The sequence below is a fragment of the Trachurus trachurus genome (assembly GCF_905171665.1).
Source record: "Trachurus trachurus genome assembly, chromosome: 12".
Lineage (NCBI taxonomy): Eukaryota > Metazoa > Chordata > Actinopteri > Carangiformes > Carangidae > Trachurus > Trachurus trachurus.
The window spans coordinates 133,260-401,904 of record NC_139908.1 but is presented as its reverse complement, the minus strand read 5'-3'; the positions used below and the strand labels follow the sequence as shown (position 1 = coordinate 401,904).

The following is a 268,645-nucleotide window of genomic DNA, read 5'->3' as shown; positions in this document are numbered from 1 at the left end:
CTGGAGACTCTGAGGTCAGTTCACTGACTGTTACTGTTGTAGATCTTAGATCGTTGATCCACAACTGAACCTGATTGATCTTCACTCAGAACTTTAATCATTGACTTTGATGTGATGAATGAAGGATGTTTGAAATAGTTGTTGTCTCATGTTTCCACTTGTTCTTCTCTCACACTGACAATGACTCTTCACTTTCAGATTATTTCACTCAGTCTGATCAATAATGTCTGTTCACTTGACTTCATTTTGTTCACAGAGATGATTTGAATCTGATCTTAAAGTCAGAGCGTTTGACTGAATAAAGACTGACTGGTCTGAAGCCATCACATAAGATGTGATGGCTTCAACATGTGTGTGTTCAGTTGAATGTGTGTAGTTTTAGTTTCCTTAGACCAGGACCAAGAAAGACCTTAGTCCTGGATCAGGACTGGACCTTTAGACTTAAGTCCTGAATCAAAGTATTGGAGTCAGTGTTTAGTCAGTGATCAGTCTGATCAGATATTGATTCTATATTGACAGACTGTCCTGAGGTCAGCAGCAATGATCAATCAGTTTTGACATGAAGAGTTGTATGAATGTTGTTCTTCTTTTATTCTTTATTCAGATTGGACAACTGCAGGTTGTCAGATATCAGCTGTTCTTCTCTGGCCTCAGCTCTGACGTCCAACCCCTCCCACCTGAGACACCTGGACCTGGGGTTCAATGGCCTGAAGGATTCAGACCTGAAGGATCTGCGTGATCTCCAGAAGAGTCCAAACTATAGACTGGAGACTCTGTGGTCAGTCAAGTCTGTAGCTGTTTCCCTCCAGATCAATCAACTCATGAAGGAAAAGTGTTTCTGGCCAGTTTAACTGGTTTCTAGAGTTTGTTTTTTTCATCATGTAACTTAGATCCACAACCAGACATTTAGACATATAGACATAGACATCTAGACAGGATGCCATAGTTGAAGGTCTAAATGCTCCAGCATCAGGTGAAGGTGTTAGGATGAAACCAGGAAGTCCTGTTGCATCTATCACTCATATCAGATTGACTAAATCCATGTTGTTGATGAAGACACAGCAATACAGTGTGAAAAGGTGTGAAGGTGGTTCCACCCCCCCTCTCTACACAATGTTACAGGAAACGGCTTCACTCTCACTACAGGCCAATGTCCACTCACTCAACTACTGACTAACAACAACTGACACATCTGGGGCCTCATTTATCATTGTGCATACACCTTTTTTTACACAATTTTCCCCTCGTTTTGTGCGTACGCACTTTTCTCCGCCAAATTTGGGATCTATCAAGCCAAAACCTGACGGGGAAAAGTGCAGACATTTACACCCATTTTGACCCTGGCGTACGCCTTTTTTGAGGAACAGGAGGAATTGGCGACACCGTTGCTGAGTCAGAGAACTGCAGTGTGAGAGGGAGAGAGGAGCGGAGTACATTTAGAAGAGCACAGTAGGATTTTTTTGAAGTAATTGTGGTAGTGGTGGACCGTTGATGCTGGCAATCCAACCCGCTCTATAATAACACTAGGCTCTATGTTAATTGATAAACAGAGCGCATTGTGGATTTTGCTTTTTTGATTAGGCTATGTGTGACGTCCGACAAGGATCAAACCATCCAAGTTTAAAAACACACCGGCAGCAGCGCACACTGATCTGCAGCTACTGAGACTGTTATTATTCTGTCACCTGAGTTAACGAGGTGCACGTGTGTTTGGAGCTGACGAGAGGAGAGAATAAAGAGTGAGACAACGCGGCCCTGAGGAGGAACTGTGAAGGACTCAGCTGTAATGGAAAATGACCTAAACCGAGTCCAGTAGAGCTGTAACTGTGAAGTGGAAAGGCGTGCAAAGTAATGGTAACTATCGTCCTGCTTCCTACATTGTTTTAACATCTAGGTAAAAAGAAAAAAAAAAGATTTTCTGGGATAAAGGGGCAGATTACATAAGATTCTTCTTCTTTCTGCTCCCTTTTGTTGAGATTTGGGACGTTTTTGTTTTTATTGTAGCTTATTAAAGTGCAAGATCATTTTTCTGACTGAGTTATTGCCCGTGTATCTGCTTTCGGAGAAGCGGAGAAGTTCCGCTTCTTTCCCCCGCCCTCCGCCCGTTGTCTCCGTTGTCACTTTGTTGTCACTTGTTGCTGCGCCACAGAGAGCACATGGCTAATTAAATATGCACGTGCTGACCATATATAGTTGTATATAGGCGTTCCGGGGGCGGAGTAAGAGGTGTGTTCACGTGTGCACCATTCTTGAGTCCGGTGTGATTTATTGCAGAGAGTTGTGCGTACGCACAGTTTGATTGATCTGAAAAAGGTGTAAATATTTAGGGTGTACACCATTTTCGGCTTTTCGCCGTACGCAAATATTTAGTAGCAGTTTTACACCCTCTTTGATAAATGAGGCCCCTGGTCTGAACCATAGACTGTAAAAAGAATGGACGTAGCGTCCGTGACGTCACCCATTGGTTTTGGGGAGTCGTTTTTGTGACTCAAATATGGCGGCCTGGACAGCGCCATGTTGGATTGGCCGGCCGAGAACCCGCCCACTGGCCTCGAAGCAGCTGTCCACGGAGCCACTCGGACCTGTCACTCAACGTTTCCGCGCCCTAATTGGCCAGAATCTTAACCTAATAACAGTAAAACGGTAGAGTTAAAAAAAAATTCACCCCCCTCAGAGTGTGTGCGGGGGTAGAAACTATCGATTGAGAAAAAAAAACGTTCTGACACCAGGCTTTTAACATGTTTATTGAGGATGTAAAATCGGCGATTTTAACATGGGGGTCTATGGGGAATGCTCCCTTCTGACACCAGCCCCCAGAGGAAGCCGGGGGGATTGCAGTTTTTTGAACGCGGAAGTGAGCTTCACTTCTCAGACCCACAACTGCTCCCTTGGTCTGAACAGGACTGAAGTGGCTGCTGCATCACTGACTCAACAGTCTGTCGTTCATCACCTCCTCTCTGTCTGTGTAGGTGGTGAGACCACAGCTTCTTCACCAGTTCCTGTCAGATGAACCAGAGGAAGTGGAGGAGACTCCAGCGCTGCAGTCTGAACTGATCTGAGAACAGCTCCACTGTCACACACAGAGTCCAGTCCACCATCGTCCCTGTGTGTCCTCTGGACCTGACAGGCCATCATCAGTGTCTCTGGACTTAAAGGGCATTTCCACTCGTAATCAATGTTTACCTCAGATATCAGGTCACCTATGATCAGGTCATTTCCTACCATCCATACTCCAACTGCAGCGTCTGGACGTTTAGATTTGTTTTTGTTCAAGAATCTATTGTTTTTTCGATGTTCATTAATGGGCTCCGGACTAATTTTAAAATTGTTATGCGGCCGCAAGTAACGTCCTTTTGACCATTTTGAAATTCGCTTTACAATTAAATTTAATCAAAATTCAGACTTACCGTGGCTTCAGCATTGTTCTCTAACCTCTACCTGTTTAAAACATCACGTTTCATGCCAAGAAAACAGCAGTTTGTTGTAAAACTGTTTGAAATCATTTACAGTCATAAGTGTCATAATGTGTTTCTAAGTTTCATTATTCAAGTTTTTTATTTTTTATTTCTCAAGCGTTTTGCAAGAGTATTGAACGATGATATAAAACAACTGCAGATTAATTTTCTGTCAATAAAGCTATGGATTATTTGTTGACTATAATAAATATCAATTCTTTCTTGTATAAAATAAAAAGGTTGAGACACTGCACAACAGAAGAAATGTCACATTTACCTTTTTTATTTAAAAAATCTTTGACATTCCAGTGTTTCTGTTTTCCATTTTCTAACAAAAGAGGGTGGTGAGATGACACTCCAGATTGTCAACCATTTTTCTGAACCTCAACAACACATGTGGTCAGATCACAAACATCTTCTCCATTCAAACAGATGGGTTCAACACTTCAAAAAAAGAAATAAAAGACCAGAAAAAGGCATTTGTTAGCAGATGTGATAGTGATTGTATGCATATACAAGACTGATGGGAGGGGAGGATTCACCGTGTGCTCACAGTTTCACATCGCTCTGCCAAATTCTTCAAATTGTAAAAGAAAAAGAAGAAAACAACGAGCTGCAGTGTGGCAGTCGTCCGTCAGTGCTCCTGGCTGAGATCTGTAAACGGCCTCACTGTTTGCAGATTATAATTCATTGGTTATTTCCTAACAGTAGACCATAATTTTTCACAAAACTGAGAAGATGCCGAAGCCGATGAAGTTGTTTGGAGTCGGTGGTGGGAATGACAAAACATAAAACACAGGACATATCTGATAGTTTCTACTGCAGCTGCTCTTAAAAACACACCGACGTCCTCGCTCGCTGCTCTTTGAAAAGGCTGCCGAGACTTTTATTTACAATTAGGTCCAATGTCTGTCTGGGAAACGCACCTCTGTGGGTTTGAGCCGTAAACGACCGAAGGAAAGAGCCACACCAGAACAAACATCATCATATTCTACAAAACTGCACGTTGGCCCAAAATGTACAATCAGACCTGGGTCAGAATCCTCTCAGCGATCTGGTCTAAGACCGAACCAGAACTCATGTGTCGCAATATAAAGTCTAGAATCTGGAAGACCGGGTCCATTTCTGCCCACCAAGAGGAAGAGGAAGAAGTTCTTATCAGGGTCTCGTTCCTTTTACCCCGTTTAAATAAAGTAGTTGCATATTGATGCTTTTATCTCACTGCTCGACTGCAGAGTCGGAGGAAATAGAAAACATCCCGGAGTTGGTGACATTCATAATTAGATGAATCACATACAGAACGATCATCAGTCCAGTCTCAAAGGATTCTGAGTGTTTGATTCATGCCCAATTGTCCTCTCTTTCTTTGTGCTGGAAAAAAAACCCAATTAGGAAAGGAAAGTTACAGGGAAGAGGGAAAACGACGGGAAAGAAAAAGAAAATGGGGACTCGTGTTGAAGCAAAGTTGAGGGAAAAGGGAAAGTAAGGGCAAGAAAAAAGACGGGGAAGAGGGAAAACAACGGAAAATAAAAAGAAAAGGGGAAATAAAAGGGGACTTGTGTTGAAGCAAAGTTTAGGGAAAAGGGGAAAAGGAAAGTAAGGGCAGGCAAAAAGACGGGGCAAAGGGGAAACCACACAAAATGAAAGAGGAAAGGAAAAAATAAAAGGGATGAGAAGTTTCTTCTTTGTGTTGAAGCAATCCACACTTGTGGTAAAGGAAAGTTATGGGAAAAGGGAAAAAGGAAAGTATGGGCAAAGAAAAGGAAAAGGGAATGAAAAGGGGAAAGGGAAGAGGATATAAAAGAAAAAAGGGAAAGGGGAAAAGCAAACAAAAGGGAAGTGGAAAAAAGGGAACAGGACAGGAAGGGAAAATGAGAAGGGATGAAAAGTTTCTTCTTTGTGTTGAAGCAATCCCCACTTGTAGTGAAGGAAAGTTATGGGAAAAGGGAACAAAAAGACAGGGAAAAAGGAATGACAGAAGGGAAAAGGGAGAGGAAATAAAAAGGGGAAGAGGGATGTAAAAGGAAAAAGGGAAAAGCAAACGAAAGGGAGCGGGACAGGAAGGGAAAAGGGGAAAAACAAACAGACAATTCATATTTTCCAAAGTCCTGGTGATCGACCTCATACCAACATTGCTCATCATAATAATAATAATAATAATAATAATAATAATAATACTGCGACTACAGAGGTGGCTCCACTTCCAATAACAAAGCGACACACAAGATACACAAAGAAAACAAAAACACACACACACACACACACGAGACAAAACAATGTCTGAATGAGAAAGTTGAATGCGAAGGCTTTGCTTCCTGCTGGTAGCCGAGTGTCCACGTCTCCACGGTGACGAGCACTGAAGGAGTTTCGTCCTCAGAGCGACGAGTGAGTGTGTGAGGAACAAAGACGAAACGTAACTGACCAACAAACAGTATAGTGGTTTATTGTGTCGTATATTCTCATTCAGTCAATGAACGGTGGTAGTTGCTCTTCACTATGTACAATAATTTATTAGATTAGTTCATCTAAAACTGCTGCTGCTGCTTGTTTCTCCTAATTTGCTCTATTGACTTTTAAAGGAGCGAGTCGTTGTCATCCTTGTTGTTGTTGTAGTTTTGTGTAACTGCGGTATAAATTCATGAGTTTTACTTACAAGCTTATGTGCTATAAGAGTTGCAAATGTTCCAGAGGTGTGTGTCGGAGTGAGAGGAGGAGAGGAGGAGGAGGAGGAGGAGGAGGAGGTCCAGACGGAGAAGCTTCACAAACGCTGAGGGACGAGGACGAGGAGGAGGAGGAGGAGCTAGTGGGCTGAGAGGAGGAAGAGGAGGAGGAGGAGGAGGGGGCTGATGTTGGGGGGGGTAGAGTCATCTTAATGTGGGGGGGGTGGGGTTATGGGGGGGGCAGCGTGATGCATCATGGTTCAGATCTTGAGGTTCTTTATAGTTTCCACTCTCTTCTTGAGCAGATCTCCCAGCTCCTGTAGCGAGCGCAGGTAACTGCTCTGCACCTTGTCCATAGCAGCCTTCGTAAACGACGCCTCCTCCTGCAGCGCACACACACACACACACACACACACACACACACACACACACACACACATAAGTATATGCTGTATAATAATAATAATAATAGTCTGCAGTCGTTTCAGCACTTAGTCATCATTTTTGTTCACAAATGTCAAATATTTGATGGTTTGTCAGAATTCTAACTTTATGTTGACACCCTGAATGTTCAGTTTATTGTTCTGTTGAATTGTTCTGTTTTAATTATTGAAATCAGGGCGTCAGGGCGTCAGGGAGTGGCCCTCCCTGAATAAATAAAGGTAAAGACATAAAGAAAGTAAGAAAGAAATAAAGAGAGGAAGGAAGAAAGAAAGAAAGAAAGACAGAAAGAAAGAAAAAAGAAAGAAAGAAAAAAGAAAGGAAGAAAGAAAAAAGAAAGAAAGACAGAAAGAAAGAAAGTCAGAAAGGAAGAAAGAAAAAAGAAAGAAAGACAGAAAGAAAGAACAAAAGAAAAACAGAAAGGAAGAAAAAAGTAAGAAATGAAAAAAGACTGAAAGAAAGTCAGAAAGACAGAAAGAACAAAAGAAAAACAGAAAGAAAGAAAGAAAGAAAGAAAGAAAGAAAGAAAGAAAGAAAGAAAGAAAGAAAGAAAGAAAGAAAGAAAGAAAAAGAGCAGCAAAATCATAAAGAATAAAAACAAAACAAATAAAAAATCCTGAGCGAGCGACGTGGGCCGGCCTTTCCGTAGGCTCACCACCGCGGGAGCGTTCAGAAGGGGCCGGTGCCGACCCGATCCCCGGACAACGACTCTGGCTTTAGGGACATGGATGTCACCTCGCTGGGGGGAAAAGAGCCTGAGCTCGTGCGGGAGGCTGAGAGGTATCGACTAGAGATAGTCGGGCTCACCTCCACACACAGCCTGGGCTCTGGAACCCAACTCCTTGAGAGAGGTTGGACTCTCTTCCACTCTGGAGTTGCCCACGGTGAGAGGCGGCGAGCTGGTGTGGGCTTGCTCATAGCCCCCCAGCTCAGCTCCATGTGTTGGAGTTCACTTAACGAGAGGGTCGTTTCCCTGCGCCTTCGGGTCGGGGACAGGTCTCTCACTGTTGTCTCGGCCTACGGGCCGAACAGCAGTGCAGAGTACCCGGCCTTCCTGGAGGCCCTGGGAGGAACTAGAAGCTGCTCCAACCAGGACTCCATCGTTCTGCTGGGGGACTTCAACGCTCACTAGGCAGCGACAGTGTTACCTGGAGATGTGTGATTGGGAGGAACGGCCTCCCCGATCTGAACCCGAGTGGTGTTCTGTTATTGGACTTCTGTGCTAGCCACAGTTTGTCCATAACGAACACCATGTTGGAGCACAAGTGTCCATCAGTGCACGTGGCACCAGGACACCCTAGGACGGAGGTCAATGATCGACTTTGTAGTCGTGTCATCTGACCTCCGGCCGTATGTCTTGGACACTCGGGTGAAGAGAGGGGCTGAGCTGTCAACTGATCACCACCTGGTGCAAAAACGACTACATCATCTGCAAAAAGCAGAGATGAAATCAAGTGGCTCCCGAACCGTACCCCCTCCGGCCCTTGGCTGCACCTAGAAATTCTGTCCATAAAAATAATGAACAGAACCGGTGACAAAGGGCAGCCCTGCCCGAGTCCAACACGCACCGGGAACAGGTCTGACTTATTGCCGGCCATGCGAACCAAGCTCCTGCTCCGGTCGTACAGGGACCGTACAGCCCTCAGCAGAGGGCCTCCGACCCCATACTCTCGGAGCACCTCCCACAGGACGCCACATGGTCAGACCTGGAAGACCCAAGCGTATCGTGAGGGTCTGCTGGGAACGTCTGGCAGAATCCCCTGTCAGGGAGGTCTTCAACTTCCCCCTCCGGGAGAGCTTTGACCGGATTCCAAGGGAAGCTGGAGACATTGAGTCTGAATGGACCATGTTCTCCACTTCCATTGTTGACGCGGCCGTCTGGAGCTGTGGCCGTAAGGTCTCCGGCGCCTGTCGCGGTGGCAATCCCCGAACCCGGTGGTGGACACTGGAAGTAAGGGATGCCGTCAAGCTGAAGAAGGAGTCCTACCGAGCCTGGCTAGCTCGGGGGACTCCTGAGGCAGCAGACGGCAGCCCGGGCGGTCACGGAAGCAAAAACTCGGGTCTGGGAAAAGTACTACCGGGACTACCGGTCGGCCTCAAGGAAATTCTGGCAAACCATCCAACGCCTCAGGAGGGGGAAGCAGTGCTCCACCAAGTGGTGGTCCCTCTCTTCAGACCGGGGTGGTGGTCCCTCTCTTCAAAAAGGGGGACCGGAGGGTGTGTTCCAACTATCAGGACAGAATTTCTAGGCGCAGCCAAGGGCCGGAGGGGGTACGGTTCGGGAGCCACTGGATTTCATCTCTGCTTTTTGCAGATGATGTGGTCTTGTTGGCTCCCTCGAGCCAGGACCTTCAGCATGCACTGAGGCGGTTTGCAGCCGAGTGTGAAGCAGCTGGGATGAGAATCAGCACCTCTAAGTCCGAGGCCATGGTTCTCGACCGGAAAAAGGTGGCTTGCACCCTCCAGGTCGGGGGAGAGTTCCTGCCTCAGGTGGAGGAGTTTAAGTATCTTGGGGTCTTGTTCACGAGTGAGGGAAGGATGGAGTGCGAGCGGCCGCACCGATCCGTCGTGGTGAAGAAGGAGCTGAGCCAAAAGAACCGAAAGAACGGAATCCCAGATACAAGCGGCCGAAATGAGTTTCCTCCGCAGGGTGGCGGGGCGCTCCCTTAGAGATAGGGTGAGGAGCTCTGTCACCCGGGAGGAGCTCGGAGTAGAGCCGCTGCTCCTCCACATCGAGAGGAGCCAGCTGAGGTGGGACATGAACACCTCCCTCGTGAGGTGTTCCGGGCATGTCCCACCGGGAGGAGGCCCCGCGGAAGACCCAGGACACGCTGGAGTGACTATGTCACTCGGCTGGCCTGGGAACGCCTTGGGGTCCCCCCGGAAGAGCTGGAGGAAGTGTCCGGGGAGAGGGAAGTCTGGGGATCCCTGCTCCGACTGCTGCCCCCGCCACCCGGACCAGGATGAAGCGGAAGAGAATGAACGGATGGATGGAAAAAAGTATTTGTCTGACAGAAGCTTAAAGCTTCGTATATTTTCTCGTCTCCTGTGTTTTATTTGAAGCGTTGAATCTGGATCTGTGGTCTGGATGGAATCTGTGTTAAAGTTAAACCTGATGCCTTCTGTCTTTTATAAAAACAACAATAAAAGGTTTTCTAGAGAGAAAGAGAGGGATGTATAACCTGTGAGGATCCTTCCAGAGTTAATGCAGCCAGCTTCAGGGCCGTCACGTTGCTCTCCTGCCCCTTGATGTGCTCCAACACCTGGGTCAGAAGGTCCTGCAGACTCCCCGTCAGCTCCTGGAAGCCACACACCACCACCGGCTGCACACACACACACACAGACACACAGAGACACACACAGAGAGACACACACACACACACCGTGAGCTCAGTGGTCACCAGACAGCACACACACCTGCAGCAGCTGATGTCATCGTACCAGAGCCGTGTTGGAGTCCTTTTTCTTCTTCTTCTTCTTCTGTAGACTGCTCTTCAGAGGCCGGAGGACCTTGGCACAGAACGCAGCCGTCCACAGCACTATGGAAACGGTCTGGACAGAGCGCCATGGTTACGGTTACTACCTTATACAGACAGAGTGTGTGTGTGTCTGTGTGTGTGTGTGTGTGTAGCAGCGAGCTCTCACCTCCACAAAGAAGACCAGGTTTTCTAATAACGACGGCCGCGTTTTTAATTTGCTCTCGTTCATTTCCAATACATCTCCTTTGCATTTATTCAGAATTTCTGTGGACAGAGAGAAAGAGAGAAATACAGGTGAGACACAGAGCAGGGTTCCTACAGCTTAAGCCAACTTAAATTTAACACTTTTTAAGACTTTTTTAAAGCCACTTGAAATGAAATTTAAGACCGACTTCATAATAAACACAAATTCAGAAAAAAACAAAGCAAAAAAAACCACCACATCAATTACATAGGGTTATAGGGACAATTCTACCCACTTTCCTATGTGATCCAAGGTAAAGTGACTGCTACATGAACATTGGATTGTGTCTCTTTCCAGCTGTTCTTTCAAAATAAATGCATAAAAAGTCCAGAAAAACAAACAAAACACTGACTCGGGAGCTGGTGACGGCCGTCACTAACTTCTCTCTGTTGGAATGTTACCAATTATTTTGAGATTTGAGACTAATTACAATCATAAAATCCCACTTACCAAGTGGACGTTTGAAAAATTGATTTAAGACATTTTAATGCCAATTAAGGCCTTGTTTTTAGATTAATGAATTCAATGCCTTTTAAGACTTTTTAAAGATCCGTAAGAACCCTGACAAAGAGACAAAACAATCTTTGTTTTAGATTAAAATAGTAGGCACTTTACTCCGTGCACTTTAAAAAATAGAACTTTATAATAGATGCACTTTAATGAATCTTAACAGTGCTATATGACACCTTTTACGTGCACTTAATTTGACTACGACTCCTTGCTCTTTCTGACAGAAGCTACTGTTTCGGTATGATATATTGTATACTATATTGTGACATGGTATTCATACCACTTTGTTCTTATTCTCGTCCTTGTATAACTGTTGTTGTTGTTGTTGTTGTTGTGTGAACTGCCGGACTACGGATCTGGTGTGTTTACATTTTGTATGTTCATGAATACGCAGAGTCTCGTTACAAATAATGAAAACAAATAAATGAAATGAGACGTAGAGAGAGAGAGAGAGAGAGAGAGAGAGACAGGTGGACAGACAGGACAACGTTCCTCCTCATCCTCACTCACCTTGAAGCTGAACTACTAAAGATTTGAAACCGTTACAGATCTGAGTCTGAAGCTCCGACGACTCGTCTGAGGAGAAACAACCAGAAACATTACAACATGATCCACATGATTCTGTGGTTTAATATCTGATGTATGGGGTGTATGAGATGTATAAGATGTTATGTGATGTTATGTGATGTATGAGATATTATGGGATGTATTTGTACCTAGCCCCACGGCGTCCAGCTCCTGCAGATGGACAGACAGCTGCAGCGCTGCAGCTTGACACTGGCAGCTTCCACTGGACAGAGCAGCAGCCAGGCGGGTGGAGGGGGGGCCGAGGAACGGGTACTACAACACAACAAACACCTTCATCACCATCATCATCATCACCATCATCATCACCATCATCATCATCATCATCATCATCAGCAGCATCTACTACTACTACAGTGACACATTTTATAGGACAAATCTCCTGTTTACATCAACTTCTGGTAGAAAACCAGCATGAGAACAATAGTGACAGACAAGAGTTTCGCTATATACAGTATACCTCATTTTTCATGTCACTATATCACTATATCATTGTCTAAACGGTGACAGGGCGTGAAAAACACAATATACTGTATATATATATATATATAAACTCTCGTTCGCTCCTACTGTTCTCATTCAAATTACATGCTGGTTTTCTACCTGGAAGTAGTTGTAAACAACAAGGCGATTCGGTCTATATCATTCACATGTTCTGCAAAGAGTTTAACATCTTCAAAACGTTAAATGTGCAAATGTAACTCTGTTCAGTTTCAGTTTTATTTGATGAGACAGTTTTTAATAAAACACTTAAAAACACAAGTTTGCTTCTTTCTGCCTCTGTTCATTCAGGAGTTGCATTATCAATATTTTTTTGTATTTGACTGTTTTTCTTTTCTTTTTTTCAATGAATGAAACAAATAAACTAAACTAAATTATATACTTTATTACTGTAAAAGTTAAAATCCACAAGTTGTAACTTTGGGACCACAAGCGAATGGGTTAATAAATCTATGGAACAATAATAACAAAGAAAGAAAGATAATTAATCTGCTCTGATTCTGTTTTCTGACGGTTTTTGTTTTGCAGATGTCGATCAAACAGAGTGAAATGTTTTAATAAAGTTAGAACAATAATAAAATAATAAACCGTGTTACAGTTTGACTCCGCTGCAGCAACAGAACATCTAAACACCGTGATGCTCCTGAACGCACCACCACCGCTACAGCAGGTGACCTCACCTGTGTGTGTTTCTCTGCCGTCTGATTGGCCGTCTGCAGCGTCTGGTGGAGCTGCGACAACAAACCGCCGAGCGCCGACGACGACGACGTCTTCTCTCCGACTCCGTTCTCATTGGTCGTCTCAGAGTTCTGCTGCTGCGAGGGGGCGTGGCCCATCCCGGCCAATAGGGCGAGGAGGCGCAGCGTCAGGGAGCGAATCCTCAACCACACGGTCTCCTCCTCCAAGGAGCGCCGCCGCTGCTCCTCCGTCAGCTTTCTGTAGGGGGGGGGGGGGGGGGGGGGGGGGGGGGGGGGGGGAGGAGAAAGGAGTAGGATGAGGAGGTTAGGATGGATATCAGGTATTCCCAGTGGACACCTGTCCTCTATGCCCCTCCCCCTTCTACCTGTCCTCTAAGCCCCTCCCCCTCCTCCTAGAGCACTGTAAAAGAGAGTAATGACACCACCATTGACTCCCGTGGTAAGGGTTTAAGGGTTTAAGGGTTTAAGGGTCTAAGGGTTTAAGGGTCTAAGGGTCTAAGGGTTTAAGGGTTTAAGGGTTTAAGGGTCTAAGGGTTTAAGGGTTTAAGGGTCTAAGGGTTTAAGTGTCTAAGGGTTTAAGGGTTTAAGGGTTTAAGGGTTTTGTGCCCCTAGTGGCAGGATATGGGTGTTGCAACAGCGCCCAGAAAACCCATTCACTCCAATGATGAAAACGGCTGTGTTTTTGTTTTTAGGTGTCTTGGTCATATCAGATTACATTTATAATTTATTTATTACAAAATGTAGAATCAAACATTCATGTAGACAACTGTTTTTGTTTTTTACTGGCCTATGTGTTAATGTTTATCTGTAAAGGATCCTCAATGATGCTATTAACGTGGGTGATCTATAAATGTCCTTAAATTATTGAAAACACCACACTGCTCATTCACCAACAATGCAGAGATGTCAGTTCTTTTGCAAAACCCATATTCCTCCACCAGGAGGCGCTGCCATTTAGTCCAGGCAAAATAGCGTTTTACGACAGACTAATTGTCACAGAAGGTTTTTCACCATAAATCATTTCTATGAGGTGTCTAGAACAACATACTAAAAGTCCTAAGAAATCCTAGTTGGGGAAATATGTTTAATTCGCATCATTATTTACTCTATAAAGTCTATGGTGCCGACAACAATACACCCCAATGGGGCTATTTTTTCCCTTTACTCCTATCACAATGAAACTTTACATGATGAAAGTATCCATGAAATGTAACATTTTTTGTATTACAAGTTTCTTTGAAAATGAATTTGAATATGCAAATGAGCCTCACACTAATCAAATATGCCCAAAATACACCCGAATAGGCTTCTTTTTTTCCTTTACTCCTACCACAATGAAACTTTACACAATGAAAATAGACATTAGAAGTAACATTTTTTGTATTACAAGTTTCTTGGAAAATGAATTTGAATATGCAAATGAGCAATACACTAATGGAATATGCCCAAAATACACCCGAATAGGCTCATTTTCTTCCTTTACTCCTACCACAATCACACTTCACACAATAAAAGTATACATGAAAAGTAACATTTCTGTATTTCAAGTTTCTTGGAAAATTAATTTTAAATATGTACCGTATTTTCCGGACTATATGTCGCACCGGAGTATTAGTCGCATCTGCCTAAAAATACGTCATGAAGAGGAAAAAAACATATATAAGTCGCACCTGTTTATAAGTCGCATTTATTTTTCAAACATTTAATTAATAGCCGGGTCTCATATAATGGCCGGGGCTTTGTTTACACGAAAGGCCGGCACCTATAGCGCGCGCTGCTGTTATGCATGCGCGCTTCTCTGTGGTGTGTATGTGTGTGTGAGGATGCGGAGAGGATGCGGAGATGAATGAAGGCGATCGTCCGACGGGGGGGCGGCGGCGGCGGAGAATATCGCTACTTTTTTTTTTTTTAACACGTTAGTTTAGGCGGCAGCTCTTTGTTGTTAAGGCGGCCGCCTTAACAGGAAAGCGCTGCGGGAAACCCTGTGATCAGAAACCCTTTGTGGACTGTCTGTGAAGACTGACGGGAGTGAAGCCGACCTCTCCTCTGCTTCAGAGAAGGACAGCCTTGCACTGTCGGACCTGGCTCTCTGCTCCATGTCCGGAGCCCGGTCGGGACCGGAGCAGAGACCGAAGACGGGCCGCAGAACACGCTGTGAAAATACTCTGAACTGACTGGGAGTGAAGCGCTACGGCGCAACAGAGACAGGTCCGACAGCGCAGCGAGGAGAACAGCACGTGAGGAAGATGAAGATGAGCTACTGAATGAGGAGGGATTTAGAAATAAAAGCCTTGCTTCCGTCTTGTGGTCATAGCGTAGGTTTTTTTTAAATTTTTTTTATATAAGTCGCTTCTGAATATAGGTCGCATGGCCAGGCAAACTAGAAAAAAACCGCGACTTATAGTCCGGAAAATACGGTAAATGAGCTCAACACTAATTGACTTATGGTCAAGAAGCCATAAAGCCGCAAGCAGCAACAGGGGCCAAATAACTAACACATTCATGTCCATTCAATAAGTTAACCTATGCACTGAGTGCTGTCACTTGCCACACTTGACTTATGCATACACACATGTCACTTGCCACTTAAAAGACCTATATTGACCTTAAGAATTAATTGCACAGTCTTGTCTCCAGTTGCTTTCTAAATTCATTTTTTTTTACTAGCGAACAAGCCTTACCTAACGACTTTCCTCCCAGTTTGCAGAGAACATCAGATGAAAGTCAGAATTCATCAAAGTCGTTTCAATGACTGTGTGTGATGTTATATTAAATATGCTGTTATGTTCAACAACATATGAGCGGGACTAAGAACTAAGTTATTTGGCCCCTGTTTTTGCTGCTTGCGGCTTTATGGCTTCTTGACCATAAGTCAATTAGTGTTGAGCTCATTTACATATTTAAAAAATAATAATTTTCCAAGAAACTTGAAATACAGAAATGTTACTTTTCATGTATACTTTTATTGTGTGAGTAAGTTTTATAAGTGTGATTGTGGTAGGAGTAAAGGAAGAAAATGAGCCTATTCGGGTGTATTTTGGGCATATTCCATTAGTGCATTGCTCATTTGCATATTCAAATTCATTTTCAAAGAAACTTGTAATACAAAAAATGTTACTTTTAATGTCTACTTTCATTGTGTAAAGTTTCATTGTGGTAGGAGTAAAGGAAAAAAAGAAGCCTATTTGGGTGTATTTTGGGCATATTTGATTAGTGTAAGGCTCATTTGCATATTCAAATTCATTTTCAAAGAAACTTGTAATACAAAAAATGTTACATTTCATGGATACTTTCATCATGTAAAGTTTCATTGTGATAGGAGTAAAGGAAAAAATAACCCCATTGGGGTGTATTGTTGTCGGCACCATAGACTTTATACAGTAAATAATGATGCAAATTAAACATATTTCCCCAACTAGGATTTCTTAGGACTTTTAGTATGTTGTTCTAGACACCTCATAGAAATTATGTATGGTGAAAAACATTCTGTGACAATTAGTTCTATTTTGGGGTCCAAAATGAGCTAAATTGCCTGGACTAATTGGACCAATGCTGTCCTTACTCTCTGTTACAGTGCTCCCCCTCCCCCTGCTCTAAGCCCCTCCCCCTCCTACCTGTCCTCTAAGCCCCTCCCCCTCCTACCTGTCCTCTAAGCCCCTCCCCCTCCTACCTGTCCAGAGGGTCCCAGCAGGTGAAGACCGTCAGGTCTCTGTTGTCCCTCATGGTTTCCCAGGGGATGTCGTCCTCCTCCGCCGACAGAGACATGGCCTTCACACTCTCCTCCAGACTCACAACTCTGACAGAGAAATACACACAGAGAGACACACACACACACACACACACACACACACACAGACACACACACTGTTAGAACACTGCTGAGAGAGTGTGTGTGTGTGTGTGTGTGTGTGTGTGTGTGTGTGTGTGTGTGTGTGTGTGTCTATGGCATAACCGCAACATTTATCTCCTAAACATACTGTAACCAGCCGGTGGTAAACCTCTAAAAACCTGCGGGTAAGTTAAAGGGACAACAAGGAGTTTCTATTTGGTTATAAAAAGTCTGATATTAATGTGGATGAATCTCCGTTACCACTTGTTAATGGTCCATTGTAGATAAATCTATGGTTTTGTCTCTATGGTTATTTTGTTATTATTAGTGGTGGTGGAAATGCTGGGCGAGCCGACCAGCGTTTCTTTACTTTCGGTTTCGTGGCGAGTCATGAGAATAACGCCGCCGAATCTCCGTTTATGGTGGGAACTACGACGGTATGTGATCGTCTTCCAACCTCTGACTTTAATTCTTGATGAATGAAAACATGAGTCTGTCTTGCACCGGTCAAAGAATTTCACGGTGCGGAGGCTCATAAATGTAGTGAGAAAACACTTCGCTTTTACAAAACTCCTCGTTGTCCCTTTAATTAGTGATCATTTTCTCCCCCGGGATGACGACGGAGGTTGGCCGGCCGAGCAGCTCTGCAAACAGCCTATGTCTCTCTGTGAGTCTGTGTGTGTGTCTGTGTGTCTCTGTGTGTGTGTGTTGTGTGTCTGTGTGTGTCCTACATGTCAGCCTCTAGGAACAGGTCCAGCAGCAGTGTGTGTCTGTGTGTGTGTGTGTGTGTGTGTGTGTGTGTTGTGTGTCTGTGTGTGTCCTACATGTCAGCCTCTAGGAACAGGTCCAGCAGCATCCTCTCTGTTCGGACTTGAGCGAAGTGCAGCGACTGGTTGAGTCTGTTCCTGAGGGCGATGAACTCTGGGATCTTCTCAAACGCTCCGTACTTGTAGGCCTGGATGATGTACTCTGAGGTCTGACACACACACACACACACACACACACACACACACACACACACACACACACAGACACACATTAATATATATATATATAAATACAGAGTCCTAATGTCTATGGATATTCTCATTCATCCAGGTCATCGTTCTTTTCTGGGTGAATTGAATCATAGGCAACTGGATAGTGCGGACTAGTGAGACTTGTTGCATATGAACTGATGAAGCCCCTTGGATCATTTCTTTTTAGAATTAGAATTAGAAAAACTTTATTGTCCCGCCAAGGCAGGAAATTCATCTTTGGTCTCACTTATAGACAGAACAGACAGAGGAGAAACGTCTTCCCAGACAAATACAAGTCCAGTTGCCTACGACTCAATTTGAAGCAAAAAATGAACAACAGCACGCACATCCAAAAAACCCAAGCAGTCAAAGCATGGAAACAAAAAGAAAATTGAATTATTATTATTATTATTATTATTATTATTATTATAAAAGGTCTGCTACACCATATAGCTCCAGTGCAGAAAATGTATTAAATCATAACGTTTTGAGCTGCAAGCTCTTCTTCCGATGGTGTTGCAGACCTTTTTCTTTTTGTTTCCATACAATTCAATTTTCCCAGAAAAGTGTCATCATGCAAAAGCCGGTGCATATTCTCATTTGTCCAGGTCATAGTATCTCAAAGGAGTTTTCAATCGAAAGCAACTGGACTTGGTTATTTGTCTAGAAAGACGTTTCACCTCTCATCCATGATGGTCATGATGAAGTCCTTTTGGATGAGAGGAGAAAACGTCTTCCCAGACAAATTACAAGTCCAGTTGCCTACGATTCAACTTGCCCAGTAAAGTGTCATCATGTTTTGTTTTGCACGAGGATCAACTCACATCTTTCTGGTTTGAGTGGAAGAACCTGAGGGAGAAGTTGCAGGACTGTGAGGCTGCAGCGAACTGACCCAGAGACTCAGCGTAGCGCGTCAACAGAAACCTGCACAAGGGAACAACAAGAGGAACAAGGTCCAACATTCAGTCGGTCTGAGATTGTGTTGTGGTGAAAACAGAGGAAAAAACAGGCTTCATTTGTAGAAATTGTCGGTGCAAGCTGTTTTTAGAACAGCGGAGCAGAGCCGTGAGCTGCACATTCACCACGCTATGAGATAATAACACAACGTTACCACACAGAGTTGTTGTAGAGGGAAATACAGAGACTGGTGATGAAAAACTGTCCCTGAAGGCAACGTGCATCAGCGGTTTTACATGAATTTACCTCTAAAACAACTCTGTGTGGTAACGTTGTGTTATTATCTCATAGCGTGGTGAATGTGCAGCTCACAACTTGTCCACCAGAGCGTTGTGGAGTTGTTGGATTGTGTATTTGATGAGTTCGATGAGTTTGAAACCAAGAAATCCCATAATGAGCCTCCGTAGCGTAGCTCTGAGCAGCTCACGGCTCTGCTCCACCGTTCTAAAAACAGCTTGCACCGACAATTAAAGGTAACGAACCTACTGCTATGACTATAGGGATTATGGCAATGGGCCAATTTGACAAAAATGTTGAACTTTATCTCTTTAACTCTAAGATATATGAACACTTCAGTTGTTTGGTCGTGTTTTTTACTGGATGTACAACTCTCTTCCATGTGATTAAAGGTGTGTGTGTGTGTGTGTGTGTGTGTGTGTGTGTGTGTGTGTGTGTGTGTGTGTGTGTGTGTGTGTGTGTGTGTGTGTGTGTGTGTGTCTGACCCGATGGTGTCGTGCTGCACGTGCTTGGCGTCCAGGCTGGAGTAGAGGTCGACGACGGGCTCGAAGGCCCCGAGGCGACAGTAGAGCAGCAGCAGCAGCAGCTTGAACTGAGCGTTGGAGCCGCTGTGGGACAGGCCCTCCTGGAGCATCGCTAGGGCCAGCCAGACCATGTCCTCGTCGCCTAGGAGACACACACACACAGGTTAGAGACAGAGACTAGAGGGCTGCGTTGGGTTGGGTCCCGCCGGGTCCCGCGGGACCCAACCCAAATCTCGCGGGAGCGGGCGGTTTGAACTTTGCTGCGGGCGGGAACAGGCGGGAACGGGCGGGTAAAAAAAAACACTGCGGGAGCGACAGGATGACGGAGTCAACAAATGAAATAGAAAAAAAGCTAAAACAAGGTCTCTACAACACAAAAAATAAGCAAGGCAAGTCTGATATTTGGAAAAGATTCTCAATTCTTTGTGACAAAGATATAAAGGTAGAAAAATAAATAAAATACAGAGGAGGAGAATAGAATATGAAACAGCCCTTATTGAATTGAAAAATGAAAACAACGAAATAGGAGCGCTAGACCAGTGCGTCAAAAGACACGCAGCCCATGAGTCTCTTTTTAATAGCCTATAGAATTACGTGTTTTCTCCTGCGGGACAGGAGAAGACACAAAATCAATGCATCTCTATTATTGTGCGGCATAAATTCTCAGAGTTTTGCAGGTGTGGGCGGGAGTGGACACATTGCGGGCGCGGGCGGTAATGGTCAGAAATTCAGCGGGAGCGGGCAGGAGCGGGATGAAGAAAACAGTCCCGCGCAGGACTCTAACAGAGACAGACCATGTCCTTGTCGCCTAGGAAACACAGACACACAGTAGGTAGGACGTTTCCATTACCCCAAGAAATGCAATAACAGCAGCTGAGATCGCTGTGCCGTCACCATGGAAACGCAAGACGCCAGAATTATGGGATATCGCGAGACTAGATTACGGCTAATTCGCAAAACACCTGTCAATAGAAGACAGTCACCCTAAGGCATGTAAGAGGCCACGCCCCCTCGCCGGTGAAAACAAAGGAGAAGTCCTCAGTGTGTTCCATAGGCGCTGATACAAAACACCACAATGTCAAAGAGTTGTTGTGTGGTTTATTGTTGGTTGAACAACTTAACAGAACCTAACATCAGATTTCCCTCCTCCCCTTCAGAGAATGGGACAGGAAAAGAAGAGATTTATGGCCTGAAGCCGTGGGACCGGCTAGTCCACATGTGCTTGTGTGGTTAAACCCTTCAGGGGGGGCGACCGCCATTCTGAAGGTCCACTAACGTTATTCTGAAAATTTCCGAGGGTCCGTTCTAAAACTGTACATAATAATAATAATAATGTGTGGGCTAATATACAAGAAAAAAAAAAATTTAAACGTTACGAGTTTCGATCCCTGGCCGCCTGCACCCGAGGTAACTGCTCTAACCGCTGCACTACGGTGACAGTTGATCAACATGTTTCACTCAGCGTTATATAGCACGCCGCTCCCCGCTGAGTGGACTCATTCTCCTGTAGGCTTTATAGACAGACATTCCCTAAATCTTTGTTTTTTTCGGTAAAACGAGGTGATACAGCTGTCTGCCTGACAGACGTTAGCTATTACAGGAGGTTTCCAGGCCAAATCAAGACGGACTACGGAGGGATTTGTATTTACCACCAGTCAAAACCAGCAGTTTGTTTTCACCGGAGTGGGGGCGTGGCCTCACCTGCTGCTCTCAGACAGTTGGTGCGTTTCCATTTCCCCTAGAAATGCGTAAAACCTAAATATCGCAATAATAAAAAAACTGGTAATGGAAACACTTTTGAAAAACCTCTCAAATATCGCTACAAAGTTTTTAATTTCAGAATTATTATAATTGTAAAAATCTGAAGGAAACAGGAAGCAGCTGTTGCTAGGAGACAGAGACAGAGACAGACCATGTCCTGGTTGCCTAGGAGACAGAGACAGACCATGTCCTGGTTGCCTAGGAGACAGAGACTCACCCGTGTCGGTCCACAGGTCCACGTACACATGCGCTGCCATGAGACAGTACATGTCTGAGAACTGCAGCTCCGTCTTCAGGGAGTTTTTCCCTGTGAGCAGGGAAACAACAGTCAACAACAACAACAACAACAACAACAACAACAACAACAACAACAACACAGACCGAAGGAGAGGAGGAGGAAGAGGAGGATCAACATCATAGTTCAAGCAGATATCAGCTTCACGGCCGTTTCGGCTAATGCTGCGTTCAAGGCAGGCTTTTGAAACCGTAAGTTACAGCTTCAAGTCACAACTACGACTTGGTAGCGTTCCAGGTAACCCGTAGCTCGTGTTTTTACCATCCTGTTGTCTGTGAAAGTTCCCTATAACGGCCACTCGTAACTTCCGACCCGTGAACTCGTACCAGATCGAACTGGTATGACTTCACAGGAAGGAAAAACACAAAGTACGAGTTTCTTTGAACGCACCATGAGTTAGCAGCCCCCGCCCTTGTCAGGCATCAATTGGTCCTCGTGCTACGTCACCACATTCACGCGCATCCCTTGGCTGCACACACAGCCCTTCATGCCGTTCTCTCTCCTCATTGGATAACACTTGTATCCCACAAGGAAAATTTTCTCCTCGGGTTACAGCAGAGCAGAGTGACGGAGAGACTCGTGTTTAGGCTGAAATACTTCATGTAAGTGATTGCTGACGGAAAATAGGACTATTTAGGACTTATATTAACAAAAACATTCCACTGATATCTGCTTTCAGTGTTTTATAAACGTCTTTGTTCAGGTTCAAACTAAAGGAGCTTTTATTGTGAAAAACCAGGCTAGGAACACCACCCACGTTACTTTTAAAAAGTAATTAGTTACAGTTACTCCTTACTTTCCCTAGTAAACAAGTTACTACATTGTAAAAGTAACTAATTGCCAGAAAAAGTAACTATTGCGTTACTATTTTATAAAATGCTCAAATAATGGCGTTATAACGGGGGAAAAAATAACTTTTGTGATTACTATTACTGAAAACAGTAGCTCCATTAGTAACGGCATTTATATATAATGCTGTTATTCCATCACAGACAAACAGGAGGTTTTACTGAACGGTGATGAACGCCTGCAGCAGATGTGACAGACTGAGTGTTTCTCTCTCTGAAACATGCTGCGTTCACACCCAGGTGTTCATGGTCCGAGGTAAAGTGACTGCTACATGAATGATTGGGGGGGAAAAAAACTGATTTGGGAGCTGGAGGCGGTGAGAAATTTAGCGTTGACGGCCGCCACTAACTTCTCTATGTCAGAATGTTACCAATTATTTTGAGATTTGAGACTAATTACAACCATAAAATACCACTCACCAAGTTTTACCAGTACATTTTTAAGACGTTTGAAAAATTGATTTAAGACATTTTAAGGCCAATTAAGGCCTTGTTTTTAGATTAATGAATTCAATGCCTTTTAAGAACCCTGGGTTGATACCTTCTGTTACGTAAATAAATTATCATTCTATTGTTTTACCCGTACGTTTCGGTGTATTTGTCCGGCCTAGAGCCGGGTCGTGACACCACCAAGCACTGGTCGACCAAAAAAACATTAGCCGACCAAAATCTCATTGGTTGATTGGTCGCAGGAAAACAACGCCAGCCCTAATTATAACAATAATAAATTAAAATCAAAGAAACTATTCTCTTTTCTCAAACAAAATACTGTTAAAAAATGAACTTAACTCCATTGTGGAGACTATTTAAGTTTAGGAAACAAACTTGCCGTCTGTGCCATATAGCTAGCTACCCAGGGGGCAAAGCAAAAAACACAGCCACGGAGCGTTGGAGCGGGTGTGTCGCGGTTCTGTCATTTCATTGGCGACACAGGTTCGTGTCTTAGAGGGTCACGGTTTCGATTTTGACACATGTATCGTTACAGGCCGACTAATCTGGTGTGGGTCAATCTTTCCCGTCTCTTTGCTCCTGGTTCAGGATCAGATACCAGATACCAGATATCAGGACCATCAGCCGTTGAACAGAAACCAACTCTCACCGAACTCGTTGAACAGAAACCAACTCTCACCGGGGGTCGGTGCGCCGTATTAAGTTTCGCTTTCACCACGCGCGCTTCTCTGTGGTGTGTAGAGCAGGGGTCTTCAACGTTTTCCAGGCCAAGGACCCCCAAACTGATGGAGAGATGGAGCGGGGACCCCCTACTTATATACAGTATATTGTATAAAATTGTGTTTTATATTTAACTGGTCCTGTAGTGCCATACAGGGCCGTTGTATAGGGGAGAAAGGTGATGATCATTATAGGGGCCCAGCGCCCAGTAGGGCCCACAAAAACCCCAGTAGTCTAATCTTTGTATGACTGAATTATTCTGCATAAGACCCTGACTGATATTCATAGTAATGCTGCATTAGCATCAAAACAAAGTAGGCTAAATAAGAAATGATAATAGATACGTAAAAGTGGAAAAGTCAGGGGGCAGGGTCCCACTTTAGTATACTTTCAGGGGGCCCAGGATTCCTAGCAACGGCCCTGGTGCCATATGCCAAAAGTACCATGTTATGAACTATAAATCACGCTTTTTTTAGGAGTTTGGCTGGTCATGGGACTTTTCGAAGGGACTTACATAAAAAACATATGCCATGCCATCTATGATCACAACAGGTCACAACTACGCTCGTGGTAACTGAACGCTGCTACTACACCAATGAAAGAATTACTAAACCATAAAAAGACAGAGAAAACAAAGCAGTGTTTCCCCTACTTTGTTTTTTTCTCTGGCTTTTTATGCATTTATTTTGAAAGGGCAGCTGGAGAGAGACGGGGACGCGGAGAGAAAGTGAGAGGGGGGATTGACACGCAGCGATGGGACTGTCGGAGGGTCGCTGCAGCGGCCGTGCTCTACCAAGACATATGACGCTCGCGACTCACCCCAGTCGTCAGCGCCGCGGTCACCGGGGCTGAGAACTTTTACACCGGGCGCGCCGTGTCATGTCTCGGTTCCACGGAGCGTTTCAGTGACGACCTGACGCTGCTGCATTGTTGCTGCGCTATGAGCAGACGTGGCGGCGCGCGTTAATGTCACCGTCGTGTGTGTGTGTGCTGTGAATATCGCTACATTTTTATTTTTTTAAGACGTTAGTTTAGGCGGCAGCTCTTTGTTGTTAAGGCGGCCGCCTTAACAGGAAAGCGCTGCGGGAAACCCTGGAAACCAACTCTCACCGAACTAGTTGAATAGAAACCAACTCTCACCGAACTCGTTGAACAGAAACCAACTGAACTCGTTGAATAGAAACCAACTCTCACCGAACTCGTTGAACAGAAACCAACTGAACTCGTTGAACAGAAACCAACTCTCACCGAACTCGTTGAACAGAAACCAACTCTCACCGAACTCGTTGAACAGAAACCAACTCTCACCGAACTCGTTGAACAGAAACCAACTCTCACCGAACTCGTTGAACAGAACTCGTTGAACAGAAACCAACTCTCACCGAACTCGTTGAACAGAAACCAACTGAACTCGTTGAACAGAAACCAACTCTCACCGAACTCGTTGAACAGAAACCAACTCTCACCGAACTCGTTGAACAGAAACCAACTCTCACCGAACTCGTTGAACAGAAACCAACTCTCACCGAACTCGTTGAACAGAAACCAACTCTCACCGAACTCGTTGAACAGAACTCGTTGAACAGAAACCAACTCTCACCGAACTCGTTGAACAGAAACCAACTGAACTCGTTGAACAGAAACCAACTCTCACCGAACTCGTTGAACAGAAACCAACTCTCACCGAACTCGTTGAACAGAAACCAACTCTCACCGAACTCGTTGAACAGAAACCAACTCTCACCGAACTCGTTGAACAGAAACCAACTCTCACTGAACTCGTTGAACAGAAACCAACTCTCACCGAACTCGTTGAACAGAAACCAACTCTAACCGAACTCGTTGAACAGAAACCAACTCTCACCGAACTCGTTGAACAGAAACCAACTCTCACCGAACTCGTTGAACAGAAACCAACTGAACTCGTTGAACAGAAACCAACTCTCACCGAACTCGTTGAACAGAAACCAACTCTCACCGAACTCGTTGAACAGAAACCAACTCTCACCGAACTCGTTGAACAGAAACCAACTCTCACCGAACTCGTTGAACAGAAACCAACTCTCACCGAACTCGTTGAACAGAAACCAACTCTCACCGAACTTGAGTCCGTGCCGGTAGTGCGCCTTGAGCTCGGCGATGAGCCGCAGCTTCCCGTGGCGGTCCAGAGCGTGGTGCAGCCCCAGCGCTCGGCTCAGCTGACACACACACAGGTGTCTCTGCAGCGCCCGCGTGTCCTCGGGGAAGGACAGACCGTCGTCCTGCTGCTGCCCCAGAGGGACGGCCTCGCTCAGACGGTTGATGAACTAGAGACAGAGACATAAAGACAGCTCCCATCAGCTCAGCCCCAAAACACCAGAGAATAAAAACCATCATTAATCAATCAAAAGATTTATATTTAGAATACTGGGAAAAGAAAACAAAAACTCCAAGCAGACTAAATTGTTATTTAACTCTAAACAGAGAATATAAATTGGCCAAATACCTCCACTCTGTTAGAGACATAAACATTTTTTTTTAATTTTAGATTTGGTCTTAGTCTTTTTGACGAAAATACTTTAATAATAATTTTAGTCAATTTTAGTCATTTCTATATGTGATAGTTTTAGTCTAGTTTTAGTCGACAAAAACTCAAAAAGTTGTTAGTCAGTTTTAGTAAAAAAAAAAGTCTTTTAACAAATTAATTCAATAAAGGAATGGTTTTACACATAATGTTTCCACCCAAAGGAGAATACTTTCTGGTCTAAGGATTATGCATCAGCCTCCACACAGATAAAGTGGTAACAGTAGCCTGGTGCATTCAGTTTTTTTTTCTGCTGGATTATATTTAAAATACGTCCATATATGTGTGGCGGCCTGGGAAAACCCGTCGGAAGTCGCTGACGTTCGATTGTGGCAAACAGCCAAAATAGGTGGAAAAGTACTATTTATTTCCACGATTTAGATATTTTTTGTGATTCTGGTACTTTTAACTCTCTACTACATCGTGGTGAATAAATGTTTTAAGAAAACAAAACGGAAAGTACTTATTTTTATGCTTTTGTGGCGAGTAAAGCGTTTCATTTACAGCTGAGCTGCAGCAGCAGCGCTAGAGGAGAGGAGGTCCGTTGTTATTGTAGAGGTAACATTTAAAGACCCTCAGAAAGCAGAAAATCACACAATTCAGATACAGTTTACAGCTCATCTCTATCATAAACGGTTCAGAAGCTGTTTAATGTTTTGTAAAACACTCTTTAGTCTTTAGAGGGTTAAAACAGCAACGTTCTAGTTAAAGCCGGTTTTCTCACTTTTCAGTTTTTTGGTCATAATAGATTAAAATGCCCATAACTTTTGATCTGAAAGGGCTATCTCAGTTATTCAAACAGTTATGAATGGCTGAAAACTTCTAGTTTATGAATATATTAAAGCATGAAAATGTCAAAATCCCACCATGTGAAGGGTTTTCCCAGGCCGCCACACATATTAGAATTTAACATCCCCTCTTGTCTCGTGTTGTTATGGATGTTTGTTCTTCACCCATCTTACACACTTTTACACTTGTATTGTTTCCTGTTTCCTGTTGTTTTATCACCTGAATTGCACTATGTAAATAAAAAATAAAAAAGGAGCAAGCAGCAGCAGCAGCAGCAGCTGTGGTGGGCGGGGCCTCACCTGGACGTGCTGCTCCGACGGCAGCAGGTGCAGGTAGAGCTGCAGGTCCGTGATGCAGCACGGCTTGTCTCCGAACTTCCCAAAGAACTGGACCATCAGCTCCAGAGGGTCGCCTGTTGGACCACACACACACACACACACACACACACACATTGTACATTTACATTTACACTGCAACTTTACACAAAACTCTAAACCTTATCAAGAATATTTGTCTTATTTCTAGTCAAAACAAATCTAATTCAACTTAAAATAAGACTTATCACATAAAAATTAACTTGTTTTTAGACACTTTTTACTTCTTTCAAGCAGATTTTCACTTGAAATAAGTAGAAAAATCTGATAGTGGAGCAAGTTTTTCTTTCTTATTACAAACACAAAAAACTTGCTTTCACTGGCAGATTTTTCTACTTATTTCAAGTGAAAATTAGTTTGAAAGAAGTGAAAATGATCTAAAAACAAGTTAATTTTTAGGTGATGAGTCTTATTTTAAGTGTAAAGAGATTAGTTTTGACTAGAAATGAGACATTTTGACAAGAAATAAGACAAATATTCTTGGAAAGTTGGAAACAGTTTTTGCAGTTTGTTTCTATGTTTATTCCTTCTCTTCTCTCATTCTCTCTCCCAGAAGTCTGGTTTAAAGATGTGCAGTCTGTGGCTCCATCTTATCTATGACAGAATAATCTCTTCCATGCAGTGTGTGTGTGTGTGTGTGTGTGTGTGTGTGTGTGTGTGTGTTACCCAGCATGCTCTCCTCCGCGGCGCCGCGCTGCCTGAGCCGCTGCATCAGCTCCAGTCGAGCCAGGAACGGTCCTCGGAGCGAGCGCGAGTCTTTACCGTCTTCTCCTTTAATCCTCTCCTCCACGAACCTCACCACCTCGGCCACGGTGTAGTGGACGGGGCCCTCCGCACAACTACACACACACACACACACACCACATGTCTCATTAAATATGCGCTAATTTGCATAAGAGACCACTCCCAAAATGATCAGTGTCTCTAGTTTTACTATTTATAGGTGTTTGAGTAAAATTAAATAATTTTTTGTTTTGTTTTATTCTATCAACTACCGACAACATTTCTCCCAAAATTGAAAACAAAAATATTGTCATTTAGAGCTTTTATTGGCTGAAAATGACTAAACTAGTCTAAATAACAAAAAATATAACGTCTTTTCAGACCTTGACTAATTATAATAATAATAATAATAATAATGCAAAGAAAACATGTTCATATTTATTCTTAAACAACACAGCAAGAATATTTTAACTCAGGAAGAGTTTATAAACCAGTTTTAGAGGGATAATGTCGATGTTTAATCCAGCAGTGGTTTTTATAATCTGGTTCAGGTGATGACCTCGTCAGTGTCTCATTAAGGAGAATGAGTTGTGTTTAAAAAAGAAAAGAGAAGAATGACTTTCATACATGTAGAGATGCTTTGAAGAAACACTTGTGAAAGTGGTCTCTTAATTTTTTCCAGAGTGGTATTTCCAGAACAGAAATCTGAACAATGGATAAAGCTGCTTTGTTTTATCTTGTTGAGATATTAGAGTCTTTAGTTTTTCCAGAGGAGGATTGTGGATTTCTCTTTTTATCACTCTGTAAATGAGAAAATACTGTCACCAGCCCTTTAAAACATCTAATGTCTCCATGTTTTTAGTAATAAAATGTTGTATAAATGAGGCTGTGAATGATATATCAACAATCCCCTCTGTAAAAACCTTCAGAATATAGAAAGGGATCAAAGTGGAAGGTTTGGTGTCTGTAAGTGCTGCTGAAGTGGAGATTTCTAGCTCAGAGTCTGAGTCTGAGAAACTCTTTCTGAGGAAACGGCCTTTAAGGACTTGGACTGTAAAACTACAGAGATTGTTGTTGTCAATCCTACTTTTAGGATGTGTTGCTATGATACAAAGGAAATGACATCATTGTTGAGGAGAGAGAGCTTTACAATGACACCTGACATGACATGGCTCAGACTAACTCCTGGTCAGTTTAGGAGAAATCTACTGATGAAATAAAAACCTTAATGTGGATTTTCTACCGTTTCTTTCCTCTAGTCTGAAAGAAGATGTGATAAAGAAGCAAAACAACCAATCTCAAATTTATGATGATAAGGACATGATAAGGAAGAGAAATAGTCCTAAAGACCGGTGTTTTATCCTGTGGTGTGAATGTGAATGTGTAATGCAGTTTTCAGAGAAGAAGCTGGAGCGACTCACTGCTCTCCGTCCTCTGGAGGACTCCACGACTGATCCATCAGGTGGAAGAGAGAGTCGAAGTAGGAGGGGTAGAACTGCCAGTCGTCAGGGCTGCACACACACACACAGACAGATACACAACAACACACACACATTAACTGCTGTGTGTTACTCTACAGGACAACAGGACTTTAAACAGTGTGTTAAACCGTGACTGACTTCTTGAGCAGCAGCTTGTGAGCCAGAGCGTTGCACTCGGGCCATCGCTGCAGCCGCTGGTACAGCATCATACACTTGTTCTCTCTGCTCTGCAGCTCACTGGTCAGCTTCTCTGTGGAGCACACACACACACACACACACACACACACACACACACACACACACACACACACACACACACACACACACACACACACACACACACACACACACACACAGTAAGATCACTCTACGGGCCAGCCCTGAAGATCTTGGACAGGAAACCATGGTATTACCATCACTGCAACATACTCTCTAAATATAAGTTTTTGAGTTCTGACAACCTAATCAAGTTTTGTAATATTCGACTGGTTCACAAAAAAAAAGATTTTGTACAGCTCCGCTCGGAGTCGACAACTAGAGTCTCAAGATCAGTATCCAGGGGCGACTGCATATCCCCATGCGACACTCCTCCTTTGCACAATCTGTGTTTTCATGGACAGCCATCAGAGAACAAGCTGCCTGAAACCCTGAAAAACACGACAAACTATTTAAATTTCTCTCATTATTTAAAACAACGGCTACTGGAGAACCAAAGTTGCCAGCACGTTTAAAAGCAGGGCACTTGTTACTCAGTTAGTCTCTTAAAAAAATGTATTTTAGTAGCTCGTAACGCACTCAATTCATGGAATTATCTTAAAATCTTATGGAATATGAATTGTGGAATTTTAAAATGTTTTATGTATATTTTGTATCTTGTAAGACTTAGCTTTTCTCTCCATTGATCATATAGGATAGGGTAGCTACACCTTTCTCAGGTGTGTTGCACTTGATCTGGTCTTTTTAGATGTAGAAACTGTTGTTTTTGTGTTGTCTATGTGTTGTCTACTGTCTGTTTGTGTATCAGTCTTGTATAGTAGTGTGTGGTCTGCGTTTCTTGTGTGTTTGTTGTATGTTACATGTTGGGACTGCAGATGGAAATGAGCTGTGAGCTAAATCTGGTGCAACCATCTCTTCATTTTCTGTAAATGATTAATGTCATTGCACAATGTTAGAATATGGCTGAAAGTTACAGTGTGTGTGTGTTTTTTTAAATTATTATTATTAGTTTATAAAGGGAACATGTGTGAGTCTGTATTAACATCTGGATGGTCCCTCACCTCCTAGAGGACCTCTGACCACCTCCAGAGCCTCCACACACTTCCCCAGACGCTCCAGGATCATGAAGTACAGCTGCACCTGCAACAGAGAGACAGGTGAGTGGTTACTATAACAACAACAACATCTGTATGTGACAGGTGGAGGAGAGTTAGAGCAGAGGAAGTTTCTGGAAGTTACATTTAAATAAAGGACTAAACATCTGTTTCAGAAGTCAAAGCTTCAGTTTGTAAATCTAAATTAACACCATGTTAAACTGTGAGAACTGGTTCCTCCTGGGGGTTTAACCCTCCCAGGTCAGCGACATCGTATACAATGGTGGAGAACTGGTTTTAGAGCTGCAACAATAATCGATTATTACATGAATCGTCAACTATTCTGATAATCTAATAATCAGTTTGAGTCGGGGGTTTTATAAAGAGAAAAAGTCCAGATTCTCTGATTTCAGCTTCTTCAATGTGAATATTTCTGGTTTCTTTGTTCCTTTATGACAATAAACTGAGTCTCTCTTTTGTTTGTGGACAAAACAAGACATTTGAGGACGATGTCGTCTGGTGGTTTGAGAAACACTGGTTGATGTTTTTAACATTTTATAACATTAACAACTAATTGATGAATTGTTTAAATAATCGTTAGTTGCCGCTCTAGTTGTTTTACTCTTTTGCGTCTATCTCCAGAACGCTGAATGACAGCATGGTCATTCTTTTTTTATTGAAAGCGGGACACTTCTGCCTTTACAAAGAGTCCAGTGGTGAGTCAGTAGCTACCTTCACATGACACCACAACAGGATGAATTTTCTGTGCATTTCGAACAAATATATGTGAAATGTATCTTCTGTGTTTTATTTCCCTTCCTTTTCCTATCATATATCTTTTTCTACGTTCACATGACAACACAACAGGATGAATATTAAAGCCCTGGTCGTCCTGAACAAAGGGACTGAGGTTTAACAAGGTGTTAATACACAGAGAGTCCAGCAGAGAGAAATACAGACTGTGAAGGGTTAATAATCTCTTTAGCCTTAATGAGACCCAGGAAGCTGCAGAACCAGCAGGACCTTGTGTTTCCTCCTCTCACCTCGGCCTCGGCCTCGATCTTGTCTTCCTTCACCATCTTCTCCACCATGCGCTCGGCCAGAGGCAGGAACATGGTCTGGGACAGCTTCTCGTCCTGCGCTGAGATCGCCTGGACCACAGGAGAGACAACAACAGGTCAACAACAGGTCAACAACAGGTCAACAACAGGAAACAACAGGAAACAACAGGTCAACAACAGGAAACAACAGCTCAACAACAGCTCAACAACAGCCTAGTGTTTTTCTGTTTTGTTCCGGTGAGATGGTGCAGACTTGTTGTGTGATCAGCTGCCACAATCGTTCACATGATCACAGCGGCAAAACGCTCGATGGGCTGAGATTTTTTTCCGTTTCCTGCTTGGAAACAAATCAAAGCCAAGGACGTCGGGTCTCAGAGCTGAATGGAGCTGACCGAGAGGCGCTTTGACCCATTAATACTATCGGTTTTTTTTAATTATTATTAGTTTAATATGTCGTCAACTCATGGGGGCGTCGACACGTGCAGAGTTCACTGCCTTCAGTCATATTTCACAGCAAAAAGTTCCACAGGAGGACTGACAGTATGTGCAGCAGCCCCCATGAAGGAAGATCAGACAATACATGTAGCTACATGGACATAGATGTCAATCACCTGTAACTACGGCGCTGAAGGAAAAAAATAAAATAAAAGAGGACGTCGCTGCTCTCCAGCCTGTTCACCTGCAGCTCTCCTGCAGCTCCACAGAGGAGCTGTCAGAGGAGCTCTGCTGCTCCTTCAGCCTGGTGTTTGGCTGCACTTTATAAAAACAGTTCTATATTGGACGATCTGAGCACGATCAGCTGAGACAGAGCACAGTGGATGTGTGTGGATGTGGTTTTTTTTGGGCCGTGCGCCGCGAGTGTCTTCATCTTATCAGTTAACGGTTAATAATCGGTTAACGAGTGTCGGTTATCAGTCAGAAAAAAATTCAAAATGTGCTTCATCCCTAAAATAAAAACCAGACCCAGAACTGGACTCAATGTAAAGAGGAACCAGAGGAACCAGAGGAACCAGAGGAAGCAGAGAATCAGTCCTCACCTGCATGACCAGACTCATGACAGACCAGAAGTAGTACGGGTTCTTAGGGACGATCTTGTAGAGCGCCATGCCGGCCTGGAGGGGAGAGGAGAGAGGAGATGTTAGAGGTGGAGAGGGGAGAGGGTAGTGTGTATAGTGTATATAGTGTGTATATAGTGTGTATACAGTGTGTATAGTTACCTGCTGCATCTTCTTGTACTCTCCGACTCGAGCGTAGGCCATGAAGAGGTGAGAGTGATACTCCTCACTGAGAGGAACCTTCTTCACTGCTGCTTCATACAGCTTCGTCACCAGCTCAGCTGCAGAAAACACACACACACACACACACATAGTTAACACACACAGTTAACACACTAGGACGGGACAATATTGTTACTGTATTTGTACCAGGGAACATCTATGTATTGGGACAACGGATGGAAATCAGCCTGTGGCTACAATCCGGCTTGTTTACGATTTTATGCTTCGTTCATGAACTTGCACTGTCCCACCTCAAATACATTGAATTCACTTTATGCACAGCTCCACTACTTCCTGAAATAAGCCAGCTCGTTTATTTCCTGTCTTACATTATTGGACCAACTGATTAATCCAGGTGTGTCTGACCACTGTGACTACTCAGACACACCTGGATTAATCAGTTGGTCCAATAATGTAAGACAGGAAATAAACGAGCTGGCTTATTTCAGGAAGTAGTGTAGCTGTGCATAAAGTGAATTGAATTGAATTGAATTGAATTGAATGTGCTTTTCTCCTGATTCAATTCTTTTATGATATTTTGAGAGCAGGTTCAGTTTAAATAGTGATTCTTTGACACTGCAGATGTTTCCTAGCCTGACCATCCAGACTACATCATGAACATGTCTAGTGTGGCAACGAGCGGTCGACCTCGGCTCAATCCTTTCAAACTGCCTCTGCACCAATAGGGTAGCGCTACGACCAATCAGAGCAAAGAGCAGGATGACGTCGCTAGATTAAACTTTTCTAATTTCTGTCGGCAAAACACCAAATCCATCCTTCTTCTAAATGAACGACTTCAGTTTCTGGCTCAACTTAAAGAAAATGACAAGTTTAATTCTTTCAAAGTTGATGCCAACGCCGATTCAAACGGTTCCTTTGCCAAAGCCATCTATCTTCTTGTCATGTTTTTCACCGTCGCAGGTATGTCGTCAAGCCGCCCAACGACTCTCTAAACAGATAGAGCGCTGTGATTGGTCAACACAAACGGTGTTCCAGACTCTAAAAGTTCCTATGGCTCGTTTCTAGACCTACGGAGCAAAGAGATCTGCTGCTGCTAGGGGGCAGAGAGATTTATGTGATTTTTAGTTTGATTTTTTTAACCCCAGACCATGTGAAAAAGTTGAATGATGGTGTGTGTGTGTCAGCGTTTCCGCTAGAAAAAAATGGCACCGGACAACGTGACCGGCAGGTTTTCAATTTACCGGACAAATGTTTGAAATTCCGGTCAAATATTATCTGAATTTATTGAGCTTAAAATGATAAATGATATGCAGCCAGGTCAGTGTTTCCCACAGGTTTATTGCAAGGACTCTGTGGCGGGGGTCGGACTGTCCAGCGGTGGGAGGGGGTACTGTCATGCATGCACGCTGCTCTGTGTGTGGCGACGGTGGAGAAAGAGAGAAACGCGGCATGCTGGCAACTTGATAAAAAAAAAAAAGTCTGCTGCTTTGCAATAAAAACTCTACAAACAAACTGAAAAAAAATCCCTTGACAAGTTTTTTTTTTCTATGACTTTTTACGCATTTTCGTGTGTGTGAAATGTGCTGCAGCTGTTTTAAAATCTAATGTGTGCAGTGTCTCCGCGCAGCTTGAAATGCGCATCAGTGGTGTGACTTTGCTCTCCGCCAGGCGACTTCACTGCTGTTCTGATGTGATTCTACAGAGAGAGAGAAGCTTCTCTCCACTCAGGGTAGATGTCGCTGAAATCTCTGATTTCGTTTTAATAAAATTCAAATTGTGCTCGGACTCAGAGGGAATATTTTCACTGGACATTTTGACCGACGGGGTTAGAAAATTCCGGACTTCGGCAAATTTTACAGAAACCCTGGTGTGTGTGTGTGAGTGTGTGTGTGTGTGTGTGCGTGTGAGTGTGTGTGAGTGTGTGAGTGTGAGTGTGTGTGTCCTCACGGCGGTGCATCTCTCTGTAGAGGATGGTGAGAGCCTGCAGAGAGTTGTCGTCAGTAGGTTCCAGCGTGGCCACTTCCTGAGCCAGAGAGAAAGCTTCGTCCTGCTTCCCCGTCCTCTGCAGGCCGATGGCCTTCAGCACCTAACAACACAACAACACCACAACAACACAACTGTTGTTACACAGCCTCTTCTTTATGATCACTAGGGTTGTCACATGAACCGATACTACCGGTACCAATTCAATACCAACACAAAAAAAATATTCGATACCTGCTTTTTTCTGGTACCGTAATATACAACTTTTCCCTCGGCGAGGCGTGTCGGTTTTTGCCCGCAGTTGGGTTTGTTGCTCGTGAGACCAGCCATGTTGGGTCGGAGATTCAACAAGCCGGTCGGGTTTTACAGTTATTACAGGCAGTATGCTCGTTTATCACCAATCTGGCCCTTCAAATTAAAAGTCCTACAGCCTTTCACATAGGCCTACAGTTCAGTCATGACTTTGACTTCATTTTGACCAGACCGGGCTCCAAATGTTTTTTGCTTGGTCGACTATTTGGGGGCAGCCCTTATTTTAAATTCTGTGCAAAAAGATGTTGAAGCACAGTGATGTTAAACACTTGACATAACAAGTACATGGGTTCTGTTTTTGTTTTGTTTTTTAGTCTTGGTATCGAATTAGTATCGAGAATTGTGGAAATTCACAGGTGTTGGTATCGACTACTGAAATTCTGGTATCGTGACAACCCCAATGATCACAATAACATAATGGAACTGTTATGTTGGTCTGAAATGTCAGTAGTGTGACGGTCCTCCAAGGAGATTGGAGGACGGAGGAGGGAGAGGAGAGAGAAGAGGAGGAAGAAGAAGAATAGGGGAGGAGAAGGAGGAGTAATAGGAAAAAGAGGAGGAATAAGAAGGAGGAGGAAGAGGAGGAAGAAGAAGGAGGAGAAGAAGAGGAGAAGGAGGAGCAGTAGCAGTCAGTAGTAGCAGTAGGAGTCAGTGAGTGTGTGTGTGTGTCACCTTGGCACAGTGCAGGTCCTTGTGCTTCTTCAGCAGCTTGTCGGCCTGCTGGATCGCCATCTTGTTGTTCCCATTGTCCAGATAGTCTACACACACACACACACACACACACACACACACACACAGCTCAGGGTCACCAGTCAATAATCAATAGTCCATCAGCATCAACAGTCAGAGATGAGACCAATCACAGCAGGAGGTCGTCTGAAACATGAACCAGCAGCTTCACCGGTTCTACTTTAAATAACTAGAAATCATGAATACACTATAAAACTAACTATCAACCAATCACCTAACACCACATATTAATAATCTACTGATATGATAATAATAAAACTAATAATAATGAAACAGAAAGCAACATTTACAAGCTTCACTTCCACTTTGTCCTGTTTCTTGTAACAGATTTATTTTTACAGTGTAACGGCTTCGTCAGCGTTTCAGTCTCAGGGACGTTTCACCTTCAACCACTTTAAACTACTCTTTATATTATATTATATATTATATATTATATTATATTATATTATATTATATTATTATAATATAATATAATATAATATAATATAATATAATATAATATAATATAATATAATTATATTATATTATATTATGTGTATATATACATATAGCTCTGGAAAAAGAGAGAGACCACTCCCAAAATGATCAGTTTCTCTGGTTTTACTATTTCTAGGTGTGTGTTTGAGTAAAATTAAATTAGAAAATGACTAAACTAGTCTAAATAACAAAAAATATCAAGTCTTTTCAGACCTTGAATAATAATAATAATAATAATGCAAAGAAAACATGTTCATATTTATTCCTAAACAACACAGCAAGAATATTTTAACTCAGGAAGAGTTTATAAACCAGTTTTTGTGGGATAATGTCGATGTTTAATCCCAGCAGTTCATCATTCATACATGTAGAGATGCTTTTAACAAACACGTGAAAGTGGTCTCTTAGTTCTTTCCAGAGCTGCATACTGTATATATATATTAAATATATTAAACATTAAGGCTCCATCTGAGTCTGGATGTGAAGCGCAGCAGCAGTTTCCTCATGAACCCAGAGAATAGACATGACATCATCACACTGTCCTGTCTCACACAGTTAAATTTGGCCCCCAGCTGTCCTGACGAGAGTGTGTGTGTGTGTGTGTGTGTGTGTGTGTGTGTGTGTGTGTGTGTGTGTGTGTGTGTGTGTGTGTGTGTGTGTGTGTGTGTGTGTGTGTGTGTCTTTACCGTCCATTCAGAAGCGTTAATAGTTTACGGCGTCAGCTTTACGTAGCCTATCGGTTCACTCATTGACAACGACTAACGATTATTCTCTGTTCTCTGACTTCAGACTTTTATTTTGAAAGGTCACAGAACAAGTTGGGAAACAGCTGGAAGAAAATAACTTCTATTATTAACTTATATTAAAACATCTGGAGGACAGGACACATCTGTATTCCTGGTTTTTAGATTGGTGTATTTTTGAGTTTTATTCTTCTGATCAACATCAACAACAGATTTATTCTGAGATTCAGATAATTAATCTGACATGAGAGAGAGATTATAGATTATAAACTGTCAGACTGAAGCAGACACCTGTCATCTATAATCTGTTACAGCTGTTACAACTGTTCAGTGGATTCATTAATACATTCATCTGATAGGCAGATATTGTGATTTTATTTTTGCTTCATTTACATTTAAAATAATAATATAAATCTATTGATGTGATGTCTGTTTGTGTTAAAAAAAATAGATTTTCTGATTCCTATCGATCGTCATTTGAAAGATCTGATATCGAATCATAAAATCCTCATATCGATCTTTTAATCTATGCAAATTTTCTTATAATGACCGACAACTGAACTGAGGAGTTGCACTGTTAAACTTCTGTAGTGGGTCGTGTTAAATACATGTGCATTGATGCAACAGCTTTAGGGTCAATCTTTAATATTTTTTATAATGCACCAGGTTAGACAGTTCCATCTTTGTTCAATCTGCAGCTTTAGTTCTGTGGAACTCTCTTTCATAACTGGTGTTAAAACTGAAATATCTCTGAATAAATCAATATCCAACTGATTCAGTAAATCAGTTTTGATACAAAGCCCTAATACTAATAACTGTCACATCTTTCCCATGTCTTTTATCAGTAGAAGAGTTGTTTTAATGTGTTTTGTTGTGTTTTTGTCTCTTTGTCACAGTCAAAGCTCCAGGAAACTGTTTCTACACCAACTCATCGATCAGTGGAGGAAATCACTGACATGTCAGTTTATAAACAATCAATACTCTGAATTCAGCTGAGTTCAGCTGAGTAGTATCTATAAACTGCTAACACGCTGATTAGGGTTGGGTTTAAAAAATAGATTTTTACGATTCCTATCGATCTTCATTTGAAGGATTAGATCTATCTTTTAATCTATGAACTGTCCTGTTTCCTCTGTTAGAGCTGCTGAACTGAAGAGTTGCACTGTTTAACTGGTCTTATTTAATACATGTGCATTGATGCAACTGCTTTTGGGTCAATGTTTGATGTAAATATTAATATTTTTTATAATGCACCATGTTAGAGAGTTCCATCTTTGAACAATCTGCAGCTTTAGTTCTGTGGTAACTGGTATTACAACTGAAATTTCTCTCTGAATAAATCAATATCTAATTGAATGGGGATCGGTTTGATTCAGTAAATCAGTATTGATAGTTGATACCCAGCTCTAATATAACAACTGTCATATCTTTTCCATGTCTTTTCTCAGCAGAAGAGTTGTTTTAATGTGTTTTGTTGTGTTTTTGTCTCTTTGTCACAGGAAACTGTTTCTAAACCAACTCATCGATCAGTAGAGAAAATCACTGACATGTCAGTTTATAAACAATCAATACTCTGAATTCAGCTGATTTCCCTGAGTGGTATCGATAAACTGCTAACACACGCTGATTAGGGTTGCGTTTAAAAAATAGACTTTTACGATTCATATCGATCTTCATTTGAAGGATTAGATCGATCTTTTAATCTATGAAATGTTCTGTTTCCTCTGTTAGAGCTGCTGAACTGAAGAGTTGCACTGTTTAACTGGTCATATTAAATACATGTGCAGAGATGCAACTGCTTTTGGGTCAATATTTGATGTAAACATTCATATTTTTTATAATGCACCATGTTAGAGAGTTAAATCTTTGTCCAATCTGCAGCTTTAGTGTGCTAACACACGATGATTAGAGTTTTTACAATTCATATCGATCTTCATTTGAAGGATTAGATCGATCTTTTAATCTTTGTCCTGTTTCCTCTGTTAGAGCAGCTGAACTGAAGAGTTGTACTGTTTAACTGGTCAAATTGAATAAATGTGCATTGATGCAACTGCTTTTGGGTCAATATTTAATGTAAACATTAATATTTTGTATTAATGCACCAGGTTAGACAGTTCCATCTGTGTACAATCTGCAGCTTTAGTTCTGTGGAAATTGGTATTTCTCTGAATGAATCAATATCTAATTGAATGGGGATCGACTTGATTCAGATACCCAGCTCTAATATAACAACTGTCACATCTTTTTCATGTCTTTCCTCAGTAGAAGAGTTGTTTTAATGTGTTTCGTTGTGTTTTTGTCTCTTTGTCACAGTTAAATCTCCAGGAAACTGTTTCTAAACCAACTTATCGATCAGTGGAGGATTTCACTGACATATCAGTTTATAAACAATCAATACTCCTCTCCTACAGGAAGCTAAGAGGAGCTGGTGAAGCTGTGAACATCTGTCCAGCATCTGGAGCTGCTCTCATCAACACTAACACAGTTAAACACAGTCTCACTCTGTAACGTTAACGGTTATTAACATGCTAGCAGCTAGCGGCTAGCGGCTAGCCTGCAGCAGCAGCATTGTCCTTTAACGGTGAATGAGCCTGATGCTAACGCTGGAGCTAACGCTGGAGCTAACTCAGCTAGCTGCCCTTAGCACCTCACTGGAGCTGGTACTAGACCGAACCGGACCTAGACACCGGACCAGGACCTCCACCCCCGGTCCACCGGAACCACATTACATAAATAAATTAAATTAAAACACTTTTATCTAAAAAATAACAAAACAAAACCAAAAAAAAGCAGCTACAGACTGTCTGTCCCGGCTAGCCGACACGCTAGCATGCTAGGCTAGCTGTCAAACAGAGAGCGTTAGCAGCAGAAACTCTCCGAACAGAGCCCCTCTACCCCCCTAACCCCCCTCTAACACCACCACCAGACCCCCCCTCCCCCCACCGGACCGGCCGGGACCAGGTTCGAACCCCCACCCCAGCACTGAGAGTCTGTAACTGACCGTAAATGGGTCTGAGTCTGCGGTCGTTGGGGTCCTGCACATGGCCTCGAGCCGCCATGGTGGAGATACTGCTGCTGCTGAAGGACTGCGCATGCGCAGAGAGGAGAGGAGGAGAGGAGAGGAGGAGGAGGAGGAGGAGGAGGAGGAGGAGGAGGGGGGGGGGGGAGGGGGGGGGGGGGCGATTAAAGGAGTTGATGCTGAGCGCTGCAGGAAGTAGTAATCAGAGTACTGAAGTAGTGAAGTAGGCTACTCTGTCAGGGAGCAGAGTTGGTGCTGAGCGCTGCAGAAAGTAGCTACTGAAGTAATGGAGTACTGAAGTAGCCTAGGCTACTGGAGTCAGTAGTTTTAAATTCTTGCCGGTACTATTACCAAAAGTTATTTGTCTGATTTGAATTGGGACATTTTGCAACGTTAAACGTGTGGTAGACGTTTTGAAGGCTGGGTCAGGGGTAGACAAAACATGTGCTTCTAAATTCACTAGGCCACTTTATTTAATAAATAAATAGCCTAACTGTTTCACATCAAACTTGTATAAGCTCCACTGTGGTTTAAGTTAAAATGGTAAATATGCCTCAACACAAACAGAAAGTCATGTTGTCATTACTTTTATCCTCCAGTGGTTCAATGATACAACTGTTGTTCTCAGCTGAGACCCGAGAATCTCTGTAGAACCATCAACACCTCGCTGCTCTTTGTGTCAGTCGCTGTAGCCACTAGAACCGGGTCAGAACCGGGTCAGACGTTGTGGAGACTCGTGGATGGAGTGAGGATGACGGCTACAGTTTTCTCTTCTTCTTCTTCTTCATTTATTTTCTTTTTTCTATTTTGATCTACCAGTGCAAACATGTGATTGGATCTCAGACAGGTGAGCTTTATTTTGAAAGGTCGTCCTTCCTGTGTTTGATCCAGAATCAAAACCACTTGATAAACTCATTTTAATCAAAACATTTTAATAAAAAGTTTCACCAGCAGCAACAGTGTGAATGTTACAGACAAATACATGTATCAGCTCAAAATTAAACATGGATTAAATCAAACATCATCGTCTCAAGCCATGTGATTATTATTAGCTGGTTGTTGGGGAAACCGTGCAGACTTATCAATCTGTGTTTATCTAAGTGAATAATGAGATTAATGCAGTTTATAGAAGAAGCACCTGGTTTTGGTTGTTAATAATATAAAATAAAACAGTTCAGTCTGACTCTCTTCACACCTGAAACTTTAACTCAAAACGTTCATGTTATTATTTATTCAGGGTGTTTTCACTGAGTCAGACTTCATGGATCTGATGACGATGATGATGATGATGACGATGCAGCTCTTCAATTCCACGCTGAAAAACCATGCATTTTAAGACAGTATTGATATATTTTATTGTATTTATTTGTATTTTATTGCATGCTTTGTTAAATGTTTTTTTCTGGTGGTGCTGATCTGGTGTAAACGCTGGAAATTAGCTCTATTGAAATGACTTCTTGGGGCGTATTTTATGTGTGTTTTATGTGATGTGCATACTGTAGGTTTTCATAATGAAATGTTTTCTAGATTTTTATGCCATTTACACACAGCTCTGTCATATACTTCATACATCAGCATCCAATGTGGCGTAAATAAACTTGTACATACACATTAAAGGGACAACGAGGAGTTTTGTTAAAGCGAAGTGTTTTCTCACTACATTTATGAGCCTCCGCGCACTGTGAAATTCTTTGACCGGTGCAAGACAGACTCATGTTTTCATTCATCAAGAATTAAAGTCAGAGGTTGGAAGACGATCACATACCGTCGTAGTTCCCACCATAAACGGAGATTCGGCGGCGTTATTCTCATGACTCGCCACGAAACCGAAAGTAAAGAAACGCTGGTCGGCTCGCCCAGCATTTCCACCACCACTAATAATAACAAAATAACCATAGAGACAAAACCATAGATTTATCTAAAATGGACCATTAACAAGTGGTAACGTAGATTCATCCACATTAATATCAGACTTTTTTATAACCAAATAGAAACTCCTCGTTGTCCCTTTAACAAAGAAAAGAAAAAAGTGGCTAATTATTATATAACTATAATAGTCATTATTATGTTTTTCTAATATTGTTAATTCCAAAGATACTCTGTAATAGCCTACTGCTAATATCCTTAATGCATAATATATTGATTATTATTTTTCTCTGACATTAGATGTCCATCCATCCATCCATCCATCCATTGTCCACCGGGGAAAATGAATTTCCTCTATGGGACAATAAAGGAATTCTGTCTAGATGAGAAACTTTGTCGATGTTCTCTGTACATTTGTTTGTACAAATCATTTTCAATAAAGACTATTGAAAAAAAAAAAAAAACAGAAACAAAACTCTGATTTGATCATAAATGAACCGTTAGTGATTCCCGGCGGCCTGTGTTACCGTGTGTACTGACTAGATGGCGCCATCTTGGGTCGGGGTTTCTGGCCATAGACATATATAAGTGTATGTTTATTTAATACAATAAAAAAAAATGTTGTTGTTGTATCATAAATATATGTCTGACATTTATAATAAACCAAACGGCTTGAAAATCGGTTGAATATTCAGTGCGTTATGGCGATTTTAATGGTTGATAGACCTCTGCCTCTGCAGGAAGTAGACGCGGCTTCCCCCTCACCAAGATGGCGGCCGCGTCGACCACTCAGGCCGACAGGGGGCAACACCGGACCGGAAGTGAACCAAAACAAACCGGCAGAGACTCTTGACTGCGCGGGTAGTTTGACCAAAGGTTTGACTGTCTGCTGCTGCTAACCGCTACTGGACATCTAGCCGCTGGACTGTGGAGACGCTAAAGGTGAGTTATTATGGGTTATATTAACGTTTATACCCCCCGTTACCGTAGAACAACGTTACAACTCGACGTTACCGACGGTTTAACGTTACTTGTTACTGTTACAAACTAGTTTATTGAAGGCGGGAGATGTTTTCCGTCGTGTTGTTGTGAAGCTGTGACAGCTGCGTCTGTCGGTGAATCCACGGAGAATAAAACACCACTCAGGTCTTTGTTATTAGACTTTAACGCTGATTATACAACAGTTAGTTCCGACTAGAGCACTGGAAACAGACATTTTATCACTCCGCTGTTCAGCTGGACAGGAGCTAAGTCAGAGCTACGCTCCCCATACAGGAGCTGCCCCATCTCTCTGCTGCTACTACAGTTAGAAACACAACATTAAACCATCTCTCTGCTGCTACTACAGTTAGAAACCCGAACATTAAACCATCTCTCTGCTGCTACTACAGTTAGAAACCTGAACATTAAACCATCTCTCTGCTGCTACTACAGTTATAAACCTGAACATTAAACCATCTCTCTGCTGCTACTACAGTTATAAACCTGAACATTAAACCATCTCTCTGCTGCTGCTACAGTTAGAAACCTGAACATTAAACCATCTCTCTGCTGCTGCTACAGTTAGAAACCTGAACATTAAACCATCTCTCTGCTGCTGCTACAGTTAGAAACCTGAACATTAAACCATCTCTCTGCTGCTACTACAGTTAGAAACCTGAACATTAAACCATCTCTCTGCTGCTACTACAGTTAGAAACCTGAACATTAAACCATCTCTCTGCTGCTACTACAGTTAGAAACCTGAACATTAAACCATCTCTCTGCTGCTACTACAGTTAGAAACCTGAACATTAAACCATCTCTCTGCTGCTACTACAGTTAGAAACACAACATTAAACCATCTCTCTGCTGCTACTACAGTTAGAAACCTGAACATTAAACCATCTCTCTGCTGCTACTACAGTTAGAAACCTGAATTAAACCATCTCTCTGCTGCTGCTACTACAGTTATAAACCTGAACATTAAACCATCTCTCTGCTGCTACTACAGTTAGAAACCTGAACATTAAACCATCTCTCTGCTGCTACTACAGTTAGAAACCTGAATTAAACCATCTCTCTGCTGCTGCTACAGTTAGAAACCTGAACATTAAACCATCTCTCTGCTGCTACTACAGTTAGAAACCTGAATTAAACCATCTCTCTGCTGCTGCTACTACAGTTATAAACCTGAACATTAAACCATCTCTCTGCTGCTACTACAGTTAGAAACCTGAACATTAAACCATCTCTCTGCTGCTACTACAGTTAGAAACCTGAATTAAACCATCTCTCTGCTGCTGCTACTACAGTTATAAACCTGAACATTAAACCATCTCTCTGCTGCTACTACAGTTAGAAACCTGAACATTAAACCATCTCTCTGCTGCTACTACAGTTAGAAACCTGAACATTAAACCATCTCTCTGCTGCTACTACAGTTATAAACCTGAACATTAAACCATCTCTCTGCTGCTACTACAGTTAGAAACCTGAACATTAAACCATCTCTCTGCTGCTACTACAGTTAGAAACCTGAACATTAAACCATCTCTCTGCTGCTACTACAGTTAGAAACCTGAACATTAAACCATCTCTCTGCTGCTACTACAGTTAGAAACCTGAACATTAAACCATCTCTCTGCTGCTGCTACAGTTAGAAACCTGAACATTAAACCATCTCTCTGCTGCTACAGTTAGAAACCTGAACATTAAACCATCTCTCTGCTGCTACTACAGTTATAAACCTGAACATTAAACCATCTCTCTGCTGCTGCTACAGTTAGAAACCTGAACATTAAACCATCTCTCTGCTGCTACTACAGTTAGAAACCTGAACATTAAACCATCTCTCTGCTGCTACTACAGTTAGAAACCTGAACATTAAACCATCTCTCTGCTGCTACAGTTAGAAACCTGAACATTAAACCATCTCTCTGCTGCTACTACAGTTATAAACCTGAACATTAAACCATCTCTCTGCTGCTACTACAGTTAGAAACCTGAACATTAAACCATCTCTCTGCTGCTGCTACAGTTAGAAACCTGAACATTAAACCATCTCTCTGCTGCTGCTACAGTTAGAAACCTGAACATTAAACCATCTCTCTGCTGCTACTACAGTTAGAAACCTGAACATTAAACCATCTCTCTGCTGCTGCTACAGTTAGAAACCTGAACATTAAACCATCTCTCTGCTGCTACTACAGTTAGAAACCTGAACATTAAACCATCTCTCTGCTGCTGCTACAGTTAGAAACCTGAACATTAAACCATCTCTCTGCTGCTGCTACAGTTATAAACCTGAACATTAAACCATCTCTCTGCTGCTACAGTTATAAACCTGAACATTAAACCATCTCTCTGCTGCTACTACAGTTAGAAACCTGAACATTAAACCATCTCTCTGCTGCTGCTACAGTTATAAACCTGAACATTAAACCATCTCTCTGCTGCTGCTACAGTTATAAACCTGAACATTAAACCATCTCTCTGCTGCTACTACAGTTATAAACCTGAACATTAAACCATCTCTCTGCTGCTACTACAGTTATAAACCTGCTGAACATTAAACCATCTCTCTGCTGCTACTACAGTTAGAAACCTGAACATTAAACCATCTCTCTGCTGCTGCAGTTATAAACCTGAACATTAAACCATCTCTCTGCTGCTGCTGCTGCTGCTGCTGCTGCTGCTGCTGCTGCTGCTGCAGTTAGAAACGGACCTGAACATTAAAACCTGGACCTGACCTGGTCCGTCTAATTGGTGATAAATCTCTACTAAACCCGGCTGGAAAAAAATCGCCGCGGGGGCAACTACGTTTTAACGGTGATGTGTTTTGATATTAGCGTTAGCTGTTGTTAGCCACGTAGCTCAGCTACTTAGCTTCAACTGTGTTTATATTGATTACATAGCAGATAAACAGATGTAATACGGTATCGATAACGTCTCTGTATGTCTTCACGCTGGTCCTGTTGCTCCGGTGCTGATCAGACACGGGCTCAGAACCAGAACCAGCACTGGAAGCAGCTCGGTGGAGAAGCTTGTAGCTAGTAGCAAGCTAGTTTAATGTTTATGTGTTGCCTGGCAACAGCCTTGTCTCCCTTCCAGTTGCAGAACTATTTCTGTTGGCGGAGCCAAATAAATGATTAAATAAACAAACAAATCATAATCTCTTGTAGTTTATTACTGTTCTAAAATGCGCTCGTAGCACTGTTGTATAAAAGCAATATCACACTGGAGGTCGTGCTGTTGTACTGTATATCAGCACGGTGGGCTGCTAGGCTACCCCGTATGTTGTTGTTGTTTGTTGTTGTAGTATTGTTGTATTTTTAACTGGACCCAGAGTCTGTACTAATAAATTATCTATCTATCTATCTATCTATCTATCTATCTATCTATCTATCTATCTATCTATCTATCTATCTATCTATCTATCTATCTATCTATCTATCTATCTATCTATCTATCTATCTATCTATCTATCTATCTATCTATCTGACCGAATCACAGCCGTGCTGATACAGTTCAACAGCACTCCCTCTACTGCTTAATCACTGACTAGTACAGACTAGTAGAAACTACTACACTACTACACATTCTCTCTTCTCTCCCTCCCTCCTTCTCTCTTCTCCCCCTCCACCTTTCTCTCTTCTCTCCCTCTCTCCATCTTTCTCTCTTCCTCTCTTCCTCTCTCCCTCCATCTGTCTCTCTCTCTCCTTCTCTCTCAATTTAAAAAAATATTCAAAGTCAATTCAACAAGCTTTATTGACAGGACTGTGTTGTACATTATTACCAAAGCATTAGGGCAACAGAACCAGAATACATAGATTATTAATTAATAATAATAGTAACAACAGAACGATAACCCTAACCTCTGTCTTTCTCTCTCTCCGTCTTCTCTCCGTCCATCAGCGCGTACATCGCCAACAGAGTCACAGACAAACTGACTCCCATCCACGACAAGATCTTCTGCTGCAGGTCAGTGCTTCATCATCCTCATCCTCAGTAGCTGGTTCCCATGGAGACAGATTGATTGATTGATTGATTGATTGATTGATTCAGATCCTCATTATCTATGGCAATGCCAAAGCTCTTCTTCCTGGGGTCCATACAACATATTTACAGTGTATCAATGCAATTTACGTCCCATACTTTACAATCCATGTTCAAATACAACATAAAACACCAGGAAATACCAACAGATACACAACAATACAAGACAATACAAGACAGCTCCCATAGGTCAGCAGTGGTACGTAGTATTGACATATCATGACATGTCTACATTATATATGTTTGATTTTTTTGATTGATTTATTCGTCCATTCCACAAAACATTAACATACACAAACAAGTCAAAATTTCATAATCAATATGGGCGAAAGCGCAAGGCAGAAGCAAAGCTTATTAATGCCTACCCTATTTACAGGAAGAAAAATTGTAATAACAAAACAAAACAAAATTTGTAGGAAAATTACACTCGAAGAGAGTAAGTAAGGTGAACAGTATCAAAACGAAACAAACAGAACCTCCATTTGGTTATAATAATTTTCTTACTTTATGTTAGTGTTAAATATTTATTCAATACATTGATTTTAAACATCCTTTTAAATTGGGTAATAGTTGTACATGATTTTAGTCCATTGTCAAGGCTATTCCATAATTTTACTCCAATGACAGAAATGCATTTGGCTTTAGAGTTTGTCCTTGCTTTTGGTTTGTTTAAAATGCAGGTCCCCCTGAGGTCATACTGAGACTCTCTAGTTGAGAACAGCTTTTGTATGCAGGGTGGAAGTAGGTTGTTTATTGCTTTATAAGTTATTATGGCATATTGGTCACACAATAAGTTTCAATAGCCCATTGATCAGGGTATCCGCGGGGTCTTGAAAAGTATTAAAAAGTCTTTTCACGACGTTATAAAGTCTTAAATTTTGAAGGAATCCGAGTAGGGAAACGGCGCTCGGTACTGGAGCACTCGGATATCGGCTGCAGCTCTACTAGAAACAAAATCAAATGAGCTGAGGCACATGTCATGACTGTCGTGACTGTAGTTTTTGTTTTTGGGGAGTTGAGCAATATTTCTTTTTTGATAAACTTTTCCTTTGATTTATTATCCCAGCCTGTTTTGAATTCTGTTGTAAGTGGTCTACAGTCTTAGGGGCCGTGTCCACCAGGCGCGTTTTCAGCGCTCTGGGCGTCTACTTTCCATTCAAACCCTATTGAGTTGGGTGCTCACAGCCACGAGCCCGGAAACTGCTTTTCCACTAGCCCTAGTACCTGGTACCAGGCACTGAAATAGTACCAGGTACCATTTTTAGTACTGAGCCGTGCCACGCCATGCGGAGCCTAGCAGTGCCGGGCCGTGCCACGCCATGCGGAGCCTCGCAGTGCCGGGCCGTGCCACGCCATGCAGAGCCGAGCAGTGCCGGGCCGTGCCACGCCATGCGGAGCCTCGCAGTGCCGGGCCGTGCCGTGCCATGCGGAGCCTAGCAGTGCCGAGCCGTGCCGTGCCATGCGGAGCCTAGCAGTGCCGGGCCGTGCCGTGCCATGCGGAGCCTCGCAGTGCCGGGCCGTGCCGTGCCATGCGGAGCCTCGCAGTGCCGAGCCGTGCCGTGCCATGCAGAGCCTAGCAGTGACGCGCCGTGCCACGCCATGCGGAGCAGTGACGAGCCACGCCGCGCCAATTAGTGCCGAGCAGTGCCGATCAGTGCCGAGCCGTGCCGCGTCATGCAGAGCCGAGCTGTGCCGAGCCGTGCCGCGCCATGCAGAGCCGAGCTGTGCCGAGCCGTACCGCGCCATGCAGAGCCGAGCTGTGCCGAGCCACGCCATGTGGAGCCGTGCCGCGCCATGCAGAGCCGAGCAGTGCCGAGCCACGCCGCGCCATGCAGAGCCTTTGTGCCATGTAGTGCCGAGCAGTGCCGAGCCATGCAGAGCCGAGCCATGCAGTGCCGAGCAGTGCCGAGCCACGCCGCGCCATGCAGAGCCTTTGTGCCATGTAGTGCCGAGCAGTGCCGAGCCATGCAGAGCCGCGCCATGCAGTGCCATGTAGTGCCGAGCTGAGTTGTGCCATGTAGAGCCAAGCAGTGCCGTTAAAGTGTAGTGGAAAAGCGCCACTAGTGTCGTCACTCTGAGAGTTTCTCCTCAGAGTGACGACACTAGTGGCGCTGTGAAGATAAAAGTTAGTGACAGATGATCTGAGGAGACACACCGCCCAGCTGGTCAGAGTTCCAGAGGAGGAAACCACAGAGCGACAGCTCCTCATCAGACTCCACCTCCCTCACACAGACTCAGAACGAGGACACACTGCCTTCTCCTTCTACGCCCCACACCGATGGAATAACTTACAAAACTCACTGAAAATCGATAGACTGATCTCACTTGAGGCTTCAAAAACCGACTTCTCACCACAGCATTGGGGGCTCAGACTCAGACGTGCACTCGCTTCAGTTAGTGATTTTACTGCTCTTGTTTTCATAACTGTATTTCATTGTGTTGTTTTGATGTTTGATCTTCTGTGATCTCTGTGTGCTACAGACTCGCTCTCAATGGATCGACCCTGTTAAAATAAAGGTTAAATAAGAGAAACATCCTCCAGACTCTGGATGACAGAGGTTTAACTAGACCAGTGGTTCTCAACCTTTTGTACATCAAGGACCCTAAATTGACACAAATTAGACCACGGACCCCCATTGGACCAAATTTAGAAGTAAAGACCAGAAATACACAAATATTTGTTCTGAGATTGAAGAACATTACTTTTTTATACATTTAAATTAGGGCCAATGGCATGAATTTTTGGAAATATTATAGAGAAATCTCTGGAAAAAAGTGGTCCAATTTCTCCAAAAACATTTAAACATTTCTAGGAAGAAGTGGTAAAAATCCTCAAAAAAAGAGTAAAAAAAAAAAAAAAAAAGTAAAAATTTCTCATAAAAAATGTTCAAAATAAAAAAGTAAAAATTTCTAGAAAAGAGCGGTAACATTTCTAAAACAAAAAAGTAAAAAAAAAAACTTCTACAAAAAGTAGTAAAATAAAAAAAATAAAATAAAAACTTCTAGAAAAAAGTGGTAAAGTTTCAAGAAAAAATCGGGGACCCCCTTCAAATCTCTCAAGGACCCCTGGGGGTCCCCGGACCCCACGTTGAGAACCACTGAACTAGACTGTAGGGCTGACCCCCACAAAAATCGAAGCTTCGTTCGTTGCCATGGTAATCGATCATGAAGTCCGTGATCGGTTGTTTTTGTTGACACCGGTTCTCATCGGCAACTGTTACATTAAAATGAGTCGGCTACTTGGCATCCTGGAAACCTGCCTGATTTTGGAGACATGCAGTGTTTGTTTGCCGTTACTTTCATTATTTACGCTATGATTATCAAAATATGGTGATCGGGTCAGCCCTACTAGACTGTGGAGGAGGATGTTCATGGTCGACCTCCACCTGTTAAAGCTGTACAGAAAAGAAAACTGAATTTGAGCCCACTCTGGGTCATAAAATCAATCAATCAATCAATTTGTTTATTTCGGGCATGTCAATTTAAATCATCATCATCACACTTCATCTTAGTTCAAGTAATACAACAATACACATGGCCGAAAGGGAAAGCGGGAGAAGCAAAAGCTGATTTAGTCCCGCCCCCATTACCCACAGAATAAAAAATATTTATCATAATCTTTTCTTTCAGATTTTTTTTTTTTTTTTTGCATTTTGACGTAACATTCTTTTACTTCTGACATCCTGACATAACATGTTCCAGCAGTAGGTAGTAGGTTTATACAGAGCTGCAGTCTAGCTCTAGATACAGATCCTAGATACAGATTACGTGTGTGTTTGCACATGTGTCCATATTAGTCCGTCGTGAGTGAACAACAGTCTCATCTTGTAGCCTGGAATGTCACAAAGTCACAGAATGGTCCAATCGACAGAGAGCAAATGAGTGTAATAACTCATCTTTCAGACGATGTAGGTCAAACTTTGTGCACAATTCTATTTTTGAGTAAATCCGGGATGAAAGTGTGGTATTTTTTTTCCCACATCGGATAATGCAGGAGCACGGATTATACGTCAGCCTGTACACGATTCACCAGCCACTGATATTGGATCTGTCATCCGTCATTCAAACGTCTGAGACACACACACACACACGGAGCTCGGTCTCGCCCCAAGCTTTGAATATCCCGCCCGCTCGATAACGACCAATCAAATTAATTTCCTCACTCAGGTAAACTGGTGTTGCAGCTCGCGACAACTTCCTTCCTTCCTCATGTGGATGTGTATGAATGATGGTGGTGGTTTGGTGCACGTTGGCAGCTGTGGCTACACCTAGTTTACCATCACTGGTGTGAATGTGGTATGAATGAATAATGGTTGCTGCAAAGCACTTTGGGTGTTGGGTGAAAAGCACTATGTATATAAATGTAATCTATTACTACCAGGAGAATGAAGGAGATGCTGTTTGATGGTTAAACATGCAGCAGCTTCTTACATCCTGGTTCTGTAGAGCTGCTTGTTCATTGACAACACACATCGTTATGTATGATGGGATGGGACATAATTAATAACTATCTAATAACCATCAGCAGGTCTGATATTGCAAAAAAAAGAAGCAACATTCGGTATTTGGTGGAATGAGTGAAAAGCAAGGCCGAATATTACATTTTTTTTTTTTTAAATACGGCTGAAATGTCTAGTAGGAATTGATAAATTAAAAAAAAACAAAAAAACTGACCAACAAAGGTTAGGAACCACTATTTTAAAAGACACTTGGGTTTTTTTGGAATGTACTTGTAGATCTTTCAGCACTCACTATGGGCCGATATAAATGAAAAACTTTATTTAAGTTGTTGTGCTTTTTTGATGAGCAACAGCAACTGGAATATTTTTAAAAAGGTCAGAATAGTCAATAAACATTTTACTTTCTTTGAAAATTATGTCCCAGCGGAACGAACTCCATCGTTCTGCCTCGAGGAAATTCTGGCAAAGCATCCGGCGCCTCAGGAGGGGGAAGCAGTGCTCAACAAGTTTTGTCCAATTTTACGTTTAGATATGTAAATGAGGCAATATCTAATTAAACATCCACTAATTTTCATACATTTCCAGAACAGAAATCTGAACAATGGATAAAACTACTTTGTTTTATTTTGTTGAGACATTAAACTTAAACCAAAGATCTATTCAGTGTTCAACAATGAATTTACTAAAGAAGCGTAACAGTTATTTAATCCTCATTTATTTGATATTTTATGTTTTTTTAATTTTATTCATTGTTTCATCTCTGAAATATGACGTCTGTTCTTGTTGTATTATTTGCCCGACTAGTCGTAGCTACTCGGTGAATAACTGTGCAGTGTCATGTACAAAGTGCAGATGTGCAACACTTTAATAATAATTATGTTATCTCTGTATTAATTATTATTATTATATAGTGTATTAAGTGTAATAATGAACCTGGTTGTGGCCTTGTGATTGGTCCACAGTGACGAGCGATGGAGTCGACAGAGAGCAGGTACGCTCACCTGCTGCAGCCAATCAGAGAGCTCACCAAGAACTGGGAGATCGACGTGGCCTCGGAGCTCAACGACTACTTAGAGGAGGTGACACACACACACACACACACACACACACACACACACACACACACACACACACACACACACACACACACACACTGGTTGTATCTGGTTTATCTTGATTTATAGACATTAAAGGACAATTCCGGGCAAATTCAACTCAGCCTGTATTTTCCTTACTTCAACAAGCCGACATGTTTGTAAAACTAGATCTAATTCAAAGTCTGGCGGAGTCGAGACCCAAGTTGACGCTCGGTGTGTTCAGGTGCAGTGGGAAGCTCCCGTTGGTGTCATAAACACAGGAATATCAACTCTGGACTTGCTTCAAGTAAATAAACTTCTGGCTGCATGTTTGAGTCTCCATCTGACGCTGTCTGTGGCTTTGAGGGATGGAAACAGCCTAAGCAGCAGAACTTCAATCCGCTCCCATTCATCGCTGCCGTGGCGACGCGGGGACAGACCATAACTACCAACTGAAAACCTTTAGATTCCTTCTGTTAGACCTAAAATGTTAGGAACAATACAGCCTGAGGTGAATATGCCCGGAATTGTCCTTTAAGTCAGAAGAGTGGAGTGTTTTGGAGATGTAACATCTGCTTTCTCTTTTAAAGCTGTCGACTCAGGGAACGAAACTCTGTACAGACTTCAACGTTTTTGAACGTCTGTGAAGTCAAAAATCAGTCCTGTCAGCTTTAATCTTACACCTAAATTAGTTTTAAAGGGATAGTTCAACATTTTGGCCCAAGTTGTCCCATTGTCATAATCCCTATAGTCATAGCAGTAGGTTCGTTACCTTTAATTGTCGGTGCAAGCTGTTTTTAGAACGGCGGAGCAGAGCCGTGAGCTGCTCAGAGCTACGCTACGGAGGCTCATTATGGGATTTCTTGGTTTCCCTCATCAAACTCATCAAATACACAATCCAACAACTCCACAACGCTCTGGTGGACAAGTTGTGAGCTGCACATTCACCACGCTATGAGATAATAACACAACGTTACCACACAGAGTTGTTTTAGATGGAAATACAGAGACTGTTGATGAAAAACTGTCCCTGAAGGCAACGTGCATCAGTGGTTTTGCATGAATTTCCCTCTACAACAACTGGTTGAGTTGTGTGTCTAGATGTTTCCTCTGTGCAGTGAGCTCCTTGTGTGTCTGTGTCTGTGTGTTTGTGCAGCTGGATGAGATGTGCATCACGTTTGATGGAGACACCAGACTGAACTTTGCAGAAGCAGCGCTGCTGATCCAGGGCTCGGCCTGCATCTACAGCAAGAAGGTACAAACACTGAGCCACAACACATTCATTCATTCATTTTTATATAGTATATCAAGTATAGTACAAATACATTACATCACACAATGGTTGCATCAGTAGGAAGAAAGAAAAAGGTGGTGAAATAATAAAGTTTTTAAAGTGCAAACTGCTAAAAACTACTGTGTGTGTTCGTTCCAGGTGGAGCTGCTGCACAGTCTGGTTTTCCAAACTCTGGAGAACATCAACGAGAAGAACAAGAAGTAGGAGCAGTCTGGTTCTGGTTAATAGGGATGGGCTTTACGATAAATAATCACCGGGAACAAATCTAATCTGTATTTATTGAATATTGGAGCTTGAGCTGCTCCTCGGTTTTATTAGTTTTTTATTTCCAGAGTTTCACACAGAGTCTCTCCGCGTTTCTCCTTCTGCTGCAGTAAAAAGGAAACATTTACAGACCATAGTCTCATAAACTCTTAGATTTATTTTTAATTGAACGACTATTTGAATATTCAAAAACCATTGCCCATAGACCAGAGCGGCATTTTTATGCAAATGAGAATGAGTGATGCATCCTGGGTAATTTAGGGGCAGCGCCCGGCATGAAAAGTTCAGCCTAACTGGCTTGACAAACTAACTAACAAAAAGTTGTCTATTAACAGGCTATTTACAGACAACACTGAGCCAAAACCTCCCGGTGATTCCACCAAATACGTGTAGATGTCTGGGTCAGACATTTCTGGCCACTGTGTGGAGTCATTGATCACTGTGGGAGGCTAAAGGAGCATACCGCTAGATTCATTCATTGTCATTTTTCAAGATAGCGTGAACGGTGGGTTTCAAAGAGGGTGTCAAAATAATTATGAGACATAGTGCTACAAAAGAAACACAAAATAAAACATTCAAATTGATTGTTAGTTAGTCTACGCTCCATCAAAACACAAAAAGCCACTGAGTGCAATGTAAAAATGCCGGGCGCTGCCCCTAAATTACCCAGGATGCATCAGTCATTCTCATTTGCATAAAAAAGCCGCTCTGGTCAATCGCACCGGGCACTGATCCCAACAGCTATGAAACAGCTGCAAAGCCCGGGCACTACTGTTATTGTGTGGGTTTTTTCCTAGTTTTCTTTCTTCATCTTCCGGCCAGATTTCCATTCGCTACTAGCCACAAATTATATATCAAAACGTGCGTCCTGATCGGGATCGGTGTGCTATTACTTTTCAGTAGTAAGTAAGTCGCAAGTAAGTCGCGAAAAACTGCGCAAAATTTTGCATTGAAGTCAATGGGACTGGCGGGAAAAAAAGAGCGAAAAAGACCAATCATTGGAGTTTAACAAACGTCTACTGCTCAGGCATACTTTCACCTAGAGACTCCATTTAAACTTTAAACAGTAGACACAAGTCTTGTGTATTGGCGTATTACTCCACGTTTTGATAGGTCATATAGTTTTTGGTCAATCCATGATCAATGACCATGATCATTTTTGGAGAAATTATGAGATTATAATGGGTGTGTATTGCACGGAATGTTCGTGTCAGAGTGCGTGACATCATCGGTTAGAGTGAGAGAGATGCCAGAAAAACTCCAGATTTTTTCTCTTTCCACACTCGGCCCGGCCACAATTTACACTCTACACGCATGATTTTTTCAGAATTTGTAAGACAAACTTGTTAGCTCTCATATCATGTGCTCAAAATATCAGAGAGACTTACAGAATTTAAACTCTGAGCCTCTAAGTGCGGCCACGTCTGTCTCTGCTCCTCATTGAGTCCAATACAAATATTTTCTGAGAGAAGCAGAACGGCCTGATGTTTTAAAACTGCCAGCGTCGCCAAAATATTTACTGTAGAAACACCAAATCGTACCACATTTTTCAGGAAGTCCTTAGAGCAACGTTGATCTGTGTTTTGTTCTGATAGGAGTTACCGTTTTGTCAGGCTAAGCCTAAATGTGAGACAGGTGCAGAGGCAGAAAATCGCTCTTTTTCTCTACATTTCTGTCTGTCTCAGCCTGGGGGGCCCCTATCGCCGTGGTAACCACCTGGAGTTGCCGTGGTAACCTCTGTGATCCTCAGGCCAGAGCTCGTTAACTTCATAAACAATCCACCTGCCGCTCGTTTAAATGTTTATAAACACAGACACAGCTAAATCAGACTGACACAGTGTGTAGTATAGGACAACTTCATAGAACATCTTTCACCTGCTGCTCGTGTAGTGACCTTTATTATGAGACAAGTGAGCTTTATTTTGAAAGGTCGTCCTTCCTGTGACAGTGTTTGATCCAGAATCAAAACCACTTGATAAAATCATTTTAATCAAAACATTTTAATAAAAAGTTTCACCAGCAGCAACAGTACAAATAAGCCGGTGCATATTCTCATTTGCCCAGGTCATAGTATTTCAAAGGAGGTTAAAGGGATAGTTCAACATTTTGGCAAATTGGCCCATTGCCATAATTGCTATAGTCATAGCAGTAGGTTCGTTACCTTTAATTGTAGGTGTAAGCTATTTTTAGTACAGCGGAGCGCAGCAGCTGGCTGCTCAGAGCTACGCTACGGAGGCTAAGGGAATTTCTTGGTTTCCCTCATCAAACTCATCAAATACAAAATCCCAAAACTCCACAGCGCTTTTGTAGACAAGTTGTGAGCTGCACATTCACCACGCTATGAGATAATGACGGAACGATACGAAACGGAGCCGTTTTCGAGGTAAATTCATACAAAACCGCTGATGCGCGTTGCGTTCAGGGACAGTTTTTCAGCAAGCAGTCTCCGTATTTACCCTGTATTTACCTCAAACGGCTCCGTTTCGTATCATTCCGTCATTATCTCATAGCGTGGTGATTGTGCAGGTCACAACTTGTCTACAAAAGCGCTGTGGAGTTTTGGGATGTTGAATTTGATGAGTTTAATGAGGGAAACCAAGAAATTCCATTAGCCTCCATAGCGTAGCTCTGAGCAGCCAGCTGCTGCGCTCCGCCGTACTGAAAATAGCTTACACCTACAATTAAAGGTAATGAACCTACTGCTATGACTATAGCGATTATGGCAATGGGCCAATTTGCCAAAATGTTGAACTATCCCTTTAAATCGAAAGCAACTGGACTTAGTTATTTGTCTAGGAACAAATAACTAAGTCCAGTTGCTTTCGATTTAACCCCCTTTGAAACAGTACAAATGTTACAGACAAATACATGTATCAGCTCAAAATCAAACATGGATTAAATCAAACATCATCGTCTCAAACCTTTACTGTGATTATTATTATTAGCTGGTTGTCGGGGAAACCGTGCAGACTTTTCAATCTGTGTTTATCTAAGTGAATAATGAGATTAATGCAGTTTATAGAAGAAGCACCTGGTTTTGGTTGTTAATAATATAAAATAAAACAGTTCAGTCTGACTCTCTTCACACCTGAAACTTTAACTCCAAACGTTCATGTTATTATTTATTCAGGGTGTTTTCACTGAGTCAGACTTCATGGATCTCTGACGACGATGATGACGATGATGATGACGATGCAGCTCTTCAATTCCACGCTGAAAAACCATGCATTTTAAGACAGTATTGATATATTTTATTGTATTTATTTGTATTTTATTGCATGCTTTGTTAAATGTTTTTTTCTGGTGGTGCTGATCTGGTGTAAACGCTCGAAATTAGCTCTATTGAAATGACTTCTTGGGGCGTATTTTATGTGTGTTTTATGTGATGTGCATACTGTAGGTTTTCATAATGAAATGTTTTCTAGATTTTTATGCCATTTACACACAGCTCTGTCATATACTTCATACATCAGCATCCAATGTGGCGTAAATAAACTTGTACATACACATTAAAGGGACAACGAGGAGTTTTGTTAAAGTGAAGTGTTTTCTCACTACATTTATGAGCCTCCGCACCGTGAAATTCTTTGACCGGTGCAAGACAGACTCATGTTTTCATTCATCAAGAATTAAAGTCAGAGGTTGGAAGACGATCACATACCGTCGTAGTTCCCACCATAAACGGAGATTCGGCGGCGTTATTCTCATGACTCGCCACGAAACCGAAAGTAAAGAAACGCTGGTCGGCTCGCCCAGCATTTCCACCACCACTAATAATAACAAAATAACCATAGAGACAAAACCATAGATTTATCTAAAATGGACCATTAACAAGTGGTAACGGAGATTCATCCACATTAATATCAGACTTTTTTATAACCAGATAGAAACTCCTTGTTGTCCCTTTAAGTGAATAATGAGAATAATGCAGTTTATAGAAGAAGCTACGGAAGTGTATTGCATTCACTTGAATAAAAAAATGAAAAAATCCGTTTTTTCTGAGTAATTTATTTTTTCGTCTATTTTTCTGGCTATTTTTTCCCCAGTTTTTTGGAGTAATATTTCCTGTTTTTCGTGCAAATTTTTTCCCTCCTGTTTCTGACTTAGCTTTGAGATTTCAAAATCCCGTGAGAAGCTCCTCCACCTGCAAGTAACGTAAGGACTGATTTCAAAATAAAGGTGCTACTGTACATGAGTGACTCTCTCTGAGGAGGAGTTCTGTAGTAACAGGTTGTTTCGTTTCAATATGAATCTGAATTTACTGGGAACACGGTGACAATAAGACTGTAATTTTTGTGGAGCATATCCATGGATGTATGTTAAGCAATGTAAAGGAAGCGCCTTTAATCATTGTGTTATGAGTAGTACTTTTATTTTGAAGGCGCTGCTTGATGTGACGTGTGTAGCTTGTCCCGGGAAAGTTTGTTGATGCTTCTATGTGTTCGAGCCGTCAGTCTGGAAAATGAGGGGAGTTTGAATAAAAATCCTTAAAGCAGATATCAGCTTCACGGCCGTTTCGGCTAATGCTGCGTTCAAGGCAGGCTTTTGAAACCGTAAGTTACAGCTTCAAGTCACAACTACGACTTGGTAGCGTTCCAGGTAACCCGTAGCTCGTGTTTTTACCATCCTGTTGTCTGTGAAAGTTCCCTATAACGGCCACTCGTAACTTCCGACCCGTGAACTCGTACCAGATCGAACTGGTATGACTTCACAGGAAGGAAAAACACAAAGTACGAGTTTCTTTGAACGCACCATGAGTTAGCAGCCCCCGCCCTTGTCAGGCATCAATTGGTCCTCGTGCTACGTCACCACATTCACGCGCATCCCTTGGCTGCACACACAGCCCTTCATGCCGTTCTCTCTCCTCATTGGATAACACTTGTATCCCACAAGGAAAATTTTCTCCTCGGGTTACAGCAGAGCAGAGTGACGGAGAGACTCGTGTTTAGGCTGAAATACTTCATGTAAGTGATTGCTGACGGAAAATAGGACTATTTAGGACTTATATTAACAAAAACATTCCACTGATATCTGCTTTAAGCAATGTAAAGGAAGCGCCTTTAATCATTGTGTTATGAGTAGTACTTTTATTTTGAAGGCGCTGCTTGATGTGACGTGTGTAGCTTGTCCCGGGAAAGTTTGTTGATGCTTCTATGTGTTCGAGCCGTCAGTCTGGAAAATGAGGGGAGTTTGAATAAAAATCCTTAACAATGAATCTCATGGATCTAAGATGTAATAGATCTGTGATGAAGTGGAGGCTTTCACTGCAGTGGTTAAACGTTACCTGCAGATGGGAGATTCTCGTGGGATTTTTGAAATCTCGTTAAAGGTGTACAGAAAAGAAAATTGAATTTGAGCCCACTTTGGGTCATAAAATTAATGTGATAACTCATCTATCAGACGTTGTAGGCCAAACTTTGTGCAAAATTCTATTTTTGAGTAAATCCGGGATGAAAGTGTGAATTTTTTTTTTCGCATTGGATAATGCAGGCGCACGGATTATACGTCAGCCTGTACACGATTCACCAGCCACTGATATTGGATCCGTCATCCGTCATTCAAACGTCTGAGACAACACACACACACGGAGCTCGGTCTCGCCCCAAGCTTTGAATATCCCGCCCGCTCGATAACGACCAATCAAATTCGTTTTCCTCACTCGGGTAAACTCGTGTTGCAGCTCGTGACAACTCGGCGCGACAAACAGGACAAACAGCCATTTCTGTACACCTTTAAGTCAGAAAAAATATTAGGCCTACCCCGAAAAACAGGAGGAAAAATATTACCACGAAAAACAGAAAAAATTATTCAAAAAAAAAAAAACCAAAAAATAGATTACCTCAAAAAACCAGACTTTTATTTTTTATCATTCAAGTGAATGCAATACGCTTCTGTAAGAAGCACCTGGTTTTAGTTGTTAATAATATAAACTATCAAACAGTTCAGTCTGACCCTCTTCACACCTGAATCTTTAACTCATCCTCCAAACGTTCATGTTATTATTTATTCAGGGTGTTTTCACTGAGTCAAACTCCATGGATCTCTGACGATGGTGATGATGACGATGACGTCATCCAGGGGCGTAGCACCAAATTCTGGGCCCTGTACACTCGTAATGTCAGTGGGCCCCTATCTCTATCCAAGCCAGTGCACGAAGCGCAGAGTTGTTTTTGAGGTAAATTTATACAAAGCCGCCAAAGCGTGTTTCCGTTGGGGACAGTTTTTCGGCAAGCAATCTCTTTTCAGCACGATACTGGCTTTGCATTTACCTTGAAAACAACTCGTAACGTTCTGTTATTATCTCATATCATATCTCCGCCGTTCTAAAAATAGCTTGCACCGACAATTAAAGGGACAACGAGGAGTTTTGGAAAAGCGAAGCGTTTTCACACTACATTTATGAGCCACCGTAAAATTCTTTTGACCGGCGCAAGACGGACTCATGTTTTCATTCATCAAGAATTAAAGTCAGAGGTTCAAAGAGGTTCACATACCACCGTAGTTCCGACCATAAACGGCGATTCAGCTGCGTTATTCTCATGACTCGTTGCGAAACCGAAAGTAAAAAACGCTGGTCGGCTCGACCAGCATCTCCGCCACCACTAATAATAACAAAATAACGATAGAGACAGAACGATATATTTATCGAAAATGGGCCCATTAACAAGTGTGGGTAGCGGAGATTCATCCACATTAACGTGAGACTTTCTTATAACCGAATAGAAACTCCTCGTTGTCCCTTTAAAGGTAACAGATCTACTCCTGAAACTATAGGGATTATGGCATTGGGCCAATTTGCCAAAATGTTGAAATATCCCTTTAACAGTTGCTTCCCCTAATTCTGCCTTCTTTCTTTTGCTTTCCGCTTTTTCTTTTTCTGATAGGCTACCCCGATTTATGTTTTTTGGGTGTCATGATGAAAGCTATAGCCTCATTCAATCTGGGCTTACTGACGTTACACTTGTCGCCGGCCGCTGTTCAAAACATTTGAAATAAATTATGACATAATTAATTAATTGGGGGGACAAATTCATTCAAAATAAATCACAAAAAAATAATAATTTCAGGATTTTCAGGGGCCCTCTAGTCCCTACTCGGGCCCTGGGTAGTAAGTCCCCTTTTCCCCCTACTACCACGCCCATGACGTCATCAGTGTGGTTTGTTGTGGTTTGCTTGAATCATATCATGAAAGTCCCGAAGACGTTCTCGCTGGCCCCGTGCCGCTCCACCTTGGAGGAGTTGCTGACGCGGACGTAGACTTTGTCGCCGGCGTACAGGTGGAAGACTCCTCCCAGGAAGCTGTTGGAGCGCGTCCTGGCGGCGCCGGTAGAGGAGTACTTCCTGGCCTGCAGCAGCGTGACGCCGCCGCCCGTGTACTTGGCGGTGAGCAGGCTGACGCTGTGGTGGAAGATGCTGCAGTCGGAGAAGAAGACCTTAGAGTAGACGAAGTAGAAGCCCTCGGTCTGCACCTGCAGCTGCCCCGCCCCGTAGGACATCTGGTGCAGCAGCGGCTCAGAGCTCAGAGACCAACACAACACCTGGGGCCCGTGGACCACGTCCTGGCCGTCTGTAAGAGGACAACAACGACAGGGTTAGGGAATGGTTAAAAGGATAGTTCAACATTTAGTCAAATTGGTCCATTACCATAATCCCTATTGACCCCTTGCAGCTACGTCACAATTAGAACGTGACGCGAGAGGCGACACCATGACGGACGGCAGAAAGTGCTCAGTGATAATGTACTGTCTATGGTGCCATCCAACAATGTGGCTCGATCACTTCACACTACAACCTCACAGCATTATCACTTATTTAAAATAGAATATCTACTCATCCGTTGCAATATATGTTTGTTTTTTTGTTATTCACCGTAGAATATCTCAGTTTTCTGTGCTTTTTCCACTGCTAAGGAGTTAACGTCAGTCAGTGCCACACTCCCCATACAGCAGCTGCTGCTGTCTTTGCTGCTGCTAACTACAGTAAACGGACCTGGAAAGTAAAACCTGGTCCGACCCGTGGGTGTTGAAGACCTGACCCGACGTCTGTCTAATTAGTGATCATTCTCTGATTAAACTCGGCTGACAAATAAAAGAAAACAGGAAGCCGTCTTCGTTGTAATCGCCGCGATCCGACGGCGGCAACTACGTTGTGACGGTGCTATGTTTAATACGAGCGTTAGCTGTTGTTAGCCACAGCATGTAGCTCAGCTAGTTAGCTTCAACTGTGTTTACATCGACTATACACTGTAGATAAACTAACTTATAATGGCATCGATAACGTGTCTGTATATCTTCACACTGGTCCTGTTGCTCATGTAACCCCGCTGCCAGTGGCCAGCCCCCGGTTCTTAGCTCTAGCCCAGCAAGGAGTTGGTGCTTCAGACCAGTTTTAAGGACCAATAACCGGTTCTTAAGCGGTGGAAAAGCAAAGAACCGGTGCTAGTCAGGCTCTGGCTCCGAACCAGCACTGGAACCAGCTCAGTGGAAAAGGAGGGGAAACCCTACAACCCCGGTATGTCACAAAACTATAACGCGCCCATTCAATTACATTGACGTTCACTGTTCTTTTGCCGTCCATCATGGCGTCCGCAGCTACCATGAGTGGAACGTGACGTCACGTGCAAGGGGTCAATAGTCATAGCAGTAGATCGTTACCTTTAAAGGTGAATTCCGGTCATTTTTGACCCTAAATCGTTGTCCTGATGGTCACCCAGTGTTGGTTGGAGCAAAAAACACGACTAAAATTGATGCAGGTGTGGCAAGGTGAAGAGGGCCCAGGCGGGGATTGACCCACACCTCCCAGGTAAGAGTCATGCACGCTTGACATCCCTTTGGCCACATGATCAATTGGAGGCATAGTGACAGGAACCTCAACTGTCACACAGGCAGACCGGAGTTACCATGGCTACCCGGCGCTAGGGAAAGTGACAACGCTAAAGTATGAGGACAATTCTTTCAACTAACACTTTGTCCTTGTTGTGAGGATTTCTTTACTAAAATAAACGGTCAGAGATATTCTGGACATTACCACTGCACTGCTCCACCGGTTATTTTAGTGCAGAAATCATCACAACAAGGACAAAGTGTTAGTTTCTCTCTGTGATGGGATAGTAATGTCTTTCTGGGATGTTTCAGAGTTAATCTGTGATGGGATAGTAATGTCTTTATGGGATGTTTCAGAGTTAATCTGTGATGGGATAGTAATGTCTTTATGGGATGTTTCAGAGTTAATCTGTGATGGGATAGTAATGTCTTTCTGGGATGTTTCAGAGTTAATCTGTGATGGGATAGTAATGTCTTTCTGGGATGTTTCAGAGTTAATCTGTGATGGGATAGTAATGTCTTTCAGGATGTTTCAGAGTTAATCTGTGATGGGATAGTAATGTCTTTCTGGGATGTTTCAGAGTTAATCTGTGATGGGATAGTAATGTCTTTCAGGATGTTTCAGAGTTAATCTGTGATGGGATAGTAATGTCTTTCTGGGATGTTTCAGAGTTAATCTGTGATGGGATAGTAATGTCTTTCTGGGATGTTTCAGAGTTAATCTGTGATGGGATAGTAATGTCTTTCAGGATGTTTCAGAGTTAATCTGTGATGGGATAGTAATGTCTTTGTGGGATGTTTCAGAGTTAATCTGTGATGGGATAGTAATGTCTTTCAGGATGTTTCAGAGTTAATCTGTGATGGGATAGTAATGTCTTTCAGGATGTTTCAGAGTTAATCTGTGATGGGATAGTAATGTCTTTCAGGATGTTTCAGAGTTAATCTGTGATGGGATAGTAATGTCTTTCTGGGATGTTCCAGAGTTAATCTGTGATGGGATAGTAATGTCTTTATGGGATGTTTCAGAGTTAATCTGTGATGGGATAGTAATGTCTTTCTGGGATGTTTCAGAGTTAATCTGTGATGGGATAGTAATGTCTTTCAGGATGTTTCAGAGTTAATCTGTGATGGGATAGTAATGTCTTTCTGGGATGTTCCAGAGTTAATCTGTGATGGGATAGTAATGTCTTTCTGGGATGTTTCAGAGTTAATCTGTGATGGGATAGTAATGTCTTTCTGGATGTTTCAGAGTTAATCTGTGATGGGATAGTAATGTATTTCTGGGATGTTTCAGAGTTAATCTGTGATGGGAGAGTAATGTCTTTCTGGATGTTTCAGAGTTAATCTGTGATGGGATAGTAATGTCTTTCTGGGATGTTTCAGAGTTAATCTGTGATGGGATAGTAATGTCTTTCTGGGATGTTTCAGAGTTAATCTGTGATGGGATAGTAATGTCTTTCTGGGATGTTTCAGAGTTAATCTGTGATGGGATAGTAATGTCTTTCAGGATGTTTCACGGTTAATCTGTGATGGGATAGTAATGTCTTTCTGGGATGTTTCAGAGTTAATCTGTGATGGGATAGTAATGTCTTTCTGGGATGTTTCAGAGTTAATCTGTGATGGGATAGTAATGTCTTTCTGGGATGTTTCAGAGTTAATCTGTGATGGGATAGTAATGTCTTTCTGGGATGTTTCAGAGTTAAAAACACAAAGTTTCTACTGTTTCTACTCTACACTATATGAGTTCAGTGGTGTCTCTAAGGATTCCAGTCATGTACCAGAGATATCTGATTGTTTTCTGACTGTTTGTTGTGGTTGAAAGAATTGCCCCCATGGGTTAGCGTTGTGGCTATCGCTAGCGCCGGGTAGCCATGGTAACTCCGGTTTGCCTGAATCAATTTTTGTCGTGATTTTTGCTCCAACCAACACTGGGTGACCATCAGGACAACGATTTAGGGTCAAAAATGACCAGAATTCTCCTTTAATTGTCGGTGCAAGCTGTTTTTAGAACGGCGGAGCAGAGCCGTGAGCTGCTCAGAGCTACGCTACGGAGGCTCATTATGGGATTTCTTGGTTTCCCTCATCAAACTCATTAAATACACAATCCAACAACTCCACAACGCTCTGGTGGACAAGTTGTGAGCTGCACATTCACCACGCTATGAGATAATAACACAACGTTACCACACAGAGTTGTTTTAGAGGGAAATTCATGTAAAACCACTGATGCACGTTGCCTTCAGGGACAGTTTTTCATCAACAGTCTCTGTATTTCCCTCTAAAACAACTCGGTGTGGTAACGTTGTGTTATTATCTCATAGCGTGGTGAATAGGGATACTGAGTGAGTCGGTTAGTTCCAGATCAACGGGAGGGAATCTGACTCACCTGTCAGGTGGGCGACGGGTTTGGATGGGAGGACGTCGTGATGTTGGTCGTCAGGGGGAGACGTGACCTCTGGACCTGTGGGAGGAGGAGGAGAATATTTGTCTTATTTCTTGTCAAAACTAATCTCTTTGCACTTAAAATAAGACTCATCGCCTAAAAATTAACTTGTTTTTAGATCATTTTCACTTGTTTCAAACTAATTTTCACTTGAAATAAGTAGAAAAATCTGCCAGTGAAAGTAAGTTTTTTGTGCTTGTAATAAGAAAGAAAAACTTGCTCCACTATCAGATTTTTCTACTTATTTCAAGTGAAAATCTGCTTGAAAGAAGTAAAAAGTGTCTAAAAACAAGCTGCTTTTAATGTGATGAGTCTTATTTTATGTAGAATGAGATTTGTTTTGACTAGAAATAAGACAAATATTCTTGGTAAGATTTTGAGTTTTTGCAGTGCAGGTGTTGACGTTGTTGTGGAAATTTCCTTTAACTTGTGAGAGAGAAAATCATAAGTCCAGCAAAGAAGGGTTTCACTGAAGTACTTTATTTGATCTTGCAAGTGGTGGACTGTCATACACACTAAAGTCTGTACGAGAGTGCACACTGAGATTTGGCTACACCAGGGACATAAGGGACTTCGGATGCAAATTAGCAAGTTGCTAACTCTGACGCATTTACATTTGTGCACACGTACGAATGTTCATTAATGTGTATTGTCCCTTTTAAATAAATAAAACAGGTACAAGAGCGAGAAGGAGCCATGTGCTCCTCCTTGGAGGCGGCATCAAACATTGTCCAATTACATTATTGCATTCTTGCAGAATAAGTTTGCATAGTTTGCACTAAGCGCTTTTGGCATATCTTGGGTTATTATAAAATCAACGTATATGTAAAGGCAGGAAGCTTGTGGTTGTCTGTAACCGAGGGTTTGTTGTGGTTTTTTCACACCTCAGCGAGTTGACATCTCTTTGACATCTCACTGTGGTTTTGAACATGGAGACAACTGCTTGTTTAAGCGTAATCATCACAAAATAACAGGAACGCAGTCGGACACCTGTAGCAGACCAGTGCAACTTGCACTTTCTTCAAGGTTCACCTAAGGTTCATGAACATACATCTTCAAGGTTCAATCAAGGGTCATAAACATAGAAATTTCCATTCCAACGTACCTGTCAGCAGCTCAGAGGACGAGGCCGAGGACACCTGCAGACGACACAACAGGTGTTCACTATCAACTAGAGTCAATGAGGAGCAGAGAGGGACGTGGCCGCACTCAGAGGCTCACGGTTGAACCCTCAGATCCTGTTGGCACATTTTTTGTACCATCTGATTTTTCATTTGGCTGTCATTTTGGCTGTGATCATGCTATAATGTTCGTAGGTTGCAGAGAGGTGGCTTTTGCAAGGTCCACCATGCTCCTAAAAGATCTCCTGTCTGCACCTTATAGTTCTCTGTTTATCGCGTTGGCACCTCTTCTCCTGATATGGACAAAAAATGTCCCCATAGAGATCCATTGAAAATCGCAAAAACCCACACGTTTTCATCTGGGGGTTATGTTGTCCTAGAAAAATATTTTTTATATTTTCATGGTTTAATTCACATCAGGGGAAGTCAAAGTATAGGTTTCTGGGCGACTTTTGAAATATCACTTCATATTACCGCGAGGACGCGGCTCCGAAGTCCGGGGCATTCTCTCCGGCCGGCCCCGCCATGTGAGTCTGCTGCCGGGGTGAAGCTACTCGCGCTGCCCCGGGGGACTCACCGCCCCCCCAGCTGCAGCTGGTCCGTGCTGGGGGGGATCGATCTGAGGGATTACATCCGCCTGATGATGCAGGAAGTGATTTGGTCTCTGATTTTCACCAGATTTAACTTTTTATCAAAATTTGCCCAGCTGATCCATTTTTTTCTCATTTTCTTAGTCCAAAGTTTGCGCTGCAATAATCGAATACGTGGACGCGCGTGCCCGATGATGCGCGTGCATTCGTGTGTGGGGGGGTCCGTGTGGGTGTCCTGGTGCAGTGGGACTTGACTGGAGTTGAAATATTATCATCATCTGCAAGCAGCAGCTGTAAAACCAGAACCAGTCCCAGAAGCTCCAGGCCCGGAGAACCAGAGAGGGGGCCCTGCCAGAGCGCTCCCCAGGAATGGTGCATCGCCGCCCGGGTAAAATACGTGAGGGAGAGGGCTGGATGATTTGACGCTTTTTTCAAAACTCCGATCTAAAATATCAGATTATACCACTTTCCCTTGGTCGATTGAGGTCCAGTAAAAAGTATGATGGTCTTTTAACTCTCCTCTAGCCATGTGTGTATTATGATGTCATGTTTTTTACACAGAAAGTCACGTGATCATGCCTTTTAGCCGACATGTCACAAAACGGTAAAACGGTAAAATGAAAAAAAAGCTCCAGCAAACTTTAAGCAAACAAATCAATGTTGGCCCTATTCAAAGGCAGACATATGACTGTTCTCATAATAGTTGGACTAAATAAAATTATTTTTAAAATGTTTATTTTATTGCAGTTTTTCAACATTTTTATGACGAATATTAGCGGTCCCTCACTAAAACAGGCCATGAAAGGGTTAAATTATAAAAAATATTGATGAAATTACACATCATTCATTAGAAGACTAAGCAACAAAAAAATATATTGTAATACCTATTTTTACTTTGACGTGGTGTGTGTTTGAAAAATGGTACATTTTTTTTCCCATATCAGGAGAACGTTAGTGATTTTTAACAGGATCTGAGGGTTCTGTAAGTCTCTCTGCTTTGTTGAACACATTGTTCGAGAGACGACAAGTTTGTCTACAACTGTGGAAAAACTCAAGTGTGTAGAGTGTAAACTGTGTCTGGGAGCAGCATGGAAAGAGAAACATTTCAGAAGATTTCAGACAACCACTCTAACCAGAACATTCCGTGCAATACACACCCATTATAACCTCAACACTTCTCCAAATATGGTCATGGTCATTGAACAGTGATTAATCAAAAACTATAATACCTATTGAAACATGGATTAATACACCAATAGACAAGACTTGTGTCTACATTTTACAGTTTAAATGGAGTCTTTAGGTTGAAGTATGTCGGAGTAGTAGACGTTTGAAAATGTCTAATAATTTGTTTATTCCCATTCATTCTCTATGGAATTTTTTTTTCCCGTCAGTTTGCGAATCGAAAATTGAATAACAATAGTGGCACTAATGGCCCTACTGATCAACAGCATTGATCCAAAATGAAAACATCAATCGGATACTTTCATTCATAATCATCATTTGTAAGTGGTGCTTTTATTTTGAAATTCCTCCATCACATCCGAGTGAATCAGATCATAAATTGAACCAGTTTACATTATAATGTGGTGAAATGTGGTTGAAATGAAGCTGTAGAAAACTGTGTCTAATTATGTCAGTGATGATGAATAAGAATATTATTGTGATGAGGAGAAGATGTTATTAATATAAATGAATAGATGTAACTGTGTCAGTGAATCTTTGTTTATTATTCTCCATTAAATCTTCTGTTTCTCTGTGGCTTCATGGTTTCAGATGGAAGAGGCACTTCCTGTTTCTTTATGACGATCCTCAGGTCTGGTCAGAACTTCTCCATCTTTTCTCTCTCTTCCTCATCCACTTCCACTTCTTCCACCATCAGCTCTTTTCCATCTCTCTGTCTCTCTTGTTTCTGTCATGAGACTCCGTTGGTTTAGGGTTAGAGGAAGGTGACATTCTTTCTCCACAAAACCCAAACAAAGTGTCGTAAACAGAAATTTTGAGCTGCAACTCCACATTCTGCTGATGACGGACACTTTAAAACCCACAGCGGCTCCGTCGTCCTGACAACGACCTCACCGCTGCTGCTGCACGTTTCCCGACATTACACAGTCACGTGAACTGAGACCGTTCTGCCTCAAACTGGACATTTCATTCACAAAATTAATAATATTCAGATGTTAAAGTAACTTTTTCATGACCAACGGTCACTAATGCAGCTCCAGACAGGAAACTTAGGTGGTGCACACTGAGAAAAATATCTCCTCTGAAACTTTGAGTCGCCCCTTTACAAAAAACACCAAATTTACTGGATCTACATGTACAACTAGATGAAACATCTATTTGCACCGTCTCAAACTGCAGGGGCAAAATGCTGCTATTTAGGGGCAGTTGTCTGGAGCTATGCACTAACGTTACATTTCCTGTAATAAATGTTTATTATAGTACATTTATTATCTATTAAATGATATATCCACGATGAAGCTGGTTATTATAGTACATTTATTATCTATTGACTCCAGCTGGTTATTATAGTACATTTATAATCTATTGACTCCAGGATAAAGCTGGTTATTATCTCCAGGATGAAGCTGTACTTACGGGTGGAGGATGCATCAGTCTGTAGATGAAGCAGCCTTGGATCACGAGGCCACACAGCGACACAGTCACCAGCAGCAGCAGCAGAGTCTGAGTGGCGCCGACGCGACGCCGCCACCGGCTCAGACCGGGAGCTACCAGAGGACCGGGGCCAACGGGGCCGACGAGGCCGACGAGGCCGATGCCTTCTGGTCTAGAGACGTAGTCGTCCTTCAGCGCCATGTCTCAGAGTGAGAGCAGTGAGAGCAGACGGAGAGAGAAGTGTGAAGGAAAAGTGAAGTGGGTTGGCTCAGACAGAGAGAGAGAGAGAGAGAGAGAGTCTTATTATCTTTAGAAATAGAAACTAGTTTGTACTGCAGCTCAGAACTGGAAAACTACTGTTAATAATAATAATAACTAGAAAAAGACGTGAATGCTGAAAGCAGCTGAAGAAGGAAGCACAAAGACAGGGAAAGGGGGTAGAAAGAAAGAAAGAAAAAGATAGAGAGAGGGGTAGAAAGAAAGAAAGAAGTAAAAAGACAGGGAAAGGGGGTAGAAAGAAAGAAAGAAAAAGATAGAGAGAGGGGTAGAAAGAAAGAAAGAAAGAAGTAAAAAGACAGGGAAAGGGGGTAGAAAGAAAGAAAGAAAAAGACAGAGAAAGGGGGTAGAAAGAAAGAAAGAAGTAAAAAGACAGAGAAAGGGGGTAGAAAGAAAGAAAGAAGTAAAAAGACAGAGAAAGGGGATAGAAAGACAGAAAGAAAGAAAGACAGAAAGAAAGACAGAAAGAAAGAAAGAAAGAAAGAAAGAAAGAAAGAAAGAAAGAAAGAAAGAAAGAAGTAAAAAGACAGAGAAAGGGGGTAGGTAGAAAGAAATAAATAAAGTAGACGAACATGTCGGTTTGCTTGACCTACTGACCTCTGACCTGGATGATGTCATCTCTGAGCGCCGCGCGGTTCATTCTGATAATAATCATTCTGCTTCGGCATTCGGGTCCATTTTTATCTCAACTAGCCGGAGCTTTAGTGAGTCCAGGTTGAGGAGAAGAAGCCTGTGGAAGCTGAACTTCATCCAGCTGCTCATTTTGTTCTGACAAGTCAGAAACACGCAGAAACCAACCGTAGCATTAGCAGTAGCAACAAGCCACGCCATGTTGATAACAGCTAACCCCGGACTCAGAGGGGTATAGCACTAGCCTATCAGAACTAAATATTGGTGAAATGAAGGAGTTTCTCTGCAGATAATGTGTTATTTAGAGGCTGCATTCTGCTGCCCTGTAGACTCCATTATACGGATATACGCGCCTCTGGGCTGGAGCTCATTTCATCACAACCACTTGTAATGACACCAAAGTTATCTGGGGGAGGAAATGATCGTATTTTATGCTAGAAATAAGGTCTAGATTGTAAAAAACTGTAATTATCCTTTAAGGTGGAAATCCTAAAGAGTTCCTCCTTAAAGCAGAAGTGAGTGGTCCGGTGGTTTTGGCTAATGCTGCGTTCCAGGCAGGCTTTTGAAATCGTAAATTACAGCTTCAAGTCACAACTTACGACTTTGTAGCGTTCCAGGCAACCCACTCGTGTTTCTCCGACCTGTTTTACCGGTGAAAGTCACTATAACGGCCACTCGTAACTTCTGACCGGTGAACTCGTACCAGATCGAACTGGTACCACTTCACGGTCGGAAAAATACGAGTTTCCTTGAACGCACCATAACAGTCCTCGTCGCTACGTCGCCACATTCACGGCGTTCCTTGGCTGCACACACAGCCCTGCATGCCGTTCTCTCTCCTCATTGGATAAAAACTGTAGGATACGATAAATGTTTTCTCTTCGGCTCAGAGCAGAGCAGAGGGACTGAGAGACCCGTGTTTCAGTCCAAACACTCTATAGAAGTGATTGCTGTCGGAAGATACAACTATTTAAGACTTATATTAACACAAATTTATACAACAGTTAGTTCCGACCGGTCCCAACCGAGCAATTTGATTGGACAACGAGACATTCCATAGTGCTGATATACAGTATAACAGCACTGGGACTTTTCACAGACATAATCACTCCGCTGTTCAGCTGGTCAGGAGCTAAGTCAGAGCCAGGCTCCCCATACAGGAGCTGCCCCATCTCTCTGCTGCTGCTGCTGCTGCTGCTGCTGCTGCTGCTGCTGCTGCTGCTGCTGCTGCTACAGTTATAAACGGACCTGAACATTAAAACCTGGACCTGACCTGGTCCGTCTAATTGGAGATAAATCTCTACTAAACCCGGCTGGAAAAAAAATCGCCGCGGGGGCAACTACGTTTTGACGGTGATGTGTTTTGATATTAGCATTAGCTGTTGTTAGCCACGTAGCTCAGCTACTTAGCTTCAACTGTGTTTATATTGATTACATAGCAGATAAACAAATGTAATACGGTATCGATAACGTCTCTGTGTCTTCATGCTGGTCCTGTTGCTGCGGTGCTGATCAGACACGGGCTCAGAACCAGAACCAGCACTGGAAGCAGCTCGGTGGAGAAGCTTGTAGCTAGTAGCTAGCTAGTTTAATGTTTATGTGTTGCCTGGCAACAGCCTTGTCTCCCTTCCAGTTGCGGAACTATTTCTGTTGGCGGAGCCAAATAAATGATTAAATAAACAAACAAATCATAATCTCTTGTAGTTTATTACTGTTCTAAAATGCGCTCGTAGCACTGTTGTATAAAAGCAATATCACACTCGAGGTCGTGCTGTTGTACTGTATCAGCACGGTGGGATTATCTGACCCAATCACAGCCGTGCTGATATACAGTACAACAGCACTCCCTCTCGTGTGATATTGCTTAAATATCACTCACTTCTGCTTTAACTATTAAACCTTTAAACACTGAATTCTCATGAGGAGAAACGAAGCTGTTGATGAATTAATGAAACGTGTGATGATAAGAATGTGATGTTTGTGTTTGTCATTGTGGATTGTTACAGTAATTCACTGAAGAGAAGTGTGTGTGTGTGTGTGTGTGTGTGTGTGTGTGTGTGTGTGTGTGTGTGTGTGTGTGTGTGTGTGTGTGTGTGTGTGTGTGTTGCAGGCTGCAGGAGGAAGTGAGTTGGTTCATCTTTAAATTCAGTTTCTTTCTGATGTTTTATTTGTTGAAACTGAAACGTGTTTTATTGGAGCTGACGATCGATTTTCACTTTCACAGATTTTAAACTTTACAAAGAGTCGAGTTCATTTCAGTTTTACAAACAAGTTCAAATCAAACAAGTTCAGACCTGTGGTTTCACTAAAGAGGATCGTTATTATAATATAGAATATAACAAAGAGCTGAGGTGAAGCTGGAAGAAAAGCAGATTAATCCTCCTCCCACAATTTTTGCTCAATTGTCACCAAACTTGCTACAGAGCATCTTCAGACTGTCCTCAACAAAACTTGTTTCTCGGATTTTTGATTAAGCAAAAATTGAGCCTACAGTGCATGAAAACGTTTGACTGTAAACATATACCATCAAATTCCTGATAAATACATTTTCAATCTTCCTGAAAAAAAATTGAGAATATTTTGGAGTCATGGTTGATGAAGTTTGGCAAATATCAGAATTTTAACTCAAAAACTGAATTTTCTAGAACATTTTGAATTCTGCTCTCATGGGAACAACTGCAGTCAATGTGAGAGTGACATTTTTAAACATCACATTTTCTCTTGAGAAGCAAAACACTTATCGCTAAAAACAAATCACCAACAAGATGCAATTCATGTTTTATCAGATTTTTGTTTAGATATTAGAATTTGTGACATTTTGACCATTTTTTAAATCTGCCTTGACAACAGCTGCTGCCCGGGCATTGACTCCCTGAGTCTATTAGAGAAGCTACACAGCAGGTCTCACTTCCAGATAATTAGCTCAGCGAGTTAGCAGCTGGTTCTTGGTGTTGGAGGTTGTAGGTTCAAGACCCAACAATGGAGTTGATGATACTACATCAAGATACTAGATGGTCTTTGTGAAACAAATGTACAAAATAGATAGGGTAGAATTTTATCTCAAAAACTCATTTTTCTTTTTACAGTGGTTTCAAATCTGCCTGCACGACAGTAAATAACTTACTCAATTTGTGAAGCCACTGTTGAACTGCTATTTGTCAATTAGCTTAGTGTGATAGACAACGGTCTTTGGTTCCAGAGGTTGTGGGTTCAATCCTCAACTTGTGCAAATTGAACATTACAAGGTCAAATGTCCTGTCTTCCTATTCTCCTGTTTGTTGCTCAGAATTTGCCTAAATTTTCCCAAAAATAGCCCGGACCCGACCCATTGCTGCGCAGCAGCTTTAATTAGTGTGAATGCTGAAAGGCCATTTTCTTCTGCCTTTTTACGGTCTACTTGTAGACCTTCATACTTTGTGCTATTTCAACAATTCATATATCAAAACGTGCAGCTTTTTCTGGACTTTATTGGATGTATTCAAATTTTTCATACTTTTTCAAATATTTAACTTTTTCTGATTTTTTTCCCCCCATAGAGAATGCATTGGAACAGTCTTCAAACTCTTCAAATCTTCTTACTTCTTTCAGCCACTAAAGCTTCACCATACTTTCTGCTAGAGACTTCATTCAAATTCTAAGCTGTAGACAAACTTTTTAAGTGTTCCTCTATGACTCAGCTTATTGATATCTTCAACAGTTTCTGATATTTGGCAGTTTTAAAATCATTACGTTTTTTTGACAAAATCCAGCTTTATAATGGGTATGTGTTGCGTCTAACGAGCAGAGCTAGAGTGGTGACATCGTCAGCCAGAGTGGAGAGAGGCAAAAAAACATTCTAGAGTTTTTCTGGCTTAACTGTCAGCACGGCCACAAATTAAACTCTAGACACATTATTTTCTCCAGTTTTGTAGCAACACTTGTCTTCTGGCTAAAATTCTGGTCAAAAATGCAAAGAGACTTAGATAATAATTTAAAATATTTTTTAAATGCAGCCAGGGAGCTCTCTGCTCTCATTCAGCCCAATGCATTTTTTTCACAGCAGCAGGAGAAAGAGCTCAACTTTGTAACTTGCTGTTAAGTGCTTTTTAATTCGTTTTAATTCACCAAAAAATAGTCACAGGTCACAAAAAAGTCCTCTTCTTACTTGGTGTGGCTCATTTCTGCACTTTCCTTACTTTTTGTTTGAAGCAGAAGCCAGTGATCCTCTTATTAAAGGTTTTCTTTGCCCCTCACATACTGTCTCTGTCTGTAGCCTAGTGGTTTGCTTGCTGGGCTGAAGACCTGAAGGTTACTGGTTCAAATCTTGCCTCAACAACAATTATAGTGAATTATTTTCCCAGTCGTCCTCTGTTGACTTCTGATAACTTGCTTCATGTTGAAACTGCTGCTCTCAGCCTGAAATTCACAGAAATGTTCATTGTAAGTCATTCAAGCTTGACTCTCAAGCTTTCTTGGTGTTGACACAGTGTGTTTCCAACAGGTGCAGCTTTGGGCTCGTTAACTTCAGAGTGAGACAGAGTGCAGCTCATCAACAGACAACAGTCTTTGCAACTGTGTGTACACTGTGGCCTAGAGGCAGAGTTAAAGTCTACTGACCATGAGGTTGTGGGTTTGATTCCTACCTGGGTCAAACATTTGTATGGTGATCACTGCTTGCACTATTTGCTAATTCTGCAGCTGCTTTCAGCATTCACACTTATCTGGTTTTCTTTTGCACTTTCAGAGACAACACATTAGATGTTTTCTGCTATTTTAAATATTGGTTAGTTGCTCATTTTGCATCTTTATTTGTCGTTTGCATCCATTTATGTTGTTAAATGTCAAACTGATATTGTGTTGTTCTGTATAAACTTTCAGTTTCCGTTTCACTTCATTTCTTACACTCAGATCAATGATGCAGATTAAAATAAACCTGTCTCTGTGTGGTTCCTCTCTCTGATTGGTCGACTGTGCTGAAGAGACATGAACAGACAGAATAAAAGAGGAAACAACGTCTCATTCTCTTATTTGTTCAAATTTATTAGATATTCTGTTATGTTCCATTGTCTAGACCTTCGGTCGCGGCGCCACGGCCGCGAAAAAGAAAAAAAAAAAAAAAAAAGGAACTAATCGTATTACATTCACTACTAATTCCCCTGAATGTTGCCTTATCAGAAAAGAGAGAATCGAATACATCGTGAATCTTTGTCTTTCAAAAACAGAACAAAAAGAAAAGAAAGAGAGAAAATAAAAGACAAAAGAAACGACAGTAGATCTGCTCGAAGTGCTTCTTCTTCTGGTGACAAGAGAGAAAACAGTATTTTGGACTCGGTGTCTGACCCCCCCTCCTGTTGCCGGGGGCGACGCCTCCTCCCGCCGCCGCGCTCTGGACCGGCCGGTCACGAGCCGCGGCCAATCAGAGCGCGGCGGAGAGCGAGGGGGAGGAGCCGCCGCCGCCGGTCGAACGGCGAGATGAAGAAAAGAAGAAGAAGAAGCGTTGATGCAGCGTCCAATCAGATCGCTCGCTCCCGTGTGTCGGTGATGATGTCACGGCGCCGCTGTACATTCGTTAGTTAACACACACACACACACACACACACGGTCGCCCTGACGACGCCACAACTTCCTGATCGGAGCTGATACAGTTTCTATGGTAACGGTCCTGATTGAACAAACAAACGTCAACGTCATGATCTAACAAACAAACAAACAAACAAACAAACATCTGTCTCCTTTGAGTTTTTAAAAAAACAACAGAAGAAGAAGAAGAAGCGGTGGAGGAGGAGGAGGCGTGGCCTCAAAGCCCTCGGCCAATCAGGACGCAGCTGGACGCACACACACACACACATACGCCGACCGACACACCGGTGTGTAGTACAGAGGAGGAAGAGAGAAGAGGAGGAGGAAGAGAGAAGAGGAGGAGGAGAGAAAAGAGGAGGAAGAGGAAAGAGGAGGAGGAAGAGGAAGAGGAGAGAAGAAGAGGAAGAGGAGGAGGAGAGAAAAGGAGGAAGAGGAGAGAAGAGGAGGAGGAGGAGAGGAGGAAGAGGAGGAGAGAAGAGGAGGAAGAGGAAGGTTGGGACACGTTGCAGCGTGTTGAGTCGTGGTGGGAGGAGCTAGTGTTGGTGCTGATGGGGGGGGTCAGATTATTTCTACAGTTCATCTTCATCATCATCATCATCATCATCATCATCATCATCATCATCATCATCATCTTCATCTTTTACATTTTTTCTGAACCAGGAACAAAAAGTGAAACTTTCAAATAAAAACAAAAAGAGAAAAAAAACAAAAACACATCAGTTTCTCAACCGACTGTCAGACAGAGAGGAAGAGGAGGAGGAGAGAGGAAGAGGAGGAGGAGGAAGAGGAGGAGGAGAGAGGAAGAGGAGGAGGAGAGAGGAAGAGGAGGAGGAGGAGGAGGAGGAGGAGGAGGAGGAGGAGGAGGAGGAGGAGGAGGAGGAGGAAGAGGAAGAGGAGGAGGAGAGAGGAGAGAGGAAGAGGAGGAGGAGGAAGAGGAGGAGGAGGAGGAGGAAGAGGAGGAGGAGAGAAGAGGAGGAAGAGGAGGAGGAGGAGGAGAGAAGAGGAGCGGAGGAAGTTTTAATCCAAACGGTGAATTTTTAAAAACGAAGCCCAGTGGAGAATCAACCAGCAACGATCGATGACGTCATCATGACATCACCATGACATCATCATCATCATCATCATCATCAGGCGTTAACGATTAATGATTATTGATCTGTGAAAAGACTTTTTATCTTTTTATACGTTTTGTAAAACCACGTTGTTGTTGTTGGAGGCGTGTGATTGGACGAGGAGGAAGAGGAGGAGGAGGCGTGTGATTGGACGAGGAGGAGGAGGAGGCGTGTGATTGGACGAGGAGGAGGAGGAGGAGGAGGAGGCGTGTGATTGGACGAGGAGGAGGAAGAGGAGGAGGCGTGTGATTGGACGAGGAGGAGGAGTAGAGGGGGGGTAGAGGGGGGTAAAGGGGGAGGGGTCTGTACAGTACTGTTAACCAATCGGATCAAACCCCCCGATGAAGAGCCATGTGAGACAGGAAGAGAAGAGGAGAGGAAACCACTTCCTGGTGGGCGTGTCTCTGATGACATCATCGTGACGGGGTTTGGTTGAGTCGCCTCAATCATCATGAGCAGCACTGGTGCCTCGGACCGGACCGGATTTACGCAGCTACGCACGGACACACACACACACAGAGAGAGACACACACACACAGGGAGAGACAAAGAGAGAGTTTGTGTTAAGTTTGTGATGAACATGTATAAACTACACACAGAAACACAGTTTACAGGTGTTTACAGGTGTGTGTGCATGCGTGTGTGTGTGTCATGCTCATGCAGGTGAGTCAGTTGCCATGGTAACGCTTCATTAGACGCCGATCTCTATAACCAGACTGATAATGTAGTTACAGCACCGTATAACTATAGATATAGATGATCATAATGCTTTATATCTATAATCATAACACATTATAAAGCATTATATCTTGACTTATCAGGTCAGGTATTATAATACGTTATAATTGTTAGTAACTCACTGACGATGCCCACATCGATAATACAATATAAATATAGTTATGTGTTATAATTGGGTTATAAACATGTATAACTATAATTATAAACACTCATAAATGATCATAATGCTTTATATCTATAATCATAACACACTATAAAGCATTTTATCATGACTTATCAGCTCAGGTATTATAATAGGTTACGCCCAGATCGATAATACATTATAAATATAGTTATAATGTGTTAAAATTGGCTTATAAACGTGTATAACTATAGTTTTAAACACTCATTAATGATAATAAGGCTTTATAACATATTATAGCATAACAGATTATAGCATATTATAACTCTATTATAATGGACCACTTGCACAATGTAGTGTGACGTACTTCCCCTTTAAGAAGTTATGGTCCACTCACTTCCGGCGGCCATCGTTACCATAGCGCTGCTGTATTTATATTAGCTACATATAACACTTTACACCTAACTCTCTCATTCTACATCCATAGTTATGTTTCTACATGTTGTTACTAGTATAGTCCAAGGGGGCAGTTGTGGGTCTGAGAAGTGAAGCTCACTTCCACATTCAAAAAGCTGCAATCCCCTCGGCTGTCGCTGGGGGCTGGCTCCAGAAGGGAGCAACTCCAATCGAGCCCCATGTTAAAATAGCCGATTTTACAGCTTAAAAAAACATATTTACAGCCTGGTACATTTTATTTTTTTGGTCTCAATCGATAGTTTCTACCCCCGCACACACTCTGAGGGGGGTGAATTTTTTTTAAACTCTACCGTTTTACTATTATTAGGTTTAAAGTTCTGGCCAATTAGGGAGCAGAACCGTTGAGTGACAGGTCCGGAGACCACTGCTACGAGGCCAGTGGGCGGGCCCTCGGCCGGCCAACGGCCGCACCGCTCCAAATATGGCAGTAGAATCCAACATGGCGCGGTTCTAACCCCCGTAGTAGCGGCACAAAACAGACTCCCCCAAACCAATGGGTGACGTCACGGTGCTACGGCCATTCTGACTACAGGCTATGGTATAGTCACTGCAGTTTGTATTTTTATATAGTAGTCAAAGCGTTTATCATTTAATCATTGATCGCATTTTGCTGTTAGCTGTTCGGCTAACTTAGCATACTGGCTATATGAAAATTAGAGGCTAAATAAAATTACATACAACACTTTTATTATTTTTGTACATATTATTATAGTCGGTTCAGTGTGTAGGCCGATATAGTGTTCCAAATTTTTTAAATCATTTTTAATCATGGATCTACTTGTAGTTCGTAGCGTTAGCTTAACCTGCCGCTAGCTCTCAGCTGAGCATCAGCTGATAATGACTGAAAAGTCACGGAGAACTAAGACATGAGGAGCAAAGAGAGGGTGAAAACAGTCCTTCTAAACTCCGTAGAGCTGGTCGCCCTCTTCATAAACATTACAGTGTTTTTTATTTTTACTTTTTAAATAAAAGCCGAGCAGCTAACTAGACGCTAACGGCTCATTACGCTAACGGCTAGTTAGCTGCTAGCCGAGCGGCTAACGGCAAAATGTGATCAATGATTAAATTATAAAAAACACTTATACTACTATATATAAAAATACAAACTGCAGTAACTATACTAGTAACAACATGTAGAAACATAACTATGAATGTAGAATGAGAGAGTTAGCTGTAAAGGGTTAGATGTAGCTAATCTAAATACAGCAGCGCTATGGTAACGATGGCCGCTAGAAGTGAGCGGACCGTAACTTCTTAAAGTGGAAGTACGTCACACTACATTGTGCAAGTGGTCCATAGCTGAGCTTATAAGTCATGATAAAATGAATAGTGTGTTATGATTATAGATATAAAGCCTTATGATCATCTATAACTATAGTTATACAGTTCTATAACTGCATAATAACTCATTATAAGTCTGGTTATTAGGCGTCTAACTCAGCGTCACCGTTCACAGCTGGAAACAAAACAAGAAGAGGGCGAGTGATTGGTTATGTTTGTAACCACGGCAACAACACAGAGTGAAGCTCAAAGCTGCAAGAAAACTAGAAACAGTGAGGATGATGAAGGTGATGATGAAGGTGACCACGGCGACGCCCTGTTCTCTGCTCATCTGGGACTGAACCTTTACATGTTATTGATCCACTGGTCAGAGTTCATCCTTCTGGTCATTGATCATTGATCATTGATCAGGACAAACTGAAACCGATCACCTGAGTCTCTGTTCAGGTTCATTTACTTCTGACTCTGATGCTTCTTGATCAATCATATTGATCGATTATTGCTCCTCCAGTTTCTTCAGGCAGCTCCACTGTGACTTTAAGGGTTTTTTGTGTAAATATAATATATATACACATATAAATACAGGTGCATCTCAATAAATTAGAATATCATGTAAAACTTTATTTCTGTCAGTGAAACTAACACGTTTTATTGATCCATTACACACAGAATGAAACATTTCATGTCTCTATTGTCTCTATTATATTATGGCTTTACATTTAATGAAGAAAACATGTGAATATTACAATAGACCAAATTAAAAAAGCATCTTTAATAAGTAAATGTTCTGAAAAGAAGCTCAACATGTCTGGAAACTGACTTCTACATGATGTTAGGGTTTACTGAGATGCAGCTGTATATTATATAATATATTCTATTATATATATATATATATATATATATAGACACTTTTATTTCTTCACTGATGTGAACTCTACCAACAGAGAACATGGGGTTATTATGGGATGTGTGTTTAAGGTTTTAAGGCACTTGATCTCTGTCAGGATGAAACTCCACCTGCTGAGGCTCATGGGAAAATGAGTTCTACAGGAACTACAGTGTTCACTGATGCTGGAGATGTGAGAGAGGAGAAGTTAACGGATCAATAAAGGATCAAATGATCAATGAAGGATCAGTGGAGTTTTAATGATCTACAACTAAACTACTGAACTAAAACTAAACGTGTTGGTGGTGAAATAAAGATCTGATGAAGGTTCTTCAGCTTCAGGTAGAGAGAACAGAGCAGCAGGTTAAAGATGAAGAGGAGCAGCAGGTTAAAGGACAGAGCTCATGCTGATGAAGAGGAGCAGAAACACAAACAGACCTGAAAACAAACAGAAACACAAACAAACAGGCGATCCCAGAGATGAAGGAGTGAGTCAGAGCAGCAGCCAGAGAGTTAGAGACGACGACGACGATGGAGCAGGAAGAGGAGGAGGGAGAAGAGGAAGAGGAGGAGTATAGGACGAATCTCCTTGTTGTTTACAACTACTTCCTGGTAGAAAACCAGCATGAGAACAATAGTGACGGACGAGAGTTTCACTATATTTATCTCATTTTCCATGTCACTATATCACCGTTTAGACTAATCTGATGTTTGTAAAGTTTATAAAACCAATGATTGGACAAACATTACTATTTCTGTGTGCACGTGTTTGTAATTAGTCATGGTTATCAGAGATTAGCCGGGCTAACGGTTAGCTACCTGTTTAACTTTAATAACTCAGTGACTCAATAAACGCTCCATGAACAAATATTTTCTCCAGCGGATATCTGAGTTCCAACATGACTGAGCTAAATGGAGTAGTTTCATGTCGTGTCCCACAACGGGAGGGTTTTAACAGCTGACGTCCTGCTGTTAGTTTAGCTGCTGCTGTTAGCTTAGCTACCGTTAGCTGTCCCTGTCAGCTGAGCCACTGATGCTTTCTAGACACAGTGATTCCCCCAAACTGAATAAATACAACACATAGCAACACAAAACACACACACAGAAATAGTAATGTTTCTTCAATCATTTCAGATTTGTCTAAACGGTGATAGGGCGTGAAAAATATGATATATAGCTAAACTCTCGTTCGTTACTATTGATCTCATTCACATTACAGCTGGTTTTCTACCAGGAAGTAGAATGTAAACAACAAGGAGATTCGGTCTATGAAGAGGAGGTGTGAGGAGCATCTCCTCCTGCTCCTCCTGCTAAGAGGAGGTGTATCTTCCTCCTCCCCCCCCCCCCCCCCCCCCCCAGCAGCAGACAGAACTTACTCAGCCTGCTTAGTGTTTGACCTACAGACGTCTCTACTCGTCGGTGGCAGACGTTCCTCTCACGTCTCCTTTCTGACGCATCTGATGTCAAACCAGGAGTCAAAGGGTTAAACAGGTCGTTACCATAGAGACACGGAGAGACACCGCTGATCAGCAACCAATCAATTATCTATCAATCAATCAATCAATCAATCAATTATCTATCAATCAATCAATCAATCAATCAATTATCTATCAATCAATCAATCAATCAATCAATCAATTATCTATCAATCAATCAATCAATCAGCTGCTCAACAACTCAACAATAAATAATAAAACAGAATACAACAACAGTCTTGCTCCACTGTCACTATTTAACCTGTGGTGCTGTGTGTGTGTGTGTGTGTGTGTGTGTGTGTGTGTGTGTGTGTGTGTGTGTGTGTGTGTGTGTGTGTGTGTGTGTGTGTGTGTGTGTGTGTGTGTGTGTGTGTGTGTGTGTGTGTGTGTGTGTGTGTTTCAGTGTGTGTACATGTGTATATATACAGTATATATATATTTATAAAACATAAAGGTGAAATCCGGTGATCTGATTGGTTGTTAACCGTGGTATAATGAGCATATACCACGGCTACTATTCTAAAGCCTTATCACAGCGTAGCTATCACTCCGCCTCAGGCACGTATGACTGGTATGAATGGAAGTTGTTGTCATGTATCCATGACAACGGACTGTTGCAGTCCGTAGCAACAGACAGTTGATGTTTTTAGGATGTTAAAAATGTAGTAAAGTAGTGTAATTGACATGTTGAAGGTGAACTTTGACCTCCAGAGGGTTAACAATGGTAGAGGGGACTGAGCAGTGACAGAGCTACTTGGAGCTAACGTCTGGACAGCTGGGAACAGCTTTTTATTCTGCTGGAAGAAAACTACATGTCCTCTTTCATATTGTTGTTATTGGTAACTGTTTTATAAAAGCTATATATCACTCCAGTCCTCCAGGTGGTCTATGCTCATTCTACCACTCTAAGAGGGAACAACGCCCCTTAGTGGTAGAATGAGCAGAGACCACGGACTGGAGGGATATGTTGCTTAAGTATATGTGTATATATGCAGTATGTGTATATGTATATATATGTATATAGTATATATGCTGTAATCACCTCCTCCAGCTCCTTCTGCGTCTCCTCCTCCATCCTCCTGATGTCCTCCATGGTCAGTCCAACCCACTTGTCGATCCAGCAGAACAGCTGACGGTGGAAGTTGGTGAAGATTCGCTTTTCTTGCTGAGGAACGGAAACAACAACAACTAACTGATCAACAATCAATCAATCAATCAATCAATCAATCAATCAATCAATCAATCAATCAATCAATCAATCAATCAATCAATCAGTGTGTGTGTGAGATCCCAGCTGACACAGTTTAGCTCTGAGCTGTGTCGCCATCCGCTGGTCACAACAGGAACTGCACTGAGCTGCTGCTAGAGACTCAGTTATAACAGTGTGTGTGTGTGTTCAGTGTGTGTTTGGTGTGTGTGTGTGTGTGTGTGTAGTGTGTGTGTAGTGTGTGTTTGGTGCTTGGTGTGTGTGTGTTCAGTGTGTGTGTGTGTAGTGTGTTTGGTGTGTGTGTGTGTGTGTTTGGTGCTTGGTGTGTGTGTGTGTTCAGTGTGTGTGTGTAGTGTTTTACCCGGTGAATGAAGTTCTCCACCTTGGTCTGCAGCCCCCACCACCTGAACTTGACCGTGACCAGTTTGTACGCACACATGTAGGGACAGTCTGTCTTCAGCTCGCTCTGAGAGGGGGGGGGGGAGAGACAGAGAGAGATAGGGTCAGTACAGGGACAGCAGGACAACACCAGGCCATGTTGTAGTGGTGTCTGAATGTTTAGTGATTATTAATGTTCACTATATAGTGACTGAATCTATCCCACAATTCACCACCAAATGTAGTGAACATCCGATGGTCACTAACATAGACTGTAAAGAGAGTGGACGTAGCACCGTGACGTCAACCATTGGTTTGGGGGAGTCTGTTTTGTGCCGCTACTACGGGGGTTTGAACTGCGCCATGTTGGATTTTACTTGCCATATTTTAATTTTAATAATCATTTAATTTGAAATCTAATAATAGTAAAACGGTAGAGTTAAAAAAAAATTCACCCCCCTCAGAGTGTGTGCGGGGGTAGAAACTATCGGTTGAGACCAGAAAAATAAAATGTACCAGGCTGTAAATATGTTTTTTTAAGCTGTAAAGTCGCTATTTTAACATGGGGCTCAATTGGAGTTGCTCGCTTCTGACACCAGCCCCCAGAGGAAGAAGAGGGGATTGCAGTTTGTTGAACGAGGAAGTGACTTCACTTCTCAGACCGACAAGATATCCCATCATGCATTGCAGTCACGGTTGGCCGTTGACCAAATAAATGCAGTAGTGACCGGTGTAGCTACCAAATAAATGCAGTAGTGATCGGTGTAGCTACCAAATAAATGCAGTAGCGACCGGTGTAGCTACCAAATAAATGAAGTAGTGACCGGTGTAGCTACCAAATAAATGCAGTAGTGACCGGTGTAGCTACCAAATAAATGAAGTAGTGACCGGTGTAGTTACCAAATAAATGCAGTAGTGACCGGTGTAGCTACCAAAGAAATGCAAGTAGTGACCGGTGTAGCTACCAAATAAATGAAGTAGTGACCGGTGTAGCTACCAAATAAATGCAGTAGCGACCGGTGTAGCTACCAAATAAATGAAGTAGTGACCGGTGTAGTTACCAAATAAATGAAGTAGTGACCGGTGTAGCTACCAAATAAATGCAAGTAGTGACCGGTGTAGCTACCAAATAAATGCAAGTAGTGACCGGTGTAGCTACCAAATAAATGAAGTAGTGACCGGTGTAGCTACCAAATAAATGCAGTAGCGACCGGTGTAGCTACCAAATAAATGAAGTAGTGACCGGTGTAGTTACCAAATAAATGCAGTAGTGACCGGTGTAGCTACCAAAGAAATGCAAGTAGTGACCGGTGTAGCTACCAAATAAATGCAAGTAGTGACCGGTGTAGCTACCAAATAAATGCAAGTAGTGACCGGTGTAGCTACCAAATAAATGCAGTAGTGACCGGTGTAGCTACCAAATAAATGCAGTAGCGACCGGTGTAGCTAGCTACCAAATAAATGCAGTAGTGACCGGTGTAGCTACCAAATAAATGAAGTAGTGACCGGTGTAGCTACCAAATAAATGCAGTAGTGACCGGTGTAGCTACCAAATAAATGAAGTAGTGACCGGTGTAGCTACCAAATAAATGCAAGTAGTGACCGGTGTAGCTACCAAATAAATGCAGTAGTGACCGGTGTAGCTACCAAATAAATGCAGTAGTGACCGGTGTAGCTACCAAATAAATGCAGTAGTGACCGGTGTAGCTACCAAATAAATGCAGTAGTGACCGGTGTAGCTACCAAATAAATGCAGTAGTGACCGGTGTAGCTACCAAATAAATGAAGTAGTGACCGGTGTAGCTACCAAATAAATGCAGTAGTGACCGGTGTAGCTACCAAATAAATGCAGTAGTGACCGGTGTAGCTACCAAATAAATGAAGTAGTGACCGGTGTAGCTACCAAATAAATGCAGTAGTGACCGGTGTAGCTACCAAATAAATGCAGTAGTGCAGCAGCCTCAATAAATGTGTCCAGCTGCCAGAGTTGTCCGGTTGCAGCTTCCACAGACTCCCACAACAAACGTCGGAGCAAATTTCCTAACAAGCGTTATAAACTGACCACAGACTCTGGATAGCGATGCTAATTTCTGTTAGCCCGTCTATGGTGTTTTACATTATACGTTAGCATTAAGCTAGCGGGCTTTATGCTTAGTTGTGACACTGGCTGTGTGTGTTTTGAACGTTGTTTCAAATTATGTGTCCGAAAGTGTTTTTTTATTTGACCAGTGAGTCACTATATAGTCACTATATTGAGTTCACTATATAGTGAGTAGGGAGGAGGGAGGAGGGAGGGGTTTAGGACACAACACCAGGACTACATCAGGTCCTGGTCCTGGTCCAGGTCTCAGGTCAGTGTTACCTTCCATTCGGGGCCCAGCGGTCCTCTGTCTGTCTTAGTGGAGTGGAACATAGACGGGTCTTCTTCTGGTTTATAGTCCTGACAGAGAAACAGACACAGACATGTTAACACCCAGCAGGACACACACCCCGTCACCATGGAGACCACTGCAGGGCGTTTGATTGGCTCAGGTGCTGCTCGTCTCTATGGACGTTAAGCGATGGAGACAAATCCACAGACGGGTCCAGACCGGCTCAGAGGGGGGTCCGGTCCGGTCTGGTCCGGTCTGATCCGGTCTGGTCCGGTCTGGTCCGGTCTGGTCCGGTCTGATCCGGTCTGGTCCGGTCTGGTCCGGTCTGATCCGGTCGTTGCATCAAAAGTGACCCCCTTGATATTTGAGATGCTACATCTCAAGGGGCTATCCTTTAATAAATTCAAATTCAAATTTCAAAAGTGACATAACTTGGTTAGGGTTAGTTGTTCAGCTCAGTTGGTAGAGCAGCCGCCTCATCAACACATTCAGTCAAACAAAGTGTTTCCCTGTTGGTTCTGGTTCTGTCCAACGACCTTATAAGGAGTGAAACTGTGATGATGTCACTACCTGAGTTCAGACCAGGTTGATGTTACCTGAGTTTGACACTACAACCCCCCGTGCTGCTTTAATCCAGCAGCAGCAGTGGAGGTCTATAGACCCTCACCCCCCCTCTGCCCCCCCCCCCCCCCAGCAGCAGATGGAGCAGCAGATTAAACCTCAGTCCTCAGCTCTGATCCACTTAACTCCTTACAGAGCAGGAGCTGCTGCAGCCCCCCCACTGTTCAAACTGAAACTTTATCAACACAGAATGAGGCAGAGTCACATGACCACGGTATCCACCACTTTATTTTCCCATGATCCATTGCATCACACCACAACGGAAGTGGGTTTTAGTAGCATTCTAGCGAGCGGCTAACTGGTAGCGTTAGCCACCGGTTCTAGCGAGCGGCTAACTGGTAGCATTAGCGGATAACTGGTAGCGTTAGCGGCTAACTGGTAGCGTTAGCCACCGGTGTAGGTACCAAATGTGGGGGCTCTGGGCTGCCAAAACCGTTTTGACTAAATCTGATGTTTGTTAAGTCTATAAAACTAATTATTGAACAAACATTACTATTTCTGTGTGCACGTTTTTGTAATTAGTCATGGTTATCGTAGTTGTTAGCTTTGCTGCTGCTGACAGCTAACAGCAGCAGCAAACTAACATCAGGACGTCAGCTGTTAAAACCCTCTCGTTGTGGGACACGACATGAAACTACTCCAGTTAGCTCAGTCATGTTGGAACTAGGATATCCGCTGGAGAAAATATGTTTTTCATGGAGCGTTTATTGAGTTATCATTTATTGACACTGCTAACGGCTAACAGCTAACGGTTAGCCCAGCTAATCTAAAATGTCTTGATCTACTTCCTGTTCTCTGATGATGACATCATGTGTGAAACATGGAGACACAGCCGCCATGGCAACGGTGGAGAAATTAATTAAACGAGCTTCATCTCCCTCCTCTTCTCCTCCTTTTCTTCCTCTGCTCTCTGATGTGAATCTAAATCTCCACTCATGTCTCATCTTCACGTCTCAGTTCAGCAGTTTGTTAAACAAACAAACAAACAAACAAACAGACAAAGAAACAAACAAACAAACAAACAAACAGAGAAACAGAGAAACAGCCAGTGAGAATGAGACTGACCGCGCTGGCGACCTCGTCCTTGTTGGCGATGTCGATGGGGGAAACCTCCACCGTCCTCCACGTCTGCTCGTCCAGGTCATGGACCTGAGGACACAGTGATGTCATCGTTACCGTCTCAGCCGACCAATCACATCACAGGTAAAGCAGCTGTGTGTGTGTGTGTTTTATCTCATGAAGTCGTGTTTAGGTTGGACACTCAGCCTCCTCTGACATATTGATGAAGTCATTGGCTCATTGATCGATCAGACTGAATAATCTGAAACTATTTAAATAACTCATTCATTAACTTTTCTACCTTAACATCTTTAAGTGTTGGACGATGTCACCTGAGATCGATTAAACGGTGCTATGACATCATCCTCTAATGTTTTATTTAAATAAAAAAAAAATAAAACCACTGATTGATCAGTTATTGAGAACATAAATCAGAAGTTAAAGAGCCAATAAAAGTAATTGATGAGTCTGCAGAGAGAAGCTGCAGGTTTATAGGAGCCTCTCCTGTTGCATCATGGGAAACGTAGGCTCCAGGGATGTCGGTGAGAGCCTCAGTGATTATTGATCAGGAGGAAACTTAAACTCTGTGTTGTTTCAGGTGTTGTTGTTGTGTGTGAAGATGTTTAACTCTTTAAACTCTGATCTCTGCTCTCGACCAATCAGACGAGCCGGTCCGTCCACCGCAGCGCTGCTACTACACTGCAAAAACTCCACATCTTACCAAGAATATTTGTCTTATTTTTTGTCAAAATGTCTCATTTCTAGTCAAAACTAATCTCTTTCCACTTAAAATAAGACTCATCACCCAAAAATGAACTTGTTTTTAGATCATTTTCACTTGTTTCAAACAATTTTTCACTTGAAATAAGTAGAAAAATCTGCCAGTGAAAGCAAGTTTTTTGTGTTTGTAATAAGAAAGAAAAACTTGCTCCACTATCAGATTTTTCTATTTATTTCAAGTGAAAATCTGCTTGAAAGAAGTAAAAAGTGTCTAAAAACAAGCTGCTTTTAATGTGATGAGTCTGATTTTAAGTAGAATGAGATTTGTTTTGAATAGAAATAAGACAAATATTCTTGGTAAGATGTTGAGTTTTTGCAGTGTAAACTCACCGGTGGCTGTTGTGGTGGTTGTTGTGGTGAACTTACATTTTCTACTGTTCCCATGTCAGGTTTGTGCCACGTCTCGATCTTTATCATGAAGTCGTCCTTCATGTACTCGTTCTGTAGAAACACACACACACACACACACACACACACACACACACACACACACACACACACACACACACACACACACACACACACACACACACACACACACACACACACACACACACACACACACACACACACACACACACACACACACACAGGGTTCAGGTTGAGCGTGTTTACCCAGAAAGCAGCTGGTTGAGTTCTGCAGCAGCAGCTGGTCTGAGCCGGAACAAACCGGACTTGAATGGAGTTTCTAGGAGAAGTTCTTAAACCTGCAGCTCAATCCAATTAACCAATCAGACGCTGAGGCTGAAACAACGGCGCTCGGCCCGGGTCTATATTTAACCAGCAGCAGAAGCAGCGTTACAGGACGAGGGAAAACAACCCAATCAGGACCGAGACCATTATATTATGAGCACTAACGACCTTGTGCCACCGCAAACGTGTGTTATGATCTTACAAATGTATATTTATTAATGTGTCTTTGGTATTTTACCTCATTGTTGCTTTCTTTTTAAAGGTTGCCTTTTATCATCAGGCAGAGGGACTGGCGATGAAAACTAGCTTTTTTTAGCTTTAACTCGGGTGCATTTACATCTGTTTTTTACAATGTTTTATTAATGTACATTGTCCCTTGTCAATAAATTAAACTGAAACTGAAACTGAAACGGCTGCTGCACCTGATCACACCTGGTTAATACATCAATATATCAAACTCTGAGTATCTGATCATCCTGCAGCCATATACACTAGTACACATGTTTATGACTGGTTTATAAAGTATCAAAGGGATTTATTGATCAATGATCAATGAATCAAAGCTGATCAGTTTCACTGTAGAAAATAAAACTAACTCACCGTCACAACTGCAGGACGACGACAGGAACAAACAGGAACCAGGGAATAAAGACAAACATCAGTTAAACAACCATTTACTGTTAAACTACACAGTAGAAATGTAGAATATATATTATATAAACAGTATAATATGAGAATATATTATTTGTAATATGCCAGATTGATAAAAGGAGGAGGAAGAGGAGTTGTTCAACTCACTAGTACGACAGTATGGGTAGGCGTTCCAGGCCTTTTCATGAAAAACTAACGCTCCCTCTGGTGCAATCATCTTCACGTAGCCCGGGACTTTACTGCAGGAGGACAGACACAGAGACAGTTAGGATGGAGAGAGACAGAGAGGACGGTTAGGATCGTTAGGACAGAGAGGACAGACAAGATAGAGACAGAGAGAGAAAGACAGTTAGGACGGTTAGGATCGTTAGAACGGTTAGGATAGAAGGACATGACTCCTCCTGTCCACAGACTGAGAGGAGACACCTGAGGAGCTGAGACGTTGGCCCAATCCCAAACTAGTCCCTACTCACTACCACTTCACTACGAGTGTCACTCCAAATGGAGTTCCACTCCCAGCTGCGGAGGGCACTCCTGACTAAGGGGGAGGGTATAAACGTAAAGCCAAACAAGTGGGACGCCCTCGCTACCTTAAAGGAAACAGGAAGGAACCGTTTTCATGGAGACGCGTTGCCTGTGCTGCAGCTGTCATGCCGTTTACCAGTTTAAACTCAAGACAATTCAAAGTGCTTTATATAAATTAAGAACAGACATGAGGACAGACGGTAGAAGCAAACCAGTGCAATATGAAGGACAAAATATTTACATAGGAATTGGAATGAGTTAACTCAAGAATAACTTAATAACATAAAACCTAAAATCAGCCTCCCTATACCCACAGCATTACGCTTAAAAAAAATAAAAAAAAAATCTGAATTTTAACTCAATTTGTCTGACTAACATTATTTTATCTAATGCATAGATCTATGCTTTTGATGTGATATGCAGCCTGCTGGTGCCTGGCTCTATACAGCAGCCTGGCAGGCTGCGACCGACAGCCTACAATTTCTAAATCCCTCAGTTTATTTTTACACATTAGTGACCAAGCTCATCGTTCATTAGTTCATCTTCATCCTCACGTAGCCTACTGTTCTCCTCGCTGCGCTGTCGGACCTGCAGCTCTGTCACTGTTGCGCTTCACCCCCCGACTGAGTTTTAATTTTTTTTTTTTTTTTTTTTTTTTTACCAAGCTTGCCAAACAGCCTATTTAGGGCCGGCCTTTATTTGTCTGTGTAAACAATTGAATACCGGCTATTATTTGAGGAAATATGCTATTATAAAATAACTTAAAATCAAATCTTTAATCATTGATAAGTGTGCGTCTCTCCCCCAACTCTCCCAACAAAAATCCCCCCTCCCTCTCAGAAAATATCCGAGTTCCGACGTCCACGGATAAAGGTGTGTGTTTGATCTAAAATACTTGGAAGAAGTAGACGGAACTACACTTGAATGACGTTTCCTCCATTGTCCGGACGTAATTTCTGCTGCAACCACCAGCGAGCCTGCACCGGTGCAGACTCGCTATTTAAGGGCTTGACAAGCCACTTCCACTCAGTGGTAATTGGTTTGGGACGGCCCTTAATATGGCGGATCTCCGCGTGAACGCGCAAACGGAGGGGTAGTGGATAGGGTTAGGGGATAGGGGCTGGTTTGGGATTGGGCCGTTGTGTTGTCCTCCTGGAAGCAGTCTGAATATCTGACCTTTGACCTTTGACCTTTGACCTTTGATCAGACTGAACCGGTTCCTCTGCTGCAGAAACTGAACTCAGATCTGTTGCTGAGGTTTGATCTGTCACACTGAACTTTCCTCTGAGGGAGTGGGACCATAACAACAATAACTGATCAAGATGATAAAGAGATCAATATCTGTGATGTGCAGCAGCAGCAGCAGCAGCAGCAGCAGCAGCAGCAGCAGAAGAGAGTTTCTGAGTTTCTGAGTTCTACTCCACATGATCAATACTATAAATATGACCTGTATTGATTGTGACATGAAGTTGTTGCTTTTCTTCCTCATTGTAAAGTGAAAAACTTAAAACCATGTGAAGATGTTGAGCTGTGCAGAATGAAAACAAAGGATTTTCTATATATTTCTGTTGTTTTAGAGACAAAAAGTTGAACTTAGAATTATATAATAATAGAAATAATAGAAAACCACCATAAATGTTACAGTTACAAGTTACTAACAGCATTATCATTAGCTCTGGCTGCTGATTGGCTGATCCTAGCTGCTGATTGGCTGATACTGGCTGCTGATTGGCTGATACTGGCTGCTGATTGGCTGATACTGGCTGCTGATTGGCTGATACTAGCTGCTGATTGGCTGATACTAGCTGCTGATTGGCTGATACTAGCTGCTGATTGGCTGCTGTTAGCAGTATCTAGCTGCTGATTGGCCGCTGCTCTACTTGCCTCTTTAGATGGTAGATCTTGTGTGTGTACTGTCATGCTACCACTATCTGGCTGCTGATTGGCCGGTGTTAGCGGTATCTAGCTGCTGATTGGCCGCTGCTCCACTTGCCTCTTTAGATGGTAGATCTTGTGTGTGTACTGTCATGCTACCACTATCTGGCTGCTGATTGGCCGGTGTTAGCGGTATCTAGCTGCTGATTGGCCGCTGCTCCACTTGCCTCTTTAGATGGTAGATCTTGTGTGTGTACTGTCATGTTACTACAGTCTTGCTGCTGATTGGCTGCTGTTAGCGGTATCTAGCTCCTGATTGGCCGCAGCGCTCCACTTGCCTCTTTAGATGGTAGATCTTGTGTGTGTACTGTCCCTTCTCTCCATCCTTCTCGTAGGGTTCGTTCTTCAGCACCTCGATGCCTTCTCCTCCGCCCGTCTCGTTCTTGCTGGCCTCGGCCACCGAGTACAGCTGGCCCACCTGGTACTGTCACCACGGCAACAACACAACAGACACACACACATTAGACCCAGTACAGCTGGCCCACCTGGTACTGTCACCACGGCAACAACAGGAACAGAAACACTCAATATTAGACCTGCATGATGTCAGAACAATGTGTGATGATGATATGACATCAGATGTTCATGCTGTTGTATTTTAACCAGAGTTCAGCAGGCTGCAGTACGTCCACCAGGCCTGTAGTGGCGCTGTGATAAAACTCACTCACTCTATTTCAGACGACCTTATGCTGTGTGTTTATGCTGTTTAAATCTTTACTTTATAGTAGGCCTAATCAAGGAATCCACTTCATCATTTTGGTCATTTTATGAATGAAAACATGCAAAAACTATTTTAAAACCTCCCGTCAACAACCTGCAGCAGCGTCTTCCTGTCCTCTACAGGAAACACTTCTATTCACCGCTGGTTTTTCAAAATAAAACTCCTCCAAAATAAACCTCCATGTGGAGCTGGAGGCAGGAAACCAGCTGTTCCATGTGTTTCCTGTTTCCAGATGCAGGAACAACACCTGACCTCAGACCAGGGGCCTCATTTATCATTGTGGATACACCTTTTTTTTTACACCCTTTTTCCCTCGTTTTGTGCGTACGCACTTTTCTCCGCCTAATTTGGGATCTATCAAGCCAAAACCTGGCGGGGAAAAAGTGCGGACATTTACACCCATTTTGACCCTGGCGTACCGTGATTTACACCTTTTTTGAGGAACAGGAGGAATTGGCGACACCGTTGCTGAGTCAGAGAACTGCAGTGTGAGAGGGAGAGAGGAGAGGAGTAGTGTTTCTGCTAGGATTTTTTGAAGTAACGTCAGTGGTCTCCGTATGTCGTCTTCACCGTCTTCCACTGACGTCACTCCACACGTTTCCAGAGTGCACATGGCTACTTAATATGCACCTGCTGATTTGCATTGACCATATATGGTTGTGTGGGGCCGTTTAGGGGGCTGGATGTGAGGCGTGTTCACATCCGCACTTTTCTTGGGTCCAGTGTGATTTATCAATGGAAATTGCGGAGAGTTGTGCTGCGTACGCACAGTTTGATTGATCTGAAAAGGGTGTAAATATTTTGGGTGTACGCCATTTTTGGCTTTTCACCGTACATCAAAATTTAGTAGCACTTTTACACCCAGTTTGATAAATGAGGCCCCGGCCGTGACTCCTGAAGCTCTACTGTTTATTTACGTCTTTAAATAAAACCCGCAGAGTGAAGATGTGACGTCGTGTAGGAGGAGAAGCGAGTCCAGTTGGGTTGGACGAGACAGACGAGACATACACACACACACACACAGACACACACACACCACTGTCTCTAACAAAGGCTGTGTTGTGTTGTGAGCTGCAGACTGAGGCGCCGTGACGTGACGTTTCTTCAAAACATTTACTGAAAACGCTTCGTCATGTAGCACGGTGCTAACGAGGTGATGTGTGATTGTGAAGATGATGATGATGATAATGATGAAGATGATGATGATGATGATACTCACCTCTTCGACAGACACCGGCAACACCACACGGCTGAGAGGAGGAGAGAGAGAGAAACAGAGATGAAGAGTTAAAGACGTCAGTGACAGAAACTAGACCAGAGCAGCAGCAGGAAACTCAAACCTGAGACTCAGTTTATCATCATAAAGGAACTAAGAAACCAGAAATAAAACCAGAAAGATTCACATTAAGAAGCTGCAATCAGAGAATCTGGACTTTAATTCTTTAAAAACGACTCAAACTGATGATTAGATTATCAACATAGTTGCAGCTACATGAGACATTTAGAAACCATCTTAACATCTGTATGATCATTATGAACCTCTGTATTTCTTTTCATTTTAATTGTGTAAATAGGTGTATATGGATATATTTAGGTGTTTGGTTGTGGTTTAGTTTGTGTGTGTGTAAAGAGCAGGATGCTAACAGGATGCTAAGCTAACGGTGGTTAACATGAGGTGCAGCTCAGGAAACAGCAGCTTCCTTTAGTTTCCCTCTGATTGTTTATGTGTTGAAATGAAAAACATCAAGTTGATAAAATAAACCTGAGGAACTCAGAACATAATGAAGGAAAAACACATTAAAACTCTATAAATAAAGACAAAAACACATTATTATATGATGAGTTTCTCCTCCTCAGGTTAGAAACTAAACTCCATCCACAGCTCAGACAACAGGAAGTTCAACTCTTCCTCTGCTCTCAGGTAACTCCTCTTCCTCCTCCTCCTATTCCTCCTTCTCTTACAATCCTCACAAATCCTCTGCTGTGATTGGCTGGTTCAGGCCCCGCCCCTTTAACCTACACACACACACACCTACACACTGATTCATGAAGCGACACACGCCGAGGAAACACCTGTGTGTGTGTGTGTGTGTGTGTGTGTGACAGGAAGCGTCAGAGATAAAAATAAAAAAAAAACTCCTGGGAACTGATTTTTATAGTTTTATATTTTTATATCCATGACAACTGACCAACAGACCATAAAGTGGAAATGTTTTCTACATAATTAAACAGCTTGTTTTTTATTATTTAGTCCTTTAGAGGAAGCAGTGACAGGTTGTACTCTGAACATCCTGAACATCTGCAGCAGCTGCAGCTCCGATCAACAGGAGTTCATTGTTGTTTCACTTCATTGTGTTTTATACAGAAACACTTCATGATCAATCAATGAACCGATCAATAACCTGTTGTGATGCATGAAAAGACTTGAAACAACAGGTTTTAGCAGCGACTGTGGTGAAACTGGAGGAACAGAGAGTGTGTGGTGCAGACAGAGCAGCTTTGACTCGTCATGTTGTTGTTCCAGCAGGTTAAACTGAGACTCTACAGGTGAATAGGGTAAAAAAAACAGATTTCACCATGAAACTTCCCAAGTTTGTCACTCACATTAAGACTAATATATTTTGTATTACAAGTTTTGTCAAATTTTATGTTTAAATATGTAAATGAGGCAATATCTAATTAAATATGCGCTAATTTGCATATATTTCCAGAGCAGAAATCTGAACAATGGATAAAGCTACTTTTAAAATTCTTGTTTTATTTTGTTGACACATTAGAGTCTTTAGTTTTTCCAGAGGAGGATTGTGGATATCTCTTTTTATCACTCTGTAAATGAGAAAATACTGTCACCAACAGTAGCTGTTAACTCTTGGTGGATTTAGGAGAAATCAACCAACAAAATGAAGTAAAATAAAAAGATTTTCTACCATTTCTTTTGACTTTTCTGAGAGAGAATACATGTTAAGGAAGAAAAATAGCCCAAAACTGATGTGTTTTTGCCTGTTAGTGTCTCTCCTGCTAAAGAAGCAGAGAGGAGCAGAGAGGAGCAGAGAGGTCTCACTCCTCCACCTGTTCATGTGTCTGATCGGCTCAGAAATTAATCTGTTAAACTCTGAACTAGTGACACGACGACTGCAGCCCTGCAGGAAGCAGCAGCAGCAGCTCCATGCCTGCAGCAGCAGCAGCAGGTGTTAATGATTAGACTGGTATCTATGGATGTTAATGATCACACAGGTATCGATTATTGTTCACTGATAAGAAGTTGGTTATAGAGCTGCATCTGTGTTCTTCACACTCTCAGCGTTTGAAACCAGAAACTGGTTTGATTTGATCGTTAAAAAAAAGGAAATTTATGTTGTTGTTTTAAAGACTGAACATGTTAACTACACACACACACACAGACACACACAAACAGCCTTTACAACAGTGGGATAATGTCTCTTTGCGCAGGTTTAACTGATCGACAAAGTTCAACTGATCAGTCACACTTCTTTTTCTGAAACCAAACATGATCAATAATGATCAGATTCACTTGAATTGTTGCTCACACACAAAGAAAAACACAATTTAAAGAGTTTTAAAGAAATGAGAACAAACATTTGTCACTAATTTCTGACATTTATCAGGATTAATCGATCATAGATATAACTGAGTTTCAACCAACAGCAGTCTGATCGTTTCATTGATCTGTGCAGGTCTGAGCGTGTGTGTGTGTGTGTTGTGTCTGTGTGTGTTGTGTGTGTGTATTTCCCCACAGTGATAAGAGCCCTCTCTCTCCTTTACATTATTATGTAAGTGGTGACCTCACAGTTTAGTGGCTTTAAGCTGATTATTACCTCATGTATGTTAAACCACCTCATGTCACAGAATGAACCTTTAAAACTGAGCTGTGTAGTAAATGTAGATGTAGATAAAGAGGTTTTGTAGCTTTGATTAGAAGAGTGAATGAAGTAATTAATTAATGAACCAGGTGTTGACTTGACAGAGAGCAGGATGAAACTCAACAGAAACAGAAACAAACCACTTGTTGTTTCAGTTGATGAGTGAGTGAATCTCAGCGTCATAACAACAGAGGAGCGTCGCTCCGACACGTCGCCGTCAGTCTCTCAGAAAATTAAACCGTCAACGTAAAACAGACTTTTCTCTGTGACACACGTCTCATTTCAGGTCGTTTCCTCCTCTGTGTCTGATTAAAACTTATTTTATTTTACTGAACAACCTTCCTGCAGCTCATCGGCCTCAGAGAGAAACGCTGCTGCTGTTCTGTTATTATGAATCATCTGTAACGTGTGAAGACAAGATTTAACCTGTTTCCTTATTGATCCGACTGACAGAAGCTGCAGGAATGAAGACTGAAACCAGGAAACTGGACTCGTGTCTAACTACTAAACTGGGTTTCTTCTTATTATTCTACAACCTGCATGTGGTTTTACAGGAGTTTAGCTGCATGTTTACAGGAGTTATAACATACTTATATAGAAGAGAGTTTGGACTTTGCTGCTGTGTGTTTCCAGGACAGATTTCACTGTATGCAAATGAAACCTGAGACTGAACTCTGAGTTACACTTTGCTCCATTTACCTGCTCTGACCAGCTGATGGTTTCACCTGCTGTGACTTCAGCTTCAGTCAAACCTCGTTCTGTCATTTACATTTATTTTCTACCATTGATAACTTATCAGGACCTGAGATTCACTGCGAAAAATCAAATATAGCACTCCACATTTCAAACCAGCCAAAGCTACTGATGCTACACACACACACACACACACACGTCTTTATAGTTTACTGAATAAAGTTAGATGATTAATGTTCTTGCCAATGTTATAAAACACACTCCAGCTGACTAGTATCATCAGAACAGACACGTCCTGTAATGTTCATATATAATCATGTCTGTTCTGAAGCTGAAGCCTGTGGAGCCTCTGTTTATATATCCAATAGGAAATCCTGAGTATCAAACCTCAGCATGTGACCAATAAAACCTTGACCTGCTGTGTAGCTTCAGCATCATTTACATCTGAAGCATAAAATATAAGATATATAGATAGATATCTGGACTTCTGAAGGATCAGAGAGAGAGAAGAGGAAACCAAACCACCACAACAAAGACTGAGACAACCACGCAGAAAGGAGGAGACAAGAACAGCAACAGATAAAACAGTTTCAAGTTGGAGGAGAACGACAACATGTATTTTAAGGTAATAGGACATAAATATAATACGACCTATGATCCTCACACACATCGACCTGACACCTGTAACGACAGACTCCAGATTCTCTCAGTGTTGAAGGAAAAACAAAACAGCAGCAAATGTACTGGTTGCACATGTGCAAGTAGATGAAACATTTACTTGCACTGTCTCATATTTCAGGGGCAAAACGCCTCTATAGGTTTAGACGGGAGCCCTGGTGCTGTTGCATGTTATTAAAGGGAGAGTTCAGACCTTCCTCTCACCATAATCACAATTCAACTTTAACTGTGGTTATGGTGAGAGAGACGAAATGACTAAATGTTGAACTATCCCTTTATAACAGCAATCAAAATGCTTGTTTAGATTAAAGATCAATAACAACCAGTAGTTGACAGTTGCTGAAGCTTTTATCTGATAACTCTGACACATCTCTCTGCTGGTGTCACAGCTGAGCAGCTTCAGTTTCGCTATCGATCAGCTGATCAGCGGAATGAGATGGTATCTATCGACACCTGGTTCAGCAGGTGACGCCGAGCAGCAGGTGACAACAACAGGTACCGTTATGTGTCTGTGTGTCTGTGTGTGTGAGGCTAGGCTAAGCTAGGCTAGGCTATGCTATGTTAGCTCCGCTCTGCTCTGCTCAGGAAGGAGAAAAGTGGATAAAACCCTCACAACAACCCCGGTGGAAGTGATTAAATTAGCCGGTGTGGAGCAGCAGCAGGCGGCCGCTGTCCGGTCTTAGTGGCTGAATTAGAGGGTTAGCCACTTAGCCGTGCTAGCCGCTAGCTGCTAATGCTGCTACTTCCAGAGCCTGACGCTAGCTGCTAGCTGCTGTGGCCCGGTAGCGGAGCGCTAACAGCGGGGTAAACAGCTCAGCTCCACCCGGTGGTTCTGGTTCTGACCCGTTTAGGTTGTGTGTTAGCAGTTTAAGAGCTGAATGTGTGTGTGTTTGTCTCTCTGTGTGTGTCTGTGTAACAGCTGGACTCTCTGACTCTGGGAACTGTCACGCTAATAACCCAGCTAGCCGGTTAGCCGCTAGCATGCTAACTTAGCTTAGCTCGTTGGTTAGCATCAGTGTTAAATCAGCTTTAATCTGTCCGAAGCTTTTCTTTTTTTTTCTTGACATTTAGCTACGGTTCTTTCCACACACACATCTACCGACACCGACCGACCGACACCCCGCGGTACCGGCCTGTGGGTCCGGTTGGTCGGTCCCAGCAGCCGGCTGGTCGCTCTCTCTGCTTTTTATTTTATATAACTGGTTTTCATTAAGAAGCTAATGAGGCTAACGCTAGCTAGCTCGCCCTTAGCAACGCCTAAAAAAAGAGCCGGTGTGTCCCGTTAAACAACACGTTACCGACCCGGACCCAGAGGCCGGTACCGGGCCACACCGAGCCGAGGCCCCGGTACCGAGCTCCGCCGAGGACCGGACCGCGGGGCTAAACGCCGCTGTAACAGGTTTATTACTGATGGAATAAATAAAAAGCTGTTCAGGACTCACTATTCCTTGATGAGCACCATCTTCGTCACCCGGGCTGCGCATGCGCACTGAGCGGCCACAGCACAGAGAACTATAAACAAGAAGGCCCCGCCCCCAAGGTCCCCAAGGTCCGCTCTGATTGGCCCAGACATCCACACCATTGTTCACACAGTGCACTGTCAATGTTACTGTAATAGGATAGATAGATAGATAGATAGATAGATAGATAGATAGATAGATAGATAGATAGATAGATAGATAGATAGATAGATAGATAGATAGATAGATAGAACGATAGATAGAACGATAGATAGATAGATAGATAGATAGATAGATAGATAGATAGATAGATAGATAGATAGATAGATAGATGGATGGATAGAACGATAGAACGATAGAACGATAGAACGATAGATAGATAGATAGATAGATAGATAGATAGATAGATAGATAGATAGATGTACATAATTAGTTTATTAAAGGAACATTGTGTAGGAATTCCTCCATCTAGTGTTGTGGTTGTATATCTCAAGCAACTCAGTGGTATTTTTCATGCTGCATTCACCTGAAATTGGGCAGACGGACGACGGCATAAACAAGCCTCTATGTAAACAAGTGGTCCGTCAGCACGAGGCAAAACAATACACGTGACAATATGTTGTCATGGCGATGTGGTATTGTTTTACCGTCTTTCTCTGGACTTCTGCGACTAAAATGACATCTGGTTTGTTAGCGACGGCCGTCTGCCCGACTGCAGGTGAATGCAGCATCAGTGTAACTGTTGAGCTGAGCTGCAGGCCACGCCCTCTCTGCCTGGGTGCTTCAGGTCTGGGTGTGACCAAGGGGGTGGATCTGACTACACGCAGGCGTAGCTCACAGTCGGCCATATTTGAACGGGCAACTGTCTCTGACTCTGGCTGCAGTTACAGTGCAGTAGATGGTGATCCAGTCATCTTCACTAAAAAAACGATTCATAACTCTGTGAAAAATAAATCAGTAGGCTATGTAGCTATTACTTTAACTATTTGCATAATGTCACTATAATGTTACTTTTACAAAAAAAAATACATTATTAAAATTATCCGTGATTTTAAGTTTGCTGCATCATAACTGCATAAACGTTCATAAAAATCAAACCGTTTTGAAATCGGACAAAAACTGAGCAAGTTATGGTCATTATAGCAGAACATGCAGCAGAGGCTCAATGCTCTGAGGGAGAGAGTTGCCCGTCCCAAGATGGCCGCCGTACTGGCTACGCTTTGTCATTGGGAAACAGCTGCGGGTGAGTCATCTAGTTCTTAGTATATATCTATGGGTGTGACCCCCAGCCCAGGGGAGCTGGTTGATTGCACCAGGTGAAGTTGATTTAGTGATCAGAGGAGTCAGAGAAGGCACTCTGAGGATGGTGAGCAGCGTGTGAGGATGTGTGGAGACATGGAAATGGACATGAAGAAGTGACGCAGGACTAAAAGCCTGTTTCAAACGAGGAAGAAGGAGCCGGTGAGCTTTTGTTTGTGTGGATTTTAGTATTTAGTGGATCATGCAGTTAAATTCATGTTAAAATGTGTGTATTTAAAAGTAGTAAATCATGGTATCAAACTCAGGGAAAATGTCAATTAATAAATCATGTTAAAATGTCATATATTTGAAATCATGTAGGTTTAAAAAGAGTTAAAAATGTGATGTATTTTAAAAGACTTTAAAAGGTTAAAAAGTTAAAAGTATGGATTGTGTGTGTTTATAGGAGGTTAAAGCTGCTAAGGTTAAATGATCATTGAGAGTGATAAACATGTCTTTATTTCATTTTGGTTGCTTTAAATATGTTTTTTTTTATACATATTCTTCAGATTAATTTCTAGTAGGTTAAAATCAATTATTTGATCTTGTGTTATGTTGATTTATTATTTTTTCTTGATCTATTTGTTTTTGTGTTTAAGGTTTTTCACCTGCTTTTGGCCATGACAACTTTTCAAATAAAAGAAAGAATTGATTCCTGGTCATTGAGTGAAGTCCAGTTGAAATCTTCCGAAGCAAGCTGCCCCTTGAGGAGAACTTGACAGTAACGCTCCATTCCTCCTCACTGCGTTACCACGGTGACTGAGCCGACAGCTCCGGTGTCTCCGCTGAGTTTCCGTGGTTACCGTTACGTCACGCTGCCACTGAAGGTAAAAACATGGCGACGCCACATGGCAGCAGCACCGAGCTTACCCGCTCCATGGAGATATGAATGATATGAACGGCTCATTCAGAGCTGAAAGGAACACTTCACTTTGTTGATGGGGGGGGGTTACTGATTAAAGGGATAGTTCAACATTTAGTCAAATTGTCCCATTGCCATAACCCCTATAGTCATAGCAGTAGGTTTGTCACCTTTAATTGTCGGTGCAAGCTATTTTTAGAACGGCGGAGCAGAGCCGTGAGCTGCTCAGAGCTACGCTACGGAGGCTCATTATGGGATTTCTTGGTTTCCCTCATCAAACTCATCAAATACACAATCCAACAACTCCACAACGCTCTGGTGGACAAGTTGTGAGCTGCACATTCACCACGCTATGAGATAATAACACAACGTTACCACACAGAGTTGTTTTAGAGGGAAATTCATGCAAAACCACTGATGCACGTTGCCTTCAGGGACAGTTTTTCATCAACAGTCTCTGTATTTCCCTCTAAAACAACTCTGTGTGGTAACGTTGTGTTATTATCTCATAGCGTGGTGAATGTGCAGCTCACAACTTGTCCACCAGAGCGTTGTGGAGTTGTTGGATTGTGTATTTGATGAGTTTGATGAGGGAAACCAAGAAATCCCATAATGAGCCTCCGTAGCGTAGCTCTGAGCAGCTCACGGCTCTGCTCCGCCGTTCTAAAAATAGCTTGCACCGACAATTAAAATTTCATTTTAGATTTAGACTGTTTCCATTATGGATTTATATAATAATCTACTCTATATGATCAAACCAAGAGGAGACAAGAACCTGTTTCATTTGTTGCGTTAACGTTATAAAGTGACTGAGACAGTGAACAGTGGAGGTAATGAACCTGCTGCTATGACTATAGGGATTATGGCAATGGGCCAATTTGCCAAAATGTTGAACTATCCCTTTAATGAAAAACACACTAAAGAACCAAATAATCCATTTTCATGAATAGACAACAGGAGAAGTTACACAATGTCCCTTTAAATATCTCATTAATATTTAATAAATCATAACAAACTCAGACTCATCATCACATTAACGCTCAGTTCTTATTAAATATTGATTACTCATCAGTTCTGAATCTTTCCTCCTACTGATACTGATTCATCTGTAATTTATAAACATGTCAGAATACATGTTTAAAGGGATAGTTAAACAATTTGGTAAATTAGTCCATGAGCCAGACCACCAATCGCAATCGAAAGGGTGGGCAAATTCTTGTTGCTATTTTATTATTCCTATATATGTCCAGATTATTAATTGGTATGATAACCTTCGCACAAGAGTAGCTTAACAATATTTATCATGCATTCACTATTTTGACCATAAAAATGCCATATACACCAATTATGGCCATTCTCCGATGTTGCACATTTCATAATTTGTGTGCCACTACTGATGATTTAGATCACCTTTACAGTTGCAGAAAGGCCCTGCAGATAATATTTGTTTGCACAACTAGTTGGCGCTAATTCCACTGGGTGCATGAGGGAGTGAGGGGAAAAATCGGCTTTACTGTAATACTGCTGTTAGCAGGAAGTAGCAGAGGACTTTTGTGAAATCACATTATACAGGGAACATTTTTAATGGTTTATATATACATCCAAGGTTAAGAAGGCTAAGATGTAGTGAGTAAAGATGACATTAACATTATAGCATATTACATCCATAGGTTTAGGGTTATTTAGGGGGAACTGGGGCATTGTTCATTAGGCTGACTGCAGAGAGGAAGAAACTGTTATGGCGTGAGGTCCTGGTCCGGATGGACCGGAGCCTTTTGCCAGAGGGGAGGGGCTGGAAGAGTTTGTGTCCAGGGTAAGAGGGGTCAGCAGCTATTCTGGCTCTGGTCTCCGGGTCCTGGAGATGTACAGCTCTTGAAGAGATGGGAGGCTGCAGCCGATCAGACTCTGGGCAGAGTGAATGACACGCTGCAGTTTGGCCTTGTCTCTGGCTGTAGCTGCAGCACACCAGACTGACATGGAGGATGTGAGGATGGATTCAGTGGTGGCAGTGTAGAAGTTCACCAGCATCTTCACAGGGAGGTGAAACTTCTTCAGCTGCAGCAGGAAGTATAGCCTCTGCTGAGGCTTCTTGGTGAGGGAGCTGATGTTCTGCTCCCATTGGAGCTCCTGGGAGATGGTGGTGCCCAGGAAGAAGAAGGACTCAACCAGGGTCGCTGTAGAGTCACAGAGGATGACAGGGGGGAGGGCAGCTTGGTCCTTTCTGAAGTTCACTATCATCTCCACTGTCTTCAGAGCGTTCAGCTCCAGGTTGTTCATGCTGCACCATGACACCAGAGGGTCCGTCTCGCTGCTGTAGGCCGACTCGTCCCCATCAGAGATGAGGCCGATGAGGGTGGTGTCAGCAAATTTCAGGAGCTTGACAGACTGGTGTCCAGATGTGCAGCTGTTGGTGTACAGGGAGAACAGCAGAGGAGAAAGGACGCAACCTTGGGGGGATCCAGTGCTGATGGTCCAGGTGTCAGAGACATGCTTCCCCAGCCTCACGAACTACCGTCTGTCAGTCAGGAAGTCCGTAATCCACCTGCACATGGAGTCAGGCACATTAAGCTGGGAGAGCTTGTCACGGAGCAGAGCTGGGATGATCGTATTGAAGGCAGAGCTGAAGTCCACAAACTGTATCCTGGCGTAGGATCCTGGGAAGTCCAGGTGCTAGTGGAGGGCCATGTTTACAGCATCATCTACAGATCTGTTGGCTCTGTAGGTGAACTGTAATGTCCTTAAGGTGGGTCAAGACGAGGCACTCAAAAGTCTTCATGACCACAGAAGTCAGAGCAACGGGTCTGTAGTCATTAAGGCCTGTGAGCCTTGTCTTTTTGGGAACTGGAACAATGGCTGAGGCCTTGAAGCAAGCTGGCACATGACAGTTCTCCAGTGAGGTGTTGAAAATGTGTGTGAACACCGGAGACAGCTGACTGGCTCAGTGCTTCAGGGTGGAGGGGGAGACTTATACCCCTTTCCCACTGGCCAAAAAACCTGTTTAAACCCACAAACGCACCGACCCGCGTCAACCCGGGACGTCTGTCTGACTACCCATTTCTCCGACCATACATTTCTTTATTTTTGAGTCCATTAGTCTGACCTCCCATTTCTCCGACTTAAGTGGCCCTAACCCTCAACCTTACCCTAAACCTAACCTTAACACTGTAGAATGGGTAGTCGGAGAAATGAGCCGTCGGACTTTTCAGTCGGACTGATGTATGCCCCCCCGTCGACCTGCGTCAAATGACTCGGCAAGCGACGCGGGTTAAAATCGCCTTCAATCGGCTCGGTTCTGATCGGCTTGCAGTGGGAACACCAGACCCGGCTCAACCCGCTAATTTATGTGATGACATTGGGCGTTACGTGACGCCACATCATCGCACCAGTCGCGTCTCACGTAGGCTACCAAAACAAAGCTCTGCTTGCATTCAAGACTGGGATTTGAAGATCAAAGAACACTGACCAAAAAAGATTGAAAAAAAAGAAGCGACAGTCTGTTTAACTGACATGTTGTGCCGCGGACGTCCATCATAAGGCGGCCGCGGCAGACTCGCTGTCCTCCGTGGCGGGCGGCTGGGGCATGACACAGTGTTTCTCGCACTGCGAATGAAAGCGGGGCGACTGGTTTATGCGGGGGTTAGACAGACAGACCCGGCTCATTTTGGTCAATGGGAAAGGAGCCAAATGCCGATTGTTAGCGGGTCGACCCGCATTTAAAAAACCTGCGTCGACCCGCTGATGTTAGTAGGAAAACGGCTAGAGTTTGGGCCTGCAGCTTTGCACGGGTTCAGCCGTTTAAACAGTCTCTTCACCTCTCCTTCTTTGATTTGATTTAATTTCTATAATGGAGAGAGGTGTGAGGGGTGTGGGGGAGGGTGGCACTTGGGTGTGGGGCTGTGTAGGTGATCCAGGTGTGGAGGAGCTGTTGCTGATCGATAGCTGGTGGTCGGAGGTGTGGGGGATATCAGGTCTGTCCCATTGTCTTTCTAAGCGGCAGTAGAACTCGTTCAGGCTGTTGGCCAGGCGTAGGTCATTGACAGAGGGACACTTGAAATACTGTACTGGCAGTATGCTCCACATTATTTGTGACAGAAGGAGCAAGCTCTTTAGTTGATTTTAATTGTGTAAAAAAATATTTGTTTGTTCTTGTTATTGCATAAAAAGTAAAACACTCTCAAAACGTTGGCTATTTCATGTGTATGTTCTAATTTTTATCACATTTTCATTCACATATTCCTGAGGTGAGTCTGTTATTATTACAGTAGGGTCTTGATAAAAGGGAAAAACATCCTTGAAGTGATTTAGGCACTGAGTGGTCAACAAACAGCATAATACCGAACAAGCGCTATACACAGTTTTCAAGTTTCCACTCTACCGGTCCACCTATTCAACACATGATAACCACCACTAAGCTACCTGTTTGCAATGGTTATCATGCCAAACTGTTCACTAGAGATGTCTACCAAGTCAAAAAAACAAACTAGAAATTGCCCACCCGTTCGATTGCGGGAGGCCAATTTTGGGGTCTTGGCTCATGGACTAAATGATTATATTGTTGTTTAACACTTTAATGAACAGGATCTATTCATTTCATTATATTTGTATATCATATTCCATATGATGTGGAGAATAAAGACAGAGAAAGTGAGTCAGACTTGTATCAGGTTTGTTTGGACTGAGATAAATTCCACTACTGATACTATTTCATTTTAGATTTAGACTGTTTCCATTATGGATTCATATAATAATCTATTCTATATGATCAAACCAAGAGAAGACAAGAACCTGTTTCATTTGTTGCGTTAACGTTATAAAGTGACTGAGACAGTGAACAGTGGAGGAACCTCATGAATAAAAAACAACCATTTCTTTACTTGAACCTTGTTTTAATCGTCGTCTTTATAAAATGTGTAATAATGACTGGAAAACACAGTTTACAAAATAAATGACAACAATAAGCATTAACTGTTACAGCATAAACCCAGAGTCGGATCTTCTCCCTCTCTCAGGTGTTCGCTCAGTGACACCGAGTCAGGAAGTCTTTGTTCAGTGTAGGTGGAGACGTCACACACACGCACACACACACACACACACACACACACACACACGCACACACACACGTTCCCTCGTCAGTCGTGAAAAACACAATTGAAGCCAGAGACTCGACACTTTGGCCTTGTTCACAATGCAGCACAAATCCTTTTTTTTTTTTAGCTGAATCTGTATTTATGAAGCTTCTCTAAATCCCTGCTAACAACACGAAGAGTCGACTTAAGAGTAAAACAGTTGTTGGCTGAAAGCTGCAGTTAAAAACCAGTTATCAGGCGTCTGACTCGGACTGGTAGTGAAGTGTAGGACTGAATCTGAAGCCAAGTTACCTCAGTGCTTTGAGCTGTAAACTGAAGTATAGATGACGTCACTTCCAAGTCCATGGGAACGACCAATCACTGAAGAGAATCCTTCTCTAAGAATATAGAAATATCTTAAGCTGCGTTCACACCGGACCTTTAATTTTTGTCGTTGTCGCTCCAAAAAAATCTCTCTGTCACTCAGCTTCAGTCGCTCGTCAGTTCAACAGATCGCTCTGATGACGTCATTCAAGCGATTCCAGTGAATTCCACCACGCTCCGAGTCCGAGTCGCTCTTTTCTTCCTGTTTGTATCGGTCCAGCACGGCTGCCGCTGTTTACCAGTTGTGGAACTCCCACAAGCGCAGTACGACAACGTCAAGCCGGCTTTGCTCTGCCGGACCGGTGGAGTTGTATCACGTTTCCATGGTTTCAGTAGTTGTCATAGTTACGCATAGATTACGGCAGCCAATCAGCACTGAGCAACAAGCAACTGACGACCAGAGACTTGGGATTTCTCATCTCGAGCGACAGAGCGATCTCAGAGCCCCAGTGATTTTCCGCCTAAGGTCTCTGAAACATCTGGATGTCTCAGAAACATCTGGAGGCTCTGAAACCTCTTGAGGTCTATGAAACACCTGGATGTCCCTGAAACACCTGGATGTCTATGAAACATCTGGATGTCCCTGAAACATCTGGATGTCTCTGAAACATTTGGATGTCTATGAAACATCTGGATGTCCCTGAAACACCTGGATGTCCCTGAAACCTCTGGATGTCCCTGAAACATCTGGATGTCCCTGAAGCACCTGGATGTCCCTGAAACATTTGGATGTCCCTGAAACATCTGGATGTCCCTGAAACACCTGGATGTCTATGAAACATCTGGATGTCTATGAAACACCTGGATGTCCCTGAAACATTTGGATGTCCCTGAAACATCTGGATGTCTATGAAACACCTGGATGTCCCTGAAACATTTGGATGTCCCTGAAACATCTGGATGTCTCTGAACCATCTGGATGTCCCTGAAACATTTGGATGTCCCTGAAACATTTGGATGTCCCTGAAACATCTGGATGTCTCTGAACCATCTGGATGTCTATGAAACCTCTGGATGTGTATGAAACATCTGGATGTCTATGAAACATCTGGATGTCCCTGAAACATCTGGATGTCCCTGAAACATTTGGATGTCTATGAAACATCTGGATGTCTATGAAACATCTGGATGTCTCTGAACAATCTGGATGTCTCTGAACCATCTGGATGTCTATGAAACATCTGGATGTCCCTGAAACATCTGGATGTCTATGAAACATCTGGATGTCCCTGAAGCACCTGGATGTCCCTGAAACCTCTGGATGTCCCTGAAACATCCTGGTAATTGCAGGAAAGCGACAGAAAGGGAGGCGAACGGCCGTTTGGTACAGGCAGACCAGCGGCGCCTTCGTCTCTACGTTGTCCTAATCCTGTCTGAGCAACGACAGCGTTCTCTACACGTCTGAAACCACCTCCGACTGTCAGAAAACCAAACTACATAGGATCTGGATCTGACAAACATGGGACTTGGAGCTGCAGCGTGAACAAGGTCATTCTGTCTCTCTAGCTCTGTGTAGAAGAGGAAGAAGAGGAAGAAGGCACAGTCATCATCATCACATTCAGCATCAACGTCTCTTCACAAAAACTAATGCCATGAAAAATCCTCCGTCAGTATCAAACACCAGTTTATTTTATTTTATTTAATCTTCGTCTTGAAAAACGTGGTCGAGTTTCAGCGACAGACTCACACAGACCGGTCGCACAAACACACAACACAGAACCAGAACCTGTGGGGCCAGATTCACAAAACCTTCTTGAGAAAAAAAATCTTCTTAAGTGTCATTTTTGTCATATTCTCCAAAAAAGTTCTTAAGTAGTTTCTTAACTTTGTTCTTAAGTTTCTTCTTAAGAAAAAACAAATGGTATTCTTGAAATCAAAGTTCTCAAATTTGTTCTTTACTTTTTTCTTAACTTTAAGACAACCTTGACCTGTCTCTGCCTCGAAAAATCACCTTTTTCAACAAGTTTTAGACAAGTTTAGACTAATGATGGATGGATGGATGGATGGATGGATGGATGGTGCATGCAATGCAATGCAGTGACGTATTTTCTTAAGTAGGAAAAATAAGAAATTCGTAAGAAATGACTGTTCTTAAGACAGTTCTTAAGAAAATATTGAGGAATTGCCCTTAAAAACTTTCTTAAGAACATATTGGTGAATCCGGCCCCAGCAGAACTGGACCGGGACAAACTCTCAACACTTGGAGGAGGGGAAGAAGTGTCCGGGCGACAGCAGCTTGTATCCGTTTCCCGAGGGGAGGGGCCGGAAGCCTCCTTTAGAGTCTGTGGAGGGGGGGGTCGGGGGGGGCTGCTGCTGCTGCTGCTGCTGCTCGTGTCTGGGCGACAGGTTCAACAGCCCCAGAACGTCCTTCTGCACCGTGCTCATCTTCATCTTCCTGCCCCCCCCCCTCAGCAGAGCCCCCTCCCCCCCCTGCTTCTGCTGCTGCTGCTGCTGCTGCTGCTTCTGGCCGCTGGCGGCGGCGTTGGACCAGAACGTCTTGAGGTTGTGAACGGCCTGGACTCTGTGGGCCGGGCTGGGGGAGGCAGAGCCGGCGGGGGAGGGGGAGTAGGACAGGGCGGGGGAGGGGGGGGCAGCGGGGGAGGAGAACGGCGAGGGGGGGAGGGGGTGTCTGAGTCTGAGCTGGGCGCCGTCGTCAGGAGGAGAAGAAGTGGCGGCGGCGCAGCTGAGCTTCTGCAGCGAGGAGGAGCGAGACGGGGGTTTGGGCCGGGGAGGAGGAGGAGGGGGGGAGAGGGGGGAGAGGGGGGAGGAGCGGCGGCGAGGGGGGGGCAGTGGCGAGGAGGAGCGGCGAGGGGGGGGCAGCGACAGCGGCGAGGAGGGGGAGCACGGCGAGGCCTTCAGGCTGCTGGCTCTGCTGGGCGGCCGGCTGAAGGCGCTGGTCTCCGACGACTGGAAGCCTCGACGCCGCGGCGATGCTGCTGCTGCTGTTGCCACGGCGCCGGCTTCCTCCTCTCTGCTGCTGCCGTGGCGACGGGCCGGTGGAGGCGGCGGCGTGGCCGTCTGCAGCTGCTGCAGCGCCGCCATGTGGCTCTGCGTCTCCTCCAGGATCTTGTGGGCCAGCAGCTCCGGGTCCATCTGACCGGCCGGACCGGGTCGATCCTCCTGGGACTTCACCGTGCTGTCGGTCTCCGTGCTCGACTGGTCCGACTCAGAGCTGCTCGCCTTGCCCACCACGGCCGCACGCTGAGACGACGAGCTGCACAGACACAGAGAGAGAGAGACACAGAGCTGCATGAGACACGGGACTGATGCTGCATTCAAAACAACTCGGAAGTCGGGAAAAAAACAACATCCTCTGCCCTTAGACCCTCATATCCACTGAGGAAAAACTCCATGGAAAACCCTTTTAACAGGGAAAACCAGAGATGTTGTTACAGACAAGAAAACAGTTTATAACAGAGAATGTGAGAAACATGGAAATGTTAACAACAGCTGAAGGAGGAAGCTTCTGGTAGGCAAGGGAGGCAGGGAGAGCAGACCAGCTTAATGGGAGGACTGGATGGCAGACTGGTTCATAGGAAGAGAGAGCAGACCAGCTTAATGGGAGGACTGGATGGCAGACTGGTTCATAGGAAGGGAGAGCAGACCAGCTTAATGGGAGGACTGGATGGCAGACTGGTTCATAGGAAGAGAGGACAGACCAGCTTAATGGGAGGACTGGATGGCAGACACAGATAACAGACTCAGATCACAGAGGGACACATTGTGTGAGAGGGAATCGAACCCGTCTTTAACTGACAGTTGAGAAACACAGGAAACTCACCTGTCCTGCCTGAGTTTGTGGGCGTGGCCGGCGGGGGGGGGAGGGGGCGGGGCTTTAACGGGGGAGGTGGGTGTGCTGACGCTGCCCTTGGAGGAGACGCTGTTGCTGCTGCTGCTGGGGGGAAACCCGTTGCCGTGGGCGTTGCCATGGCGGTGGCGTCCGGCGGGCAGCGGCAGCGTGTCACAGTCCCCCCGTCCGCCCCCCCGGCCCAGCGGCTCGCTGCTGATGATGGAGTAGCCGTCGTACTCCTCCTCTCCTCCTCCTCCTCCTCCTCCTCCTCCCAGACGGCCCCTCATCAGGCCGCCGGAGGGGCAGTGCGTAGAGCCGTAGAGCCCCGTTGCCCCCCCACCCCCACCCCCACCCCCTCCACCGCCACCGCCGCCGCCGCCGCCGTGCGAGCGCTGGCTGGTGATGTCACTTCCTGCGGGCTCGGGCCGGGACAGGAAGCTGAGCGAGGAGGCGAGGGAGCTGAGGCTGTAGACGGAGATGGCGTCGCAGGAGAGGCTGTCGGGGCAGACGGGGGGGAGGAAGGAGGAGGAGCAGGAGGAGGGGAGGGGGAGGGGGAGGGGCTGAGACATCGACTGGGACGAAGACAGAGACTCCAGAGACGAGGAGCTGTCCAGGCTCAGACGCTTAGGGAGCTCCGTCGAGTCTGAGAGAGACAAGAGAGAGGAGGTTAGAACAGAACCAATACTTCCATGAGTTCACTGTAATGTAGGATACTATCCACCACTTTCCGGAGAATGACGCTGGGTGTCGCCATGACACTCGATTCCACCGGAAAGATTAACTGGGCTAACCGTTAGCTGTTAGCCGTTAGCAGTGTCAATAAACGCTCCATGAAAAAATATTTTCTCCAGTGGATATCCTAGTTCCAACATGACTGAGCTAACTGGAGTAGTTTCATGTCGTGTCCCACAACGGGAGGGTTTTAACAGCTGACGTCCTGGTGTTAGCTAAGCTAACAACTACGATAACCATGACTAGTTGCAAAAACGTGCACACAGAAATAGTAATGTTTGTTCAATAATTTGTTTTCTAGACTTAACAAACATCAGATTTAGTCTAAACGGTTTTGGCAGCCCGGAGCCCCCACATCTGGTACCTACACCGGTGGCTAACGCTACCAGTTAGCCGCTAAAGCTACCAGTTAGCCGCTCGCTAGAATGCTACTACTATACATCCAATCAAATTAGTCTCAGACAACTTTGGTTGGACGGTGCGTCTGTCAATCAAACTGCCAAATCAACGTGCATTCTATTCATGCGTTCCAATGCTAAGTTGTGTTGCCCTGGCAGTGATACTTTTTTTCCGACTATGGCCACGCCAAGACCCGCCTTACTCCGCCTCTGATTGGCTGCCTCTGCAAGGCTAAGCCTATACCTGCATCTTACCCTAACCTTAACCACTCCCTTCACGCCTAAACCCAACCGGCAGAGTAGAGGGCATCGTGATAAGCCAATCAGAGGCCCACTAAGGAGGGTCTTGGCGTGGCCATAGTCGGAAAAAAAAATTCTGCGTCCTGGCAACGGTCACGCCGGTCAACAGCTTGTGGTGGAATGAAGCACATGCACGAGCAGAGCAGTGGGGGTGTTCTGACCTGGATGAAACCATAGATTTATTTATTATTGCAGCCACTAGGTGGTGCTAGTTCTTGTGTGGGCCACATGCTATGCCTTTAGTTTATGTAGGCGGCCATCTTGAATTTTCTGTTTTCATGAGCACATTGTGGAGCTGAGCACGGGGACAGTCGACATTCACCCTTCTTGGGGCATTAATTGAGGAATTGTCTGTGAGTAACTTGAAATAAGGCGCTCATAATTATGAAAATGTTTGTTTCATGCAGATGTTAATTAATGTTTAGTAAAATAGTCAGTTCATATGTAAATTGCTTCTTAGCTGTTCTTAGCTAGCTGTGTTAGCTAGCTCTGTTAGCCAAATGCGCTAATATTATGTATGTTGGTGAGGTCTGTACAATAATTGTGTATTTTTGTTATTTTCAATTTCAGTTTTACCTATTCCTGTGCTGTCACTGTGAATCAGTGGTGAAGAATAAAACCGACTGACATCAACGACAGTGTGTGAATGAGTTATCTGTCTGCCTAGGATAAGAAGGGGACTCTTTGACGAGGGCAGAACAGGGGGCGTGGCAGAATCAGAACAAAAATCGGAAGTCCAGCCCCCTGGGATTGCACCTTTAACCCTTTCAGTGCAGTACAGTGCATGTGTCGCAGTGATAATGAACTCACCGAACAGAGCCAGCAGAGCCTGCAGGGCGAAGTGCATGGTCCGTCTGCTGGCCTGCTTCCCCGTCTTCAGAACCACTTCCTCCTGACCCACCTCACACAGGTCGAAGCCTGACGCACACACACACACAGAGAGACACACACACACACACACACACACACACACAGAGACACACACACACACACACACACACAGAGAGACACACACACACACACACACACACACACACACACACACACACACACACACACAGAGACACACACACACACACACACACACACACACACACACACACACACACACACACACAGAGACACACAGGGACGACCAGTTGTTAATAAATCACAATAATGTGTTTTTGTCTTTGTTTAAACTTTGACTTCCTGGTTCTGCTGCTGCAGTGAACAACAGAATAACTGAACATCTGTAGCTGTAACCATGACTACACAGCTGTAACCATGACGACATGTTTAGAGTTTAGAGGTTGTTGTTGTTGTTGTTGTGACTGACCGAGAGCAGCCAGGAACTCGTGGCAGCCCGGCAGCCGCCACAGCTGCACGCTGATGGACATCTGGATGGGAGCCAATGAGAAGTCCTCATCCTTGTCACATGACTGAAGCTGCACCAACACCTGGTGGAGCTGGGGGGGGGGGGGGGGGAGGAGAGGAGGAGGAGGAGGAAGAAGAGAAGAAAGAGAGGAAGAAGAGGAGGAGGAAGAAGAGGAAAAAGAGGAAGAGGAGGAGGAAGAAGAGGAAAAAGAGAAGGAGGAAGAAGAAGAGGAGAAAGAGAGAGAGGAGGGAGGAGGAAGAGGAGAAAGAGAAGGAGGAGGAAGGAGGAGGAGGAGGAGGAGGGGGGGGAGGAGGAAGAAGAGGAGAAAGAGAGGAAGAAGAGGAGGAGGAAGAAGAGGAGAAAGAGGAAGAGGAGGAGGAAGAAGAGGAAAAAGAGAAGGAGGAGGAAGAAGAGGAGAAAGAGAGAGAGGAGGAGGAAGAAGAGGAAAAAGAGAAGGAGGAGGAGGAAGAGGAGAAAGAGAAGGAGGAGGAGGGGGGGGAGGAGGAAGAAGAGGAGAAAGAGAGGAAGAAGAGGAGGAGGAAGAAGAGGAGAAAGAGGAAGAGGAGGAGGAAGAAGAGGAAAAAGAGAAGGAGGAGGAAGAAGAGGAGAAAGAGAGGAAGAAGAGGAGGAGGAAGGAGGAAAAAGAGGAAGAGGAGGAGGAAGAAGAGGAAAAAGAGAAGGAGGAAGAAGAAGAGGAGAAAGAGAGAGAGGAGGGAGGAGGAAGAGGAGAAAGAGAAGGAGGAGGAAGGAGGAGGAGGAGGAGGAGGGGGGGGAGGAGGAAGAAGAGGAGAAAGAGAGGAAGAAGAGGAGGAGGAAGAAGAGGAGAAAGAGGAAGAGGAGGAGGAAGAAGAGGAAAAAGAGAAGGAGGAGGAAGAAGAGGAGAAAGAGAGAGAGGAGGAGGAAGAAGAGGAAAAAGAGAAGGAGGAGGAGGAAGAGGAGAAAGAGAAGGAGGAGGAGGGGGGGGAGGAGGAAGAAGAGGAGAAAGAGAGGAAGAAGAGGAGGAGGAAGAAGAGGAGAAAGAGGAAGAGGAGGAGGAAGAAGAGGAAAAAGAGAAGGAGGAGGAAGAAGAGGAGAAAGAGAGGAAGAAGAGGAGGAGGAAGGAGGAAAAAGAGGAAGAGGAGGAGGAAGAGAGGAGAAAGAGAGGAGGAGGAGGAAGAGAGGAGAAAGAGAGGAGGAGGAAGGAGGAAAAAGAGGAGGAGGAAGAGAGGAGAAAGAGAGAGAGGAGGAGGAGGAAGAAGAGGAGGAGGAAGAGAAGATGATAATGATGAAGATGAAAGGAGAGAGGAAGTTATTGATCCAGTATCAGAGTTGAACTCGTGCTGATCAGTGACATCATCACACAGCTGGTATCTATGACATCATCATGTATTACTGGTTATTATTGGTTATGTGAGCTGTGTTCTGATTGGTCGCCTCACCATGGTCACCACACTGTCTACCGCCTTCGTGAGGTGTGTGAGAGAAGAGAGGAAACACAACTTCAGCGTGTTAGTGACACACACAGACACACACACACACACACACACACACACACACACACACACACACACAGACACACACACACACACACACACACACACACACACACACACACACACACAGACACACACACACACACACACACACACTCAGACACACACACACACACTCAGACACACACACACACACACACACACACACACACGCACACACACACATGCAGCAGTGAAGTGGTGGAGCTGCAGTTCCTGTCCTGTCCACTAGAGGGAGTCAGTCCCCATTGACTCTCATGTTAAACCAGCGGATCAATAAACACGTTCTATTGAAACTAAACTAAACCTTTATTTATAATATATAAAATATCTGCTGCTTCATTATAAACATACAACATACAACAAGTTTAAAAGATTCAACTTGTCAGACTGAATCAATAATCTGATCTAATCTATAATCAATGAACTCACTGACTTTATAATTATTATTATTGCCATAATCCCTATAGTCATCCGTTGGAGGCCAGTTTGCCAAAATGTTGAACTATCCCTTTAAACATTTATTCTGACATGTTTATAAATCACAGATTAATTAGTATCAGTATAGGAGGAGAGATTCAGAACTGATGAATAATCAATATTTAATGAGAACTGAGCGTTAATGTGATGATGAGTCTGAGTTCGTTAGGCAAGACAAGGCAGTTTTATTTGTATAGCCTGTTTTTACCACCAGTTTGTCTCAAAGGGCTTTCCATCCCATCATAACAACATCCTCTGTCCTTAGACCCTCACATCCACTGAGGAAAAACTCCATGGAAAACCCTTTAACAGGGAAAACCAGGAGAAAGCTCAGGGTGAGCAACAGAGGAGGGATCATCACCCAGGACAGAGATGTTGTTACACACAAGAAAACTGTTTACAGTTTATGACACAGAATGTGCGTTATGATTGATTAAATATTAATGAGGTAATTAATAAACTAATTAATGTAGAGAGGCAGCTCCTCTTTACCTTGTGTATGAGCTGCTCTCCGGCCTCGGACGCTGTGACCAGTTTACACAGAGCCAGTAGAGCTGGGGGGGGCAGACCTGGAGGGGGGGGGGGGGGGGGGAGTAGAGATACAGAGATGAAGATAAAACTAAAAGTCACAGATCAGGAATCATCACGACACCAACAACACAACGTTATTCACAGACTGATGGACATGTGGTTGTCATTATGCACTCGAAGGTTTTTCACATGTTGCATCACAAGTTGGTCTCAAACTGGAAACACAACAAACTCTCTATAAACAAACTCTCAAGGTATGAGACAAAAAGCCATCCAGTAGTCATCACTGCAATATCATTCAAAAGCTCAAACTCTGGTGTGTCTCACTGATGTTAGTTTAGTGTATCGGGTCATTCATAATCTGGCTGCTCCTCCATTAAAGGAGTTCATATCACTGTGACCAGACAACAGGAGAACTACTAGCACGACCAGCAGAGGTCAAAGGTCACAGCACAGATGGCTCTCTCAGTGACGGCTGAGAGCCGTGCACTGTCCCTGTTAAATAAACTAATAGATAAATAAATGTGATTGTCATGTAACAGACAGTGTGTTGTTGTAGTAGCAGCTGCAGTACCGAGCAGGGCCTGTAGGGAGGCGCTGCAGTGCTGCAGTCTCTCTCCAGGGTCTGAAGTGGGGAAGAAGACGGCAGCAGGGAGACCAGCTCCTCCAGACGAGTCCAGTCTGAAGCCGACGGCCGAGAGGAGGGACTGCCATCCGGGGACACCGCCCACCTGGAGGGGGGGGGGGGTAGAGGGGTAATAAATATCTCTCTGGACTGAACCGGTTCTAACAGGTCGTCTGTCCGGGGGTCAGAGGTCAGAGGTCAGAGGTCAGAGTCTCACCTTGTTCTCCACGCTCTGCTGAGACGTGTACATGGAGTTCACCTGTCCACTCTGGATACGCTGCAGAGACTTCTCCACCTGCACACACACACACACACACACACACACACACACACACACACACACACAGTGACATTTAGCTCCTGTGTGGAGGTTTTCCATCAGACTCAGAGTCTAAGTCAAGTCAAAAATACTTTATTCTTCCGTTCCGTTCCGAGTACAAGTACTCGTAGCAAAGTAAAAAAAAAAAACACATACAAAGATAAAATGAGTTAAAAACAGGTTAATTAAAGAAGGAAAAGTTGTCTGTTGAGAAGTGGGATTGAGGTGGGAATGAAACTGGATGATGCCGTCTTTGTCCAGAGTGGGAGTGGCCTGTATCTGCTGATGGTAGGAGGCTCCGCCCCCAAGAGACTCCTGGGGGCGGAGCCTCCTGTGTGTGTGTTGTTATGACGTATTGTGACACTGTGACAGTTCAGAGACTCTGAGTCTGTTTATTGATCCTCACAGAAGCAGCAGGGGACAGAGACGAATCCACACAACTACTTCAACAACTTTTTATACCTCTTCTATAGAGAGCCTCAGAGGAAGCAAGTAACGTCGCCATGGGAACTCAACTCTGAAAAAGTCTCCATGTGAGTGAACGGGAGTGAAAGTTTTATTTCTAATGTGAGTGAATAGACCGAATCTCCTTGTTGTTTACATTCTACTTCCTGGTAGAAAACCAGCTGTAGTTTGAATGAGATCAATAGTAACGAACGAGAGTTTAGCTATATATCACATTTTTCACGCCCTATCACCGTTTAGACAAATCTGAAATGATTGAAGAAACATTACTATTTCTGTGTGTGTGTTTTGTGTTGCTATGTGTTGTATTTATTCAGTTTGGGGGAATCACAGTGTCTAGAAAGCATCAGTGGCTCAGCTGACAGGGACAGCTGACGGTAGCTAAGCTAACGGTAGCTAAGCTAACGGCGGTAGCTAAGCTAACAGCAGGACGTCAGCTGTTAAAACCCTCCCGTTGTGGGACACGACATGAAACTACTCCAGTTAGCTCAGTCATGTTGGAACTCAGATATCCGCTGGAGAAAATATTTTTTCATGGAGCGTTTATTGAGTCACTGAGTTATTAAAGTTAAACAGGTAGCTAACCGTTAGCCCGGCTAATCTATGATAACCATGACTAATTACAAAAATGTGCACACAGAAATAGTAATGTTTGTCCAATCATTGGTTTTATAAACTTTACAAACATCAGATTAGTCTAAACGGTGATATAGTGACATGAAAAAGTAGATATATAGCGAAACTCTCGTCCGTCACTATTGTTCGAATGCTGGTTTTCTACCCGGAAGTAGTTGTAAACAACAAGGAGATTCGTCCTATAGTGTGATGATAAAACTCTCTGTCCTCTACCTGTTTAAAACATCACGGTTCATGAAGAGAAACCAGCAGTTTGTTGTCACGGCAACAGAAGAATGTATTTAGTGTGACGACAGATCTGGTGTCACCAACTGACATGAGAAAGGAAGGGCGCCATGTGGTCGCCATGGTGACGTCACTACGCCACCTGTAGTCTCTATGGTTACGGACTCTAAGGAGTTTTATTCTACAATAGTTTTACAACAAACTGCTGATTTCTCTTCATGAACCGTAACAGAGTTTTATCATCACACTATTCAATCACATTAGAAATAAAACTTTGACTCCCGTTCACTCACATGGAGACTTTTTCAGAGTTGAGTTCCCATGGCAATGTTACTTCCTGCTTCCACTGAGGCTCTCTATATGTGTGAATAAACGATTGAATTGAATTGAATTTCTTTCTGTCTGTGCTGAACTGTTGGTGTCATTTCTGAGACAGGGACTGATTTCTGAATGAATGTGTGTGTACAGGTGTGTGTCAGTCAGTGTGTGTACAGTGTGTGTCCAGTGTGTGTGTGTGTGTTACTGACCAGGTGCAGCAGCACCCTCAGAGCGTCTCTAACTCTGTCCGGCTGCAGCAGAATCTCAGTCAGAGCCTGAGCCACTAGAGACATGGGGCTGTTCAGCTTCACGTCGCTGCCAATCAGCATGTAGCCTGAAGATACACACAGAGATACACAATCAGCATGTAGCCTGAAGATACACACAGAGATACACAATCAGCATGTAGCCTGAAGATACACACAGAGATACACAATCAGCATGTAGCCTGAAGATACACACACATACGCACACAGAGAGACACGCACACAGGTTATTATAGTCTTAAAATGTTCATTAGTTTTTATTTTTATTTAGTTTTTCAGTTTGATTTTTTTCTTTCATTTTAGTTTTAGTGAGTTCAACAAGTGATGAATCAGTTTGAGTTTAGTTTGTACTGTTGAGGAATTGACTAGTTTTTATTTAGTCTTAGTTCCGGTGTAGCTACATTTTAGGACGTATCCTCAGGCTACAACGTTAGACCTTCGATTAAACGGCAGAAGGTCTCAGGAAAACCTCTGTCAGACGTCACAAAACAGCCTCAGTAAAATAGTAGTCGGACCAAAAGGCATCAGAAAAAAGACGTCAGACTAAACAGCCTCAGTAAAAGAATTTTCAATCTTCATCAAATCCATATTTGGAGCTTGTTACATTGATGAACTGTTGGACCTGCATTGACAAAATACTTTTAAAGGTTGACTATGTAGAATTACAAGAACAACAACAGAAAAAGAATTCCAGCAGTCGATTGCCAGACCGTTGCTAGGTAAAACGGGCCGTTGCTAGGGACTCCGCTCTGATCAGAGGACAGCAGAGGAGGAGAGCTAAGCAGGATATTTACCTTATGTTTCATTTTTACCGTCATTAACAGCAGAATAAATGACTTGCAGCTTGTTACAGGGACAGTGGAGGCTCTCTGCCTTCCACACCGCTGCTGCTCAGAGCCTCAGAGCCTCCGCTGTCACTGCTCTCCTCAAGTTGGAGAAAAAAAAAAAAAGGAGCTCCGTGGCACCGAAAGTCCGCGACGATAAACGTGTTTATGACAGATAAGACTACACAAATACACCCATCCTAACAAGTATATGATAATCCATTAATCCACCGATTGATTATTAAGAAGGCTTGGTTGGAAACAAACGCATAGGACCGGGAGGAGGCAGGAAAACAGCGGAGAACTGAGCCACATGTCGGCTACAGGCAGGTACGAATGTAAACAGAACGTTGACAGATAGTCAGTTGTCGAGCCCGTCAAAAAAATTAAAAATAATAATTCAGACTAAAAAAAATTTTTTTGTGGAAAAGCAATACTTTCATTCTGTACCCCTCTAAAGGCCCCATGGATGTATTATTTTTGAAAAAATATAGCTTTTAATAAATATTCTACATATTCAACCTTTAAGCCCTGCAGGTGTCAAGAAAGTTTTTTTTGGACCAAAAATCAAATTTCTTCAAATTTGAATATGTCATCTGGGGGTCCGAGGGGAGTCCAACACAGAAGTTTGGTTGAAATCTGGCCAGTGGTTTTGGAGAAAATGACCAAGGCCATTTTCAAACATTTTTAATCCCCGCGGGTGTCGAGAACGTTTTTTTTTTACCAAAAATCAAACTTCTTCAAATTTCTTCAAATTTCTCCAAATTTGAATATGTCGTCTGGGGGGCCGAGAGGAGTCCAACGCAAAAGTTTGGTAGAAATCGGGCCAGAGGTGGGGCGTCGCGTGGCGTAGTGGTTAGAGCGGGCGCCCTATCTATAGAGGCACAGTCCTCACTGCAGTCGGCCCTGGTTCGAGTCCTGCGTCGGGCGCCATTTACTGCATGTCATTTCCCCTCTCTCTGCCTCCCCGTTTCCTGTCTGTCTCTACTGTACTATTCATAAAGGCCTAAATTCTAAAATCTTTACCCATTGATCTCCGCTCATCTCCAACAACATCTTCTTTTAAGTGTAATCTTAAAACATACCTGTTCTCGCAAGCTTTTAATTAGTTTTTTGTTTGTTTGTTTGTTTGTTTGTCTTAACACATTGGCTTCTGTTTTAATATGCACTAGCTTTTGTTTTAACTCATTGAGTGCCGCGCTCCTTTCCAAAGTTTTAGTCAAGTGTACCGGCAATTTAGACCATTTTTGACTTTTTATGTAGAGCCACAGTGTATTCTATATTATTGCCACCAACACATACTGTGGCTCAATTGAAAGGTTTACCTTAATGCTTCAAGTGGCCACAAACCGTTTGTTTCTACGTGCCTCTGTTCCTGAGAAAAGTCAAGCTAAACATGGCTGGGTTTCACCAAAATCCCTCCTTTTTTTCTAGAAAAGGAGATAGAGCGTCTTTTATGAAAGGTGCTCTGTTTGTGTCTGTCGCTCTTCTCACACTCGCATTTCTGGATCAAAGGGCTCGTATAAGATAAATATATACAACAGTTGTTGTTCTATTCACAAAACCGCCATCGGGGGCGGGGGGGGGCGCCACTAAACAACAATAACACAGACGCACCGTGCCGTGTCACAGCTTCTCCCCGCGGAGCGTGAGGGTCTGTCGGCCACCGCGGCTCGCGAACACCGGTCCCGCCGGTGGTCGCGGTCCTTCTGTGGTTCGGGTCGGTGATGCCGGTCTGCTTTGGCCCAGAGACCATCAGATTTTACCGCGGGAGGACTTTGGGGAGGACACGGTGTTGCTCCAGATGAAGACCGGGCGGACTGTCGGCTGAGAGCTTCCTGGTTCAGCTCCGAGCAGCTGGAGCAGCTGGAGCAGCAGCGCGGGTGAGAGCAGAGCAGCTGCGCTGCAGCAGCTGCTGCATCTGCATGCAGAACTCCGTTTGCAGAAGCCGAGTTATGATAAAAACTTCCAGATCATGAGCTGTCATGTGACTTTGATCGTCATCTATTTCAGTTCTCCTCGTCGTAGAGTCCCCAAATTTACATATAATGTGTATTAAAGTGTCTATTTTCATAATTTAAAAAAAAAGCAAAAAACGTAAAATTACGTTTTCGGCACTCAACGCATGGGAACGAAAAACGAGAAATTACGTGGTTGGCACTCAATGAGTTAATATGTACTCACATGTAGCTACGTATTGCATCTTGCTTTTATTCTGAAGCACATTGAGTTAATGCTTTCCATATGAAATGTGCTATATACTGTAAATAAATTGACATTGACATTGACAGTTTGTTTTATATTGTTCATTGTAGTTTTTTTCATTTCAGTTTACTCAATCATTTTTCCACTGCTAGTTTTAGTTTTATTGAACTCTAATCTCTAAGTATTAGTGAACTGTAATCTCTAACTCTGACTGTATCTCCTCACCGGCCCAGTTGGAGGGGTGTGAGAAGTGCTTGCTGGTCTGCAGACTCCTCATGGCGTCGGTCATAGCGGCGCTGGCCTTGGTGCCGTTGAGCAGCGCCGTGTAGAACGTGGTGGTGAACAGTTTGGCGGCGGCGACGGACACGGGCCACAGCGACACACACACACACCGAGCGCCGGCCGCCAGGAAGGCCCGGGTCAGACCCACCACGCCGTCCGCCGTCACGCGGCTGCTGCTCTCTGGGAACAGTCTGGGGCCCAGGGAATCGAACAGGAGAAAGAACAATGTAACTGTACGGACTTGATCCTGATGGTTTATTCTAAGACACTAAGCAGGTCATATACTAAAGAACGGCTGGCGTGTTGAAAGAAGAAAACACTCAACTAAACTGTTGTACAATAACCTTGTTGAACATCATTTCATCCTTCCATTGTTTCTTATGGAGATTAACTAACTTTTCTTTAACTTTATTTACATTACATTACAAATTATTATTATTATATAATACAACTTAGAAAGAGAAAGAGAGAATACTTCAGATGCAGGTAACCCTTTAAGTTACAGGCCGTTAATTACGTTATAATGTCAAGAAAATAGACAAGAAATAACAATAACGTCTAGAAATAACGGTTCAATTTCACCGTAATGTTTAGAAATGTAGCCAAGAAATAACGATTCATTGTGTGGAAACAGTCAAAGAGACTTAGATAATAATTTAAAATATTTTTTAAATGCAGCCAGGGAGCTCTCTGCTCTCATTCAGCCCAATGCATTTTTTCACAGCAGCAGGAGAAGGAGCTCAACTTTGTAACTTGCTGTTAAGTGCTTTTTAATTCGTTTTAATTCACCAAAAAATAGTCACAGGTCACAAAAATGTCCTCTTCTTACTTGGTGTGGCTAATTTCTGCACTTTCCTTACTTTTTTTTTAAAGCAGAAGCTTAGTGATTAGCTCACTGGGCTGAAGACCTGAAGGTTGCTGGTTCAAATCTTGCCTCAACAACAATTATAGTGAATTATTTTCCCAGTCGCCATCTGTTGACTTCTGATAACTTGCTTCATGTTGAAACTGCTGCTCTCAGTGCAGTTCATCAACAGACAACAGTCTTTGCAGCTGTGTGTACACTGTGGCCTAGAGGCAGGGTGAAAGTCTACTGACCATGAGGTTGTGGGTTTGATTCCTACCTGGGTCAAACATTTGTATGGTGATCGCTGCTTGCACTATTTGCTAATTCTGCAATAGCGTTCAGCTGCTTTCAGCATTCACACGCATTTCCATCAGGAAATGCTACTTTATCTAGTTAATTGTTATTTCTAGGATATTACTTGGCATTATCACGTAATAACTTGTTATTTCTTGACATTATCACGTAATTACGTGTTATTCCTTGACATTATCATGTAATAACTTGTTATTTCTTGACATTATCCCGTAATTACTTGTTATTTCTTGACATTATCCCATAATTATGTGTTATTTCTTGACATTATCACGTAATTACTTGTTATTTCTTGACGTTATCATGTAATAACTTATTTCTTGACATATGTAATTACTTGTTATTTCTAGACATTATCACGTAATTACTTGTTATTTCTTGACATTATCACGTAATTATGTGTTATTTCTTGACATCACGTAATTACGTGTTATTTCTAGACATTATCATGTAATGCGCGTGACGCTCAGACTCACCTGAGGACGACCAGCTTGGCGGTGAGGCTGAGCCCCAGGACGTCGGCGGCCGTCAGCAGGAAGTCGTGCAGCGCCGGACCGTCACACACGCTGTCACACACACTGTCTCCGTCCTCGCTCCTTGTTTCTCCTCCTGAGGTCGAGGTCGAGGCCGTCCCTCCGCACGGCGCCTTGTCCCGGGGTCGACCCCCCCCTCCCCCTCCCCCGCCGTGCTCGGCCCCGGGCGGCGGCGCCAGCACGAGCGCGTTGAGCTTCCAGGACACGTGCGTGGCGAAGTGGACGCACTCGGCCTGAGCGAGCGCGGCGAGCACGCGGTCCTTGGTGGCGTCGGCGCCGGCGAGGGGGGGGCAGGCCAGCTGCTCGCCCAGCCACACGGCCTCGTCCAGCGCCGAGGGCAGCGGCCCCCACAGCCACCGCTGCATCACGCTGCCGGGGAGCCGCGGGGCGCCCACCACCGCCGCCACCGCCACCGAGCCGCCGCCATCTGAGCCGCTGCCACCGCGCCGAGGGGGGGGCTGAGGGACGGACAGGACAACACACATTATACACACACAGATAAACATCTCGTTATTTATTATTATTACTAATCCTTATTATTATGCAAACGCTGAAAAAAACGTTTGAGTTTTAGCTTTTCAATGAATTTTTTTTGTCTCTTTGTTCAGATCAGAAGTCACCACGACGTGACACGAAAAGAGTGATGTTATTGCTTTACTAATCAATCAATCAATCAATCAATCAATCAATCAATCAATCAATCAATCAATCAACCAACCAACCAACCAACCAATCAATCAATCACTTATACAGTATTTCAAAATGTTTTTTTTACAGTGTAAATAGCAAAATTCAAGAAACTCATTTGTAAACCTGAATAAAAATGGTTTTGATTAAAAAAAGAAAAGATGAAGGAGGTTGTCCCACATTATTAAACAAGATTTCACAGGTTTTAATATCATATTGGGGAAACAGATGAAGTTACATCATCTGTAAAGATGTTTTTGACTGAAACAATATTTGATTTTAGTGAAATGATCCAAACGCAACTTAATACAACAGATTTCCATTAAAAATGATTTACAAATTTTGATTATATTAAAACTCTGCTGTGTTTAATATTTTTGCAGCACTGTATTTTGAGTGGTAGTTTTGTTTCACAATATGATGGACGTGGTTCTGGTCCCGGTTCTGCAGGTTTATGGTTCTGTAGTGATGGACTCACCTTGGCGTTGGCGTTGGCGGCGGCCAGGCTGCCTAGCGACGGGACGGAGATGAGGCTGAAGCGTTCGTACAGGAACTCGTTAGAGGAACTGCCCTTGAGCAAAGCGAAGGGGACGAGGTACAACTCCCCCTCCAGAACCAGGACCAGCTGCCGGTGGCGGCCCACGGGCCCCGAGCTGTGCATCAGGCCCTGAGGGGGGAGGGGGGGGATTGTAAACATTGTGAATACAGCAATGAAAGTAATTGGTGAAAGTGACCCTCTAACACTCCAGACTATGTTTGAGTAGAAAGTACTACGACCAGCTCAGGGAGTGAAGTCAGATCCAGAGTACGAGTTGTTACCGTCGATCAGACGTTTAAGAGCTCGTCGCCCCAAAAGCAACCGTTATAAACTCTCCTTCCTCCCCAACTCTATAGACCCAATCTCCTTGTTGTTTACATTCTACTTCCTGGTAGAAAACCAGCACGAAATCTGAATGAGATCAATAGTAACATACGAGAGTTTATACTATATCATATTTTTCACGCCCTATCACCGTTTAGACAAATCTGAAATGATTGAAGAAACATTACTATTTCTGTGTGTGTGTTTTGTGTTGCTATGTGTTGTATTTATTCAGTTTGGGGGAATCACAGTGTCTAGAAAGCATCAGTGGCTCAGCTGACAGGGACAGCTAACGGTAGCTAAGCTAACGGTAGCTAAGCTAACAGCAGCAGCTAAGCTAACAGCAGCTAAACTAACAGCAGCAGCTAAGCTAACAGCAGGACATCAGCTGTTAAAACCCTCCCGTTGTGGGACACGACATGAAACTACTCCAGTTAGCTCAGTCATGTTGGAACTCAGATATCCGCTGGAGAAAATATTTTTTCATGGAGCGTTTATTGAGTCACTGAGTTATTAAAGTTAAACAGGTAGCTAACCGTTAGCCCGGCTAATCTATGATAACCATGACTAATTACAAAAATGTGCACACAGAAATAGTAATGTTTGTCCAATCATTGGTTTTATAAACTTTACAAACATCAGATTAGTCTAAACGGTGATATACAACAACCCTAGGGTTACAACAAGGCGATTCGTCCTACAGCTCTGTTGAACAAACAGCCGGTCCCTCTTCACGCCAGCATCAACCTCAGGCTGGTGGCCTCCTAATTGGAGGAAGCAGTAGCTACTTTTGTAATTCTCCATGGATCTTATGATCTTTTAAATTCTATTATTTATTTTTTACCAAGTCAAGCTTCTGTCCTTTTTTACCTTCCACCTCTCTTTTAGAGCCGATAATGCCGACTGCTGGTTCTGATGCTGTGCAACGCTGCTTTGTCTGTCTGTCTGTCACTGTACTGGTTGTATTGTTGCTACATGGCTCTATGCACTCTGCCCAAGACAAGTTTCCCCTTTGTGAGACAATAAAGTTAATCTAATCTGATCTAATATCTGACAGGAGGAGATGTGTGTGTCTGTCAGTGTGTGTGTGTGTGTCAGTGTGTGTGTCTGTCTGTCAGTGTGTGTGTCTGTCAGTGTGTGTGTGTGTCTCACCCCCTCCATGGGAGCGATCAGCAGGTCGTACAGCGCTCTGAGAGGAGGCTTGGTGCTGATTGGACCGGACCGAGCTGCAGGAAGAGGAGACGATGCTGGACCGGAGACTCTGACCGGAGAGACGGTGCTGCTGTAGAGGCTGGACATGCTCCTGGTCAACACACACACACACACACACACACACACACGGTCAGGGGGATGCACACACACACACACACACACACACACACACACACACACACACACACACACACACACACACACACACACGGTCAGGGGGATGCACACACACACACACACACACACACACACACACAGACACGGTCAGAGGGACGCACACACACACACACACACACACACACACACACACACACACACACACACACACACACACACAGACACACACACAGACAGAGAGACAGAGACTGACCGGTTGAACAGGTTGTTCCTAGACACCATGCGGAGGTATCCTGTTGAGTCGCTGCAGCTCAGTTTGTTGTTGAGCTCCTCAAACTGCTCCATCACATCTCCAGCTTCACTCTCCGTCTCACTGCTGCTGCACGCTCTGGACCAGGACCAGGACCAGGACCAGGACCAGGACCAGGACCAGGACCAGGACCAGGACAAGACAGGATGACAGGGTGGACAACATTAAGCAGGTTCTTCTGGTCATTGGGCAGGAAAGATTTTAGGCTACTCATTAACAGAAATCAATCTACTACTTGGTATATCTGACCTGTCCATCGCTGACAAATTTAAACGAAAACTTTATCAGACACTTGCTTTTTGTGCTATGAAATGTATTATTTTAATGGATAATGGATAAAGCTCCATCTAAGGTTCAATGGCAAAGGGTGGTACTCCAATATGTTGCTTTTAGACTATCTGACATATAAACTGCACAGCAAAGATGATGTTTTTGGTAAAACATGGGAACCCTTTTTGTCATACCTTGGTTTGAATATCTCTACCATTTTGCGAGAGGGTTTGTATCGTAACTGAAAATGCTCTGTGTGGCAGATGTTTGTTTGTTTATTTCTGTGTACCTCTCTGAACATGAACATGTGAATGTGTTATGCGCACGGCAGTGTATACTTTATCCTTCATCCTTATCTTATTTTATGGGATGACTACAGAATCTCTCGCCTGTACAAATTTGAACTGTTTAGAGCAAGTCAAACATAGGATGAACCAAAATGTCCTTCAGTTAAATCAAGAAAGAACTGAGGTCATTGTTTTTGTCAACAAAGAGAAGAGGGTTGCTGTCAGTAAATACCGTGAGTCACTGTCTCTAGAAACTAAAGACCAAATCTGAAACCTTGGTGTGCTGATAGACTCAGATCTGACCTTCAACAGCCACATCACATCAGTCACCACATCAGCCTTTTATCAACTCAAGAACATATCCATTCGCTTTATAATTAAATTAAATCAAAATTCGGACTTACCACAGCTTCAGCATTGTTCCTTTTCAGAACAATGTGGAAGCCACCGTAAGTCCGAATTTTGATTTAATTTAATTATAAAGCGAATTTTGAAATTTAAATGATGGTCAAAGGGACTTGCGACCACTGAGCAATTTTAAAATGAGTCAGGAGCTCATTAATGAACATGATTACCACTGGAAAAGCTCTTTAAATTCAGGTTAAAAACATTTTTCTGTTCATGTGCTTATGGCTGAGCTCTTTTTAACAACTTTAAACTTTATCTATTTTCTTTTATTCTACTTTTTTTTCTACTTTGCTCCTGCTTTTAACTCCAAAACCACTGGCCCGATATCAACCAAACTTCTGCGTTGGACTCCCCTCGGTCTCCCAGATGACATATCCGAATTTGAAGAAATTTGAAGAAATTTGAAGAAATTTGAAGAAATTTTGATTTTTGGTAAAAAAAAAAAACGTTCTCGACACCCGCGGGACTTAAAAATCTCCGAAAATCACCTTGGCCGTTTTCTCCAAAACCGCTGGCCCGATTTCTACCAAACTTCTACATTGGACTCCCCTCGGCCCCCCAGATGACATGTTCAAATTTAAAGAAATTAGATTTTTGTCAAAAAAAAACTTTTTCAACACCCGCAGGGCTTAAAAATTTTAGAAAATGACCTCGGTCATCCTATCAAAGCAAAAAGCAAAGTTACTCTTCTACTACATGTTTTCATTTACATTATGGGATGTTGCACCTTGGCATTTGTGTTCTGATGAGAGAGAAAGTCACATTTCAAAACCAAAGAAGAGAAAGTGTTGATTAGAGAAGTAGGAAACAGAAGAGGAGGATGTTTCTCTACCGGTGGAAGTCGTTTTCATCAGTAAAGAAACGATAAAACTCAGCGTGAAGCTTCGTTTCCTTATAGAAGCTGCAGTTCCAACAACCAGGAGCTGTTAAACGCATTACTAGACTGGAAACACTGGTTTTATAACACTCTATTATTATTATTAGTGTGTTTTATTCTTTTCCCTGATGTCTGTAAATGTCTAAAGGGACATTTCACCTTTTACACTAAACTCAGTGTTTAGTGACATCACACACCTGCTGTAGTGGCTGTCGACTCCCAGAGCTTCTCTGGCGTTGGAGATGTACTGCTCCAGAGACAGAGGAGCTGCTCCTCCTCCAGGAGGACTCCCTCCTGCTCCTCCTGCTCCTCCTCCTCCTCCTCCTCCGTCCTGCAGCTCCGACTCCTCTGCTCCGGCTTCTCCCAGATAAACCTCGTTAAACTTCACGATGCCTGTGCAGTCGTCACAGAGACATGAGACAAGAGTGACTCCTTTCCTCTTCTCCTCCTCTTCCTCCTCCTCTCCTCTTCTTTCTCTCTTAGAGATATATCTTATAGATGTGTGTGTGTATCTGTGTGTGTCTGTGTGTGTATAAAGGTGTGTATAGTCTATATAGGTGTATATAGGTGTGTATATTGTGTGTATCTCCACCTGCGGTCGGACAGATCAACCAGCTGTACATGAATCCTCCGGCCAATGAGAAGTAGAGGACCATGGCTCGTTGCCCGGCGACCGTCTCCAGGATGGTCTCCACGGTGACGGGGACGTAGGGGTCGCCGCTCGCCGCCCGGTGACTTCCTGTCTGCTGCCGCTCCACCAGCAGGTCGGCGAAGGCTCGAGTCCGTCCACGCTCCGCCACCGCCAGAGCCTCGTCATGACGACCTGAGAGGAGTCAGTGTGTGTGGTTTAGTTTGTGTGTCTCAGTGTGTCTCACGGCTCAGAAACTGGGAACGGGCTTTGCACCAGCCGGTCCCTGATTGGCCAACGTGCTGTGTCAATCACAGCAGCGACGCTGATTGGCTCGGCCAAACGCTTACAACAGGGATGAGGCCAGACTCTCCCTCGGAATTAAATGAATTGCATTTCCGGGAGCGGCTGGTTTACGTGGCTACGCGGCCCTCCAACAGGTAGAAAACTACAGAGAACTGTGTATAAAACCAATATATTACGTTTACTAAAAGTGATTAAAATACAGTAAATGTCTCATGTACCAGAGGTAAAGCCAGTAGCAGTGCAACATTATGGGGTTTGTTTTTTTACATTGTACAATGTGAATCCATGATGCTGTAGTTAAACAGTTAATTGATACCATTTACTATAATATAGTCTGCACTTGCAAACCTACATAGTCAGCAGATTACCTGTGAAAAAGGAACTGTCAACCCATCTGAACAGGGATGTAAACATGTGTTGAGATGCATAATTATCCTTGGTATCGTGACATGAAAGCTATTTTCAGCAAGGCCTATCAACAACATATTTTCACTAATGGTTTGCGTTGTAATGTTAACTTTGTGAAACATAAGTTATTTCTTGAGTATAAAGAAAAAAGGAGTAATGATATCTGGTTTAAACCAAAGCTCAGAACCTGTTGCCAGTTGAAACATGTATATTGTTCAGAACCCGATGTGACTTTGCCATTGGGTCGATCCAAGAGATGTTTATGTGATTCTCCCTCTGGCAGTAGAAGTAGGAAGGTTTAACTCAGACTATCACATTATGTATCTAAATGTAATCGAGGATGAACTGCATCTTGTGTTTCATTGTCCGTTATATGACGAAGCCAGAACAGGAAGTTTCTGTTTCAGAAAATGCAAAATGTGAAACCTGAGTTGTTTTGGGTTGATGATGATGATGATGATGATGATGAGGTAAAGTTGGAATGGTTCTTCAGAAAAGAAGTCTTTACTAGAGCTACTTTCATAAAAAGTGCCTGGTCAAAAAGAAAAAGTGAATTATTGATGTGAATTCCATGTGGTTTCTGTTTCTGTTTGGTTCTGTCTGTGCTCTGATGATTTTGTTTGGTGTCTAAATATGATGATAATGTGTCTTGTAACTAAGCCCTGATAGGCTGGTGCACGACACGTAAATACATATAAATTCATTCATTCAATTCATGCATAAAGTCACTCATTTACTCTCGGCTTGACAATGGACGAAGTGAAGCTGACAGCTGCAACAAACACGGTGAAGCCGTGTGTTATAGTGTGTTATAGTGTGTTATAGTGTGTATCTTACCCAGGTGGACCAGGACTCTCTGTAGAGTCTGGTAGCAGCTGTGTGTGTCTGTGTGTGTCTGTGTTGTGTTATAGTGTGTTATAGTGTGTTATAGTGTGTATCTTACCCAGGTGGACCAGGACTCTCTGTAGAGTCTGGTAGCAGCTGTGTGTGTCTGTGTGTGTCTGTGTTGTGTTATAGTGTGTTATAGTGTGTTATAGTGTGTATCTTACCCAGGTGGACCAGGACTCTCTGTAGAGTCTGGTAGCAGCTGTGTGTGTCTGTGTTGTGTTATAGTGTGTTATATTGTGTATCTTACCCAGGTGGACCAGGACTCTCTGTAGAGTCTGGTAGCAGCTGTGTGTGTCTGTGTTGTGTTATAGTGTGTTATATTGTGTTATAGTGTGTATCTTACCCAGGTGGACCAGGACTCTCTGTAGAGTCTGGTAGCAGCTGTGTGTGTCTGTGTGTGTCTGTGTTGTGTTATAGTGTGTTATAGTGTGTTATAGTGTGTATCTTACCCAGGTGGACCAGGACTCTCTGTAGAGTCTGGTAGCAGCTGTGTGTGTCTGTGTGTGTCTGTGTTGTGTTATAGTGTGTTATAGTGTGTTATAGTGTGTATCTTACCCAGGTGGACCAGGACTCTCTGTAGAGTCTGGTAGCAGCAGGTCTGTGTGTGTCTGTGTTGTGTTATAGTGTGTTATAGTGTGTTATAGTGTGTATCTTACCCAGGTGGACCAGGACTCTCTGTAGAGTCTGGTAGCAGCAGGTCTGTGTGTGTCTGTGTTGTGTTATAGTGTGTTATAGTGTGTTATAGTGTGTATCTTACCCAGGTGGACCAGGACTCTCTGTAGAGTCTGGTAGCAGCAGGTCTGTAGACAGGTCAGTCTGTAGTCGGTGCTGAGTTGAGTCTCAAACAGAACCGAGGCCCGGTACAACTACACACAGACACACACAACACAACACAACACAACACACATCAGAGATCTACACACCAGAGCCAGAGCTGAGCTCCAGTCAGTCTGTGTAACTGTGTATTGATCAGTTCCATCAGTGGCCACAGGGGGGCGCTGCAGCTACAGACTGAGGAGTGGAGAGTATAATACATTACAGTTTTTCTCAGTTGCTAAAACACTAAACCCTGTTGTCTGAACCAAATTCTCAGTTGCTTGAACCCACTGACTGAATCAGTCTCTTTTGGCAAAACCATCAGCACTTTTCACCTGTTTAGACACAACTTACCAACACATTTTCATTGTGATGCAGCTGTGTTGCATAATGCTGAGCACAGGTGGCAGAAGTCAAACACAACTAAAGCACAAGTTTCACCGGTTGAACACAACAACTCAAAACTGATCACACTTGTGTCCAATGATGTGAGGGAACATACTATATAAACTAGTTGAGGATGAAGTCCTGTGGCCTGGTCCAGTACAGAGAAATGATGCTGTGGCTGAGTTCTGCACTTCTCATTTCTATATTTTTGTACTTTATTTTTACATAGGCTTACTGCATACAAGTGCTAAATGCACAAGATTTCTATTTGTTTTTGTACTGTACAAGTGCTACGTGTAAAATGTACAGGATTTCTGGTTTTTGTATTTCTTTTTTTTTTACTACTATGTACAAGTGCTAAATGCACAGGTTTTTGTTTTGCAAGAGGAGAAGATGAGAGACGACAGGGTGAAGGAAGAGAGGATGAGGGAGGGAGGGAGGGAGGGATGAACTGGGAAGAAAAAAGAAGAAGGAAGGAAAAGGGGATGAAATGGACGTGGGGAAGGAAGGAGGAGGGTGAAAGAAAGGGAAGGAGAGAAGTGCTACAGTGTAAATGAACAGGGTTTTTTGTTTTGCAACATGCGTTTAGCTACAGTGAACGATAAACATTTATTTCTACAGCTTCATGTGCTGAGCTTTGTGTTTTCTATTTGTCTATGTAGTGTTTAGTGACTGCTCAGTAGTGGTTTTAATGTTGATTGACTCGGGGCACGATTTGACAACAGAGTTCAGTTTTGAGAACAGAATGAACTGTTTTGAGGTGAAAGTTTGGTTTTGCAAGAAGAGTCTGAGGTTTTGTGAATGTAGCTTGAAAATTGAAAATTGTGTTCACAGTTTAGAGAAAATGAGAGAAGCTTTAGAGAAATGTGTCTTAGCAATCGAGAAAAACTGTAACACCATACAGTCTATGAGTGGGAGGAAACTAACTGGTAGTAAATGTATAAACACTGAAGTTGATTCATAAATGAAAGTAAAACCTGAACAGAGACGTGTTTGATCTGAGAGGAAGATAAAACTAAAATAAACTGAATTAAATCTAATCATTATTAAATGTTGAGTGGATCAGGATCTATAAAGACTTGTTGTTAAAGGAGAGGAGAGGAGAGGAGAGGAGAGGAGAGGAGAGGAGAGGAGAGGAGAGGAGAGGAGGAGTAGTCTGACCTGGTGCTGAGCCTCCTCCAGGTTTCCTCCGGCCCACAGAGACAATCCCAGACGATGACGGATCTTAGCTTCGTCCTCACGGAGACCGAGCTGCTCCGCCAGACGGAGACCTGGGGGGGGGGAAGAGGAGGAGGAGGAGGAGGAGGAGGAGGAGGAGATATGACAATGAGGAGTTTCTATCTGGTTATAAAAAGTCTGATATTAATGTGGATGAATCTCCGTTACCACTTGTTAATGGTCCATTTTAGATAAATCTATGGTTTTGTCTCTATGGTTATTTTGTTATTATTAGTGGTGGTGGAAATGCTGGGCGAGCCGACCAGCGTTTCTTTACTTTCGGTTTCGTGGCGAGTCATGAGAATAACGCCGCCGAATCTCCGTTTATGGTGGGAACTACGACGGTATGTGATCGTCTTCCAACCTCTGACTTTAATTCTTGATGAATGAAAACATGAGTCTGTCTTGCACCGGTCAAAGAATTTCACGGTGCGGAGGCTCATAAATGTAGTGAGAAAACACTTTGCTTTAACAAAACTCCTCATTGTCCCTTTAAACTCTCTCTCTTTCTTCTCTCCCTCCATCGCTCCTGTCTTTCTTCTCTCCCTCCCTCTCTCCTCCTCTCTTTCTTCTCTCCTTCTTTCTTTCTTCTCTTCCTCTCTCCCTCCTCCTGTTTCCTCCTGTTTTCCTCCTCCTGTCCTGTCCGTTAACGACCAATTAACCCCCAGAGGAGGTGACGGAGCGTAGCCGAGTCCCACAGACCTGACGGAGCCTGAACGCACCACGACGCTCGTTCTAACATCAGTTAATTAGTTTGTGTTTGAACTCGTCTCAGTCTCATTTCTGTACGAGGACAGAGGTGCATCATGGGAGAGAAGACGTGAAATCCAACAGGAAACTAGCAGCCATCTGAGGGAAGTAAACTCTCTGTTTTCAGACCGTGACTCCGCCCCCTTTAGGAGACCGTGACTCCGCCCCCTTTAGGAGACCGGCAGGCCGTGACTCCGCCTCCTTTAGGAGACCAACAGACCGTGACTCCGCCCCCTTTAGGAGACCAATAGACCGTGACTCCGCCTCCTTTAGGAGACCAACAGACCGTGACTCCGCCCCTTTTAGGAGACCAGCAGACCGTGACTCCGCCCCCTTTAGGAGACCAACAGACCGTGACTCCGCCCCCTTTAGGAGACCAACAGACCGTGACTCCGCCTCCTTTAGGAGACCAGCAGACCGTGACTCCGCCTCCTTTAGGAGACCAACAGACCGTGACTCCGCCCCCTTTAGGAGACCAGCAGACCGTGACTCCGCCCCCTTTAGGAGACCAACAGACCGTGACTCCGCCTCCTTTAGGAGACCAGCAGACCGTGACTCCGCCTCCTTTAGGAGACCAACAGACCGTGACTCCGCCCCCTTTAGGAGACCAGCAGACCGTGACTGTTGTTTTTAGTGATTTAACAAAAGAGAACTGAGGCGACAGAAGCTGCAATAGACTGGATGGTCATTGTCATGAATCTTCAGTTTGAACACGTGAATGAACCAGATGTAAAGTTTCTGTGTGAACCAGATGTAAAGTTTCTGTATAAACCAGATGTAAAGTTTCTGTATAAACCAGATGTATAGTTTATAGTTATAGTATAGTCTGTATGAACGGTGTGAAGCTGCAGAGAGTCCCTCACCTTCCTGCAGATACATGACGGCCTGAGCGTAGTTGTGCAGGGCGTGGTGTGTCCTGCCCAGGCTGCCGTAGGCCAGAGTCTTGGCCACGAGGTCGTTGGTCTGAGCCGCCACGCTGAGGTGCTGCTCCTGAAACACCACGGCTCGCTCGTACTTCCCCAGAGCCTCGTAGGTCAGGCCCAGGTTCCCGTAGGCGCGGCCCTGGCTGCGCACGCAGCCGCTCTGCTCCGCCATGTCCAAGGCCCGCTGGTGCCACTGCAGCCGGGAGACAGGAGGACAATAAAACCTCCATACACTGCAAAAACTCTACATCTGTCCAAGAATATTCGTCTTATTTCTTGTTAAAATGTCTCATTTCTAGTCAAAACTAATCTCTTTCCACTTAAAATAAGACTCATCACCTAAAAATGAACTTGTTTTTAGATCATTTTCACTTGTTTCAAACTAATTTTCACTTGCAATAAGTAGAAAAATCTGCCAGTGAAAGCAAGTTTTTTGTGTTTGTAATAAGAAAGAAAAACTTGCTCCACTATCAGATTTTTCTACTTATTTCAAGTGAAAATCTGCTTGAAAGAAGTAAAAAGTGTCTAAAAATAAGCTACTTTTAATATGATGTAATAGAATAGAATAAACTTTAATGTCCCACAGGGGAAATTTGTTGTGGACTCAGTGCATGGTAAAAAAGCTGCCTTAATATACATAAAATACATAAATGACAGTTGACATGTACACACACACTCATGACACACCCAGTCAAGGGTTAACAAGATTAAAAAGTAAACAAACAAACAGACAAACAAGCATCAGTTATTGCACATCTCCCAGATAAAAAATAAAAACAAGAGTGTGTCTTATTAGAATTTGATTTGTTTTGACTAGAAATAAGACAAATATTCTTTTTTTGCAGTGTGTGTCTGTCATGCTATGTGAGGCTGCTTCTTCAATAGTCCATAACAACACAGGACGTGTGAACAGTGAGTCGTAGTGTTTAGTGACTGATCTCAGACCTGCAGCGCCGTCTCGTTGTCGGCCATCAGCTGGTAGACGCCTCCCAGAGCGTCGCTGGCCTCCGCCTCCAGGGATTTATCCTGAGGGGGGGGGGGGGGGGGGAACAGGGTTTATACCAACACACACACACAAACACAAACACACACACACACTGCAAAAACTCAAAATCTCATCAAGAATATTTGTCTCATTTCTAGTCAAAATGTCTCATTTCTATAGTGTCTGTGGATATTCTCATTCATCCAGGTCATTGTTCTTTTCTGGGCAAATTAAATCGTAGACAACTGGACTTGTATTTGTCTGGGAAGACATTTCGCCTCTTATCCAAGGAGCTTCATCAGTTCCTATGCAACATTATACCTAAAATTACATAAAAAGTAGCTTGTTTTTAGACACTTTTTACTTCTTTCAAGCAGATTTTCACTTGAAATAAGTAGAAAAATCTGATAGTGGAGCAAGTTTTTCTTTCTTATCACAAGCACAAAAAACTTGCTTTGACTGGGAGATTTTTCTACTTATTTCAAGTGAAAATTAGTTTGAAACGAGTGAAAATGATCTAAAAACAAGTTCATTTTTAGGTGATGAGTCTTATTTTAAGTGGAAAGAGATTAGTTTTGACTAGAAATGAGACATTTTGACAAGAAATAAGACAAATATTCTTGGAAAGATGTAGAGTTTTTGCAGTGCAGACAGAGCAGACGAGCTGCCACCGCCCTGACGGCCGATGGGGGGTTTGGGGGGGTTAGGGTTATCTCTGGGGGGGTTAGGTGAAGCTCGGAGTGTTATCTCTCACCGCTTGGCTGCGGGCGATGCTGAGCTGGTGCTCCAGACAGGACAGCGCCTGCTCGTAGTTTCCCAGCTGGCTGTGCAGCGTTCCCAGCTCTCCGTAGGCCTGAGCCTTGCCCCCCCCCTCGCCCCCCAGCTCGTGGGCCACCACCAGACGCTTCTCGAAGCAGACCAGGGCCTGCTGCAGGCTGCCCATGGACCTGGGGGGGGGGGGGGGGGGGGGACAGGTCAATACAAAGAAAACTAAAGAGGTTTTAGACTCGCGTCGCTTGACACATTTGTCACATTTTTCACCATCGCTTCATGGCCTCATGGCGCTATGATGCAACCCACCTCTGCTATTCTCTTTCTCTCATCAACCATGGCTGAGAAATATTAATAAATATAAATACATATGAAATATTCACAAGGAGGAAGCTGTAGGTCCTCTGACCCTCTGCAGGCGTTATCTTTTTTATTACAACTGCGGTAAAAGTACAATGGTAGCTGTGTCGGTGACGTGGTTGAATATCAACACTGATTGGATGTCGCAGCACAGCGTCACGCGATGTCGCTTGAAAAGTTCAAATTTTTCAACTTCAAGCGATGGACGCGATGGACATCGCTCCTATCGCCCGAAAAGCATCACCTGATGCGCCATCGCGTGTCATCGTATCATTTACATTGACTTTGAATGGAAACTTGCGGCGTTCATCGCGTCCATGCTGCGTTTCCACTACCTGTTACCGACTCGACTCAACGTTTTTGTGTTTCCTGCTCGGCCGAAGTTCTAAAACTGGTGAAGAGGAATTAAGGCATTGGTTTTTATTTATCCATAAAGCTTTAATTGGATAACTAATTGGATCATATATAAGCTCCTTGTTAAATCAGTCTCATGCTCCAAGTAACTGGTTCCACAGACAAGCACCTGGTTTGGAAGAACTGCTTTGAGTTTTCCTGCAGCATCCACCTGGAAAACTAACTTACAACTAACATTAAAACTACAGAGCCTTGTGTCTCTGGGTTTAAAACTCTGATAACAAACTCCTCTGTCTGTGAATGGAACTGTTTTAATGGATGTAACTACGGTAACTCTCCTACTGTCCTGTAATGGAAACCTTCTCTATAATAGTATCAGAGTGGAGTGGAGTCTTGTTTTATGCTTTTCTGCTCCTTTTAATTCTTACCTACCACTACTTATTGATGTATGGTTTTATGCATTGTTGTAATGTAAATTCTGAAAATAAAACAACAAAAAGAAAGAAAGAAAAGAAAAGAAAAGGAGAAATCAGAGCGTCCTCATCTCGTCTCCTCGTCTCCTTGTCTCCTCCACTGAACCAGACCACGAAGGAAACGTCACTTTAACCGTACGGCTTCTCCTTACTGAGCTGGTATTATTTTATTTTTTAATGTCACTACTATTTTCCTATGTTTATATTGATGCTGGATCTTTAATGTTTGTATTATTGTTCCCTGGTTGTTACAGGGTTTATTGTTATTATGAGAAAAGAAGAACCAGCCACCGCTGCCTCTTCTCATTATTATTAATACAGTCAGTGTATTCTGATTATTTTCATTATCGTCATGACTCTAATTTAAAATGCGTCACGTTTACGCTGGGAGCGAGAAAAGCTCATTTAAGCGTCACGCATGAACGGCGCCGTGCCTCCGAGGAAACACAGGACATTAATAAATGTATACGCCACATAAATATTAACAACTAGGAACTAGAAACCGCTCAGCTGCTCAGCAGGGAAACAAACTGCTGCAATAAATCCTGTCCAACTAAACTCACGTTTTAAAGAAGCAGGAATAAAAAAAACAACTAAAGATTAGCTTAGCTTAGCATAGAGACTGGAAACAGTAGGAAACTGTTAGCCTCCAGAATAAAAAGGTAAATATGTCATGAATTCGAGGTATTCTTCAGGAAACATCTTCAGTTCCTGTTTGTCTCTGTTAAGTCTCAACATCTTTATATTTATAAAATAATAATATTGTTTCGTTTTGGTTTTACTCGTGTTTTTCCTCCATTCAGGTTCAGAGGTTTTTCCTTCTCTCCTTCAGGTCTGAATCGTCCTGTTCTTCTGTAAGAATGAAAACTGACTGTTTCATTAACATTATAGACGTATAAACAGAACTAACAGCTTTAACTTTGATGTGACACATGACTTATAATACTATAATATATAATACTATAATATACTACATATATAATAATATAACGACTCTTAGTTTCTTAGACTTAGTTTAGGTTTAGTTTCCTCTCTCTCACTGCAAAAACTCAAAATCTTACCAAGAATATTTGTCTTATTTCTAGTCAAAACTAATTTAATTCTACTTAAAATGAGACTCATCACATTAAAAGCAGCTTGTTTTTAGACACTTTTTACTTCTTTCAAGCAGATTTTCACTTGAAATAAGTAGAAAAATCTGATAGTGGAGCAAGTTTTTCTTTCTTGTTACAAGCACAAAAAACTTGCTTTCACTGGCAGATTTTTCTACTTATTTCAAGTGAAAATTAGTTTGAAACAAGTGAAAATGATCTAAAAACAAGTTAATTTTTAGGTGATGAGTCTTATTTTAAGTGAAAAGAGATTAGTTTTTACTAGAAATGAGACATTTTGACAAGAAATAAGACAAATATTCAGAGTTTTTGCAGTGTGCTGCTGCTGCTGCTACTGCAAAAACTCAACATCTTACCAAGGATATTTGTCTCATTTCTATTCAATACAATCTCATTCTACTTAAAATAAGACTCATCACATTTAAAGTATCTTGTTTTTAGACACTTTTTACTTTTTTCTAGCAGATTTTTTTAATTCTTTAGGTGATGAGTCTTATTTTAAGTGGAAAGAGATTAGTTTTGACTAGAAATAAGACAAATATTCAGAGTTTTTGCAGTGCTCTTTGTCTCATTTCTCCTTCTGCAGCTCTAAAAACAAACTGAACTCTAGTTTTCTCGTTCATCGCCCGTCATTGGTCCACTAACAGAGAGAGCGTTGCCGTGGCGACAGAGACCTGTGTGCGTTGCCGAGGCCGCGGTAGGCCTTCTCCTGGTCCTGCAGCTGGCTGAGGCTCTGGGCCACGGTGAGGTAGCGGTCGTAGCAGCGTATCGCCTCCTCGTGGTCGCCCAGCGAGGCGTAGCAGTCGGCCATGTTGGCGTAGGCGCGGCCGCGGTGCAGCACGCCGTCGGCGCCGCTCAGCTGCTGCAGCGCCGCCAGCTGCTGCTCCAGGTGGCCGATGGCGTCCTCCGCCGCGCCCGCGTTCATCTTGGCGATGCCCATGTTGCCGTGGACCAGCGCCTCCAGCCGCGCGTCCCTCAGCCGCCGCGCCAGCGCCAGCTGGTCGTCGTAGCAACGGAAGGTGGCGGCGAAGTCGCCCAGCGCCATGTGCACCGCCGCCAGCCGGCCCAGAGCGCCGCACTCCCCCTGCTGGTCACACAGCGCCCTGCGCAGCGCCAGCTCCTCGCTGAGGACCGACAGCGCCGAGTCCAGCTGACGGAGAAGTCTGAGGGGGGGGGGGAGGAGAGTCAAGACCAACTAGACCAAGACCAGCACTGTCTAATAATACCATACTTTCTGGACTATCCACCTTTTTCTGAACATCAACAACGTAGCCTGTTTTGCCGGTTTTGTTCGTCCGGTGGAATTTCATGTTTACGTTTCCATGGTTTCAGTAGTCGCAGTAAATGCATGGATTTCTTCTTTTTTTTTCAATGTAAATGTGTAAAACACATGGATCATCACAGCAGCTTTTAACAGTGGATATCACACAGACTGACATCCGTGTTAACAGCCAGCGTTAATAGATCCATGTGTTTACCGCAACTATGACAACGACTGAAAACCATGGAAACGTAAACGTACAATTCCACCAAACCAGCAAAACAGGCTTCCGGGTTTGACCAGAGATGACGTTTGGAAACTTGTGGACTAGAAGCTGCTACTTCTTCCCCGCCCGGCCCGGTGTCCCAGCTCTCGTCTCTGCACCGCGACACAAACGTGCTCCGTAACCCCTGATCTCTTGTTCATGACGGTGTTTTACCTGTGAGCTGACCCCAGAGCAGCGTAGGCGTCGGCCTCCATCTTCTGCTCCTTCAGCTTCTGAGCCAACGTCAGCTGCTGCTGGTAAAACCTCACGGCGCCGGGGAGGTCGCCACGACTCACACACACGTCTCCTAGGTTACCCAAGGCCCTGAAGACAGCCTGCACACACACACACAAAATGATTATACACACACACACACCAGTACAAGTCCTGGCTCACCATGAATTTAAGAGAATTACGGCTCGTTCACAAAAAACCCTTTAATGGAAACATCAGCAAACAGCAACTGGACTTTTTCTACATGTCAGAGATGTGGCTTTTGTTCAGTGAAAGCCTGTGATGGAGGCAGTGTGTGTGTGTTACCTGTGAGTTGTCCAGACTCTGGGCCACTGACAGCAGGTGGCGCTGACACTCCTCTGCCTTGGAGAACTGGCCCAGCGCCTTGTGGGCCAGACCCAGGTTACAGGAGGCTTTGGCCTGGGCCAGCTTGTCCTGCAAGTCTTTGGCCAGGGCCAAGTCCTGCTCATAGAACCTGAGGAGAAGAAGAAATACTATCAACATCTCTGAGGCTCTGAGGTTTTATATTCCCACCACATAGAGAGTCTGGATGAAACATCTTCAGAGGTCTGACAGAGGCTTTCTCCTAAAACCTGAAAAACTACAACTAAGACTAAGACTAGGGGGCTTAGGAAATTCAATCAAACGGAAGGTTTAGAGTTCCACAAGCTCGACTGAACAGGCTGAGGAACTCTATTGTCCCTCAGTCTGTCAAATTGTTAAACCAGAGTTTGGGCTCTAAGTCGACCCTAGGGTTCATGTACAGACTGAGCACTGGGTGTTGCACCAAAGACACATTGTAATGTTGGATTTATGTTGTGAATGGAGTTAGGAGGTAGTTTGTGTTTTTCTTTAAATGTGACTTTGAGGGTAACATTTATGCTTTTTGTAAATGTATGTTTTTGGTATGTTGTTATTATTAGTGTGAAACTTTCGACGTCATGGGACGCAAGACAAATTTCAGAATGATCTGACAATAAAGTGTAATCTTATCTTATCTTATCTTACATCTAAGTAAAAACTACAACTAAGACTAAATAAAAACTACAACTAAGACCGAGACTAAATAAGAACTGTGAAGGTTTTCTGACCTGACGGCGTCTGTGAAGTGGCCCAGGCAGTAGTGGGCGTAGGCCAGGTTGTGGCAGACCTTGCCCTCCCCCTCCAGGTCCTGCAGGCCGGGGGCCAGAGCCAGGAACTGCTGGTAGTAGGGCAGCGCCTGGGAGTACTCGCCCCTCCAGCTGTGGAAGTTCCCCAGGTTCGCTACCGGACGAGGAGGAGAATCACAGAGTCCTTTAAATCCTCCATAAAAACATTCTGTTGCACTTTACTTATGTATTTTAGGGTTTAATTATGGTATGTTTCATTGATCGATACAGAACTTTGGTCTAAACTAAACTAAACTAAACCAAACCAAACCAAACCAACTCAACTCAACTCAACTCAACTAAATAAACTCAACCCAACCCAACTCAACTCAACTCAACTCAACCCAACCCAACCAAACCCAACCCAACCAACTCAACCCAACGCAACTAAATAAACTCAACTCAACCCAACCCAACCCAACCCAACCAACCCAACCCAACCCAACCCAACCCAACCAACCCAACCCAACCCAACCCAACCAACCCAACCCAACCCAACCCAACCAACCCAACCCAACCAACCCAACCCAACCCAACCCAACCCAACCCAACCCAACCCAACCCAACCCAACTCAACCCAACTCAACCCAACCCAACCCAACCCAACCCAACCCAACTCAACCCAACCCAACCCAACCCAACCAACCCAACCCAACCCAACCCAACCCAACCCAACCCAACCCAACCCAACCCAACTCAACTCAACTCAACTCAACCCAACTCAACCAACTCAACTCAACTCAACTCAACCCAACCCAACTCAACCCAACTCAACCCAACCCAACCCAACCCAACCCAACCCAACCCAACCCAACCAACCCAACCCAACTCAACCCAACCCAACCCAACCCAACCCAACCCAACTCAACCCAACTCAACCCAACCCAACCCAACCCAACCCAACCCAACCAACTCAACTCAACTCAACCAAACCAAACTAAATACAATAGACAAAGACAATAAAGATGATTATTGTTAATGTTATAAATAAAGTTTGAGCGGTGTGGCGTTGACCTCTGACCCCTCACCCAGCGCTCTGGCTTGGCTCTGCGTGTCCCTCAGCTCAACCCAACTCAACCAAACCAATCTAAACTAAACTAAACTAAACTAAACCAAATAAACCAAACCAAACCAATCTAAACTAAACTAAAGACAATAGACAAAGACAATAAAGAAGATTGTTAATATTATAAATAAAGTTAGAGTGTGTGCGTGGCTCACCCAGTGCGCGGGCGTGGCTCTGCGTGTCCCTCAGCTCTTGGGCGATGTTCAGGTGGGCCAGGTAGTGCTGCAGCGCGCGGTCCTGAGCGCCCAGCGCCTGGAACGCCACCGCCAGGTTCCCGTGAGTTGACGCCTGAGACGGCCGGTCGTTCACCTGAACACAGAGACGTTACAGTGATGTCACAGTGATGATGTCACAGTGATGATGTCACAGTGATGATGTCACGGTTAGAGCAGTGGAAAAGAAAGTAAGGACACCACCATTGACTCCCGTGGTTAAAGCCTCATGCCCCCTAGTGGCAGGATATGGGTATTGCAAAAGCGCCCAGAAAACCCATTCACTCCAATGTATGTGTGTTGCCCACTAGCTGGTAAATTGATGAAAACGGCCGTGTTTTTGTTTTTAGGTGTCTTGGTCATATCAGATTATACTTATAAATTGTTTATTACAAAATGTAGATTGAAACATCAATGTCGACAACTGTTTTTTTTTACTGGCCTATGTGTTAATGTTTATCTGTAAAGGATCCTCAATGATGCTATTAACGTGGGTGATCTATAAATGTCCTTAAATTATTGAAAACACCACACTGCTCATTCACCAACAATGCAGAGATGTCAGTTCTTTTGCAAAACCCATATTCCTCCACCAGGAGGCGCTGCCATTGGACCGATGCTGTCCTTACTCTCTTTTACACTGCTCTAGTCACAGCGACGTCACGGTGATGATGTCACGGTGATGTCACAGTGACGTCACGGCGCTCCTCCTCACCTCCAGACTGATCTGCAGCTCCTGGCGGTGGAAGCGGACCGCCTGGTCGTACTCTCCCAGCGCGTGGTGAGCGTTGCCCATGTTGCCGTAGGCTCGGCCCTGAGCCGCGTAGTCCCCCAGCTCCTGGACCAGGACCAGGTGGGACTGATGGAGGGTTAGAGCCGCCTCGTAGTCCCCCTTCATCTGGTGGATGATACCTAGAGGGGGATAGGATAGATTTAGTCCAGTCTAGTCCAGTCCAGTCTGGTCAAAAGGAAACTCCAGCTCCCAGAAGCCATTTACCATTAATGATAAACTCTGGATGCGCTGATTGATAAGTTTGGTTTTTACTGAGGAGGAACTATGAAGAACTGAGCAGTAACATCATTATGAAGGTGTGTGGGGGCTTTTATTTTGCCGTGGCGGTGCAGAAACCCTGATGTTGTCTTGTGAGTGAACTGCAACACAGGAGCAGATGGAGTGAAAGTGGCTACGTCCTTAATTTGCATCATCAACCAACACCGGCCGTAGCAGCGTATTTCAGTTTGTGTGAATCAGGGGATTTTAATTAGAATCACAGCGTTTCCATCATCATTTTCTGATGCGATACATCTAGATGATCTAAACAGCTGATGGAAACACAACTAGTGTGTGTGAAGAACTGAGTCCTGTTGATGAGACTCAGACTGGTTGTCAATAAAGTTGTTTCAAAACGCTGACAGGACTGGATCACATGACTGCCTTTCAAAATAAAGGTCCAAATATAAAAGCTGTTTTTATTCATTTATGAGACTGAAGCTTCTTTGTGAACCCGACGATGTGTCTGTGTGTGTGTGTGTGTGTGTGTGTGTGTGTGTGTGTGTGTGTGTGTGTGTGTGTGTGTGTGTGTGTGTGTGTGTGTGTGTGTGTGCGTGCGTGCATGTGTGTGTGTGTGTGTGTGTGCAGCAGGACAGACGAGGGGGAGGAGAGAGGAAACAGAGTTACGGGGGGCGTCCAGACACCAGATGGAGGAGCTGACATGAGGCTTTAATGTCAAACTGTGTGTGTGTGTGTGTGTGTGTGTGTGTGTGTGTGTGTGTGTGTGTGTGTGTGTGTGTGTGTGTGTGTGTGTGTGTGTGTGTGTGTGTGTGTGTGTGTGTGGGTGGTTGGTTTATAATAATAATCATCTTCAGGTGAGGAAGAGGAGGAAGAGGAACGAGAAACGAGATGAGAAAAACGAGAAGAAATAATCTGAAAAAAGTTCAACCAAACCATCATGGAAAGATTTACTGGGATTTTCACAATAAAAGCCCCGAGAGGAAGAAGAAAATAAGAAGAGGAAGAACAAAATAAGGAGAATGAATTAATTTATTATAATGTGGTTTATAATTACAAGATGATATATTATATTATTAGATTAATATTTATTGATCTGAGCTCAGAGAAACTGAACTGTGACGGACTGAGAGGAGGAGGAGGAGGAGGAGGAGGAGGAGGAGGAGGAGAAGAAGAGGAGAAGAGGAAAAGAGGAGGAGCAGAAGGAGGAGAGGAGGAAAACAAAAAGAAGAGGAGGAGGAGGGGGAAGAAGAGGAGGAGGAGGAGAAAGAGGAGCAGTCAGTCCAGTCAGTCTCAGTCATCATCTATAAATGATGAGACTGATCGATCTGAACCAGATGAAGATCAACTGACAGAGAGTCAGCAGACACACACACACACACACACACACACACACACACACACACACACACACACACACACACACACACACACACACCCTCCTGTCCAGTCAGCGAGGAGGAGGAGGAGGAGGAGGAGTTTAGTTTCCTCCTCTCACATTTCACTGTGGCCACAGAAACTAAAACCACCTGAACCTGAATAAACCATGAGATGTTGACTGGTCAGAGGAGAGGGGGGGGGGGGGGGGGGGGGGAGTCTCCATCAGATGTTTAGTTCTGAGTTCTGCGGTACAGAAGCGAGAAAAAAAGGGACCAGCATCACGTAACCAGGTGTGAGTTTATTGTTATATCTTTAACGTGAACAATCCCTCGTTTCATGGTGGTTTACCAGAATAAAACGAGGGATTTCTCTTCGAAATGTGAAACTTGGTCGACTCCTGCTGGGAAGTTGACAGATTAGAACTTTAGTTTGTTTCTCAAACAGCCTGAAGCTGTTACTGTGTCGTTACTGTGGTTTGTCTTTAGTCAACCAGAACCAGACAAACCCAGGAGGCGTCATCGTCATCGTTCTCTTTGAGTTTGTTCTGAACTAAACACAGTGATGAACAGTGAAGTCACTGAGAGTTCATCTGGAGGAGCTTCCTCTGTTTGTTGTCCTCAACATTTACAACAACACAACAATAACACAACAACACAACAACTCAATACTGAACTGAACTGAATATGAACCAGTGATTTACAGCTCAGATCTTTTCTTCTTTGTTTCCTCACTCAGCTGTTTGTTGTTGTTGTCTCTCCGTCTCCATGGCAACGCTGCAGCTTCGTTGCTGTTTACCTGTGAAGACGGCGACGTGGCGGCACCTAGAGTGCCTATAGAGAGAGAGTGGCGCCACCTCCGTTCACTGCAATGGTTTAGTTTTTTCACAGCAATGGCGGCGCATGGAGCCCCTCAAAAGTTCCCGGAAGTTAGCATAAGCTAACCGCCGCTCAATGTATTCCAATGGAGCAGCTGGTCGGAGCAGCACTTGTTCAAGGTAAAATGTTTAAAAAATGACATTTTCATATCAGTAGTGCATCTGAATGAAATCGACATGAGTAATTAAGTATGTTGGCGGATTATCCCCGTCTAGATTTGAATATTTAGAGAATATTAACAGATAAAAGTGTAGGCTAGCACTCTGGCTAACGATAGCAACACATGCAACAGGCTGCTAAATGTAATTCTGTTCTCTAAATATAACTTAATCCAACGCTGTCAATTGTCGAACTAGTAGCGAGGTTAATGTATAGGGAGTATGATTGCAGTTAAACATAAAATTAATATCATTGAGGCTGCGGAAAGATGGGTGAAGTTTATGATATGAGGACATTCTGGACTGCTGTCTCAAACATGGAAAATTTATTTTTTAAACCACTGACTGATTAAAATACACATCTTGCCATGGCATGTTCTCAAGTAATCATACTAAACATTATATAAACTATTGGTCATATTATTTGATACACTGTGCAACATCATGCAGTGCAGTACCAGCTGTGCCATAAATTCTGCTTTCATAAATGTTATGTTCAGTTTTTGTTGACATCAGAAAGGTGTTCATTATACTTTATGTTATTTGTTGAGATCATTGTGTGTTGGACTGCATTATCTCAACACTTGTTGCTCATATTTTGCCTTCAAGTATCTTAATGGAGAGGAACACTGTTGAATGTAATGCACCCCAGCACAGCAGCATCCACTATGACTCCCGTAAATAAATAGCAACTAGAGTGATCACCTTTTTGACTATGTCAGCTATAACTAGAAATATATATATATATATTTTTTTTATAAATGAAGAATGTATGGGCCAGAGCAATAGTTAATCAATAATCATAGACATTGATGCTGTACATCAGGAGTGATGATGACAAGGATGTAACATGTCTCTTATGTGTTAACTCATTGAGTGCCAACCACGTAATTTCTCGTTTTTCGTTCCCATGCGTTGAGTGCCGAAAACGTAATTTTACGTTTTTTGCTTTTTTTTTAAATTATGCAAATAGACACTTTAATACACATTATATGTAAATTTGGGGACTCTACGACGAGGAGAACTGAAATAGATGACGATCAAAGTCACATGACAGCTCATGATCTGGAAGTTTTTATCATAACTCGGCTTCTGCAAACGAGTTCTGCATGCAGATGCAGCAGCTGCTGCAGCGCAGCTGCTCTGCTCTCACCCGCGCTGCTGCTCCAGCTGCTGCAGCAGCTCGGAGCTGAACCAGGAAGCTCTCAGCCGACAGTCCGCCCGGTCTTCATCTGGAGCAACACCGTGTCCTCCCCAAAGTCCTCCCGCGGTAAAATCTGATGGTCTCTGGGCCAAAGCAGACCGGCATCACCGACCCGTACCACAGAAGGACCGCGACCACCGGCGGGACCGGTCTTCCCGAGCCGCGGTGGCCGACTGACCCTCACGCTCCGCGGGGAGAAGCTGTGACACGGCACGGTGCGTCTGTGTTATTGTTGTTTAGTGGCGCCCCCCCCCCGCCCCCGATGGTGGTTTTGTGAATAGAACAACAACTGTTGTATATATTTATCTTATACGAGCCCTTTGATCCAGAAATGCGAGTGTGAGAAGAGCGACAGACACAAACAGAGCACCTTTCATAAAAGACGCTCTATCTCCTTTTCTAGAAAAAAAGGAGGGATTTTGGTGAAACCCAGCCATGTTTAGCTTGACTTTCCTCAGGAACGGAGGCACGTAGAAACAAACGGTTTGTGGCCACTTGAAGCATTAAGGTAAACCTTTCAATTGAGCCACAGTATGTGTTGGTGGCAATAATATAGAATACACTGTGGCTCTACATAAAAAGTCAAAAATGGTCTAAATTGCCGGTACACTTGACTAAAACTTTGGAAAGGAGCGCGGCACTCAATGAGTTAACTGTTTCACCAGATGTGGGACAACAGCCATGAAGAAGAAATGCCTGTCTGGTGTTGCTATGTTTTATTCGACCCCAAAGGATTTCCACATGGCCTGCTTAGGTCTACCCATGTCGGTGGTGACATTTATTACATGTAGCCCAATGGATTCTGCCCTCTCTTGTCGTTGCTACTGTTTTAGGAGCTGTGATTCTTCTTGCATTGTTTTTCCTGTTCTGCTCTGTTAATTAAAAAAATATTAAACTTCCCAGTGGCGTGGTATTTGAAAGTGTGTGAAAGAGCAAATTGTTTGAATATGATTACCTCACATATTTTTTTGTTGTTGAAATCTAAATTGCTCCTTCTGACTTCAGCCAGCCATGCTTTTCTCCTGTCCCTGTGTTTGGGGAAGCCATACATGTGCAGGCCTTTCTCCAAGCGACTGGAGCATCCCCGTGCAGCACAGCATACCATGGTGAAGACAACACAGCGGAAAGGACGCAAACAGCTTGACATGCTGATCTGTTTGACTTCTGTAGATCTGTTTTTAAGGAATTTATTGTGATATTAAGTGCACTGGGCAAAACATGACTCTGTGTTTTATTATGCATCAATGAGTACAGTAAGTTTGGGATAAGTATACAGTTAACAAATAGTGATAAAATTCCATATATTTGCAATGAATTAAAATTAAACTTTAATTTATTTGCCATGGATTTTCTATTAGAGTTATCATCATAATGCTGTTGTGTAGTCAATTGTCAAATCATAGTCACTTGTTACTCTGCCTCAACCAAGTCTGAAAGTAAAAAAAAGAGGAAATATTACAGTTTTCTTGCTATTAACAACAGTAAGGGTTTAGTAAAGTTAACAGAGTTCAAAGCAACACGAGCATAGCCTAATAAGAAGAATAGTTAACAAATAGTGATAGAATTACGTGTATTTATTACAATGAATTCAAATCAAATTTTAGCATTTGCATGGATTTCCTATTTGAACACGATTGTCATCATTATGCAGTTGTGAGTCCAGACCCAGACATGTTGTGAGTGACCTGTCAGTTTGCCTCATTCAAGTCTGAAAGTTTGATAAAAACAGAGAAAATGCTACGATTTTATTGCTGTCGATGACTGTACGGGTTAAGTAAACTTAACAGAGTTAAAAGTAATTAACACAAGCATATAAATACCGCAAAACAAAGCATTTATTGACCGTTATTTAGCAATTATCGGGGTTTTCCTATTGCTTTCAATTGCCCGCCAAGCACTTCCGGGAACTTTCTGAGGCTACATGGACCACGTGATCGGCCAGCATTTTGAACTTCCGTTGTCGCCACTCTCTCTCTATAGGCACTCTAGCGGCACCTCTCTCATCATTGGTCTTTCTATCCTACTCTGTCGTTTGGCTGATCATTGATCATTGACAGTTTGTTCTGTCAATGTGAAGCCCGGGGTCCAAACTGATCCAACCCCCAACAACAAGTCGTCCTGTCCAGATGTTCAGGACAGTTTTGGGTCGTGTGGTCTGAAGCTCGTTTCTACACAGCTGGTAACACTTTCCTTGAATAGGTATTGATCAGATTGACTTAACAGCTGTCATAAACATCAATGAATACTTCTGACAGCTGTGGTTAAGTGTCATTCGGTAAGTTATGTCACTTTTGATACAAAGTTGACATTGTTTGAGATGTTTTTGTTCTGACAACTTGACATGAAGACAATTTAAACTGTCATAGCAGACCTAATGGACAAACTTTAAACATGATGTCAAGTTGTCAGAATAAAAACATCTCAAACAATGTCAACTTTGCATCAAAAGTGACATAACTTACCGAATGACCACAGCTGTCAGAAGTATTCATTGATGGTTATGACAGCTGTTATGTCAATCTTATGAATACCTATTCAAGTTAAGTGTTACCGAGGAAAGCACCACAACCGGCAGCTGTAGATCCACGCCAGCCCCCCCCCCCCCCCGCCCCCCCCCACTATGAGCTGCACCTACCCAGGTTGGAGGAGGCTCGGCCCTGTGCTGCTCGGTCCTGCAGCTCCGTGCCGATCTCCAGCTGGTTCTGGTGGTACTGCAGAGCCCGGTCCAGGTCCTAGAACCAGCAGAGTTTCATTAACCACATCATGACTCAGCTCTTCAGGCAACCAGCTCTGTTCTATCCACCACTTCATTTTCCCATGATCCATTGCGTCACACCACAACGGAAGTGGGTTTTAGTAGCATTCTAGCGAGCGGCTAACTGGTAGCGTTAGCGGCTAACTGGTAGCGTTAGCCACCGGTTCTAGCGAGCGGCTAACTGGTAGCGTTAGTGGCTAACTGGTAGCATTAGCCACCGGTCTAGGTACCAAATGTGGGGGCTCCGGACTAAATCTAATGTTTGTTAAGTCTATAAAACGAATTATTGAACAAACATTACTATTTCTGTGTGCACGTTTTTGTAATTAGTCATGGTTGTCGTAGTTGTTAGCTTAGCTGCTGCTGACAGCTAACAACAGCAGCAAGCTAACATCAGGACGTCAGCTGTCTAAACCCTCCCGTTGTCGGACATGACATGAAACTACTCCAGTTAGCTCAGTCATGTTGGAACTAGGATATCCGCTGGAGAAAACTTTTTTTTTCATGGGCCGTTTATTGAGTTATTGTTTATTGACACAGCTAACGGCTAACAGCTAACGGTTAGCCCAGCTAATCTAAAATGTTTGTTCAACAATTCGTGTTATAGACTTCATAAACATCAGAGTAGTCACAACGGTGATATAGTGACGTGAAAATGTGACATAAAGCTAAAACCTCGTCCGTATTGTTCTCATTAAAATTACGTGATGATTATAAATAAAGTCATCACGGCCGATGTCTATCAACCAGTCTATGCTATCAGCAATACAGTAACGGTGGAATGGAGCGTCATGGCGACACCCAGCGGCATTCTCCGGAAAGTGGTGGATAGAAGCAAACTATCTAACTCAAACTATGGACATTTATTTGCCAGTGTGGACATTCTGGGTTTTTTTTTACTGTGAAAGACGACATACAGTATAAAACAAAAATAAACAAATGAATGAAATAAAAAAATATAAAATATAATAATTTGGAAGTTACAGCTACACTTTTAATAGTGCGATAAGTTTGTGGTTTATTTTGGGTTACTGTTACTGTCAAATGGAAAATCAATAATCTACAATAATTGAAAATCGAATCGATGATCGTTAATAATTGAAAAGCGGTTAGTAACTGATTCAAAACCTCAATAATTGAATCGAATCGTATCTGTAAATCGGACCGTTACCCCCTCGGCTCTGATACCAACCTGCATGCAGCGCGCGGCGTGGCCCAGCCCGGCGTACGCCCTCATCTCGATGGCTCGGTCCTGCTGCTCCCGGGCCAGGTCCAGGACTCTGGTGTGGAAGGACACGGCCTTGTCGAAGTCTCTCTGGGAGTGGTGGGCGCTGCCCAGGTTGCTGTAGGCCCGAGCCTCCTCACGCCCGTTCTCCAGAGTCTGACGAGACAAGACAGCAGCTTTACTTTATTTGTTTATTTGGTCGGGACAATGCATATTAATGGACAGTGAGTGCTAGAGTACCCACAGTAAATACACCGGATTTAGCACATGTGCTAAATTACATCCGTAGTCCCCAAAACAATACAACAATCTATACAGTTGCAATTGACATGATTCATTGAATTATAAAAAATATATATCTATGTAGCTGTGACTGACATGATTAATTGAAAAAAAAAACTATACTTACACATGCTCGGGCTAGATTTACTTTCACCAGACCGAGCATGCTTACATGATTGCACCCTGACTGATTATTGCACACGAACCGGCCATAAACATTCACACATAATATCTATATATGCTAGACTATTGCACACGCACCGGCCATAGCTATGTTGCAATCATGTTTAACCCGGGTTGAACATGATTACAGGTGCTCACAAGTTTGTTTGTCTAATATCCACTCTGTAAGTTGTGCTTTAAAGGTCCTGAAAGTCGGACACTTGTTCCATTCTATACATCCTTGGACTGAACATGTGACCTCATAGAATAAACCAGAACGGACGCTGAAGCTGTTGTTGTTGTTGTAGCGTTACAGCGTTCTGGTCTGCCTCTAGAAACCACCATGACCAGGAGGACGCGTTCCCATCAGTTATTCACTTTTCTCAGTTGCATGGAAAAGGACGGACGTCGATTAGACGCCAAAATCTAATTTTGAGCCTAGCTGGATTAAGCTCTGCATGTAAACGTACGGACTGAGGAGTTCATGTTGCTGTGTCATCCACAAATTAAAAAAATAAAATGATTGAGCTGTACTTTCCTACAGTGGTACGATGTAAAAGCCTTGGGGAACTCCTGTGTTGCAGTATTTGGTGTTTGACAGTGACTGAGTGTTTAGACGATGCAGATGCAGCGACAAACTGTCTGACTGAACAAGCGTTGGACAGTCGGAGGATTTGACTTGATCTTGTTGTTGTTGGGACTACAGATGGACATTAGCCCTAGAGGATAAATCTGGTACAACCATCTCCTTGTTGTTCTACAAGTGATTAATGGTGTTGTACACTGTCCTGTAATAATAAACTAAACTAAATAAAATAAAAAACACCGATCTGAACAGAAAACACAGAGAGACGAGTGTTGTCTTCTGTCTTCTCTCTGTCCTGAACACACTTTATATTCTGTGTGAAATGTGCAATAACTGGCTGTGAAAAGCTCCATCCATCAAGTGACAGATGTGTGAAAACACACAACGACTGCAGAGATGAAGCTGCTGCTGTTTGACTTCATAACAACGTCTCTCCATAATAATACACAATTCAATTACTGTGTGTTACTGAGCTGACGGCTTCATCTCCGCTCCAACATCCATCAGTCAAGAGGAGGAAACTCTGAGCTGAGTGTTAGTGTGTTGCCTCAGGTGGAGGGTTATGTTATTATTATGGTCTAATATAATATACAGTGCTGTAGGTGGAGGTGTGAAGATGATGAAGTACAGGAGGAAGCTGTGACACCGGCTGAGGGAGGGGGGGGGCAGCATTTATCTCACTTCAGTTTATCTCTGAAGGAACTCATCACAGAGTCAAATATCAAACTGTAGAGATGTGATGAACTCTAGTTTGTTTTCTGATGGTGAACGCTACGGTGCCGCTACGGCCAAACGCTGCAGATACAGAAATGATGCAAAACCAGGAGCACAAAAAAACAAAAAAACACATAAAACAAATGCAACAGAAAAACGCTGCAACTGAGAAATGCTGCAAACACAGAAACGATGCAGAACCAAAAACACACAAAACCCCAAAACAACTACAAGAGAGAAATGCTGCATATGAACTGAAGACTGTGTTACCCCTTGTTCGCACTGGACGCGGAACCGAAGCGCAGCGCCCTGGAGCGGAGGCAGTTTCAGATCGGCGCACATGGTCTGCCTGGTCGTACATCTCGCGCTGTGGAGCGCAGTGCGCGTGTAGCCGATGTCGATCTGGCCCTCTGCGTTGTGTTTCTCACGGCCTGCCCTAGGTGGGGTTTGATCCCACGACCTCCCGCACCGGAGGCGACGATGCTAACCTCTTCGCCAAGAGGTTGACAACCACTTGGCGGGTTGGTTAGCACGTCTTTTATGGGTGGAGTGAGTGCACATCCGTTACACGCGCGCCTGCAGCGCTTCAGATCGGTTCATTTCTATTTTTCACGCGAGCCGCGCGCTGTCAAGCTGGATAGACCAGATCGTACCAGACAGGAAGTCGGGCACAGAAAAGGCGAGAGAATCCGGTCAATTTTCAAAATAAAATAAATAAAATAATGATTAATTAAGTTGTTGCTTGTCCGTCTATACATATTTGTCAGTTGCGTCTGCACACGGGACACACACACACATGTTTAAAATTACGTGTGTGTGGAAAACCGAGTGAATACGAGTATGAACGACTGCAGTCGATGTCTGACGGGCGCAGAGAGGAGGAGAAGAAGTACTACGCTCCCAGTGCGACCAGCCAAGCGCCCGAGAAGCCGCGCGCAGTGCGCGCGCTCAACTTCCGCGTGCAGTGCAACCAAGGGGTTAGTCCTCCAGGCCTCTAGGGGGAGCCGACCTGAGGGATGGACCAGTCCCATGGGACCAGACCTTCTTTATACATCCTTGAGTGGGATGCTCAGAAGGAAGTTTATCTAACTCTTGGAGAGACAGAGTAAAAACGTTACTTTGACATTAAATGCGATCACAATTTAGCCTATAAACCTCTCTGCCCCCTAGCAGCAGCAGATCTCTTTGCTCCGTAGGTGGGTCTAGAAACGAGCCACAGGAACTTTTTGAGTCTGGAACACCGTTTGTGTTGACCAATCACAGCGCTCTATCTGTTTAGAGAGTCGTTGGGCGGCTTAACGCCCTGACGACATACATTTTAATTGGCTCGTCAGGCTAACGTCATCCTGCTCTTTGCTCTGATTGGTCGTAGCGCTACCCTATTGGTGCAGAGGCAGTTTGAAAGGACTGAGCCGAGGTCTACCGCTCGTTGCAGACTAGACATGTTCATGATGTAGTCTGGCTTGTTAGGCCAATCACAACACTCTTTTCTTTCTCATGTGTTTAGTGTGTTTGCATGTTGTTGGTTCTTGCGGTGTTTTGACCCTCGTCGGCCGCCGTACAACAACAACAACTCCTCCACCTCTGTTCAGAGAGACGGACCAGACGGACCAGACGGATCAGAGTTTGATTCAGTGATAAGGAGAAGAAAGTGACCTATGTCACCATGGGAACCAAACCGCCACAGGTCTGGGGTCAGTCTCTGGTCCGTTGTGGTATATTTTGATGTTGATGCTGATGAAAAGATGACCACTCTGACACGTCTTCTTTGTAGATGGTAAAAAAAAGAGTTTATTGCAAAAAAGACACAGTGTCAAAAAGCCGAATCTTCGAGAAGTCTCTAGAGCCAAATATGAGACCTCTGGGTTTTAGCCAAAAGTCCAGACCTCATATACTCTAAAACTCCACCTCTCTAAACAGAAGGATGTAACTGACCAAGATGGACATAAGCTAAGACAAAACCTAACATGTCCAAATGACCCTCTGGTATTTACCATCTTGACCAGTCAGTTAACCCTTTAGGCTAACTAAAGCATAGATGAAACAGACCAAATACAGATGTCCAGAAAAAGTGACTTAACCTTTAACCTAAAAATATGGCCTTCAGTTTGGACAGAGCTTTTAGTTCACGTTATACCAGTCATTTACCTTCAGGCAAACACAGAACACACCTGGAGATGAAAGACAGTTCTAAAGGTAAAAGTAGAGAATTTGAAGTGGATGATATACTAAACACAAAAGTAACCCTCAGGGTACATTACTTAACATATTAGGAGGCAGAAAATACACTACAGTGTTACCTTGGCGATGTGTAGGTGCTGCTGGTGACAGTGCATGGTGTTACCTTGGCGATGTGTAGGTGCTGCTGGTGACAGTGCACGGCGTTAGTGAAGTCTCCCATGGCGGTGTAGACAGCCCCCATGTTGCCGAGCTGCCGGGCCTCGGCCAGCTGACTCTGGGTCTGCCGGGCCAGAACAACACACTGCTTGTGACTGGCCAGAGCGTTGGGGAAGTCCCCGATGGACGTGTAGACGTGGCCCAGGCTGCTGAGGGCGTCGGACGCTGCCTACAGACACACACAGAGATGAGTTAGACACACACACACACATACACACACAGCCCTTTTTTCCTGTTCCCAATGTCATTAAATCATTTAGTAGAAGAGCTTTTGTGTTGAAAGCAGCAGCAGATTGGAACAACCTTCCTGCTAACATCAGATCCACTTCCTCGGGATCTTCTCATCTCATGGTGATCTCTTCCTGTTTCACTGAAGATGCATCTCTAATTGGTTGAACTGATACTAATCATTACATTACTGTCATTTCAGTCTCAGTGTCGGCCATTGTGGCCTTATTATGGTTGTTTTGTTTTGTCCCAATGTAGTTACATTAACTGTGGTTTGTCCTTTGTTTGTTCTATTGTTTTTGTCTTGTTTTTGTGTTTGTTTTGTTTGTTTATTTGTCTGTTTGTTTTTCTATATTGTCGAGAACATGTTTGTCTGATGAATCTATGTTTGTCTATATTTTACGGCATCCTGAGGGGATCGAACCTGTGATCGGCCAGGCAACCTCCGTCGTCACCCCGGGGGGCAAAACAAGCCCAATAAAGTACCTTTAGAGGTCTTTAGAGGTTTACCGTTACATTCTGTGTAGGAGATAAATGTTGGTCTCAGGGATGAACTCTAACACCTGGACACAAACCAACACATTTACATTAATACATTAATGTTTTACAAGATCAGTCTACATTACATTTAAAGCAGAACTCTGCAGGATTTGGGCTGTAATTATTGTGGCTCAGAGACACTGTGATGGTAGAGTGACCTATTATGAGGTGAATGGGGTCTAGGCCAATGCGCCCCCCCCCCCCCCCCCCCTGGCTGAAAACCGCAGATCAGTCCTCCGTCTCGGTGTCACAAATCTCGTCAATGGATAGAACTATCGCGAGAAACTGCCTTACGGCAGTACGAGATAAGAACGCAGATGACGTCATGCATGTCATGAATCGTGATTGGTTTGAGTTCGGAAAGTCGGAGGAAACCATGGTAACATGTTTGTACTGTTGAAGTTCGGCTTGTGGCTACACGGAGCTAATGCTAACAGACACACACACACACCATGGATCTTTTATAAGATAATGTAATACATCATGACACACACACACACGCCTTCGCGTTTTGGAACCTTTATTCATGTGTGTGTGTATGTCTGTGTCTTTGTGTCTTTGTCTGTGTGTGGCCGTATTAGCGTTAGCTCCGTGTTAGCATTAGCTCCCTGTTAGCGTTAGCTCCGTGTTAGCATTAGCTCCGTGCTTAGCAAACACCGCTCTCTACCTTTAGCAGTAAACACAAGCATGTGTAGGGAGGGGGTGGAGGAGGTGGTGGCGGCGAGTTTTTTTTTTTTTTTACGACAGTGACATGTGCCTCCCAGAAGTGTGGGGGAGCCCCGGAGAGGGAAAAAAAGAGAAACCAACAAAGGAGCGAGATATTTCCGGCCGACTTGCATAGTTCTGCTTTAAGTTAATTTAATCTAAATACAACAGAGGAACTTTGTTGTGACGTGCTTGTTTCTTCATGCACGTCAGCTCAGTCTGAGGTAAAGTGTCTGTTCACAGTGGAAGGAAAAGAAGAAGAAGTAGTAGTAGTAGTTTTCTCTTCAGTTCATCTACTGAAGGTCTGAGAAAAGAGCAGCTCAGGTCACTCAGAGTTTGTGTTGGCCAGCGGCTCGGTGTGTGTGTGTGTGTGTGTGTGTGTGTGTGTGTGTGTGTGTGTGTGTGTGTGTGTGTGTGTGTGTTGTTTCCTGCTCAGGAAACATGGCCGCCGCTGATAATGAGTCTAATCCGTGGAAACCAGCTGAGAGTGTTTCTGTGACGGGACGTCAATAAACCAGACACACACACACAAACACACACACACACACACACACACACACACACACACACACACACACACACACACACACACACACACACACACACGCACGCACACCTTGGTCTGAAATTAAAACATGAATTTGACCTTTCGCAGGACGATAATGAAATGTTTGAGTTACAGACGAAGACGTGAATTATTAACTCATTGAGTGCCGCGCTCCTTTCCAAAGTTTTAGTCAAGTGTACCGGCAATTTAGACCATTTTTGACTTTTTATGTAGAGCCACAGTGTATTCTATATTATTGCCACCAACACATACTGTGGCTCAATTGAAAGGTTTACCTTAATGCTTCAAGTGGCCACAAACCGTTTGTTTCTACGTGCCTCCGTTCCTGAGAAAAGTCAAGCTAAACATGGCTGGGTTTCACCAAAATCCCTCCTTTTTTTCTAGAAAAGGAGATAGAGCGTCTTTTATGAAAGGTGCTCTGTTTGTGTCTGTCGCTCTTCTCACACTCGCATTTCTGGATCAAAGGGCTCGTATAAGATAAATATATACAACAGTTGTTGTTCTATTCACAAAACCACCATCGGGGGCGGGGGGGGCGCCACTAAACAACAATAACACAGACGCACCGTGCCGTGTCACAGCTTCTCGCCGCGGAGCGTGAGGGTCAGTCGGCCACCGCGGCTCGGGAAGACCGGTCCCGCCGGTGGTCGCGGTCCTTCTGTGGTACGGGTCGGTGATGCCGGTCTGCTTTGGCCCAGAGACCATCAGATTTTACCGCGGGAGGACTTTGGGGAGGACACGGTGTTGCTCCAGATGAAGACCGGGCGGACTGTCGGCTGAGAGCTTCCTGGTTCAGCTCCGAGCAGCTGGAGCAGCTGGAGCAGCAGCGCGGGTGAGAGCAGAGCAGCAGCGGAGCAGCAGCTGCTGCATCTGCGCTGCATCCACATGCAGAACTCGTTTGCAGAAGCCGAGTTATGATAAAAACTTCCAGATCATGAGCTGTCATGTGACTTTGATCGTCATCTATTTCAGTTCTCCTCGTCGTAGAGTCCCCAAATTTACATATAATGTGTATTAAAGTGTCTATTTTCATAATTTAAAAAAAAAGCAAAAAACGAAAAATCTCGTTTTTGGCACTCAACGCATGGGAACGAAAAACGAGAAATTACGTGGTTGGCACTCAATGAGTTAAAGACACTGATCATCATGTTCTCCTCTATGTCCCACAATGCACTGCTCTGTGTGTGTGTGTGTGTGTGTGTGTGTGTGTGTGTGTGTGTGTGTGTGTGTGTGTGTGTGTGTGTGTGTGTGTGTGTGTGTGTGTGTGTGTGTGTGTGTGTGTGTGTGTGTTGTTAAATTAATCTTAGAGTCCGCCTTCAATTTCCAGAGCAGGAGATAAAAACCAGAACAATTATAATGAGAAAACTCATTAAATCAAAGAAATTAAATTGGACATGAGAATAAACACACACACACACACACACACACACACACACACACACACACACACACACACACACACACACACACACACACACACACACACGTTGGTGTGTTTCTCCACAGCGACGTCGTCAGAACCTGTTGAAGCCTGAAACCGGTTCAGTCTGGATTATGATCAATAGTTTTTATGTAAATGTAAAGTTTTAATTCACATCATTCATTCATTCATGTCCTTTAGTTCCGTTTATTTCTTTAATATTTCAACCTTTAGTGAATTCTTTGTGTTTCCAGTGAAGCTGTTGAACACAACTCTGATGTTTTCTAACCAACATCAACACCTTTTATTTCTAGTGAAAGATTTTCTGAACAGATGTTTGAGCTGTGGTATATCATCCAGATGCAGCTGTTAACATCTGTTTAACCATTTCAACATCAGTGGATCCATTTAACCGTCAGAAATTTACTATTTAGAGGATTTTGAACCAGTTTTCACCTTCGTCTGGTGTCAGACATGATGTCATGTTTATATATAATATCATTAATATGAGATTTATATCTGATAACTGGACCTATATATAATATATATTTATATAAACCTATATATATAACTGGACCAGATGCAGATGAATCAGTGATGAGGAGGTGAAACACACACACACACACTGATCCCTCTCCCACAGAGTGACGAGTGTAAACACAGAAAATCCAGTCGACGCGTCTCAGTGGCAGGAAAGAGATTTAATACATGACTGCGTGTGTGTGTGTGTGTGTGTGTGTGTGTGTACAGTGTGTGTGTACAGTGTGTGTGTACAGTGTGTGTGTGTGTGTGTGTGTGTACAGTGTGTGTGTACAGTGTGTGTGTGTGTGTGTGTGTGTGTGTGTGTGTGTGTGTGTGTGTGTGTGTGTGTGTGTGTGTGTGTGTGTGTGTGTGTGTGTGTGTGTGTGTGTGTGTGTGTGTGTGTGTGTGTGTGTGTGTGTCCAGTGCACCGGCCAGACCAGTGTTTGATTTCCCTGAAGGACAACATGTTTCTCCTGCAGCAGAAAACACAGAGACTCTGAGCTGACGACTCGGTGGTGTGTGTCTGTGTTTACAGAGATAAATACACACTGTGTACTATAGATATATATACACACACTGTATACTACGGCTTTGACATCGAACTTTGTTTTTCGAATATAAGTCAAATATTTAAAAAAAAAGATAGGCTATTAGAAGGAATATGTGGCAGCTGATCAGCATCTCATTAACATATCATTAACATCTCATTAGCATCTCATTAAAATCTCATTAGCATCGATCAGCTGGAGCTCCTCTACTGATGACATCATCATGTCGTAGTGCTGACGCCGCTTCACACCACGGATCTAATATAATACATCAATATAATACATCATGGTTCACACTTCTACACTTCTACACTGAGAAACAAAAGGCTGCGATGTGACGACCACGGAGAGAGAAGATCAACCACTTTCTGTTGATACCAGATGAAAGGGCAGCGTTGTAAAGTGGAGATAGGTGGAGTCTCAGACCTCCTCCTCTGTTCAGGGTTAGGGTTTCTCTACTTTTACATAGACATAGATGGCTTCTTTTACTCCTCTTTCAACCATCTGTAAGATAAACTAAGCTAAGCTAAGCTAACCTTTTAACCTCCCGTTGTCAGACATGAAACTACTGGTCACTGAGTCCTTCTGTATCAAAGAGAAACAACAGCAACAACTTGTTGTTGCTGTGTTGTTGTGTTGTTGTGTTGTCGTGTTGACGTCTCAGTCTCTGGATCAGATCATAAACTTATTGATTATTGATTTACTCTGGTAAATATCAGCTCTCTGCAGACGGCAAACACACACACACACAAATACACAAACACACACAAACACACACACAGACAAACACACACACACACACACACACACACACAGATACACAGACACACACACACAGGAGGAGATATGGATTTGTGTTGACGACCGTGTTCAGGTCGTGTTTGGCTGTTTACCTGTGGAGGAGGTTCAATAACTGTTGGTCAACACACACACACACACAGATAAACACACACACACACACACACACACACACACACACACACACACACACACACACACACACACACACACACACACACACACAGATAAACACACACACACACACACACACACACACACACACACACACACACAGATAAACACACAGATACACACAGATAAACACACACAGATAAACACACAGATACACACAGATAAACACACACAGATAAACACACAGATACACACAGACACACACCACCCGTCTGTCTGGGTTCGATCCAGAGCTTCTGTGCAGAGAGAACGTCCAACACTTTAACTGTGTGTCAAAGAAAACACACACACAGAAACACACAAACGCACTAAAACTGTGTGTGTTTCTCACCTTCATCCGTCTCAGTGACAGATGTTCAATCAGCCAGGGACACACTCTGCTATTACTGACTGTGTGTGTGTGTGTGTGTGTGTGTGTCTCAGATGTAATAAAGCTGAACATAACAACATGTTATTGAGTTAAACAGAGTGAGATCCAATCAGCTGCTCACCTGTCACTGTACAGGTTATTAAACCATTCATGTTCCTGTTGGATTAGATTATCTGATTCTGAACACAACACGCTCCGTAACCTGTAATCTGTTGTAGGGCTGAAACGATTCCTCGAGTAATTCGAGTACCTCGATTACAAAAAATGGTCCGAGGATTTTTTTTCTGCCTCGAGGAATCGTTAATTTAATTGTAGTTCAAGCGGCCGCACGGACTACTTTCAATGTGGCACAACGTGCGCCGTAACGTAACCTAAGAACGTAACCGTGCGGGCCCCCCTCCGCGGCGAGGCGATGCCCGCGATGACCGGGGGGGCTGGGGGGACGGTGGCGACAACACAGCAGGACAAGGAACTATCCATGGTTAGGCTACTTGACCCACCAAAGTCTCTTGAAATATCAAACAAAGAAAAGGACTATGGACTGTGGAAGGTTGAATGGCCAAAAATACAGAAGTTATCATGACGTGAACCATATGTTGCGGTGTGTAAAAAAAAAAAAAAAGACCGTTGATTCGGTAGAAACCCGGCTTAACGGGCGGGGGCGGGGGGAGACCGGGGAAGAAAGGAGGAGGAGGAGGAGGAAGCGGACGTACGGGTGTTTGACTGAGGGAGCGGGAAAATATAATAATATAATAATAATATCTTGAAAGTAATTTTATTTTATTTATTTTTATTTGTGTTTTATTTATTCTTATTTATGTTAGCAGTTGCCTCTTTGGTAATGTTTCAAGACCAGAAAATACTTGCTTGTGAATTTAAGAAATAAAAACAGTTGATTCTAAAAAAAGGAAACCAATTGGTCATTCATTATTAAAGCAGAAGTGAGCGATCCGGTCGTTTTGGCTAATGCTGCGTTCCAGGCAGGCTTTTGAAACCGTAAATTACAGCTTCAAGTCACAACTTACGACTTTGTAGCGTTCCAGGCAACCCACTCGTGTTTCTCCGACCTGTTTTACCTGTGAAAGTCACTATAACGGCCACTCGTAACTTCTGACCCGTGAACTCGTACCAGATCGAACTGGTACCACTTCACAGGTCGGAAAAACACGAGTTACGGGCTGCCTTGAACGCACCATAACAGTCCTCGTCCCTACGTCACCACATTCACGGCGCATCCCTTGGCTGCACACACAGCCCTGCATGCCGTTCTCTCTCCTCATTGGATAAAAACTGTAGGATACGATAAATGTTTTCTCCTGGGCTCAGAGCAGAGCAGAGTGACTGACAGACCCGTGTTTCAGACCAAACACTCTATAGAAGTGATTGTTGTCGGAAGATACAACTATTTAAGACTTAGATTAACACAAATATATCGCTTACTTCTGCTTTAAGTGAAATATGTTATTTTCTCTTGTGTATTCATAATTGCTCTTTAACCAAGCATAAATACGTTTTATCCGATTACTCGATTAATCGATGTAATTTTCAGTAGAGTACTCGATTACTAAAATATTCGATAGCTGCAGCCCTAATCTGTTGTTAATGACGGTTAAGACGACACAAACACACGTCGTAACATCGTAACAGTTGTGTAACGTTTTCCACCGCTCTGTTTATTGATGTTTCACCGGCTTCGTTGTAAACAGATGCACATGGAGGAGAGGAGGTAACCACAACAGACTGTCTCAGTTCCCCTTTAAACTGACACATGAAAACCTCATTTTCACTCATTTTATATAGAATTTAACTGTAAATATGTAAATATAACGATTATTGACGATACATTATTACAGCTGCACACATTACTGACACACACACACACACACACACACACACACACACACACACAGTCTAATGAGCTACAAACCTTTATTAGGTTCATTGACTTGTTCTGTCAGATTTAACTCTGGTGTCTCTGAACCGGAGAAGCTGGAAACAACTGATCAATCAGTCTGAGAGGAAACAGCAAGAAGTGTGTGTGTGTGTGTGTGTGTGTGTGTGTGTGTGTGTGTGTGTGTGTGTGTGTGTGTGTGTGTGTGTGTGTCAGAGTGAAGAGATTAAATCAAATATTAAACCCAGACAGATGTAAGTGGATGTGCCATGACACAATGTTGTATTCACTGAAACACAAGTTGGCAGAGGAGTTAAGAAAACAACACACACACACACACACACACACACACATACAACACTCACACACACACACACACACACACACACACACACATGGCAGCAGTTAAAGGAAGGTAAACACACACAGAAACAGGCTGACAGCTCCACTCTGACACATGAAGGGGCCAAAGTCTAAAAGTCTAAAAGTCTGAGACAGAATCTAATGAACCACACAGAGAGAGTCCAGAGTGTGTGTGTGTGTGTTAGTTAGTGTTTGTAATGATTGTGTAATCTTACAATCTGTGTAAATATATATTTGTTGGATCAAATCTGATTATACTGAAATTATACACATTAAGTTATAAAGCAGCAGAATCTGAATATTTAAAGGGACATTGTGTAGGAATTCCTCCATCTAGCGTTGTGGTTGTATATTTTTCATGCTGCATTCAGGTGAAATTGGGCAGACGGCAGACGGACATAAACAAGCCTCTATGTAAACAAGTGGTCCGTCAGCACGAGGCAAAACAATACACGTGACAACATGTTGTCATGGCGATGTGGTATTGTTTTACCGTCTTTCTCTGGACTTCTGCGACTAAAATGACATCTGGTTTGTTAGCGACGGCCGTCTGCCCGACTGCAGGTGAATGCAGCATCAGTGTAACGCTCCATTCCTCCTCACTGCGTTACCACGGTGACTTTTCAGGACTTCCTGTCACTTTGTGATGTCACAACTAAGCCCCGCCCCCTCACCACCACCTGGACCCAAACATCCATCCAACAACAACAACGTGCAGGATTTTTAGTTTCTCTGAGTGTTTTATTCTGAAATCTGCTCTGCTTTTATTGGATCAGTTTATAAAACAGTCGGCCAATCAGAAGAGAGGCTCAGATCCTCCTCCTCTCTTCTGATTGGCCGACACCGACCTGTTGTTACTATAGAGCTGCAGAGAGAAGCTGAGAGAGGAGATGGAAAACTACACTGAGATGGTTTTTAGATCTCCTCATGGATCAACCCTTCAAAATAAAAGAGTAGAATATATAGACCTTCAAAATAAAAGACAGCTTTGATTTAGTTTTATGATAAAACTTCAAACATGGCGTCCGTACCAACGTGGCGTCTGTAGTTTTAGTAGTTTTAGTTCGGCGTGCGTACCTCTCTGTCCTTGAGCTTCATGGCGAGGACCAGCTGGTTCCTGTGATTGGCCAGAGCTTCTCTGTAGCTGCCTTTGGAGAAGTGGGCGGAGCCGAGGTTGCCGTGGGCACGGCACTCACCTGACTGGTCACCTGTTGGAGCGGAGAAACACCACGAGACCTTCACTGACCATGGTTACATCCACACGCTTTTAAACAATACAGAATTAAAACTTCCTTATGTTAAACGTCATGAATATGGATAAAAAGTTAATATGGTCAGATTTTCTCTTGATCGATACAAAGTTAGGCTACTGCAACAGATTCTGATGGAAACTGTTCTTTGTCTGATAAATGTGAGTTGTGAAAGAAGTTGTTAAAGAAGCCATTTTTGTAAAAGTAGAAAAACCTTCCCTCAACCGGGGAGGAGGTCTGAGACACCACCTATCCCCAATTTACAATGCTGCCCTTTCATCCCTTCCCAGGAGACTCAACAATCTAGCCTCAAAGAACAACTACTGTTCACAAGTGGCAAGTGACTCCAACGACTGTCGCTAGAACACAATAGTGCACTAACGAAGTCGAAACCAACTTCCCACCAACGACTGTCACTCCAACGACTGTCGTTGGCACTTGGAGCACAAAAGGGAACCAGTGACATCATCACCCTTGTGAAACGCCCACACAAGAGGTTAAATAGTGAGTCTCCACACCAGATAGTTGGACCAGTCCCAGCCTGGTCAGCTGCTACATGAACTGATGAAGCCTCTTGGATGAGAGGTGAAACGTCTTCCTAGACAAATACTACGCTACCCTGTTGGTGCAGAGGCAGTTTGAAAGACAGCCTTCATCCCGCCCCCTGGATTGAGCCGAGGTCTACCGCTCGTTGACACACTAGACATGTTCATGATGTAGTCTGGATGGTCAGGCTAGTAATCTGAAGGTTTTCAGTTTAATGTCTCCTGTTTTGCGGTAGTTGTGTCTGTCCCCGCGTCGCCACGGCAGCGATGAATGGGAGCGGATTGAAGTTCTGTGGCTTTGAGGGATGGAAACAGCCTAAGCAGCAGAACTTCAATCCGCTCCCATTCATCGCTGCCGTGGCGACGCGGGGACAGACACAACTACCGCAAAACAGGAGACATTAAACTGAAAACCTTCAGATTCCTTCTGTTAGACCTAAAATGTTAGGAACATACAGCCTGAGGTGAATTTGCCTGGAATTGTCCTTTACTGTAAGTCTCTGCTCCTCTGTGTCTCTAACCCTCCACCTGGCCATGTGCATTTGTTTACAACGAAGCCGGTGAGAAATCAATTTGGATTTAAAGGTCTGAGATGGACACGCACTTGAACCGGCGTTATTCACATTCATATTTTTAGATAGATAGATGATAGATAAATACTTTATTAATCCCGAAGGAAATTCATCTGTCAGCTGCTCCAAACGTTTTATTGATCTTCAGATAATAATAATAATAATAATAAAGTTTATTTATATAGCACCTTACAACATCGGACAGATGATCAAAGTGCTTTACAGAAAAGAAATAACATTTCAGGTGACAAATGGCATGGAAAAAACACAACAAGAAAACACAACAATAAAATACATATCAAAAGATAAAAGTTAATCAATATTAAAAGCCAGTTTAAACAAATGAGTTTTAAGACGTGCTTTAAAAAGTGCCAAGTCATCAATAAAATATAATTCAGGGGGTAGGGAGTTCCACAGTTTTGGTGCCGCTATTGAAAAGGCCCGATCCCCCCACTGTTTGCAATTAGAGAAGGGGACCTCTAACAGGGGCTGTTCTGAGGACCGGAGGGCTCTACAGTGTCGTCTAAGTTTTAAACAATCGGACAGATACTCTGGAGCAAGACCGTGAATAGCTTTAAAAACAAATAATAACAGTTTAAAAGTGATTCTAAATTTAACCGGGAGCCAATGTAGTGAACAGAGAACGGGAGTGATGTGACTGTAACGGGAGGTGTTGGTTAGGAGGCGTGCTGTAGCATTTTGTACCAGTTGGAGGCGGGAGAGAGATGATTGCTTAATGCCAAAGTACAGGGAATTGCAATAATCTAACCTAGAACTGATAAAAGCATGTATAGCCGTTTCAAGATCGTTCCTGCTGAGGAATGGTTTAACTTTACTTAAAAGGCGCAGTTGAAAGAAACTTAGCTTCACTACTGAGTCAATCTGCTGATCGAAACATAGGCCAGGGTCTAAAATAACTCCCAGGTTTCTTACAGCAGGTTTAAAAAGAGAGGCAACGGAAGAGGAAACACAGTTACTGATCACATTTTCGCAAACATCAGAGGTACCAAAAACAATACATTCCATTTTTGACTGGTTCAAGTGCAGAAAATTTTTTGTCAACCACAGGTTAATATCTTCTAGGCAATTGAGGAGGGATTTTAGAGCAGCTGGAGCATTTGGGATGATTGGGAGGTAAACCTGAATGTCATCAGCATAACAATGAAAATGAAGATTATGCGTTGATATGATCTTTCCAAGAGGCAGTAGATAGAGGGTGAAAAGAAGGGGGCCGAGAATGGAACCCTGTGGGACCCCACATGAGAGGGGGGCACAGGAGGATGAGAGGTCTCCAATCATAACGGAGAAAGACCTGTTTTTGAGGTAAGAGGAAAACCATTTAAGAACTGGACCCTGAATGCCCACGTGATTGGACAGACGGGAGATGAGAATAGAGTGGTCTACTGTATCGAATGCTGCTGTGAGGTCTAGGAGGACTAGTATCATGGGGGTTTTATTGTCAGCTGAAAGGAGGATATCATTGTGGATTTTAAGTAGAGCCGACTCAGTGCTATGGCGGGATCTAAAACCAGATTGAAATTTTTCGAAGATGGCATTTTTTTCCAGAAAAGATTGTAACTGAATAAAAACAACCTTCTCTAAGACCTTAGATAAAAAAGACAGATGAGAAACGGGCCTAAAATTAGATAAAACTGAGGGATCCAGGTGAGATTTCTTGAGAAGTGGTCTGACCAGGGCATGTTTAAAAAGATCTGGGACAGTACCTGAGCTAAGGCACATGTTGATAAAAACAAGGAGGTAAGGTCCGACAGTATTAAAAACCTCTTTCAGCACCTTAGCGGGAACAATGTCTGAGGGACAGGTGGTTGCCTTTAGCTTTTGCACGATCTCAGAAAGGAGGGAGAGGGAAACAGGCTCAAAATTATTAAGAACAGCAGTTGGGTGCACAGAGGCAGAATTCAGCCTATTATCTGCGACGTTGGTGTTAGCAGTAATCTTTCCCCTAACAGAAACGATTTTGTCAACAAAGAATTTTAAAAACTCTTCACAAGTTGCTGTTGAAGCATCTAGAGGGCTACTAGTGGATGGATTAATGACAGAGTTTATTGTACTAAATAATACCCTTGGACGATTGCTGCTCGTAGAGATGAGTCTGGACAGATAAAGAGATTTTGCATCTCTCATAGCTCTCTGATAAGTAGCTAACTTGTCCCTCCAGATACCCAGCAAAATGGGAGATTTGTGCTTCTTCCATTTCCGTTCTGCCAATCTACAGTCTTGCCTAAGAGCGCGAGTGTAATCATTCAGCCAAGGATCAGCCCTGGACTTTGAGGATTTTATCCTTAGAGGAGCTACAGAGTCAAGAATTGAAGTGCAAGTAGAGTGGAAGGAGGAGATGAAACAGTCAGGTGAGGCAGGATAACACAGGTTGTCTAAGGTAGTGGGATCACTATTTTGAAATGCTGATGCAAAATCACTGGCAGTGGAAGAGGTGATAATCGATGGACAAGTGGAAACATGGCTCCTTCTCCTCCTACCTAAGGTCTTGGTGACCTCCAGGTCCTGCTGCATGTAGGCCAGGCTCTTCTCCGTGTTGCCTAGCGACCAGTAGGCGGAGCTCAGCGCGGAGAAGACCGAGCCGCGCAGCTTCAGCGAGCAGGTGCCGATCTTAAGCCCCGCCTCCAGCACCACCACCGAGGCGCCATGGTAACCGTGAGTCAGCAGCTCCTGGCCAATCACAGACACCACCACGAAGGGACTCTTGTCCAGGTTCATCTTCTGCAGCTGCTGATAGGTCGGCTCCAAGGAGTCTGGGGAAGGAGATAAGGAGACAAGGAGACAAGGGAAGGAGACAGAGTTGTTTTAGAGGGAAATTCAGAGAGGGACCCGTGTGCAGGGACGAGGGCGCTGCCGTAGCTCAGCTCATCCACACCAGAAGTCACGACCGGAAGTTGCTTTTCTTCGTGTATATTATTTCTGTTATTCTAAGACCCCCCCCCCCCCCCCTCTCTCTCTGGCCTGTCTAGCCTCTACCTGCTCTTTTTACTAAACTTAACCAACTCCTTTCTTCATTGCCTAAACCCAACCAAAGCACCCACCAAAGACATTTCATTTTTCTCTCTCCTGGTCTGCTGTCAGCAGGAGCGGCGCGGCTGGGCAACTGGTAGTTGTTAGCCGTTAGCAGCGTTTTTTAATAACTTAATAAACGATGCATGCAAAAAAATATTTAGTTAGCTCAATCATGTTGTAACTTAGATATCCGCTGGAAAAATTTTTTTTATCATGGACCATTTGAGTTACTGAGTTATTTCTTTTATCTACATAGAAATGATACACACGAAGAAGAGCAACTTCCGGTATGGATGTCCCTGCATACGGGTACTCTTGGAAATTCATGCAAAACCGCTGCTGCGTGTTGCCTTCAGGGACAGTTTTTCATCAAGCAGTCTCTGAATTCAACATGGCAGCCTCAGAGATTTCAAAATAAAACAGGATCGGCAGCGTTTCCAAACGACAGTTTTAAAATTGAAACATATTAGTCAGGATTAAACCTGAGATTAATGAAACCAGAAACTTTGAGAGGCTAATGTTGGAGCTGTAGGTTAATATCTTACTATCTCATATCTATTATCTAATATCTAATATCGGAGCTATAGGTTAATATTTAATATCTACTATCTAATGTTGGAGCTGTAGGTTAAAATCTATTATCTCATATCTACTTTCTACTATCAAACATTGGAGCTGTAGGTTAATATCTTTTATCTACTATCTAATGTTGTGCTGTAGGTGAAACTGTCTGTGAAGCTGCAGACGGTGAAACAGCAGCTGTATGTTGAGATGTTGCAGGACACAGAGACACAAACGGTGAATGAAGGACAATGAGACAAAGTGCATCATGTATTCTCAGCACGTCTCCACACATATTCAGTTTGATTTCAGAGTTGAAATGTTTCCGTCCTTCATGCCAGCCCATGTTGCTTAACTCGACATAATGGAAAACAACTGCAGCCTTGATGCCGATCTGAAGCCGTAAAATAACTTAACGACGCTGCTTCGTTGGCATGGAGACGGAGCGTGCAGCGTTGCACCATGGCTAAGTCGTTTCTGGAGAATTAGAGCTAATGTGACGTCCTGAGGGGGGGTCGGTGAGGTCGACCGTGACCTCTGACCTCTGGTTTCACCTTCTTCACCTTCGTCTGCAGCTTCGACTCAGATTTACTCACTACAGGCTCGTGCACTGACCATTTTTTTTTAGATTTTGGGCTGTTTTGCTTCCTTATCACGTCTTCTTTCAGACTAGAGGAAAGAAATGGTAGAAAATCCACATATAAGTTTTTATTTTACTTCATTTAGTCTCTGTTTCGTCAGTAGATTTCTCCTAAACTCGTTGTAAAACTCTCTCTCCTGAACAATGATGTAGACTCCAAGTAACATTGACATTAACAATCTATGTAATTTTACAGTCCAAGGGATATTCCGGTGTAAGTTTAACCCATGGTCCAACACACCGTAACACTGAGTTAGACCCTCAATGATGAAGTCTGCTAACCGCTAGCTTCTCTAGTTGTAGCAACTTTAGCAAAGACTGCACCATAACAAACAACAACAGATCCACTATCCACCGATCAAAAAGCCACTTACAGCCACAAATAGCATAGAGTCCAGGCACTGACAACACACGTCCGAGGCCGACTGGCAGCACAAACATCTGGTTTCAGCACAAACATCTGGTTTCAGCGGCCACCGACAGCACAAACATCTGGTTTCAGCACAAACATCTGGTTTCAGCGGCCACCGACAGCAGAAACATCTGGTTTCAGCAGAAACATCTGGTTTCAGCAGCCGACTGGCAGCACAAACATCTGGTTTCAGCACAAACATCTGGTTTCAGCACAATCATCTGGTTTCAGCACAAACATCTGGTTTCAGCAGCCAACTGGCAGGACAAACATCTGGTTTCAGCACAAACACCTGGTTTCAGCAGCCAACTGGCAGCACAAACATCTGGTTTCAGCACAAACATCTGGTTTCAGCAACCAACTGGCAGCACAAACACCTGGTTTCAGCACAAACACCTGGTTTCAGCAGCCAACTGGCAGCACAAACATCTGGTTTCAGCACAAACATCTGGTTTCAGCAGCCAACTGGCAGCACAAACACCTGGTTTCAGCACAAACATCTGGTTTCAGCACAAACATCTGGTTTCAGCACAAACATCTGGTTTCAGCACAATCATCTGGTTTCAGCGCAAACATCTGGTTTCAGCGCAAACATCTGGTTTCAGTACAAACATCTGGTTTCAGCACAAACATCTGGTTTCAGCGGCCACCGACAGGCAGTGACCACCACACTGACCACTTGATTCCCCCAGGTCCTATCTGTGATGTCTGCTTGTTGTAGCCATGGTTACAGGTAGTGAGCTGTTGTAGCCATGGTTACAGGTAGTCAGCTGTTGTAGCCATGGTTACAGGTAGTCAGCTGTTGTAGCCATGGTTACAGGTAGTCAGCTGTTGTAGCCATGGTTACAGGTAGTCAGCTGGCGTGGAGGCGATGACCGAGTGAAGTAGAGTCCCGCAGCTCAAGGATGAATGTGTGTGTATTACTCCATAGAATGCAGCTAAGTTCCTATGTATCTTCATCAGTTTATAAAAGTTATTATCGAGTGTTCACAGGGAAATGAACGGAGAGAATCACGTAAACAAGCGCGAGATTAGATGCAACGTCACACGTGCGACCGACACCGTTCGTTGCCGGAAGAGACTGTCTGTAATTTAGTGAAGGAAACATCACGGACACGGCTGAGTTTATGGAGTTTGAGAACAACAACGACTGGTTTCATTTCGATGGGCGCTACTATCAGTTTGAGACCGAGTTTACTGAAGACGAGCTGAAGGAAATGGAGGAGGGAAGTCAAAGAGTGGTCAGTGTGGTGGTCACTGCCTGTTGGTGGCCGCTGAAACCAGATGTTTGTGCTGTCGGTGGCCGCAGAAACCAGATGATTGTGCTGAAACCAGATGTTTGTGCTGTCGGTGGCCGCAGAAACCAGATGATTGTGCTGAAACCACATGTTTGTGCTGAAACCAGATGTTTGTGCTGTCGGTGGCCGCAGAAACCAGATGATTGTGCTGAAACCACATGTTTGTGCTGAAACCAGATGTTTGTGCTGTCGGTGGCCGCAGAAACCAGATGGTTGTGTTGAAACCAGATGTTTGTGCTGCCAGTCGGCTGCTGATACCAGATATCTGTGCTGAAACCAGATGTCTGTGCTGAAACCAGATGTCTGTGCTGAAACCAGATGTTTGTGCTGAAACCAGATGATTGTGCTGAAACCAGATGTTTGTGCTGAAACCAGATGTTTGTGCTGTCGGTGGCCGCTGAAACCAGATGTCTGTGCTGAAACCAGATGTTTGTGCTGAAACCAGATGTTTGTGCTGAAACCAGATGTTTGGGCTGAAACCAGATGTCTGTGCTGAAACCAGATGTTTGTGCTGAAACCAGATGTTTGTGCTGAAACCGGATGTTTGTGCTGAAACCGGATGTTTGTGCTGCCAGTCGGCCTCGGACGTGTGTTGTCAGTGCCTGGACTCTGTGCTGGACACAGAAAGTTGCTGCATAGCGTATAACTGGAGGAGAGTGGGTGAGTTGTTTTCATCTCTGTTCAATAGAAACCAGGCTAAGCTAACAGATGTTTGATGCCTCGTATTATGGGATGGGACCCTGTTTGTACTGTTGATGATGTTTGGTGCTGTTCTGAGCATTATTTGTGGCTGTATGTGGCTTTTTGATCGGTGGCTAGTGGATCCGTATACTGCGCTGTTTGTTATGGTGCGGTCATTGCTAACGCACCATAAGACACCAAACCTTCCAGTTTGATCCCTTTCTATATTCTGAAGGTTTTTACAGAGGGGATTGTTGATATATCATTCACAGCCTCATTTATACAACATTTTATTACTAAAAACATGGAGTCATTAGATGTTTTAGGGCTGGTGACAGTATTTTCTCATTTACAGAGTGATAAAAAGAGATATCCACAATCCTCCTCTGTAAAAACTAAAGACTCTAATATGTCAACAAGATAAAACAAAGCAGCTTTATCCATTGTTCAGATTTCTGTTATGGAAATATATGCAAATTAGCGCATATTTAATCAGATATTGCCTCATTTACATATTTAAACATAAAATTTGACAAAACTTGCAATACAAAAAATAACTGTCTTAATGTGAGTGATGAACTTGGGAAGTTTCATGGTGAAATCTGTTCTCCTGTAGTGTCTTGTATGTAATATGGTCCTGGCTCAGTGTGGAGGTTTCACAGCATCAGTGGGATTCAGACCTGCGACAGAAGGAGTCTGAGTCTGAAGTTAAACGGTCGAGGACGGTCTCACCGCTCTGCTGAGCTGCTGCAGCCTCATGCTGCCTCACAACCTGTCACCGCTTCACACCGGTTCACACCGGTTCACACCGGTTCACACCAAACGTCACCGAGCCAAACCTTCACAATAAAGCTCCACAGTTTCCTCTTCTACCGCCTTTTATTTTGAAGGGCTGATCCATGAGGAGATGTAAAAACCTTCTCAGTGTAGTTTTCTATCTCCTCTCTCAAACATCTACCTTTATTCTGAAATAAATAAAACCACGCTATGAGATAATAACACAACGTTACCACACAGAGTTGTTTTAGAGGGAAATACAGAGACTGTTGATGAAAAACTGTCCCTGAAGGCAACGTGCATCAGTGGTTTTACATGTATTTCCCTCTAAAACAACTCTGTGTGGTAACGTTGTGTTATTATCTCATAGCGTGGTGAATGTGCAGCTCACAACACCAGAGCGTTGTGGAGTTGTTGGATTGTGTATTTGATGAGTTTGATGAGGGAAACCAAGAAATCCCATAATGAGCCTCCGTAGCGTAGCTCTGAGCAGCTCACGGCTCTGCTCCGCCGTTCGAACGAACCTACTGCTATGACTATAGGGATTATGGCAATGGGCCAATTTGACTAAATGTTGAACTATCCCTTTAACACAAATGCCTACCTCTATAATGTATTTATTATCTCTGTACATATTAAACAGTGGTGGTGACCCCGTGGTTAAGGTCAGGGTGGATGTGTCTCGGTGTCTTCAGTCTCTAAGTGGAGGATATTTTTAGGGGGATTTGCAGCTTTGAGGCTTTGGCCGTATATAAACAGATGAAATACGTCCTAACTCACAAACTTTCAGCTCTGTCCCTTCTCCTCAGTCACTCTGTAACTTTAGAAGGGAAGAAATAACTCAGGTTTTACACATGAGCTGGATTAATGAGCTGTAAATTCAGTCCACCACACTGGGAGGGTTTCTGCTGCAGCCAGACTTTAAAGAAGAAGAGGAAGATGTTTCTGTGTTAGATAATCCTGTTTTATTTCTATATGCTTGTGTAACGGATGTGCACTCACTCACCCATAAAGGACTTAGGACGTGCTAACCAACCTGCCAAGCGGTTGTCAACCAGGACCAGGACTGTGTCTGTCAGAAAGCTCCCTGGTAGAGGAGGAGGAGGTGCTGCTGCTCCTCGTTTCCACTTTCTGCTTCTTTATGTTTCTCTTTCATCTGATTTTACTTGTTTTATTCATTTTAGACGTTTCACTGTCTTTATGCTTCTCTGTCTGTGTTTCTGTGTCTTCATGTTCCTTTCTGTTTCTCTCTGTTTATCTCTCTCTCTGCCCCCCCAGAGGAAACTCTCTGAATAAAACAACACAAGCAAAGTGAAACTTCACATTTCTACATCTCACTCTGCTGCAGACTCTGGTTGTTGCTGACTTTGTTCCTGTGTGTGTATGTCTGTGTGTCTGAAGTCTGGGAAATGTGCATTAAAAGAAATTCTAATCCTGTGTGTTTCCATCTACAGACTTTGCCCCCCCCCCCCCCCCCCCCCCCCCCCCCGGACGGACTGACGGTCTGATTTCAACACATTAGTGCGATTAAGCGCATATGTTTATTACCGTCACAACGCAACCTGCCCGTGTGTGTGTGTGTGTGTGTGTGTGTGTGTGTGAGAGAGAGAGACTTTATTAATGGTAAACTCTGGATGCGCTGGTTGATAAGTTTGGTTTTTACTGAGGAGGAACTATGAAGAAGTGCAGTAACATCATTATGAAGGTGTGTGGGGGCTTTTATTTTGCCGTGGCGGTGCAGAAACCCTGTTGTTGTCTGGTGAGTGAACTGCAACACAGGAGCAGACGGGGTGAACGTGGCTACGTCACTTAATTCACATACAGTTGTTTCCATCCCATTGAATCAACCAACACCGGCCGTAGCAGCGTATTTCAGTTTGTGTGAATCAGGGGTTTTTAATTCGAATCACAGCGTTTCCATCATCATTTTCTGATGTGATACATCTAGATGATCTAAACAGCTGATGGAATCACACCTATTGTGTGTCTGTGTGTGTCTCAGTGTGTCTGTGTGTGTCTGTGTGTGTCTCAGTGTGTGTGTGTGTGTCTCTAACCTCTAAGCGGTGACATCATAGCAGCCTCCACCATCCCCACCAGCAGCTGCAGACTCTTCGGGTCCTGAGCCAGACCAGAGGAGAAGGCTGCCAGAGCGTCGGCATGACGACCAAGGTACTGCAGCGCTACGCCCTGACGAAAGTAGGCCTGAGGACAGAGGACAGAGGAGAGAGGACATGAGTGGACATCAGAGGACATCAGGACATGAGGACATGAGGACAGAGGGTTAGTGTGTGAAAAACTCTGGTTTCAGGAGCCACCACTGTGTTCTGTGTGGATGAAACTAAAGAACAAAGCAGAGAAACACACGGTTTCATAAGGACGACTAGAGAGTGAACAAGGATGTAGCATCATGCAGAGCCGAGAGAAAGGTGAAGGAGGAGAAAGGTCCTTTTCTTCTTCATTCAATTTATATAGCGCTTTTCAATGACCCAAAGACGCTTCCATTCATACACATTCACACCGGTGGTGGTAAACTACGTGTGTAGGGGAACTGACGGAAGCCAAACGGCCCCTCTGACCACCACCATGATCATTCATACGCATTCACACAAGGCAAGGTGGGTGAGGTGTCTTGCCCAAGGACACTACGACAGCGACTGGGACAGAGCGGGATTCGAACCGCCGACCCTCCGATCATTGGACGACCCGCTCTACTGCCTGAGCCACTGCCGCAGAAAGGTGGAGGAGGAGAAAGGTGGGGTAGTGATGTTAGGTAATGACCAGTGGTGTGACGTTGGACATGGAGCAGCGCTGCACGACGGACATGGAGCTGTTAGCTGTCGGTATTCAGCCGTATCGTATCACATCCCTGTCAACTTCTACACACCATAATATCACAGCTGCAGACTTCACATCACATCACTCATCCTCATAGCAACCATGTCTGCCACACACACACACACACACACACACACACACCTACACACACACACACACACACACACACACACACACACACACACACACACACACACACACACACACACACCCCAGTAATCCGTCCTGCCAGTGAATGGATGGAGACAAAGAGCAGAGTAATCAGATTACACGGCAGCTTCATTCAGACAGAGGGGGGGAGGAGGGGGGGGGTGAACACGGAGATAAATGATGAGTCATTACAGGAGCCAAAGTCAGAGCATCCCTCTGTCGTCATGGAGACAGGGTCAGAGGTCAGAGGTCAGGAGGAGGAAGCTGAGCAACTGGTTTCAGTGTTTACAGCTGGTTTAAAGGGATAGTTCAACATTTAGTCAGATTGGCCCATCACCATAATCCCTATAGTCATAGCAGTAGGTTTGTTACCTTTAATTGTCGGTGCAAGCTGTGGGGATTTCTTGGTTCAAGTGTCCTGACTGATCAACAGCAGCAGATCCAGGGTCAGTCAGACAGACAATAACAGTTAATATGACTGTAACATTAACATGTTTCTGGTGTGTTCCTGTTGCCAGGCGACCAGGATGAGGAGGGACGGCAGCTCGACCTCTGACCCCCCCGTCCAGACCGGGCCGGTTGCCACGGCGACAGATGGACGCCCCACCTGTCCTCCTACCTCAGCTCAGCACCGCCGTGTGTGTGTGTGTGTGTGTGTGTGTGTGTGTGTGTGTGTGTGTGTGTGTGTGTGTGAGTGTGTGTGTGTGTGTGTGTGTGTGTGTGTGTGAGTGTGTGTGTGTGTGTGTGTGTGTGTGTGTGTGTGTCTGTCTGTGTGTGTGTGTGTGTGTCAGACAGGAAGTGACAGCAGGAAGAGTCTGACTCCTCCACCTCCTGCTACACACACACACACACACACACACACAGTCTGTCTCCATGGTGACCTGCAGCATCTCACAAACATCAGAGACTCGTCTCCGCGACGACGGCTGCTGCTGCCGTTGCCGTGGCGCCAGGTGTAGCGGCTGACAGGTGTCAGACTCAGGATGCTGCTGCCACACCAAGGGTTAGATAGAAACACATGTAGTATTATATATATATATATAATACTACATTATGTGGAGTTGGAGCTTTTAAAACCCAACGTGTCCAACAGGAGGAAGATTTAACAGATGTAACATCCAGTCACAAGAAGCACCAGCAGCTCAGAGAGGAGAGAGGAGACAGGACTGGAGATGAGGTTTATACACACTTAGAGTATACATATATATACAGTATAACTGTAGTTGATGCAGACAGACAGAAACAGGCAAGGACATTTTATTTGTGTAGCCGCTCTGAGTTCATATTGAAGCTGAAACAACAACAGAAGATGTTTCCTGAGTTGTTCTCTGTTTCCACACTGACAGCAGCTGCAGAGCTGTGGACCCTCTGGGCCACCGTAGCAGAGAGCTGGAGAACAGCTTCATTTAAGAGACAAGACGACATGTACTGTATACACAATAGTCCCAACACTGACTGTATATGTGTTTATGTGTATATGTGTTTGTAGAGAGAGGTGTTAGAGGTGTGAGAGGTGATGTGGCAGCAGCAGCAGATTGACTCTGATGAACAGATGCTTCAATTACTGCTGCTAACTCTCAGTAATGGAGAACAGATGGCAGCACTAGAGACATGGGGGGGGGGTAGAGAGAGGTAGAGAGGTAGAGAGGGTCAGATAGAAGAGACATGATGGAGATTCAGAGAATCTGCCTCAAAACACTGAGATGAAGATTCACTATAGATACTATCTACAGAGAGAGGAGGAGGAGGAGGAGGAGGAGAGAGGAGCATCCTAACCATTGACATCGGTGATGTGAGGACATGTTGCTCTATAGTGGACTCGGTATAAACCCAGTGTAAACTCAGTGTAAACTCAGTATAAAGGAGTTGTGGTACCAGTTGTTAGGGTTAGGCTTCAGAATAAAGACTGTTGTACTGAGTGAAGCTAGTGGACTCAGTATAAACCGGTATAAAGGAGTTCTGGTATCTGTGATGTGAGGACATGTTGCCCTAGTGGACTCAGTATAAACTCAGTATAAACTGGTATAAAGGAGTTGTGCTGAGCTGTTTGTGTGAGATGATTATTTACGAGGCTGAGCGAGGTCATTAAACGCACCGCGCTGCTCTGAGACGATTCTGGAGAATTAATGTTCTTCATTATCACTGAACCATGATCAGACCTGAGAGTCTAAACCAGCAGCATCTCTACACACACATCTTCCAACATCACCACTGCTCCACCGTTTATTTTAGTGCAGAAATCATCCCAACAAGGACAAAGTGTTAGTTTCTCTCTGTGATGGGATAGTAATGTCTTTCTGGGATGTTTCAGAGTTAATCTGTGATGGGATAGTAATGTCTTTCTGGGATGTTTCAGAGTTAATCTGTGATGGGATAGTAATGTCTTTCTGGGATGTTTCAGAGTTAATCTGTGATGGGATAGTAATGTCTTTCTGGGATGTTTCAGAGTTAATCTGTGATGGGATAGTAATGTCTTTCTGGGATGTTTCAGAGTTAATCTGTGATGGGATAGCAATGTCTTTCTGGGATGTTTCAGAGTTAAAAAGACAAAGTTTCTACTGTTTCTACTCTACACTATATGAGTTCAGTGGTGTCTCTAAGGATTCCAGTCATGTACCAGAGATATCTGATTGTTGTGGTTGAAAGAATTGCCCCCATGGGTTAGCGTTGTGGATATCCCTAGCGCCGGGTAGCCATGGTAACCTGCATCCAACACTGGGTGACCATCAGGACAACGATTTAGGGTCAAAAATGGCTGGAATTCTCCTTTAAGTTAATGTTATTAAAACGAATATAATCCAGATCTTTGCCCTCATCAGTACAGTGAACTCCATGGTTGAACCCCACAGAGTAGAACAAGGACACACACACACACACACACACACACACACACACACACACACACACACACACACACACACACACACACACACACACACACACACACACACACACACACACACACACACACACACACACACACACACATCTTAATCTGCATGAATATTTATTCTCTGGGACTCTGAGATGTAATTGAGTTGGAGCGGCCGTAACCAGCGTTTCCACTGGGACCGATAAAGATGTTACACACCAGCTGTGTGTGTGTCTGTCTAGGTGTGTGTGTCTGAGTGTGCACCAGATGCAGGGTCGTGGCGTCAGATGTTGAGGGAGCTGAGCCGAGGTTGTGTGTCAGTGAAGGTTCTCAGTCACGCAGGTCGTCTTGTTGTAAAAAGCAACTGGACTTCTCATCTTGTTCAGTTCTGAGAAAGTAAAGTTTCTGTGTGAGTTTCAGAGAGGATGCTGGGAAAAGAAAACATCCATCATCCTCATCATCATCATCCTCATCATCATCATCATCATCATCATCATCACCATCCTCCTCCTGTGTGCAGCTTCTCCAGAGGCAGAGCTGTTTCCTCCTCCAGCGTCAGGGTTTAGGGTTTAGGGGTTTAGGGGTTGGACTCTCAGACTCTGGCTGTATTCGAAACCGCATACTATACTGCTGGTACGTACTGATTTGGCCAAAATGTAGTATGTAGTATGCAGTATGGGAACAAAAGCAAAATCTGCAGTATGTGAAAAGTTCCCGGATGTCGTACTGATTCGGGAAATATCTCCAGTATGCATCTGACCAGTCCACATTGCGTACTGTATCCCACAATGCAATGCTCCCCTGACGTCCTAACTTAACCAGAGCGTAACCAAAGACGGTAGTGTAGCCGTGTACCGTAACTATAGTTTAATAAAATAAAACGTACTGCAGACTGATGTGTTGATAGTAAAACATGTATTTGTTGATGTAAATGTGGTGGTTTGTGTCCGTAGGCTCCAGAGCCCCGAGGCAGCGCTGCTCTTCTGTCCAATACACACAGGAAGCTTCACTTTACATTCACACTAACTAATGCTACTGATACAGGTGCTGCCCTTTCATCCCTTCCCAGAGATTCAACAATCTAGCCTCAAAGAACAACAACTGTTCACAAGTGGCAAGTGACTCCAACGACTGTCGTTATAACAACATGGGGCACTAACGAAGTCGAAACCAACTTTCCATCAAAGACAGTCCTTTAAACGACTGTCGTTATAACAACATAGGGCACTAACGAAGTCGAAACCAACTTTCCATCAAAGACAGTCATTTAAACGACTGTCGTTGGCACTTGGAGCACAAAAGGGAACCAGTGACATCATCACCCTTGTGAACGCCCACACAAGAGGTTAAATAGTGAGTCTCCACACCAGATAGTTGGACCAGTCCCAGCCTGGTCAGCTGCTACATGAACTGATGAAGCCTCTTGGATGAAGGTGAAACGTCTTCCTAGACAAATAACTAAGTCCAGTTGCTTTCGATTTAACCTCCTTTGAGATACAGCTGTTAGATTTCATCACTGAGACCAACATTTATCTCCTAAAAATACTTTAACCAGCCGGTGGTAAACCTCTAGAAACCTGCGGGTAAGTTAATTAGCGATGGTTTTCTCCCCCGGGATGAGGACGGAGGTTGGCCGGCCGAGCAGCTCTGCAGACCGGCTGCTGTCTCAAACTTCTAAACAGCCGTCGTTTGGATCAACTGGCCGTATATTTGGGTCTAAACAGTTACTTTCTCTCATGAAAACATATTAAAACTTAATAAAGTTACATAATAACAGCGCTAGAGCGGGAAATAAAACAGCTTTTAGCCTATGTTACAGCTACCGCTACCGGTTGCTGTGAAATGCATTCTGGGAAACTTTTATACTGCATACTGTGGTGATAACGGTGTCGGTCTGCTGAAGTAGCAGCCTGAATACTACATTCAGTATGCAGTATACAGTACATATAACGCAGTATGCAGTAGGCAGTACGGTAGTATGCGGTTTCGAGAACAGCCTCTCTGTGTCTCCATCTCTTCTCTCTTCAGGGTCAAAGAGCTGGAGGCCTCGATGAACAGGAAGGAGCTCTCTGTTTAGGGTCAGACCCTCAGGTCAAAGAGCTGGAGGCCTCGGTCGGAGCAGGAAGCTGCATGTGTAAATAAGAATGAGTTCTTAACTGCTTGTCTGGGTAAATAAAGGTTCAATAAAACATTTTTTAAAAAGGAAGCAGCGTGGTGTTTCTAGATCTGCCTTTGAACATGACACATGGAGGTCGATGAGCAGCTGCAGCTCACACCTCCTCCTCTTCATCCTCCTCCTCTTCCTCCTCCTCTTCATCCTCAGCTCTTAAAGAGTCAGAGCGGCTCACTTCACCTCAGCTGTTCCTCCTCCCACCTCTTCCATCCTAAATACAAACAACAACTCACCACCAGTCATGTTTTAGCTCCGAGCGCATTTCATCACGGTGGAAGAGAGTGTGTGTGTGTGTGTGTGTGTGTGTGTGTGTGTGTGTGTGTGTGTGTGTGTGTGTGTGTGTGTGTGTGTGTGTGTGTGTGTGTGTGTGTGTTTGAGACATTTAACCTTGGCCTGAACGCTGAATTACTCTGAAGCCAGAGCTCTAAATTAAAGAAAGCATTTTCTCTGTCACACACACACACACACACACACACACACACACACACACACACACAGACCCAGTTAACCTCTACACACTCTGGTTTATTCCCTCGTTGACCAAAACCAATTCCCTCCTCTCCTCTTCTCTCTGGACTTCATCTGACGCTGCAGAGTCGCTGCCTCAACGCTGTCATGTCTGAATACACTTATCTACAGCCATCGCTACACACACACACACACACACACACACACACACACACACACACACACACACACACACACACACACACACACACACACACACACACACACACACACACACATGCATGGCCGTGGGGGTGAAGGAGGACGAGGCCTCTGATCTGAGAACAGCAGAGCAACAGAGGAACAGTCTGCTGCTCCACAGGGTAATTAGGCTGTCACTCAACCAGGCTGGGTGTGTGTGTGTGTGTGTGTGTGTGTGTGTGTGTGTGTGTGTGTGTGTGTGTGTGTGTGTGTGTGTGTGTGATCATGTGATTGCCTATGTGACCTTTGACCCCAGAGAGTCAGTGTAGCTGCTGGTGGGGGGAGGAGGTTGTAAAGAAACAGACTTGTTCAACGTACGGAGGTAAAAAGCTGAAACCTTCTGAAAACAACTCACTTCCTTCGCTCCGACACAGTTAAACAGATTAGTTTCTGCTCTGCTCCCAGTTGTGTGTGTGTGTTTGTTCAGTTGCATGTGTGTGTTTGTTTCCTCTCAGTGTAATTGATTCATTGACAGCTCTGTTGTTCAGATGACTAATCCAGTTTAAGGATTATCAGCGTAGAATACAGCAGATGTTAGTGGAAGAGCATTAACACAGAGAAACATACTCTTATCTTCCAGCTGACCGCTGGTTAAACCTGGTGATGCTGAAGCTGCTCACTGCAGGACTGGCAGCTGGCGTGGGTGCTAGCGACGTATAGCCACGTAGCGACATACACTCTTTAAACAGAGAGTTGTCTGTTGTGAGTCTCCACTCAGCTGCTGGATGTCAACACTCAGCTTAATTACGTTGTTCGCGTCAGGCCGAACAACGCCCCTCAGAGTGGTAGAATGAGCATAGACCACCTGGAGGACTGGAGTGATATATAGCTTTGATAAAACGGTTACCAATAATGACAATATGAAAGAGGACATGTAGTTTTTACTTTTTACATTTTTAACATCCTAAAAACATCAACTGTCTGTTGCTACGGACTGCAACAGTCCGTTGTCATGGATACATGGCAACAACTTCCATTCATACCAGTCCTACGTGCCTGAGGCGGAGTGATAGCCTACGCTGTGATAAGGCTTTAGAATAGTAGCCGTGGTATATGCTCATTATACCACGGTTAACAACCAATCAGATCGCCGGATTTCACCTTTACGTTTTATAAATACTGATACTGTATGTGTCCATAAATACACATATATAGGCTGTTGTATATGTATATGAGCTGCTGCTGGATGTGAACACAGTTTATCTTCATTAACCTGCAGCTTCACCAAACACCGTCAGTCTGCACCCGGTTTTCTCCTGTAGCTTTAAATGAGTTTCTGCTTTTTGAAAACAGGATTATATAACATGAGAGCACAGAGCTGCACAGGCTGCTGCTTCTTCTCCTCCTTCTCCTCCTCCTCCTCCTCCTCCTCCTCCTCCTCCTCCTCCTCCTCCTCCTCCTCCTCCAGTCAGCTGTGTTGTGCTGTGTTGTGTTGTGTGCAGCTGAATAAACCTGAATGTATTCAAGTCTTTAGGAAACAGAACCTTTACCGATGCGTCAGCTCCACAGTCTCTCACATAACGCCGACAAAGCTGCAGTCTGCTTTCTCTCTCCTGACATCCCCCTCTTTTCCCTTTTTCTCACACATTCTCCTCCTCCTCCTCCTCCTCCTCTCTCTCTCTAACCTTTACTAGAAAAACACTGAGGCAGCGACTGATGAGGCAACAAAACTGAACTGGAAGCTGTGAAACGTCTTCTATCAGCAGAGGAGTTCATTATTAACGGGCTCTTCCTCTTCCTCTTCCTCTTCCTCTCCATCATCATGAATTACTCTCATTTCCCTCAGAGAGCTCGATGTGTTATGATTGGTTTAGACCAGAGGTGTCAAACTCATTTTAGTTCAGGGGCCAAATTAAGTGCAATGTGATCTCAAGAGGGCCAGACTGGTAAAATAATACCATAATATCCTATAAATAATAAGAACTCTAAACTTTTCTCTTTGTTTTAGTGCAAAGAAGCGCCTTATTAAGATGTTTAGGTTAAAGAACTATCCTATTACAAAACATATTATGACCAACCTGAAATTTCTTGAGAATAAAACATGCAATTTCAACAACATAATGCCTCTTCTGTCTTTATGTCATTTTTACATCTGGTAAATTCATCCCGCGGGCCCCGTACGAAGCTAAATGTCGAGCTGCAACCTATAGTCATAGCAGCAGGTTTGTTACCTTTAATTGTCGGTGCAAGCTGTTTTTAGAACGGCGGAGCAGAGCTGTGAGCTGCTCAGAGCTACGCTACGGAGGCTCATTATGGGATTTCTTGGTTTCCCTCATCAAACTCATCAAATACACAATCCAACAACTCCACAACGCTCTGGTGGACAAGTTGTGAGCTGCACATTCACCACGCTATGAGATAATAACACAACGTTACCACACAGAGTTGTTTTAGAGGGAAATACAGAGGCTGTTGATGAAAAACTGTCCCTGAAGGCAACGTGCATCAGTGGTTTTTACATGAATTTACACCAGTTTGATCGACTTCCTGTGTTTTTATGGAAACAGTGATGAATAAAGAGAAGAATAAGAGAACAGAGCTTCATCCTTCACAGGTCGACTTCCTGCTGCTGCTCCATCCAACCCACAGACTGATTCATCCATTCATTCATCCCCCCTCCCCCCCTCCTCCTCCTTCATCATTTCATTAACTCTGTCCCACTTTATTCTCCGTGTAGACGAGCTGCTTCTATCTGAGCCGCCGCTGAATCCTGATGTCACGGCCATTGTCTGACAATTACATTTCAATTTAGCAGCAGAAACGCTCTGCAATGTGATTAGAGGCAACGGGTGGATGGTGTGTGCACGTGCACGTGGGCGTGGGCATGCACGAGAGGGAGAGGGAGGCAGGAGGTGTTGGAGAGGGAGAGGCAGTTTTATTTGTACACTGCAAAAACTACAAATCTTTCCAAGAATATCTGTCTTATTTCTTGTCAAAATGTCTCATTTCTAGTCAAAACTAATCTCTTTCCACTTAAAATAAGACTCATCACCTAAAAATTAACTTGTTTTTAGATCATTTTTACTTGAAATAAGTAGAAAAATCTGCCAGTGAAAGCAAGTTTTTTGTGTTTGTAAAAAGAAAGAAAAACTTGCTCCACTATCAGATTTTTCTATTTATTTATTTAAAATCAGCTTGAAAGAAGTAAAAAGTGTCTAAAAACAAGCTACTTTTTAATGTGATGAGTCTTATTTTAAGTATGAGATCTGTTTTGACTAGAAATAAGACAGCTGCAGCGATGTGTTCAGGTGAACTCTGTAAACTGTGACATCACAGATGGGCGTGGTTAAAGCTGATCAGCTGTTTTCATCCTGTCACAAGTTTCTGTTTTACTTTGTTTAAACTGCTGTGATGGATATTTATATTATTATATAAATGTGTCAAAAGTCTCTACGCAGGTTTTCATCTCTGAGAACAAAGTGTGAAGTGGAACCAACAGGTTTAATGAGAAGTGAAAGGTGACGATGAGTCGGTGTGAAAACCTTTAGTTCCTGCAGCTGTAACCACGACGACACCTCTAACACCCGTTTACATCTTTAACCAACTGTCACATTAGAGGGATATTCCGGTGTAAGTTTAACCCATGGTCCAACGCATCGTAACACCGAGTTAGACCCCCCCTCGAGAGATGAAGTCTGCTAACCGTTAGCTTCTCCAGTTGTAGCAACTTTAGCAATGACCGCACCATAACAAACCGCGCAGTATACGGATCCACTATCCACCGATCAAAAAGCCACTTTTAGCCACAAATAATGCTCAGAACAGCACCAAACGTCATCAATAGTACAAACAGGGTCCCATCCCATAATACGAGGCATCAAACACCTGTTAGCTTAGCCTGGTTTCTATTGAAACAAGACGAAAACAACTCACCCACTCTGCTCCAGTTATACGCTATGCAGCAACTTTCCGTGTCCAGCATAGAGTCCAGGCACTGACAACACACGTCCGAGGCCGACTGGCAGCACAAACATCTGGTTTCAGCACAAACATCTGGTTTCAGCATAAACATCTGGTTTCAGCACAATCATGTGGTTTCAGCACAAACATCTGGTTTCAGCACAGACATCTGGTTTCAGCACAAACATCTGGTTTCAGCATAAACATCTGGTTTCAGCGGCCACTGACAGCACAAACATCTGGTTTCAGCACAAACATCTGGTTTCAGCATAAACATCTGGTTTCAGCACAGACATCTGGTTTCAGCACAAACATCTGGTTTCAGCATAAACATCTGGTTTCAGCACAAACATCTGGTTTCAGCATAAACATCTGGTTTCAGCACAGACATCTGGTTTCAGCACAAACATCTGGTTTCAGCATAAACATCTGGTTTCAGCACAAACATCTGGTTTCAGCATAAACATCTGGTTTCAGCACAGACATCTGGTTTCAGCACAAACATCTGGTTTCAGCACAAACATCTGGTTTCAGCATAAACATCTGGTTTCAGCACAGACATCTGGTTTCAGCACAAACATCTGGTTTCAGCATAAACATCTGGTTTCAGCACAAACATCTGGTTTCAGCATAAACATCTGGTTTCAGCACAGACATCTGGTTTCAGCACAAACATCTGGTTTCAGCATAAACATCTGGTTTCAGCACAAACATCTGGTTTCAGCATAAACATCTGGTTTCAGCACAGACATCTGGTTTCAGCACAAACATCTGGTTTCAGCACAAACATCTGGTTTCAGCGGCCACCGACAGGCAGGGACCACCACACTGACCACTTGATTCCCCCAGGTCCTATCTGTGATGTCTGCTTGTTGTAGCCATGGTTACAGGTAGTCAGCTGTTGTAGCCATGGTTACAGGTAGTCAGCTGTTGTAGCCATGGTTACAGGTAGTCAGCTGTTGTAGCCATGGTTACAGGTAGTCAGCTGGCGTGGAGGTGATTACCGAGTGAAGTAGAGTCCCGCAGCTCAAGGATGAATGTGTGTGTATTACTCCATATAATGCAGCTAAGTTCCTATGTATCTTCATCAGTTTATAAAAGTTATTATCGAGTGTTCACAGGGAAATGAACAGAGAGAATCACGTAAACAAGCGCGAGATTAGACGCAACGTCACGTCACACATGCGACCGACGCCGTTCGTTGCCGGAAGAGACTGTCTGTAATTTAGTGAAGGAGACATCACGGACACGGCTGAGTTTATGGAATTTGAAAACAACAACGACTGGTTTCATTTCGATGGGCGCTGCTATCAGTTAGAGACCGAGTTCACTGAAGACGAGCTGAAGGAAATGGAGGAGGGAAGTCAAAGAGTGGTCAGTGTGGTGGTCACTGCCTGTTGGTGGCCGCTGAAACCAGATGTTTGTGCTGAAACCAGATGTTTGTGCTGAAACCAGATGTTTGTGCTGAAACCAGATGTTTGTGCTGAAACCAGGTGTTTGTGCTGAAACCAGATGTTTGTGCTGAAACCAGATGTTTGTGCTGAAACCAGATGTCTGTGCTGAAACCAGATGTTTGTGCTGAAACCATTTGTTTGTGCTGCCAGTCGGCCTCGGACGTGTGTTGTCAGCGCCTGGACTCTATGCTGGACACGGAAAGTTGCTGCATAGCGTATAACTGGAGGAGAGTGGGTGAGTTGTTTTCGTCTCTTTTCAATAGAAACCAGGCTAAGCTAACAGATGTCTGATGCCTCGTTTTATGGGATGGGACCCTGTTTGTATTGTTGATGACGTTTGGTGCTGTTCTGAGCATTATTTGTGGCTGTAAGTGGCTTTTTGATCGCTGGATAGTGGATCAATAGACTGCGCTGTTTTTTATGGTGCGGCCATTGCTAATGTTGCTACAACTAGAGAAGCTAGCGGTTAGCAGACTTCATCATCGAGGGTCTAACTCGGTGTTACGGTGCGTTGGACCATGGCTTACACTTACACCGAAATATCCTTTAACATTAACATTAACCTTCCTCTTCCTCCTCCTCCTCTTCCTCTTCCTTCTTCTCTACATCATCATCATCATCACTGTTTTTATTTTCTACAAACTTCTTCTATGTTTTGTTGTCGACGAGACGAGATTCTGAAACCATGGCGACCGCATCATCAGGGTTCATAAAGATCAGTTTCTACGCGACGGCTCCTCACACATCACAACCCTGGTTACACATTACAGTACACACACACACACACAGACACACAGACACACACACACACACACACACACACACACACACACACACACACACACACACACACACACACACACACACACACACTAGACTTGTAGTCAAGACCGAGACCAGTTGAGCTCAAGACAGAGACCAAAACAACAACTAGTTCCACCATATTTTGTTATTTCATGAGTTGTAGAACATGAGAGGACAAAATGCATGTGATTGGTAGAAGGAGACGTATAAATAATGATAACTAAAAAACAGCGTGTCTGCCCAAATCCCTTCGAGACCTGTTAGTGACCTCATCAAACCAACAACTCTGTTAATAATTATTATTATTACAACATAAATATCATTGTAACGGGGTCAGAACTGGCTGGTTTAGAGGAACTACTTCTTGTGTCGGGACACGAGACGACTCCTCTGGTTGAACTAAATGTTTGTGATGAAGCTCTTTGTTCTGATTGGACGATGAGTCCCAGGTCTGACTAGAATAAAAAGAATCCACTAGAGATGATGGGAACAGACCTGAGGAGCAGAGAGGAGAAACAGACCATAATAATGGGAACAGACCTGAGGAGCAGAGAGGAGAAACAGACCATAATAATGGGAACAGACCTGAGGAGCAGAGAGGAGAAACAGACCATAATAATGGGAACAGACCTGAGGAGCAGAGAGGAGAAACAGACCATAATAAGTGCAGCTTATCTGCAACGGCAGCGACACTCGGCTCATTTAAATACAACATGTTAAAGAGCAGAGTAGAGGAGAGCCTCTCTGCCCCTGATGCTTAAACCCCAACACACACACACACACACACACACACACACACACACACACACACACACACACACACACACACACACACACACACACACACACACACACACCAGTTCACACTAAGCCGTTCACACATGAACACATGAAGTCTATTCCCACCTGAAGCAGCTGGGACACCAGAGGTTGAAGCAGCAGTCGTACGACGAGGTCGTTCAGACTGAAGCTTCAACCAGCTGCTGCTGCTGCTGCTGTTGTTAATGCTGCTGCTGCTTCACTTAGATATTCTCTCTAAGATAGAAACACTTCCTACTACGTCTTCTCTCTTCTCTCTCAGACACAAACACTTAGACTACAACGTCTTCTCTCTTCTCTCTCAGACACAAACACAGTTTAAACTCCTCAGCAGATGAACTGAGGCCTAGTCCACACCAACATGGGTATTTTTGAAACCGAACTTTTTGGGCCCCGGTTTAAAAAAAAACTACTAACACACCCCGCCCGTATTCTCTTGTTTATGACAGATAGGAAAATACACAAACACACACATGGTAACGATAATCCATCGATCCGCTGATTGATTCTGAAAGGCTTCATTGAAAACAAATGTAAGGACTGGAGGAAGCTAAACAGTGGGGAAGTGACCGCAATTTACAATTTGATAAAAGCCGATTTATCGCGATTTTGTATTAGTGTCCGCATGTTTAGTGATTATTGATATTCACGGTAGCCCATAGTCCATTCATTAATTATTTTAAAAGGGTCCTATGTTCCCCACTGTTGCTGGTCGATGGACTCTCTCTCTCTATCTGGCCTGTCTAGCCTCTACCTGCTCTTTTTACTAAACTTAACCAACTCCTTTCTTCATTGCCTAAACCCAACCAATGGGACAATTACACTTCTCACTCAAAGTCACAACTCAACTTCTCATTCAAAAACAGGCAAAAAATCTGCAAAGTCACAACTCCACTGCAGGTATGGGACCAAAAATGCGTGTTCCCCGCGTCCTTTTGGGGAAAAACATAGGACCCTTTTTCTAAAAAAGGGTTCTAAGGGCACCAACTACACTTACGCCCTTCTGGTTCTGAACAAACATGTGGGTCCCAAATGGATTTACATGGATTTACTTGTATTTTTCAGAGCCAGAAGGGCGTAAGTGGACTTACGTGGACTACCCTTCTGGCTTCAAACATTACTCACACTTTGGTGTTAGGTCTTTATTGTTTTGTTGCTTTATTCAACACAGTGTGATCTCAGATAGGTCTTTTTGGCACCACTGGATAGAGCTCATCAAGACCTTTCTTTTCATATATAGAACTCATTTTCACCCAAAATGCCACTTACGCCCCAGACGGGCTCCAAGCCCTCGTCTGTATCATCTGTATCATCTATGTCAGTGTCGTCACGACAACAGCAACAGCAACAGGTGTGTTTGATGACTGTGCTTCACTGTGACGATGAGCGGAGGAGAATCCAGGAGTTAGAGTATCAAAGTGGATCTGTTTCGTCAGCACTTCTTGTCTCTGTTTTCATCTGATATCCACAGAAACATCTGTCACATCACCATAGCTGCTCATTTTTTATCTTCTGTAACTGAGAATTACCATCGTTGGTATTACATCTGCCACTGTTGCCACTTTCATGTTTTATCTTTATTATTACTTTATTTATTATTATCAATACTATGAATAATCATGCTGCTATGAGCACTTTGCACTGTGTCCACCACACATACAGTATATAACAATCAACATCTTGCTGCTATGAGCACTTTGCACTTTGCCTAGTACCTCATACATGTTGTTGTCTAAGTGTTGTCCATTATCATTCTGTATCTGTTGATGCCTCATCTTTGTATAGTAGCTTGTATTCTGTGTATTTTATTACTTTTATGTTATGTGTAGGGACTACAGATGGAAATTAGCAGGGAGCTAAATCTGGTGCAACCATCTTTTCATTTTTTCCTTTAAATGATTAATGTAACTGCACATTGTCCCTTATTAAACTAATAAACTAAACTAAACTAAACTAAACTGGTTGGACAGAGGACAGAGGAGACGCTCCATGTATGTAGTTTTAATATTATTATATATTTATATCGGTAGTTTTAATGCTCCACAGTGTTAAATGGATCAGAGCTGCAGGTTTAAATAGCTACATGAAGGAGTTTCCTCTGGGCTTTCATCACCACGCTGCTGCTGCTGCTTAATGACACTCGCAGCCTCGTAGCAGAGCATCTCTCCTCTGGATTACAGCAGAACGTGGTGATTATTATGGGCTGGATACATTCAGACAATGAGTCTGAGCCTTCAGACCGAGGCTGAGTCAGAGAGCAGCTCTAAGCAGCTTAGCAGCATCGTAACTCAACACATTACACACAGCCCATCGGCAATCTGAGCAGAGACAATGGAATTATATTATAAATATGAAATGTTTCTTCAACTCCTGCAGCCAGAAAACACTAACAACCTCTCATCTTCTGTCTGAAAACATAAAACCAGGAGTCAACCTGCAGCTGCTGCTGAGACCTGAGACCAGGAGGAGGAGGAGGAGGAGGAGGAGGAAGAGGCCCTGAAACAACAACAGATCTGATATTAAACAGCTCCAAGCGTGAACACACACTGTGAGGTTAGACTGGATCAAGCTTCTCGAAGCTCCTCTTCCCAGTTCGTCAAATTTGGACGAACCGGGAAGAGGAGCTTCTGCTACAAAACAAGCTTGAAATATAGACTTATTTTAATTTTTTCGGAAGATTTTGCATTTTGGGGCTTCAGTACAAGACGGACATTACAGAAGAGCAGCATGGAGGTATTTGGATGTTTTTTGGTGTGTCTTTTTGTTACGAAGACAGTTGGTATCCATTTGCAACCGTTATATGGATATGCACTGCTACGCCGAGACCCCCTGTAAGCCACGGAGGACTCTGAAACTTCTCCCAGCCCTTAGTCCACATGAGGGGGAGGAGATCGTGATCATGATCATTCAATTCTGGGTGAACTATCCCTTTAAAGGGATATTCCTGCGTGAGTTTAAGCCATGGTCCAACGCACCGTAACACCGAGTTCGACCCCCCCTGGAGAGATGAAGTCTGCTAACCGCTAGCTTCTCTAGCTGTAGAAACTTTAGCAATGACCGCACCATAACAATAGTTCAGTCAGGACCACTTTTGTCAAAATAATCTTTATTTACTTGCACAGTTTTATTTGGCGGTATGATACTGTTCTGGGGCCCCCTGCTCTTCCACGCGCTTGCGTGGAAAGCCTGAGGCAGGAAGAGCACCTTCCTGCCCTTCACGAGCCATCATGAACGGCATAAGCAGGGAGCGCAGCAGCAAAAGAAAACCCAGACAGAGCAGAGCAACCAACATGAATACGGGAGGAGCTGGGGTGGAGGTGGGTTGCGAAAGTGCCAGCAGCAGAGGAAGCAGGAAGGAGGGTCGGGCGAGAGCAGTTTAAATACCCCGCTCTTAATGCAATTTCCCAATAGGAAGCGGGCACGCAGAGTCAGCTGAGCCATCAGCTGATCTGCGCCGGTGACGACAGCTATGCAGTTAGAGCTTGACGTCGTGGCCTGCCAGAACTAACGCTACGCTCAATTATACGGATCCACTAGCCACAGATCAAATAGCCACTTACAGCCACAAATAATGCTCAGAACAGCACCAAACGTCATCAACAGTACAAACAGGGTCCCATCCCATAATACGAAGCATCAAACATCTGTTAGCTTAGACGAAAACAACTCACCCACTCTGCTCCAGTTATACGCTATGCAGCAACTTTCCATGTCCAACATAGAGTCCAGGCACTGACAACACACGTCTGAGGCCGACTGGCAGCACAAACATCTGGTTTCAGCACAAACATCTGGTTTCAGCACAGACATCTGGTTTCAGCGGCCACCGACAGCACAAACATCTGGTTTCAGCACAAACATCTGGTTTCAGCACAAACATCTGGTTTCAGCACAAACACCTGGTTTCAGCACAGACATCTGGTTTCAGCACAAACATCTGGTTTCAGCACAATCATCTGGTTTCAGCACAAACACCTGGTTTCAGCACAAACATCTGGTTTCAGCGGCCACCGACAGCACAAACATCTGGTTTCAGCACAATCATCTGGTTTCAGCACAAACATCTGGTTTCCTAACCCCCTAACCAGATGTTTGTGCTGTCGGTGGCCGCTGAAACCAGATGTCTGTGCTGAAACAAGATGTCTGTGCAGAAACCAGATGTTTGTGCTGAAACCAGATGTCTGTGCTGAAACCAGATGTTTGTGCTGAAACCAGGTGTTTGTGCTGAAACCAGATGTTTGTGCTGAAACCAGATGTTTGTGCTGAAACCAGATGTCTGTGCTGAAACCAGATGTTTGTGCTGAAACCAGATGTCTGTGCTGAAACCAGATGTTTGTGCTGAAACCAGATGTTTGTGCTGTCGGTGGCCGCTGAAACCAGATGTCTGTGCTGAAACCAGATGTCTGTGCTGAAACCAGATGTTTGTGCTGTCGGTGGCCGCTGAAACCAGATGTTTGTGCTGAAACCAGATGTTTGTGCTGAAACCAGATGTTTGTACTGAAACCAGATGTCTGTGCTGAAACCAGATGTTTGTGCTGAAACCAGATGTCTGTGCTGAAACCAGATGTTTGTGCTGAAACCAGATGTTTGTGCTGTCGGTGGCCGCTGAAACCAGATGTCTGTGCTGAAACCAGATGTCTGTGCTGAAACCAGATGTTTGTGCTGTCGGTGGCCGCTGAAACCAGATGTTTGTGCTGTCGGTGGCCGCTGAAACCAGATGTTTGTGCTGAAACCAGATGTTTGTGCTGAAACCAGAGGACATGGAAAGTTGCTGCATAGCGTATAAATGGAGCAGAGTGGGTGAGTTGTTTTCGTCTCTTTTCAATAGAAACCAGGCTAAGCTAACAGATGTTTGATGCCTCGTATTATGGGATGGGACCATGTTTGTACTGTTGATGACGTTTGGTGCTGTTCTGAGCATTATTTGTGGCTGTAAGTGGCTTTTTGATCGGTGGATAGTGGATCCGTATACTGCACTGTTTGTTATGGTGCGGTCATTGCTAAAGTTGCTACAACTAGAGAAGCTAGCGGTTAGCAGACTTCATCTCTCCAGGGGGGGTCGAACTCGGTGTTACGGTGCGTTGGACCATGGCTTAAACTCACGCCGGAATATCCCTTTAACAAGTGGTAACGTAGATTCATCCACATTAATATGAGACTTTTTTATTGTCGCGGAATTTTTCCACTCTTCCTCCTCCTCCTCCTGCTCCTCCTCCTCCTCCTCCTCCTCCTCCTCCTCCTCCTCCTCCTCCTCCTCCTCCTCCTCCTCCTCCCTCGACCCCTTCAGGGCCCGTTGGATCCCTCAGCTCCCTCTCAGTCCCACTTCAACACATTATTCACATCTATATTTTCCATATTTTCCATATTCCTACGTTTTATTCCCTCTGACTCCTAGAGACTTCCCCCTCGTCTCTCCTCTCTAGTCCCGTTATGTTTCTCTTCTGATTCTCCTTCACTTCGCTGCTCAGATAAGAGACGACCCAGCACAAGCAAATTCTGTGTGTGTGTGTGTGTGTGTGTGTGTGTGTGTGTGTGTGTGTGTGTGTGTGTGTGTGTGTGTGTGTAAAGAAAAGGCGTCTGCACAAACGTGTGTGTTTTTACGTGCAGAAGCGTCGGCTCTAGTTTGTGTTACGCTGCTGAGCAGAAAGTGAAGATCGATTTTATCATTTAACACCGTTTAGATCTGCTCCTCTCTCTGCTACAAAATATAAGCTCAAACACAACAGTGGCTGTGCCTTCAAAATAAAAGCTCAAACACAACAGTGGCTGTGTCTTCAAAATAAAAGCTCAAACGCAACATTGGCTGTGCCTTCAAAACAAAAGCTCAAACACAACAGTGTCTTCAAAATAAAAGCTCAAACACAACAGTGGCTGCACCTTCAAAATAAAAGCTCAAACATAACAGTGGCTGGATGCGTCTTCAAAATAAAAGCTCAAACACAACAGTGGCTGCGCCTTCAAAATAAAAGCTCAAACATAACAGTGGCTGTGCCTTCAAAATAAAAGCTCAAACATAACAGTGGCTGTGTCTTCAAAATAAAAGCTCAAACGCAACAGTGGCTGTGCCTTCAAAATAAAAGCTCAAACACAACAGTGGCTGTGTCTTCAAAATAAAAGCTCAAACACAACAGCGGCTGTGTCTTCAAAATAAAAGCTCAAACACAGCTGCGCCTTCAAAATAAAAGCACGCTAACAAGGTGTAAGTCTGGTCTCTGTGTCTTTCAGAGACTTTCATCACCCTGAGGATCCTGAGGCTGAACACTCTTTAAGATCTAAAGGTGCAGTCCGTTAAACATTTAAAGGTGCAGTCCGTTAAACATCTAAAGGTGCAGTCTGTTAAACATTTAAAGGTGCAGTCCGTTAAACATTCCAGCCAACATGTTCGTCAGGAAGAAACACAGGTCTGGTTTTCTAAACTTCTGAAGCGTAAAGACGAAGACCTCATAAACGTTTTACAGACTTTAACTGGTTCATCTTCATCCTCCCTCCTCATCACCTATTTAACTCCTTCACTGGATTAAAAGTGTCTTTTTTTCCATTTCTTCCATATTCTGTGGACTTTAACACATCTGTCTCTGCTTTAATCAGCTGATGTGTAATTATCTCAGCTGTTTGGTGACGCCTGCGTTAAAAACAGAGAAAGAAGGTGAAATTTGAAATGAGTTCCTTTGAAAACCGGCAGATTCACAACGAGAGAACATAAAACCTGAGTTTATTTTATTTCAGCTGGTTCTGTTTGAGAGTAAAATGTGTTGACGTTTCCATTTAGTGAGACAGGAATAAACAGTGTGACTAACAGGTAACAACAAACAGGTGGCTAACAGTTAGCACTCAGGAAAGTTATTGTGTCGGTTGAATTAACAGTTTCTGTTACAGTGATTCTGCTTTTAAAGAGAGTAAAAGGCTGTTTTCAGTCTTATTATATTTTAATGGATGTGGTATATATGTTTATTGATACATATATTTATATATATTGATATGGATCAATATGTAGTGTATAGTTATAAATTGATATGGATAAAAATGAAGTATATTGATACGAAGATGATGGGTAGAAAGGGGCGGGAATTTTAAAAAGTGCAAACTTCTTCCTACTCCTTTTTCAAACTTGTGCATATTATGATTTGATGATGCTTATATAATTATTTATATATATAAAAAATGTATTATTTTTGTTCATTTTCGACACGTTCGAAATAAAATTCATTCATTCATTCATAGTAACAGTGTTCATACTCATACGCCAACTTCCTCAATCAATCGATCAATCAATCAATCAATCAATCAATCAATCAATCAATCAATCAATCAATCAATCAATCAATCAATCAATCAATCAATCAATCAATCAATCAATCAAACACTTTATTTGTCCCCAAGGGGCAATTTAAAAAGGCATAAAGAGCAGCATTAGGACAAACAAGACATCAGACAACATAGAAACATTCACAAAGTGCTTCAGTTAAAAAATTCTAGCAGCTGTCAATTTCAAAGTGCTCTGTGCATTCAGTCTGACGGGGGCTGGGCAAAGTTGTTGAGACAGGGAGGGGTCATTGTTCATAAGTTGGACTGCTGTGGGAACAAAGGTGGCCCTCCTCCTTTACACCCCTCCTCTACACTGAAAACAGCTGAACACTCAAACATCTGGTCTAGTGGATGAGTTCTCCATCACCACCATCATCATCATCATCACCATCATCACCATCATCACCTCCATCACCATGGTGACAGCTGATCATCACCATGGTGACAGCTGATCATCTCCATGGTGACAGCTGATCATCTCCATGGTGACAGCTGATCATCTCCACTGGTCTCCCACCTCTTCAGTGTCTCTGATCTCTGAGCCAGAAACTAAATGTGTTGATGCTTCACATCCAGTTACAGTTCAACCTCCAGTTCCTCCTCCCACTCAACACCGAGGAGCTGGAAAATAAAACATCTCAAGCTGCTGCTGCCTCCATGTTTTAAAATATAACTGCCTCCTCCTCCGTGTTTTAAAATATCACGGCTGCTTCCTCCTCCTCCTCCTCCTCCTCCTCCTCCTCCTCCTCCTCCTCCTCCTCCTCCTCCTCCTCCTCCGTGTTTCCTCCTCGGTGTGAGCAGTGATAACCAACAGGACCAGACTGAGCAGCTGTCAGACTGAACATGGTGTTAGAACATAAACACCAGCAGCCAACCAGACATCAACAGCAGCTTCAGAGCTCCTTCTCTCTGCGGCGCCGCCTGGTGGCCGGAGGAGAGACGAGGAGGTTCAGTCACCTGGAGGAAGTTCAAACCAATCACAGATGAGCTGTTCTACATAGACGGGCTACATTGATGGAGTTGACCATGGAAGAAGAAGATGAACTCACAGTTTCATCTGTTTGTAACCTGACACCACCTCCTGGTGGCGCTAGAGGAACCACAAACATCTGGTTTCACCTCATTAGACAACAACTGTTACTGAGATGGTTCAGTCTGGACCAAACCACTGCAGTCCCTCAACTCATGTTACATTACTGTAATATATTATATATATATATATATATATATATATATATATATATATATATATATATATATATATATATATATATATATATATATATATTCACCCTCGAAGAACAAGTTTTACAGGAAACTCAGCGCTGCGTTAGGACTGAGAGTCTGAGTCTCTGAGCCTCAGACTCAACGTCAAATAGACTAAACTTCACAAAGAGAATAAACAACACAAATAGATTGAACCTCCCGTTGTGTCAGATGTAAACTCTGACTTCTGGAAACATGAAACATCAAATATTTAAACATTTCTGCACAAAAAACGAGTCAATTTACAGCAGCAACATCAGAGGAGGAGAAGAGCTCTGCACCTTCTCCTTCATCACAGTTACATTCTAATCAATCAATCAATCAATCAATCAATCAATCAATCAATCAATCAATCAATCAATCAATCAATCAATCAATCAGTAGTTTCAGTCCCATCAGTGACCCTGAGCCCTGAACACCACTCACTGTTTGAGGAAGTTGATCCCTCTCTCTGTTTCCTCTCTATATGTCATCAATCATCAATAATCAATCATCAATAATCAGTAATCAACACCACTGGCACCGCTGCCATCCTGACTGAGACTTCCTGTGACTCTAAGAGACTTTCTTCATCTGTGAGGATGAATGAATGTTTTCATGTCTAATCCCGCAGCACCCTGACCCCCTCACCCTAAAACCTTCCGCTCAGAGCTGCTGCTTCTACCGGATCAATAAACTCTGTTGATCCGGATCTATTAACGTCTTTATGAACCGGTTCAACCGGAGCTTCTAACGGAGCTGTTACCGGGTTTAAACCCTGTTGATCCGGATCAGTACCGGTCAAACATCCAACACTCCCGCTCCAACTTCAGCACCTTTAGTCCTCACACTCTCTCTCACCTTCTTCCTCGGCTGCCACTTCATCATGTTTATAATCCAGATGTGACGTTTATAATCCAGATGTGATGTTGTTAATCCAGATGTGGCGGCGTCAGCGCCTCGCGGTGTCCGGTGTGGAGCGGAGCGCGCGCGGCGGCGGCAGCGGCGGCGGCATGACACCAGGCTGCACGCGCTGAGCAGCCGCTGCACGCGCTGAGCGGAGCAGGAGGAGGAGGAGGAAGAGAAGAGGAGGAGAGGAGGAGAGGAAAAGAGAGGAGAGAAGAGGAAGAGGAGTAGGAGAGAAGGGAAATGAGGAGAGGAGAGGAGTGGAGAGGAGGAGTTTAGAGCAGCAGGAGTTAGTAGAAGACAGGTCCGGTAGATGCGGGAGGAGGAGGAGGAGGAGAGAAGAGGAGGATGAGGAGGAAGGAGGAGGTGTAGAGAGCAGCAGCAGGAGTAGAGGACAGCAGGTCCGGTAGAAGCCTCGTGAACCGGTTCCTCCTCCCGGTTCAGAGCTGCAGCTCCGACAGCAGCTCTGAGACTGAGAGAGAAGCAGCGACCGGAGAGAACCGGGAGGAGAGAGGGGGTGTAACCCTACACTGCTACACACTGTTACACACACACACACACACACACACACACACACACACTCTCTCTCTCTCTCTCTCTCTCTCTCTCTCTCTCTCTCTCTCTCTCTCTCTCGCAGGGCCGTTGCTAGGAAGTCTGGCCCCTGAAAGAAAACTAAAGTGGCCCCTCCCCCCTGACTTTTCCAGTTTGTTTATTTTGAAGACACAGCCACTGTTGTGTTTGAGCTTTTATTTTGATGCTAATGCAGATTACTATATTATATTATAGTATCAGTCAGGGTTTTATGCAGGATAAATCAGTCATAAAGATCAGACTACTGGGGTTGTTGTGGGTCCTACTGGGCTCTGGGCCCCTGGAGTTATCACCACCTTCCTCCTCTACACGGCCCTGCTCTCTCTCTCTCTCTCTCTCTACTGAAGTTACAGAGCAATAATCTACATCTACAGGAGGAAGAGGAGAATGATTCATCTGATTTATTTGATGTGATGGGGACAACTGAAGACAGCAGCCTACATGTTTTTATTAGCTCCACAGTAATGTAGATGTAAGACATGTAGAAGTGAATGAATGAAGAAGTTGTTATAAAGCCTGATGAGGAGGAGGTAAGACCAGCTGACCTTCAACATGAAACCATGTTGTACAGTAAAGTGGTGCAGAGTCAGACAGGGTTGTGTTGTGTTTCCTCTGGGATGTTGCAGCAGCTTTAAGTGGTTAATTCATCAGACTGATTAATCCTCTGTCTTTTAGAGAGAACGGTGTCAACAGAGTTCACCGGCTCACACAGCCATTAAAACCTTCACAGCCATTAAACCTTCACATGCATTAGTAAAAACACCACTGACTGTTTCAGTTTCAGTCTCCTTCACTCTAAAGTCTGAACCTGCTTCATGACCGCGTGACGTTCAGTCTTCAGCTGCACGTTGACTTCAATGGAGCAGACAGACCATGCTAACATGCTAACATGCTAAACTACACTTCACCTCTGGTTCCAGTTGTTCAGAAGGTTTTACCCCAAAGTCCTGACAGACACACAACAACCACAGAGCCTCTACTGCACTCATTATGAAAGAATATAGTCATATTTTACATCAAATTAAACAGCAGAAGCTGGGCTACAACCTGTAAAAACCATGTTCATATGACCCAAACACATCATGCGTGCCCGTGTGTGAGTCCAGCTCGGTGACAGCTGACATGAAGCAGAGAGCTGCCGATATCTATATATATCTGTATCTCACTATGACACACACACACACACACACACACACACACACACACTGACTCTGGTCTGACTGAGTGTAGAAGTCAACATTATGTTAAAGAAAGTTGAGAGTTTTACTGTAGATTACAGTGTTTTATATTGGTGTTGTTGTGTTATGACATTATTGCCTTTTATTGATGTCAAATTTACCACAGCACCTGAAGTAGGCGCTGCTCATGCACATTGTTTTGTTCTGAAGGACTTGTGCAAAGTACAAGACGTGGATTAGCAGAGTGGTTAGGTAGGTACAGGGACCGTCACTTCCAGATGTTACCGTCACGTTAAGATGTTGTGGACCGTTGTGAGTGTGTATTAATGGAAATACCTGGATTCTGCAACGAGAAATAAAACAAGGAAACTACGAGCTGACAGCCTGGACTCGACTGTCACAGTTCTGCACCAAGTAAAGTAAAGTTTCTCCACCATGTTTACACCTTAAAGCTTCAGTCAGCGATCCGGTGGTTTTGTCTAACTTCCTGTCAGCAGATGGAGTTAGCAGCCCCCGCCCTCGTCATGGATCTATTGGTCCTCGTCCCTACGTCACCACATTCACGCGCATCCCTTGGCTGCACACACAGAGAGGACTGCCCCTTTATGCCGTTCTCTCTCCTCATTGGATAAAGGTTGTAGGATACAAGGAAAGTTTTCTCCTGGGCTCAGAGCAGAGCAGAGTGACTGACAGACCCGTGTTTCAGACCAAACACTCTATAGAAGTGATTGCTGTCGGAAGATACAACTATTTAAGACTTAGATTAACACAAACATTCACCTTACTTCTGCTTTAACCAGAGTTTAAAGGGACAACACGTGTGTTTATGCTCCACGCTCCTCAAAGTAGTGGAGTAAAACTACAACTCAGGTGTATGCTACATGCTACATGCTAATATGCTAATATGTAGTTCCGTATGTTGCCATAGTAAAAGATTGACTAGCGCTGAAGCTAACAGAGAAAAGTAGTAGGTGATCATTAGCAGTAGTTTTGTATTGTTGGACAGTTGTTGTGTTTTATGAATAAAAATGTAATTAGAAATGTAAACTGTTGTGTTGGAGGCTAATGTTGTTGTTAGATTTTATTAGGTGTTTATGGAGAAAGGCTAACGTTAGCCTAGCATGACCTGCATCCTGTCAGTGTGATGTCGTTGTGTTTGTGTCGTGGTTTTTAGACGCTCAGATTGACAACGAGTTCATACGGAAGCGCATTGCATTCACTTGATAAAATAAAATTTAGACACCTTATCTCGTAATTACAAGATCTTTTCTCGTAATTATGAGATCCTGATGTCGTAATTATGAGATAGAGAAAAAGGAATGTCTATAAGTCCGCTCTTGTCTCAATCAGAATCAATGGTCCATGGTAGTACAGTGGATAGAGCAGTTACCTCCCACACGGGAGACAGAGGATCGAATATCGTTTACATGATGTTTTTTAATTCGGAATTAATTATTCTGAATTAAATAGTTTGAAATTAAAATATTCTCCTTCGAGTTTACATGGAAATAATAATTCAGAATTGGGGTTAACATGGAAAACACATTAAATCGCCTTTATTTAATTCTGCTTAACGTCTGGGGGTCGGGAAGCGTTCTGATTGGACAGGGGGTGCACGTGTTACGTATTTACATCTACCGTAGGGTTTCTCAACGGGGGCGGTACCGCCCCCTGGGGGGCGTTCTGAACTTTGTGGGGGGCGCTGGGAGCGTGAGGGCTGACAGGGGGGCGCTCAGGCAAAAATGGGGGGCGCCACAACTTGGCTGCTACAAAGTTCATTTGGGCTCTACTTTTTCAACTTTAATGGTTTCCCAACTTTTTAAGTGCAAATAACCGACATAAATAACCTACTTTTCAACTGATTTAACCCGCAAATCTAACACTCATAATGCGGGAAATTCCCGCACACGTTCCAAACCAACCATAGTGCGCACTACAGGAGCGCTGCGTCAGACGGTCTGACTTAAATCACACACACACACACACACACACACACACACACACACACACACACACACACACACACACACACACACACACACACACACACACACACACACACACACACACACGTCTTTGTATAGTTTAACCATAGGCTACTGAATGAAGTTAGATGGATTTTTTATACCAAGTACAGTCAAACATTAGTGTAGGCTACAGGCTGAAGAAAGAGGAATAGCAGAGCTCCTATGACTGCTCGTCCCTGCGAGGAGCAGGTGACCCGAGCCGTCTTTTTTTTTCTTTTCTTTTTTTTTTTAGCGGCGCCGTCTTTACAGGTGAAGCACAAGCAAACGACTTTACCCGACAGGGTTTTCCTGCAGATCTAAGGTGATTTTTGGCCGCCACCTTAATAGTTACAGGGTGCATGTTGGGTCTTTAGATATAGCGTCTTGCACTTACACCCCGTTTGAAGAGGGAAGCCCGTAAATTACCAGCGGCGTCATGTCAATAGAAACTGAGGGGGCAGGTGCCCCCTCAGATTTGAGGGATGATTTTTTTTTTTTTTTTTAACTTACATTACCTTACTTATTATTTTACCATCTAGCTATGATCAGTGGTCATATTGAGTGAAATGTAGGCTATTACAAATAATGTCATAGTCCATCTCAAAAATACATAATTGCCTTTTTCCAAAAATTACAACCCCCCTCCTTTCTGATGGATGTGGTCTCTTCCGCCCTGACGCATACACGCGCACCTTGGCTGCATCAGTCCGTGCTTGGGGTAAAAAATAAAAATAAAAAAAAAAGTCTGTGCTAGGGGAGGGGAGCTACCTTCAATGGAAATGTGAGGGCAGTGTCACATTAAACTAGGGATTTCAAATGTTTAATCAAAGAGGAACTATGGAAGTCTGCTGCTTTTCTGCTGTTTTGCTAGCTGTCCCTGGCCATGTGCATCTGTTCACAATGAAGCCGAAAAATCAATACATGGCCATGTGCATTTGTTTACAATGAAGCCACGAAAAATCAATATATGGAGTGGTGAAATAAGTTTTTTGAAATACATCCACCTTATTGTTCCACATTGTTAGCCAAGATAGTGTTTCTGAAATTCAGTTTACCAACTTTTTGGTCCCCAGTTAGTGCCCAAAATAAGTGATTTGAGGGCATCCTCAAAAAAATTTTGCACGCACAATAGGACATTCTAGCATCAAATCAACAATCTTTTTTTTTTTTTTTTTTTACCGCAACATAGGGTTCACGTCATGATATTGTTTGTATTTTGAGCATTAAAACTTCCATAGTCCATAGTTTTCTTTGTTTGATATGTCAAGAGACTTTTGGTTAAGTAACCATGGACAGCTCCCTCATCATTACCATCATTATGGGCAGTTTTTGTTCTAGAGACCTGTAAAAAATAAATAATTTAGGTCAAATGCTGGAAATTTTCAAATCCCTTGTGAAAACACACATTCGTCATGAGGACAAACTGTTTTGCAGTGAAATATGAATAAAGTAACAGATAAGTGTAGAAAACAAGTTTAAAGCGAAATTTTGTAACATTGTTTGGGGGGGGGGGGGGGGGGGGGGGGCGGTCAGAGGATCATGGTATGGTCAGGGGGGCGTTGGTTCAAAAAAGGTTGAGAACCACTGATCTACCGGAAGAAAACAAACTCCATTCTCAGTGTGTGAAGTGAACTGAGCTGCAGCCGCGAGCCGCTCCTCTGCTCCTGAATCTGAAAGTTTCTCCTCTTAACTGCCAGGATGGCCTTCCCTGGGTGGGGAAGGCGAAGCTCACTGATCGCCTCCCCTGCCTGGCCGCCCCCAGCGGCGGCGGCGGCGGCGGCGGGCTCACACACCCTCACTGCCAGGATCGCCTTCCCCGGGATCGCCTTCCCCGGGTGCGCCGGAGCCGCTGCTCCGGCGGTGATCCTGGCAGTGAGCTTTGCCTTCCCCGCGGAGCAGCAGTGGCAGCCGGGCACCGGGGTCTGTGGAGCGGGTTCATGAAGCCTGGTTGTCCCGACATGACTCACTCACAACACTGCGGCTGTCACGTTATGTTGTGTGTGTTGTAGCCTACTTTTTGGCTACAAGACACACAACATAACGTTACAGTGTTGTGAGTTGAGTCATGTCGGGACAACCAGGCTTCATGAACCCGCTCCACAGACCCCGGTGCCCGGCCGCCACTAGAGCAGCGGCGGCGGTGGCGGCGGCCAGGCACCAGGGTCTTTGGTGTGTATGAACGGCACAATCGGTTACGTGGGCCGGTGTGTCCCCCGCTGTCTAATAATGTAGGGCAGGCTACAGTGGCCTAATATACAAAACGAGAACGATGTGCTCCACCCAGGATTCGATCCTCGGTCTCCTGTACGGGTAGCAACTGCTCTAACCACTGCACCACCGTAGCATTCATCTATTAAGACAACAAGAGCGGATTTATAGACATGTCCTTTTTCTTTATCTCGTAATTACGACATCAGGATCTCATAATTACGAGAAAAGATCTCGTAATTACGAGATAAGGTGTCTAAATTTTATTTTATCAAGTGAATGCAATGCGCTTCCGTAAGTTCATTATCAACACAATCACACATTAATGACTCTGTGAAGATCTTGAAGGTTGAAGATGTTGATGAAGCTCCTGTTCTAAAACCAACCTGTAGTAGTAGTAGTAAACCTTTATTTAACCAGGCAAGAATTGCTAAGAATACATTCTTATTAAGGCAGTGGCCTGGTAGGAGGTGAAAGACCTCCTAAGGGAGAGGGGGAGTATAACATTAAAATATAGACAATAAAAGCACATACAACAACAGTGACACAAAAGAGGAAAGAATAAAGACATAATGCAATGACATACCACAGAATGACAGTTAATTTGACGTACGGTGACAAGTTATGTAAGGACAGAGACACTAGATGTAAAAACAGTGATACTAGACAACCATAAAAGAGACAGTAACAAAACAACAGCAGTAACAGACGGTGTTAGTGAGGTTAGTGAGGTGACAGGATCAGAGAGAGCTCTGGCTGGGACAGCTGCAGGTATACTTTGTCTCAACTGTGCTATCCATAAAGGTGTAAATGACCCAAAAATATACTAAAAAAAGAAGAAACAGCTGTGATGACATCAGATCTTCTGCTCCAAACCTTTATGTCTTTGATTTCTTTCATTTTAACGGCAGATCTGAGATCAGTCGACCTCCCCGACACACACACACACACACACACACACACACACACACACACACACACACACACACACACACACACACACACACACACACCAGACAGCATCAATAATGCAGCAGCTGGTTTCTGAGTGTGTGTGTGTGTGTGTGTGTGTGTGTGTGTGTGTGTGTGTGTGTGTGTGTGTGTGTGTGTGTGTGTGTGTGTGTGTGTGTGTGTGTGTGTGTGTGTGTGTGTAAACTGCATATTTACAACCTGTTACAGCAGCAAACAAAGAAACACACAGAGACTCACACAAACACACATGTAAATATGAATCTGAGCTCATTAATACACACACACATTAACACACACGCACAGACTTCATCTCCATGAGTGGGACAGAAATCTAATGAAACTCAACATCACTCATCTCTGTGATTCACTACGCAGCTCAGCTGCACAATGATATAATATAATATAGGCTAATATAATATAATGTAATATAATATAATATAATATAATATAATGTAATGTGATGTGATGTGATGTGATGTGATGTCATGTCATGTCATGTCATGTGATGTGATGTGATGTGATGTGATGTGATGTGATGTCATGTCATGTCATGTCATGTGATGTGATGTGATGTGATGTCATGTCATGTCATGTCATGTCATGTCATGTCATGACATGTGATGTGATGTCATGTCATGTCATGTCATGTCATGTCATGTGATGTCATGTCATGACATGTGATGTGATGTGATGTGATGTGATGTGATGTCATGACATGTGATGTCATGTCATGTCATGTCATGTCATGTGATGTCATGTCATGTCATGTCATGACATGTGATGTGATGTGATGTGATGTCATGTCATGTCATGTCATGTCATGTCATGTCATGACATCACATGACATGACATCACATCACATCACATCACATCACATCACATGACATGACATGACATGACATGACGTGTGATGTGATGTGATGTCATGTCATGTCATGTCATGTCATGTCATGTCATGTCATGACATGTGATGTGATGTGATGTCATGACATGACATGACATGTCATGTCATGTCATGACATGTGATGTGATGTCATGTCATGTCATGTCATGTCATGTCATGTCATGTGATGTGATGTCATGTCATGTCATGTCATGTCATGTCATGTCATGACATGTCATGTCATGACATGTCATGTGATGTGATGTCATGTCATGTCATGTGATGTGATGTGATGTGATGTCATGTCATGTCATGTCATGTCATGTCATGTCATGTCATGACATGTGATGTGATGTGATGTGATGTCATGTCATGTCATGTCATGTGATGTCATGTCATGTCATGTCATGTCATGTCATGTCATGACATGTCATGACATGTCATGTCATGACATGTCATGTGATGTGATGTCATGTCATGTCATGTCATGTGATGTGATGTCATGTCATGTCATGTCATGACATCACATCACATCACATCACATCACATGTCATGACATGATGTGTGATGTGATGTCATGACATGACATGACATGTCATGTGATGTGATGTGATGTGATGTGATGTCATGTCATGTCATGTCATGTCATGTGATGTCATGTCATGTCATGTCATGTCATGACATCACATCACATCACATCACATCACATGTCATGACATGATGTGTGATGTGATGTCATGACATGACATGACATGACATGTCATGTCATGTCATGTCATGTCATGTCATGTGATGTGATGTGATGTGATGTGATGTGATGTCATGTCATGTGATGTCATGTCATGTCATGTCATGTCATGTCATGTGATGTGATGTGATGTGATGTGATGTCATGTCATGTCATGTCATGCCATGTCATGTCATGACATGTGATGTGATGTGATGTGATGTGATGTGATGTCATGTCATGTCATGTCATGTCATGTCATGTCATGTGATGTGATGTGATGTCATGTCATGTCATGTCATGACATGACATGACATCACATCACATCACATCACATCACATGTCATGTCATGACATGATGTGTGATGTGATGTGATGTGATGTCATGTCATGTCATGTCATGTCATGTCATGTGATGTGATGTCATGTCATGTCATGTCATGTCATGTCATGTCATGTCATGTCATGTCATGACATGTGATGTGATGTGATGTCATGTCATGTCATGTCATGTCATGTCATGTCATGACATGTGATGTCATGTGATGTCATGTCATGTCATGTCATGTCATGTCATGTCATGACATGTGATGTGATGTGATGTCATGTCATGTCATGTCATGTCATGTCATGTGATGTGATGTGATGTCATGTGATGTCATGTCATGTCATGTCATGTCATGTCATGTCATGACATGTGATGTGATGTGATGTGATGTCATGTCATGTCATGTCATGTCATGACATGTCATGTCATGTGAAGTGATGTCATGTCATGTCATGTGATGTGATGTGTCATGTCATGTCATGTCATGTCATGTCATGTCATGTGATGTGATGTCATGTCATGTCATGTCATGTCATGTCATGTGATGTGATGTGTCATGTCATGTCATGTCATGTCATGTCATGTCATGTCATGTCATGTCATGACATGTGATGTGATGTGATGTCATGTCATGTCATGTCATGTCATGTCATGTGATGTGATGTCATGTCATGTCATGTCATGTCATGTCATGTCATGTCATGTGATGTCATGTGATGTGATGTGATGTCATGTCATGTCATGTCATGTGATGTGATGTGTCATGTCATGTCATGTCATGTCATGTCATGTCATGTGATGTGATGTGTCATGTCATGTCATGTCATGTCATGTCATGTCATGTGATGTGATGTCATGTCATGTCATGTCATGTCATGTCATGACATGTGATGTGATGTCATGTCATGTCATGTCATGTCATGTCATGTGATGTCATGTGATGTGATGTGATGTCATGTCATGTCATGTGATGTGATGTGTCATGTCATGTCATGTCATGTCATGTCATGTCATGTCATGTCATGACATGTGATGTGATGTCATGTCATGTCATGTCATGTCATGTCATGTCATGTGATGTGATGTGATGTCATGTGATGTCATGTCATGTCATGTCATGTCATGTCATGTCATGTGATGTGATGTCATGTCATGTCATGTCATGTCATGTCATGTCATGTGATGTGTCATGTCATGTCATGTCATGTCATGTCATGTCATGACATGTGATGTGATGTGATGTGATGTCATGTCATGTCATGTCATGTCATGTCATGTGATGTGATGTGATGTGATGTGATGTCATGTCATGTCATGACATGTGATGTGATGTCATGTCATGTGATGTCATGTCATGTCATGTCATGTCATGTCATGTCATGTGATGTCATGTCATGACATCACATCACATGTCATGTCATGACATGTGATGTGATGTCATGTCATGTGATGTCATGTCATGTCATGTCATGTCATGTCATGACATGTGATGTGATGTGATGTCATGTCATGTCATGTCATGTGATGTCATGTCATGTCATGTCATGTCATGTCATGTGATGTGATGTGATGTGATGTCATGTCATGTCATGTCATGTCATGTCATGTGATGTGATGTGATGTGATGTCATGTCATGTCATGTCATGTCATGTGATGTCATGTGATGTGATGTGATGTGATGTCATGTCATGTCATGTCATGTGATGTGATGTGATGTGATGTCATGTCATGTCATGTCATGTCATGTCATGTGATGTGATGTGATGTCATGTCATGTCATGTCATGTCATGTCATGTCATGTGATGTGATGTCATGTCATGTCATGTCATGTCATGTGATGTGATGTCATGTCATGTCATGTGATGTGATGTCATGTGATGTGATGTGATGTCATGTCATGTCATGTCATGTCATGTCATGTCATGACATGTGATGTGATGTGATGTCATGTCATGTCATGTCATGTCATGTCATGTCATGTCATGTCATGTCATGTGATGTCATGTCATGTCATGTCATGTCATGTCATGTCATGTCATGTGATGTGATGTGATGTGATGTCATGTCATGTGATGTGATGTCATGTCATGTCATGTGATGTGATGTCATGTCATGTCATGTCATGTCATGTCATGTCATGACATGTGATGTGATGTGATGTGATGTCATGTCATGTCATGTCATGTCATGTCATGTCATGTCATGTCATGTGATGTCATGTCATGTCATGTCATGTGATGTCATGTCATGTCATGTCATGTCATGTCATGTGATGTCATGTCATGTCATGTCATGTCATGTCATGTCATGTCATGTGATGTCATGTCATGTCATGTCATGTCATGTCATGTGATGTGATGTGATGTCATGTCATGTCATGTCATGTCATGTCATGTGATGTGATGTCATGTGATGTCATGTCATGTCATGTCATGTCATGTCATGTGATGTCATGTCATGTCATGTGATGTCATGTCATGTCATGTCATGTCATGTCATGTCATGTCATGTCATGTCATGTCATGTCATGACATGTGATGTGATGTGATGTGATGTGATGTCATGTCATGTCATGTCATGTCATGTCATGTCATGTCATGACATGTGATGTGATGTGATGTGATGTCATGTCATGTCATGTCATGTCATGTCATGTCATGTCATGTCATGTAATATAATATAATATGATATAATGTAAGATAATATATAGACAGTATAATAGAATAGAATAGAATATTATATACAGTACAGGCCAAAAGTTTGGACACACTCAATGCATTTCCTTTATTTTCATCACTATTTACATTGTAGATTTTCACTGAAATTCCACTAATGAACCCTGACAAGGCACACATGTGAAGTGAAAACCATGTTCAGGTCAGGTTCACCTCTTGAAGCTCATCAAGAGAATGCCAAGAGCAAAAAGCAGTAATCAGAGCGAAGGGTGGCTACTTTGAAGAAACTAGAATTGGAGGGGTCAGAGATAGAGGAGGGGGAGCAAGAAGGAGAGGAAGAAGAAAAGAAGAAAGATAAGACAAAGAAGACAAGACATGTTTTTAGTTATTTCACACTTTTTTTGTTAATTCCACATGTGTTCATTCATAGTTTTGGTGCCTTCAGTGAGAATAAAGGAAACACATTGAATGAGAAGGTGTGTCCAAACTTTTGGCCTGTACTGTATATATAATATTAGTGTAAATATAATGTGATATAATGATATAATATAACATAATAGATGTAATAATATAATCTAATAAACAGTAAAGGTTAAAGGTTAAAGGTGGTTCTGTCTGACAGTTGATAATAGAGTCGACCTTGACCTTTGACCTTTGACCTTTGACCTCAGAGGCTGGAGACACGTTGAGCTGCACAACTCTATCAGTCTGACACACACACACACACACACACACACACACGGTAACACACACACTGTAACACACACACAGTAACACACACACACACACACACACACACACACACACACACACACACACACACACACACACACACACACACACACACACACTCACCAGATGTCAGTGAGTCAGTGTGATGGAGCACCAACACACTCAGTCTGGCAGAGACGGATGTAGTGGCTCAGGGTGTGTGTGTGTGTGTGTGTGTGTGTGTGTGTGTGTGTGTGTGTGTGTGTGTGTGTGTGTGTGTGTGTGTGTGTGTGTGTGTGTGTGTGTGCTGTCTGTTGTGTTCATGTTTCCATGTTTCACTTTCACATCTAACTACCAGCTAATGTGATATGTTGGTGCCTTATGGCAAGGTTGGATTTTAAGGTAAAGGTAAAGGTACTTTATTTGTCACATAAACAGCTAGTACAGTGAAGTTCTTTCTCTGCATTTAACCCTGAGGAGCAGTGGGCAGCCGCGGTGCAGCGGTGCAGCGGTGCAGCGGTGCAGCGGTGCAGCGGTGCAGCCACGGTGCAGCGCCCAGGGACCAACTCCACATTATGAGCCAGTGCCTTTGGTCAGGGGCACTGACTGGAGGATTAACCTAGCTGATATGTTTTTAGTACACTCGCCTGGAAGTGTTTCTCTATGAGGATTTATTATATTATATTTATAATAATAATAATAATAATATATGATAATAGTTCAGAGTGAGAACAAAGCAGCCGCTCCTCCACTTCACTTCACTTCACTCAGATCAGTTACTGAACAAACTCAACCAGCCTCTCTAAACCCTCAGACTAACAACCCCCCCATACCACCCGACTCCCCCCAACACCTCCTAATGCCCCTTAACCCTCCTAACCCCCCCCAACCCCCCCCCCCCCCCTTAACTCCCCCCTAACACCTTCCAACCCTCTGGGAAGCAACAAGACAAAACCACCAACCACGGCTTTGAATCTCATGTTTCAAGTGGCTTAATGCTCTCACACACACACACACACACACACACACACACACACACACACACACACACACACACACACACACACACACACACACACACACATTCGTCTGAGTTTATAAATCCTGAGAACAATTTCACACAAGAAAAAGATAATCCATAATTTGAACCACTGTTGCCATAGTGACGGGCCGGTGAAGCTGCAACAAGTCGTTAATGCAGAACAACATGAAACAACAAGAAACAACAAGAAACAACAAGAAACAACAAGAAACAACATGAAACAACATAAACAACATGAAACAACGTGAAGCAGCGTGAAGCAGAGAAGGACAGAGGAGAAGAACCTGATCTCTCTCAGGTTGTAGAGGAACACGAGCGCCGAGTGGGAAGCATCAAGAGAAGAAGATGATGGAGCCAAGATGGATCCCCTCAGTTTGGGGGTTGGGGGGGTAAATGTCCAACAGTGTGACGTCCCGGTGATGACCCGTCCTGTCAGATTGATGCTGCAGTTATTATTATGGTCTGTATGAACCTCATCCAGAGAGTCAGTGAGTCTGGGTGTGAACCTGCTCCTGTTACAACCTCCATCACACTCACACATCAACTCTTTGAAGTTGTAATGGCCTCACTGCCTCCTCAACGCACACACACACACACACACACACACACACACACACACACACACACACATCACAGAGTTACACACACACACACACACACACACACACACACACACACACACACACACACACACACACACACACACACACACACACACACACACACACACACACACACACACACACACACCACAGAGTCACACACACATCACACACACACGTATCACAGTCACACACACACACACCACAGAGTCCCAGATACGTTGTAACGGGCCGGTGAAACAGTGTATGGCCGTCTGAGTCGTCAGTCCCATCAGACAAAGGGTGACGTCATGTGCGTCTTACACCATAACCCAACACAAAACATTTAAATACACAAGATTCCTTTGTTTTCAGTTGTCGTCTGTATCTGCACATATTCAGTTCACGCGAGCATCTCATGTACAGCCAGAAGTCACGGTGTCCCCTCCGGGTTTAACCACGGATCCCACCCTCCACCAGTCAGTCAGTCTCAGTCAGGAGAAAGGCTGATTGGTGATAGGCTGTGTGGCTGTGGGCGTGTGTATGAATGGCCGGTTTTATGAATGAACGTGGGAGTGGCTTGTACAAGGAAAGATCAGGGAGCAGCTGGGTCGCTACAACATGATTGTTCATGAACCTGAACCTTTTAGACCTCCGTCTGGAAGCAGCAGCAGCAGCAGCAGCAGTCTGTTATTATCACCATCACCACTATCACCCCTCCTCTCCTCTCTCTATCTCTCTATCTCTCTATCTGTTTATCTCTGAGGCTCCAGAGGCTCCAGAGGCGTTCAGGGGCCACTGGGAAACCCCAACTCTTCTGAGGAGGAGAACAACCCCCAACGTGAAGCATCCAGCTGCAGTCCACACTCACACAATGAATGATTTCATCAATGTGTTCATGATAGAATCAGAATCAGAATCTCATCGCACAACGAGGTTAAAAGCTAAATGTGCAACCAGACGGAAACAACAACAACAACAACAGAGAACATCAGTGGTACATTCAGTTGTACAACAACAACAACATGAGTGTGTAACAGTAGAGTAGTAGTAGTGTAGTAATAGTACTGTGTAACGGTTCAGTAGTGATGAAGTTCTGCTGTGTAGACGTCTAACACCTCGTTGTCCTGACGATGTTCAGTCAGGAGGTTCAAGTCACGTTAACAACTGGAAACAACTCAACTAGAACTAATTAAATCCTCTGATTCTTTTTATTAAAGACCCAGATGATTTTATCCAGTGACTGAGAGACTGAGTTGGTTTGATGGTTAAAAACATAACAACAAAACCACACCGAGTAAAAGATCTGGTCTGCACCAAAGCAGGTGAACTACCAGAGTTTACTGGTGGGAATGCACCTTTAAAGGACAATTAACACACACACACACACACACACACACACACACACACACACACACACACACAGCCTCTGAGCTGCAGCGTGTGAAGCCTCATGTGATTGGGTCACGGGAGAGACGGTGTGAACAAAGGTAGTGTGTGTGTGTGTGTGTGTGTGTGTGTGTGTGTGTGTGTGTGTGTGTGTGTGTGTGTGTGTGTGTGTGTGTGTGTGTGTGTGTGTGTGTGTGTGTGTGTGTGTGTGTGTGTGTGTGTGTGTGTGTGTGTGAGCAGTAGGTCAGTGCTGCCCTCTAGTGGCTGCAGCAGTAAACACACACACACAGGACACACTCTGTAGATGTAAACTGTGATTCCTCCTCTACATGTTAACACCGTGTTGTTCTGTCTGGTCTGTTGAAGTGTAGATGAACACTGGCACTTTGTATAATTTATGTCACATTTTAACTTTCATAAACATTTTAATTACTACTCGTGTAAGTATAGTTCTTGTTAAAACACATATAGGGTGTATGTTATGTGATGAGTGTGGGGATGTACAAAACATTGTGTGTATTTCATGTTTTATGGACTAGAGATGGAGATGAGCTCTGAGCTGAATCTGGTGCAGCATCTCTGGTTTTGTCTTCTTTTTGTAATGATTAATAATGTAAGTTCACATCGTCCCTGAATAATAAAACACCAAGATCAGAGTTAAAGAAACAAGTCAACACACTCTTCCGCTACAAAACAAGCTTGAAATATAGACTTATTTCATTTTTTTCTGGACAATTTCTCATGTCGGGGCTTTAATACCAGAGGGACATTACATACGAGCAGCATGGAGGTATTTGGATGTTTTTTGGTGTGTCTTTTTGTTACGAAGACAGTTGGTATCCATTTGCAACCGTCATATGGACATGCACTGCTACGCCGAGACCCCCTGTAACTCAGAGAAGCCACGGACTCTGGACTCTGAAACTTCTCCCAGCCCTTAGTCCACATGAGGGGGAGGACATTTAAATTTTGGGTGAACTGTCCCTTTAATGTGTGGGACCAGAGAGGAGGAACCTCTGTTCAGTGCGGTTGCAGAGCAGCTGGTTAATGAGAGGGGAAGCAGCAGCGCGGCATTCTGGGTAAACATCTGGTCGCCTCCACAGCTACGACTCTACACAACAACATTAAAGGCTCATTACACCCAACTCACAGGAATAATACAACACACACGTCCTCGGCTTCCTCGTTTCATTTTGACCTGACTCGACCGGATCAAACACTGAAGAGGAACTCTCTAGGGTCCACCTTAAAGGACAATTCCGGGCAAATTCAACTCAGGCTGTATGTTCCTAACATTTTAGGTCTAAAAGAAGGAATCTGAAGGTTTTCAGTTTAATGTCTCCTGTTTTGCGGAAAGAAAGAAAGAAAGAAAGAAAGAAAGAAAGAAAGAAAGAAAGAAAGAAAGACAGCTAGAGGCTTTCCTTCCTGCATCACTTCTTACTTCTGTTCAAGGAGGCAGTTGTGGGTCTGAGAAGTGAAGTCACTTCCTCGTTCAACAAACTGCAATCCCCTCTCCTTCCTCTGGGGGCTGGTGTCAGAAAGCAGCATTCTCCAGAAGGGAGCATTCTCAAAAATTCGTTCATCCCTCTGTCCATTAAACTTATGAATGAGCAGCTTGTGTGATGATGTGTATGAATGTTTGCGTGTCCATACATCTGCCACTAGTACTTTCTGAGGCATACTGCACTGATTTTATTGTATGTTTTTAGTACTTCTTTGCTGCTTTTCCCTCGTACTGTTTTTGTCTTTGTTGTGAAGCAGCACTGTTCTCTGTCCCAGAGACATTTCTCCTACAGGAGACCAATAAATGATTTTGACTTTTGACTTTGACTTTGAGCCCCATGTTAAAATCACCGACTTTACAGCTTAAAAAAACATATTTACAGCCTGGTACATCTTATTTTTTTGGTTTCAACCGATAGTTTCTACCCCCGCACACACTCTGAGGGGGGTGAATTTTTTTTAAACTCTACCGTTTTACTGTTATTAGGTTTAAAGTTCTGGCCAATTAGGGAGCAGAAACGTTGAGTGACAGGTCCAGAGACCGCTGCTTCGAGGCCAGTGGGCGGGTTAACCCAAATATGGCAGTAGAATCCAACATGGCGCGGTTCAAACCCCCGTAGTAGAGACACAAAACAGACTCCTCCAAACCAATGGGTGACGTCACGGTGCTACGGCCGTTCTGATACAGTCTATGGACCTGACTGGATTTGAATCACAAAGAAACAAAAGTCTCTAAGAAGCTGAAAGAAGACAAAGCTGCACGAGACGACAACAACTAAACACCACTGAGTGTAGTTGTGTTGTTGTTGTGTTTGTGTTGTTGTTGTGTTGAGTTAGCAGCGTCGTCTCACAAACACACACGACTTCTGAGCTGCAGCCTCAGACGCTGCTGCTGTACTCCTGTGTGTGTGTGTGTGTGTGTGTGTGTGTGTGTGTGTGTGTGTGTGTGTGTGTGTGTGTGTGTGTGTTGTGTTGTGTTGTGTGTTGTGCGTCGACAGCAGCAGGTTGTGTTACTCTGAAACTGAAGAGGATGAAGTGAAGCTGAAGTAAAGAAACTCTCTCTGTGTGTTTGGGACTTCATTAGTCTCTGACCCAGGCTATGACACCACACACACACACACACACCACACACACACACACACACACACACACACACACACACACACACACACACACACACACACACACACACAAAGGAATGCTGCTTCTGTTATTGTCTTTAAGTGCCAGACTCAGGCCAAGGCCTCGCCAGGGTCTGAAAAACAAAATAACAGCCGTGCGAACTAACACACACACACACACTAACACACTAACACACACACACACACACTAACACACTAACACACACACACACACACACACACACACTAACACACACACACACACCCAAACAGCACTTCCGTCCATTCTCTGTGACAGAGGGAGGAAGCTGAGTCTCAGGCTGCTGCTTCGCCCTAGAGACTAAAGACTCTGTGTGTTCACTCTGTTCACCACCACTACGACCTCTAAATGAAGCAACGAGGGCAGAGCTGTGTAATCTTTCCTAGGAGTTGACCTATGGCTAAGCCACGCCCCCAAACGCCATGAGCCAATCACAGTGCTCATAGCTAGCCCATACACTGGGACATTCTCTGCTTCCACCTCCATTGAAATGCATTGCAGTTAGTCAGTTTTCATCCGTTTTTATATGTTTTTTCTTGACATGTTAAGTTTAAATGGTCAAACGGTGTTCATGGGGTACATGCAACTCTGACACTAGGTATCCTGAGAGGCCACAGGGGGGATTTTTTAACCTTTTCCCAAACCACATCTCAACCGAGAGAAGTGTCTGCTCTGGATAAAGTTATGCAGTAGACCACAACACCAACTAAACCTGGATAAACTTAACAAGGATGTCTACATCTGTTCTAAGTTCAGTCAACAACGTATTTGAGGCAACATATTGTCAGAGATGTTTAGATGTTAGCCAGTATCACAACTAAGCATAAAGTCTGCTAGCTTAATGCTAACGTATAATGTAAAACTCCATAGACAGGCTAACAGAAATTAGCCCGTGGCTACCGACAGCCATAGCAGTAAAGCTAAGTGAAGTTTTGGTGACTTCAACATGATATTTAATCTTTCTGTCTCTCCTGTGAAATGTCTCTACGGTGACAGCTGTTGCCATAGCAACTGTCACCGAATGTTGACTGTTTGTCCCAGTGAGTGGAGGGGGCGGGGCTTAGCCAGAGGTCAATTGGGACACCACTTGCTACGTCACGCATGCATAGTTTACGTTCATTCATCATGACAAATTAAAAATGCTGCCATGTTATATAACTTAATAAAAGAAAAGAAAACGTAATGCAGACTGATGTGTTAATAGTAAAACATGTATTTGTTGATGTAAATGTGGTGGTTTGTGTCCGTAGGCTCCAGAGCCCCGAGGCAGCGCTGCTCTTCTGTCCAATACACACAGGAAGCTTCACTTTACATTCACACTAACTAATGCTACTGATACAGCTGTTACATTTCATCACTGAGACCAACATTTATCTCCTAGAAATAACTTAACCAGCCGGTGGTAAACCTCTAAAAACCTGCGGGTAAGTTAATTAGTGATGGTTTTCTCCCCCGGGATGAGGACGGAGGTTGGCCGGCCGAGCAGCTCTGCAGACCGGTTGTTGCTCCACATGCAGAGCTTCACTTCTCCAAAAAACATGGGAGCAAACGTCTAAACAGCCTCATGTGGATAAACCGACCGCACATTGGGACCTAAACAGCTACTTTCTCTCATGAAAAAATGAGCCAATGATTGGCCGAGGCGCTCTGCTACGGAGCGTGTGATTGGCCGAGGCGCTCTGCTCTCTGCTGCGGAGCGTGTGATTGGCCGAGGCGCTCTGCTACGGAGCGTGTGATTGGCCGAGGCGCTCTGCTCTCTGCTGCGGAGCGTGTGATTGGCCGAAGCGCTCTGCTCTCTGCTACGGAGCGTGTGATTGGCCGAGGCGCTCTCTGCTGCGGAGCGTGTGATTGGCCGAAGCGCTCTGCTCTCTGCTGCGGAGCGTGTGATTGGCCGAGGAGGCGCTCTCTGCTGCAGAGCGTGTGATTGGCCGAAGCACTCTGCTCTCTGCTGTGGAGCGTGTGATTGGACGAGGCGCTCTCTGCTGCGGAGCGTGTGATTGGCCGAGGAGGCGCTCTCTGCTGCGGAGCGTGTGATTGGCCGAGGAGGCGCTCTCTGCTGCGGAGCGTGTGATTGGCCGAGGAGGCGCTCTCTGCTGCGGAGCGTGTGATTGGCCGAGGCGCTCTGCTCTCTGCTGCGGAGCGTGTGATTGGACGAGGCTCTCTTACCTTGGGCCACTTGGGGTTGAGCAGTCGAGCCTTGATGGCGTCGTCGAGCGCGGCGGCGTGCTGGCCGAGCCGCAGGTTGGCGGCCGAGCGGTTGCTGTACAGGATGCAGTTCTGAGGGTCGGCGCTCAGCGCGTCGCCATAGAGACGCACCGCCAGCGCATACTCCCCCTGCTGGCACGCCGCGTTGCTGCGCCGCACACACTCCAGGAACTCTGCCTTGCTGAGGCCGGGGGGGCCGGCGGGGGGGCCAGCGGGGGGGCCGGGGGGGCCGCCAGGGGGGCCGGGGGGGCCGGGGGGGCTGCAGTCCGACGGCCGTCGCTGCTCCTTCTTCATCACAGGGGAGGAAGAGGAGGAGGAGGAGGAAGGAGCGGTGGTGGTTCTGCTGGAGCGAGAACCAAACAGGGAGAACTGGAACAGAGAGGGAGGGAAGGGGTTAAACCAACATCTAGCTGAAACCATCAACCAATAGATAACTGATCAGTAACTGGGCCATTCATAACTTCAGACACTTGCTGAGTTCATAACAACTCGGAGGTCGGGATTCTAGTGTTGTAGTACTCGAGAATGGTCTTGGTCTCGAGACCGGTCTCGAGACCGCATTTTCAAGGTCTTGGTCTCGTCTCGGTCTCGACTGCATTTTTACTCGGTCTTGTCTCGGTCTCGGTCGAGCTGGTCTCGGGATTTTTTGTCAAGACCAGCCGAGACCACAGCTGCTGTGATTTTTTTTTTAAACCACAAGAACTTCCCGAATTAAAATGTAACAAAACGGTATTTTATTTTGAAAGTGTTTACGCTGCCACCTACGTGTCAGAGAGGAGAAAAAGAGGGAGAAAGGAAGGCACCGGTTGTGGCAGAGGTGCCGTCAAAGTCATCAATCATTCAATTTTCTTATTCAACCCACACCAGGTGACGGTAAAAGTTTGACGTCACCCCAGCCGCCAGCGAATGTAACAATATGTTACGGCGGAGCGTCTTTTCTTCCCAGTTAATTTAAGCTGTAGCTGCACACACACAAAGAGAGAGGGGGGAGAGAGAGAAAGAGAGAGTGGGGGGGGGGGGGGGGGGGAGAGAAAGAGAGAGGGGGGGGGGACTTGAATCATTTTAAGAAAAATGACAACAACAAAAAAATCATGTAGGCTACAGTATTTTTTTTTTCATCAGAGAATCACATTTCAAGTGTTGTTCTTCATACATTGGTTGAAACAGCATCATTACTGCTTTTGAAAGCACCATGTAAAAAGGGTTAAGTACTTCTGCAGGCTGGGTGGCTTTACCAACAGTTTGAAATACATTTATTTTTCAATATGACAAATAGACTATAATTCTTCTGTTTGGTCTCGGTCTTGGACTTGGTCTCGGCCCTCCACGGTCTTGGTCTTGTCTTGGTCTCGGCCCCTGAAAGTCTTGGTCTTGTCTTGGTCTCGGTATATTCTGGTCTCGGCCTTGTCTTGGTCTCGGGTTAGGTGGTCTTGACTACAACACTACGGGATTCCCAACTTGGAAATTTCCGACTTCCGACATCATTGCGTTCACGCTGCAGGAACTCGGGAGAAAAAAACTGAATCTGAAGCTGAATCTGAGGCTGAAGCTGAATCTGAAGCTGAAGCTGAATCTGAATCTGAATATGAGGCTGAATCTGAATCTGAAGCTGAATCTGAATCTAAATTTGAAGCTGAAGCTGAATCTGAAGTTGAAGCTGAAGCTGAATCTGAAGCTGAATCTGAATCTGAATCTGAAGTTGAAGCTGAAACTGAATCTGAATCTGAATCTGAAGCTGAAGCTGAAGCTGAAGCTGAATCTGAAGTTGAAGCTGAATCTGAATCTGAATCTGAAGCTGAATCTGAAGCTGAATCTGAAGCTGAAGTTGAATCTGAAGCTGAATCTGAAGTTGAAGCTGAAGCTGAATCTGAAGCTGAAGCTGAATCTGAATCTGAAGTTGAAGCTGAAGCTGAATCTGAATCTGAAGCTGAATCTGAATTTGAAGCTGAAGCTGAATCTGAAGTTGAAGCTGAAGCTGAATCTGAATCTGAAGCTGAAACTGAATCTTAATCTGAATCTGAATCTGAATCTGAAGCTGAATCTGAAGCTGAAGTTGAAGCTGAAGCTGAATCTGAAGCTGAATCTGAATCTGAATCTGAAGTTGAAGCTGAAACTGAATCTGAATCTGAATCTGAATCTGAATCTGAAGTTGAAGCTGAAACTGAATCTGAATCTGAATCTGAAGCTGAATCTGAAGCTGAAGTTGAAGCTGAAGCTGAATCTGAAGCTGAATCTGAATCTGAATCTGAAGTTGAAGCTGAAACTGAATCTGAAGCTGAATCTGAAGCTGAAGCTGAAGCTGAATCTGAAGTTGAAGCTGAATCTGAATCTGAAGCTGAATCTGAAGCTGAATCTGAAGTTGAAGCTGAAGCTGAATCTGAAGCTGAAGCTGAAGCTGAAGTTGAAGCTGAAGATGAATCTGAATCTGAATCTGAATCTGAATCTGAGTTCAGCGCTGCTGCAGCTTTAACATCCAGCCCTCTCTCCCTCCCTGATCTGGTGTTTCCAAATTTGTCCTTTCACCAGAGCGCACACCAAAGCCTTCATTATCTCACACACACAGACACACACACACACACACACACACACACGCACGCACGCACGCACACACACACACACACACACACACACACACACACACACACACACACACACACACACAGACACACACACAGACACACACTGAGATGTTTGATACAGACTTCAGCTATGCAGACTGACTGCAGAGATTCCTTCAGCTGCTCTGAGCTGTTGAAGCTGCAGAGACGATAAGAAACAAACAGTCTGAACTCTGAACCCTGAGAGAAGTCTGTTCAGATGTAGTTCACATTGTTTAAAGGTTAGTGGAGGAGCTGATGAAACAAGTCTTTTAGTCTAAAAAACCCTCAGATTGGGTTTATATCAACTATATTAACTTTACATTAACTGTGTTGTCTGGTACCACTTCACTGTAATAGGTATTCATCAGATTGACATAATATCCATCATATAATCCATCATAATAACCATCAATGAATACTTCTGACAGCTGTGGTTAAGTGTCATTCAGTAAGTTATGTCACTTTTGATGCAAAGTTGACATTGTTTGAGATGTTTTTGTTCTGACAACTTGACATAAAGACAATTTAAACTGTCATAGCAGACCTAATGGACAAACTTTAACAATGATGTCAAGTTCTCATAACAAGGAACATCTCAAACAATGTCAACTTTGCATCAAAAGTGACATAACTTACTGAATGACACTTAACCACAGCTGTCAGAAGCGAACCCTTCAGAATAAAAGTCCTGTGACTCCTCACAGCAAACCCTTCAGAATAAAAGTCCTGTGACTCCTCACAGCAAACCCTTCAGAATAAAAGTCCCGTGTGACTCCTCACAGCGAACCCTTCACAATAAAAGTCCTGTGACTCCTCACGGCGAACCCTTCACAATAAAAGTCCTGTGTGACTCCTCACAGCGAACCCTTCAGAATAAAAGTCCTGTGTGACTCTGTTTCCTACAAGTTGAACTGAAATCAAAAGGAAATTCTTCCAGATATGAAACAAGTTTCTCTCTCGGCCTCATCCGAGTCCGATCTCTGTGAGGAAATTACAGACTGATTTATTTCCCAATATAGAAATGGTTTCATTTCCTTCTCCACACTGAAACAAACACAACTCCATCATGTTCTTCTAAATATACAGAGTCTAAAAATACCAGACCGTCTGTAAACAGCCTCAAGGTGTTTAAAGGCCAGAGATTCAGCAGGAAGATGATGGAGACACATGGCCTCATGTCTGTTCAACCTTAGATCCAGATTTCATCCGTTCTCTGCAGCGTGCTTCTCTTTAACCACTGAGCCGTGTAATGTTGTTATGAAACATGACGACTGTGACGCAGCAGAAAGAGTTTTAAGACGTTTAGAGAAATAAACAAAGAGAACCATGGATCATGAGGAGCTGAGGTGTAAAACCCTGAGCTGATTAGAGCAGAGAACAGTTAATGGAGCACATGGAGAAAAACACGCTTTATTTAAAGGGACAACGAGGAGTTTTGTTAAAGCAAAGTGTTTCCACTACATTTATGAGCCTCCGCACCGTGAAATTCTTTGACCGGTGCAAGACAGACTCATGTTTTCATTCATCAAGAATTAAAGTCAGAGGTTGGAAGACGATCACATACCGTCGTAGTTCCCACCATAAACGGAGATTCGGCGGCGTTATTCTCATGACTCGCCACGAAACCGAAAGTAAAGAAACGCTGGTCGGCTCGCCCAGCATTTCCACCACCACTAATAATAACAAAATAACCATAGAGACAAAACCATAGATTTATCTACAATGGACCATTAACAAGTGGTAACGGAGATTCATCCACATTAATATCAGACTTTTTATAACCAAATAGAAACTCCTCGTTGTCCCTTTAACGCAGCAGGTTTGTGTGTCTGCTGTTGTGTTGCAGTGTTGTTTAAACAGAAGTGAAGCCTGTGTGATGCACCGCAGCAGTTGTAGCGACAACAACAAAACAACACAGTGGAGCTGCTGCAGTCACCAAACACCAAACAGTTCTTCATGATCTTCCTTTCTTTAACTCGAATGCGACTAAAGCTGCACCGTGCACACACACACACACACACACACACACACACTGACATTAAAGGCCCCATGTTGTGCACTTTTCTCTGGGTTTATTTCCCTAACAAGATGTATCAGTGGTTTTGAGTACCTGTGATCTGCTTCATATGGTTTCTACTGCCCCTTTCTGTTGCCTCTTTCTGGAGCTCTAGCAGCCACAGGTCATTTGGCCAATCAGAAGAGAGAATGAGAACCTCTCCTCTGATTGGCTGACTGTTTTTGAGTGGCATGTGGTCGGGCCAATCACAGGCAAGTAACTGAAACCTAAGCAGCATTCATACAAATTGAAAAAAAACAGCTGGTCATGGTGGGCGGAGTTACCTTGTGTGTGACATCACAGAAAGCAGGAAGTGCTATCTGCTCGTCTTAAAGAGACAGTTCCTACAAATGGGCGGTGTGTGTTTCTCCGTTTATGACCAGTTTGATGCAGGGGGCAATACGTCTATCTATATACAGGGTTTCCCGCAGCGCTTTCCTGTTAAGGCGGCCGCCTTAACAACAATGAGCTGCCGCCTAAACTAACGTCTTAAAAAAAATTAAAATGTAGCGATATTCGCCGCCGCCGTTCATCGGACGAGCGCCTTCATTCATCTCCGCATCCTCTCACACACATACACACCACAGAGAAGCGCGCATGCATACCAGCAGCGTGCGTGGTGAAAGTGAAACTTAATACGGCACGCCGAACCCCCCCCGACGATCGATCTATCCGCTCGCGCACCCCCCCCCCCCACCCCCCCCCCGCCAACAGGACAGACACCACCTTAACTAACACATTTTCTGGGGGAAACACTGATATACATCTATATCATCTATATACGTGGCCCAGAGACCTCCCCAAGCACCAAAAAATAACCTAAATCACATTTTTCATGCCATGGGGCCTTTAAACCAACAACTCTCACGTGTCACAGCCGCAACACAAAACACACAACAACACAAAACACACAACAACACAAAACACACAACAACGACGGTCAAACGCTGTCTCTCCACTAGAGGCTGACATTTTATCAGGATTCCCGCGGGACACGGGATTCCCGCGGGATTCCCGTGATTCGGGAGTCAATTTATTTTGAATCACGTGATCGGGACGTGACGGGAAAAAATGTAAACGGGAGTGAACGGGACCGGGAGTCAAAGCGCGACATTCAAAGAAGCACAAGCCAGGCAGTGCTAGGGATGGTGCGCTCAAAACGGTCCAAAAGTTTTAAGTGTGTGGACTGATGCACACTTCACACCCTCTGTCCTGGCTCCGTAGCGGTGTACCTAAATCAACATAGCGGTAGGGAAACGTTTTCGGCCAGTCAGACTGACTCAGAGGAGTCAGCTGATGCGGGCGCAGCGTAATCTCCACCTCGCATTAAACAGCTGGTGCACACTGCACACCCTCAGTGATCACTGTCGTGGCTACGTAGCGGTGTGTAACATGTGTAAATCAATACACCGGTAGGTAATTAAACGTTTTCGGCCAGTCAGACTGACTCAGAGGAGTCAGCTGATGCGGCGGCGGCGTAATCTCCACCTCGCATTAAACAGGTGATGCACACAAGCAAAAAAGAAAGAAAGAAAAAGAGAGAGAGGGAGAGAGAAAGGACGAGGAGGGCGTTCATTATCGCTCATTGAAATAAAAAAACAAGACGGTAGATGTGGTGTCAATCTACCGTCTTGTTTTGTCTGTCATTCAGCCTGCAGTGCGCTGAGAGAGAGAGAGGGGAGGGGGGGATCTATGATGACTGTGTTCATAGAAAAAATCGGGAACAGGCCGGGTTCGGGAGTGATTTATTCGGGATTTGAACGGGACAGGATTTTTTTTTGACTTTGTCACGGGACCGGGACGGGACGGGAATTTTTTTGCGGGAGCGGGACGGGACGGGATTGAAAAAACACTCCCGTGTCAGCCTCTACTCTCCACCTGTTCAGTGTAGAGCAGCGCCCCCTACCGTGGCCCACCGGTACTGACATCAACAGAAACATAAATAAACACATAAACATAAACAGAGAAAATGTCCAAGTCCATCCCAGTCTCCAGTCCCAGTCGCCATAGTAACCACGTGTCTGGATATTTACATTATTCCTGCTCAGCTACAAAGAGAAAAGATGATTGGATGTAAAATCTAAACCAGATTTAATGTGAACAAAGTTTGGATTGAACAGAAGAACAGAAGTCTCCTCCCACTGTTGTCATGGTGACGCCAAGTCGTTACCATGGTTACACAAGCAGAGACTTTAGTACAACTATTTGAATTATTATTATTATCTGGAACTTATTGAATCACGTCACAGAAACCAGAGTGAGACAGACACACAACGTCCAGCTGGACCGAGACCAGTTCAACTACACAACTACACAAATACACAACTACACAACTACACAACCTTCTACACAACAGACACACAACCAGTTAACTAAGTTTGTAGTCGACACAAAGAGAGAAACACAATGAACAAAGACACTGAACCTGAACCTGGGGCTCTGATTGGTTGTTGCATCTGTCTGTGGAGAGGGTTATTCATGGTGCTACACACACACACACACACTCGTGCAGTCGACAGCGCTGCGTCACTCAGGACGTTTCACTGACACTTTGTTATCACACGTGTCACAGCTGCTTCAACACAACAACACACACAGAGAGAAACACACACACACACACAGATTATAAATAAATAAACTTCAGGGTGTGTGAACAGGAGTTTGTACAGGAAAGAGTTAGGAACACACACACACACACACACACAGACACACACACACACACCTACTCTCTCTCACACACACACTCTTACACAAAACCACACACACACCTACACACACTTCCCCTGTCTTACTACTCAGCCTGTTCCAGGTCAAAGGGAGAACATTCCTGGAGAACACACACACACACACATACACACACACACACACACACACACACACACACACACACACACACACACACACACACACACACACACACACACACAGGAAGGAAACTGTCCCTGAACATGAACCTTTGTTCTTTATTAGTGATGTCAGCTGATTGTTATTATTATTATAACACACTGAGATATGTACAGATATAGCCTCTATATATAATGTATATATATATATATATATATAATAATAATATAATGACTATGTTAGGGTTAGGACTATGTGTTAGACCGTTAGAGTGATGGAGATCTGTGTATCAGCTTCATGTTACAGGATTTTAAGGAGCAATGTTGAGATTCTACACAACTGAAAGAATCATAGATGATATGATGATGATCAGTTACTGTAGAATAATTCATCTGATTAGTTTCAGTTTTATGTAGGCGGCACGGTGGCACAGTGGTTAGCACTGTTGCCTCACAGCAAGAAGGTCCTGGGTTCGAATCCCCGGCCCAGGTCCTCTCTGTGTGGAGTTTGCATGTTCTCCCCGTGTCTGCGTGGGTTTCCTCCGGGTGCTCCGGTTTCCCCCACCACTAAAAACATGTCAGCTAGGTTAATCCTCTATTTATCTGTCTGTCTGTCTATCTAAAGTAAATAGAATAACTTTACCCATTCATTGTCTCACACCATTTTGTTGAACTCTTCTACTCATGATACATTTTTATTATTTAGTGTTTGTGACTCATGTAAACTAGTTTGGATGTTGTTGAAAGATAAACTTCCACTTAAACTTAGACTTAGACTTAAACTTAGACTTAGATATGTTATTGTCATTGTCATAATAAGACAGTTGTAGATAAGCAGCTGGTTTAGAGCAGCAGCTCAACACTGAACTAGAACAAACTGAACAAACTGATGAACAAACTGATTCACTCTGTTTCTGCTCTAATGAAACAACAACAACAACAACAAGCTCTAAACTATAAATCATCTCTGGTCTCTGAGTTAAACCTTTAAGTTCTGTTCAACCAGGCACACACACACACACACACACACACACACACACACACACACACACACACACACACACACACACACCAGTAGTCTAAATAAATCCAGCAGCAGGATGGAAACTCCTGATGCGCCCTGTGTGTGTGTGTGTGTGTGTGTGTGTGTGTGTGTGTGTGTGTGTGTGTGTGTGTGTGTGTGTGTGTGTGTGTGTGTGTGTGTGTGTGTGTGTGTGTGTGTGTGTGTGTGTGTGTGTGTGTGTGTGTGTGTGTCGGCCTCACCTTCTCTCTCTTCGCTCGCTGCTTTTCCATCTCGGTCCTTAAATTAAATCCAAACTTTCATCCCGAAGCTGCTGCTGCTGCTGCTGGGAAGAGAAGCTCCGGACCGGAAAACACACATCCACATCCACATCCAGAACCAGAACAACACGAACCCCGAAGTCCGAACTCCACCGAACTTCACCTCCGCTGCTTTAACAACTCCTCTCCGCTGGGTTAGAGGGTTAAACTCCTTTAACAACTCCTCTAGGTTTAGAGGGTTAGAGGTTTAAACTCCTCTATCCGCGGACCCGCTTCTCTCCTCGGGGGAAGTGAAGCCGCGGTGACTGCGCCATGATGTTCCTAGTTCCCAGGTCCCAGTTCAGTTCCCAGTCGGTCCGCTCCTCAGCGGAAGGTTTGGTCCCGGTCGGTGGGAGGAGAGGAGGGAGGCGGGGATCCGGTCTAGATCCGGTCCGAATCCGGTCTGCAGCTCCACGGCTGCAAGGCTGCAGCAGCAACAAGGCTGAGAGGCTTCAGAGAGGCAGCAGAGAGGTAGAGGCTGGGTTAAGGCTGCAGCTTCAGCTTCAGCTGCAGCTTCAGTTACAGCGGTGACATCACAGAGGAGTAGAGTTACAGTACTGACAGATATTCATTCCATCTGACCAGGCCGCTGCTTCAGAGGGTTGGTATCCCTACTTTTCATTCTTTTTCTTGAGACTGTGCTTTTTTTTAATTTTTTTTTTATCTTTTTAATGCTCCTGACACTCCTGCACTTTATTTGAGTTTTTAATAGTAGTTCTCGTCAGTACTTTTTATCTACCATATTTATATGTATCTGTGTGTATGTGAGAACTGTGCGAGGAATGTCAAATGTACTGGTTTTTTATCTGTTTTGCGTACTTATGTATTGCAGTTACTTGCGGCACATGACTGTCCCTGCAGGGACAATAAAGTTGTATTGATTGACTGATTGGCATAACACTAAATACCTTCACTTTACTTCATCAGGGTTTAACTCTGGTTCAAAACACACTCACACATGCAAAAAAGAAATAAAGGAGAATAATGACTATATGTGTGGCATTTATAGAATTTCTAGGTAAATGTGAGTTGACATAAATTGTGCATGAGGTGTTCTGCCACAGTATTATAGATGATATGATCTATTACTATAAAATAATTTATCTGATTAGTTTCAGTTTTATTTATCATTAGTTCAACAGCAGCAGCTGGTGATGATAAACCTCTAACATCAGGGTTTTAACCTGTTTCTTCCTTTTACACCGTTTTTATGAACTTTATGCTCTGTGGGATTCATTTCTTTCTATCTATCTATCTATCTATCTATCTATCTATCTATCTATCTATCTATCTATCTATCTATCTATCTATCTATCTATCTATCTATCATTCTATCGTTCTATCGTTCTATCTATATCGTTCTATCTATCTATCTATCTATCTATCGTTCTATCTATCTATCTATCTATCTATCGTTCTATCGTTCTATCGTTCTATCTATATCGTTCTATCTATCTATCTATCTATCTATCTATCTATCTATCTATCTATCTATCTATCTATCGTTCTATCTATCTATCTATCTATCTATCTATCGTTCTATCTATCTATCTATCTATCTATCTATCTATCTATCTATCTATCGTTCTATCGTTCTATCGTTCTATCTATATCGTTCTATCTATCTATCTATCTATCTATCTATCTATCTATCTATCTATCGTTCTATCTATCTATCTATCTATCTATCTATCTATCGTTCTATCTATCTATCTATCTATCTATCTATCGTTCTATCTATCTATCTATCTATCTATCTATCTATCTATCTATCTATCTATCTATCTATCTATCTATCTAAACTGAAGTAAATAGAATAACTTTACCCATTCACCGTCTCACACCATTTTATTAAACTCTTCTACTCATGATACATTTTTATTTGAATGTATTTTGTGTTTGTGACTCATGTAAAGTAGTTTGGATGTTGTTGAAAGATAAACTTAGATTTAGATATTTTATTGTCATTGTCATAATAACACAGTTATAAATAACAGATATTCATTCCATCTGGCCAGAACAACACTAAATACCTTCACTTTACTTTATCAGGGTTGAACTCTGGTTAAAAACACACTCACACATGCAAAAAAAGGAAAAGAAAAGAAAGGAGAATAAAGACTGTGTGTGGCATTTATAGAATTTCTAGGTAAATGTGAGTTGACATATAAATTGTACATGAGATGTTGTGGTGTTCTGCCACTAGGTGTCGCTGTGACATAATAACTTGTTATAACCACAATGGTTTTATTTAGTTATTGCTGGTTTGACCGGTTTGAACTGTAGACAAAGGAAAACTTTATTTTTATTTTTTATTACTACACATAAACAAACATATACAATGGACAGACAATAAACACACAAAAATATATACATATACCTATATTATACATAGATAGGGGTATTAGAAAATCATATAGTTGTTTATAATCATAATATTCCATGGTTTTATAACTTTTCTGTCTTTCATAGCTGCTTGTGATCCTGCCGAAAAAACACTTCTAAACACCTGCTGCTGGCCAAGTTTATATCCATGAAACCCTCTAAGGTGTCATACTGTTACTTAAAGTATATTTTACTGAACATTTATCTCTTTTGAATAGTTAGTGAAGCGTTTCCTCACGGTTGAGTCACTTTTATAGATTGAGAGTTTGATCCAGCTGCAGCCAGAAGACAGTTCACTCATCTCAGCTCATCTTAGACTGGGAACCAGCTCCTTCCAGAGATAACAAGAACCACGATGAGCACCTGAACACATCACCTGCTCACAGCTCTCTGGTTTGAAACAGTTGGAGAAATGTAAATCTTGTGGTTTTGTGCCTCCACCCAGGGAATGGTTCAGCCCCAAACCTCAGGAAAACTGGATCAGTACATTCACTGAATGTAAAGGTGCATTTACCTTTATGCTAAGCTAAGATATATCCACCGTTGACTCTAGATTCATAGAGTTGAAACAACAAACTATTCCTTTAAATTTAATCAGTCAGACATCATAAAACAAACAGTTCACAGTGTGTCTTATGTACAGATATTTACATATTTCATAGGCCCTTTTCCATTCCACTGCTATTAGCATCAACTCCTACAGTCATTTACAGTACAGTACAAATATTTACAGGTACAATGAGTGCAGAAACATCATTTAAGACAAACTGAGGTTGGGATCAACACAAAGAAACATTTAAAATATACATTTCACTTTATATTTAACCTTTAACTGTTGGTCCAAAGTGTCCTCCAGTAGTTTTGACAAGGTCAAAGCCTAAAGACATCCATTAGAATAACAACCGTCAGAAATAACAAGTGTCCTCAGCGGTTCAGTAGAGGAGTTGGTGCCGACTGGGATGGAGCTGCATCAAACTACGCCACAGTCGTTCCCATGGAGACGTCTTGATATGAAAATCACAGGTGAAACTGATGGAGCAGGTGAATGTGCAGTAGTGTCGTTACAGGAAGACTCACATAGAGTTAAAGTAATAATGAGTAACACTGTGTTTTTGTTGCTTTAACGCTGCGCTCAAGAAAACTCAACACAACTCAACTTCCGCCAGAATAAACTGAACCCGACGGACTGGAACAAAGTTTGCATTCAAAGTGCTTCATGTAGCTATAAGGCATTAAAACATCACACACACATAAAAAGAAGCAGCATTTTAAAATAATGAAACAGATCATTTAACATCAAAGAGAAATACCAACAGGAATTACTATAACCGTAAGTAAATATTGTATGTTTCATAACATTTTAATGTATTTTGGTGTTAAAGTGCATTTTAATCGTTGTTCTACCGTAGATGTGTGGGTCTGCACGGGTGCAGATGGTTGTTGGATGTCAGAATTCATTCAATTGCACTTTGTTCAAGTAGGAGGTTGGGAAAACCAAAAGTTCGGAGTTCCCTTGAACGCAGCATAACACACCAAACGGTTTATTAGACTTTCTGACAAGTCTGTAGGTTGTTGCTCAGGTGCAGGTGAAACTGAGCTTCACTTTGTCACAATATTAATACAATATAGTAGGATGTTTAATGAGAGGCAGATAACTCTTTACACCATGATGTGTTGTGTTTCACTAGTTCCTCTTCCTACACGTGGACTGTGGTTCTGGTTCTGGTTCTGGTTGTGGTTCTGGTTCTGGTCCGGCTCAGCTTCACACACAGTCTGTGCAGCTTCACCGCTCCGTCTTTCCTCTTGGCTCTGCTGTTGTTGGACGTCCTGAGCTTCAGCGTGACGGCCTGAAGGTGGCGCTGCTGCTCCTCTTCCTCTTCCTCACCACCAGCACCATGAGGAAGAGCTGCCTTCACCAGAACGGCCGAGCAGCTGTGGACAAAGAGGACTTTAGCAAACAGCTCTTTAGCACATAGCACTTTAACTAGCACTGTAGCTCTTTATAACTTCTCAGTAATCTTCTGGTCCCCTTACCCACTCTTCTAACCGTCTTTGGTCAGTTAACTGCTGGTTTATGTATGTCGGTCATATATGTTTTGTGTAAGATGTCAAGGTGTTTTGTTGTCCTAGTCCTGCCTCTTGTACTTTTTATCGTCATTGTTTTTATGTCTAACATCAACCTGCCAATGGGACTGGGGATGGAAATTAGCCACTTGGCTACAATCCACAGATTTACATGTCAATGTCCATCAATATGTACTGTTCCCATTTTTACAAGAATAAATAAATCTGAAATCTGAAATGTTATATAACAGTGATGATGGCAGTGTTGGTTTAAAGGCTGTTGGTGTGAATGCATGTGTGTGTCTGTGTTGGTTTACTGACTTTGTGCCGGTTGTGCAGTCCAGTGGCAGGAAGCAGGACTCAGACACATATCCCATCAGGAGAGTCTGGACTTCGCTCAGTCGAGTCTGTTTGACCAGAGTCTGGAATAATCTGGAAGGACAGCGGAGAAACAAAACAAACATGAGACAACGACGGACGGACGACGACGTGCCAAAAAAAAACACCAAACACAGCAGATCTTATGTCCAAGGACGTCACATCTACCCAGAGGACCGCTAACAGAGTGACAGTGTGTGTGTGTGTGTGTGTGTGTGTGTGTCTGTGTGTGTGTGTGTGTGTGTTGGCCCACTTCAGAGTTATGAAACACTGTCATACGTGCACACACACAGAAACAGAGGTGAGCGCTCCACTATCACAAGGTTCTGCAAACAAGACAAGACACATTCACGTGATGCATTATGTAATGCCATGGGTGTGGTAGTGGGGGGAAAAGGGCCCGAGTAAGGAGAGGGCCAATGAAAATCCTGAAATTATTCTTTTTTTGTGTGATGTGTTTATTTCGAATGAATTGGGCCCTCCAATTAATTGGTGTCGTAATTTATTTCAAATATATTGATAACATCAACTGAGAGAATGGAGGCGCAAAATGGTTTAGTCGGCCCAAAGACAGCGGCCAGCGACAAGTGTAACGTCAGTGAGCCCAGACTGAATGACCTGGAGGCTAGCTGTCATCACTGCAGCCCAAAAAACATAAATCGGGGTATCAGAAAAAGAAGGAGCATAAAGAAAGAGAAAGAAGGCAGAATTAGGGGAAGCAACTGTTAAAGGGATAGTTCAACATTTAGTCATATTGGCCCATCACCATAATCCCTATAGTCATAGCAGTAGGTTCGTTACCTTTAATTGTCGGTGCAAGTGTGGCAAGGTGAAGAGGGGATTGAACCCACACCTCCCGGGTAAGAGTCATGCGCGCTTGCCAGTCACCCAAAGGGACATCCCCTTGGCCAAGTAGCCAGGGCACATGATCAATTGGAGGCATAGTGACAGGACCACCACTGTCACATCTCTCCCCCTCTTTTCACAAGCACGTCCTCGTGCTTCCGCGCAGGCTGCCACACATTAGGAATCCATGGACCCCCCCCTAGTGCTACATGGATCCTGCCAACAACGCCAGAATGTGGCAAGAAGAGTGAAGAGGGCCCGGGCGGGGATTGAACCCACACCTCCGGGTAAGAGTCATGCGTGCTTGCCAGTCACCCAAAGGGACGATGTGACAGTTGACAGGTCCTGTCACTATGCCTCCAATTGATCATGCGCCCAGGCTACTTGGCCAAGGGGATGTCCCTTTGGGTGACTGGTGAGCGCGCGTGACTCTTACCCGGGAGATGTGGGTTCAATCCCTGCCTGGGCCCTCTTCACCTTGCCACACAAGCTATTTTTAGAACGGCGGAGCAGAGCCGTGAGCTGCTCAGAGCTACGCTACGGAGGCTCATTATGGGATTTCTTGGTTTCCCTCATCAAACTCATCAAATACACAATCCAACAACTCCACAACGCTCTGGTGGACAAGTTGTGAGCTGCACATTCACCACGCTATGAGATAATAACACAACGTTACCAGACAGAGTTGTTTTAGAGGGAAATACAAAGCCAGTAGCCTATAGTGCCGAAAAGAGACTGGTTGCCAAAAAAAGACCCACTCCCCAGACGGGAACACACATCAGAGGCTTTGTATAAATTTACCTCGAAAACAACTCTGCGTTTCGTGCACTGGCATGGATAGGGGCCCACTGACATTAAGAGTGTAAAGGACCCAGAATTTGGTGCTACTTCCCTGTGAAGACAAGCTTTAATCCTCCAGACTGGACATGTTTAGAAATCAAATCCAGTCTGATAGTGGTGTATGAACCAGCAGCTGTAGATCTACAGATATGTAGATCTGTAGATCTGTAGATCTATAGATCTATATATCTATAGTAGATGTGTATCTACCTTCTGGTGCAGTTGCAGTGGATCTATAGATGTCTAGATCTATAGATCTGTAGATCTGTAGATGTGTATCTACCTTCTGGTGCAGTTGCAGTGGAACAGCAGCTGTAGATCTGTAGATGTGTAGATCTATAGATCTGTATATCTATAGTAGATGTATATCTACCTTCTGGTGCAGTTGCAGTGGATCTGTAGATCTATAGATGCGTAGATGTGTAGATGTGTAGATCTATAGATAGATCTGTAGATGTGTAGATGTGTCTCTACCTTCTGGTGCAGTTGCAGTGGTAGATGGTCCTGAGCTCCGGGTTGTGGAGGCCGAAGCGTGTCTGCTGGGGGAGGATCTTACTGCTGCAGCGGTCCAGAGGTTTGTAGACGCTGCAGGAACGCTGCTGCATCTCTGTAGAGGGGGGGGGGGAGGATAAATCACTGTTGTGTGGAAGAAGACAGAGACTGAGGTGTGTGTGTTGTGTCCAGTACCTGTGGTGCTGCTGGGGGGGGCGGGGGGGGAGCTGGTCAGAGGGGGGGAGCTGGTCAGGGGCGTTGGGACAGTCGAAGCAGCAGCTGTGATGGAGAAGGAGGCGTTGGTGACGGAGCCGTTACCGTCGGCGACGGAGCCGTTCACATCGGTCACGTTGCCGTCTGACTCGTACAGAGTGGGGGGATAAACCTCGGCATACAGAGCCAGTTTAGTCTCTTTACACCTGGGGAGACAAGGCAAGGCATCTTTATTTATGTAGCGCATCTCATACCAAGGCAACTCAATGTGCTCAAAACTTTTAAAAAGAACAGCATAAAACAGAATAAAACAAACACTAAAACAGGGTTAAAAGCAAGAGCAAATAAAAGTAAAATAAAAGATAACACCCCCCAAACTGTTCAGACAGATGAACGGTTCAGTGTTACAGAGTCTGAAGTCAAGCTGCTTCTCTCTGAACATGGACGAGTTCACGTCGGAGCAAAACTAACAGTTTATCAACGTAAATATCCAAAACATTGGAGTCTAGGAGTGTTTCAGATCGAGACATAAAGCACAGTAATAATGATAATTTAAATATTTGTTGCTGTTATTAAAGTGGTCTAAAGCTTCTTTATAAAGTGAGTTTGGGGTGATGTCAGGCTGTTACTGTGACGCTGTCAGGTTCAACTTTATCACTGTCACTTTGTTTCCAAGTGTCACGGTTTAATTCATGTGTTTTCATCCTCGTATAGAAAGTTAAAACATTTTGATACAGTTGTATTGTTGTTGTTATTGATATATAAGCAGCTTGGGATCAATAAAGTATATCTATCTATCTAGTAGCCTTAACGCTGGATTAAAATGTATTCTAGTATTTTTTGGGGGGCGATTTCCCGGCATTCCCAGAAGGAAGACTCTTTTGTCCCAGGAATTGAAAAGAAGCTAATTTCAGCTACTCTAACCGATGTATACAATCTAATAGGGCATTGTAGCAGCATCAGAGTTTGTGTTTTATCTAAACCAGAGATGTAAACCAGCACCAACAGGTTTGTGTGACTCACATCCCAAACCAGTTCCTCTGGAAACACTGCAGCCTGTGGGAGAACTGGAAGCAGTGCATCTTCAGCAGGTTGAAGAAGGTGTAGCCGACCACGTCAGCGATGGAGTCGTTGGCTTCCCTCAGACAGCGATGGAACCTGCAACGACACAACGACGTTAGAGAACAACACCACAACACTACAACACTACAACACCAGCCCATCAGGCAGCAGCTCCAGTAGAGATGTATGCATGCACTGCATTTGTCTTATTTTTCTATATTGCAATTTATCTCTGTAAGTATGTGTGTGAATGACACTTCTATAACTGCTGCTACTGTCTCCAATGTCTTGGTGCATCACATTCTGGATCGATCCATTTAGACTTTAGGCACTTTACCTTTAAACTTGCACTTGCCCTTTAGAAACTGGCCCTTTATACCAGGCACTTTACAGATCACATGCACTTTATGTCTAGGTATGAATGTGTATATGATTGTGAACCACTGTATAATTCTTGTGTATTTCTGTCTGTTTGTGTGTTACCTGCCAAGGGACTACGGATGCAAATTAGCAAGTTGCTAACTCTGACGCATTTACATTTGTGCACACGTACGGATGTTCATTAATGTGTATTGTCCCTTTTAAATAAATAAATAAATAAAGTAAATAAAAATAAAATGTTCCTCCACCTGTTGTCACAGTCGCAGTGCGACATGGTGAAGATGTTGCTGTTGAAGACGCCAAACTCGGAGTGGAAGGACAGGATGGTGTGTTGACACTGGTCGTGTTCCCGGCAGCAGCTGTCGGTGTCGGAGAAAACTCCTGAAACACACAAGTCCACAGTGTCACAACAACACAACAACAACACAACAACCTGATCAGACTGTATTCCTGTTGGAGGAGAAAGTAGAACTTGAAGTAGTACTTCTTTGAACCTCTAAAACTTCAGCATACTTTCTCCCACAGACTTCATTTGACTTTTAAACTGTAGACAAACTTTCAATGTATTCCTGTATGACTCAGCTTATTGATATCTTCAACAGTTTCAGATATTTGGCAGTTTTAAAATCATTAAAAATCTTGACAAAATCCAACTTTATAATGGGTGTGTATTGCGTCTAACGAGCAGAGCTTAGAGTGGTGACATCATCGTTAGAGTGAGAGAGAGTGAAAAAACAATCTAGAGTTTTTCTGGCTAAACTGTCACCACGGCCACAAATTAAACTCTAGACACGTGATTTTCTCCACGTTTGTAGCCACACTTGTCTTCTTGCTAAAAATCTGGTCAAAAACGCAAAGACACTTAGAGAATCATTTTAAATATGTTTTAAATGCAGCCAGGGAGCTCTCTGCTCCCATTTACACTAGCAGATGGTTCTCCAGTTTGTAACTCGCTGTAAATGGCATTATACTTTGTTTAAATTCACATAAAATAGTCACACTTTGCAAAGAAGCCCTCTATTTGTACTTCTTGCTGTTTTATCTACTATTCTGCTAAGCTTTCAGCTATCATTAAATGATCTCACATTCATCAAAGTCCCAACCTCTGTTTCCACAGAAGTGTTGCCATAGTCCAGTGGTTAAGGCGGCTGCTTGCCAACCACAAGGTCACTGGTTTGAATTGAAAGTGTGTCAGCCTCTGTGAACTTTAACTAATACCACTTGGCTTATTTTCAAATTTCACATGAGCAAACTTGATAAAGCATATACGCCCCCCCCCCCCTTTTCTCTTTACCTCTTTCTATCTTAGTTTGTGTTAACATGTTTCTTGTTTATACCACTGCAAGATTGATTTGCACTGGAACTTAAAAAACCAACATCGCAGCAGAGAAAAGCAAAGCTCTTGAATATGCACAGGCTTAAAGCTCTTGAATGATTTGTATCCATCATTTCTTGTCCTGCGCTGCCCACTATGGGACTTCACTGGCAGAATTCACCTCCCCTCCCCCCGCCTTCAATTGGTTACAGGTGTTCGTTATCTCATTGATTATTTGTACCACATCATCACATTACAATGAATGACAACAGTCTTGATAAGTGTGTGCTCTCTGTGGCCGAGTGGCAGAGTAAAGGTTTAGTGATCATGAGATCATGGGTTTGATTCCTACCTCAGTCATTTCACATCATTGCTTGACTTTTCATTCCAACTATTCAGCTGTCATTGGACAGTCTTTGATTCCTCGTAGTATAAAGCTCATTGTAATTCAGGTCCTCTGTGGCCATATGGTTAGTTTGTCAGGTTACCACTCATCACGTTGTGGGTTCAATTCCTGACTTAGACATGTTTCTTGCATGTTATTCCGCATGTCTTTGTCAATTTATTCTGCTAATTCAGCATGGTTCAGCAATGGCTTTCAGCATTCACACGCATTTCCTTCAGAAAATACAAATTCTAGTTCACTCTATGATTCCATTGGAGTAAAACCAAGGCAAGGTGTCGTATCTGCCATAAAACGGTCAAAATTGGTCAGAAAGACAAACTACAGGGGCAGTGCGTGGCGCAGTGGTTAAGGTGGCCGCCCCATGTAGAGGCTACAGTCCTCACCGCAGGTGGCCGGGGTTCGAATCCTGCGTCGGGCAGACCTTTCCTGCATGTCATTTCCCCCTCTCTGCCTCCCCCTTTCCTGTCTATCTCTACTATGTGCAATCAAATAATGGCAAAAAGCCAAAAAAAATATTTAAAAAAAAGAAAGACAAACTACAAAATACATTTAATTCAGTCCACCTTTATCTAATCAATTCTAGACTTGGTAGTTATTCATCATTTGATGCTTAAATCTGACAATGAAAAGCACAAAAAGCTGTTTTTCTCAGTTTGGCATTTTTACAGATACTGCACTTTGCCTTTAGGGCAGATTTAGTGTCTGATTTAAACTCCACACGATGATAAATTCACTTTATGAGAGAATTAACTTCTGTGCAATTTCTTAATCTAAATTTTGTGTTTATTTATTCATGATATCTATTCACTGTATTATTCACTGTATTTGTATTATTGCACTTATTGTAACGGTATTCAGTATCTTTTATCCTTCTTCAGCCTGACCAGGGACAAAGACGTCTTGTTTGCATCACATTTTTCATTCTTTGTGGTGATGTTGTGTATGTATCGTCCCTGTTAAATAAACATTAAAATAAATAAATAAAATAAAGTTGAACTGACCCAGATCGGCGTAAGACGGAGCTTTGTTCCCCGAGCCGCACCACAGAGTCCCGGGCACGATGAAGCCGCGCTTCACCCGAGTCCTGACCTCTGACCTCTCATCAGGACCCTGGACGCCCCGCTCCGGGAGGGGGGAGGGGGGGGAGGATGAAGATGAAGATGAAGATGAAGATGATGTTAATAAACAGACAACAAGAAGAAGCAGAGGAAGAGGAGCGGTGTGCGTCATGGTGGATGAATGAAAGAAGCTTCACGTGCAGCTGAAAACACTCTGACAGGTCGACTGAGTCAGACTGTCGTTTAAATGGAGGAGGAGGAGGAGGGTGTGTGTGTGTGTGTCTTTGTGTGTGTCTTTGTGTGGGTGTGTGTGTGTGTGAACCTAAAATAAACGCAACACACACCCTCCTCTCTCTCTCTCTCTCTCCCTCTGGCAGTGACCATGACATTGATCCACACACACACACACACACACACACACACACACACACATGCAGGTTGTTTATCAGTGTGAAATGTGACGGTATTGATAAGCGACTGGCGCTTCACAGTGGAGGCTGATCAATTTATATTGATCATGATGAATGACACGAGACTTTTGTTTCCTTTGGTTTTGTTTTATTTTATTTTATTTTATTTCAGATAAAAACATGAAGGAGAAGAGAAAGAGAGAGTGAATGAGTGAATGAGTGAATGAGTGAAACTGCAGCAGGAACCAGAAGAGATTATTGATTACAACAGTGATAACAGCCAGTGTGTGTGTATGTGTGTATGTGTTGTGTATGTGGCCTACTCTATCAGACCAACAGGAAATGCTCAGGTGATGTTTTACACCCTCTACTACAGCTGTTAATATAATAATAATATTAACTCATTGAGTGCCGCGCTCCTTTCCAAAGTTTTAGTCAAGTGTACCGGCAATTTAGACCATTTTTGTCAATTTTTGTAGAGCCATAGTGTATTCTATATTATTGCCACCAACACATACTGTGGCTCATTTGAAAGGTGAAACGTTCTGCTTCAAATGGCCACAAACCGTTTGTTTCTACATGCCTCCGTTCCTGAGAAAAGTCAAACTAAACATGGCTGGGTTTCACCAAAATCCCTGCTCTTTTTCTAGAAAAGGAGATAGAGCGTCTTTTATGAAAGGTGCTCTGTTTGTGCCTGTCGCTCTTCTAACACTGTTTCTTCTTGTGGAGTTTTATCAAAGTCCCAACCTCTGTTTCCACAGAAGTGTTGCTATAGTCCAGAAGTGTTGCTATAGTCCAGTGGTTAAGGCGGCTGCTTGCCAACCACAAGGTCACTGGTTTGAACTACCACTTGATCTGGCTTATTTTCAAATCTCACATGATCAAACTTGATAATGCATATGCCCCCCCACCTTTTCTCTTTACCTCTTTCTGTCTTGGTTTGTGTTAACATGTTTCTTGTTTAAACCACTCCTCTATGATTGAAATGCACTGGAACTTTGAAAACCATTTTTGATGATTTTTGTAGAGCCACAGTGTATTCTATATTATTGTCACCAACACATACTATGGCTCATTTGAAAGGTGAAACTTTCTGCTTAAAATGGCCACAAAAAAGAGAAACCTCAAGCTAAACATGGCTGGGTTTCACCAAAATCCCTGCTTTTTTTCTAGATCGATTCGAGACAGAGCGTCTTTTGTGCCTGTCGCTCTTCTGACACTTTTCCGGGTATTTAAACTGGTTTAACCGGTTCTGTCTGGACTGAACTGGACTGAAGACGAGACCTTCACTCACCAACTCTGGTGTTATTTGGCAGATTCTGTGAAACTCCTACAGAGTATTTGTCTTTGTCTTGTGTGGGACAGATTTCTCCTCAGTGACGTTGGTCAACCAGTGTCTGATTGGTGCAATTATCTGATTGTATTTAGTTTTCTACACATGTAACTTCATAAATACAAAGACATTACATATGACTATGATTTAATATTGGACATGAAATACAGACAAATAATCCTTAAATATACCGGCCTAGAGGCTTTGATAAAAGATTAGTGTTTTAACTTCCTGTTTCTTTCAGTTTCAACCCTTTATAGATGAGGAGTGTTGTGTTGTTTATTCACACAGACGTTTCCTCCCCGGAGCAAAGACATCAGCTGTAATTTATTAATAATGACTTTTCTGACATGTCCCTCAGTGACAGGAGGGAACAGGAGCTGGAGGTGAAACCATGAAGGTCACTGATCTGAGGCCAGCAGCATTAACGACTCTGATCTGTCTGTGGTTGTCGCTTTTAATTATCTAAAGGGGCGAACAAACTTAAATCCCCAATAAAGAGACAAAAATGAACTTAATTCTGTCTTTCTTTTCTTCTAGATAAAAATATATATTTTGAAAGATGCTCAAACTCTGAATTCAGACAGAGAAGCACTGAAAACCTTGTTTCAGATTTAAAAGTTTAATTCCTGACTCATGGGTCCTGGGTCCATGGATGTATTAACTTATCTTATAATAGATAATATATCTTATAATAGATAATATATCTTATAATAGGTAATATATCTTATAATAATAATATATCTTATAATAGACCCATTGTTAGGTCAGGTCTCCTCTATTGATCTGTAGCTTTGTTCTCATTATCGGTAGCCTACAATGAAGTCATGTGCTACGAGTACTGTTGTGCTGCTTTATATATATATTGTATATATATGGAAATCATATCATATCATATATATATATATATGACAGTCATTGTGTTTCCATCCCAGCTGCAGCTCTGTCTCAGCTCCATCTGAGCGTCTCAGTTCACAGCAACAGAGAAAATCTAATGACCGACATCGTCTCCTCCTCAACACTAGGGGGCGCTACGTTTACGGTTAACGTTTCTGTCCAGATTACAGCGTTTACATGCAGAAGAAAATTGATTTCCAGTCACATTATCTGGGTGTTTTAGTCGGACTAACACGTTCACATTCACTGAGTCATGTAAAGGTACGAGACGATTGGCTCCTCGTCAGGTTCAGTTCACAGCAGCGAGTCGACTCTCAACTGTGTTGCTTGAACACACGAGCCTCAGATGTTCTGCTCATTCTTTCCTCTGGATGACGTTGTCCTGCTCAGCCAATCAGAGACTCAAGAAGTCCGGTCAGAAAGCAACACACCTGTCTCAGTGGAGGACGTTATATAGTAGTACTATATAGTGAGTGAGTCGGTTAGTTCCAGATAAACGGGGGTTTAGGGAGGGAAGTCTAAGTCATTTGACGTATTTGACACAATAGTTACTTTCCTTGTAATTCATTACTTTCATCATTTAGTAACTCTGTTACTAACTCAGTTACTTTTATGGGAAAGTAACTAGTAACTATAACTAATTACCTTTTCAAAGTAACATGCCCTACAACACTGTAACACACGTGCATCAGATGAATGGTGCACTGCTGAAACTCAACATCTTACCAAGAATATTTGTCAAATTTCTAGTCAAAATAAATCTCATTCTACTTAAAATAAGACTCATCACATTAAAAGCAGCTTGTTTTTAGACACTTTTTACTTCTTTCAAGCTGATTTTCACTTGAAATAAGTAGAAAAATCTGATAGTGGAGCAAGTTTTTCTTTCTTATTACAAACACAAAGAACTTGCTTTCACTGGCAGATTTTTCTACTTATTTCAAGTGAAAATTAGTTTGAAACAAGTGAAAATGATCTAAAAACAAGTTCATTTTTTAGGTGATGAGTCTTATTTTAAGTGGAAAGAGTTTAGTTTAGACAAGAAATGAGACAAATATTCTTGGAAAGATTTAGAGTTTTTGCAGTGTGGTGTAAACAACAGACTTATAAATATTATGGTATGGACACATCTGCCGTCCTGGATGATGACACATTCTCTCTTCAGAGAGCAGCGAGGCCGTAAACTTTCAACTTTAACCCAGTTGGAGAGAAGTGTTATCAGAGCAGGTCAAAGCTCACAGCCTCCTCGGCCTCGTGTCCGTCGCAGCTGATTGGCTCACAGCCTCGTGTCCGTCGCAGCTGATTGGCTCACAGCTCACCTGATGCAGACAAAGTTTCCTGCCATGTCACCAGGAATAAGAACCAGATGGAAGAGCAGAGGAAGTGCCACGACGTCTTTATTGTTGTGTTGGTTCAGACATGCATGGATAGGAACACAGATTCATCAGCCTGACATCAGAACATTATGCAGCCGACGTCCCCGAGGTTTTTCTGGAGCAGCGTTTACGTTGCATAACTGAGTTTGTTCGTCATAATGAGACGTCATGCAGAAACATTAGTGACTTTCAGCAGCAGAAAGAGAGAAGCTCAAACACACACACACACACACACACACACACACACACACACACACACACACACACACACACACACACACACACACACACACACACACACACACACACACACACACACACGTGCACAAAGGAGCATGACACAGAAATAAAAATATAAAGAGTCTGTTTGTTCACATCAGGTTCAGCAACTAAACATCTACCTCCTGTCCTGTTTGATATTGAACATATGCACGGTCACGTATGCACAACCAGACCATAATGCATGTTACATATGCATGGTAATGTAACGTATGCACAACAAGACCATAATGCACTGCAAAAACTCACATCACATTAAAAAGTAGCTTGTTTTTAGACACTTTTTTACTTCTTTCAAACAGATTTTCACTTGGAGTAAGTAGAAAAATCTGATAGTGGAGCAAGTTTTTCTTTCTTATAACAAACACAAAAAAACTTGCTTTCACTGGCAGATTTTTCTACTTATTTCAAGTGAAAATTTGTTTGAAACAAATGAAAATGATCTAAAAACAAGTACATTTTTAGGTGATGAGTCGTATTTTAAGTGGAAAGAGATTAGTTTTGACTAGAAATGAGACATTTTGACAAGAAATAAGACAAATATTCTTGGTAAGATTTTCAGTTTTTGCAGTGTGCATGTTACATATGCACGGTCACATATGCACAACCAGACCATAATGCATGTTACATACTGTATGCACGGTAATGTAATGTATGCACAACCAGACCATAATGCATGTTACACGAGGTGCACGAGGTCACCTGGAGCAGCTGATAACAGGACAGGATCGGGAATGTGACACGGATCAACACGGGGATGAGATGAGGTCATGGGAATTTCCCTCCACGCGTCACCACAACACCGCACCGCCTTTTATCTTCTCCATAAAACATAATGATCGCCTGTTCAACCCCCCCGCGGTGTGAGGCCACGACCGCCGCGCGCTACAGAGTCTGATAGGATCCAACGTGGCGGAGAGGAGACGTCCATGTTGGACATTTACACTGAGGGACATTTACACTGAGGGAAACTCATCTACATGAAGCAAGAGGACGATGTAAACCTGTGGTTCTCAACTGGGGGGTCGGGACCCAAAATGAACCCCTTATTAATGTGGCCTGAATGCAACGATATCAGTTTCTTATTAATGTGGCCTGAATGCAGTGAATCTGGTTTTGTTTTGTGGGTCTTTATTTTGTGCAGTTTGATATTTATTCACTTTAGTGAACATGCTCTGAATGCAGAGATGCATTAGAAGTCAAATATATCGTTTTGTTGGTCTCCATTTTGTGCAGTTTGATATTTTTTTATTCACTTCCGTACATGCAGTTGTCATGGTAACTCCTCAGTTTCATTCATGTGCTCTGAAATGCACTTTGCTCAATAAAGAGAAAAATTAGTTTTTAAAGGCTTTAAAAAAAAAATAATTCTTGGTTTGAATTCTATGAAAGTGGGTCGCGACTTAATGACCATGGGAAGATGTGGAGCCCAGAGTGAGACTAGTTGAGAACCACTGATGTAACAAACATCCATGGAGCTGTGCTCACAGGAAGACACGATCTACAGGAGGAGAGGAGGAAAAGATGGAGGAGGAGGTAGAGGAGGAAGAAGAGGAGGTAGAGGAAGAGGAGGAAGAGGAGGTAGAGGTAGAGGAGGAAGAGGTAGAGGAGGAGGTAGAGGAAGAGGAGGAAGAGGTAGAGGAAGAAGAGGAAGAGGAGGTAGAGGAAGAAGAGGTAGAGGAGGAGGAAGAGGAGGAGGAAGAGGTAGTAGAGGAGGTAGAGGAGGAAGAGAACGAGGAGGTAGAGGAGGAAGAGGTAGAGGAGTAGGAAGAGGAGGAAGAGGAGGAGGAAGAGGAGGAGGTAGAGGAAGAGGAGGAAGAGGTAGAGGAGTAGGAAGAGAACGAGTGGTTGTTTTAATCCTCAAACTGAGCAGAGTTGTGGTTGAGCAGAACGTGCCAACACTCGATCTTCTTGTCTTTGTTCTTCAGGCAGCCGTACCAGTGTTTCAGACACTCTCCTTGAGCCTGGATGCCCAGCTGGCAGCCGCCTGGGGGGGGGGGGGGATAATACATTAATACATACTGTTAATAATAAATAATAATAATAGCCCAGCTGGCAGCCGCCTGGGGGGGGGGGGGGGGGGGGGGCAGATAATACATCCACATTAATACATACTGTTAATAATAAATAATAATAATAGCCCAGCTGGCAGCCGCCTGGGGGGAGGGGGGGGGGGGAGAGAATCAGTGTGGCTGCACATAATAACATAATACATCCACATAAATACATAAATACATACTGTTAATAATATGAAATACATATATGTGGACATAACAAAGGAAACCTGTCAGGATTTATGATCACATCCAGATACAAATGTTTATGTTTATGTATTTATGTTGTGTATGTGTGTGTATGTGTATGTGTATGTGTATGTGTATGAGTATGTGTATGTGTATGTGTACGTATACTCATATCAAACCACCCACTTCATCTTCACTGAATAATTTCTGTCAATGCCATTTCTGCCGACTGTAGATATTATATTACAACTCTTCTGTAAATAACATATATATATCCACTATTTATTATTTATCTCATTGCAATAGATCCATGACGAGGGCGGGGGCTGCTAACTCCATCTGCTGACAAGACGTTATGGTGCGTTCAAGGCAACTCGTAACTGGTGTTTTTCCGACCTGTGAAGTGGTACCAGTTCGATCTGGTACGAGTTCACGGGTCAGAAGTTACGAGTGGTCGTTATAGTGACTTTCACCGGTAAAACAGGTCGGAGAAACACGAGTGGGTTGCCTGGAACGCTACAAAGTCGTAAGTTGTGACTTGAAGCTGTAATTTACGGTTTCAAAAGCCTGCCTGGAACGCAGCATTAGCCAAAACCACCGGACCACTTACTTCTGCTTTAATTAATGATATTTGTACTTGTACGTGTTCACTGTGTCTTTTATATATATATATGTATAGTATATGTGTGTAGAAGTGAGTGAGAATAAACCAGAGTCACTTCCTTGTGCGTCTGCAGACACTTGGTAAATAACTGTGATCGTGATTGTGATTAAACACCGACGTTGTTCCACTCAGGCGTCTCTGAGCGTTGGTGCAGCAGCTGCTTCTGTCTGGACTGAACTGGACTGAACTGGACTGAAGACGAGACCTTCACTCACCAACTCTGGTGTTCTTTGGCAGATTCTCTGAAACTCCTACAGAGTATTTGTCTTTGTCTTGTGTGGGACGGATTTCTCCTCAGTGACGTTGGTCAACCAGTGTCTGATTGGTGCAATTATCTGTTTGTATTTAGTTTTCTACACATGTAACTAAATAAATACAAAGATATTAAATATGACTATGATTTAATATTGGACATGAAACACATTATTTGGACATGTTACGTTTCTCTATGGGAGTAAATATTAAGCTGATTGTGACACTAACTTCTTCCTCAGGAGACCATGAATGTCATGAATCCATCATAGTTGCGATATTAGAGATATTACGGTTTAATCCTTTAGATTTGACCAACTGAGCGTTGACGTGATGAGGAACCAGCAGCTGGACTTGTTGTAATTGTCAGTAGAACTTGATGTATAGTGTTTATGTGCAGTGATGTTGCAGTGGACATTAGACTCACCGATGAAGTCGTTGGACTTGCCCATGTCGTAGTCCCACACCGAGATGTCCAGAGTCTTCTTGGCCAGTTCAGCGTGTTTGATGTCGTAACTGAATTCCTGAAAAACAGTTTGAGTTTGAGTTTATTACCAAATCTGTGACTGGAACCAGGACGAGAGGAGGAGGAGGAAACGACAAAGTCCAGAATGTGCAAATAAAAAAAACGGACTGACCTCATTAAACTCTGGATTCAGAGTTTTCTTTTTGATCTGGGTCTTGTTTTTAGCCTTTTTCCCCATGTCGGGCTTCAGGCATCTGCAGCACAGGAGAGGAGACCAAGTTAAAGCTTTGGCCACTATGTTTCCAGGCTTCATGCTATGCTATGCTATGCTATGCTATGCTATGCTATGCTATGCTATGATGATCCTAGCACAACTCCGTCAAGAAACCCTGCCCTGGTCTTTGCATTGTTGCATCTTCATCCATCTTATCCATCCATAAACAGTTTGTTTTGTTTTTTCTTTTGACATAGTAGTGTCATGTTAATTGTCTCTCTTTGCAGTTTTTTTGTCTGTTGGTTTCTGTTGGATACATGTGTGTTTTTCCTGTTTTATTAATTCTGTTATGTCCTTGTTGTTTATTTTAATGGCTTTTAACACCTTGCCAGGAGGACTACAGTCGGAAACTAGCCGCTGGCTAACACTCTTCTAACCCATGTGTTTTTTGCTTTTTGTTGTTTGCTTGTTTGTGTGTCTGTTTGTTTTCTCTTTATTGTTTTCCTGCTTTTATGATGTGTGTGATTTTAAGTATGTATGCCACCACTGTGATGGGCAGTTGCAATTTCATTGTATTTTAATGCAGTGACAATAAAGGCCTCTTATTTACTTACTCTCACTTACACTGGCACTTTTACATTTTAGTATGTCCATTAATGTGCATTGTCCTCCTTAAATAAAAATGAAATAAAATAAATAAATAAAGCTAAGCTATGCTATGCTATGCTATGCTAAGCTAAGCTAAGCTAAGTGTGTGCACGGTGAGCGTACACTTTGACGAAGGGGTCTGAGTATCCGTTGGAGTCCATGGCGGCCAGGTGAGCGCAGCGGACGACACCGACCAGCAGACGACCCTGCTGGGTGTTGTAGCTCAGGGACACCAGGATACGACCTCGCTCCTCCGAGTCCTCGCCCTGCTTCACCTACACACACACACACACACACACACACACACACATCCTTGTAAATCTATCTTTGTGAGGACATGTCATTGACATAATGTATCCCCTAGCCCCTTACCCTAACCTTAACCATCCAAAACAAATGCCTAAACTTAACCATTACTCTAAACTTCATTTAAACATAATTATAACCTAACGTCTTCAGATTCAGATATTTTTATTCATGTACTTTGCAAGAGAGTATATATTACAGATTTAAAATTATGACAGATGTACATGAAAGGGAACCCCAAGGAAGCAGAAACTGCTTATAAATAGGAGATCCAAGTCTTAAAGCAGATATCAGTGGAATGTTTTTGTTAATATAAGTCCTAAATAGTCCTATTTTCCGTCAGCAATCACTTACATGAAGTATTTCAGCCTAAACACGAGTCTCTCCGTCACTCTGCTCTGCTGTAACCCGAGGAGAAAATTTTCCTTGTGGGATACAAGTGTTATCCAATGAGGAGAGAGAACGGCATGAAGGGCTGTGTGTGCAGCCAAGGGATGCGCGTGAATGTGGTGACGTAGCACGAGGACCAATTGATGCCTGACAAGGGCGGGGGCTGCTAACTCATGGTGCGTTCAAAGAAACTCGTACTTTGTGTTTTTCCTTCCTGTGAAGTCATACCAGTTCGATCTGGTACGAGTTCACGGGTCGGAAGTTACGAGTGGCCGTTATAGGGAACTTTCACAGACAACAGGATGGTAAAAACACGAGCTACGGGTTACCTGGAACGCTACCAAGTCGTAGTTGTGACTTGAAGCTGTAACTTACGGTTTCAAAAGCCTGCCTTGAACGCAGCATTAGCCGAAACGGCCGTGAAGCTGATATCTGCTTTAACCCTCAAACAGCCCTTTGAAAAAGTGAGGACCGGCCAAAATGTCCTCACTTCCCAAAAATGTCCTCAGTCTGTTGGTTAAAAACTTGATTCGGTCCTCACAATGTAGCATGTACAAGAACACACACACACACACACACACACACACACACACACACACACACACACACACACACACACACATATAAAGTGATGGTAGAGTCCATTCCACTGATCCTCGTGCTCTTTGCCCTGTGCTCGGTCACACTGAGGTTAATGGAGGATGATGTTCATGCTTCACTAGAAACGTATCTACATGTGTGTTTAATGCAACAGGATTATCTGTTGCATTAAATCTGCATGTTGTAAAAATGTAAAGTGAATGCTGTTTTCTGTCCTGTTCACATGTTCCAAGTCACATGAAGATCCAGACTCACAGTTACTGAACACATGGATCTTTACAAACTAAATAAAACTGTTTCAGTTAAAATATAATTTCCTATAAGAACTGGACACGGTGGTTGAATTGACTCAAACAGTTTCTTCTTCTTAATAAATGCATCGTATCTGAAAGTAAAGAGCTGACACCAGTCAAAGCTGCGTGAGGTTTGGAGTAATGCGCTGCATTACATTTACTAGAGTATGTCTGTGGATAAACTGTACTTGTAGTAAGTAAGAGTAGTTTTAATGCAGCATATTTTTTACTTTTACTTGAGTATATTTGTGAAGAAGAAGCAGTACTTTTACTCTGTTACATTGAGCCACGTTACGGTTGCTACTTGCTTCTTAGAGGCTCTGTCGCATGACTGGGCTTCACCAATCAGACGTAGCCACTAGCGACGTTTGACTCTGTTTGACCAATCAGACAGAGCCAGGAAGTCACATGACCACACACAACATCTCCATGGTGACCAGGGCGTCCACTCCGCCTCAAATCAGAGGAAACACACCGCGTTGTGTTCTTCTGATGTCAGCGATGACGACGCCCAACAAGGTGTCACTGACTCAAGTAAATATTAGAGTAACTACTTCTTACTATTACTTGAGTAATATTATTCTAAAGTAACACAACTCCTGTTTGTTTCTGCAGCTAATTGAGGTTATTTGTTGCTCTGTGACCAGCTGGAGGAGCAGAACGCTGTGGCGCCGTTAGGGGGAACGCTGCGGCGCCGTTAGAGGGAACGCTGCGGCGCCGTTAGAGGGAACGCTGCTGGTTCTGGTGTTGAAATAATAACAATATAATTTAGTTGAAGGCACCAGGAGCTGCAGCAGCAGCAGCGGCAGCAGCTGTTGAGCTCAGTGGGATCTGTTTCATTGAAGTAACCTAAGAGCAGTTCCCATCATGCACTGCTCTCTCTGTGTGTAAGTTCCCATCATGCACTGCTCTTTCCGTGTGTAAGTTCCCATCATGCACTGCTCTCTCTGTGTGTAAGTTCCCATCATGCACTGCTCTTTCTGTGTGTAAGTTCCCATCATGCACTGCTCTCTCTGTGTGTAAGTTCCCACCATGCACTGCTCTCTGTGTGTAAGTTCCCATCATGCACTGCTCTCTCTGTGTGTAAGTTCCCATCATGCACTGCTCTCTCTGTGTGTAAGTTCCCATCATGCACTGCTCTCTCTGTGTGTAAGTGAGAGCGGAAGCGTTGAGTTTTTCTCTATTGGAGACGATGAGGAATGAGGAACGTTAACGAGGATCGATCACATCCAGGAAGAACTGAAAAATCTGTTTACTAAGGTCGGGATGAAACCGGAGCGTCAACAAAGGAAGAAGAAGATCCACCGTCATCTTCATCTTACAGAACGTCACCGGTGAGAAAAGTTCTGTCACCGAGATGCTGAGGAATGTCTGAGGAACGTCTGAGGAACTGGTAAACATGGAACGGTCTGGAAAACATGTGCTAGAGGTTCTTACATCGTCCTCGTAGAGCGCCATCCCACGGGACGAGCCTCCTACGGCCTTCTTCACCTGCACACAGAGGAACATCATCATCATCATCATCATCATCATCATCATCATCATCATCATCATCATCATCATCATCATCATCATCACCCACAATAATTATAATCGCTCCAACATTCAACATCTGCTGTTATTCTTGTTATATTTAAATGTGTTACTTTTTAAAGAAAAATCAATATAAGTAGCTTTTTTAAAATCTCATCTCATTACATTTAGTCTTGTATCGTCTTATCTAATTTCAACTTGTGTCTCGTTTGAAGTTGTCCCATCTCGACTTGTCTCGTCTTTTCTTGTCTCAACTCGTTTTGTCTGTCCTGTGTGGTTCTTCAGTGAAAAACTTAATTTAATTAATTTAACATTAACATCTTTCTCTAGATATTATTAATATTATTGAAGTAAAAAGTGAACTGTATTACAGTAAAGTACAGAAAGGCCATGCTTGTGTGACCGATGCTGTTCTGGCCTGACCTGAGCGGGTTTCGAACTCGACGATGCTAACCGTTTATCCAAGAGGTCAATGACCACTTGGCAAGTGGGTTAGCACGTCTTTTATGGAGTTTAACTTCAGTACCGCTAACCGCCACACGCTGTCACTTACCTGGTGACTGTGACTATACCCGCGGACCTCTGTTACACTGGCACATATTCAATATTTGTTTTTATAGATAACATAATGACGATCTCATTATTTCAAGAAAACAAAGCTCCATTATCTCCTGCATATGGCCTCTCTAGGCTTCCATAGAACTGGCCCTTTGATGTGAATATTACATAACCATGTGATAGATAGATAGATAGATAGATAGATAGATAGATAGATAGATAGATAGATAGATAGATAGATAGATAGATAGATAGATAGATAGATAGATAGATAGATAGATAGATGTTTACCGGGATCACTCTCTCCAGACAAACACTGAAGTTCTTCTTCTGGTCGAAGGTCAGTTTCTTCAGAGCGACTCGGGTCTCTCCGATGAATTCGTTGTGTCCAAACTTGTCCTCGTCGCTCACCGACAGCCTGGAGACACGGAGACATCCCATCATTCCACCAAAACTCTACCAACTCACAGCGAGGACACAGGAAGTAGTTTTTTTTTTACCGGAGAGTTTTGCGTGACATCTCGTCGGCGGTGATGCCGTGGTAGGTCAACGTCTCGTTCCACGCCGGGTTCAGAGTGTTTTTAAGGGTCTTGGTGCGAAGCTTGTTGGACTGAGGGAGGACGAGGACACGAGACGGACATGAACTACAGGGCAATGGAACAAATTACCACTTCTTTTGGTCTTGGATAATAACATTGCATGCTCTAAAAAGCATAATAAAATAAACATTCTTGGGAAATTTCATTAAATTTGCTGTAAAACTGACTGAGATATTTGAGGATCAAAAAAACAAGAATCTTAAAAAGTACCTGTTTGGGTCCCTAGAGGCCTCAAGGGTTAAGAAGAAGCTAAAATAGTTTTTGTTTACCCAGGAAGGATAACTCTGTATGGTTGAACTACTGCTCCTTGAGTATGAAGAGGTGCCATACCATAATGTTGGCTGTAGTGCCTTTCTTTGTTCTTGTCTTTAGAACTGTCTTTTGAGCAAGTGTCTTTGTGTTCTTGTGTTCTTGTAGTCTAGAGTGTCTATGTCAGTGTATTTTGAATTGTGTTGTGAGATTGTTTCTTTGTCTTGTGTTGAGATGTTGGTGTGTGTGTGTATGTAATGTATTTTAATGGTTGTGAATATGTATGTCAATGTATTCATGAAAATACGTATTGTATTATAATTTCAGTGATCAAGACCCCAGGGAGAGTAGCTGCTAATGGGTTAAATGTCTTTAATAAACATAAACATGTCATATAACTGAGACAGAGACTCGTTAGTTTCCATGACGACTCTGAGTTTGTACCTTACTGGCTCCTGGTAGCAGGTGCAGCTTCACGTACGGGTCGGCCAGACCGTTAGAGTCCATCGGCTTCAAACCCTGAGACACAGGAGACAAATAGAGACACATGTCACTACAGACGTCTTCACAGTTATTAAAGGGACAGTTGGTGATCAAAGTCCAAGCCCCTTTCATCGCAGAAAGCCGCGTCGCTGACATCAGGATTCATCGGGTCGGAGGTGTCTCCTTCACGGAGCGACGGCGCCTGCATCTCATTTCTTTACTTGGTTACAAAACAAAGCTCCAGAATAAGATCGTCAACCCTCTAAGTCCTGTCATGTCCCAAGATTCAAGATTCAAGATTCAAAGAGTTTATTGCCATGTCAACAAGTAAAATCAAGTTGATAGGAATGTGTCTTGGTTTTTGCTCTCACAGAGAAACAATACAGTACTCCCACCACATACACCACAATAAATAATACACACAATGCCGTACAATGCATGTACGGGGAGGACGATACCCAGCAGCGTCACATTCAGCATAAGTGCCAGTGCGAGGAGAAAGTGCAAAGTGATCAGTGCAAATTGAAATGTCTGATGGCTTGGAGGTAGGTAGGCTACTGTCTCTAAAACGAGATGTTCTACATTTGATACTTCTATATCTCCTGCCTGGTGGGAGGAGATTAAAGAGGTAGTGTGCTGGGTGAGAGTGATCTGCTATAATTTTATTGGCCTTTCTGATGAGTCTAGTTGAGTAAAGTGATGTAAGTGAGGGAAGTCTACTGCAACCGATGATCTTGGAAGCTCGGCGCACTACCCTCTCTAGCCGGGTTTTATCCTGCGGTTGTGTGACCGTAGCAGACCAGCATGGAGAAGGTGAGGATGCTTTCAATGGTAGACCTATAGAAGTGGGTCATAGCTGGTCGACTGACCCTACATTTCTTGAGCTGCCGCAGGAAGTAGAGTCGCTGGTGGCACTTGTTAATTATGAGCCTGGTGTTGAGCTCCCATGAAAGGGATTGATGGATGGTGGTCCCGAGGAACTTAAAGGAGGTGACCCTCTCCACCTCTTCTCCATTGATGGAGAGAGGGAGGAGGGGGGTGGCCTTCTTTTCTAAAATCAACAACCAGCTCCTTAGTTTTTGACATCACGTCCTGTCTCGTCTTTCATAGTCTCATGTCTTGTCCCATGTTTTAATGTCTCGTTTCATCTCGTCTCATCTCATCTCGTCTCATCTCATCTCATCTCATCTTGTTGCATCTTGACGTCTCATCATCATCATCCTCATGTCTCGTCTTGTTCCGTCTTATTCTGGTTTCATTTTATTTTGGATTCACTTGTCTCATCTCGCTCAGACTCATCTTGTCCAATTTTGGTTTCTTTTCATCTCTCTGTGTGTGTGTGTGTGTGTGTGTGTGTGTGTGTGTGTGTGTGTGTGTGTGTGTGTGTGTGTGTGTGTGTGTGTGTGTGTGTGTTCACCTTGGCTTTAACGATGCAGCAGTGCAGTGTGTGGTTCTCCTGCTCGTAGAGGAGACTGAACTCCAGAGATCCCAGAGTCGCTGTAGAACAGAAGAAGTTGTTATTTTAGATGAACACGATCAACATTGATTATTGATTATTATTAAAATCGTAAATATCGAGTCAGTAAATTTGACATTTGTCTTTAGAGACACTCTGTCTTACTGGAATCGTCTGAGTCGTAGTCGTCGTCTTCTTGCTGTGTTGGAGCTGGAGCAGCAGGTTGTCTCTTCTCAGCAGGTTGGACAGGTTGTCTCTTCTCCTCCACAGCTGGAGGGGCTGATGTCCTCGTCTCTGGGTGTTTGACCCCAACATCTGGACACAAGAGACAAGACATGAGAGACACGAGACAAGAGACAAGAGATAAGAAACAAGGGACAAGGGACAAGACATGAGACATAAGACACAGGAAGAGGACGACGACGGGGCGGCTGTGGCTCAGGAGGTAGAGCGGGTCGTCCATGAACCAGAAGGTCGGTGGTTTGATTCAAGACACTTACCCCCACACTTGCCCTCCGATGTGTCATCAGCTGTATGAATGTTACTGCTGTAACATTCATACAGCTGATGACACATCGGGTGTATGGATGTGTGTGAATGATTAGTTTCCAAAGCCTGTCTGTGAACAGTGCTGTATGAATGTGTGTAAAAGGGTGAATGTGACCATTACATTGTAAAGCGCTTTGAGTGGTCCAAGTGACTAGAAAAGCGCTATAGAAGTGCAAGTCCATTTACCATTTACCATTTACATAAGAGACAGGAGACAAGGGACAAGAGATAAGAAATAAGAGACAAGAGACAAGGGACATGAGACAGAGGAGCTGAGCGACTTCCAGCCTGAAACGTCTCTGTGGTTTTTATTCCTCACACCCTGAAGTTGATGTTGAATGTTGTGGAAGTCGCCGGTGGCTTCGCTCTTATACCTAGAAGGAGGATCTGCTCCGTTACCTGGAGCGCTGGCCGTCGGAGCGCTGACCGGAGCGCTGGCCGGAGCACTGACCAGAGCGCTGACCGGAGCGCTGGCCGTCGGAGGTTTGGACGCCAACGTGTGTCCCTCTGTCTTCATTACAGCTGCTGGACGCCTCTGACTCTCATTACAGCCGTCAGCTGTTGTTGCTGCTGTCGGCTCCCATTGGTCTGATGCACTGGACGACTGCTGCTGCTGCTGCTGCTGCTGCTGCTGCTGCTGCTGCTGCTGCTGCTGCTGCTGCTGCTGCTGCTGCTGTTGTGGCTCTGATGAGACAAAGTAAAGAGAAAGAGTTTCACTACATCTGCTGTTCACACTCATTAAAACCTCGGCTCCACGTGACATGTTCAGGAACCATCAGGTTGTTCTGTGAATCTCAGTTTTCACTCTTTTCTCCGCTCAGTTATTTTCTTTATCTGTTGAAAACACACACAGATCCACAGTCGTCCACAACTCAGGCTCCAAACTCCTCTGTTCAAGATACGATACGATGCGATGCGATCCGATCCGATACGATCCGATACAATACGATGCGATACGATACGATACCTTACGACAAAAAACAATAAGACAAGTGAAGAGAAGACAGGACACAATGTGATATGCTGTGATATGATATTATACGATAGAATATGATCAAAATGAATGATACGATACAATACGATAACATACAATACGATATGCTACAATATCATACGATATGATAACGTTTTTATTTTTTTATTTTTTTTTTATTTCTTTTATTATTATTATTATTGCTGCTCATTGTTGTTGTTGTGTTGTACTATTGTTGTTTTGTAATTGCTCTTTTTATTAATTGCTGGCTTCTATGACGAGGACAGCAAAGTAAGAATTTCATTGTCAGGGAAACTCACCTTTCCACTGTGCAAATGACAATAAACACTTTGAACTTTGAACTAGGATACGATACGATATGGCACAATATGACGCGATACGACACGATACGATATGACCTGATACAATACGATATGACACAATGTAATACAACATGATATGTTAAATTAAATAAGACAAGATACCACAAGACAAAAGAAGAGAATAATATGATACAACAAGACTAGGATGGGTGGAGGATGTGACACAAGAGAAGATGCCTCAAGATACGATACAAGAAGAAAAAACAAGACACGATACAGTGAGATAAGAACGGATTCAATATGACAAAATGAAATACGGTAAAATAAGACAAGACGAGATACGATACGATAACATACAATACGATATGCTACAATATCATACGATACGATAACATAGGATACGATACGATACAATACAATACGATACGATACGATGCAATAAGCATTTATTTATCCCACAGTGGGGAAACTCACTTTTTACTGCATCAGAATAAATGAGATGAAGAAAAAAATTACAGAATTATATAAAGAAGAAAATCAACGATGAACAAAACCACGCGCACATTGTAAGTTCATCAGGATATTTGCATAATGTGCAACAGAAAAATAAGTCATGTATTCACACTAAAATATATTATCTGATATCTGAAATATTGAACTATGCTGCAGAGTTATTTACATCCAGACATATAAGTGAGTTTATGGTGTCACTGTGGTGTTTGTTCCACTGATTCATTTATGTTCATTTGCAGTTATATATTTAGCTGCATGTTTATTATCTACAGAAAGCTTTTATGTGATTGTTGGGTGTATTTATGTGATCTCTCAACAATCACAGCTCACACACTCCAGCCTGTGTTTTATCTAAATACAGCGAACACACTTCACTTCCTCCACGTCAGACAGACACATCTGGACACATGTGGCCTTTATAAAGTACAGTGATGCCAGATCCTGTAAACCTTAATTTCATATATATATATAAATAAATTCAGATTAGAATTAAACCAGCACTAAGATTAAAAAAAAAAATCCTGTTGATCTCAGTGTTTTTTTCACTCAGTAATGAGACGAGACAGTCGCTGAAGCAGTTTCAGCCACTGAATCCGAGTGTGGTGCCGTGTGGTTTCCGTCCCTATCGTTCCATTGAGTCAGCAAACTGTGTGTTTTTAGAAAAGATCAAATGCATGTTGGATAAAAACTCATATGTGTGCGTTGTGTTCCTAGACCTCAAAAAGGCATTTAACACCGTGGACCATCAGGTCCTCTGGACAAAACTAACATCTTTTCATCTTTCTACCGGTTCAGTTCTACTGGTTCAGGTCACATGCAACAAATAGAAAACAATGTGTCAAGGTAAATGATGTCAAATCTCCTTATCTGGAGAATCCAGTCGTTGTCCCACAAGGATCGATCCTTGGCCCTTTACTCTTCTCACTGTTTATTAACGACCTGCCAGATGTATGTCCACATGTACGCTGATGACACAGTCATTTTTATCCATAGTAAGAATACTAAGGAAATCTCATCTAGTCTTACAAGTGCAATGAATGACATTCAACACTGGCCAAGTAACAGCTGCCTACTGTTACAAAAACAGTATGCATGATGTTTAGCAAGTGACCAATAGACATCAAGAGGTCCAATGTGTTTCTGGACGGGGAGGAGTAGAACTTGAAAGTATTAAAATGTGTCTGCTTCATCTACAAATGCCTCCATGGATCAGCTCCCACTACGGCTGAGGAAAACATTCACAAGAAAAGACTCTTGGTCTTAGCACCAGGTCAGAGGGGACAGCAGGTCCAACACAGAAGGACCTTTGGACAAAATGTTTTATCTATAAAAGGCAAATATGGATGGTTCCAGTTAGAGAAAGCTCCACTCTCGCCACTTTGAGAGAACAACTGAAAGCACGTTGACAAGTAAACCAGACGTGTAGCTTCTTAACTGGACTGATTATTGAGATCTATTTATTTTCTGTCTGTGCACTTTATCATATATTTAAGATGCTTTTTAGGTTTTAGGTAGCATACTGTAGCTACATGTTAATATGTTTTGTGTTTGTGTACCTGATTGTGTATTTTGGTTGTGTTGTAGCTACATGTCTTGTGTCGTGTGTTCTGTGTCTTTCTATGTGGGGACAACGGACGGAAAGTAGCCTTGTGCTTAAATGTCATATAGCCATGGTCAATGTCCCGTCTAAATAAACTAATAAACTAAACTCTGACGGTTAGTTCATATCTGCTTCAATACACATTAAACATGGTAACTTTTAAATATCTGTTTTACACTTTGTTGTTGTTTCTCTTCTTTGTGAAGAACGGTGTCGTATGTTGTATTTGTTCTACAAAGAGATTCTGGCTCCACACGTATTAATGATCTTCTCTAAATATTACAACAACATTACAATACTTAAGTCGATCAAACCTAATAATCTCTGTTGTTACCGTGTGTTGTGGTGCGGCCGTGTGGCGCAGTGGGTCCCGGAGCAGCAGCGTCCTCGGTGCTGGACTGACGAGGTCTGGACAGAGGGAGGGGGGCGGGGAGACTCTGCTGCTCTCGGCCTCTGAAGAACCAGGCGCCAGAACGTCTGTGGACCTGCAGGAAAACACCACAGACTGTAAAAACATGGACGTAGCCGTAGCGTCCGTGACGTCCCCCAGTGGTTTTGGGGAGTCGTTTTTGTGACTCCAATATGGCGGCCTGAACAGCGCCATGTTGGATTGGCTCCGGACCTGTCACTCAACGTTTCAGCGCCCTAATTGGCCAGAGGTTTAACCTAATAACAGTAAAACTGTAGCCTGACCAGCCAGACTACATCATCAACATGTCTAGTGTGTCAACGACCGGTAGACCTCGGCTCAGTCCAGGGGGCGGGATGAAGGCTGTCTTTCAAACTGCCTCTGCACCAATAGGGTAGCGCTACGACCAATCAGAGCAAAGAGCAGGATGACGTTAGCCTGACAAGCCAATTAAAATGTATGTCGTCATGGCGTTAAGCCGCCCAACGACTCTCTAAACAGATAGAGCGCTGTGATTGGTCAACACAAACGGTGTTCCAGACTCAAAATGTTCCTATGGCTCGTTTCTAGACCCACCTACGGAGCAAAGAGATCTGCTGCTGCTAGGGGGCAGAGAGATTTATAGGCTAGTAAAACGGTAGAGTTAAACCCCCTCAGAGTGTGTGCGGGGGTAGAAACTATCGGTTGAGACCAGAAAACGTGCTGACACCAGGCTTTTAACATGTTTATTGAGGATGTAAAGTGGGTGATTTTAACATGGGGGTCTATGGAGAATGCTGCTTTCTGACACCAGCCCCCAGAGGAAGCTGCACTTCTCACACCCACAACTGCCCCTTGGAAAACACAGAGAACTGTTTGATTGATTGATTGATTGATTGATTGATTGATTGATTGATTGATTGATTGATTGATTGATTGATTGATTGATTGATTGATTGATTGATTGATCTGTGATTCCACTGGTTTGTTCCTCCAGTGTTTGTGGGACGGACACATGAGCCGTTGTGTTTACAGACTCGTTGTTGTGCGTATGACTGACAGGACAGAGCATTTATTTAAAGAGACTCTCGGCCCCCGAGGCAGAAACTGTGTCACTGCATCATCAGAGAGAAAACACAGAAAACACAACGTCCTCTTCTTCTTCCTCCAGTTTCATACAGACTGAAGTATTAAATCTTCTCTTAAATCAGCACCTGAAATGTGAATGTGATTGTGTGTGTGTGAGTCTGAACTCTGCAGAACGGCATGATGGGAGAATGCGGCGTTGCATCGTCTCACCTCTTGGTGCTCGTTGCAGATCCTGCAGATCCAGCTGGGACCGGACCGGCTGCTGCTCAGGATGCCACACTTACTGCACATGTGCTGCAGGAAGAAACACACACACACACACACACACACACACACACACACACACACACACACACACACACACACACACACACACACACACACACACACACACACACACACACACACACACACACACACAGGCTGTGGTGATGTGATGATGGGATGTTCAGGTGCTGCTCGGACAGTTTCACGGTTCACGGAGCTTTAACCTGCTGAGTCGCCGTGAGCAACAGGAAACAGACGGAGACTCAGAGCGTCACAGCCGCTTTGCACACGGCCCAGTGGCTGCCCGTCGCCACGGCAACAACGTGACTCTGTAGGACGCGTAGTAAACAAACAGCCGAGGGTCACGTGACCACGAACGCAGCAGCAGCACGACGAGTCGACACCGAGCTGCTGATTCCATCCATGTTCACTACGGAGGAAAAACTACGACCTTTAAAACCGGTGAAGATTTACAGAATGCAAATGCAAAGACTTTCTGGTGAGAGAAGAAGTCAGAAATCAACAAAACAAAATTCTGTAAACCCCCGTGCACCTTCATCTTTATGTCTACTCTTCCCTTTCTACCTGAGTAGTTTTTTGGGAGGACTTTTGTTTTGTTTTAGGGTTTTTTTTCTTGTTCCCTGAGCTGTTTTCATTTTATTTCAGAAGTGACTGATGAAGAGTTGAATCGTCTTCAGTCTCATGAGCTGCAGTTCTGATTCAACTTTTAATGAAACTCTGAAACACATTTTCACTAAAACACAAGTTCAACACATTAATATTACAGAGGAAGAGGAGGAGGAGGAAGATGAATGAAACATAATAAATCATCTTCTTGTTATTTATCTTCTCTCTTTTCATGTTTGTATGTTTTCATCTTTCCTGTGTGTTGTTATTGTTGTGTCTCATCAGTCTCTGTCTCTGTGACCTGAATATCAAACACGTCTCATCTCAAAGCCTGGACTCTTGTTACCTCCTTTCCTGTTAATATTTCCATGTTTCCCACATTCTGTGTCATAAACTATAAACTGTTGTCTTGTCTGTAACAACATCTCTGTCCTGGGTGATGATTCCTCAGTGGATGTGAGGCTCTAAGGACAGAGGATGTTGTTATGATGGGATGTAAAGCCCTTTGAGACAAACTGGTGGTAAAAACGGGCTATACAGATAAAATTGCCTTGCCTTTAATTTTTTACAGTGTTTTAGCCTATTGTGTTTTGTTGTGTGTTTCTACTTGTACCTTTTTACAGTGTTTTGTTGTGTTTTATTGTGTTTCATTGTGTTTTGTTGTGTGTTTCTACTCGTACCTTTTTACAGTGTTTTGTTGTGTTTTATTGTGTGTTTGTACTCGTACCTTTTTACAGTGCACACAGAGAACAGCTGAGACCTGAGGGCCGAACGCCGTCCCACACAGGAGACACAGCGACTGTCCGTCACCGCACGCCGTCCTCTTCATGTCGTCAAGGCGACTGGACAGACGCCTGAGACACACACACACCAGTTCATGGTTATAATACTGTAATCATGTGTGTGTGTGTGTGTGTGTGTGTGTGTGTCCTCTCTCACCCGATCCTCTGCTGCTCCAGAGTTTCCATCACGGCCGCCCGAGCCAGGACGCTGTTGATGATCTCCTTCTCCTCATCGGTCAGCTCCTCCATCTGACACACACACACACACACACACACACACACACACACACACACACACACACACACACACACACACACACACACACACACACACACACACACACAGATGCGTGCAGAGTTAAAGTGCAGCTCAAACCAAAAGGCCAAAACCTGAGACGACGTCGTCTGCAGCTCAGAGACCCAGAGACACTTCAACCTGAGGACGGGAACACAACTGACATCGCACAACAACACACAACAACATACAACAACAACACATAATAACATCACAACAACACAACAACACACAGTGAGGTTATGAAGTTAGTAACGTCTGAGTGCGTCGTTCATTGAGCCTGAGGCTTCACACTGAAACTAATTCAAATAAATCAACAAAACTTCATTTAATTTATTAAATTAAACCAATTTAAAACTTTGACTCTAATACGTTTATTCTCCTGTTACTGAGAGTCTTTATCTAAAAGCACTCATCTGTTTACTATATAGATATAGTAAATATATATACTAATAGCACTGTGTCTTTGTCAGTAAAATAGAATGGACATTTGCACAGTGAAGAACTAGAATTAGTTTTATTTTAACTGACTGTTTTACAATAATCATCACAATCAAAATGATTTTAAAAAGCAAGTTGTGCCTTAAATACAGAAAATACAACTTTAAAATCTTCCTTTAGCCAGTTGGAAGGTGAAAACGTGTGAAGCCACGTTGAGCTTCAGGATCAAAATAAGATTCATGTTGAGTTTTCTTTTAAATCTTCTTTCCTCTTTCAAACGGTTTGTTAAAGAGTGAAGAGCTGCTCGAGGACGACGATATTATTCACCTATTTATAATTCTGCTGCAGCCGTGTTTGTGGTTGTTTCTGTGTCTATTTTTAAGGAGCTTCAAGTGAGTCAAGATTAGATCAAGGTGGTTATATTTGTTGCGTGCATAATTGTGGCAGCAGCCCTGCAGCTGCTGTTAAATCTACCTGAGTGCACGTAGAGGAGAGACGGGCGTGCACGTGTGTTGTTGTTATTATAGTATAGTGTGTCAAGATCCTTTCATGCAGTCGAGACTTTGAGGGTTTTTTATTCTACAGATCTTTTATCGTGTTGATTCCAACTTTTCATTTAATCTCAGTTTACGGAGAAAGTGCAAAACAAAAACCACGACAGAAGTCAGAGAGAAGTCTGACATGAAGCATCACGAGGATCTCTGATCAACAGTTAGATAGATAGATAGATAGAAATACTTTATTTAATCCCCGAGGGGAAATTAAGCTACATCTGTGTTAGGCCTTATCCACACACACATCTGTTTCTGTTTTGTTCTCAGAAGTGTCCGTGCAACCACGAAACCACAGGAAACAACTTTACAGGCTGTAGTACACACACCAGGCCTGTATGTGGCGCTGTATCGCTGCAACACAAATACACAAACACACAAACACACAGACACACCAACACACCAAACCAGCAGACCGTGACTCCGCCCCCTTTAGGAGACCAGCAGACCGTGACTCCGCCCCCTTTAGGAGACCAGCAGACCGTGACTCCGCCCCCTTTAGGAGACCAACGGACCGTGACTCCACCCCCTTTAGGAGACGTGACTCCGCCCCCTTTAGGAGACCAGCAGACCGTGACTCCGCCCCCTTTAGGAGACCAACGGACAGTGACTCCGCCCCCTTTAGGAGATGTGACCGTGGCTCCTTTAGGAGACCAACGGACCGTGACTCCTCCTCCTTTAGGAGACCGGCAGACCGTGACTCCGCCCCCTTTAGGAGACCAATGGACAGTGACTCCGCCCCCTTTAGGAGACCATCAGACCGTGACTCCGCCCCCTTTAGAGACCAACAGACCGTGACTCCGCCCCCTTTAGGAGTCCAGGAGACCGTAACTCCGCCCCCTTTAGGAGACCGGCAAACCGTGACCCCGCCCCCTTTAGGAGACCAACAGACTGTGACTCCGCCCCCTTTAGGAGACCAGCAGCAGCAGGTCTTGAGTCTATTGACTCCAATGGGAGAAGTGAACGTGAGCTCAGATTATGGTCTGTTCTTTGGCTCCAGAGTCACTGAAGTAAATGTTGGACTCATTCTCTTCTCAGTCTCTTCTCAACATTTAGACACTAAAATGGAGAAATTTCAGACAAATCAGGAGAAACACAAGACAAAGTAGAAGAAGATGGTGAACATAGTGAACATAGTGAACATGTGACCTCCAGCTGAGGTCAGCGGCGTGGAGCTATGACATCATCGTTTCACAAAGTGGTGATTGGTCGTCTATACACAAACACACGAGGGTCTTATTGAGTGTTTGATGCTCCCAGAATAAATAAAAAGCCTTTGGCCTCAGACTGCTGCTCTGAGAGGAGCCGACAGGACGTGACGAGCTGTGATGTGTCTCAGCTCTACGACAGCTCACACCGTGTCACCGCCACCGCCGCCGCCGCCGCCGGACGTTAGAGTCCAACATCTGCTGGTCGGGTCCATGTTGCAGCTGCTCGTCGGAGCGCAGGGAGCGCAGGGAGCGCAGGGTGCTAATTGGAGGCTGACGCTGCAGAGTGTCGGCCTGCAGACATTCACACTGCAGAGGAGAGCGCTCGTTATCTTCACATGAGAACGTCGTTAAGAGGAGAGAGAGGGACACACACACACACACACACACACACACACACACACACACACACACACACACACACACACACACACACACACACACACACTCACACACACACACACACACACAGACACACACTCTCTCTGACCCTGCAAGGTGCTGACGGAGAGAAAGAAGTGCCGATAATTTAAAGTCGACAGTGAACGACTCATGTGACCAGGCAGCGGCTCAGAGTCACGAACTGTAGCTCTGTGCTCTTCATCATCATCATCATCATCATCATCATCTTCATCATCTTCCTCATCATCATCTTCATCTTCATCCCTTCGTTTGCTCCTGTAAAACGCTGCGTCCTCAACACATGTAAATGTCAGAGGTTGGTGCTGTCACTGCAGACGTCATGGCAACCTGACACAGTGATGTCAGCGTGTGTGTGTGTGTGTGTGTGTGTGCGTGTGTGTGTGTGTGTGTGTGTGTGTGTGTGTGAGCCTTGAAGCGTTCGCAGTGAGAGAGGAGAGAGAGGTGGGGGGGTCCGTCTCTATAAAATGGCACAATGACACTTTCAACCAGTGAGTCACACACACACACACACACACACACACACACACACACACACACACACACACGCACACACACACACACACACACACACACACACACACACAGTCATTATGAATCACATCACTGCAGCCTGAACTGTGTGTAAAACTGTAAAGGAATTTAGCTGCTTCACAGAGACGTTAAAGTATCAGAACCACACGATAAAAATACTCCATTACAGTTACACGATAAAAATACTCCATTACAGTTACAAATCTCCTGCATTTTATTACACTTCAGTCCTTCAGTTTAACTTTAAAGGTTCTTCATGCTACGTTTATCTGTCTGTAGTTACTCTCAGATGAACCTTTTACACACAGCACATGAAAATGAAAGTGTCAGTCATCGTAATTATAACATTTCTACATTTTGTATGATATATGTAAGGGATAATGTATAGTTCGGAGGTTGTTATGGAGAAATAAACCCCGACAGGTTGTATGGAACCCCGACGCGAAGCGGAGGGGTTTCATTCAACATGAAGGGGTTTATTTCTCCATAACAACCGACCAACTATACATTATCCCGCTTATTACACGGTTTACGAGTGAAATAATTAATTTGAAACATAATGTTGACCAAAATACGACTTTCATCGATTTAAAATTGCATTTAGCGAATCTGCAAGACCGGTCACTTCCGCTGTTTTGCTGAGCCTCCTCCCGTTCCTGCATTTGAAGCCTTTGATAATCAATCAGTGGATCGATAGATTACCATACACGTGTTAAGATGTGTGTATTGTGTGTAGTCGTATCTGTCATAAACAAGCGATTAACTTTACTGTTTACGGGATGCGTTTGTGTCGCGGAGCCGCGGTGCCAGCTGCACCGAGATGAGAGGAGAGGAGAGCTGTGACACCGGGTCAGAGGCTCTGATGCAGGTCTGGTTTCCAGCAGGTTTCCAGCCACGATGTGGAAGGAGCCTCCACTCTACTTGTAACAAGTTACCAGTCATTTATCTAACATCACTAATAGTCCGAAGCTGTTTAATGACGGTAAAAATGAAATACAAGGTAAATATCCTGCATAGTTTCTCTTTTCTGTGCTGCGCTGGTCAGAGCGGCTTCCCTAGCAACGGTCTGTTATACATGACGACGGTCCGTTATACAGAAATAACAGACCGCAGAACGCAGCGCTGGACCAATCAGAGAGCAGCATTCAATAGAGCCGTGTAATAAATATTTTTAAAGGTAGGCTATGTATAATTTGTAGCTACATTTAGCTGATAACAAAAAAAAATTATGATGGCAGGTGTTTTTTTATATATATTTTCTATTATGTTGTTTTACTGTCACTTTTTGTACTTATTGTAAGAATGCTATAGCTTAGTTTGGTATGTAGGACAGGCTTTATGCTTCTGCCTTTTCAGTCACTACCTTGTCCATAATGTTTGTAGCTATTATGGGATGTGACTGACTGAATAAAGAATTTCATCATCATTCGTCTCCAACACTGAGTCAGTCTCCACAGACTCTGATGTTGAAACAGCAGAAATAAACACGTTTACAGTCTGGGTTTAAAAAAAATAAAAATAAAAATAAAAACAGTTTTGGCCTGTCAGATAATCTTGTGTGTAGAAGTCACATGTTTCTGTTTTATTGACTCAGTTCATTGATTTGAGGGCGTGGCCTCTTGGACTGACTGCTCCACCTCTTTGCCCATATTTGGATGAGCTGGGACTTCGGGGGCGGAGCCAAGATGGCGCCGGAGCAGCAGGTCACCTCCGTCTGTATGTTAAATACTCATGTAGAGTACAAATACTTCATCTCTGTACTTGGGTGGAGGTACTCTGCTGGAAACGATGAAATGTGACATTTAAATGTCGACGTAAATGTCAAAACTCAAACTCACACTCACATCGCTGCTGCAGAACTCATCGTATTAGCCACGAAGCAGACTTCAACTGTTTCTCTCAGTCACACACACACACACACACACACACACACACACACACACACACACACACACACACACACACACACACACACACCAGGAGGTATTGATTATTGAACCGCGCTCACATCTCATCCTCAATGTCATCGGCTGAAGAGGACGGCGACCGTTCACATGGCGACTGTTCAAACCCCCGTAGTAGCGGCACAAAACAGACTCCCCCGGACCAGTGGGTGACGTCACGGTGCTACGGCCATTCTGTTACAGTCTATGAGCTCGGCCCGTGTTCTCGCTGTGACCAGGGTTCTAAATTAACACCCGCCAACCCGGCAAATGCAGGTTAAACATCATTTTGGCGGGTGTTAACTTATTGAGTGCCAACCACGTAATTTCTCGTTTTTCGTTCCCATGCGTTGAGTGCCGAAAACGTAATTTTACGTTTTTTGCTTTTTTTTTAAATTATGAAAATAGACACTTTAATACACATTATATGTAAATTTGGGGACTCTACGACGAGGAGAACTGAAATAGATGACGATCAAAGTCACATGACAGCTCATGATCTGGAAGTTTTTATCATAACTCGGCTTCTGCAAACGAGTTCTGCATGTGGATGCAGCAGCTGCTCTGCTCTCACCCGCGCTGCTGCTCCAGCTGCTCCAGCTGCTCGGAGCTGAACCAGGAAGCTCTCAGCCGACAGTCCGCCCGGTCTTCATCTGGAGCAA

General features: G+C 43.6%; 7 protein-coding genes across 8 annotated transcripts; 1 reads left to right on the top strand and 6 right to left on the bottom strand.

Annotated features, from left to right (window-relative positions):
• Nucleotides 1–3,716: 3,716 nt before the first annotated feature.
• On the bottom strand, nucleotides 3,717–40,082 carry naa25 (N-alpha-acetyltransferase 25, NatB auxiliary subunit). Its single transcript, XM_083983357.1, has 24 exons — nucleotides 40,019–40,082; nucleotides 35,720–35,805; nucleotides 34,700–34,838; nucleotides 32,732–32,850; nucleotides 32,552–32,626; nucleotides 31,497–31,604; nucleotides 30,421–30,499; nucleotides 29,282–29,393; nucleotides 29,084–29,173; nucleotides 27,606–27,778; nucleotides 26,865–26,977; nucleotides 25,312–25,519; nucleotides 21,118–21,207; nucleotides 19,101–19,281; nucleotides 18,246–18,345; nucleotides 17,227–17,378; nucleotides 16,244–16,369; nucleotides 12,556–12,811; nucleotides 11,506–11,629; nucleotides 11,300–11,365; nucleotides 10,202–10,299; nucleotides 9,998–10,108; nucleotides 9,739–9,879; nucleotides 3,717–6,498 (listed from the first exon to the last, which is right to left on the bottom strand). Exons 1-24 carry the CDS (start codon nucleotides 40,074–40,076, stop codon nucleotides 6,376–6,378), a joined length of 2,928 nt encoding a protein of 975 aa, XP_083839483.1. The 5' UTR covers nucleotides 40,077–40,082; the 3' UTR covers nucleotides 3,717–6,375.
• Nucleotides 40,083–42,797: 2,715 nt separating this feature from the next.
• On the top strand, nucleotides 42,798–54,107 carry LOC310994370 (condensin-2 complex subunit H2-like). The gene is made up of 5 exons (XM_083983026.1): nucleotides 42,798–42,844; nucleotides 46,799–46,864; nucleotides 52,362–52,478; nucleotides 53,632–53,730; nucleotides 53,908–54,107. Exons 3-5 carry the CDS (start codon nucleotides 52,371–52,373, stop codon nucleotides 53,971–53,973), a joined length of 273 nt encoding a protein of 90 aa, XP_083839152.1. The 5' UTR covers nucleotides 42,798–42,844; nucleotides 46,799–46,864; nucleotides 52,362–52,370; the 3' UTR covers nucleotides 53,974–54,107.
• A 7,104-nt stretch (nucleotides 54,108–61,211) lies between these two features.
• Nucleotides 61,212–69,829, bottom strand: LOC310995002 (tumor necrosis factor ligand superfamily member 14-like; the record flags this gene model as incomplete). The annotated part of the gene is made up of 4 exons (XM_083983932.1): nucleotides 61,212–61,600; nucleotides 65,242–65,316; nucleotides 66,404–66,437; nucleotides 69,611–69,829. The coding sequence occupies 4 exons, from the start codon at nucleotides 69,827–69,829 to the stop codon at nucleotides 61,212–61,214; spliced, it is 717 nt and encodes a 238-aa protein (XP_083840058.1).
• Nucleotides 69,830–77,096: 7,267 nt separating this feature from the next.
• Nucleotides 77,097–99,859, bottom strand: pitpnb (phosphatidylinositol transfer protein, beta). Its single transcript, XM_083983131.1, has 12 exons — nucleotides 99,820–99,859; nucleotides 94,345–94,375; nucleotides 92,683–92,828; nucleotides 90,092–90,183; nucleotides 89,894–89,901; nucleotides 88,967–89,041; nucleotides 87,827–87,910; nucleotides 86,131–86,208; nucleotides 83,752–83,856; nucleotides 83,226–83,348; nucleotides 82,085–82,165; nucleotides 77,097–77,698 (listed from the first exon to the last, which is right to left on the bottom strand). The coding sequence occupies exons 1-11, from the start codon at nucleotides 99,837–99,839 to the stop codon at nucleotides 82,118–82,120; spliced, it is 810 nt and encodes a 269-aa protein (XP_083839257.1). The 5' UTR covers nucleotides 99,840–99,859; the 3' UTR covers nucleotides 77,097–77,698; nucleotides 82,085–82,117.
• Nucleotides 99,860–108,656: 8,797 nt separating this feature from the next.
• ttc28 (tetratricopeptide repeat domain 28) lies at nucleotides 108,657–228,864 on the bottom strand. The gene is made up of 35 exons (XM_083983931.1): nucleotides 228,735–228,864; nucleotides 219,934–220,341; nucleotides 176,694–176,841; nucleotides 169,739–170,011; nucleotides 165,951–166,081; nucleotides 156,694–156,915; nucleotides 152,573–152,761; nucleotides 151,261–151,357; nucleotides 144,715–144,911; nucleotides 143,943–144,096; nucleotides 142,665–142,836; nucleotides 141,880–142,048; nucleotides 141,514–141,674; nucleotides 140,488–140,976; nucleotides 137,498–137,690; nucleotides 136,704–136,784; nucleotides 135,699–135,951; nucleotides 134,029–134,138; nucleotides 132,422–132,530; nucleotides 130,027–130,257; nucleotides 129,632–129,827; nucleotides 127,494–127,670; nucleotides 127,106–127,256; nucleotides 125,570–125,758; nucleotides 124,348–124,862; nucleotides 122,656–122,903; nucleotides 119,345–119,469; nucleotides 117,390–117,467; nucleotides 117,122–117,278; nucleotides 116,509–116,585; nucleotides 115,444–115,467; nucleotides 113,987–114,116; nucleotides 113,479–113,586; nucleotides 111,230–111,881; nucleotides 108,657–110,662 (listed from the first exon to the last, which is right to left on the bottom strand). Exons 1-35 carry the CDS (start codon nucleotides 228,762–228,764, stop codon nucleotides 109,642–109,644), a joined length of 7,665 nt encoding a protein of 2,554 aa, XP_083840057.1. The 5' UTR covers nucleotides 228,765–228,864; the 3' UTR covers nucleotides 108,657–109,641.
• Nucleotides 228,865–231,753: 2,889 nt separating this feature from the next.
• Nucleotides 231,754–240,446, bottom strand: pla2g3 (phospholipase A2 group III). Of its 2 annotated transcripts, XM_083983271.1 has the most exons (7): nucleotides 240,175–240,446; nucleotides 237,701–237,833; nucleotides 237,033–237,167; nucleotides 235,992–236,215; nucleotides 235,779–235,911; nucleotides 233,562–233,672; nucleotides 231,754–233,108 (listed from the first exon to the last, which is right to left on the bottom strand). In XM_083983271.1, the coding sequence occupies exons 1-7, from the start codon at nucleotides 240,401–240,403 to the stop codon at nucleotides 232,874–232,876; spliced, it is 1,200 nt and encodes a 399-aa protein (XP_083839397.1). In that variant the 5' UTR covers nucleotides 240,404–240,446; the 3' UTR covers nucleotides 231,754–232,873. The 2 variants fall into 2 exon arrangements, with proteins under 2 accessions (XP_083839397.1, XP_083839398.1); XM_083983272.1 differs by lacking the exons at nucleotides 231,754–233,108; nucleotides 233,562–233,672 and adding an exon at nucleotides 234,953–235,514 and having other exon boundaries at nucleotides 235,779–236,215.
• A 5,865-nt stretch (nucleotides 240,447–246,311) lies between these two features.
• rph3aa (rabphilin 3A homolog (mouse), a) lies at nucleotides 246,312–262,840 on the bottom strand (the record flags this gene model as incomplete). Its single annotated transcript, XM_083983930.1, has 15 exons — nucleotides 246,312–246,513; nucleotides 248,113–248,209; nucleotides 248,324–248,405; nucleotides 249,137–249,288; nucleotides 252,040–252,093; nucleotides 252,985–253,111; nucleotides 253,194–253,303; nucleotides 253,986–254,060; nucleotides 255,442–255,521; nucleotides 255,646–255,795; nucleotides 256,429–256,650; nucleotides 259,773–259,923; nucleotides 261,126–261,209; nucleotides 262,537–262,663; nucleotides 262,749–262,840. 15 exons carry the CDS (start codon nucleotides 262,838–262,840, stop codon nucleotides 246,380–246,382), a joined length of 1,737 nt encoding a protein of 578 aa, XP_083840056.1. The 3' UTR covers nucleotides 246,312–246,379.
• Nucleotides 262,841–268,645: the final 5,805 nt, after the last annotated feature.

Coding starts and splice junctions, on each gene's coding strand:
- ttc28 (XM_083983931.1), bottom strand. CDS start 228,764: ATGGAAAAGCAGCGAGCGAAGAGAGAGAAG. Junction 140,977..141,513: donor GCTCTGGGGTCAGCTCACAG/GTAAAACACCGT, acceptor CCCCCCCCTCAG/ACTTCTCCGTCAGCTGGACT. Junction 129,828..130,026: donor GTTGATCTGTCCGACCGCAG/GTGGAGATACAC, acceptor ACGACTGCACAG/GCATCGTGAAGTTTAACGAG.
- pla2g3 (XM_083983271.1), bottom strand. CDS start 240,403: ATGACGCACACCGCTCCTCTTCCTCTGCTTCTTCTTGTTGTCTGTTTA. Junction 237,168..237,700: donor CACTGCGACTGTGACAACAG/GTGGAGGAACAT, acceptor GTGTCGTTGCAG/GTTCCATCGCTGTCTGAGGG. Junction 233,109..233,561: donor GACTGCACAACCGGCACAAA/GTCAGTAAACCA, acceptor CTTTGTCCACAG/CTGCTCGGCCGTTCTGGTGA.
- LOC310994370 (XM_083983026.1), top strand. CDS start 52,371: ATGGAGTCGACAGAGAGCAGGTACGCTCACCTGCTGCAGCCAATCAGA. Junction 52,479..53,631: donor TCAACGACTACTTAGAGGAG/GTGACACACACA, acceptor GTGTTTGTGCAG/CTGGATGAGATGTGCATCAC. Junction 53,731..53,907: donor CCTGCATCTACAGCAAGAAG/GTACAAACACTG, acceptor TGTTCGTTCCAG/GTGGAGCTGCTGCACAGTCT.
- naa25 (XM_083983357.1), bottom strand. CDS start 40,076: ATGGCGGCTCGAGGCCATGTGCAGGACCCCAACGACCGCAGACTCAGA. Junction 34,839..35,719: donor AGGACCTGCACTGTGCCAAG/GTGACACACACA, acceptor TTGTGTTGTTAG/GTGCTGAAGGCCATCGGCCT. Junction 11,630..12,555: donor CGGCAGAGAAACACACACAG/GTGAGGTCACCT, acceptor GTTGTGTTGTAG/TACCCGTTCCTCGGCCCCCC.
- pitpnb (XM_083983131.1), bottom strand. CDS start 99,839: ATGGTGCTCATCAAGGAATA. Junction 87,911..88,966: donor ACATGGGAACAGTAGAAAAT/GTAAGTTCACCA, acceptor CTGTGTCCTCAG/GTCCATGACCTGGACGAGCA. Junction 83,349..83,751: donor TGGAGAACTTCATTCACCGG/GTAAAACACTAC, acceptor TCCGTTCCTCAG/CAAGAAAAGCGAATCTTCAC.